Here is a 288,358-nt window from a genome sequence, read left to right on the forward strand (position 1 = left end):
AGAAAGTCAAGAGACATGGGAGGCAATGAAACTGACCAGGCTGGGTCATGAAGTTGACGTGGGAGCATGAGGGAAAGGGCAATGCTGAAAATGGCTCCCTGTCTCTGAACTGCAAAACCGAATGCATGCTGGTGCTCCTCAGTAGGAAGCAAACACTGAAACTAAACACAAGATACATCACACTCTGCTCCAGGTGCTGCTGTGTTAAAACCTAAATAATTGGAGTAGATAGATTCATAGTTTCTATCCCTTGCCATATACGTTAGTTAAGTTAGATCATCCCGAAAGAAGATGATTTATAAATAAATGAACAAAAAGCATTGTAGTATAGTGGAGGGCTCTGCCTTTTCAGCCCTATGAACTTTTAGGCAATTTGTGTGTGTGTGTGTTTCTAAACCTCAGTTTCATTTGAAAAATGGAGATCCTTTTTACCATATGAAAATCTCATAACCTTGCATGAAAGTGTTGAGAACATTGTAAAGATTTATTAAAAATGAAAATTGTTTCTACTTTCATGAGTTAACCACATAATCACACTTGTTAACCATAACACAAGTTTATTATCAGACTTGAAGTTATCCTAAGTCACAGCTTAAGCTTTAATGAGACTGAGCCAATGATAATGGGTAGGACACTGTCTTAAATTCTTGCACTGGAGGAGGTTACAGTCTAGTTAAGGAGAATTATACCTATACCCAAGAAACAACTGAAAATTAATACCTGCTGTATATAATTTAGTGCTTCACTGAGGAATGGGCTAGAAATGCTTCAGGTGTCAAGAAATGGGAGATGATATTGAATGCTAAAATTCAAGTGTTTCATGGCAGAGATGGGGCCTGGCCTTGAAGGATGGCTAGGAATTAGGTGGGTAAATGAAAGAACACTAAATGAGGGAAGCAATGTGGACAGTGCAAGGACACATAGGTATGAGCCTGGGAGAAGCACATGAGTTCAGAGGGCTCATATCTGGAAGCTTTGGAAAGATGTTGGTTTGTAGAGTTGGGTTAATTTATACCAAGCATTGAAGCAAGACAAAGGAGTTTAGATTTGTAGGCAAAATGAACCATGGTTGGTTTTGAGCTGAGAATATTCCTCCAAGAAAAAAAAAAATCGGGAGAACAGACAGATTCACATAAAAGAAGGTGGCAAAGGTGTTGTGACAATAACTTCCAAGTGAAGTAATAAGTCTGGGCTACAGCTGAGGGAATGAGGCAGATATGACAGAACATTTCAAAGAAAGAATTTATAAAAAAAACGCAGCCACTAATTTCTCCGTCTCCGTTACACACATCAAGATATGACTCTATAGTCTGAATCCTAGTAAAATAGTGAGAAGATGTGGGGAGTAAGCTAAAGCTGATTCCAGGAGAGACAATATAGCAAATTTAGTCAAATGATACTCGATTACCTGTGATGGTTGGAGATACAAATGGAAATGTCCATTTGACAGAGATGTGAAGATCTGAGCCCAAGAGAAGGTAATGAACTTTGGAGGGCAAGAACATAGAGGTGTAGTAAGCAATGCTGTAAAACTGCATCTGCCTCCGTAGGAGAATGTTTAAAAAAAAAAAAAAAAGGAAGAGGACTCCTAAATTTAATAGCAGGGGCAGAAATAGCCAGTAAGGGAGTTGAGAGGATTCAGGCAGAAAGAAGACTCAGAATAACATCTTATCCAGAAGCCAGACGAGAAGAGATTATCAAGCAGGAAGAGATGGCCTTCAATTATAGGAACTATAGAGAGTAGTGAATAAAAAAGTTTCACAAAACCTGGATTTTTCAATTTGAAATAATGAGTGACCTTCGAAAGAACAGTTTCAGTAAGATACTGGAAATAAATACAGTTTGTCTGGCCCCAGAGCCCATGGGCTTAACCACTGTATTAATACTGCCTCTTTATTGCTTGTCTAAGAGATATGGTCCGAGGAGAAATAGGAAGGCAGGAATGCCAGGAGTTCTTGAGAGAGACTGAAAGGAAGAGGAAGATGTCAACATCCATTTCATAGCCCCTAATTTGAATCTACTTCCTCCCTACTAACCCCAGACCTAAAAATAAGAGGTGGCTCAAATAGCGTGGGTTCTTGAATATCACCTGAGACCCAGGGTCAGACAGTGGAAGAGCAGGTAACCCAAATCCACTGAGAAAGGGAGGAGGGGAGCGGCCGCTGGAAGGTTCAGGTGTGACTTGGCTATTTTAAGTCACGGTTTGAAGATGATCTATTCCCTTCTACTAGCCCTAATGACCTAGCTGATACTACCCTCTTTAAAGATTAACTATACTTTGGATGCCCAGATGGCTGTAGCCACAGCATGGAAGCTAATTAATGTCTTCAGAAAGTTCTAAGGAAAGATGCTGTGCACAAAAAAGGGCAAGATTGTGAAAGGATTGGGGGAAAAGATGGGGAGGGGAGGCTATACCACTTTCAGGTAAACAAATTTAGAGAGTTTTTTAAATGATATCTCTATGTACTGTCACTGCAAACAAAGAAAAGGTCTTATGCTAAGAAAACCAAGTAACTAAACATAATATTTACTCAGTTCCTCAAATATTCAAGGGAGTTACAAGTTCATTTTCTAAAGGAAAGATTATTTGAAGTTGCCCTAGTACTCTTTATTTCTGTTCACCACCACGTCCAACATAACAGTATCTTTTGAAAGCCTTTTTGCAGGCTTGGTGAGGTGGCTCATGCCTGTAATATCAGCACAGAGGTTGAGGCAGGTGGATCACGAAGTCAGGAGGTGGAGAACATCCTAGCTAATGTGGTGAAACCCCGTCTCTACTAAAAATACAAAAAATTACCTGGGCATGGTGGCACATGCCGTAAGTCCCAGGTATTTGGGAGGCTGAGGCATGAGAATCGCTTGAACCCAGAAGGCAGAGGTTGCAGTGAGCCAAGATTGTGCCACTGCACTTAGGCCTGGGCAACAAAGCAAGACTCGAAACTCCATCTCAGAAGAAAAAAATGTAAAAGAAAGGCTTTTTCAAAGCATTCACATTACTGAACAACAGCTTGTTACAAATTTTCAGCCAAGCTAAAGAAGCACTGGACTTCTCTTACATATCCATCTTCTCACGCAACATTTTGATACTTTGAACATCACTGCTATTAGTTAACCAAAGTTTTGCTGGTCTTTCAGTACTGCAGAACATGATAAAATAATTTTGTCTGATATAAACCATGGTACTGTTGATTTTTATATACTGAGTAGGTAATATATTTTGGGTACCATGTTAAAACAAATTAAATTTATTTCCATTTCCACTGCAACAGAAACTAAAACTATGCCCAAATATTCAGCATTCCCTTTAAGCTTTATAAATTGTCAACATTGCTGTCAAAGTTTTAACAGGGAATTTGAGACTTGGCTGTACCTCTTAAATACTGGTATGTATAGGATTGTTTTTAACAGTTAAACATAAGTTATTCTCCAATAAGAATATGTTTTATAAATTATAACAAAGCATTTGTATTTTAACGATGTTACAATATATTTTATGCTTTCAGTGGGCTTAGAACACTGGTTTTTGTTTTTATTAACTGTAATTATGAGCAAAAATAATAAAAATATTACCTTACCTAAAAATGATAGCCATTCTCTTTTATTTGTAATTCTTAAATCAAAATTATACTGTGATTTTTTTTAAGACGCAGTTTCACTCTTGTTGCCCAGTCTAGAGTGCAATGGTGCAATCTCAGCACACTGTAACCTCTGCTTCCCAGGTTCAAGCAATTCTCCTGCCTCAGCCTCCCAAGTAGCTGGGATTACAGGTATCCACTACCACACCTGGCTAATTTTGTATTTTTAGTAGAGACAGGGTTTCTCCATGTTGGTCAGGCTGGTCTCGAACTCCCACGTCAGGTGATCCACCTGCCTAGGCCTCCCAAAGTGCTGGGATTACAGGTATGAGCCACTGCACCCAGCCTATACTGTGATTTTAAAGAGACTACAGATTATTTTTGGCTTACATGTTTATTTAAAATCCAAATACACAAAATTAAAGAGAATAGTATGCTAAACTTCCATATGCTTATTAAAGAGAATAGTATGCTAAACTTCCATATGCTTATTATAACTTCCATAGCTTTAATATTTTTATCCGTTCATGACCAACACTGTTTTATCAATTGCACTGCTCACTCCCACCTCCCTCCATATTATTTTAAAACAAATCCCAGACATCATATTATTTCAATTATAAATATTTTAGTATGTATCTCTAAAAGAAATGAACTTTGTAAGAACCTGCAAGATTGTCATACCTTAAAATTAATAATTTCTTATTCAGTACTTATTCAATATTCAGTATTGAAATTTCCCTGTTTATCTCAATGCATTATAGCTGTTTTTCAAGTCAGGATACAATGAATATAATTGGTTGAAATGTCTCCTTTAACCTCTAGTCTCTGTCTCCCTTTATTAGATGCAGACTAAGACACAAGGATATTATTCTGTTTTCTTCAAAGTCACACAGTCAGTGGCTAGAGTAGGAGTTTCAGAGATCCAGAGTTCTCCATTAGTCCTCTGTCAAGGGAGAAAGGCCCCGTGGGGTGGCTCATTTAAATTCTTCTATTGCTAACTCTGTAATGTGACTTCCACCCTAGATCCAGAGCAATACCATGAAGGACGTAGGCTACCTTATAAGGGCTTTCTTCCATTTGTGTGGAGTCACCACCTGTACTCCAAACACTTCTCTCCTACAAGTAGTCAGACCTCAGTGTATTATAAGAAAGTTTAAGAGAACAGAAAACCAAATGGCAGTATAGATGCTTTTGTGGACAAATTAATGCTACCTAAAAATTCACAAAATAGTACAGCCTTTTGGTGTTCTAAAAATTTATACTGTTAATTATAATCACCAGGAGAAGTTTCCTTTTTTTTTAACTTTTATTTTACATTCAGGGGTATACGTGCAGGTTTGTTATATAGGTAAGCTTGTGTCATGGGGGTTTGTTGTGCAGATTATTTCATCACCCAGGTATTAAGTCTAGTACCCATTAGTTATTTTTCCTGATGCTCTCCCTCCCCCCACCCTCCACCCTTTGACAGACCCCAGTGTGTGTTGTTCCCCTCTATATGTCTGTGTGTTCTCATCATTTAGCTTCCACTTATAAGTGAGAACACGTGGTATTTGGGTCTCTGTTCCAGCATTAGTTTGCTAAGGATAATGGCCTTCAGCTCTATCCATGTTCCTACAAAGGACATGATCTGGTTCCTTTTTATGGCTCCATAGGTTTTCATGGTGTATATGTACCACATTTTCTTTATCCAGTCTACCACTGTTGGGCACTTAGGTTGATTCCATGTCTCTGCTGTTGTGAATAGTGCTGCAAAGAACATATACGTGCATGTGTCTTTATAAGAGAACTATTGATATTCCTGTGGGCATATATCCAGTAATGGTATTGCTGGGTTGAATGGTATTTCTATTTTTTAGGTCTTTGAGGAATTGCCACACTGTCCTCCACAATGGCTGAACTAGTCTACACTCCACCAGCAGTGTATAAACGTTACCAGGAGAGGGTTCTGTCACACGATCTTGGATGCCTGGGTTAAGTTGCTGGATGCTACTTGCAAGATCTGTGCCAGGTCTTCCAGCCTTTGACTGCCATCCAGGACAACTAGGGTTCTCAGCAGCATGTCAAGTTTAGCAATAACCTGCTAAGTCAGGACATACTGGATTCTAGATTTAGTTCTAAAGGGAAGAAGCTATACAAACACCTCTTCTTGGCTCACAGACTCCACACCTGTGAAATGATTAGAGAAGACAATTTCTTTTTTTTTTTTTTATTTGTACTTTAGGTTCTCGGGTACATGTGCAGATCATGCAGGATTGTTGTAAAGGTACATACGTGGCAAGGTGTTTTGCTGCCTTCATCCCCCCATCACCTGCATCGGGTATTTCTCCCCTCGTTATCCCTCCCCTCCCTCCCTGCCCCCCGCTCTCCCTCCCCTAGCCCTCCTCAACTGACAGCAGTATGTGATGCTCCCCTCCCTGTGTCCACGTGTTCTAATTGTTCAACACTTGCATATGAGTGACAACATGCGGTGTTTGGTTTTCTGTTCTTGTGTTAGTTTGCTGAGAATGATGGTTTCCAGATTCATCCATGTCCCTATGAAGGACACAAACTCATCTTTTTTTATGGCTGCCTAGTATTCCGTGGTATATATGTGCCATAGTTTCTTTATCCAGTCTATCGTGGATGGACATTTGGGTTGGTTCCAAGTCTTTGCTATTGTAAACAGTGCCACAGTGAACATACGTGTGTGTGTGTGTCTTTATAATAGAACAATTTATAATCTTTGGGTATATACCCAGTAATGGGATTGCTGGGTCAAATCATATTTCTGTTTCTAGGTCCTTGAGGAAGTGCCACACTGTCTTCCACAATGGTTGCACTAATTTGCACTCCCACCAACAGTGTGAAAGTGTTCCTATTTCTCCACATCCTTAGAGAAGACAGTTTCTAAGATTTGCCCTGTCATTTCCACTCCAGAGTGTTACTTCCTTCTTTTGTCTGTAACTCAGTGGATCACGAGGACCTACTCCCCAGCATGGTCTTTGTGCCTTCTCCCTCACTCTTTCAGGGCCTTCACTGCAAGTAATTCATTCACACTCCTGGCACTAATTTCATGCCCCTTTTCTAGAGCCTACTTTTTCTCTAGTTCTTGTCTGTAGGTCATGGGCTGTGACGCTTTGTTTAGTTAAGCTAGAACATGCTTTTTCCCAATGCTGTGGTCTTTCCTGCCTTGCTTTGGGAATAGTAAAAGGCCCTTCTCCTGGGAGCCACAGGCCAGGCTACCTCAACTTGCTCAATGGCAGCATCTAAGACCCATTTTAGGATTAAGGACATGAATACCAGGAACAGAATCTCTAAGCCACTATAGACTGATGCAAATAGAAAATGTGAAAGTACTGAAAACATTACAGGGAACTGTCTCCTGTCTGACACACATTCTCTCCTCATCACTGTACCATAAACTTTGGATTAATATACAGTTCAATAATATATCCCTGCATATTATACTAGAAAGATTGTTCCTCAAAAAGGCTGTTAATCTGTTCACAGTTACAGAGTGTGCTTATGATTCTAGGAGCCCTCTGCTGTAATAAAACATGGGTTTGGAACATAAAAGCACACTAAAGGTACGGCCATTGCTGTCTTTGTATGTGAACCTTCTCATATCCCAACAAAGGTACCAAGCCTACGGCAGCCATTTCTCAGAGTCTCCCTGCTCCTCCTACTCTGGTACTCTCAGCGCAGCTTAGCACAGCGGCAGGCTCACCTGGACTGCATTACACAAGCTAACTAGGCCCCAGCAGAGCCCCTTTCTACTTACCTATGTAAACAAAGGACTTCCCATTGATTTTTAATTATGATTCCTAAGGAAAACTTGCATTTTAAGAGTGGCCTTTTGTAGCTACTATTCTTTACTTTAAAAAAGCTTATTGGCTGGGTGTGGTGGCTCACACCTGTAATCCCAGCACTTTGGGAGGCCGAGGCAGGTGGACCACCTGAGGTCAAGAGTTTGAGATCAGCCTGGCCCACGTGGTGAAACCCCATCTCTACTAAAAATACAAAATAGGCAGGTGTGGTGGTGCATGCCTGTAATCCCTGCTACTTGGACAGCTGAGGCATGAGTATTGCTTGAACTTGGGAGGCGGAGGGTGCAGTGAGCTGAGATCACACCATGGCACTCCAGCATGCATGACAGAGCAAGGTGAGATCCTGTCTCAAAAAAACTAAAATAAAAAATAAAGTGTAGAATTCAATGTTTTTTAGTCATTACTAAATTAAAAACCCACAAGGTTGTTGAAACCAACACCACAGTGTAATTGTAGAATATTATGTCCCCCTAAAAGAAATCCTAAATTCATTAGTAGTCACTCCCCACCCCTCTCCCAAGCCCTAGGTAACCACTAAGCTATGTTCTGTATTTGCCTGTTCTGGACACTTGGTAGAAATGGAATCATACAATGTGTGTTTGTTTTACGATTGACTTCCTTCACTTAGCATCAGAGTCAGAGTGTAGTGTGATATATCGTAGGCTGTATCAGCTCCTCGTTCCTCCTTATAGCTGAATAATATTCCATTATATAGATATGCCACATTTTATTTATCTGTTCATTACTTGATAGGCACTTGGGTTCCTTCCACCTTTTATGCTGCTGTGAACATTCCTGTGCAAGTTTTTATGTGGATGTATGTTTTCACTTTTCTTGGCTATATACCTAGGAGTGGAATTGCTGGTAATTATGTTCAACATTTTGAGAAACTGACAACCTTTTATCTACTGCAGTTGTACTCTTTTACATTCCCACCAGCAATGTAGAGGATTCTAATTTCTCCATATTCTTACCAGGACTTATTGTCTTTTTGACTATTGCCATCTTCATGGGTGTGAAGTTGTATCTCACTGTGGTTCTGGTTTACATTTCCCTAAAGGCTGATGATGCTGGGCTTCTTATCCTGTACTTATTGGCCACTTACATTTTTTCTTTGGAATATTCTCCACCTTTGTCTAATACAAAGAAATAGGCTAGTGGAGGAAATTGTATGCAAAATATAAGGGAACGGTCCTGGTTTGCAAGGCATATATACACACATTTTTAAATGGGCTGACATTGCAGAGTCTCTTGCTTGTCACAGAAGGCCAGGGGCTCCAGTTCCAAAGCTGACACAGAAGTCAAGACACGCACTTTGGGAGGCTGAGGCGGGTGGATCACGAGGTCAAGAGATCGAGACCATCTTGGCCAACACGGTGAAACCCCGTCTCTACTAAAAATACAAAAAATTAGCTGGGCATGGTGGTGCATGCCTGTAATCCCAGCTACTCAGGAGGCTGAGGCAGGAGAATTGCCTGAACCCAGGAGGCGGAGGTTGCGGTGAGCCGAGATCGCGCCATTGTACTCCAGCCTGGGTAACAAGAGCGAAACTCCGTCTCAAAAAAAAAAAAAAAAAAAAAAAAAAAAAAAAAAAAAGAAGTCAAGACACATACAGCTTCCCATAGCTTAACAACTGTTCATATTTACGGGTAATGATAAGGGTAGGTTGATACTGTGGAGGTTGCAGTGGAGTTTTGAAAGATTTACTTAATGAGAATACAAAGTAATCATGAACCAAGAGATCCTTGCATTATCTCAGTTTTGTTAGTGAATCAGTGTGAGACTTAGGTCACTAGGCATCATCTTCTTTGGTAGAATGGCATCGTTAGGCTAGATTTTCTAGGATTAAATATTTTATGTATCTCTTTGGAAGTAAAAGATGTTTTGGGGAAGGATGAAGAGGTTTAAAAAATTACATTCCTTTCAAAGTGTTTTTTCTCATGATGACGATGACAGTGAGGACTTCATAGATAGATAAAGTCATTCTAAAGAAAAGAGCAAAAATGGAGATTCCATAATGTGTAGTGAAATCCATTAAAAGATATGGAAGTAGTATGGGGAGAGATACCTGGGAGGCCAGTGAAGGGAACCAGACTATTAGCAGTAATATTTTAACTACTTAGCAATGAATATCAAAACTGATGTAACACTTACTGCATACTGTAGATGAGGAAGAAATGGTGTAAATCCGCAAAAGAAGCAAGAAGAGAGAGTTCAAGGATATGGAAAAATGAAAGATCTTCTCTGAGACCATTTTTCCCCACTTCAAGAAGTAGCAGCTGATGGTAGCCATCATTATAAAGATAAATGATAACATCTGCCAAGGAACTCCATCAAGACACTTGTAGGTCTTAGTAACAAGAACTAATTAATTTTCACAACACCCTTGTGAGGTAGAAAGTAGCATCTTCCTAGTTTTACTGACCGGGAAGTGTCAGCACATAAACATAAGTGATGTGGCCCCTTCACATGGTGAAGCTGCGACAGGGCTGGGAATAAGAAATCCTGGCAATTAAACTTCCAAACTCTCGTTTTTAACTTGTATTCCAGTTCTTAGTGAAAATGTTTCCTCTTCTTACAAATTAATATTGGATAGTATGTGTATCCTTGTTTGATGGGTACATAATTACTAGATGTAGTTATTCCTAAGAATATAAAATCATCACATGTGAGAAGAGGCCTTAAAAATCATCTCATTTAACTCCTTCATTATATGTTTAGTTACTCACCATGGACATAGAACCTATTAGTGCCAGACTACAAATGAAAGCCCTCACTTATCTTTACTCCTGATGGGCCAACTCCCGTGTTAGTACATTTTTCATGTGGTTTCTTACTGATTCCTTTTCTTTGAAATGCCAAAGAGTTGCACGAATTGAAAATGTCAGGGTTGGAAGTTCCCATAAATGCTGTCAACTCGAACAATGCATCTGGCTCTTAAATCTTCTGTACAGTTTCTCTAAGTGGTTGCCCACATTGTGATTAAGCACAGCCAATGCGCAGAAAGCAACCACCTGCTAGGCAGCCCATGCCACCTCTCAGCTGCTGGGAAGCTGTCTTTCCCCTCTAACATCCATCAAATCACCATCCTTCCAGGGCCAGTTGACACCAGGCCCTGCCCATCTACCCTACAGGACATCTCTTGTAGGGTGTCTTTATCTTCCTGGGCGTCTTAATTGCTACCAAATTAATATTCTTTCAGCAAATATTTATGAAGTTCCAGCTGTAGGTACCACCAACAATAAAATGATAAATAAGGAAAATAATCTAACAGGAAATTACATATGAATAGGCACTTTTAATACCAGGCGACAAGGGCTTTGGTGAAGTATGTATAAGATATTAGAGGAACAAGGAAAGTTTATTACTTACCTTCTCCCTATAAGCACTGAGGATACAAAACAATATTCCCCTAAGGGATACAGAGATATTCTCTGCCCTTCACAAGCCTATAGTCTAAAAAAAAAAGACAGAATAAATATGTAAATGTTGACTCCAAGTTATGTGCAATGGGAAGATGATATTTCACTATGTTAATTATAAGTTGTTGCTGCAGATAAACAGACATAGCTATAAATAAATTTAGGTACATGTAGTCATTAAAAATAATTTATCAGCAAAACCACAATTTGCAGGTGTGGGTGCATTTCCACATTGGTGCAGGCGTGGGTGCATTTCCACATTGCTTACTGTGATAATGGAAGCCCCTGGATACCAACTTCTGGACCTTTAGAACACCGACTAAGCTCTAGGTGCTGTACACGATGTCTACAATGTTGAGCAAAAAGGGATCAACCCCACCCTCTTCCTTATAACTTACTGTTCCAAGGAAGAGACAGACATTTATCAAATGTATAATATGTATAACTAGAATTGTATATAACTATATGTATAATATGTATAACTATAAATATATATAACTATAATTGTGACAAATACTGTAAGGGGAAAACAACCGTTTGCTATGAGAGAGAATAGCATGGAAAAAACATCATTTTACAAGGAGTCAGGAAGAAAAATTCTCTGTGAGGACCTGACATTTCCTCTGAGACCCAAAGGACACACAGGGGTTAATCAGGCAGAAAGAGAGAAAGGAAGGAAGGGAGAGGCACAGACAGAGAGAGAGAGAGAGAGAGAGAGGCAGGGCATGGTGGCTCACACCTGTAATCCCAGCACTTTGGGAGGCCAGGGTGGGTGGATCATGAGGTCCGGAGATCAAGACCGTCCTGGCTAACACACTGAAACCCCATCTCTACTAAAAATATAAAAAATTAGGCATGGTGGAGGGTGTCTGTAGTTCCAGCTACTCAGGAGGCTGAGGCAGGAGAATCACTTGAACCCAGGAGGTGGAGGTTGCAATGAGCTGAAGTTGTGCCACTGCACTCCAGCCTGGGTGACAGAGTGAGACTCCCATCTCAAAAAAGAGAGAGAGAGAGAGAGAGAGAGACAAAGAGACAGAGAGAGACAGAGAAAGAGTGCATACAGGCAGAAAGGTGGAAGGGGTTTGATGTGCTTTGGGAACTGAGGGAAGAAATAGTGCTCCAAGGCTAGTGACCATGATGAGAGGGAAGCAGAGGCCCCAGTTCAGGTGGAGACTCAGGCAGGACCTTGTGGGCCAAGGAGAGGACTGGGAGTTTAAGTAAAATGCAGTAGGTTGTGACAGGAGCTTATTAGGCAGAGATCACTCTGCTGGAGGAACATGCAGAAGATGGGGAGCAAGCAGAATTATGGAGAAACCAGTTTGTACATAGACGTTCCACAGACGTGTCAGACTGACCTCTTTCTTTCAGAGTGAAGATTTTAGTTCTAGTCTTTTTTTTTCCCCCATTTTCTAAACTTTATAGAAATATTTTCATTTGGAAAATGCAAACCCTTTCCTGTTGTTTGGTCTTTTGTCCTGCCTAAAACAGATATTCCTCAGTCAAATGATTAATGGTCTCTTAATGACAGAACGTATATGGATTAATAAACACAAATGGATTTCTCTGAAAGTCTTTGCATGTTCAACACACTTGAGCCTCAGGCATTGCTGGGATTTTACTGCCATCTAGTGCCTCTGAAAACACATGTGTTTTTGTGTTTTCGAACAAGACACTCCCAGAAAGGTGTGAATGAGCAAATGCATTTCTGTCTCTGGAATGAGAGAGCCTCTGTTTTAGTTTTAACTGCGTCACTTTTATATCGATATAAAATAAGTCTGGTTTCATTGATTTTGCTTTCTCTTTTCTCTGTACAGTTTTCTCTGTTCAGTTAGGGAGCAAGTGGGAAGCTGAAATCCAGCCAGAGGGATAGCCGTCTTTTCCAATTTTGTGCATACAAGTTAGCAGCAGCTCTAGTGTCACTCCAGGGTACTTCCCACATGAAATCCAAGGCTTCCAGCTCCTGTGAGGCTTCCCGTTTTGGGATTCATTTTTGTTTCTGACTGTCTGTTCTTTACAAGGCTTAGAAAGAGCCCTGGGCCTAAATGTATGATTAAGCTATCACGGTTTGGTTGGTTTGGTCTGACTATAAGCAAAGTTTTGTATAGAACATTGTAATAACGGCCGGCTGGGAACAGTGGCTCATGCCTGTAATCCCAGCAGTTTGGGAGGCTGAGGCAGGTGGATCACTTAGGTCAAGAGTTCAAGACCAGCCTGGCCAACATGATGAAACCCTGTCTCTACCAAAAATACAAAAATTCACTGGGTGTTGTGGTGCATGCCTGTAATCCCAGCTACTCAGGAGGCTGAGGCATAAGAATTGCTTGAATTCGGGAGGCAGAGGCTGCAGTGAGCTGAGATCATGCCACTGAATTCCAACCCCGGTGACAAAGCAAGAGTCTGTCTCAAAAAAAAAAAAAAGAAAAAGATAAAGAAAAAGAAACAGAAAAAAAGAACATTGTAATGATGAACATTCTTTTCAGAACAGGAGTACAAATGTACATGCTTTTGTGTTACACTTCTCTATGCACTTGTTCAAACGTACTGGAACACATTTTGTTTTCCACAGCATCCTTCATTAAAATTCTTTTCTTATTCAAAGGTCCCAAGCCACTCGTTTCCGTTGGCATCAACCAGCTCCTTTTGACAAGCAGCAGACATGGGCAATAGATAACGTCTATATCGGGGATGGCTGCATAGACATGTGCAGTGGCCATGGGAGATGCATCCAGGGGAACTGCGTGTAAGTCGATGTTTCTCTTCCTTCTGTTGAATGCTCCTGATTCACATTCCATCTAGGAGACTTTTCTGTAACTGGTTTTTGAATCACTCCCATGCTTCCTTAAGTTGTACATTTTTTCTGAAATATGATCTTCAGCTAACTGTGAAGTTGAAGGATACTGTATCTTCATTCTTGCTTAGAGATTAGGGACTGACCAATAGCTGTCTTGTCAGGAGACAGATGAATTATAATTAACTATATTTTATTTCCTTCTGTGTTTCTGTGATACAGTTGAGCCTTGAACATCAAATTGGAAAAAGTTCAGGAGTTCAGTATGTTCTGACCAAAACTAATACATCATAAGTATTTTTCTCACTTAGGTCTGGATGTATGTAAGGATATGTGTTTGTCATGGCTTAATTTATATTGCTGTGTTGTTTGCCTAAGAAGGTATGTGGATGTCTGGTCAATTTACCAGAGGTATTTAATGGACAGGCCTATGATATTACTCTTAGAGAACCTCAGCGTATTTGGAATAATTTAAATGAAGAGTGTGTGTGTGTGTGTGTGTGTGTGTGTGTGTGTGTGTGTGTATGTGGGTGTGTGTGTGTGTGTGTGTGTACATGCACACACACACACACCATAGGCGTCTGTGCTTTATTTTTGAGATTATGCTCTTTTTTTGAGATGGAGTCTCACTCTGTCACCCAGGCTGGAGTGCAGTGGCACAATCTCCCACTAATCCCCATACACCTGGGAAGTCTTTTTTTTTTGGTTAATGATTTCAGCCCATACCCAGGACAACCCTTGAGACCCCTGAGCCTCCCAGTCCTATGTTCATGTTTCCTTCCACCCTGAACAGGGAAGTCAGTCTTTTAGTAACAAATGACAGTTATTGCCCGAAGTATCTTCTGCTTTTAGGACCATGGCCTCTTTTCAGAAAAGAAGTACCAATGTACATGCTTTTGTGTTACACTTCTCTATGCGCTTGTTGAAACGTACTGGAACATATTTTCTTTTCCACAGCATCCTCCATTAAAATTCCTTTCTAAAGTTAGCAGAGCTGCTGCTAACTTGTATGCACATTCCTAAGTGGCTCAAAGCCTCTCTTGAAAAGATCAATTCTGTAAATTATTGGGACCTGCTTTGGCAGCTGCCATTGTTTATCAGCCATTCAGAGCTGTGTGATGTAAGAGATGGGCCTCAGTAGATTCTTAGCTGTGTGATATAAGAGATGGGCCTCAGTAGATTCTTTGAAGTTGCTTCTTTCTCTCCACCTATAACCCTGAATCACTACCATAGGAAGTATCAGAGGTAGTTAATTCATAGATTATTTGTAACCTAAAGCACAGTTAAGGAGCACAGGTGAATTCTGGCAAGCTCTCTAAAAATCAGTCACTTTTCATCTTAGACTAGGAAAAGAGTAGTCTTCACCAATTTGAGAACAAGCTTGCAGGGGCTTTGTTTGATGTTGACTTTTCCTCTCTCCTGCTCTGCACCCAGCTGTGATGAACAGTGGGGTGGCCTGTACTGTGATGACCCTGAGACCTCTCTTCCAACCCAACTCAAAGACAACTTCAATCGGTCTCCATCCAATCAGAACTGGCTGACTGTGAACGGAGGGAAATTAAGCACAGTGTGTGGAGCTGTGGCGTCGGGAATGGCTCTCCATTTCAGTGGGGTGAGTGTTTGGCTACTGGTGATTCAGTTCTCCTCCTCTTGAGTTCCTTCCAAATAATCGACTCTCTTCTGAAGGTTAATGGACAAATCAAGATGCAGAGTTAGTTACCCTAAATACAACCCTGATCTGAACTTTCAACTTTATACAAATCTTTATATTATAAAGATAACTTTATACTATACTTTATACTAAGTAATCAGAAAATAAATATAGTATAACTTTAAATTATGCTTTATACTAAGTAATCAGAAAATTAACTAATCATTCTCAGGACTTTTCTACCACAAATCAGTTGAGACAATTTAAATTATTCAGGGTAACGTCAGCACAGAACATATTTAAGTACACATTATCAAAGGATGTGAGTGAATTTTAATCTTGGAAAAGAGCACTTAGACAATCTCCCATCTGCATGGAGCCCTTCTAATTGAAAACTCGAGCTTGCAACAGATTTTGGATTTAAGGAGCCAGAAATCTGGAAAGTGAGCTGCAATGGTTCCTGAATTTATTAACAACAGTGAATCATTTTTGTAGATTATTCAGGAAATAATTATTAATTCAAAATTACTAGACATTTGTATGTGTAGCATATTATCTTGTGAGTGACAGCAGCAATGTTGAAAACTTTCTTTGAGAAATTTTATAGTCACTTGACTTTTCTGCCAAAGGTGACTCTGTTTAAAATACGGTTTCTTTTATACCATCATTAGATAGACAAATTCATTTTTTAAATGACAAATTTACTGGCAGCTCTTTATTTCCTTAGCATGCCCTACCTTAGAGTTTACATTTGTGCCAATGAAGTATATTATTTATATTTAACATTTTAACCCAAGTAACAAGAAAACATATAGCATATAGGCTTATTATAATCATCAACACTGACAAAGATTGCAGGGTTCAGGATACTTTTCTTTACCTAGAACTAAAAATGAGTCTTTCACATATGTTCAACTGAAAGTATCTGCATATCAACATTAAGAAATTAATATAGATGCCATTAAATTCTGCTAAAGTTTAAATTTAAAACATTACAATAATTAGAGATTATCTCTATAAATTAAATTATGAAATTTTCAATGTGGCTGTTCTTAAATTTCATATTAAAATAGTCATCTATTTATTGGCTCAGTGGCTCATGCGTGTAATCCCAACACTTTGGGAGGCCAAGGTGGGCATATCATCTGAGATCAGGAGTTCAAGACCAGTCTGACCAACATAGTGAAACCCCATCTCCATTAAAAATATAAAAATTAGCTGGGCATGGTGGTACATGCCTATGTTCCCAGACACTCAGGAGGCTGAGGCAGGAGAATTGCTGAACCCGGGAGACGGAGGCTGCAGTGAGTAAATATCACACTACCGTACTCCAGCCAGACTCTGCTTCAAAAAATTAAATAAATAATAACAATAATGAAATAGTCATCTCAAAATGCTGCTTTCTTAGTAGTAGAAAATCGTCTTAGAATACATTATTCTCTGTAAATAAGTCATGAATGCTGAAATTTCAAAGTTCAGCGAACATGTGCTGGGTAACTACTGTGTACTCGGCAAAATACTAAGAATTCACATAGTAAGAAAGACGATAAGAAAATTGGTGCTACAATTATGTGGCTTGTATTACAAAAGAAATATAAAAAGAATGGAAATACTAGCACTTTGGGAGGCCGAGGAAGGCAGATCACTGGAGTCCAGGAGTTCAAAACCAGCCTGGACAACATGATGAAACTCTGTCTCTACAAAAAATTAGCTAGACATGGAGGCATGCACCTGTAGTCCCAGCCAGTTGGGAAGCTGAAGTGGGAAGATTGCTTGAACCCAGGAGGTCGAGGCTGCAGTGAGCTGTGATGGTGCCACTGCACTCCAGCCTGGGTGACAGAGCGTGACCCTGTCTAAAAAAAAAAAAAAAAAAAAAAAAGGAAGCCACAGAAAATATATAATCTGCAATCAAGATTCCTTGTCACTGGTTTTTTGTTTTTTTGTTTTTTTTTTTTTTTACTTCTTTTTCTTAGGGTTGTAGTCGACTGTTAGTCACTGTGGATCTAAACCTCACTAATGCTGAGTTTATCCAATTTTACTTCATGTATGGGTGCCTGATTACACCAAACAACCGTAACCAAGGTGTTCTGTTGGAATATTCTGTCAATGGAGGCATTACCTGGAACCTACTCATGGAAATTTTCTATGACCAGTACAGTAAGCCCGGGTTTGTATTCGATTTGATATCTAATAACTAGTATGTTGAGCAGAGATTGCTACCAGCAGTCAATTACAGGGGCCTGAAGGGGACTTCAGACTTCAGTAGAGAATGCCTCTGGGACTGCAATGAACAAGGGTTTCTGAGCTGGATAAATAGCTGGTTTGGGTTTTTATTTTAAGAACAACTAGTTTTGACATCCCAGAATAAGATAAAATATTCTACCACAATGCCAACAGTGAATAAACCCAGTGCAAAACCCATAGAAAATAACTAGTGTATTATAATTAATTTCAATAACAGTTTGGGAAAATGGAAACAAAAAAAAAATATTTATTTATTTATATAGTGTTCACTGCATTTTAGAGAATTTTGGACTGGAAAGCAAAGAAACGTGATGAAATGTAAATATTCTTTAAAAGCTTAGAGATTATTTTTAAACCTCTTATTTAAAAACTTTGAATAAACACAATGTATAGGTCATTTAAAAAAAATTATTGAAGAGCCAAAAGCAATGAATATGACCAATTAGAAAAGTCAGAGTTAAGAAGAAAAATAGCATATTAAGTAAAGTAGGAGGAAGAAGAGGGTAAGAAAAGAGAAGACAGAAAGAGGGAGAAAGAGAAAGAGAAAGATAGGGTCCAGGGGAGGCTGAAGAGAAGAGGAAATAAATATAGTTCAGACAGGAAACACATGCTGGGCATGGTGGCTCACACCTGTAATCCCAGCATTTTGGGAAGCCAAGGCAGGAGGATCACTTGAAGCCAGGAGTTCAAGGCCATCCTGGACAACAAAGCAAGACACCTCAACCAAAATAAAAAATAAAAAATTAAAACTACCTGGATGTGGCGGCATGTGCCTGTAGTCCCAGCTACTCAGGAGGCTGAGGCAGGAGGATTGTTGGAGTTCAGGAGTTTGAGGCTGTAGTGAGCCATGATTATGCCACTACACTCTAGCCTGGGTAACAGAGTAAGACCCCATTTAAAAAAAAAACAAAAACAAACAGGAAACATGGATAATCCCTTATTGCATGACAAGCCAGATATGGGCTAAAAATTGATAAAATAAAAAGAACCTTACAAACGATCATTTAAATTCAATATATTATTTAAGAATAGGTTCAGCTGGTAATGACAGGAAACACAAAATAACTTCAGTTTCTCTCTCTCCTATGTAAATTAGATCCCCCATAAACGTACTCCAGGACTGCCTGCTATAGTGGCTTCCCAAGCACCAGTGACCCAGGTTCCTCCTGTCATTTTGTTCTGCCCCACTCAGCATGTGGCTTTCATCTCATGGTTCAAAAGGGCCACTAGCTCCCCAACCTTACAGTCTATAGGAGGGAGGATGGGACAAGAAAGATGTACTCTCTCTTCAAGGACACCTCCTAACAGCTGCACAAACCTCCCCTTTATATTCCGTTAGCTGTGGAGTTTAGCCACATAGCCATACCCAGATGCAAGGAAGGCTGGACATGCTGTCTTTATTCTGGGCAACCAGTCACCTGCATAAAAAGGCTCCTGTTAGGAAGAAAGGGAGAATGGCCATTGAGGAAAAAACAGCAGCTTTTGCCAGAAGCAAAACTTTTAAATCTTGCACTTGCATTAAAGTTTGATCCCCATAAAGGAATCCAACTACAAGCTAAGCGGTACAGAGTACCCTGTGCTTATCTATTAGTAGGAGATAACAGACAAGCCAAGTAAACTGTTTCCTTGGTCCTGGTGGAGGAATTTATAAAGACCTCAGGTATGAGTTCCTGAACACTTAAGCAGCATAACATACAAGGAGAAGAGAGTTATGTTTCTGTAGGGTAAAAGTGTAACTGTCTCATCTACTTTAGTTCTCTGAAGGAGAAACAAATTGACTGAGGTAGGAACAGTGGTCATAATTTATTTAGACTTTCAAGTAGCCTTAGGTAAATTTCCATTCCAAAGATGTTTAAAATGTGGTCAAATATTTATCAGAGAAAATAAAAACTAATTTAGAAATAGGAAAGAAAACATAGAGGTAAAACATCATTGCTCTGGGTGAAGAAGTGTGATTATGTATCCCTCCAGAAACTGATAGATTTCTAATAGTATGTAATACATTTTTAAATGTTAAATTAAACATGCCAAACCAATAGAGGTAAATTTTAGGAACATCTCACAAGATAAGCCTACCCCCCAAAAAAGGGTACAGGGAAATGAGCTTCAAAATTGACATAAATGAGGAAATGGACTTTGGAAAAGACTCTGCCTGAAGGGTGATGTCTCCCAGCTGCCAGTACCCACACAGGTGAAGAGCTAGGATTCATACTTTCTAGTCTACCCTGTTCTTTCCTAAGACTAAGATCCATTAAGCTATCATGGCACAAAGGGTGCACAAAATGACAGCATAATCAAAAAAAAGTATTTAAAATCCAAGTGTTAGAAATCCAACTGAAAGCATCCTACCAGCCAGGCACAGTGGCTAATGCCTGTAATCCCAGCACTTTGGGAGTCCAAGGCTGGTGGATCACCTGAGGTTAGGAGTTCAAGACCAACCTGACCAACATGGAGAAACCCCATCTCTACAAAAAATACAAAATTAACCAGGCATGGTGGCACATGCCTGTAGTCCCAGCTGCTCAGGAGGCTGAGGTAGGAGAATTGCTTGAACCCAGGAGGCGGAGGTTGCAGTGAGCTGTGACGGCGCCATTGCACTCCAGCCTGGGCAACAAGAGCAAAACTCCATTTCAAAAAAAAAAAAAAAAATACTACCTGTGAATGAATCTTGGTTGGCCCCCATCTGGAATACGACCTACTGTTCTGGCCACTGTACCTCAAGAAAGATACAAAAAAAGAGGAAGAAAAAATAAAATCAACAAAGAGATACGGTATAAACAAAACTAATATAATGAAACCTCTTTAATGTGAAAGACAAAGACTAAAACAAGTTTCACTGAAACCCTCAGTTTAAAGGGCTTCATGGGATGAACTTGGGCTGTTTGCCTGTCCTGGAGCTTTGCAAATACTAAGAGGCATCCCTTGAGGTTAAAGGGAAGTAGATTAGCATAAATTAATAAATCAAATGATACTGGCTGGGCATGGTGGCTAACTCCTGTAATCCCATCACTTTGGGAGGCCGAGGCAGGTGGATCACCTGAGGTCAGGAGTTTGAGACCAGCCTGGCTGACATGGTGAAACTCCCCTCTCTATTAAAAATACAAAAATTAGCCAGGCATGGTAGCATGCATGCCTGTAATCCTAGCTACTCGGGAGGCTGAGGCAGGAGAATTGCTTGAACCCGGGAGGCGGAGGTTGCTGTGAGCGGAGATTGCACCATTGCACTCCAGCCTGGGTGACAGAGTGAGACTCCATCTCAAAAAAAAAAAAAAAAAAAAAAAAATGATACTTTTTGAAGAGGATGGTAAAATAATCTTTCCTGACAGATTTTATGAGTTATGAATATAAATTCAAAAGGGCTTGATATGTTCCTGGGTTTTAATGTATAATTGTGATCAAGCAGCATGTTAGACCTTATTTCTAGCTATTCAGTTTCCTGTTGGAGCATGGAGCCATGTTTTTCCATCTCTGTCGCTGGTGAGTGAGACAGGGATAGATAGCATGCAAGGCTTGCTAGCCCATGGTTCTCACATGACATTTTCTATGAATATATAGAATTTTTAATGTTTTTAACAAAGCATATAAACAAAGTCCATATCTGCACCAGAGACAACTGATAATGAACTTGGTATCCTCAGGCTCAGAGCCCAAATGTCCTCTCACAATCCAGTGTCCATCCTCCAAGTCACTTGCCAGCACTCATGGAAACAGACTGAAAACAAGGTGCCAGGGAAGGAAGCAGAAGCCAAACACTAGGTGACAGGAAAAAGTCAGCATTGGCTTATGTCTACCAAAGTGCATATATTCCAGGCTTACAGATACCCGTCAGGAGCGTTATCTATATGCAAAAAACTGTGCAGTCCCTCTAAAGCCTGCCTACAGACAGAACCAGTAGTTAGTTCCGGGATACCTGAATCTGTTCACATTCTATTTCACCCAATTTAGTGACTACTGAGACTTCATCAAATTAAGCCAGTTAGTCATGGTTTTCGAAAATTATTTTAGCTTATGTCCCTCCCTGCCCCACCATGGGACATACAGTATCTTATGGCTGGTTGTAAATCTTTTTACTCACAGGAGATATTTGACAAGGGTTCTTCCCCATACCCTTCCCCATCATTTTCCTATAGATTTGTGAATATCCTTCTCCCTCCTGATGCTAAAGAGATAGCCACTCGCTTCCGCTGGTGGCAGCCAAGACATGACGGCCTGGATCAGAACGACTGGGCCATTGACAATGTCCTCATCTCAGGCTCTGCTGACCAGAGGACTGTTATGCTGGACACCTTCAGCAGCGCCCCAGTGCCCCAGCACGAGCGCTCCCCTGCAGATGCCGGCCCGGTCGGGAGGATCGCCTTTGACATGTTTATGGAAGACAAAACTTCAGGTAAATTATGTACAGTGCTAAATAAAAAGCCCAGTGGAAATGCAGTGGTTTAGATTTGGGTCTTTTCAAAAGAGCAAATGTGGAACCTTCCAGTGGTGTAGAAATACTGAAAATACTGGCTCCTTTTGTTCCTCTCAGCCTTCCTGATTGGCATTTTACCTAAATCTTTTCTTTCATTCAAGCCAGCTATTGTGTTTTTTATCTATAGCAATCTATAATTTTATTAACAGGATGATTTTTTTTTTCTTAAAAAAATTTCAGTTTCCTGTTTTCTATTTTGGGTAGAAAGCCAGCATTTCCCAGTCATTTGTTTTAATATCCAAAGACAAATATTTTGTTTTGCTACAGGGCAGACACGTGTGATGGCATTTCATGTCTTAAGGCATGTCCCGGGTCTTGCTTGTTACCCTTCATTCCCCATAGTGGTATTCAGTGATGATGGTGAAGCAGGAAGTACCTCTTTATACTCCTCTCTCTCTCTTTTTTTTTTTTTTTTTTTTTTTTTTTTTTGAGACAGAGTTCCACTGTTATTGCCCAGGCTGGAGTGAAATGGCACGATCCCAGCTCACTGCAGCCTCCGCCTCCCAGGTGCAAGCGATTCTCCTGCCCCTGCCTCTCTGGTAGTTGTGATTACAGGCATGCGCCACCATGCCCAGCTAATTTTGTAATTTTAATAGAGATGGGGTTTCACTATGTTGGCCAGGCTGGTCTCGAACTCCTAACCTCAGGTGATCCCCTCTCGGCCTCCCGAAATGCTGAGATTACAGGCGTGATCCACCACGCCCAGCCTGTACTCCTCTCATTTTTAATGTCTTATTTTCTTTTCATTTCATGACACTATTCTGGTCACCTTTATAAAAAGTGGTGTCTTGTATTACGTATCTTTGCCATGCCACATATGTGGTTATACTACATGAGACATGGTATCTTCAGATAAAGCAGTGATGTTAATTATATGCCCCATACTAACGTATCTAAACAGGAAAGACAGATATACTATTATGCCAGTGTTGATTCAGACAGTGGAACTGTGTCACACCCAGCTCAGCCCCTAGCATCTTGCATGGAAAAGACGGTCTGGTTCATTTTTACAATGATACGACCGATAAGAATCTTCCACAGGAACAGCGTGTCCTGAAAAAAAATTGAAACTTGAAGAATTATTTAAATTTTAAATTATTTTAGTTGTTAATATTTTATTGTAAAAGTAATACATGTTCAAAACGTGAAACTGAAAAAATACAGAAAATCATGAGGATGAAAATAAAAATCACTCAGGGGATAACCATTGTCAATAGTTTGGCAGATAATTTTCAATGAACTTTTTTTAGCACATTTACATAGTTTTAACAAAATTATGGCCTTAAATTATATATGTTTTATAGCCTGCTTTTTTTGTTTAGAATTAAATCCTTATTTCCTCATGTCCTTAGATATATTTATAAAACATAAAATTTTAGTAGCTATATACTCAATAATATTATGGATATTTAGATTAATTAATTTCATTAATTCATTTTTACTATGTCATATGGCATAATGTAACAGCAACTATTTACTTTGAAACACCCTTGTTTAAAAAGAAACCTGTAAATAGAAAAAGCTTAAAATATTCCTCACCACTACTAAGCGTCTTACTCTCTTAAGAAGGTTATTTACATTTGCTTACATAGATCTGGTTCAGGACTTTGCTTCATTACTCATTTATTTTTTTGTGTATGTAATGGTTTACATAAGTGAGTTTACAATCAGAGAATCAGCACTGCTTTCATATTAATAAAAGCAAACACAGACTAGTTTTTTAGATACCTAAAATACTGATTTGACTTTAGGTTTAATTAGTGATACACAATTGAAGGAACAAATTTTCTGGCTCCTGTCTTGCAAAAATAGAGTTCCTAGAAACTGTAACATATACATACAGAAGTAGTTTCTAATCCTGCAGGAGAGACGGATGAGTTAGTTGAGTAATGCAGGCTCTCCTTCCTCAGGATTGCAGAGTTCTAACATAAAATGAAATGTGTACCCCAGAATAAACTGGCTCAGGGTATTCTTATTGGAATTCAAATTTCTGTGCATTTTGACTTTTGAGTTATATCTGTGATGTAGGATTAAATGTGGCTTCAAAGCCCTCAGAGTGAAAACACAGATAATGGTATTGCAGTCACTATTTGAATCCCAGAGATAAGCTGCTTGTTGTATGGGCGTCTATGCTCAGACAAAATCAAAAAGACACAATATGGGTGACGGCTGAATTCCAGTTACTTGGTCTCTTCTCTGGATCCTCTGAGATATCAACTGTGCTGCTTCCAGAGTGGCTCCAAGCATCCAGCTGCACCTGTTCAGCTTCCCTGGAAATGCTGGGACTAGCCAGAAAACTTTTAGAAAAGAATTGGACCTATAAAATCAAAGCATATTATGAATCAGATGTAACATATATTATGGATATGTTTAATATCTAAGTTTTCTGGGATAAAATAAATGTAAAATCACCTCTTCCAGAAGAGAAAAGGAACTGTGAGGGGCGTGCAGGAAGGAGTTAAGAGAGAGAGGATCAACACGAAGGATGTACTCTGCATTAATCAATTCATAGCCTTGCTGCTTAGATTTTCTTTAGACTCTTCCAAATCTGTTCCTTCAGTAGTATTTTCCTGAGTACATTTCCTCAAAGTGTTAACTGTTAATCAGGTTTAGAAGTGGAGTCAAGACTAATTAAAATAAATATCTGTGCAGAATACTTGAATATCCATACCTAAATAATCAAATATTAAGAACATTACCGGCCAGGCGCGGTGGCTCAAGCCTGTAATCCCAGCACTTTGGGAGGCCGAGGCGGGTGGATCACGAGGTCAAGAGATCGAGACCATCCTGGTCAACATGGTGAAACCCTGTCTCTACTAAAAATACAAAAAACTAGCTGGGCATGGTGGTGCGTGCCTGTAATCCCAGCTACTCAGGAGGCTGAGGCAGGAGAATTGCCTGAGCCCAGGAGGTGGAGGTTGCGGTGAGCCAAGATCGCGCCATTGCACTCCAGCCTGGGTGACAAGAGCGAAACTCCATCTCAAAAAAAAAAAAAAAAGAACATTACCGAGGTAAATTTATAAAAGTCTTACCTTAGAGAGAATCCTAACTTCTTAAATAATCTCTTTAATAATACTTTATTTTACTTTTGGCCAAATTAAGTATGGTTTCACATTTTAGGACATAAAATTGATCTTTATAACAAACTACACAATGCAGTTTTAATTTTTCTCAACTCATTTCTTGAATTCAAAAATCATTTGTTTCTAATTAAATGGAGTGCTTGCCAGGATCTGGGAAAAGGGGAAATAAGGAATGATTTTTCAATGGCTATAAAGTTTTTGTCATGCAAAAGAAATAAATTCTAGCGATTTGCCGTACGACATCGTATCTACAGTTGAGGGGATGATATTGTGCGCTGAAAATATGTTAAGAAGATATGTTTTTTTGTTAGGTGTTCTAAACACCCTCCTCCCAAAAAATACACACACATATACACCCAAAAAATACACACACATATACACCAAAGAACACAAGGACACTTTTGGAGGTGATGGATTGATTTGGTTCCTTGCTTGTGGTAATAGTATCATGAGGTGTGCATATTTCCAAACTCATCAAGATGTATATTTCATTTTTTAAAGCTAATTTTTTAGAGACAAGGTCTCACTATGCTGCCCAGGCTGGAGTGCAGTGGCACAGTCACAAATCACTGCAGCCCTGAACTCCTGGGCCCAAGCAGCCTCTTGAGTGGCTGAGACTATGGGCATGCAGCACCACACCCAGCTAATTTTTTTTTTTTAAGACTCAGGATATCACTATGTTGCCCAGGCTGGCCTCAAGATATCCTCCCTTGTCAGCCTTTCAAAGTGCTAGGATTACAGGAATGAGCCACCATACCCAGATAAGATGTATATTTTAAATGTGCATAATTTTTATATGTCAATTATATCTTGGTAATATCAAAAATTCATTACAAGCTTTTTACTTACCCAGATAATACTTTCAGAATTTGAGTAGAAGTAGTTAATTTTCCTCATCCTGTTACTATAAATTCTCTCTCCTGGCCAGGCGTGGTGGCTCATGCCTGTACTCCCAAAAATTTGGGCGGCCAAGGCGGGCAGATCACGAGGTCAAGAGATTGAGACCATCCTGGCCAACATGGTGAAACCTTGTCTCTACTAAAAATACAAAAATTAGCTGGGTGTGGTGGTGCGTGGTGTCGCTCACCTGTAATCCCAGCTACTCGAGAGGCTAAGGCAGGAGAATCACTTGAACCCGGGAGGCAGAGGTTGCAGGGAGCCAAGATTGTGCCACTGCACTTCAGCCTGGCGACAGAGTGAGACTCCATCTCAAAAAGAAGAAAAAAAAAATTATCTCTCCTTCTTTATATGCTATCTAAAAAGTTAAATAAATGTCTGTCAAAAAATTAGCTATTTCCTTTCAATTTTCATTTACAATGCATGCAATATACTTTTTTTCTATGTGTAGACTAATACCTATAGTTGGGTAGTTGTGTGTGTACTGATATCAGACAAAGGTCAATCCTTAGTATTCATGTTCCTGAAACAATGTATTTACATTAGTGTTTTGTTTGTAGAATGTATATAATATGAGCTGTTTCTACTTAAAATAATTCTCTGTCTTGCTTGTGAAAATTTGCTTCAAGTATTTTTGTCACAAATTTGTCATAAGATTTTGTTTTCTTGTTTTAAGTGAATGAACACTGGCTATTCCATGATGACTGTACAGTGGAAAGGTTCTGTGACTCCCCTGATGGTGTGATGCTCTGTGGCAGTCATGATGGACGAGAGGTGTATGCCGTGACCCATGACCTGACTCCCACCGAAGCCTGGATTATGCAATTCAAGGTGAAAATGTTGTGATCTTGATTATATAAACAAACGTACATTAGCAATATAACAAAAGTATCATAGAGTCTAGTATTTCATTGACTTAGTATATACTTTGAAAAGTAAATTTCCTATTAAAGTAATATACAACTCAAATTGCTTAATGATTAAAAGTATTTTATTTCTGAACTATTTCAAGTTGAAACCTTTATAAGAGTAAATAGGTTTCTGCTCAGGATGAAATACTGATAGAGAAAAATATCAACAATAAAAATGTAGGATACTGATTATAACTCCCCGAGTTAAATCATTATATGACTTAGGCAATTTGTTTCATCAAGAGAAGATTAAAGCTATAATGCTTATTTCTACTTTTTTCTAAAAGGACATTTGGATGTTACTGGAGAAATGAAATTATAGCAAACAAAGGCATGATTACCATTAGTGCCAACATCAACTTTGGCTAATATTTTTGCCAAGATTTTATATGAACCAATTTATCCTGTCTACCTAAATCCCACTGTATTAAAAACAATGTCACTTATAGCTATCATCAACAATGAAAGGTGCTGTGCCTTCTTTAAACTACCTTCAGTTATCACTTCATCTTACCTGCAGTTGAAAGTGATGTATTGAGAGTCACAAATTGTCCAACAAAATAGTAAAATAGTACAAAATAAATTGTCATAACTTGTACAACGAAATAGTAAAATTCATAAAGCTGTTAGCAGTTCTTCTTGGTTAAATATTCTACCAAACAGAAGTACCAGAACATTAACACAACTAACAATTTGGAGGAGTGAGCCCGGGCCTTCGAAGGCTTTCAGCCAGCATGGCAGAAGCACAGGTCTGAGTTTCTCTCCAAATCCCCTACACAATGTATTTGGCACTTTCGATAATTTGTTACCTGGGGCAATCATGGTAACTTCCTCTGTCCATTTACAGAACAAATAATGAATCTGAAAATACAGGATAGATGTAGTGCTGCATATAACAAGTGATCAGCAGCTTTTTTGCTGCCATGTCCTTGGAGCAGAATCATATAATACAGTTTTAATACCTTGATCTTGCTTTTCTGTTTATTAGATCTCTGTTGGATGTAAGGTGTCTGAAAAAATTGCCCAGAATCAAATTCATGTGCAGTATTCTACTGACTTCGGTGTGAGCTGGAATTATCTGGTCCCTCAGTGCTTACCTGCTGACCCAAAATGCTCTGGAAGTGTTTCTCAGCCATCTGTGTTCTTTCCAACTAAAGGGTGGAAAAGGATTACCTACCCACTTCCTGAAAGCTTAGTGGGAAAGTAAGTAGAAAACAAAAACTAAGCCTGGTTCCAAGCATTCAGAAGTCCATTGGGTACACTGTTGTTAGCTTGAAATTATGTGTATTTGTGGGTAAAGTGCTTTCTTCCTCCCTAACTCTAAAGGTCCTCTAATTGGTGACTTTCATTGTAACTTCCATGATGAGCTAACCTCTGACCTCAACTTGTAATCCTCAGACTTGGCAAAATGGGCTTTCACAGACTCTTCTATTTTCTATACCTCGGTCTTCAAATGGGGACAGAACAATAGTGATGGCCTGGGAGCCAGACAAAAAGATGTACCCTACCTTCTCAACCTTGTAGACTGTGGACCACTGTGCATGATATACTTTCCACATTATTGCCTTATCAATCCGTGATAGACAGAGCCAGAAACAAATCCTAACTCATCATGCTATTTCTACAAGCGTGACTTATGGGGTCTATTTTTCTCTTATCAAAACATTATATTCTGCTCCTGCTGTGAGAGGTAATTAGCCTGGACCAGGGATGAGCAGAGGTGATTAAACCTTGCTCTGCAAAGTCTGGGGATATATTGATTTAAGGCAATTCAAAAGTTTTATCTTCTACTTTAAAATTAGGGGGAAAGATACACAAAAGAAAATAACAGGTGCACCTCAACTGTTAATCAGATAGTCTGAGTGAATGAAGAAAATTCTTGTAAAACATACAGAGGCTTTGAATAAAGTGCTTACACACAGATTTCCCAGTGTCCCATAGATATTATTATGACCACTCATAGTTTTCTGGAATGTATCTAAAGAGCTTATTCAATTTGCATACTAAGGAACTAAATCGGGATGCTTTCAGCTGCAAGGAACAGAAAACCCAATTCAAACGGGCTCAAAATTTGTTATGTCTATAATGAACGATCCAAAGATAAGTGAACTCTAGGGTTGGTTGATTTGTAAATTGAACAGTGTCTTCAGGGACACTGTTCTTTCTTATTCTCTCAAGAGAATATCTGCTGTCCACAGCACTGGTGCCATACTTAGCTCTCTCCGGCTGGTTTTGCTATGAACATGAGATGGTAGCCAGAGAACTGGGGCAGGATGCTGCCATACTGACATCCAATGAGAAAGAAAGACAGTTGCTTTTTGTTCTAAGACAGCCAGAGCAAGCACCACCTTGCATCCCATTGGTACCAATTAGCCACTCAATAGTTACAGAAGTGGTATTACAATGATTATTTCATGGATTATCTGGGGTGAAATGGATGCTGGGGAACCACCATGATGTTCATCGTGACTCACTTTCCCCTCCCATTCTCTCTCTTTTTGTAATAATGAGGCAGAAGTTACATTCAGTAAAATACATACATCTCAATTGTTCATATCAGTGAGTTTTTACTGTTGTGTAACCCATGTAACCACCACATAAAACAAGATATAGAACATTTATATCACCCCTAGAAAGTTCCTTCATGCACTTTGGACTCTTTAAACCAAAATGGTGTGGCATATTTTAATATAAGCATAATTATGAGGCTTGCTTTTTCTCCCCCAGAAGACAGAGAAAAACAAAGATGAAATTAAAATCTCAGAGAAAATGTCCTTTAATATAACCCTTTCAAAATTGTTTTCTAATTAGCGTAGTTACTCTGAGAATACTGATTGTCTTCAGGGAGTTTAGAAAATGCTTCTTCCCCACCGCCTGAGGGCTGTGTGTCTGCTGACAAGGCTTTTGTCAAAGGCGTCACTCACCTTCTGCACAATTTCAGAAATGCAGTTAGTGAATCTAAATTGTGTCATGACCACGGAACTCCAGTTCAAAAGAAACCTGATTTATGAAAGTTACAGATTTGTATTTTTAAACATTTCTATCTCTTGACACAGGGATTCCACTGATTTTAATTATGTTGTATAAATTTGCTCAGATACTCTAAAATTTAAATAAAACCAGCTTGAAAGTTCCATTGCTAGAAAGACAAGAGTGGTCAGAAAACATTTTTTATTAACCCATTTCATCTAGTGAGTGTCTTAAATGTTTTTCTCTTGAGTACTGAATACACATGCAGGACAATGGACCTAAATAACGTTAACTTTTGTTTTTCACTCCTTTGCTTTTGTATTGTCAATAGTCCAGTAAGGTTTAGGTTCTATCAGAAGTACTCAGATATGCAGTGGGCAATCGATAATTTCTACCTGGGCCCTGGATGCTTGGACAATTGCAGGGGCCATGGAGATTGTTTAAGGGAACAGTGCATCTGCGATCCGGGATACTCAGGGCCAAACTGCTACTTGACCCACACTCTGAAGGTAAGGCTAAAGCCCTGAACAGAAGCACTACTCACATCATGGGCCATGCCTGAGAACCAACTTATGTATGAGACATAATACGTAACAATGTCCTTTGAGTCCCTCAGGAAATAAATCATTTGAATCGAAACTTTTAAAATGTCATGTTTCCTAAGTATAAGAATGTTAGGATCAAGTTCTAATACAGTTTATCCAGTTCATAAAATGAGCCAGATTGTATGAATTACAAATGATAAACACTCTGGGTTTCTTTTTATTTTTTACTTAAGCAGACTCTTAATTTAATTTAAAGTCAATATTAAGCCTTTTTTAACTTCACTTTTTCAGTTGATGTACTATTTGAAGGAGGCTATTATTGTTATTGTTGTTGTTGTTGTTGTTATAAAATAAGCCAAATAATACAGACACATTATCACAGAAGACCAAATGTTCAAAAAGGCCTAAACAGTATCTGAATTTTTGTTTAGAAAATTCTATGTTCTGATTTGTTGACTGCTGAAGTATGGTTGTGCATTAAGAATGGAAAGGTCACTTCTGAAAGCTTTATCTATTATATCATTATTTAATATGCAAAGCAAATACGGTTACCCAATACATTTACCATATATGCATTCTAATTCTGTGAATAAACATAGTACATTTGTCATTACAATAACAGAAAAATGACTAGGCTTAAAAAAGCAAAATTCCTAGTGATTGAAATCCAACATATGAGAGGCAACAATATAAACAAAACCTGTTCTGTCATTTGTGTTTGTTCTAATACCTCAACTATGGAATTGAACATTTTTTAAATAAAATTGGAACACTGCTCATTTCTGTCTGAAGATATAAGTACATTAATAACAAATGAGGTTACCACGTGATAATCATAGCTTTATATGCCACAGGTAATTAATAAATTTTTGAAAATCTAATTTCATTCATGAGCACTCAAATTTTATTAGTATTCCTCAGTTGGATAAGAAATTGTACAAATCTATAAATTATAAACCCTGATTAAAATCTTCTCATGAGAGTTTCATGGTTAACCATGCATTTCTTCTAATACTTGTTTTCTTACCAACCTTCAATTATAAAATGTATTCACTTGCTATCCATTAGTGAGTGAAGTCAGACTGACATTTGTCTGTATGTCTTTACTATAGAATTGATTATCTTCTAAGCTTGTGAAAAAGAAGCTCTCTTTAAATCATTTTAAGTACACAGTAAGATAGAACTCTCCTTAAAAAATGAAAATATATAGGTTTTTCTGTATACAGTTATTGTAATTGCAATGATAACAAATTGCCTTTATGATATCTTTTCATCATTTTTAAAAACAAGAAAAAATGTGTCTCTACCTAATAATAATCTGTATTATGGCCAAAATGAAAGTACTGAGGATAGAATGAATGGGGAAATTAAAACCTTGACTATGAGGAGATAAGTAAATTTTACATAAAATGTAGCCATGAACCTTTATACACTCTATGAAAAACAGATTTTCTGGTTGTCAGTCATTCTTAGTTAAAAGAATAAACTGGAGACCCAGGGAAAAATACTTTATTCTAGATTTTGAGTACTTCTCATCGCCCTGCAACTTGGCCCTGATAAACAGGCGAAACATCTTTCTAACTGCCTTCTAAGGTTTACTTTCTTTTGACTTTATATAGAGAACTTTGGTTTCAAGTGTCCCTGCCTAGCCATATAGACCGTCAAGGTTCACTCTGTGCTAGAAGCTAAAGGATCCTGGCTGCCTAAAGTAGCCTCCAAAGTGAGGGCACACACACCAGGACAATCCTTTCGGGAATGCTGGGGGGAAGTGCCGGATTGCATGTTTGTATTTTATCTTATTCCTTTCAAATTTCCTTTTTCTGGCATGTTTCATAATATACAGTATAGTAGTACTTTTATATACTGTATAAATAAATACACATATTTGGGGGTATATGCTTAAGTAACTTTTTACAGATAGAAGTGTAATTATAGTTCGGCTGGGCATGGTGGCTCATGCCTGTTATTCCAGCACTCTGGGAGGCCGAGGTGGTGAGATCACTTGAGGTCAGGAATTTGAGACCAGCCTGGCCAACATGGTGAAGCCCCATCTCTACTAGAAATACAAAAATTAGCCGGCTGTGGTAGCACACACCTGTAATCCTAGCTACTCAGGTGGCTGAGGCATGACAGTTGCTTGAACCCAGGAGGCAGAGGCCACAGTGAACCGAGATAACGACGCTGCACTCCAGCCCAGGTGTTAGAGCAAGACGTCATTTCAAAAAGTAAAACCTTGCTATAGTTGACTTGACAATTATTTTAAATTTCAATTATAAATATTATTTGAGCAGTTTAAATGATTTTCAGTATATGATAGAAAAGAACATTGTGGAGATAGTCTGCTGTTTCTTTAAACAACTTTGGAAAAGCATTTGAAATCAGCTCTATTTTTTAAATATATTTTATTGCACTTTAGGTTCTGGGGTACATGTGCAGAACATGTAAGATTGTTGCGTAGGTACATACATGGCAATATGGTTTGCTGCCTCCATCCCCGTCACCTGTATCTGGCATTTCTCCCCATGTTATCCCTCCCCAACTCCCTACCCCCCATTGTCCCTAAGCTCTATTTTTTTAAGTCCAAGATATCACTCTGTATTGTCTTAAATATTCCATAGCTATCTAAAATTGTTTTTTAACCACATCTTGCTTATTTTTTTCCCAGACTTTCCTGAAGGAACGCTTTGACAGTGAAGAAATCAAACCTGACTTATGGATGTCCTTAGAAGGCGGAAGTACTTGCACTGAGTGCGGAATTCTTGCTGAGAACACTGCACTCTATTTTGGGGGATCCACTGTGAGACAAGCAATTACACAAGATTTGGATCTTCGAGGTGCAAAGTAAGTCAATTTCTTGTTATTTCTATTACAACATAGCAAATTGGTCCCAAAACAAGGAACACTTGTATGGAAGAAATTATCTGGGACTTGAGTAGAGTATGTGTTCTAATGAACTATTCTGATAGATAATATGTGCTTGCATTCAGGTTCCTGCAATACTGGGGGCGCATCGGTAGTGAGAACAACATGACCTCTTGCCATCGTCCCATCTGCCGAAAAGAAGGCGTGCTGTTGGACTTCTCTACTGATGGAGGCATGTTTCAGAGGTGTAAACCACACCTCAGAGTAGATTCCCAAATTCCATCCAACACCCTCAGAAAAGTCTTTGCAAACCTTTGCTGACTTCACAGTTTGAATGGTGAAACTCACAAAGAAACAGCTACAGATCTTGTTTGTATTACGTGTTCCTTACAAGTTATGCAAAAAGGGAACAAGAGAGAAATCACATTAAAAAATACAGTTCAAACTTTATGAATAAGGAAAACAAACTGTATGCTTTACTGAAGCTTGATTATAAGTGATACCGTTAAGACATACATATTGTCTGATTTTCCAAGGAAAAGATCTTTTTAAAACTTTTTAAAGCATTTTTAAAAGCTTCTATGTAAATAACCATGCAATAAATGCTGTAGAGAAGCTATAGAAATCTTGAAAAATTGTGAAAAAAGTCTGATTTTGTGAGCTTGTCATGGAGTATTTTAATAGAATTGTTTTGTTATTTTGAAGTAGCTAAAACCAGACCAGTAATACCATCGCGTCTTTAGAAAAATCTCTTTAGCAGATAGATATCATTCTTGATAACTAGCTGATTAACAGATGACCCTAAAGTATTTGAAGGTATTTGAAGGATATTTTCTTATTTAAACATCCCACCTACAGTTTTATCAAGCAAGAAGAGATAAACTTTATACTAGTTCCAATAATTACAAATTGCATAAAATTACAATAACTATATTTTAATACTAATAGCTGTTGTCTAGAAACATGTAAAACATGGGTATGCCTCATTATTTGTGAGAAATAAGAATAAAGAAGTAAATAAAGCAAAACATAACTAATTTTTCAGTTTTTATTTTGGCCAACTCTTTTGAAATATCTTTCCCCTCATATCATCAGCCTCATACAAAAATGTTTATAAATACTAAATACCTAACATCAAAGTCAGCAAAATCAATTGTTATTTCTTTGAAAATTTCGTTGAAAATCTCTTTGGGAAATTCATAGTGTCTGAAGTATACTGGTGGTTGATAAGGGGGAAGGAGATTCTAGATTTATTGCTATTTTGGTATATTTGTTATTATAGGAATAACCTGGACTTTGCTCCATGAGATGGATTACCAGAAATATATTTCTGTGAGACATGACTACATACTTCTTCCTGAAGATGCCCTCACCAACACAACTCGACTTCGCTGGTGGCAGCCCTTTGTGATCAGCAACGGAATTGTGGTCTCGGGGGTGGAGCGTGCTCAGTGGGCACTGGACAACATTTTGATTGGTGGAGCAGAAATCAACCCCAGCCAATTGGTGGACACTTTTGATGATGGTAAGAAACAAGACATTGAACAATTTTCTTTCCTATGAGCCTTTCTGTTTATGTCTTCAGATACATTAGCACATGAAAACCATTTATAAGAGTGCCTAGCACATACTCCTGTTCGGCAACTGTTAGCTGTTATTTTGCCCAGTGGTTTATAAATCTTCAAAGTTGGCTGCCTGTGGAAATGTCAACTGAGAATTCAATAAATCCTGTTAAAGGCAAAATGTCTAGCTTTAAATATAATTTGAAATTTCAGTACCCCAAAATAATTTTAGTTTCTTTAGTAATTAATGTGTCACAGAAATACTTAATGCACTGGCTGACAAAGTCTATCAAGAACTTTTCAGTGGTAAGTTACCTAAACTAGCAATTACATTTTAAAAGTATGGTCATAACTATACTAGCATTTAATAGTCTTGTCTAAGTTTGATTTCTCACATTGGATTTATGCATTATCCCAGTTAAATAAAATAAAAATCAATCCTAAAGAGTAAGCAGAAAGCTAGTAGAGCATAAACATTTAAGGACTTCAACAATAAATCAGTCCATTCAAGAGAATAACATGCCATATTGCTTCCAATTTTCCTTAACAGAAGGCACTTCCCATGAAGAAAACTGGAGTTTTTACCCTAATGCTGTAAGGACAGCAGGATTCTGTGGCAATCCATCCTTCCACCTCTACTGGCCAAATAAAAAGAAGGACAAGACTCACAATGCTCTCTCCTCCCGAGAACTCATTATACAGCCAGGATACATGATGCAGTTTAAAGTAAGCAAAACTGGCTTTTTAAAACAGAAAGTAGCATTGCATTTGGGGGCTGTGGTGGGGGGAATGTTTTTTCAGACAACTATAAGGAAATGACTAATATTATTTATTAAAAGAGACTTAGTGTTATGAATAAAAAGAGGTCATCTTTTGCAAAGACCTTTATTTAAGTATGATTATTTGAGGATAGATAAAATCCCTGAAAATGTTGGGGCATAGCAAGAAATGTAACTATTAGACTGGCACAAAAGTAATTGCAGGCTGGGTGCAGTGGCTTATGCCTGTGATCCAGAACTTTGGGAGGCTGCAGCGAGGGGATCACTTGAGGCCAGGAGTTCAAGACCAACCTGGCCAACATGGTGAAACCTCATCTCTACAAAAATAAAATAAAATACAAAAAAGCTAGTCATGGTAGTGCACACTTGTAATCCCAGCTATTCAGGAGGCTAAGAAACAAGAATTGCTGAAACCTGAGAGGCAGAGGTTGCAGTGAACCGAGATCACACCACTGCACTCCAGACTGGGCAACAGAACAAGGCTCTGTTCCAAAAAAAAAAAGGAATTGCAGTTTTATGTCATTAAAAGTAATGGCAAAATTCACAATTACTTTTACACAAACCAAATACATTCTATTTCATCTATGTCATCTAGATTTCAGTCTCCCTAACCTTGTAAATAAAAAAGTCAAATAGGAAACTCTACCTACTTCTAGCACTCTGCAACACTATCTCCTTTTTATGTTGCATAATTCTCTCTGTCCTTTCCCTTCCTCTCTCTCTCTGCCTCTTTCTCTTACTCCATGCCTGTTATGTGCATTGAGCCATTTGTTTCTCCATCTATTTTTTTCAGTGTATCTTTCTATTTTCTTGTGTCTCTGACTTCATATGCCTGTACTACATTAGTCCAGTTGGAACTTCATAAACCCTCAAAGAATTAAGGAAGACTCTCAAATCTTTTAAACTGAATATTTATTCGTATAGAATGGAAGTGAAGATAAAACAAATACTTAATAGACGCTTTTAAAGGCAAAGCAATATCAATTGATGTGTCTTTGTTACACACCTGTAATCCCAGCACTTTGGGAGGCTGAGGAGGGAGGATCTCTTGAGGCCAAGAATTCAAGACTAGCCTGGGAAACATAGCAAAATCCCTATCTCTACAAAAAAATACAGGATAAAAAATTAGCCGGGCATGGTGGCATGTACCTGTAGTCCTAGCTGCTCAAGAGGCTGAGGCACAAGAATCACTCAAGTCCATGAGTTGGAGGTTACAGTGAACTGTGATCCCACCACTGCACTCCAGTCAGGGCAACAGAACAAGACCCTATCTCTCTCTCTCTCTCTCTCTCTCTCTCTCTCTCTCTCACACACACACACACACACACACACACACACACACAAAGTCATTACAGAAATGCATTGTATTACTAGGTCATTTTAAAGACATCAGTTATTCTAATACCCTATTTTGATGTACTACAATAACAGTTAATAGTAAGAATCTTTATTAGCAGAGATAAAAATGTATTTGCTTTTTACCTCAGCTCTATGTTAAACTCTCCTTCAGAAACTGGAGGGTAAGGCAAGCTCCCCAAATGCTACCACTCCTTTGGGACTATTTTTGACTTTGTGATATGAAGGAGTGTTAGACCACCTCTACTTCTAAGCTATGTTCCTTAAGAGTGAAGATTTTCCCTCTGCCAGGTTCACGTTGTGGCCCAGATCAAAGGCATTAAATTTGATTGAGTTGATTGGAGCCTCCTCTTTTGTTACTTCTGTAACAGAAGTAACTGAACTGAAGAGACTAGGTCTCTCTTTGTCTAACCAAGGCAATTTCTTTAGGGAAAAAAAAGAGAGAGTTTATTCTTAAAAATTTAGTAAAGTATCACTAAAACTGCACACTTAAAAGTCACCAGGAACTTACCGTACCCACCATCAACAGCTTTTGCAAATTCCCCGTCTTCCCTTTCCTCTGTTCACCCTTTGACAGTGTTATTCTTGCCCTCTCCAACCTGTGGAATTCTCTTTCCCCTAGGCTTCTGGCTTCTCTACTGATCCTCCTTTTACTTCTTTGATATCTACTATCTTTTAGCTTTTCTCCCCTCAGCCTTCTAAATGTCAGCATTTCTCAATACGTATCAACTTTCTTCTCTCTCCATAGACATTCTCACCATCAGGAATGGTATCCAATCATCTTGCTTCAAGTATCATGTCTTGAAGAGCAAATCTCAAATCTGCATATCCAACCTTGACTGGCTCCCTAACAATTAATTCAATATTTTAAATAGCCCCTACACATTTCTACACCTTCACACATTGGCACCTCAGTTGAAGGTGTCTAATGGTACCCTTAATATCTTCCCTCACCATACCAACTCCTCTTTCTGATTTTCCTGTTTCTGTTGATGGCACCACCATTCACCTAGTATCTAGCTTGAAATATTCAACTAGTCTGATTTTTCACTTTTCCTGTCTAATCAGTGACTGCATCCTTTGAATTCTACTTTCCAATGTTCCCAGTATCCATCCTATCTTCTCTGTTTGCACCCACCTCCATTCTGGCCCTACCCACCTCCGTTCTGGCCCTAACTAAACCAACAGTTAACTAAGTACTCTTCACTCCTAATCTGTCTCTCTCCACTCCTGTCTTTGACATCACAGTCAGATTGATCTGACTCAAAGCAGAGCTCTAAGCAGCCCATCATTCCACTGCTGAGAAACCTTTAATGACTCTCCACTGCTTATCAAATTAAGGTCAAACACCTTAGGCTACACCTTCTAGTCTGCCAAATTCAGTCATTCTAACTTCATCTCTGAATAGTTCATATACTCTACACTTAGACCAAAACATGCTCTTTGCTGTTTCTAGAGCACAGCATGTGCCACTGTGATTCCCTGCTTTGTCTTCACTCACACTCTTTCTTTCACCTAAATGTCTTTTTCCTATCTCTACTTCTCATGCTCTTCCCAGTCTTCAGGGGCAGCTCACCTATACCCTGATTATTTCCTAATCCATTTAATCAAATACCGTCTCCTTTGAAGCACCACGGTGTTTTATTTGTATCTTTTACGATTCCCACTATCATTGTGCTTCTTAGTCTCTCTCTGAATTTAGAGTTGTTTTATTCATAACTGTATGGCCTGAAATTGTTAGCACTCATCTTCCCTAGGATCAGGGCTAAAATAGGACTTGATTAAATAGGTAATTAGGACTTAAATTGGAATCACCAAATTTGTATGGCCTTTATGTAGTATTGATCATTCAAACATTTAATTACATATAATATGGAAAGTTTTCATTCATATGAAAATACAGAAAACCCCAAGAATGGATATCAAGTGATTAAAATTGCTGCTTTTAATTCCAAGTAAAAATTTAATAGTAACGTCAAGAAAGTTAGGATGTCAATGAAAATGTTTTGAATCAGTGATACTTTCCGTTTCTGTCTATAAATTCTGCTAATGTTACTTTCTTTTTGGTCAATTTATCTTACCCAGATTTGTGATTAATGCATTATACTAACAGAAACTTCTAAAACCTAAATTTTCATCTCCATGCAAAATTGCAAGTTTTTAACACAATTTAAAAGAAGGTATTCTTGGTATCCCAGCAGGCTGCTCTGTAAAAGCTTCTCTGAATATTACTGATCAGAGTAATAATGGAGAGGGAAGGGATTTTTAATTAATGGGATTCAGTATCATCTAATCTTACCTGTGTATTGATTGTTTATGTTTGTTTTAGATTGTGGTGGGTTGTGAAGCCACTTCTTGTGGTGATCTTCATTCCGTAATGTTGGAATACACTAAGGATGCAAGGTTTGTGAAATAATTTTTAACATTTTCTCCAAACTTGAATATCCAATCCAAATGGTTATCTGCTTTTTAAGGTGACTGCTTACAGAGGAATAACCTTGTATCTTAAAAGGTGCAGTTCATGCATATTTTTATGTAAATTCCATTTGTACAAAATATATATATGTGTCTTATATTCAAAATTTTCCTTCAAACCAAAAAAACCATTTTCATGCAAGGATGCCACCAAGAAACTTTATATTTTAATTTTTTTCAAAATGAAGCACTGCATTTGTCCTCTGAGTAGAACTCTCTTATTCATGTTACTTATTTTCAACTACCTCTAACAAAAAGTTTAATCAATGAATGATCTGAATATGCTTCAGCCAAAGTCTCCTTTCTGAAGTATATTAGCAGTATTGAATAAAAGTCTGACATAGGTTAGTTACCTTATTAGGGTTGATAGCCTTCCCACTATCACCTTTAAAAAACTAATTACATTAAGATTGGGGAGACAGACAATTTTGTCAGTCAATTCCAGGTATATTCCTAGTAACAATGTCAGTAGGAAGAATCCACCAGAATTCATCACCATGCATCATATTATTTTATTCTGTTGTCTGTGTGCTTTTAAAGAGTCAGAATATGTCTTATAAGAAAATACTTTTAATTTTTTAATAATCTGTAATTATAAATGTGTATAAGAAACAGGAAACTCCCATAAAAATACTTCAATGTAACCCATCCGCAAAGCATTACCTTGACATTAGGCAAATTATTTGTTTCTTTTACAATTTGTCTAACGAAGCTTTTTTGGTTTTTGCAGATCCGATTCCTGGCAGCTTGTACAGACCCAGTGCCTTCCTTCGTCTTCGAACAGCATTGGCTGCTCCCCCTTCCAGTTCCATGAAGCCACCATCTACAACTCTGTCAACAGCTCAAGCTGGAAGAGAATCACTATCCAGCTGCCTGACCATGTCTCCTCCAGGTAGGTTGCTAATTAAGGTACGCTTTGTGAAATTATCTGGCCTCTCTACAGAGTTCATGCAGTGAGCTGAAAACAACTGACAGTGTGAGCCAGAGCTTCACATGCAGCCCTGGCGCCCTCTCCCAGCTTCTCTCCATCCTCTCACCAAGCCATGCCCCCAAATGGCAACTGCATGTCCCAGGAGGAGATTGGAGTTTGTTTGTTTGTAAATGATTCAGAGATCTCAGATTTCCCTTGACTTAATACCATAGCATGTACCAAACTCAGTCACAGGCCCTGAATGACAGACCCCAATCCAAGACTGGCAGTGGCACCGGTTCTGCCTCAGTGTTCTCCCAAAGGCTGCGCTCCTCATCCAGATACAAATAACAGCTGGGGTGTGCGGGGCTGTCAGGTTACACAAAGCTCGGGATAAATACAATGGAGTGCAGTCTTCCTAGAGCAGCATTCAGTTTACTCAAAGATTTGGGAAACGATTAAACCTCTCTAGGAAAAATGGACACAGATTTATGATGGACTAGAACAGGAAATTCACATGAAATTTTCAGGGAAGATACAAGCTTCCAGAATGGCATTTTGGGTTATACTCCCAGAGTGTGAGAAATACAAGTTCTCTCACCTCTGCCAGCAGGGTTCTTCAGGAAGACGTTTGTGAACTTTTCAAAAAGGGACTTTTCTCACAAACAGTCCCCTTTCCCAGAGGCGAGAGCCAGGATGCAGCCATGAAAGTAACAACCTACCGAATTCCTTCTGCTCTCTGTGGTTTTTTAGTGCGACACAGTTCCGCTGGATCCAGAAGGGAGAAGAAACTGAGAAGCAAAGCTGGGCAATTGACCATGTGTACATTGGAGAGGCTTGCCCCAAGCTCTGCAGCGGGCACGGATACTGCACGGCCGGAGCCATCTGCATCTGCGACGAGAGCTTCCAAGGTCTGAATCCCAGGCTGTTGACTTTGATACAGGAGACCACGAGGTTCTCCTCATCTTAACACGTACACAAAAGTCCACTAGGAAATGGATAGAAACTCCAGCCTGAGGGATCTGAGATTCATGACACACTCCTTGGTCACTCCTAATTTATCTGTGGGACAAATTATCGAGCATAGCTTTATGCAACGTTCCTGAAGGCATTTTTTAAAATATAGAATTGAAATCCACTCCAGACATTCTATAAATACAAATGTATAAGCATATAAATCCAGATATGCTAAATTGGGTTATGGTATAGTACCTCGCATTCTCCATCTTTCATATAACTCCCTGCCCCCGTCCACAGCCTCAGCACTTAATTTTCCACTTCTGGGCCTCTTTCCTTCCTGGCCTAGCTGCCTGTGCCTACAAACTTTACCGGTATCTGTCCTTCCTCAGCCTCTTCCAGCAGCAGCTGCCACTCTTCTCCAAAGATGTAGCTGACACCTCAAGATGTTCTGGTTTCTAGGTCACTGTGACACACACACACACACACACACACACACACACACACACACCTTTTATGACTCAAAGAAATACATCTTCATTGCTTGAGTTTCTAGAGGCTGAGTATACATCCATGGCAGAGTATCTACTCGACTCCTCAGTTGTAGGAAATTGCTCTGTTGGTCTGTTAGAAGGTCTGTAGGCCAGCTTTCCTTCGATCCAATGTTTCTAACAGGTTTCAGCCTCTGTCATTACAAAGTTCACTTTCCATAACTACCATTCTGTATCCTTAGAGCTTAATACTTGGCCAATAGCAATGCTAATAAATCTGAATGAATCCTTACACTATCTTATGCTTTATTATTTACATAGTATACAGCAACTTATTCTTCAGTCACTTATCTGTGATATCCTCGTCAGTTATATATGGTTAATGGAATTATTCCCAGGTTATAGGTAAAGAAACTGAGACTCAGGGAGGCTCACTGAAATGCCTAAGGTCACACAGATGGCAGATGGCAGAAAGACCACTATTCAGGTGGTTCTTTCCAATCAGCCTTGCTGTCTCTTGTAGGTGAGAGATGTATCCAAAGGGAGCAGAGATACACAACTTCCCCCAGACATGCAATGTAAGAATCCATGTATTTGAATTCTGGAGTCGGATCTAATTAGATTTCTTGATTGATGCTGTTTCCTTGCATCCAAATCAAATGGATATGATTAATATAGACTGCTGCACATCTCTGATGTTAGAATTACTTAGCCATCTCCTTTCTCCTCTGGTATCACTGTCACTGAGACCGGCTGGGTCCCCATACTAACTGGAGAATTTTAACTCTAGGCAAATGAGTGAATCAAATGTCTCACAACGAGTCCTAGATGTCTGGAATTTGACCTTTCCCCTGAACCAACAGAACTGTGGCCTTTTACTTTTAAACTATTAAGGACATGTAACTTAAATCAAGGGGAAATGCAAGCACATACACATTTGCTAATATGTCTTCCTTAAATGCCAGTAATTCAGTACAGTGGTCTCCGAGAGACACTTCTAGTTTTATCATTATTTCTTTATCCCAGCTTTGTTACTGAATATCTTTGCTTTTATTTTCTTTCTTTCTATTTTTTTTTTCTGAGACGGAGTTTTCACTCTTGTTGCCCAGGCTGGAGTCCAGTGGCATGATAGCTCACTGGAACCTCCACTTCCTGAGTTCAAGTGATTGTTCTGCCTCAGCCTCCCAAGTAGCTGGGATTATAGGCATGTGCCACCACGCCCGGCTAAATTTTTTTGTATTTTTAATAGAGATGGGGTTTCACCATGTTGACCAGGCTGGACTAGAACTCCTGACCTCAGATGATCTTCCCGCCTTGGCCACTCAAAGTGCTGGGATTACAGGCATGAGCTACTGTGCTCTACCCATTACTGCGTATCTTATATGTGCTAAATATCGTTTTAGGTGCTGGAATCCAACAATGAATTAAAATATAGACTCTGCTCTCGAGAATAATCAAGTATACATTAAGCTGTATTTTCTACTACAAATCACGCTAGGAAAAAAGAAATCAGATAGGCTCTCATGCCAGGGTGAGAGCTCCCTACTGAGACCCACCATTGGTATACATTCAAGGCCTAGCCAGATGCTGTGGTATTTGAACAACAATTTCGCATGAAAAATACAGACATGAGCATTACATATTTTAGTAAACATTGACTCAAAGAAAATGAGATTGTTTTCTAACAATATAAGCCAATAATTGCCAAAGCAAAAGAAAAACTTTTATTTCTGGGAATCTCTACTTCGTATTTTACCATTCATTTTCTTTGCATTTTTTATTTATTTTTTACTGTAACAACATTCTTTTTTTGCTGGATTTTATTATATTTCTTTTTTTTAATACACTTTAAGTTCTGGAGTACATGTGCAGAACGTGCAGATTTGTTACATAGGTATTCACCTGCCATGGTGGTTTGCTGCACCCATCAACCAGTCATCTACATTAGATATTTCTCCAAATGCTATCCCGCCCGTAGCCCCCTACCCCATGACAGACCTCAGTGTGTAATGTTCCCCTCCCTGTGTCCATATGTTCTCATTGTTCAACTCCCACTTAGGAATGACAACATGCAGTATTTGGTTTTCTGTTCCTGTGTTAGTTTGCTGGAAATGATGGTTTCCAGCTTCATCTATGTCCCTGCAAAGGACATGAACTCATTCTTTTTTATGGCTGTATAGCATTCCATGGTATATATGTGCCACATTTTCTTTATCCAGTCTAACATTGATGGGCATTTGGGTTAGTTCCAAGTCTTTGCTATTGTGAATAGTACTGCAGTAAACTTACTTGTGCATGTGTCTTTATAGAAGAATGATTTATAATCCTTTGGGTATATACCCAGTAATGGGATTGCTGGGTCAAATGGTATTTCTGGTTCTAGGTCCTTGAGGAATCAACACACTGTCTCCCACAGTGGTTGAACTAATTTACACTCCCACCAGCACTGTAAAAGCATTCCTATTTCTCCACATCCTCTCCAGCATCTGGTTTTTTCCTGACTTTTTAATGATCGCCATTCTAACTGGCGTGAGATATTGTCTCACTGTGGTTTTGATTTGCATTTCTCTAATGACCAGTGATAATGAGCTTTTTAAAATATGTTTGTTGGCTGCATAAATGTCTTCTTTTATGAAATGTTTGTGCATATCCTTCACCAACTTTCTGATGGGGTTCTTTTCTTGTAAATGTGTTTAAGTTCCTTGTATTTTACCATTCTTACAGTAACAACAATGACTTAAATCTGAACTTGAATACTTGTTTTTAATCCTGAATGACTCTGGTTGGTCTAGTTAATTTCTGTGACTGTTCCTTTTCCTCTAGGTGATGATTGCTCTGTTTTCAGTCACGACCTTCCTACTTATATTAAAGATAATTTTGAGTCTGCAAGAGTCACTGAGGCAAACTGGGAGACCATTCAAGGTGGAGTCATAGGAAGTGGCTGTGGGCAGCTGGCCCCCTACGCCCATGGAGACTCACTGTACTTTAACGGCTGTCAGATCAGGCAAGCAGCTACCAAGCCTCTGGATCTCACTCGAGCAAGGTACCCAAACCTCCGTGTTGTAGTCCAGACATAAAATTAGTCACAAGCCTAGTGATTGTCCACTGTCTGTTAGATAGGGTCATGAACTTCATGGTACAGATGTCACTAAGCAGTGAATACCTATCATTTGAATTTGGGACAAGGAAGCATATATGTTTTCACAGCTCAGAATTATGCTTCACTTAAGTTTATTAGAGAATTGCTTTGTATTTCTTCACACGCAGTGGCTGAGTGGCGGTAATATAGGCATAAGCCCAGAGAAATCGCCAAATATTTTTTAAATGGTTAGGGATAATCTACATAGATAATTTAATGTTGAGCACAGGCAAGTATATAAATATAAATGTGTATGTGAAGTAAATTTGTAGCAATGCAAATATATGCCTATATTTAGCATACGTAAGTGTGATAAATAGAAATGTTGGATGGATGAATGGATAAGATCTTTAAAAATGTATGTGCTATCACAGCTAGAGGTTATTGCAGAGTAGAGTGGGCAGAGACCTTGCAAATGACTAGGGAAGTGATCAAAAAGTGATCAGAAAGACATAAGGAGAATTACATTTCCTTCCCTACCCAACCTTCCCAGCTTTGGCTGCCTTATACAGAGCAAACATATCTTTTTGTCTATATAAGTCAAGAAAACATTCTAAGGCTTAAAAAACGTTGCTAAGTATTATTCTAGAGTATTTCTTGAATGCTGAAAAGTGTTCAATAGCTATGAGGATATTTGAGAATTCGATGTGTTTATGAGAAGATAGTTTACTTGAAACCTTTCACTTTGGAAAACATAATAGCAGTGATGTATTTTCAGAGGCGGAAAGGCATGTTTGGGGGCCCTTAATATGATAAACAATGAAAATATAATAAAATTAATTCCTGTATGGAAACCATGATATAAGTTACATCTACCATCTTCTTTTTTTTTTTTTTTTTTTTTTTTTGGCCTACCGAAAGAGTATACTTAATATAGAGACAACCTGGTGTCTTCTGTAACACCACCATATACAGCTGCAACTAGGTGCTTAGTTAGCAATGGCACACTATGTTGTTTTAAATTTGTTTATGCGTTTATACATTTTTGAGTCTAGCTCTTTATTCCACCACCTACTTTAAATTGGGTACTCTGTTAATCATGAGTAATCTTATCAGGATTTATTTCCCATGCCTAAAAGCTCTATCTAGGACAAGGATGACAATGAAGAGCAAAATGTCATGTTGAACAGAACAATAGACATGGCTCAGAACCTGCATGTCCTAACTCAGTTTTCCCGCAGCTCTGATCTCCAGACAGCCTTTCCTAAAATAGTCATGATGATGTATCCCCATCCAGATGTATTCAGCTTGGAGCTATTTGTAGAAAGAAAGCAGCATAAATATCGAGGTCGTATTCCTTGCCCTCTCCACGTCCTCAGCTGTCTGTTTGGCCCGCATTACCTTTCAGAGAATAGAAGATGTTTAAAATGAAATACTCTAACAAGATTTTCAACATCATGAAAAGAGGACACATCTTTGAAAGTCAAAATTACCTTCTTTATCCAGAAAATTAGCCTTCTGAGGTTTTCACATGGATAATATAGAAGGAAGTATAAATAAATGTTGGTTTTCACATGGATAATATGGAGGTTTCCACATGTATAATACAGAAGGCAATATAAATAAATGTTGTTACTAATAGTGATATAGTCATAAGACTGGCTGGCTGCTTCTGGTTCTACTAAATTATGAACCAGAAATCATGGACTTTAGGAACAAGAAAAGATTAAGGAAGTATAACTCCTTTAATACTTCCTGAATTTGGTTTAAAGATTATTCCCAGCTGAGTGTAATGGCTCACACCTATAATCCCAGCACTTTGGGAGGCTGAGGCGGACAGATCACCTGAGGTCAGGAGTTTGAGACCAGCCTGGCTAACATAGTGAAACACTGTCTCTACTAAAATTACAAAAAAATAGCCAAGTATGGTAGCACGCATCTGTTATACCAGCTACTAGGGAGGCTGAGTTAGGAGAACCCAGGAGGTGGAGGTTGCGGCAAGCCAAGATCGCACCACTGCACTCCAGCCTGGGTGACAGAGCAAGACTCCCTCTCAAAAAATAAGTACAAATAAAAATAAATGTGATTTCCCTGTGTTTTTCAGCAAAATCATGTTTGTTTTGCAAATTGGGAGCATGTCACAGACGGACAGCTGCAACAGTGACCTGAGTGGCCCCCACGCTGTGGACAAGGCAGTGCTGCTGCAATACAGCGTCAACAATGGGATCACCTGGCACGTCATCGCTCAGCACCAGCCTAAGGACTTCACACAAGCTCAGAGAGTGTCTTACAATGTCCCCCTGTAAGTGCCCCAAATGGAAAGGCATGATCTCATGCACAATCCTTTTGTGAATTTCTGAGAATCACAAAGTTTGAGGTAGAAGTTGTGTGAAGTTACCGCACCAGTGCCACAAAACTAGGTGGTGGCAGAACCAAGACTAACCCAGAGCTCCAAAGTGGTGTTACTGTTTTCAGTTAGGGCCCGAAAGGCACGAAGTAAAGCAAGGAATAAGGACAAGAGGGAATAGACAATAACAACTAAGTGAAAGGATAGTTTTTGTCTATTTCCCTTGCTTTAATCAGTTCTTCTAGTCTTAGAAAACCTTTATTTTCTGCTGGTGTACTAGTTTGAAATTTTACTGAAGCTAAGTACTCGTGTCAGTTGCTTTGCATTGTAAGACCAGCTTCTGGCACAGTGTCTGCCACACATGTGGCAGAAAGCCCTCCATGCTTGACCAAAAATCTTTGAGATATTAATGGAACAAGGAAAAGGAGGGAGAGAGAAGGAAAAGTTTTGCAAGTCCTTGAGTAGCCAATAAAATACAATGCCACTCAGAAGAATACCATGACCTAAGCCCATCTGAATTCCATGCACAAAATTTTGTTGATTTAGATTAGCCTATTGTAATACTTGATATCTAGAAGTCACAAACCAAAAAGTTCAGTTTCCTAATGTATAATATCTTTGTCCTTCTGTCTGTGACCCAGGGAGGCACGGATGAAAGGAGTCCTACTGCGCTGGTGGCAACCACGCCACAATGGAACAGGTCATGATCAGTGGGCTTTGGACCATGTGGAGGTCGTCCTGTGAGTATCTGATACATGGCATCCCATGTCCATTTTAGGAAGGTTTGAAATTCCTTTGATATGGCATGCTCCTTAATTCAGTACGAACTATTTTTGATAAGAAGCCCCCATAGGAGCACTTTGGCTTATACTCTTTTGCAACTACAAGTTATAGCTCAAGTCATCGGTGAAATAGCAAAGCCCCAAATGAAATGTAATGTACCTTAGAAAACCTCCATTAGTACAACATTTATTTAAGGATTGATAATGTTGGTTAAATTGGATAAAACAAAAGTCTCCAGGTAAATGGGAAACCATGTCTTACGGCAGATATGGGTTGCCTTATGAAATGAAATGACATCCTTAAAGAGGAAGAATTTGTAATTTGTAGTGGGCGGTGTATGAAGTGTTACTAGCTAATGTGCCCAATTACAGACATTCTCCATTTAATGGTGTGGTTGCAACTAGAATGAAGAATCTGCGGTATCAGATTGCTCCTGACCAATTCCAGCACCTAACCAAGTTAAAGGTGTTTTTCCCCTTTTGTATAATAAAGCTGTCACCACTGTCACCTGGCCGGGTTGACTGTTCCCTCACAGAGAGATGACTTGCTTTTTCTCTAACAATCTAGTTCCTGTAGAACTGGAATGCTTATGTCTCGACGGGTTCGGACTGATGGCTCCAAGTGGTTGGCAAGGAGAGGCGAATCTTCTCGGTAGATAGGTTCAAATGTTCATTCTGTTTACCAAATCCAAAATGAAATCAGTCCCGTGGCTGATTTCAGTCATTTTGCCAGCAAATTTAAGTGGTTAATTGGTAGGAAAACTACCAGATTTGTTTTCGTTCAGTCATAGCCATGAGCTGAATTTTTCAGTCTTGAGCTAGCCCTCGTTTTAGTTTTCACTGAGGCACCTGCTTGCATGGCATTCATATCAACCCCCAACTCTAAGAGCAACCTGGTCCCCACACTAGCCTCCTGTGCGCGCTGCTGCTTTTGGAGAACTTGCTGGGCTCTGCCTCTACAAGACAAAGTTGAAGTATAAAGTAACAGTTCAGACTCATCTGAATCTATGAGGCTGATGTTTTACTTAGGTGTTGATTTCCTCAGAGTATGTTATTCCAGCAGAATAAAATAACCTGGGCCCTAAAGTGAATCAGTGTACAGTAAGGCCATAGAGAGATGTCCAAATAGAGCAAAATCTAACCCCAGAACCATTTTGCTGTGGCTACTTTCCTTTCAGAACAATCTGATTGAACGTCAGAATCACTTGGGAAGCTTTTGAAAACATGAACAAATGTCCCAATGCCCAGGCCCATCTCTTTGGATGAGGCTTTAAATTAATCTTCAGTGGGAACTGGGCATCATTCTTGTTTTAAAAGCGGCTCAGGTGATTCTAATAAACTGGTAGAGAATAAAATTAGAGTCAACAGCCACTTCTTACCTTTCAAGTGGCTTGCCGATACAATTTACATTAATGGGACTTCTTATGCCTGACAAAGCATTAACGATTCCTATGGAAACTTCAAAACCTGACAGTCCTCAAAAGAAGGCAGGATACTAATCTTGCCCTTGAGTAAACACAATAATTCTTAACATATCACACATTTGAGTAAATATTTTCTTCCTGCCCAGTCAATTGCACTTACCTGTTTTGGATTCCAGAGACATATCATCACCAGTAATTTCCTCCCTTGTACTAAGATTAAAAAGCAGGAGTAGGGGGATTCAGAGGTGCCAATATACCAGCCAATGTAAAAGCAACCCCGTTACATATTGGAAACAGAATTCTATTCTTTGCTTCCTGTCAACCTGCTGCCTCAGAGGTTGGTTCTCAGAGCACGGCCAGGAAGCCTCAGCACACAGCACCCCAGAAAACCTCTCAGGACACCTGGTGTTGGAATTAATGCTTATAAGCAACTGCCAGCATCAATCTCCATATTTGAAATAATTTGAAGAATTTTTCATCTGTCAGGCTCTTATCCTTATAAGTCTGTTTTTATCCTGCATTATTATCTCAAACTCTCAGAGCCCTAAAACATTTTGAATGAGATAAGAGCACAGCTACACTTGCATGGTGTTGCATGCTTTGGATTTTATTCCAAGTCTTCTGTCAGGAATACTTTAAAAATTATAACTTTATATATACCACCATATGCTTTTATGTATATATAATTTCAAAAGCAAGTGCAATCTCTTTAATTAGGCATTTTAAAAATTGTTAAAGGAATATATTTTCCTTCTTTTTGAAGAGAAGTATCTTGCAAAGCTGAGTTCAATAAATGAGTTGTTTCAAAAATATATAATACTAAGATGTTATATTTCCAGAACTATGTTTTTGATGTTTTGCTGTGATCTTAGAGTTTAACATTTCTATACCACTGTACCCTTTCAGAGTACTTCTTTTCAAAAGAGCCACAAAGAGTTTTAAGGCATTAACTCATTAATATGCACTTAGTAGCACTACAAAATAATCATTTATTCATTTGGTGAGCACAGAATAAATAGTTCCAGATAATTCAAAAAATTAATGATAATAGTTTTCCAGAGTGTCTTTCAATCATATGAGGTACAAAGAATCTAGAGCCAAGGTTCATGTCATGATCACAAATATTTCTAATTATAACTTTGCTCCAGAGGACGTATATTTAAAAATAGAGAAGTGGAATACTTCCATAAAGCCCTATTAATTGAAAACATTCTCTTAATTAACTACACTTTTGTGTCAGAACACTTGGTTATTTGAACTAGCAACGTTAACTCCTCAAGTATGGTGGGGAGAGGAGCAGACAGAGGGTTGTATCTTAAGAGATACAAACTCTACCTAACTGAAGGTTACAAACAGGGCTACGGATATGTTTTTGCAACTAATGGTTGGGGCATACATTTCACTTAAGAATTTCTAGAAATGTGTTTCTTTCTTTAAGTGAAGGTTGGCCTTAATCTAACTTTATTACCATAGTTTCGCTTTTGTGCATGTGCACCAAGGACACATGCTAAAAACCCCTAGAAAGAAAAATTGTGGTCACGCATGGTATCTTATTTGGAGTTTAACCTCCGTACTGCCCATATTAACCAAGAAAACACAAGTTTAATGAGAACAAATTTAGCACTTTTCACAATATTTCAGGATTTAAGAGTGTATCCTAAATGAATAAGATTTGTAATATCCTTTTAATTAAAGGGTTTAATTGTAAAATACTACACGTGGAAGGATTTGCGTTTCATAAATATGGACGTACAGAATGACAAGCCCCACACTATATGGATGAAAACCACCCTTGTAGCAGCTAACAAACAAAGTCTGTTATGCTTGTTTGAGAGTGTAATCTTCCCACACTTGTGACATTTTCCAATAAAACCTGCACATGAAAAGCACTTCATGATGATTAGCCCCTGCTAATCTGCCATATAACAGATGAACCAAACTGACAGATAATTTTTTCCAGCCTCACTAGCTTACAAAAAGTCCTCATTCCGTAAAGTCTGAATGATGTGGCATAACACAATCATTGAGAATAAGTGTCAGAAACCTAATATCTCTGAATTCATTTGTTAGCATGGAATATTTATTTTTAGTAAATGTTTATAAATACATTTGGGCAGATCCCTCACAAGATCCATGCTGGCGGGATTCTTCTTAGGATAAAAGAATTTGTTGTCTTAGCCATTTTTGTTGGGCATTCATACTTCTATCCTAAGAATCTCCCTCACCCAACTCGCATTTCATTCACACATCACATTTCCTGCGTACGTGTCTAAGTCACAACCTGTCATGTGTATAATGAAGTGGGACAATTTTTGCATGTGTACCTTGAAAGCAAACTGCTCAGTAAAAAGCCTTTGTGAATGGATTTACTAAAAAAGTGTATTATTTCCACATTTATGGAGAACTGTAAACTTTATGTTGCTAACCATGGTCTTAAACGCATTTATCAGATTTTAAAATGAGTTCCATTGTGACCATTCCCTCATGCTATTCATTATCAAGATACTGTCACATTTTTGGCACAAATGATTTATGGAGATGAGCATATTACATTTGTTGCAAAACATATTTGTCCTTTATTAAATTTGATTGTGTTATCTGATATAGAAGACTTCTGTATTTTTCAAAGCCAGTTCCTTAATATATTCAGGAATTAGTATTTCCTAAATATAAAATAATTGAAAACTCAGATTTCAAAATTGTAGTTTAAATTAAACAATTTAATATTTATAATTTATATGCAACATTTATGCCAAATGTAGTACTACAGCTACATGTACCTTAACATATGGTTATGAGCAAATATTGCATGTTGCATTACATAGAAAAGTATATGTACATATTAGGTATAGAAGAATAAGAAATAACTTCTTTAATTTTTATTTTCAAAAGAGATGAAAAATCCTATATTGCGTCTAAACCTGATCAGACTTTTATGACTAATCACAGTGCTGCATGCATTGAAAGGCATTTTTTAACTTGTGTTATATTTCATTATTTGCTGTCATTGGTTTTCCACTAGAGTAAGGTAAGTCCTTCTTACTAAATCTGGGGAACTGTTTACTAATACTTTCATCAGTGTCACCAAACTTAACTGAGAAGTTTTGTAAAACACCTTTGCAAGTAGAAAAAAAAAATCTATGAACACAGTTATAAATGATACTGGTATATACTGGAACATTTGAAACTTATATCCATGTAAATTCAGAGTCAGTCAACTTGAGAGAAGTCCCTAATATGTACAGTATTGGGCACAACAGCATAGACCAGACTGCTAGTCAGCATTTCATCGCAGGGCAGCAGATTTGACTTAGATTCTCCTCTGTGCTTGACACTGTATGCTGCCCTTGAAGTGCTCACAGTTGATAAATTTGTTGTCAGGAGCAAGGGAAATAGAAATGTGTGCAAAAGATCTAGGGACTCTGATTAAATGTAATGTCTTCCAAAAGACCATGAGCGTGCCTTGACTTACCAATTCTCCTCTAAGTTAATAACTGAATTGGCAGACGCATTATGCGTTCATAAGACTTAGGAGTTCTAGATCTTCTCCTTAGGTAAGACTGGCCACTTTTAATGTATACTTATATTTGTCTTCTGATATACTTTAAAACTTAAGAAGGCAAAATGCTTATAATTTATCAAACATCAATATATAGTTCTAGAAGTTTTCATTTAATCCTTACATCTCCCTGAGGTACACATTATTGGATGTTACTCTCATTCTCATTTAGCAGAGAAAAGAAACATAAAATCTTCAGTATGTGTGAGCTATTTGTGCCTGCACTTAACTTGTGCATAGCCTTCCTGAAAATGCATAGCCTTTGAAGTCAAATCGTGGTATTCTCTATGCAGAGGCGTTTCAGTGATAGTTTGAATGGCAGCTTCCCATCTTATGCTCACCAATATTTCTCTCTAATTAGGTTAAACGTCTACTGGATTCTTATGTCTGCATTTATATAAACCATTATTTGTTGTACCATGTGTTTTGAAGATAAATTAATTACTGGCAAGTAAAAATGCCTAAATTTCTAGGTGCTCAAATTAGTATCAATTCTCTAACTCCTCCATTTTCCTTAGAATCCATTAAAAGATCAGTTGAATGTTTTCATAATACATGAGCTAAGATTTCATCTTCATTGAAGAGTAACAGTTCAAAAGAGCACAGAATCAGTAGTTATTCAAAGATCATGCAATAACCATATTTCCTCTGCAGAAACAAGGAAATATTTTATAATTCCATATGCCATCCAAGTCCCTAAACTCTCTTGGCAATGATGGAAATTTAAATTATCATTTTCAAGAAGACTTTGTTGTTCATTCTCCCTTCTTTCAAAGACTTACTCATAATGGAAGAATTTTTAAATGGACCTAGTTCTCTCCACAACCAGAGCAAATTGATATGTCAGGTGGCATAGTTGATATGCCTTGGGACAAACATAAACTGCTTTTATTGAACTTAAAATAAAAATTACTGTCTCCAGTAATTGCAGTAAATAAATAAATCTTTACAACTTCATTTTACTTCTTCTTATTTCAGTTATAAGGTTCTATAGCTGTACATCTACCTGTATCAAAAACAAAAATAGGCTCAAAGATATAAGTAAAAAATGAGTAAATATAAGATAAGCTTGTTAAAAATCCCCCTAATGCCCAATGCTGTAAGTTAGACATTTTAGAAGGCATAGTAACTGTTAGTAACCATGTCAATTTATCGAATAGTCTTAAAAGGCAGACAGCATTTTGGTATAGCTTGCCATAGTGCTTGATTTTAAAAGGCTTAAAAACCGGAAAATCTACTTAATTACATTCCAACCTAACTCGCTCAAAAGATTTTTATATTTCACATACCAAACTACCAGTTAGTTTCAAGGATACTTTGATAGTGTGGCTTTTTTGTTTGCTATTGAGGTAGAGTCTCGCTCTGTCACCCAGGCTGGAGTTCAGTGGGGTGATCTCAGCTCACTGCAATCTCCACCTTCTAGATTCAATCAATTCTCCTGCCTCAGCCTTCCGAGTAGCTGGGACGACAGCGTGTGCCACCATATCCAGCTAATTTTTTGTATTTTTAGTAGAGACAGCGTTTCACTGTGTTAACCAGGATGGTCTCGATCTCCTGACCTTGTGATCCGCCCACCTCAGCCTCCCAAAGTGCTGGGACTACAGACATGAGCCACTGCGCCCGGCCACCATTTTTAATGTGACTAAATGAACACTAGGCATCTATAGCAAGTCCATTACTGTATGCATATCAACATTCTCAGGAATCCAAAGATATGATACTGAACATAAACTTACTCAAAATTAAAGAGCATCCAGGCCAGGCACAGTGGCCATGCTTATATAATCTCAGAACTTTTGGGAGGCCAAGGCAAGAGAATCTCTTGAGGTCAGGAGTTTGAGACTAGCCTAGTCAACATAGCAAGACCGTGTCTCTACCCAAAAAATTAAAAATAAATAAGAAATATATTTAAAATATTTTAAGAAAGAACATTATTTAAAAAAAAAGAGCATCCAGTGACTCAAAATGTCCCCTAAATTGGTTGTAATAATCCACCTTGGACTAGTTTTTAGGACACTAAAGATCTGCAACCTGCGACTATTTATTTTCTTACCTATAAAGATGGAGACTTTAAATCAGCTCCATAATAGGTAAATAATTATATGGAGATATTGCTTTAAGCTATTAAGTATGCACATCAAGTTTTGTTAAAACTATATGTTCTTTTTTTCCCATATATAAGGTAACTTTCATGTCAATCTAGGTTGCATTGAGATAACAAAGTATCTTGAGTGTTCTAAGTTTATCTTTTTTTGATGTAAAATATTTTAACTATTTCAAATTCTCTTTGAGTACTTTATATCTTTAAGCATGTTTTTAACAATAATTTTCATTGCTTTAACTTTGCAATTATTCCTTATAGTTAAAGAGTAATGATTTACAACAGGAATCCAATCAGTAAGTCACCATAAGTTCAACAAACGTGCCTTGACCACCCAGGGGTCAGGCAGGAGGCTCAATGCTATGGTGCGGGGGTGGGGGGAGTTGGGGTCTGGCCCTCATACGAACAGAAGTTCAGTTGTGGGGAGCCAAGATATGAACACAAATAAGCTCCTTCAAAGCAGGAAATGAGCACTATGAGAGTTCAAAGTAGGAAAAGAAAGTTCACTTCTGGAGGGAGTAAGCAATAAAGAAAATGTACGACTTGTACACATAGAATCTAGGAAGTAATGTTGACAACTGGCCAGTGAGGTGGGTAGAAAGGACTCAAGGCAAGTCTGAGTAGAGCGGGTCTGTATAGCAACATAGAAAAAGAAAGGGCAGAATACGATTAAGCATGAAGAGGACTTGAAATGTCTGCTTAAGTTGGTTTAGCTGTTGCTCCATAGGTAAGAGGATTCTGCATGGTTTTTGAGCAAAATGAAGGCAGTGTTTGAGGAAAAGTTTACTGAATATGGTGTGCCAAATCAATTGCATGTACATGTCGGAAGGTTTGCATGCACATTTACAATTATGCGTTCAGTTATACTTTCTTAGTATTTCAAAGGTTTCCTTTTAGTGTTTTTTTTTTTCTACCAAAGGAAAGAATTAAGTTAAGAAGGCTAGTTCAGGGGCCCATAATAGCTCGGGGAAAGAACTGTAAGGGGACTGAGGATGTGGCAATAAGACATCAAGTGCCAGTCCCAAGATTTTGTGAATAAAGAAGCAACAGGATAATTTTTCTCGAAGACTTGATTAGTTCAATACATTAATTTGTTGTTTTTTTTTTTTTTTGTAACTTGATTTTACATAGGCAGCAGTTAGTACTTATAGAAGCTAATAAATAATGGATAAATTTGTGTCATCATTCAACTATGACATTGAAACTGATCAACTTAGTTGATACATGTAATATGTCACATGGAGGGGATGGGATGGGGAGGATAGTAAAGCTACCTAAAGACAAAAGATTTTTAAAAATCTTTTTCTCTACAGTATCTTCAGGATATATCTTTGTTTCCATTTTATTGTTTCTAGCTTTTGATATTACTGAAACCTAGGAGGGATGTTATTGGTACCTTATTTTATTTTATAAGATATATATCAATTTGAGGTCCTTTTATCAGTATTTTAGCACAGACGCTATTGCTTTTTGGTTATACATATCTGACAAAATTCAATTTTTGTCTTTTCCTTTGAGATATTTTATTATAAGTTTTCTTTTGCAATGATCAAACTATACAATTATCTTGTTTTAAAGTTGTCTATATTTTACAAGTGCTAGTACAATATAAGTATAATACCTGTTATACTAAGTAGAACATCACTTTCCACCTTACTAGCATATTGATGATTGATAATGCAGAAGATTATACTGCTCAGAACAAAATTACCCTTTCCCTCTCTTTTACCCTAACTCAAATTTATATCATATTGATCTTCATGTTGGAATCATATCACATGACATTATGTCCATTTTATGTTTTGGTGGAATTAGGGAGAAAAGGCTTTGGGACCATAAGAGTATTGAGGAAACTCAATGAATTTGAAAACAACTGATAGGCTCACTTTTATAAACCACATATTGATGCCACATATGGATATATTGTCACTCAGGTCAGAGTGTGAGAATATAATCCTTCAGTGATGCTACAGCTCACGATCCTTTTTAAAGGACCATGCCAAAACATTAACAGCTATCACTACTAGTATTGTACAGTTTCCTGCAGGACCCTGAAATCCACCTTCAGTATTTTTATCAGCTTCACACACAGCATGTATGTATAAATGTGTGTATGTACATATGTGGGGGAATATATACATACATATTTATAATTATACATTTGGTTACAGTTTCTTAGTATTTTATGACCTTTTTTCAGTGGAGTGTCTCTTTCCTAAGGCCGTGTTTATAAAATATAATCCAGATGCTTATAGTTTGAGGAAGCACAAGGGAATTTAGCATTCTGAGAAAAACTGACATGTTTCTTTTGTCCCATGGGACTGCATGAACTAGGAAGGTCAAGCTGATCCAGCTGACAATCTGTTTCTTTCTTTTTGGTTTTTAAGCTTTTAATGAGAGTGTTTCCTAAAGGAACCAAACTATTTTTCCTACTCGTTAAAGATATATTTAAATAAGGTAATGGGTATAGAGCACACTCTCAAATGAAATGTACCCAAGCAAATATTTTCAGGAAGCATTCAAGAATAAAACTCAAAATTCAAAATAGTTTCAGTTTGCTTTTGCTATGAATCAAGAGAATTGGGCATCTTTTCTGGTTGAGAGCTCACTCATGAAAAGACAGCGATTTCTTCAAGGCCAAAGGCAGTGAGTATAGATCCCAGCCTTTAGTTCCTCTGTCACTGGGTGGTAATGTCAGCATGACCTATTAACCCTGAAAATTTTCCAACAAATATCAGAATAACTTAGGACCTAGAATAGATTGCACATTCAATGATGGGACTTACATGCTCCTTCTCCTTTCCCTCCCTGCCTCTATCCTGTTTGATACTCACAGCACTCGCAAACAAAATTACATGATGAATTTTTCACGACAACATGGGCTCAGGCACTTCTACAACAGAAGACGAAGGTCACTTAGGCGGTACCCATGAAGAATCAAAAAGTTTTCTTTTTCCTTCCGACATGTGATGTGTTGCTCTCCATTCTTTTAAATCTCGCACTGCATCTGATATCAGGAAATCTCTGTGAAGGACTGGGTGATTACCTGAAAGCCCTTCTCAAGACCGAGTGTACACCACTTTCCCACACTGTGAACTAATGACAAGTGACTTATTTACTCATAAGTAAATGTCTTCATGTTGATGTGTCCGTGGAAATTGTGATCTGTTGTAATATCGGTTACAGTGGCAGTATTGACAATAAGAAATAGTTTAACAGAAAAATGAAGTTTAAGCACAAAAAAATTTAAGAGATTTTTATGTTTAAAATGGCATTTAGCACAGTATTTAACATTCTTGGTCACAAAGCTATTTAAGTGGACTGTATTTCAGCTATGTCTCATATTTTATATTATTAAATTATCATTGTCCTTTATGTATTCTCTTCTACAATATAACACATTGAAACTGTATTTACTTGTTAGGTTGTAATATTTTGCTGCTGAATTTGGGGCTACTTATATTCTGCAGAAGATTAATTGAAATACATATTCAAGAAGATAGTTGTAAAGATTATAGTATCTCCTTTAATATACTCCTTAAAATTGTATGTTGGTTTAGCGTTGTTTTGTGGATAAGAAAAATGCTTGATCCTGAAATATTTTCTACTTTAAATTGTGGATGAAGACCCTATTTCCCACAAAGAAGTTCCCATTTCTTTGTCTAAAGATTTTTTTAAGTGTTCTGTGGCTGATTTACTAACAGTAACTGCCATTTTGTGTCTGTGATAACAGAGTAATTTGTAAAACAGTGGATGTTTTCTCATTGTGTTTTCTTCGTGGATCGTTTTTTCTGCGGGTCATATTCATACCTTCGGAGGAAGTTGTATCAACACCAGCAACAGTATAATGGCCCTGTAGCTCTGAACGCTATTTGTGTAACTGAAAGGTTGCACTCTAGGGTGAACCAAGCTAAAAGCCCATGCTTAAATAAAAATTATGTCCAAAAGCCATTGAAGTTCATTGGTCTTCATTCATTTTTAATAAAATTCTATGTAAGATTTATAAGCCTGGTCAGGTTTGGAAATTATGATGTCAAATATTTGCACCAGTTTTTTCATCATTTATAATAGCGATTAAGAAGCCACACTTTCCATTTAGCCATTTTTCTTTATTCACCTTTTTCTGCTAATTACTCTGTAATCACACTAGGAAAAGTCAATAGATAATTCTCACAATGAGTTCACTGAGTTCACTCCTGAGAATTTTGTTAGCTGCTAACACTTGTCTTGTAATGAGCATTCATGTGTTCACTGAGTAAATATTTACTGAGTGCTATGGGCCAGGCACTGTGCTAAGTAAGTATTGAGGATAAAATGGTGATTGAGACATTTTCCCTTCTTTATTTTAACATCTACAAAATAAAAAAAATATGTTAAAATTATTGATTTTTTTTTTTTTTACTTCAAGAGAAGAAAAAAGAATGTTAAAACTAGAGATTTCAGCAATGGCAAACTTTCTCAGTACTTTTGACCCCTCTAATGCTGAGCCTAAATACTCCTACAATGAATGAATGAATATTTTGAAGAACAAATACACCCACTGGAGAACAGCACCTCTTAAAACACTTACATGTGAAAGAACTGATTTCAGAGGATTCTTTGTACCATAGTCCACTTTAGTCATTTTGTGTATGCAATCCTTCATCAAATATCTATTAAGGGTTACCATGTGCCAAGCACAGGAAAGGGCACTAGAGATGTCATAGTGAACAAAAGGAGACACAATCTCTGCACTAAGGAAAATCACAGTTAGTGGAGGAGGAAGACAGTTACTAACAATCACATAAATAAACTGATAACTGGGTAAATGCCTCTCTAAGCACTAAATATTCTTTTTATAAGCATCTATGAAACATCTACTATACTAATGTACATTATTTGTGAAACTACCATGAATGAAACATGGTTCTCTTTCTCAATGTGTAGTCTGGACGAAAACTCAGAAATACCAACTAACACATACTAACAAGAAGGGGCTGCCGTAGACGTGTATTTTGGGTCTTATGAGCACAGAAAAGAGAGTGGTCTATAAACATCCAGCCTGGGCAACATAGTGAGACCCTATCTCTACAAAACACTTAAAATTAGCTGAGCATGCTGGCATGCACTGTAGTTCCAGCTACTCAGGAGGCTGAGGTGGGAGGATCTGGCTTTAACCAAGCCCAGCAAAGTCGAGGCTGCAGTAAGCTGCAATCCTACCTGGTCGACAGAGCAAGATCCTGTCTTAAAGAAGAGTAAAAAATAAAAATTAAAAAATTGCAAATGATATCATAGTTAGTGGTGAAAAACTGGATGCTTTCTCTCTAAATTCAAGAACAAAATATTTCCTTTACCGCTTCTATTCAACATTGTACTAAAGATTCTAGCCAGAGGAGTTAAGTTTAGAAAAACAAAAGGCATCCAGATTCAAAAGTAACGCGTAAAACTGTCTTCATTGGGAAACAACATGATTATGTGCATAGAAAAGCCCACAGAATCTATGAAAAGCTACTGGAACTAGTAATTGGGTTTTATAAGATTACAGGATGCAAAATCAACATACAAAGATCAACTGTTCTTCTTCATTGTTGATGGGAATTTAAATTAGTATAGCCATTACGAAAACTGGCATGAAAGTTCCTCAAAAAACTAAAAATAGAACTACCATATGACCAAGTAATACCACTTCAGGGTATATATGGAAAGGAACTGAAATCATTATGTCGAAGGAACATCTGCACTCCCATGTTCATTGTAGCACTGTTCACAATAGCCAAGACATGGAATCAACCTAAGTGTCCAGAAGTGGATGAATGGATAAAGAAAATGTGGGGCCAGGTGCAGTGGCTCACACCTGTAATCCCAGTACTTTGGGAGGCCTAGGCAGACAGATCACTGAAGCCAGTTCGAGACTGGCCTGGCCAACATAGTGAAACCCTGTTTCTACTAAAACTACAAAAACTAGCCAGGCATGGTGGCAGGTGCCTGTGATCCCAGCTACTCAGGAGGCTGAGGCACAAGAATCACTTGAATCTAGGAGGTGGAGATTGCCGCAAGCCAAGAGGGCACCACTACACTCCAGCCTGGGTGACAGAGACTCTGTCTCAAAAAATAAAAGAAGAAAATGGGGTATATATACACAATTCAGCCTTAAAAAGGAAGGAATCCTGGCATTTGTGACAACTTTTGGATGAATCTGAAGAACATTATGCAAGTAAAATAAGCCAGACACAGAAAGACAAACATTGCATGATCTCATTTATATGTGAAATCTAATAAAGTTGTATGCCTACAAGTAGAATGTAGAGCAGGGGCTGGGGCTGGGGCTGGGGCTGGGGGTAGGGAGGGAGGAAATGGAGAGTTGTTGGTCAAGGATACAAAATATCAAATAGACAAGAATAAGAAGTTTTGAGATCTGTTGCACAGCAAAGTGACTGCAGTCAATAATAATTTATTGTATGTTTCAAAATAACAGTAAATTTTCAGTGTCTTACTATGAAAAATGATAGGTAAGTGAGGTGATGGATATGTTAACTAGCTTGATTTGATCCTGCCACACTGTATACATGTATCAAAACATTGAACCCCACAAATGTGTACAATTATGATTTGTCCATCAAAAACAATATTAATAAATTGTTTTAAAAGATCAGTTGTAATTTTGTACAGTGGCGGTATCATAGCCAGTGGGATTTATACAAAGCACAATTATTGCTAGTTGAAAAGTTTATTGTATTTCTATATGCTAGCAATGAGTAAATGTTTTTTAAAACTCTTCTTAAAGATTTATTATCTATGTTAAGTGTGAGCCAAGGTAATAGGACAAGTTATTAATAATTTAAATGACAGACCAGGCATGGTGGCTCACACTTATATCCCAGCACTTTAGGAGGCTGAGGCAAAAGGATAGCTTGAGCCTGGTAGTTGGAGACCAGCCTGAGTAACATAGCGAAATCCCATTTTTACTAAAACTACAAAAAATTACCCAGGCATGGTGGTATGCACCTGTAGTACTCGGGAGGCTGAGGTAGGAGAATCACCTGAGCCTGGGAAGCAAGGTTGCAGTGAGTTGAGATTGCACCACTGCATTCCAGCCTGGGCAATGAGAGTGAGACCCTCCCTAAAAAATATATATATATAGTTTTAAAAATTCATGATAGTGGCTACCTCAGGTAGGGGAATAAGATCAGAGAAGTGTATGCAGAAGATCTCAGCTCTATCTAAAATGTCTTATTCCTTTTTGGAAAAGGATACAATAATGTTAAGGTTTAAATGAATTGTATTCATACAAAATTGTTTATTGTATTGTTCTCTATTCTCATGTGAAGACCTAAATATAGCAAAAAGAATAAGGAGAATGTATCACGCAGACTCAGTGGGAAGATATATTCTAAAAATAAAAGTATATGTGCAAAAACATGAAGTCAGAAACTAGCTTGGCTCCTCAGGGGCGATGCGGAGCACTGGATTTGAGGGGCTTATAAGAAGCAGCCTGAAAAGATGGGGAGGGGCCCATGTTGCAGGAGTGACAGATGGGGAGTAATTTCTCATTCTAACAAAATTGAGCTTTAACCAGGAGGCATTCATTGAGAAGCTGTTGGAGGGTTTTAAGCAGATGACTTTGGGTCACTTCGCTCTGGCCGAGGTATGGAAAACGGTTGGAGTGAGTGAAGAAGAGAAGCTGGGAGACCAGAATTTATAGGTAGTCTTGAGAGGACAGTTAAGGAAGATTTTTAAATTGTCTGACAATAATTTTACTAAGGATTCATACTTCTCCAGACTAACTACAAACTGCTCACCTACAAAATATAGTAATAAAGACAAAAAGCGACTATGCATGTATGTATTTTGCAGAAAAAAAAAATCAGCAGTTATTGAAAGAATTCCAGTTCAGAGGTGAGAGGGTTTGTCATGACTACTCTTTCTCCCATGTAGTCCTTTGGGTGTTTATTAAAAATAAACGATTATAGTTTTTTTTTTTAAATAATCCAACGTGACTGTAAACTGATGCTGTCTTTATAGACATGGGAGATCATGCGAGGACAATGGCGGTGTCTCCACTCTCCAGTGGCCCTTTTACCGTATTCTAGTGCCTGGATCCCCTGTCCCACAATTCATGCCAGTGGAGCCAAGAAAGAGAAGATAATGTCTGGAAAATATAACTTTTTATGGAGAGAGTACTGGTAGAAAAATATATGGAGATATATAAGTGAATAATAAAAAGGCACAGAAATGTGTGTAAGAGCTATTGCATCATAAACCTAGAAACAGTAAACTAACTTAAATCAAAGTTATTACAATAGCCCCTTAATGTTATCAACCATAGAAAGCAGACATAATGAGACCAGTCAGACATTTTTTTAACACCTCTACAATCACCTTAACAGAAACTAAACAGCTCCCTTAAAGGCTGAAGAAGAAACTCAATCACTATTAATTTATATAATTTCTTTCATATCGATACTTTCAGTGATTTCAAGCTGGTTCTTTGCTCTGCCTCTAAATTTCCTAACTGTAACAGAATGCTTATTTTCTGGCACCTTCTATGTGTGGAGCTTGATGAAACAGCAGAGAAGGAAAGCTGTCTTTTGGCGTCTCTCTCTAAGACATACCCTGATATGGTTTGGTTGTGCCCCCACCCAAATCTCAACTTGAATTATAACTCCCACAGTTCCCTCATGTTGTGGGAAGGACCCGGTGGGAGGTAATTGAATCATGGGGGCAGGTCTTTCCCATGCTATTCTCGTGATAGTGAATATGTCCCTCGAGATTTGATGGTTTTAAAAAGGGGATTTTCCCTGCACAAACTCTCTTCTCTTGTCTGCCACCATGTGAGACATGCTTTTCACCTTCCACTATGATTATGAGGCCTCCCCAGCCACGTGGAACTGTAAGTCCAATAAATCACTTTCTTTTGTAATTTGCCCAGTCTCAGGTATGTCTTTATCAGCAGCGTGAAAACGGACTAGTACACACCCTCATGTAACCAGAAATCTGTTCAAATTCCCACACCATGAAAACCAGCCTTCATCCCCAGTCCTACCGACTAACCAACTATCATGTTGGAGAGAAAAATGTTAGGCATTTATTTATGGTGGTAGGCATTTACATATCTCACCAAACTTGTTAATATGATTAACAATTACATAATAATATAACTTTCCCTGCAGGATTTGTATTTTAGTAAGTAGTGTTAAACTTCCAGAACTATTTCAAGATCCAAAAGAATGAGTTTCTAATGGAGAGCCTTTGGATATTTAAATACTTAAGTATTTAAGTACTTTATACTGAGGTATATATTAGCAAAACAGCTTTGTCAGTTGCAAGTCTTCCATTTGGATGTTTCAGACACTGAGTTGCTAGCCCCGTGACACAAGTTCCACGGCCCAGCTTCCTGTGACTTTGACCTACAGGTTAGTCCACTAGATCGGTTTCAAACTCACTGCACACAAATGCTCAGCATTTGACAGTTTAAATACCTCTGATGGCACATCTGCCCTGCCCTGCTCATGCTACCCTGGTAGGCAAGCTTCTAAAACCAAGAAAACAGACCTGATCCTCAGCTGAAAGAGATATTGAGGAGCTGTCTAAGCCAGAGATAAACAATGTGTTGGTTACACTATTCCTTGGGTGACACTCTCACCCCAAGTCATTATTACCTCCCATGCTGCTTGGGATTGGGGCAGATCCAGGTTTTGGCAGCTTGAAACTTACACAATTTGGTAGAATCTCTAAGAAAAAAGACCTCAATATAAGAAATACAAAATTAGGTACAAAAGTGAATATTTGAAATGAGAAAAGAAATCGCAATGTTACAATTTTATAAATATTGAAAATTGATGAATATCATAAATATTATCTGGAACTGCCAGACTTCATCAAGAAAAGATGGATTAGAAACCAAAGATGTCTTGGAGGCTGAGGTGGGAGGATCACTTGAGGTCAGGAGTTAAAGACTAGCCTGGCCAACATGGTGCAACCCTGTCTCTACTGAAAAAAAAAAATAGCTGGGCATGGTGGTGGGAATCTGTAGTCCCAGATACTAGGGAGGCTGAGGTATGAGAATTGCTTGAACCCAGGAGGTGAAGGTTGCAGTGAGCCAAGATTGTGCCACTGCTCTCCAGCCTGGGTGAGAGTGAGACCCTGTCTCAAAAAGAAAAAAGAAAAACCAAAGAATCAAAGATGTCGTTCAATATACATATAAAATAGACAACTTTACACACCTGATGAACTCCCTATTATTTGAAGAGCTAATAACTAGAAGTTTCTGAATTTGAAAGGACCTATAAATCTACAGATCCAAAAAGTTTAGCAAACTTCAAGCAGGATAAACATAAAAAACTCTTCTTATAATTTGGTTTCCCTGGAGGAGGCACCACTTTCTAATTCTCATAACATCTAGTGATGGCCTTCCCTTTTCCTTCTTCCAGTTTTCTGCCTACTGTTCTGTTTGTATTTTCTCAGTCCACTTGTTGATAATAATTACTACAGTAGCCAGCGTTTGGTCCCTGGCTGAATCCATTCTGGTCCTTTCTGATCCATTTTGCAATCAGTGATGCAGTGGATCTTTTCAAAATGCAAATACGATCATGTCATTCCCTGCTCAACCTCTTCAAAGGCTTCACATTGACCCTACACAGTGACTCATGCCTGTAAATCCCAACACTTCAGGAGGCTGAGGTGGGCAAATCACCTGAGGTCAGGAGTTTGAGATCAGCCTGGCCAACATGGTGAAACCCCATCTCTACTAAAAATACAAAAATTAGCCAGGCATGGTGGTGGGCACCTGTAATCCCAGCGACTCAGGAAACTGAGGCAGGAGAATCACTTGAACCTAGAAGGCAAGAGTTTGCAGTGAGCCAAGATGGTACTGCTGCACTCCAGCCTGGTTGATGGAGTGAGACTCTGTCTCAAAAAAAAAAAAAAGTTCCCATTACTCTTAGGACAAAACTAAAATTCTTAATATGACCTGCCAGGGCTGAGCTGATCTAGCCCTGCCTTCCTCTCCAGCTTTATCTTATGCCACTCTACCCTTTGTGCTCCAACCACCGGGCCCTCTTCAGGCTCATTTCTGTTTTTCCAATGTGCCTCCTCACTTGCACCTACAGGCGTTTGCAGGTGCTGGCTCTTCCACACCCTACCTCCACCCCTTTATCTAATTGACTCCTAATGTTTGACAGCCCACCCCTTCCTGATCTGGATTGAGTTTTCTCATTTAAATGTGCTCATACTTCTGGATTTGCCTTTAGAGCATTTATCCAAGCTGGTAGTTACAGGCTTCTTAGTGTGATTGACCAAACTGTGGTCTCTCCTCCTCGGTTAAGCTGTAAGTTCCACGCAAGCAATTTACCAGTACAGTCTCAATGTCTGCCACATGGTATTTGAAAAATTAACAGTTATTAAAATGATAAATATATCCACCAGTATTTACTAAAAAAACTTATACTATGCAACTTATTAGCTTTACACACTTGGGCAAGTCAGTTAATATTAGCCTGTCTGTGTGTAATCCGAGAGAAATAATAGCTAGTCATGAAACTATTATAAGAAGTAAAAATATATGTGTGTCTTCAAAAATAAGTACAGTTCTATCAGCAAAAACAATGCTTTCAAGACAAAATACAAATGAGAAATTGAGAGTATATTTGTAACGTATATCACAGATAAAGAGCTAGTATTCCTAATACACAAAGATTTTTTAAATCAAAGGTAAAAATAGACCAAAAATTATATAGAAAAATGAGTGAAAGATATGAATAGATAATTAAGGAAAATCAACATAAAAAATGGCCCTTCAACATAAAAAAGTTGTTTAATGTCACTCATTATAATAGAGGTGTAAAAGAAGCCCCACTGAGATGCTAATTCTAACCCATCAAACTGGCAAAATTCAAAAGCTTTACAATATAAGCTCGGAAAGGCTGTGAAACATAGGCCTTCTCATACCTTGCTGGTAGGAATGCAAAATGACATAAGTCCTGAGGAGAGGATTATGGAAATAGCTAAGAAAACTACACATGCATTTACCTTTTGACCCAGCAAACACTTGATCCACTTCTAGGAATTTATGCTAGAAAGGTGAAAAGGTACATGCTCAAAGTTATTCATTGCAGCATTATTTGTAACCACAAAATATTGTATAATACATAACTATCCAAACATAGAAGACTATTTGAACACACTGTGGTACATACATGCAACATACTACTGTGTAGCTGTTAATAAAATAAAAAAAGGAAGAAGATCTCTGTGAGGTAATGTGATTTCCAAAGATACTGGTAAGTAGAAAGAGCTACGTGTAAAAGAGCGTTTGAAGAATGCCACCTTTTCTGTAAGAAAGAAGGGGAGGCCAGGCACGTTAGCTCACACCTGTAATCCTAGCACTTTAGGAGGCTGAGGAGGAAGAACTGCTTGAGCCCAGGAATTGGAGGCTTCAGTGAGCCATAAATGTGCCACAGCACTCCAACCTGGCTGACAGAGAGAGACTTCTGTCTCAAAAAAGGAGAGGAGAGGAAGGGAAACAAGAATACGTTAAAAAAAAAAAAAATCTGTGTGGATTTACAAAAACACAAGAAGAATAGCTGAGAAATCATGAAGTTGTTTACTCACACAGGATTGGGTAGAATGGGTGGAATAAAGGAGGGAAGACAATTCTCTGAGTATACCTTTTTAAATCTTTTTAATATGCTCTTTTTAACTTTCTTTTTCTTTTATCAGCTTTTATTTTAAATTCTAGAGTACATGTGCAGGATGTGTAGATTTGTTACATAGATAAGTGTGTGCCCGTGGTTTGCGGCACAGGCCAACCCACCACCTAGGTATTAAGCCCAGTATCCACTAGCTGTTCTTCCTGATGCTCTCCCTAAGATTCTAATACCAAAGAAATGACATTAAACCAGCAAGGATGGGAAGAGGGTAGGGAGTGGGGAAGATGCATATTAAAAGTAAACTCATCTCTAGAAATAAGAGCAGTATCTATACAAGTAAGTACATGTGAAGTGCTCAGAACAGTGTCTACTACATGTAAACACTGAACAGGTGTTAGCAACATTACTATTGTTGTGATAGTATATTTGGTACCTGGTGCTACCTGCAAAAGCAGTTTATCATCTGTCTACAGTGTTGCTACTCAAAGTGTGGTCCTCCAGCAGCCTATCAGGATCACCTAGGGGCCTGTTAGACATGCATATCTCAGACCCCGTCCCAGACCTACTGAATCAGAATCTGCATTTTTAATGGGATCCGCAGGTGATTCCTATGCACATTATAGTGTAAGAAGAACTGGGCTACACATATGTATATGACAAAATAATTTCACAAGACGGCAAAGGCCAAGTGGGAAATGAAGGACACCAGAAATACATGTCCCAGGAGCCCAACTCCTCCTTAGTAACTCATCCTTTTAAGATTTGTTTAGAGAAGTTCAAAAGCGTGGAGAAAAGCAAATTTGGTTTCCTCAAATCGGGACGCGGAGAGTGGTCTCGTGCCCTTGAAGAGAGCGTCCTCGTGCGGAGTACAGAGGGAATCTCCAGCCCTTCCTCTGGGATGACGAGCAGCACCAGCGCTCCAAGCCGAAGGCCGGGCCTCGTTTCTGGAGGGGGGTGGGGGGGGTGGTCTTCTTGGCAGAATGTGTCACTACAGTGTGCACGCGCAGAAGTTCACAAAGCAAAAAAAGCTCCTCTTAATGAACCAACTATAATCCTTGCTAAGATATAAAGCCAGAGGGCAATATGTATTTGAAATCATTTTCTATCCCTCACCCTCTTGATGTCCGCAAGGGCTGTGGCGCCCTCTTGTATCCCAATTGTTATTAGCAAAACAAGCTATTTCCTATCGTGTGTGTGTGTGTGCGCGTGCGTGTGTGTGTATATGTATGTGTGCTCTCCCACCTTGGAGTAACATGCTACGTTATTCGACGTAATGAAAAACAAAAACTTTTTTGTAAATTCTAACTTAAATCCCCGGAAAAAAATCCATATGCATTGCCTTGTTGTGCAATAAGTAGTCAATATTTGCAAATAAAGTGTTAAATGAAGGCAGTTCATCAAAGCTTTTTGAAAATTAAAAAATCACATTGTCTTCAGGATTTCCTGTTTTCGAATGTTCCTGTGGGAATCCGAGTCTCTATAATAATTGTAATTGAAAAGATAAGTCAATTTTTTTGTTTTATTTTAAAATCATAATAGGTAATGTTTTTCACTTGAACGCTATCCCTGTTTATTGTGCTTGCTTCAGCCTCGAACCTCTACTGACGTTCCACCTCAGGGCGACAAGAATGCCACCCGGAGAAACTGCTGGGCCGTAGGGGAAGGAAGTCTGTGTCCTCTGAGTACATGCGCGGGGCCGGACGACCGAGGTGTTAAATCCCAAGCACACTCTGGAAAGTTCTAGGTGTTTGGGAAGAGACCCCTGGGGGCAGGTATGCCGGCGCCCCTGCGTCCCAGCGCGGAGGTTGGCTGCGCGGCCTGGCCCTGGCGGGGCGGGGCGGGGCGGGCTCGGGTTACCCCGAGGCACGGGGTGCGGCCGGCTGTGCCCGTGGCGCGTCCTCCGAGAGCCGAACCTGGAGACTGCGCGCGTGGAGGCGGCAGCGGCTGGGGAGCGCGGCGGGGCGGCTCCGCCCAGGGCAGCCGGGGCCGGTGAGTGCGCGCGGGCGGCCGCGGGGCCGGGGGTCGCGGTCCCTCGGGAGGGGGCTGGGCTGAGGCCCGCGGGCCCACCCGAGCAGGGGTTCTGGCTGTCACCGCCTCTCCTTTCTCCCCGAGGCTAAACGAGCGGGCGACTGCGCTGAGCTGCCCGCACTCTGCCTGCCTCTGCGCAGGGAAGTAGACAGTCTGACGAAGCGCTCTCCTTTGCACCCTGGTCCCCTCGTCCTCTGCAGCTCCACACGCCGTGTTCACTTCACGTTTGCCTCCTCGGGTCCCCTCGGTGCTCATCCAGCCCTTTGCCGTTTTCAGTTTGGTTTTCCTCTTTTCCCGCGCGCCCTAGCTCTGCTTCCGAAACGCCCTCCTCTGGCCCTGCGGAGGCCGGCACCCGACTCTTTGGGTCTGGCGTGTTGGTATCCAAATCGAATTACACGAAACCAGGTCCTCGGTCATGCCTCTGGGCCTCTCTCCGGAGACCGGCCCTGCCTCCGCCGGTGCCCCGCTTTGGCCGCCCAGAGCTCCCAGGGAGCGGGGGCTGTGGTCCCGAGACTGGGCGCTCCGCTCAGGGCTGGGCGAGGCTCGAACCCCCGGTCCCCGACTTCGCTCACGAAGGGACTGCTCAGAGCATGACAGCCTTAAAAATTGGTACTGGCCCCCTGTCAGGAGAACCTGGCAGGTGCTCTGCCATCATAAAGGCTCTGACACGCTGGACTCCGGAAGCTCGCGGCAATATTTATTTTTGGGAAAGATTTAGTTGATCGGGAACCAGTTGACTTAGTTGACGGCCTCATCCAGTGCGCACCTGGGCGAGGCCCCGCCGGGAACGCGTGCTGGACGTTCTCAGTGAGCTCAGAGACCTATGGAAGAAACAGCAGCAAGGATCTGATCTGCTAGCTGTGAAGAAAGCCTCAGTCAGATACGCTGTGGGGTGGGCAAGATTCTTTTCCTAGCTTCGATGAGTACTGTGGAGTCTAGAATTTAAACAGCATTCATGGAGGCTCTTAGAACAACAACAAAAAGCAACCTTTTGCGGGGACATGCTGTGATTGAGCTTTTTCCTGCCTGAAAACTGAACAATGTGCACTAGATATAAAAATGTATTATCTAAATTTTAGGAATTTACAGCATAGAAATGCAGCGGAATTTGGAGTATGCATTAGGAAGTATCAACCTTTTTGAAAATTAAATTTAAAATGTATTTTTGCCAGGCATTCCTTCTAATAACTAGTATTGCTTTGTATCAGGAGACTTTCAGGCAGGGGACAGGAGGGAGGAGAGAGAAATTCAAACTAATTTGCGTTAGAAAGAAACTTAGGGTGAAGAGTTCCCAGGTAAGGTTCCTATGGCTCATATCTTAAGTGCACTGTTGGAAAGCTTTCTAGTCTGTTAGGTAACACCCGAAGCCCCAATTCTGTTACGTAGCATTTCTTTTTTCTCTCTCTTTAACTACTCTGAAACTATACAGAGTTACACGTTCCTCATTAATTTATGAGTGAAACCAAAAGAATTGACTCAATCCAACAAGTATTTCAGTGCCTTTGGCGTAGGGGTGCTTTGCTAAGAACGGAAGAACTGAAGGCTGAGGGCATTTCTAACAATCAATGGATTTACTTGTGAGGTGTAGATGCAGGTGTGCACAGCCTATTTAATTGACAATCACAACCAGTTGAGTTTTCATCTCATTCTAAATAACACGTGTGCCCCTGGTATCTTAATTTTTCTACCGTTGCAGGTAGTCTGTATTTTAGTAACCCAAGTGAAAGAGTTTTCTAGGGAAATCATGATAAATAGGAAGAACGTCCATAGTCCCAGGTGTTCTCATTACCATTGAATTAATAAAGTTAAAATCAACAAGAAAAATGAGATGATTTCCTTTCTTTTGGTTTCAAACTAGTGAAATCTTACACAAAAGAAGACACAGTCAGCATGGATATATTTAATCATTTTGTGCCTCTCAAAGTATGTTTTATCTTTCGGAGGATAGATGAAATTTCATGAACTCTTTCAATCCTTCTTTTGAAGGCTAGTTCCAGGACCAACTTCATAAAATGCTTTATTGTAGGTACCAACAACTATCAACATCATTATCTTCTCCCCACCTTCACCGTTGAAAGCTACTCTAGAGGACTATGGGGGAGGAGACAGGTCTCTTTCAAAATCTGGGAACACTAGGGACTTTATCCCCAGAAAAAAAAAAAATGCACACCCACTGAAAATGTTGTACACCTTTCAGAGGATTCCTGGTGCCCAGGTTATGAGAGCTTGCTTCAGAATGGGCCAGTGAATCAGAGCATAGGTAGGTGGAGGGAAAGGGAAGTGAAGCAAGATGTGGGTAAATTCACAAACTGAGTGTATATGACTTATTTACTTTCAAATGAAATAAACACATGACTCCTCAAGTATTCTGTGAATGGGAAATAATAATTGTATTATTTGTAAAAGACTAAAGACATATTAGCCCAATTTTTTAATTCATCAAGATCAACTCTTACCTTGAACATTGTGAGTCTCTCATTTTTCTATTTTTCTTGCTCTTTTCAAAGCAAGTGCTTTACGGGGATTTGCTTCTGCTACTGATGATGCCCCATTCAGGACACAATTTCTTATATGAAAACTTGTATTCATGAATTGCCACATATGGGAATGGTTGAGTTCAAAAACTGAACTATATCTTTTCTCACACCCTAGCAGTTCACCCTTAGGAAGAGGATGTAATTATATATAATTAGCCTATCCCATGTAAGCCACTGTGATAGCAGTAGCTGTGCCTTGGAAGGGAAGGGGTTGGTATTAGGAATGAAAGGACAGCGTTAAGAAATATTTTGAGGCCAGGCTTGGTGGCTTAAGCCTGTAATCCCAGCACTTTGGGAGGCCGAGGCGGGTGGATCACGAGGTGGAGAGATCGAGACTATCCTGGTCAACATGGTGAAACCCCGTCTCTACTAAAAATACAAAAAATTAGCTGCGCATGGTGGCACGTGCCTGTAATCCCAGCTACTCAGGAGGCTGAGGCAGGAGAATTGCCTGAAGCCAGGAGGCGGAGGTTGCGGTGAGCGGAGATCGCGCCATTGCACTCCAGCCTGGGTAACAAGAGTGAAACTCCGTCTCAAAAAAAAAAAAAAAAAAGAAAGAAATATTTTGAACATAGCTTCTTTCAAAGAACAAACCAGTAACTGCTGATTAACTTTCTTTTCTTCTTCTATACGTAGGGCCAAGGAGCGAGCTCTTCCTTCTCTAGCTCTCGGCCCCAGTGACCAAGGTTTCAGTGAACTGCTCTGGAGCCCCCAGGCCCTGTCCCCTGTCCTGACTTTTGTGCTGCACATTGCATCTAGGTAAGTGGAGGGCCCCCAGGAACTAGTAAATAGGAGAGGGGGTCAGAGGTAGTGATGGATTTTACCCAGATCAAAGGATTCCTCAAAATTTCCAGAGGTCTGAATCACATACCACTATTTGTAAGAAAAGTATAAGCGAGAAGGCCAGAACTGTCACACCATCCTCTTACCTCTTAACTTGAATCAAGATCAGCTTAGGATATCCTTAGCTATCAACCAGCTTTAACTTACTGTTTTCTTGAGTGGCAACTAGGTGGTGGGCCAACAACCCTAGAATGTCCTTGTTAGATGCTATTGGATTTGTAAATTGATGGAGCCAAGCTCTGCCACTAACCAGGCATGTGATCTTGGGCAGGTTCAGATGTCAGTTAACTTCTATGGAACTTAATTTTTCTTTGTATAAAATGAGGGAGTTATATGGGACGAGTGGTTCTCAGCTACTAATGTATAGTTCCATCTCATTTGCATTGCCTGGGAGTTTAGGGAAAAAATACCCAACAGAGATTCTGATGAATTATTAATAAATTGGATTTATTCTGAGGATAAAGTCCTGAATGTTCCCTAGATTCTGAAAAAGACCTGTCCCCTCCCTCATAGTCCTCCAGAATACAATTGTTTTCAAGAGTGAAAATGTAGACCAGACTCTGACTCCTGTCTGTAATCTCAGCACTTTGGGAGGCCAAGATGGGCAGATCATTTGAGGCCAGGAGTTTGAGATCAGCATAGCCAACATGGCAAAACGCTGTCTCTACTAAAAATACAAAAATTAGACGGCTTGGTGGTGCATGCCTGTAGACCCAGCTACTCGGGAGGCTGAAGCAGGAGAATTGCTTGAACCCAGGAGGCAGAGGTTGCAGTGAGCCGAGATGGTGTTGTGCCACTGCACTCCAGCCTGGGCAACAGAGCAAGACTTTGTCTAAAAAAAAAAAAGAAAGAAAGAAAAAATGAAGGTGAAGAGAAGATAATGGACTAGCATAGGCCCAGGCATCTTTTTTTTTAAGTTCTCCCAGCAAATACTAATGTCCAGTCAGGACTGAGAATCACTGGGTTAAGTGATTGCTAAGAACTGATTCTAAGATTGTATCATCTTAGGATGGAAAGCAGCCCCACAAAGTCCCTGTTAAACATAGCGTGGCCCAGCATTGTGCCTACTCAGCGGAAACCAAACCTAAACTTGCCTTTCTCAGCAGCAGTCCAGATGAAGCCCTTTCAGTTTATTCAGGGGGAGCTGCTGTGCCTGATCACGTTTTTGGTATTCCCACAATGCTTTGCTGACTTTGTAGCACCCAGTAGTTTCTGATAGCCTGAATTCGGTGTAACTCTGCCTATCCAGGATAATCAGCTGTTCTTAAAGGTCCCCAGAGATGATAACATCTCTGCTCTGGGTATCTATGCCAGTGTTTAGTGGCCTCTTGAAATTTTCTCCTTGAAGTGATCTGTGACTTGTTGAGGTGGGAAGAAAGGTGTCAGCAAGGGATAAGGATGATCACCTTGATCGTAGCTGAAATGTGAGCTTCCGTGTCCAAACTGAGATAAAAAATGATCCTCACACCTTCTCAAGTAGTTGAAGACGATTGAGTTACCAGAACTGGGGAGGAGAAAAACAGCACGTTGTCTACCTTAATCATTTCTTGGGACCTAATCGTGTTGACATTACATTGTAAATTCTATAGACTTTTACACTTAGAAAGTTCTGAAATTTAGAGTTAAAACTTACTAAATTGTAATCTATGAAATGCATTTGTTTACCCTACTCTTTTTTTTTTTCTCCTACTACCTTTCCTATCCCAAAATACCTCAAAGACAAAAAAAAAACTGTGTATATGTGACTATCAGATCAGTAAGAAAGAGACAGACATGAGTTGACCGAAAATGGAAAGGCATTAAGGAGGAAAAACTGAACAAGGGTAAGAGGCATGTGGGTTACCAGGAACTACACTTAATTTCTGTCTTTTCTTTCTCTGTGAGTCTTATCTCTGCTATAAGCCTATTCTCAAGCTTGCTAAAATGCAGGCAGATTACAATATCACACCTGCTCCATACTGACAAATGTGGGCTTATGGCCCTGGATTCCCACAAGTTCCCAGCCTTCCATATGCAGCACATGTAGTGCCATCTCCAGGGGCGAATTGGCAGCCTGGACACACTTGGTCTAATCCAGCATTGACCAATCACAGGACCTGACTTAATTCTAAATCACAGCTTAGGTTGGAGCCTATTTTTTTTTCCTAGAGTGGAAAGCTACTGGCGGTAAAGTTCTTTACCTCTGTGTCTCAGAGGAGTGGCCTTTACCTGATGTCAAAAATCCCATCCAGACCTACAAAACCAGCTCAGCCCCTACTTCTCCAGCCACCTAGAGCTGGTTGTACTCATTGTCAGTGAAAAACAAACAAAAGAAAATTCTGGGATTGGAGTCATTTTATATGTTCATTGCTGATCGCTGTTTCCCAAGATTTAGTAGTACTGGGGACATACTGTTTTGTTATTTCATAATTTATTCCTGACCTACTTCTTAAAATGAATTAAAGTAGGAAGAAATGTACCAGGAAAAGGTGGACTTGTCATCTTAACTTCAACTCTACCAGAAACTTTATTACTAAACTCAAAGGCCCATTTACCTGTTCATAAATAAAAATCTATCCTCCCACATCTGGTTTCTTAAGATAATAAGAATAGTCAGGGTTGTGCTGGTCGTTAGGATTATCATTAGTTTGCTTTTTAAATTTTTACTTCCCAAAAGCAATACAATTTCGCAAAATAATTGGACATGATAAAATTTCTTAGCCAGTCCCGGTTTATTAAACACTTTTAACAACAGTCTCAAAGATAGCAAGGGTTTTCATTGCCTCCTTTCTTGCTTTATTCGTTCCTTTCTTCCTTCCTTGAGTCACTTATTTATTCAAGAAATATCTAAAGAGTTCCCCCGTGGCCGGGCGTGGTGGCTCAAGCCTGTAATCCCAGCACTTTGGGAGGCCGAGGCAGGTGGATCACGAGGTCAAGAGATCGAGACCATCCTGGTCAACATGGTGAAACCCCGTCTCTACTAAAAATACGAAAAAATTAGCTGGGCATGGTGGCACGTGCCTGTAATCCCAGCTACTCGGGAGGCTGAGGCAGGAGAATTGCCTGAACCCAGGAGGCGGAGGTTGCGGTGAGCCGAGATCGTGCCATTGCACTCCAGCCTGGGTAACAAGAGCGAAACTCCGTCTCAAAAAAAAAAAAGAGTTCCCCCATCCCCCTGACTTCATGTAGCTTACATTCTTATGAAGAAGTGAGGGAAGACAGAAAATAAAGAAGTAAACCATCATATAGGTTAGATGGTGGTAAGTGCTGTGGGGAAAAATACAGCTAGAAAGAAAGTGGAGGTGTTAGCTGAAATTTTTTAAAGAAGGTGGCCACAGAAAGCTTCCCCTGAGAAAGTGATACAGATCGTAGACCAGAAGGTGGTGAAGGAGGAAGTTATGAGGCTATCTGGGAATCAAGCATCCTGGCCAGCGCAAAGGCCCTGAGGCAGACATGTGCTTGACATGTTCATCAAACAGCAAGGAGGCCAAGCATGGTGGCTTACGTCTATAATCCCAGCATTTCAAGAGGCCGATGCAGGCAGATTGCTTGAGGCCAGGAGTTCAAGACCACCCTGACCAACATGGTGAAATCTCATCTCTACTAAAAACACAAAAATTAGCTGGGCAGGCTTGTGCATGCTTGTAATCCCATCTCCTTGGGAGGCTGAGGCACCAGAATCACTTGAACCTGGGAAGCAGATGTTGCAATGACCTGTGATCGCACCACTGCACTCCAGCCTGGCCAACAGAGCGACACTGTGTCTCAAACAAGCAAACAACAACTACAACAAACAGCAAGGAAGTCCATGTGGCTAGAGCAGAGTGACAAGGTGGGAAGGCAAAGAAAATGACCCCAGCAAGGAAAGGAGCAAGGGACAAGAGTTGGAGAGGGTGCTAAAGATCATACAGGGTCCCTTTTCAGTGGGATACTTGAAAGGTGATATGAAGATGGGGTTTTTACTGCTTAGCTGAAACAGCGGCAGCCTGTGTTCTCTTTCTTCCTTGTTATACCTCCTGGATAGTCCCCTGGCTTTCCTTTCCTCTCCAAATTAGCCTTTTCCCATTCCTCCCCTTGTACTTCCTTTCCCCCAGGCTGGCTGCAGAGAAGGCTTCAGTTTCCCTTTCTCCTTGTCGCCCTGAAGATAAGCCTGCCCTTCCTGTTCTAAGAAATGTGCTGCTGGTTGCTAAAGAATAAAAACCTATAGTCATAAAAGAAATTGTAATAAACTTATGCAAAATGTATTCTTAGTTTATGCTGCAGACCAGACACAAAGTGGTTGTGTGTGTTGCTGCTGAGCTGAGTTTAGCCTGTGTGTTTTGTTGGGTCTGCACATTGTTTCATGAAAATTTATATTGGTTTGTGACATTTAAAAATTGAAAGTTTTTTTTATTAAAATCTAGTTTCAAGTTCTGACATTTAAAAATTGAAAGTTTTTTTTTATTAAAATGTAGTTTCAAGTTCTCCTTCCAAATTGGTGTTCTTTGTGAAGTTCTAGAATAGGCAAAACTAATCAATGGTAATAGAAATCAGAACTGTAGTTGCCAACATACCCAGATTGACTGGGTAGGGGCACAAGGGAAAAATTCTAGATAATGAAAGATTCTACTTCTAGTAGTCTAAAATGCACAGTAACTCATTAAACCATATACTGATTGGTATAGTTCACTATGTGTACATGAAATCTCGATATAGCCAGGTGCGGTGACTCATGCTTGTAATCCCAGTACTTTGGGAGGCTGAGGTGGGTGGATGGCTTGAAGTCAGGAGTTCAAGACCAGCCTGGCCAACATGGTGAAGCCCTGTCTCTACTAAAATTACAAAACTTAGCTGGGTGTGGTGACACATACCTGTAATCCCAGCTACTTGGGAGACTGAGGCAGGAGAATCTCTTGAATCTGGGAGACAGAAGTTGCAGTGAGCTGAGATTGCACCACTGCACTCCCACCTGGGCAGCAAAGCAATGCTCCATCTAAAAACAACAACAACAAAAACACTCAATACAAAGAAATTTTTTAAATTTTTAATTAATATTTTAACTGATGAATTATAATTTTATATGTTAATGGGTACAATGTGATGTTTTGACATATGACATATGTGACATATGTTTTGACATTATATGGAGATAATTAAATCAAGCTAACATATCCATCAACTTATTTACTTACCTGGTTTTTATGGTAGATATTTGAAATTTACTCTTTATTTTAAAATATACGACTGATCCTTTATACCCACAGGTTGCACAGATAGAGAGGGCCAACTAGGGACTTAAACATCTGTGGATTTTTGATATCCATGTGGGGTTCTGGCAGCAATCTCCTGTGTATACAGAGGGCTGAATTTGTATTTGTTTCCAACATTTAAGGGCCGAAATCACGGTTCTGATTTCTGTCACCATAGATTAGCTTTGCCTATTCTAGAGCTTCATATAAAACATCAATTTAGAGGAGAACTTGAAGCAACATTTTAATAAAATCTTTCTCAATTTTTAAATGTTGGAAACCAATACAGATTTTCATTAAACAATGTGGAGACCCAACAAAACAATGCGCAGAGTGAACAAAACACAGTCACCCTGATGTGCAATAGCTCTCAAAACCTTTTCTTCTTGTCTATCTTAAACTGTACCCTCTAATCAACAATTCTCTGTTCCTTCCCTCCCACCCCTCACCTAGCATCTGGTCAACAGAATTCTACTCTCTACCTCTGTGATTTTTTTATATTCCACATGTAAGTGAGATGACTGGGGTTTTCTTATGTAGCATGATATCCTCCAGGTTCATCCATATTACCACAAATGACCTGATTTCTTTCTTTTTTTAAGGCTGAATCGTATTTTACTGTGTATATATACCACATTTTCTTTATTCATTCATCCATTGATGGACACTTAAACTGATTCCATGTCTTGGCTATTGTGAATAATGCTGTAATGAACAGGGGAATGGAGATATCCCTTTGACGTATTGATTTCTACTCCTTTGGATATATACCCAGAAGTGGGATTGTTAGATCATATGGTAGTGTTATTTTCAGTTTTCTGAGGAACTGTCATCCCATTTTCCTTAATGGCTGTACGAATATACACTCCCACCAGCAATATATAAGAGTTCCCTTTTCTCTGCATGCTCACCAACACTTGTTATCATTTATCTTTTTGATGAAAGCCAGTTAGGTGAGGTTATATATCATTGTGGTTTTAAAGTGCATTTCCCTATAGACCAGTAATGCTGAATGTTTTTTCATGTACCTCTTGGCCATTTCTGTGTCTTCTTTTAGGAAATGTCTATTCTGGTCCTTTCCCCATTTTTTAATTGTGTTATTTGGTTTCTTGTTGTTAGGTTGTTTTATTTCCTTCTATATTTTAGATATTAAGCCCTTGTCAGATGCGTGGTTTGCAATTATTTACTCCCCTTCTGGGAGTTGTCTTCTCATTTTGTGGTTTCCTTTGCTGTGCAGAAGCTTAGTTTGATGCCATCCTGTTTGTTTTTGCTATTGTTGCCCATGCCTTTGGAGTCACATCCAGAAAATCATTGCCTAGACCAGCGTCATGGAGCTTTCTCCCATTTTCTTTTAGTAGCTTTACAGTTTTAGGTCTTAACATTTAAGTCTTTAATCCATTTTGAGTTGGTTTTTGCATATAGTATGAGAAAAGGGTCCTATTTTATTCTTCTGCATGTGGATAGCCAGTTTTCCCAACACCATTTATTGAAGAGACTGTCTAAAGAAACATTTTAAATGGAAGCCCTACCCAACATTCAGCAAGACCTGGATAGCAGCTGACCACTTTGGGCTTGGCACATGCTTTCTAGATTGGCTCAGACACCTTGTCTGCTTGTGACATTTTCATTAACTACCTGGCCCCTTGTAGGTGGTATTAGTTTGTGATTCCTTCAGTAGATGCTTAGCAGTTTGAGTTTCAACTATCGGTGGAGAGCAAATCTGAAGGGGCCTGATACGTTTAATTGGTAGTGAAGAAAATAGTACCTGCCTCCTAGGGTTGCATGTGAAGCATGTAACAATATCATAAGCCTGACAGCTTGAATCGGTCTAGCAACTTGCCTATTTCCCTTTTACTTAATGGTGTTCTCAAATCTCACGGTTCTCAGGGGTCTCTGGACCTAACTTTCACTTTCATCTCAAACGCCAAGGGTCTCCTGTATTTGCAGACTTCTTCCTGAGATGATATCTATTATTCCTAACACTTAACACTTACTTTTATAATGTATGTCGCTAAAATAATAGTGTCTATTATGGAAATCATAGAAAATATACATAAGCAAAAAGAAAATAAAATTACTCATAATTCTACCATCAAACATAACCTCTGCTTACCACGTTATGGTAAGTACTTCCAAAACTTTCTCCATACATCCATATATATTATATTAAAATGCTTTTGAAGTTCGGGCGCAGTGGCTCACACTTGTAATCCCAGCACTTTGGGAGGCTGAGGCAAGTGGATCACGAGGTCAGGAGTTGAAGACCAGACTGGCCAACATGGTGAAACCCCATCTCTACTAAAAAATACAAAAATGAGCTGGGCATGGTGGCTTGTGCCTGTAATCCCAGCTACTTGGGAGGCTGAGGTTGGAGAATTGCTTGAACCAGGAGTGGGGAGGTGGAGGTTGCAGTGAGCTGAGATCATGCCACTGCACTCCAGCCTGGGCTACAGAGCAAGACTCTATCTCAAATAAATAAATAAATAAATAAAATGAAATGTGTTTGATAGACTTTAGCATACAACTACCCAGTTTGCAAAATGGACAATAATAACCAGTCAAATGTTAAAGATGACAAGCCAAGCATAAGTAATTCCTCACTCCCTATCCTAGAATTCCATTTAAATGACCACAAAATATACAAAGGGAGAAGAACTCTGAAGATACTGGGATACGAAAATGCGTGGAAGCAAATTACCAAGTAAACAGAATCAAGAATTTGTACAAAAAGGACCACCCTTAGAATGCAAGTGATCCCCTAGAAAGAACCTCCTGCATGGAGTTAGCAGGAATGGAGAGCATGCATGAGTAATAAGATTAATGGAAATTCTTCATGGACTAGTTATAGTGAAGTAGGGCTTCTCTAGAGTATTGGCATCATAGAGTAAATCTTTTCTCTTTCTGATCTAGAAAGAGGATGGGCCCTGGCTGGAAGGCTAGCTCTTGCCTCCTCACTCCAAAGTGTAACTAGCCATCAACAAAGCTTACTCTGGTACACAAAGCTTGTTAATGTTCATTTTGTTCAGGGAAGAGTCCCATCCTAGAAACACTTATATACACAACAGTGGAAGAAAGTGGCACAAAACAACCAGAAAAACGAATGAAATCCTCAATTTATTAAGAAATTGTATAACCAAGAATAACCTGACATATGAAGGAGCATGAAAAAGAAACATCAAGATAAACAATTACTATTGCTAGAGAAGAGATTATTCAGGCAAAAGAAAATTGCCTCTTTTAAAAATCTGAGCACTCTTAGCATGATTAAAGAGTTGTTTCTGTACAACAAAAGCAGGATGTTATTCAGAAAGAGCAGTCAGAAAATAAAAAAGATGTTGAAAATTTTTTTAATAACTAAAAACTAATGTATTAGAAGGCTAATAATGGAACTTCTTTCTGGTCCAAGTAAGTGGTGTTTACAACTAATTGATCACAATCAGTTACTGATTTCTTTGTTCCTTCTCCATTCCCACTGTTTCACTTGACTAGCCTTAAAAAATAAGAATGATGATAACAATTTTAAAATATCCTGCAATGCACAACCAAATTTTGAAGAAAGAACATGCTAGAAAAGAGGAGAGACAGAGAGAAGCAATCCACTAAGTCTGTTGGATCTCTAAAAATAGAAAACAAAGAAAATAAACAGGAAGAAATTGACAACGAAATGCTAAGAAAAAAAATTCCTATAGTTGAGGAAAAGTGTGAAGTTAAAAGGTCCGTCAAATGAATGAGAAAACATGCAGAGATATAATTGTTACAAAATTTCAAAGTCAAGAATACAGAGAGATTCTTAAAACTTTCTGAAAGGAAAAATAAAGTCTTTTAAGATTGATATAAGGATTCTCCTGAGGAAACTGGATTTTAATAGAGCAAAGCTTTTAAATTTGTAAGGAAAGATGATTTTGAACTTAGAATCCTATTGTCAGTAACTTACCAAGTGTGAAAGTGAAATGAAGACATTTTCAGACATTCAAAGGCTCGGGTTGTTTACCTCTGAGTCTCTTTTCTAAAGCAGTTGCCTGAGGATGTGCTCCAGCAAAATGAAGGTATAAAGCAAAGAGGAGGAAGATATGGAATTAGAAAGAGTGGAACTAATACACAATTGCAATGAAATAAATTGTAGGTTGACGTTCACCAGGCTTAGAAAAAATTAATACAAATTAGGGCAGGTAGTGAGCTCAAGATTAATAATTTTAAGACATATTAAGTAAATTTCCTTTTATAGATAGATCTAGCAATGAACAGCATTCACATAGTTATAGAAATAATGGGAATTCCTTCTGGTCCAAGTGCAGTGGTATTTTCAACCAATTGATCACAGCCAGTTACTGATTTATTTGTTCCTTCTCCATTCCCACTGCTTCACTTGACTAGCCTAAAAAATGATGATGGTGATGATGATAATGATGATGATGATGGTGATGATGATGATGGGACTTCTAACAACATGGAGGACTAAGCTGACCCATTCAGACCTCCCTCCAGGACAGACATGCAAAGATGAAGAATAAAATACAACAAACGTTCAAATAACCTTGAAATAAAGACTCTCAGAAGAATGCAGAGAAAAATGTTTCAAAAGAACAAAAATAAAGCCAGGCACGGTGGCTCAAGCCTATAATTCCAATACTTTGGGATACCGAAGCATGCAGATCACGAGGGAATAGCTGAAGTGCAGGAGGTTGAGGCTGTGGGGAGCTATGATCACGCCACTGTACTCCAGCCAGGGTGACAGAGTGAGACCTGTCTCAGGAAAGAAAAGAGAAGAGAGAAAAGAAAAGAAAAATGTTGCTTCAGGAAATAGAGTTGAGGAGAATGGGATGGAAAACTAATGTTTTTCATTATTAGTTCTTTCATAATACTTATAATTCTATCACATATATATTATTTTGGCTAAAAGTTACTATTTTAGAAAAAGAGATGATTGGTCAACCAGTGGATTCTCCTTTCATTTTTGCTTAAACTAAACTTTTTTCATTAAAGTATGTGTCATTCAGACCTAAGCACCACTTTGAATTACTGAGCTTTTTACCTCAAAGAAAATTCTAAAGGCATATCTTGTGAGCATTAAGGATCTTTCAGGTGCTTCTGGCCGGAAGATACATCTTGCAATTTATTAACTTACGGAGTCACAGTAAATTAGTGCTGGAAGGGATTCAACTTATTTAGTGGTATGGAATAATTTCTCCACAGAAGAGTGATTTTGAGCAGTCGTTCTGTATAGGACCTAAGAGAACTGGGATATGGTCAAACAGCAAGAGCCCATGACTGCAGATTGGAACCTGCAACCTGCCTTTCACGGACTTTCAATATCTGATCCTACTCAACCTCTCCAGTTTTATTTCCTGTGACCACTCAAAGCACGATTTCTACCAGTACCTTTGGTATTCCATGAACATGTCCTATTAACATTTACCTTTTCACATCTCTGTGCAAAATCAGGTGCCTGCCTTTCGGCCTTCTATCCATTATTTGAGAGCCACTTCAAATTCAGTATCTTCTCTAAAGCCTTCCTTGACCTCCAGCCTTGCTTTCAATTTTTTTAGGACCACTGTGCTTATAAATTACAAATTATAAGAAATGAGAATTCAGGCCTTTAATTAATTTAGATAAAATTAGATAAACATTTTGACATAATTAATATGATATACAATTAATAAGGGAACATAGGATATAAACATGTTTTCTGAAATGAGACCTAAATTCCAACCCAGCTGTTGTCACTCTATCAGTCTCAGATATGTCATCTGGAGGCTGTCATTCTTTAACTGCAGTAACAGTAAGTGTTAACTACTCTAATTATTTTAACTATTATTGTGCTTCATAATAAGGAACTTACATCAGTGGCTACCATTCATATGATTTTAAGTCATTTGTTGTTTCTGTGTGCTCACTTTGTAAGTTGGCCAATACTCATCATCAGCATCAGCATTGTTTAAATGTTTTTTATTATTATGACACATAAACTCACAGATCAAAAAACAAAACCCAACTTATAATAGCAAAAACATTGGAAGTAGCATAAGTATCTAATAACACTGCAGCCTTGACCTCCTGGGATTAAGCAATCTTCCCGAGTCAGCTTCCTGAGGAGGCTGGACCACAGGTTTTCACCACCATGCCAGGCTAATTTTTGTTTCTGTTTTTTTTGTTTGTTTGTTTTTTGGTGGCGGTTGTTAGAGCTGAGGTTCTCACCATGTTGCCCAGGCTGAGCCCACTTCAGTCTCGCAAAGCGCTGGGATTATAGGCATAAGCCACCATGCTCAGCCTAGAAACATTTAAAAAATTTATTTCTCATAGATCTATAGTAAATTATTATTTTTAACTCAATATTATAGCTGAAGAATCTGAAGAGAACATGATTACCCAGGCTAGAACACTTATGGAAGCAGTAATTGCTCTGGAACAGCAGGCAGAAGCCAGGACCTGGGGTCACTCTACTTAGATCAAGTAACTTGCCAGATGTCTCACCATAGTGGCAGAAGCAGGACTTGAATTGAGGTCTATGTGATTCCACAGCCTGTACTCCCAGCTGCCATTTACAGATAAGGAACATGGGGTACAGAAAGCTTGTATATCTTGCAAAAAACCACACAGCTATAAAGTGCCAGTTCTGGCTGAGGGTGTTGGGTTATGCCTGTAATCCCAACACTCTGGGATGCCAACATTTTGGGTTGATCATCTGAAGTGAGGAGTTTGAGACCAGTCTAGCTAACATGGTGAAACCCCATCACTACTAAAAATACAAACATTAGCCAGGTGTGGTGACGTGCACCTGTAGTTCCAACTACTTGGGAGGCCAAGACAGGAGAATTGCTTGAACCCAGGAGGCAGAGGTTACGTTGAGCCAAGATGGCACCTTTGCACTCCACACTGGGCTACAACAGTGAAACTCTGTCTCAAAAAAAAAAAAAAAAAAAAGTGCCAGTTCCAGCCTTCAAACACAGTCCTTCTGAAACCTGGGCTCTGCATATAGTGTTGCCTCTATGGATATTAATGTGTAAGAGCCCTTTGGCAGAGGAATTTAAGAGGAAGAGAATATTGTTTTTACCATTGAAAGTAACGGCAAAAACTGCAATCACTTTTGCATGAACTTAATATAAAAGAAGAGGGAAAGAATGGGCACAGCACTAGACTAAATGCTCTGGCAACCCGGATCTGGCCCCTGCCACTCACACTTAGGATCATTCAGCCAACAAATGTCTGGGAGCCAGCTGCATGCCATGCTGTGCACTTGATGCTCGGAAATAGCAGTCCTGCCCTTACCAAGCTTACAGTCTACATTCAAAACCACCTTGCATAGATCTTAGGGCCTTTTGCTTTTTTTTACATTCTGAGCCACTATAATTTATCAATGATAGTTAATAAGGAAAAACAGATAATATATTCTGGTTATGCTAACAGTCCCAAAAGCATTAAGAATAGAAAACAGCTTTTTCAACTTCCTTTCAGGAAAGGCTGATAAAGCCATGACACTATGTTTTTTCCAGGTTCCAATTCATGAGATCTTTGCTATTTGTTGTGTACGTTATAGAAAAGTTTACATCCTGTTGCTCAGGGCATTCTTGAAAAAATTCACAATAAAATGTATTTTTGTTGTTTCTGTTGAGGCCCATAGAGAAATCATGTGAAAGATATGATAAGCTTGGGCATGTGCTTACGTATTTGAGATTAAAAGATTAATATATGTATTATTTAAGTTATAAATGTATAAATTATTTTGAGTAGGCAGATGGATGCCTTTACTCACTGTCTTCTGATACTTCCAGTTCACAGAGAAAAATACTATTTCAAAACCTAAAGAAAAGCATTACTTGTCTGATAATTGCTTAGTTTCAGACAACTGAATCCATTCTAGCTAGTTTAAGCACCAAGAGTTTTAATTGGTATTTTGAAACTTCCCAAATGCTGTTCCCAGAATGTTGTCACTGGATACATTTAAAGATAAGGAAACATAGAAGCAGAGAATTGTATAGTTGGGAGGAGAGAAAAATGGGGAGAAATTAGTCAAAGGAAACCAAGTTAAGATTATGCAAGATGAAGAAATCCTAGAGATCTACTATACAGGATGATACCTGCAGTTAACCATCTGCTACTGTACACTTAAAAATGTACTACCAGGCTGAGCACAGTGATTCACACCTGTAATCCCAGTACTTTGGGAGACCAAGGCAGGTAGATCACTTCAGGTCAAGAATTCAAGACTAGCCTGCCCAACATGGTGAAACCCCATCTCTAGTAAAAAATATTATACAAAAATTGACATAGTGGCTTGCACCTGTAGTCCTAGCTACTCAGGAGACTGAGGCAGGAGAATCACTTGACCCTGGGAGGTGGAGGTTGTGTGAGCAAGATGGCACCACTGCACTACAGCCTGGGTCAGAGCAAGTCTGTGTCTCCAAAAAATAAGTACTGACAGGGTAGATCTTGTGTTCTTATCACAAAATAATAATAAATAAAGAGCAAAAGTAAACTTTATGTGATGATGGATATATTTATGGCATAGATTCCTCCAGACTCATCAAATTGTATACACTAAGTATATACAGCTTTTTGTAGGTCAGTCATATCTCAATAAAGTCATTTATAAGTCAAAGATGGGGGAACTAAGACTCAGAGGGGCAAGTTATTTTTCCATGTTTATTAAACAAACATTTTTTAGCCCTAAGTACCAATCACTGTATATAAATTAGTAATATTGCATTTCTCCTTTTATGAGGTTCACAATCTATTTTCCCAATAGGTTGTGCATCAGTCTCACTCCATGAGCTTTAAAAAAAATACAGATTCTATAATTACTAAATTAGAATCTCTAGAGGAGGCCGGGCATGGTGGCTCATGCCTATAATCCTAGCACTTCGGGAGGCCAAGGCAAGCGGATCACCTGAGGTCAAGAGTTCGATACCAGACTGGCCAACGTGGCGAAACCCTGTCTCTACTAAAAATACAAAAATTAGCTGGCTGTGGTGGCATGCACCTGTAATCCCAGCTACCCAGGAAGATGAGGCGGGTGAATCACTTGAACCCAGGAGGAGGAGGTTGCAGTGAGCCAAGATTGTGCCACTGCACTCCAGCCTGGGCAACAGAGCAAGTGAGATGGAGTCAAAAAAAAAAAAAAACTCTAGAGGGCCTGGAAATTATGTTTTTAATCTCCCCAAGTGATTGTGACATGTGACATGCCAGTAAGGCATAGAAATCCCTGGTGTAGTTGACCCTGTTGTAACAATGTAGAACAGCTCAGACACTTGAGGTGCAGAACCAGAGCTCTACCCTGATCATGACCTCCAGTTCAGGGGATCTGCCACAAAACCATGGTGAATCTTCATTATTGGCACACAGCTGATTTTGGCTTTTAGTCTGAAGTTTAAAATGTTATCACTTTTTATATTTTTTATTTATAAATATTTATCATGGCAATATTTTATAAGTATCAGAGATGCCATTTAAATTAAAGATTACTTTGAGAAGGAGACAGGGCTTGTGTTTTGCGAATATTTTTGGGTAAGTCTCTTACCCCAAGTGAGTGTAGATGAATCCATTTTCTTATCTCAAAGTGAGTAAGTTATAATAAATTCAGATTTTAAAGTCTATGATGAGGCCAGACACAGTGGCTCACACTTGTAATTCCAGCACTTTGGGAAGCCAAGGCGGGTGGATCATCTGAAGGTCAGGAGTTTGAGATCAGCTTGGCCAACATGGGGAAACCCCATCTCTACAAAAAAAAAAAAAAATACAAAAATCAGTTGTGTGTGGTGGTGCATGCCTGTAATCCCCGCTACTTGGGAGGCTGAAGCAGGAGAATTGCTTGAACCCAGAAGGCAGAAGTTGCAGTGACCTGAGATCATGCCACTGCACTCCAGCCTGGGCAACAGTGCAAGACTCCATCTCAAAAAAAGAAAAAAAAATCTATAATGAAAGATGTTCTAAGTTACCTTAAAATCCCCCCCTTCGTAGCTGTAGGAAATAGACCTTGAACTTCTAGGTCAATTTGCTTTTCTGTCATTAGTATTTTGTGTTTGAGGACCAGCCAAAAGATGTGTCCATTTCAGTGATCTTTTTTTTTTTTTTTTTTTTTTTTTTTTTTTTTTTTTTTTTTTTTTTTTTTGAGACGGAGTTTTGCTCTTGTTACCCAGGCTGGAGTGCGATGGCGCGATCTCAGCTCACCACAACCTCCGCCTCCCGGGTTCAGGCAATTCTCCTACCTCAGCCTCCTGAGTAGCTAGGATTACAGGCACGCGCCACCATGCCTAGCTAATTTGTATTTTTAGTAGAGACGGGGTTTCACCATGTTGACCAGGACGGTCTCAATCTCTTGACCTCGTGATTCACCCGCCTCAGCCTCCCAAAGTGCTGGGATTACAGGCTTGAGCCACTGCGCCCAGCCCATTTCAGTGATCTTAGAAGTGACTTTTCTCATATAAGGATTTGTGTATTTTTACAGTTTGGTGATTCATCATTTCAATCAGCACACTGGAAGCACATTATTTGTCATATAAGAGTCTAGTCATTTGATCTCCTAGTTGGTTCCTTGGTTACTTTGCCTCTCTGCCTCTGATAAGATGGTCATTGATAGCCTTCAAGGCTTTAATTAATTAATCATTGTTGATACACATAAAAAGTCCCCAAAAAGGACAGCCTTTCATTACAACATCTTCTTCTTTCCTTTTCCAGTTGAAACATCCTTGAATTACCAAACAGATATCTCAAAAAGAACGTAGATTTTAGCCAGGATGCCAGTATCTCAAAAATATTTGAGAATTGCCTCTTCTCTGTGTCTCTTCCTAACCTACAGAGAGTTAAGGTTGTTAGATTTAGCAAAGTAAATTACAAGATATCCAGTTAAAGTTGAGACAAACAAAGAATAATTTTAATATAATTCCATCCCATGCAATATTTGAGACATACTTATACTAAAAGATTATTTCTTGATTACCTAACATGCAAATTTAACTGAGACTCCTATATTTTCTCTGGCAACCCTGCAGATAGTATATATATTAATGCTTAAAAAAAAACCCATCTAATGTTTTGAGATCTAAATTTGTTTGAGATTGGCTCCTAATTTAAACACACAATGAAATGGTTGTGACAGTTAAGACCAAATTTGCCTGAAGTATAAGGGATGTTGCACTGCCCACCTACACATAACTCTCTTTTGTTGTGAGAATATAAGCATAGAAACAAGGCTTTGCTTGAGAAACCTAAGCTAAATAGTACTCTTTTGTAATTTGTGTTAAACATTTTGCAGACACACATAAGTAAGGATAGTGCTATTGCACAAAATGCATTTACACCCTATTTAGTTTTTTCATTTTGTTAGTTTGGCCAGTTGGGTACATGGATGAGTGGGTGAGGGTGTTTTGCCATCTCCGGAGTTGGTGGTTTTGAACCTTATCTGCACAATAGAATCACCTGAGAGCTTCTTAAGCTCTCAGTCCCTGTCTGCTTGGCAGACCAATTAAATCAGAATCCCTGGAAATAGAGTCAGGCATCAGTATTTAAAGCTGCCCAGGTGACTCAAATGTGCAACCAGGGCTGAGAAGCAATGCCCTAAATGAAAATGGCAAATTTGAAAAGTACTTTGTACTAATAAATTATGTCCTTGTATTTTGATCCTCTTCAAAACTGGTTTTATGTACTTTTCAGTAAGCATATTATGGCAATTACATTTTTTGTATTATATATCATATATAATATAAAGTTTACTTTAAAAATTATCTCATGTGGCTTTAATCATGTCACTGATTCAGTATTAATTTCTTCAGCATCTACAATTGGCTTTCATTTTCAAATATTTCTTTGTGATTTTTCTTATGTATCTTTTCTGTCTGTCTGTCTCTCTCCCTCTCCCTCTCTCTCTCTCCTAAGCCAGTGGTTCTCAAATCGAACTGCTCACTAGAAGCTTCTAGGGATGCTCTTAAAAAATGCCCCAGCCTGCCCCCTGGAGGCTGTGCTCTAATTGGTCAGCTGTAAAAGTACCTGAGGAGGTTTTGGGTTTAGCCAGAGTTGAAAGCCAGTGTTTTCAGTATGTCAAGTACCTACCTAGCTGACCAACTGCACGTCCTGAGGAACTTTTAGTACATAAATATAATTTCTCTGCTTAATGAAATAGAAGGAATTTTGATGTTCTGGGACAAGGAGAAATAAGGGAGCGATAAGTGACCACCCTCTTGTCTTTATACCTTGAAATTCATAGGTGTCACAAGGAATTCCTTATGTTGGGGATAGCCAGAGGACTAAGAATCAAGATAAAAATGCCTAGTATTTTCAGTGTTTTCTCTGCTATACTTCAGTGTAAACCATTCTGTTGCCCTGAAGTCTCCAGATAAGTTTGCCACATATGTGGGCAAGGGTCCCACGCTCATAACCACAAGTAGAGAGTACCCATTGTTCAGGCCTCACCCAATGGAAATCCTAACTAGGTAGGTTCAGGATAAGACCCTGAACCGAGTATTTCAAGCCCTCCCCAGACCATTGTGATAATTGGCCAGATTTGGTCTCCACTTCCTTGTGGGTGATAAAACATCCCTAGACATAATCATCATAATTCACCTGACTGGAAGCTGAGCAAACTCCTGTGGGGTAACAGGAAAATAAATGGTAAAACTGAGCTTCTGCAACAAGAAGAAAACTAGAGTCTGATTCTCATTAGACTTTCCTCAGGTCTACCTGTTTCTTTTCTCTTTGAGTGGTCATATGAAGGAAGAAATTACCTTTCTGAACTAGGACAAAGGAAGACTAAGAAGATAATGTCTACAAATAAATAAATATATAAAAGTTTAAAGCAAACTTAATCTATAAGATGAAAGATTAGAGAGGAAGCATGGAATACATTTTCAATAATTATACCCATTCAAAGATTTCATTCACCTACCAGTTACTGAGCACCTGCTAAGATACAAGTACTGAGCTAGGTCCTGGGAATTTAGAGTATGATATTGTCTCAAGGAATTTATAGTTTAAAAAAGGAAATCAATGATTCTATTAGAAAAGAAGAATCAAGGGGTCCAGTTTCTGCTTTCTGCACTTGGCTAGCCAGTTTTCCCAACACCATTTATTAAAAAGGGAATCCTTTCCCCACTGCTTGTTTTTGTCAGGTTTGTCAAAGATTAGATGGTTGTAGATATGTGGTGTTGCCTCCGAGGCCTGTTCTATTCCATTGGTTTATATCTCTGTTTTGGCACCAGTACCATGCTATTTTGATAGCTGTAGCCTTGTAGTATAGTTTGAAGTAGGTAGCATGATGCCTCCAGCTTTGTTCTTTTTGCTTAAAATTGTCTTGGCTATGTGAGCTCTCTTTTGGTTCCATGTGAAGTTTAAGGTGGTTTTTTCCAGTTTTGTGAAGAGGGTAATAGGTAGCTTGATGGTGATAGAGTTGAATCTATAAATTACTTTGGGCAGTATGACCATTTTCACAATATGAGCATGGAGTGTTTTCCATCTGTCTGTGTCCTCTCTTATTTCCTTGAGCAGTGGTTTGTAGTTTACATCCTTCTTCCTAACCATGAGCATGGAGTGTCTTTCCATCTGTTTGTGTCCTCTCTTATTTCCTTGAGCAGTGGTTTGTAGTTCTCCTTGAAGAAGTCCTTTACATCCTTTGTTAGCTGTATTCCTAGGTATTTTATTCTCTTTGTATTTCTAGGTATTTTATTCTCAATTGTGAATGGCAGTTGGTTCTTTATTTGGCTCTCTTTAAGTCTGTTATTGGTGTATAGGAATGCTTGTGATTTCTGCATGTTCATTTTGTATCCTAAGACTTTGCTGAAGTTGTTTATCAGATTCAGGAGATTTTGGGCTGAGATGATGGGGTCTTCTAAACATGCAATCGTGTCATCTGCAAATAGAAACAATTTTACTTCCTCCTTTCCTAACTGAATACCCTTTCTTTTTCTTGCCTGATTGTTCTGGCTAGAACTTCCAATACTATATTGAACAGGAGTGGTGAGAGAGGGCATCCTTGTCTAGTGCCAGATTTCAAAGGGAATGCTTCCAGTTTTTGCCCATTCAGTATGATATTGGCTGTGGGTTTTTCATAAATAGCTTTTATTATTTTGAGATATGTTCCATCAATATCTAGTTCATTGAGAGTTTTTAGCATAAAGGACTGTTTAATTTTGTCGAGGTCTTCTCTGACACCTTCACTAAAAGTAACTCCAGATGGATTAGAGACTTAAACATAAGACCTAACACCGTAAAAACCCTAGAAGAAAACCTAGGCAAAACCATTCAGTAGATAGGCATAGGCAAGGACTTCATGACTAAAACACCAAAAGCATTGGCATCAAAAGCCACAATAAGCAAATGGGATCTAATTAAACTCCAGAGCTTCTGTACAGCAAAAGAAACAATCATTAGAGTGAACTGGCAACCAACAGAATGGGAAAACATTTTTGCGATCTACCCATCTGACAAAGGGCTAATATTCACAATCTACAAAGAACTAAAACAGATTTACAAGAAAAAAAAACAAACAAAACCATTCAAAAGTGGGCAAAGGACACGAACAGACACTTTTCAAAAGAAGACATATATGAGGCCAACAAACATATGAAAAAAATGCTCATCATCACTGGTCATTAGAGAAATGCAAATCAAAACTACATTGAAATACCATCTTACACCAGTTAGAATGGCTATCATTAAAAAATCTAGAGACAACAGTTGCTGGAAAGGATGTGGAGAAATAGGAACACTTTTACACTGTTGGTGGGAGTGTAAATTAGTTCAACCATCATGGAAAAAAGTGTGGCAATTCCTCAAGGACCTAGAAATAGAAATTCCATTTGACCCAGCAATCCCATTGCTGTGCATATATCCAAAGGAGTATAAATCGTTCTGTTACAAAGACACATGCACACACACTTTGTTCATTGTGGCACTGTTTACAATAGCAAAGACCTGAAACCAACCCAAATGCCCATCAATGATAGACTGGAAAAGGAAAATGTGGCACATATACATCATGGAATACTATACAGCCATAAAAAATGATGAGTTTGTGTCCTTTTTAGGGACATGGATGAATCTGGAAACTATCACTGTCAGCAAACTGACACAAGAACAGAAAATCAAACACCACGTGTTCTCACTCGTAGGCAGGTGTTGAACAATGAGAACACATGGACGCAGGGAGGGAGGCATCACACACTGGGGTCTGTTGTGGGGGAATAGGGGAGGGACAGTGGGGTAGGGAGGTTGGGGAGGGATAACATGGGGAGAAATGCCAGATATAGATGACGGGGGGATGGAGGCAGCCACCAAACCACATTGTCATGTATGTACCTATGCAACAATCCTGAATGTTCTGCACATGTACCGCAGAACCTAAAGTACAATTATATATATATATGAATAGAATAATGAATATATAAAGTAACATAGGCCCATTTCATAAAAGATTATAAGTGAGGGGAGACTTCACAGAGAAGCAGAAAACAGAACAAGGGTTTGTAAGATAGAATGATTAGGGTGTGGGGAAAATGGAAGGAGTGGAGGGAAAGAAACAACATGTCTTATTAGAATGAATTGAAACTCTGGATAGGCACAGAGGCTTAAAGCAGCATGGTGTGTTGCCTGGATTATGAATGATTTTATAATGCTGTTATGTAATGCTCTGGAGGAGTTAGGGTAAGTGGAAGCCAGTGGTAGGGTTTGTGATGTGTCAAATTCCACTCATTAAATCAGCCCAGTCATTCTTGTATTTTGATGAGTTCCTACAGTGGTTCTAAAGAGCTAGATGAGGGGTGGCCAACCCAACTTGCTAGTTTGAAACAAAAAACATGTAATCTTTATTTCTCAGGTTCTGCTGCAAAATTCTCTTTCTCCAGATTTACTATTTCTTAGTTCATTTGAACTGCTATAACAAAATACCACACACAGAAATTTACAAACAATAGAAATTTATTTTTCACAGTTCTGGAGGCTGGGAAGTCTAAGAACAAAGCACCAGGGGTGGTGAGGGTAGGTGCCTCTGCTTCCAAGATAGTATCTTATTGCATTATCCTCTGGAGAGGAGGAATGCTGTGCCCTCACATGGTAGAAGAGACAGAAGGGGTGAAAGGGGGTGAACTCCCTCTGCCTAGTCTTTTTGTAACTTAATACTATTCGTGAGGGCTGTGGAGCCCATATGATCAATCACTTCCTAAGGACCACACCTTGTAATACTCTTGTATTGAGGATTAATTTTCAACTTGAATTTTGAAAGGGACAAAAACAGTCAAACCATAGCATTTTAATATCATCCTTGATGATACTTGGTTGCATTTGCTGCTAGCATTTCTTTTTATTATAGGCTCTTGAATTTTCAACCTCTTTGGACATAAGTATTTATTTTGCATCATATTTTGTAGTAGATCATACACAATCCTGATTTCAGTTTGTTTTGGTTTGGTTTGGTTTGATTTTTTTGAGATGCAGTTTCACTCTTGTTGCCCAGGTTGGAGTAGAATGGTGCAGTCTCAGCTCACTGCAAACTCTGCCTCCTGGATTTCAGTGATTCTCCTGCCTCAGCCTCCTAAGTAGCTGGGATTACAGGTGTGTACCTTCACACCCAGCTAATTTTTTTTTTTTTTGTAAAGGCAGGTTTTCTCCATGTTAGCCAGGCTGGTCTTGAATGCCTGACCTCAGGTTATCCACCCACCTCAGCCTCCCAAAGTGCTGGGATTACAGGTGTGTTCCACTGCAGCCCAGCCTTGATTTCAATTTGAATGTGATTTCATTTTGATGAAAAGTTGATTTTTCACCCTGAAGGAGTTGTATTGACCCACATTAGTAGCCCCTCACAATTCCATGGTCACCACACAGGCACTTAACCATGAATTCATACTAACCTTTGCCTGCTCTGCCATTAACTTCCTTTAGTTGGGAACACTGGCTTTAGTTGTCGTTATACATTTAATGTTTTATTATGAGGTATATAGTTCAAATGTACAGACAGATACAAACAATCACGTAACAAACAGCAGTTTACTTACTAAGCAGTGTAATCACATCTTGACTTTTTGCTGTCTTTGTGCCAGTTCTTTTTAACAAACTAAAACATTGCAGATACAGTTAGTAGAAGCCCTCTACTGTCCCTTCTCAGTCTTATTTCTTCTCTCTAGAGGATCTTGGTGTTTCTTGTTGTCATGAATGGTTTTATACTTTTACTACAAATATATGTAATAACATATACTATTGTTTTATGTTTTTAAACTTTAAATAATTGAATCAGTATTCATCTGTGCCTTACTTTTTTTTTGAAAATTGTCTCTGAGATTTATTGAAGATGATACTTACAGATTTAGTGCATTTCTTTTTATTAGAATTAAATTTATGAATATAGCAAAATGTATTTTTTACTGCATACGAGTAGGCATTTAGATTTTTTCCAACTTTTCACTCTTATAAGGCTGTGGCAAACATTCTTATACACATCTCCATATGCACAGATATGTTTTATTTTTATTCTTTAATCATTTCTTTTACTCGTGTAAGTATTATCACTATGTAGCAATGAAAAAAACTAACGTTATTCTAATCAAACACATGACAATGTAATCAACTTCAAAACAGTATAAGAATAGTGTGCTGATGTTTTTAACTTACTACCTTTCACAAAGGTCACCAGCATCTTCCCTCATAGACACATATAAGCCCCAAATCTGAACCATAGAATAATTTAAAGAATAATCAACCATAAATATAGACTTGAAAAGGAGGCTAACATAGCTTTAAGAAACATAGAGTCAATTTAAGGACTGATCATACTCTTTTTTTCTGTTTCCTTGACATATAGCTGGTCAGTATTAACCTGATTTGCAATTTCTCTTATATGGACCTAGAGGCAACTGACTGTAGTATTTAGCCATTGAACTTAATATGAGCTTTTGTTAAAAGTCTACACATTAACCACTTATTGCCCTGAGAGGGAATAAGTCATGTTTATTTTTTAATTGATTTTGATTTTATTTCATTAATTACTGGCTCTTATATACAGATCAATATATGATGTGCTCTGGGGTGTCCAAAGAAAGCCTCAGAAGAACTGAGAGCACCGCGAGGAAGAGGTGCTTAGGAAAAGTTGTCAGTAGGATTTTGACATGTAACATGGAGTTCTTCTTTTTTCCTTAGTGACACTCAGGAAATGCTTGTCTCCTGCTGTGAATGAATAATTTCAGAGTACTATGGATCATGCTGAAGAAAATGAAATCCTTGCAGCAACCCAGAGGTACTATGTGGAAAGGCCTATCTTTAGTCATCCGGTCCTCCAGGAAAGACTACACCATAAGGATAAGATTCCAGATTCCATTGGGGATAAGCTGAAACAGGCATTCACGTATGTTGCATTTTAACCTGGTTCTGTTATTGTGTCATTCGGTTATGAGAGGTGCAAGGTCAAATGTGTAAAGAAAGTCTGTTTGGTGAAGTGGAAAAAAAAAAATGAATGCTAAGCCATCCTGTTTTGCAAAGCTGTTCACAAGATTCAGTCAGCATCAGATATTTGCACACAGGTTTCATCATGAAATTTCACCATATTTATTGAATACCTACTATGCCTTTTGTCTGTGTAAATATTAACATAACCAACATGCTTTCCAATTCTCCACTCACCTTCAAAATACCTTTTGTTTCCTAGGAATATTTCAGCTACTCTCTCTTTTTTTCCCCACCCCTGACGCCTCCCCTGTTTGGCAACATCCTGAATCACTAATTGGAAATTCTTCCAGATTGCCCCTGGGAATAAAAAAGGGAAAATGCCTTGGTTTGAATTCTACAGAGATGTTTCTCATTTATAACTTGATCTCTGTCTTTGTCCTTTCAGTTGTACTCCTAAAAAAATAAGAAATATCATTTATATGTTCCTACCTATAACTAAATGGCTGCCAGCATACAAATTCAAGGAATATGTGTTGGGTGACTTGGTCTCAGGCATAAGCACAGGGGTGCTTCAGCTTCCTCAAGGTTAGTAGATCTTTCTTTGTTTATTGCCACACTTGCTGTCCTCAAACAACTGCTTGGCCTTCTTTCTCTTTATTTAATCAGGATTGCAAATTCATAGTTTTTATATATCATTCTAGTAACCTTTACCTGTCTAAAGGTATCCTTCAAAAACATTTAATCCTTAAACCTGTAATCCCAGCACTTTGGAAGACCAAGGTAGGAGAATCACCTGAGGCTGGGAGTTGGAGACCAGTCTGGGCAACAAAGTAAGACACTGTCTCTACAAAAAAAAAAAAAAAACAACACTACAACAAAAAAACATAGCTGGGCATGCCTGTAGTTTCAGCTACTCAAGAGTCTGATATAGGAGGATTGTTTAAGCCCCAAAGTTCAAGGCTGTAATGAGCTATGAGTGTATCAGTGCACTCCAGCTTGGGAGACAGAGTGAGACCCTGTTTCAAAAAAAAAAAAAGCTCCAGGGATGTTAATAGTAGAAAATGATGATACTATTTTGCAGATCAGTACACTGGTTGGGCATTTTCTTACCACTTACTCAGTCACTCAAGAATCATTTTTTTGTTGTGGTTGTTGTTAAGGTTTGTGGCTTCCGAGTTCATATTTTAATTACGAGGGACCATGATAAGCTAAATTCCTTTAGCATATTGCAGCAACTCTGTGATTTTATATGTGGTTTCAGAACTTAAGAAAATATTCATTAACTTAATTAATTTATTCATGTATTCTAAACAGTACGTGTTTGTTAGGTATGTACCTGGCTCCCTGTCCTCATGGAGCTAACTAATCATCCAATAAAGGGATGAGATGGTAAGCAGAAAAAAGCACATATAAAAATTTTCATTACAATGATAAGCACGATGAAGGAAAAGACAAGGTATTGTGTAATAAGAATAGTGGATCTAGGGCCAGCCTGTGGTGGCTCATGTCTGTAATCCCAGAACTTTGGAAGGGTGAGGTGGGGGGAATCACTTGAGGTTAGGAGTTCGAGATCAACCTGATCAACATGATGAAACCCTGTCTCTACTAAAAATATAAAAATTAGCCAGGCACGGTGTCACGTGCCTATAATCACAGCTACTCAGGAGGCTGAGCCTGGAGGATCACTTGAACCTAGGAGGTGGAGGTTGCAGCAAGCTGAGATCATGCCACTGCTCTCCAGCCTAGGTGACAGAGCAAGATTCCATTAAAAAAAAATAGTGGATATAGGAAATGAGGTTTGAGCTGAGACCTGAGACAGGTCAGCAATGAGAGGAAATGCATTTCAAGCAGAAAGAATAGTATGTGTGAAGGTGCTGAGCGGGAGAAGAATTGGGTGTGGTACGAAGAATTAATGGGAAAGCTGTGTTCTAGGAGCGTGAGGGAGCAGTGGTGGGTGAGGTGGGCAGAGGCAGGCCTGCAGAGTCTTCTTAAGCCCATTTTGGATTTCATTCTGAGTGCAGTGAAAAGCTATCAGTATTACTTTGTATTTAGGTGTTGTTTGTGTATAAGTCTTCTCATGCTGCTAACAAAGGCATTCCTGAGACTGGGTAATTTATAAAGAACAAGAGGTTTAATGGACTCACAGTTCCATGTGGCTGCAGAGGCCTCATAATCATGGCGGAAGGCAAATGAGCAAAGTCGCATCTTACATGGTGGCAGGCAAGAGAGAGCATGTGTAGGGAAACTGCCCTTTATAAAATCATCAGATCTTGTAAGACTCACTATCACGAGAACTGCACGGGAAGACCCACCTCCATGATTCAATTACCTCCCACTGGGTCCCTCCCACAACACATGGGAATTATGTGAGCTACAATTCAAGATAAGATTTGGGTGGGGACACAGCCAAACCATATCACTTTGTAAGAGGTCACTGAGACTGCTGTCAGGGGAGTGGATTTGGGTGCTGAGAGGGGCACCAGACTGGATGTGAGGAGACCAGGTAGAGGTGACAGGAGCTCATGTTAGGCAAAGGTGGTAATGGCTTGAACAGCTCTAGGTCAGCTGGCCAAAAATCAATTCCATTCTAGCCAGTTTCCAAAAATTTAATTTGTCAAAAATATCACTTGCCCTAATTGATCAATTAGCTGAGCTTTTGATTTTCCAAGTTACTGATTTACCATATTTATTAAATCTATTTTACAAAATCTTAAAGCAGATTTGGGACAGATTTCTGCAATCATTTTGGTGTCATCACCTCAAGAATAGAGAAAGGGACAAATTCAAAGTCAGGGCAAGGGCAGGGTGAAGAGCAGATAAGGGCTTGGTATCCCAAACAGGAAGCAGAAGCCAGACTGACATTCAGTCAAGCTGGACTGATGGAGCTGAAGGAATGACTGCCATCAATCACCCATGCTCACACTCAAAGAACTTCTTGGGATTCTACCCAGTTGAGTTTTCACAGTCATTCCACAAACCTATTTTCAAACAGCTGACCTTCTTCCATCTTGAATCAGAATGGTGGCCATTAAAATGGAAAGAATTGGAAAGACATATGATATATTTTGTAGGGGAGATCAGCAAGACTGGCTGTTGGATTAATTTAGAAAGAAGGGGGGTGTGTGTCAAGAATAGTTTTAAGGCAGCTGGGCTGATTGGTTGGAGGTTGGATGTGTGGGGATGGTGAAGAAGAGGGATGGTCAAGAATGCCTTCCAGCTTACTGTTTCAAACACCTGAGGGATGGGGGTGCTAATTGCAGACATAAGAAAGATGACAGGGCTGAGCATGGTGGCTCATGCCTGTAATCCCAGCACTTTGGGAGGCTGAGGTGGGTGGATAACCTGAGGTCAAGGGTTCAAGACTGACCAACATGGTGAAACCCCGTCTCTACTAAAAATACAGAATAAGCCAGGCATAGTGGCACACCCCTGAAGTCCCAGCTACTTGGAAGTCTGAGACAGGAGAATTGTTTGAACCTGGGAGACGGAGGTTGCAGTGAGCTGAGGTCATGCCATTGCACCCCAGCTTGGGTGACAGAGTGAGACTCAGTCTCAAAAAATAAAAATAATTTTTAAAAAGATGACAGAAATAAGACTGAAGAGTAAGTTTGATTATGTTAAATTTGAAATGCTTGTGAGATAGACAAGTAGATATTTCATGTTTGTATTTAATATATGGTGAGCACAAAAGAGAGATAGGGGCTAGAGATATCAACTGTGGATCCTTTGACCTACAGGAAGCGTTTAAACCACGGCAATAGACCAGGGTACCTAGGGAGATAAAGTGGAGTGAAAAGAGACGGGAGCTAAGATCAAGCTCTGTCCAACATTAAAGACTAAATACAGAAGGAGGAGCCAGCAGAAGAGATAGAAAAGAATCTAGAAAGGAAAACCAGGAGTGTGTACATTATTACAGTAAGGAAGAAAAAATAGTTCAGTAGGTAGAACACTTCTGAGAGGCACAGATCATCCCACACTCAAATTTGTATTGCAGAGGTATTTTTCTGCTATTAATCAATGAAGATAGATAAATTTGTAAAACAAAATACAGCAAAAATAGAGATCTAAGAGAAAGTAAATACATTTCCTGTGATTGATAAATAATTTAAATTACCGAAAAGATTTTGTATTAAGCATGGCAAAGTGAAAGTATGCTCTTATCTCTAATTGTCTTTAAAAATCCCTCTAAAATGACAGTAAAAGAGGGGCAAATGGTATAAACCAGCAAGGATGGAGAATATGAAGGAGGAAAAAAATATATATATGGCAAGCAGATGAACAAGTGGCAGCTGAATTGCTGGAGTAGGGGAAGCGGAAATGTAGGTACATATACTACAAAACACTGGGAAATTGGAGGCTCCAAATATTGTGAAAGCTGAGAGTCAGGCAGAAGGCTAAAAGCAAGGGAACTGGTTCCAAGTTTCTGCAATCAGTAGCATCAACACACTCAGGTCCCCACACCTACATGATGCCGTGGATGGTAGGAGAAAAATATCAAGAGATGCCAGGAAAGTTAAGTAAAAGTCTACATACTGAACTGTGAGCCAACAAGGCTGTTCCCTTGCTAAACTTTGCTTCAAAGTGCCTGCAAAAAAACTTACAGCCCAAAGCAGATGGTGACCTCTAAAAGACCTATAGTGACAAGTTGGGGATCCCCCCAGTGAAGTGGCTGGCTGCCCATCCAGTTGTCCTACAGTAAGGCCCATCAGTAAACAAAGAGAGCCAGTACACATGGAGCTTCAAGAAAGAGACCAAACCATACCCAAAAAAGAATTCATCAAGAACAGAAATTAACAGGTCAAAATTAAAAAATTTAAAACTATTGTATCTTTGAAGAGTTATTAAAAAAAAAAAAAAAGGTTGAGTCTGGGTGCAGTGGCTCACGCCTGTAATCTCAGCACTTTGGGAGACCAAGGTGGCAGATCATGAGGTCAAGAGATCAAGACCATTCGGGCCAATATGGTGAAACCCTGTGTCTACTAAAAATGCAAAAATTAGCTGGGTGTGGTGGCATATGCCTGTAGTCCCCATAACTCAGGAGGCTGAGGCAGAAGAATTGCTTGAACCTGGGAGGCAGAGGTTACAGTGAGCCCAGATGGTGCCACTGCACTCCAGCCTGGCAATAGAGCAGGACTCTGTCTCAAAAAAAAAAATAAAAAAGCAAAAAAAGAAACTGAATCTGTGAAACAAAAACAGGATGCTATTTTGAAAATAGCATTCAGAGAACAAGAAAGAGCTCTTAGGAATTAAAAATATGATAGTTGGAATAAAATATTTAGTCAAGATTGGAAGATAAAGTAGAGGAAATCTCCTGGAAGTAGAAGAAAAAGTAAGAGAGAAAACATGAGAACACCAGAGGATCAAGCCTGACGTCCGACCATATGTCTAATCCCAAAGTACTCGGATTACAGGCGTGAGCCACTGCACCCGGCCTCAATGTTTTTTTTATAACTCTTCAAGGATACGACAGTTTTAAAGTTTTTAATTTTGCCCTGTTATTTCTGTTCTTGACGAGTTCTTTTTTGGGTATGGTTTGGTCTCTTTCTTGAAGCTTCACGTTTACTGGCTCTCTTTGTTTATTGATGAGAGGAAGAGAGAAAGAAGAGAGTCAACAGAAGAGAAGAAATGGTCAAAGAGTAATCCCCAGGATTGAAGTACATGTTTTCAGGCTGAGAGGAATACCCAGCAGAATAAATGAAAAATAAAACACAAATGTCTCCTGCCAGAAGTGGGGGCAGGGGGAGTGCTCTCCTTTCAGAATGCTGATTTAGGAAAATGGAGGTAAATAGAGAAAAACAGCTAAAAGGGTTGGAAGTGATTGCCTCTGAGGAGCAAAACGTGGAGGAAGTGGGGTGCAGCAGAAAAGAGCTGGCTTTTCCAGAGAGCCTTTGACTGCTGCTTGGCTTTTTAAATCATATGCATACATTTATCTGCTAGAAATAAATTTTAAAAAAACATTTGAGTGACCATGTTATCTTGTACATGAAGTTAGGATGCTTTCTCAACCCTTCTTTTGCTAAAGCTGTTTTCTCCACAGCATAACAGTGCATTAAATGAATTTTCTAGTTGTCCCAGAAATCTGGCTGAGCCCCTCAAGCTGAGAACAAAGGGTGCTGATTGCCTACACATTCTAAAGAGGCATGCCAGTCAATCTATGCCAAACTGTGAATGAATGACCCAGGCTCTCTTGAGTGTGTCACTTTAACAGAATATATCAGGGCATGAGGAGACTGATTGGGAAAGAGAATTTTCCAGGGAGAGGTTAAAACCCCAAACCATTTCCCTTTCACCTGCAGTCAAGTAAGGAATGACTGCAAGAAAGCTACTCAGCGCTGAACAGCGCCCCCTGGAGTTTGTGGAGACTGCTGCCTAATTCTTGCATGAAAACGTCCAGCTGCTCTAAAAAATTAAGTTTTTCAAGTGAACCTGCATTTGGATGTTTATAATAAAGCCGCTTTATTCATAATTGCATAACCTTGGAAACAGTCAAGATGGCCTTCAGTATATGAATGGATAAATAAACTGTGGTACATCCAAACAGTGAAATATATTCCGTGTTAAAAAGGAATGAGGTATAAAGACATGAAGGAAACTTAAATGCATATAACTAAGTGAAATAAGTCAACCTGATGTAGCTTAACACTGTGTGATCCCAACTGAATGACACTCAAAAGGCCACACTAGCCAGGTGCAGTGACTCAGGCCTGTGATCCCAGCACTTTCGGAGGCCGAGATGGGCAGATTGCCTGAGCCTAGGAGTTCAAGACCAGCCTGGAAAACACAGGGAAACTCTGTCTCTGCGAAAATTATCCAGGCATGATGGTGCACACCTGTAGTCCCAACTACTAGGGAGGCTGAGGTGGGAGGATCACTTGAGCCTGGGAGGTTGAGGCTGCCATGAGCTGTGAGCATTCCCCTGCAATTCAGCCTGGGTGACAGAGCAAGACCCTGTCTTTAAAAAAACAATGGCAAAACTATGAAAGCAGTAAAAAGATCTTGAGTTTCCAGGGGATGGCGGAGGAAAGGATGAATAGAGCACAGAGAATTTCTGAGCGGTAAAGGTACTTTACATCATACTATCATAGTGGCTACCTGTCATTGTACATTTGCATAGACTGTACCACACCAAGAGTAAACCTAATGTAAACTATGGACTTTGGGTGATAATGGTAGGTCAATGTAGGTTCATCACTTGTAACGCATGTGTCACTCTGGTGGGGGATGTTGATTGTGGGGGAGGCCGTGCGTAAGTATGGGATATGTAGAAAACGTCTGTATCTTGCTCAATTTGCTGTGAATCTAAAGCTGATCTTTAAAAATCTATTTAAAAAAAAATATCTAAAGGATGGTGTGAACTACCTAGGACAGCAGAGTGAGGGAAAGACTCCTTTAGATGGTGTGACCTCTACTTCCAAAGTTTCTTGGGTTAAAATGCCAAGCTTTCCCATTGGATAGCTGGGCATCCTGGAAGGTAACGAGGCTTGGCTCATTTGATAGGTACTTGCCCAAGAAGATTGCCTACATGATGAGCATACGCCAGCCAAAAGGACCTAGAAGACTGTACCTTCTGATAAGAGTCAGAAGGGAGAATATCTAAGAGTCAGGAGGAAGGAGCATTATAGATTAGGGCATAGTAACTGGGAGTCCCTTATTGCAAAGGGGTCTCTAGAGAACCTACAAAAACACCCTGTTAGAGAAAGAGCTCGCATTTGTGCATCAACACCAAGTCACAGTAGCACCCACTAAGATGAGACTTTTTTCTGCCTTTATCTAATTTGTGGAAGAATAAACCAGAAAAAAAAAATCACCCACTGGCAAAAAAGGAGATGACGGTGGAAACTGTCTCAGCCTGGACTGTATTAGCACCGAGGTGAGATCATGTGCAGGATTGGGGTAGGGCAGGTTGCAGCTTATATTAAGACGGGCTTCACTGTTCCTCAGAAGTAAAGAACCAAGAGAAAAGTACATGTAAATTCTCTGTCTTCTAATGATCTCCCATTTCTGTTCGGTTTTTAATCCCACAGGCTTAGCCTTTGCAATGCTGGCAGCTGTGCCTCCGATATTTGGCTTGTACTCTTCATTTTATCCTGTTATCATGTATTGTTTTTTTGGAACCTCCAGACACATATCCATAGGTAAAAGCTTATACTTGATATTCTAATACCTTTCCTTGTGGATTTCCAACCTTTGCAATGTGCCAAAGAAATAGCATGGTCATTATTAAAAATTGGCTTAATAACAACTTTTGTTACTGCATATGCAGTAGGTGCTTTAAAAACCTACGCTTGGTCAGGTGCGGTGGCTCACGCCTGTAATCCCAGCACTTTGGGAGGCTAAGGCGGGTGGATCTCCTGAGGTCAGGAGTTCAAGACCAGCCTGACCAACATGGTGAAACCCCGTCTCTACTAAAAATACAAAAATTAGCCAGGCCAGTTGACAGACACCTGTAATTCCAGCTACTCCAGAGGCTGAGGCAGGAGAATTGCTTCAACCCAGCAGGCAGAGATTGCAGTGAGCTATGATCACACCACTGCACTCCAGTTTGGGCAACAGAGCGAAACTCTGTCAAAAAAAAAAAAAAAAAAAAAGACCCACTCCCCCCAAGATTTCTAGAACTTCAACTTTCTTATAATCTTGGGATAATAAAATATAATTTTCTTGTGTAAAAGGACAATTGTTGAAATCTGTGAAATGAGATAAATGCTTGATTTCATAATGTAATTTGCCAGCATCTGGTTTTTCTTTTTATACTAGTGGTAGTATTTCAAGTTCCTAATCACTTTGCATGTATTTCATTTTTGTCATATTTGGGGCTCTGAATTGTACATATTTTCTTTTTAGTTTATCAGAGGCATATAGATTTCATAACAGTTCTGGTGCTGCTTAAGGCTACAAACAAACTCTCACACACATTCCAGATACCCACTTTTGGGCAACAAATACCGCCAAAATGTAGCAGCTTTACAACAACAATCATGTTAGTATCTTCCATAGTAACTGCAGGTGAGGCCTTGGGAAGGGCTGGTCTAGGTAATTCTTCCTCTCTCCCTTTTTCCTCCCTCCCTTCCCTCTTCCCTGCATTCCTTTCTCCACGCAGTCCCAGGAATTCTCCACCTAGCCTAGTTGGAACTTTCTTATACATGGTGACTCAGAGCTTCAGCAGAAGTACCACAGCTTTCAGGTGGAAGCTTCAGCCCTTTTATTACCTAGCCTCGGAAGTCACACAATGTCACTTCTGCTGCATCCTTTTGATTACTAACAAGTCAAAGCCAACCCAAATTCAAGGAGAGAGAAATTAGACTCCACATCTTGATGGGGAAATATCAAGAAGAATATGTGGATGGAAGATATTGTTGTGGCTATTTTTGGAAAATATAGTCTGCATACACACACACACACACACACACACACAAACACACACACACATTGCTCTCACACCCCAGGGCAGGACTCTAAAGTAGGGAGTGTAGTCTTCTTTCAAGCATGACTTCCTGACCTCACCTGTGTCTCTTTGTATACTGGCAAAAAGCACATCAGATGCTATGAATTAGATAGTGTCCTTGAACCCTGAACAGGGATCTTCATGCTTTATTATTTCAGGCCCTTTTGCTGTTATTAGCCTGATGATTGGTGGTGTGGCTGTTCGATTAGTACCAGATGATATAGTCATTCCAGGAGGAGTAAACGCAACCAACGGCACAGAAGCCAGAGACGCCTTAAGAGTGAAAGTCGCCATGTCTGTGACCTTACTTTCAGGAATCATTCAGGTAACCCTCAAATATGGGGAAATGGACTGTCTCATTTGTTAACCTAACAAGTATCTACTGAGTACTCTTGGCTGGTCTTACTAAGCGGTGGGCAGGGTCAGCCATCAAAACTCCAGAGCTCTGGGAGTAACTGCAGACCAACCGCACGCCTTATTCACAACTGTGAGTGACCGTCAAGCAAGCTTCAGGTGGGTGCTTTAAAGATCCCAAAAGCAAGACAAGCTTGACACAGCAGGATTGATTAGTGCTGGGAGAGGACATTCCTCTCTGCTTGGAAGAAACATCCAGTGATCATGATCATGCACTTCAGTGTACATGGTAGAGCATGCCCCTAGCTCCATGGGAGAGGGAAGGCATTAGTGTGGCCAATGCACTGTGGGGCACCAAGCCACTGCAGACTTTCCATTGTTTTCTGTATAACCAGTAATTGATTTGGTTGCTACTTATCCACTTCAGATACAAGTTTGCAGTGTTAGAAAATGGTTCAGAGGCTGGGTGCAGTGGCTCACGCCTGTAATCCCAGCACTTCGGGAGGCAGAGGTGGGCAGATCGCAAGATCAGGAGTTTGAGACCAGCCTGGCCAACATAGTGAAACCCTGACTCTACTAAATATACAAAAATTATCCAGGTGTGGTGGCATGCACCTGTAATCCCAGCTACTTGGGAGGCTGAGACAGGAGAACTGCTTGAGCCCAGGAGACAGAGGTTATAGTGAGCCGAGACCATTACCATTTCACTCCTGCCTGGGTGACAGAACAAGACTCCATCTCAAAAAAAGAAAAAAGAAAAAAAAGAAAATGGCCCAGAAAGAACTTGTATATTTGCTGTGGGTCATAAACTTCCTGACCTTTCATGTGATTTATTTGTTTCTTTGTCATTAAAAAAATAGTTTTGCCTAGGTGTCTGTAGGTTCGGATTTGTGGCCATCTATCTCACAGAGCCTCTGGTCCGCGGGTTTACCACTGCCGCAGCCGTGCATGTGTTCACCTCCATGTTAAAATACCTGTTTGGAGTGAAAACAAAGCGCTACAGTGGAATCTTTTCGGTGGTGTATGTGAGTAAACAACTGCCTGACGTTCTGGTGCTTGTTTTTTCTTCTTTATTTTCCCCCCTTTCTATTCTGTATCTCTTTTGAGCTTCAAGACTTATTTTTCTTTTTTTCCAAGAATTCCCATAAAAAGGGAAAAGTCCATTTACTCTAAGGTTTTCTGAAAAGAGTGTTCCAAAGAGGACTAAACCTTAAAATCTCTATTATTAATATGTGATATTTCCTACTTTACAAGGAATTTTTCACTAGGTCTTTATTTGATGACTGCATCATCACTCTAATTAGGTGAAGAGAGAACTTTTTCTTACAATCAAATCATGATCTCTTTGGAAACTAACAAATAATTTAAAGGCATAAGGGGAGAACATATCTCTCTCAAAAACTGCTAATTCAAGCTGGCCAAAAAAAAAAAACGAGGCTATAATCTTTTAATTATACATACCAATTACCAAACTCAGAGAAAATATAAATTATTTGCAGGCACTTAGGGAACAATGGTAATAACTGATTGTTTTGAAATTGATCATGTGAAACTGATCACAAATTCTAAAAATTGAATGCTTTTTCACACGGTGCAATATAATTAAAAATCAAAAACTAAACATAGCTTTAAAACTCCTATAGATTTAGAACCAAAAAAAATTTCTAAATGACCCCTGAATAAAAAAAATTAGGAAATAATTAGAATTAATTGACCGTAGAAGTACTACATATCAAAACCTCTGAGATGCTGTTAAAGCTATCCTTGGAAGGAGAGGCCTGTAGCCTTTGTGGATATTTATGTGCCAGGCACAGCTAGGTGCCAAAATGCAGCTGTGAGCTAAGAAGATATAGGCGTTGCCCTCTGGAGCGTTCAGTCCAGTGTGAAGATAGTAAACCATTAATTGCACACGTGTAATCAATTACAATTTGTGTTGGGTGCTATGAAGAAGAAGTACTAGCTGCTCTGAAAGTTAGGGAGACCTTTAGGAGTCTAGGAAAGGCACTTTGAGGAAGTAACATTTGAGTCCTTGACTGATTAAAATGGAATCTGACTTTAGGAATATTCTCTAAATAACAAAATTCTTAGTTTCCCATAATAGTTGTTATCATACTTCTTACTCTAAGACTTCTTGAAATGCCTTGTCACAAAGGAAACAAAACATACTGAGTACTCTAGGCATCGACAGGAAAGGGTGCCTGGCCTGGGCTGACTGGGAAGTCTACTTTATTGGGCTTCAAATGAGAACTGACTATATTTGAGGTGCCCAGATGGTAAACCTAGGATATAATTCAGTTGATTGCTTCTCTAGTTCTCCTGGGCTCCTTTCCCAAACGTCAGCACTCTTGACTTCAAAGTCCTGCTAACAATAATTTCTCCCTCTTTGAGCTCCTAAAAGCTTTTCTATGTATTAACCTTGGGAGTATTTTGCTATCAACCCTTAGTTCTTTCCAAGTGCTCAGGACTCAGCTTCAGGGTTCTGTTTCTGAATTTTGTAATATTACATTGAGACATTAGCATATGATAAGAATAATTGTTTGATGAGAATAACAACTATAAGGCTGGGCATGGTGGCTCACACCTGTAATCCCAGCACTTTGGGAGGCCGAGGCGGGTGAATTACTTGAGGTCAGGAGTTCAAGACCAGCCTGACCAACGTAGTGAAACCTCACGTCTACTAAAAATACAGAAATTAGCTGGGCATGACAGCAATCTCAGCTACTCATGAAGCTAAGCCAGGAGAATTGCTTGAACCTGGGAGGCAGAGACTCTGTCTCAAAAAAAAAAAAAAGAAGAAGAACTATTTTAAAAAGTAACAACCGTAAAGTTGTAGACTGAGTAAAAATGTCTCCTAATTGGTGGAAGCTACAAAGAGAGATTTCAGCCTGAGAACTTTCAACTAGAAATATCTAATAATGGAATGGCTGGTGTGAATTAGTACACTAGAGTGTCTCTGTCTCTGTTAGGAGCGATTTCTTGATGTAAACATCCAGTGTTCACTGTGTTACAGAGTACAGTTGCTGTGTTGCAGAATGTTAAAAACCTCAACGTGTGTTCCCTAGGCGTTGGGCTGATGGTGTTTGGTTTGCTGTTGGGTGGCAAGGAGTTTAATGAGAGATTTAAAGAGAAATTGCCGGCACCTATTCCTTTAGAGTTCTTTGCGGTAAGTCACCATGGGTCAATGACCTATTCAACTTCTACGACTACATTTACTTATTTCTGTAGGGGATTTTGGAGTGGATGAAAAAGGACTTTTTTGCTCTCAATTCTGCCAAAAGAAGGTTACAATTTGTCAAAGAAATTTGACTATTTCATTGAAAAAGAAGCAGAAAAAGCCTTAAAACATAGACGCAGATGATTTTTTAAATTATGTATAAGATCATATGTAAAAATTTTAACACTAATTATAAGTGATGGGATTAGGGAGAATTTTTTTCTCAAATTTTTATTGGCTAATTGTTTTATAATGAGTACATATTACTTTAATAACCTAAAAAAAATCCATTTCCATTTTGACAAGGCAAGGGTTCCCAAACTTTCTCCATTTCTTGATGCTCCTACGCCAGAAGAAATACCTTACAGTTCCATTTATTAAGTAGTTAGGTCCAAACAGCTTAATAATGTTTATGATTAACAACTTAGTAGCTGCTTATAAAAATATGCACATAAATTAGAATAAAAATACTATGTTCTTGAGTAACCACAATTATTTAATCATGGAATGTGTATGCCTGATGGGTACTGCATAGATCCTCAAACCTCAGAATCAGAAAGGACACTCGTTTTTTGTTCACATGAATAGTTATATGGTTCCTGCTTTTTCATCACAGCAATCACTGAACACCCAGCTTTGCAAAAATATAGCATTATTGAAAGGAGCGCAGTGTTCAAATTGTGAACTACTGCCAACTGAAAGTTTGCACAGTGCCCAGCAGATGTCACTGTTTCCCGGGTGAACTTTTAATATCCAAAGTGTTCCATAGAGTACCTTTGGCACCATTGGAGTGTTTGCATATATGTGGGAGCTGCAAAGATAAGAAATGAAGAGTAGGCTGGGCATGGTGACTCACTCCTGTAATCCCAGCACTTTGGGAGGCCAAGGCAGGCAGATCTTTTTAGGCCAGAAGTTCCAGACCAGCCTGGTCAACATGGTGAAACCCTGTCTCTACTAAAAATACAAAAATTAGCCAGGTGTGGTGACATGCATCTGGCATCCCAACTACTTAGGAGACTGAGGCATGACAATTGCATGAACCTGGGAGGCGAGGGTTGCAGTGAGCCAAGATTGCATTTCTGCACTCCAGCCTGGTAACAGAGCAAGAGTCCGTCTCAAAAGAAATGAAGAGTAGGTTTGCGGGTAAAGGGCTGGCAAGATGGCTGAATAGGAACAGCTCTAGTCTGCAGCTCCCAACGAGATCAACACAGAAGGCAGGTGATTTCTGCATTTCCAGCTGACTTACCCGGCCGGCTCATCTCATTGGGACTGGTTAGATGGTGGGTGCAGCCGACAGACGGCAAACAGAAGCAGGTGGGGTGTTGCCTCACCCAGGAAGTGGAAGAGGTCGGGGAACTCCCTCCCCAAGCTAAGGGAAGCCTTGAGGGACTGTGCCATTGTGCACTCCGACCCAGACATTACGTTTTTCCCATGGTCTTCGCAACCTGCAGACCAGGAGATTCCCTCAGGTACCTACACCACCAGGGCCCTGGGTTTTAAGCACAAATCTGGGTAACTGTTTGGGCAGACACCAAGCTAGCTGTAGCAGTTTCTTTTCATACCCCAGTGGCACCTGGAATGCCAACAAGACAGAACCATTCACTCCCCTGGAAAAGGGGCTGAAGTCAGGGATCCAAGTGGTCTACCTCAGCGGATCTCACTCCAAAGGAGCCCAGCAAGCTAAGACCCACTGGCTTGAAATTCTCGCTGCCAGCACAGCAGTCTGAAGGCGACCTGGGATGCTTGAGCTTGGTGCAGGGAGGGGCATCTGTCATTAATGAGGCTTGAGTAGGCAGTTTTCTCTTCACAGTGTAAACAAAGCTTCCAGTAAGTTCGAACTGGGCAGAGCCAACCACAGATCGGCAAAACTGCTGTAGCCAGACTGCCTGACTAAATTCCTCCTTTCTTAGCAGGGCATCCCTGAAAGAAAGGCAGCAGCCCCAATAAGGAGCTTATAGATAGAACTTCCTTCTCCCTGGAACAGAGCACCTGGGGGAAGGGGAAGCTCTCTAAAGAGAGCAGCAGATCTCTAAGCACAATGCTTGAGCTCTGCTGAGCGACAGACTGCCTTCTCAACTGGGAGACACCTCATACAGCAGAGATCCAGCTGTCATCTGGGGGTTGCCCCTCTGGGATGAAGCTTCCAGAGGAAGGAATAGGCAGCATCCTGGTTTACTGCAGCCTTCATTGGTGATACCTAAGTAAACAGGGTCTGGAGTGGACCTCCAGCAAACTCCAGCAGACCTGCAGGAGAGGGGCCTGTTAGAAGGAAAACAAATAAGAAAGGAATAGCATCAACATCAACAAAAAGGACATCCACACAAAAACCCCATCCAAAGGTTACCAACATCAAAGACAAAAGGTAGATAAATCCATGAAGACGAGGGAAAAAACAGCTCAAAAAGGGTGAAAATTCCAAAAACCAGAACACCTCCTCTCCTCCAAGGATCTCAGCTCCTCACCAGCAAGGAAACAAAACTGGATGGAGAATGAATTTGACTGACAAGAGTAGGCTTCAGAAGGTGGGTAATAACAAACTCCTCCAAGCTAAAGGAGCATGTTCTAACCCAATGTAAGGAAGCTAAGAACCTTGAAAAAAAGGTTAAAGGAATCGGTACGGAGAATGACGAGTTTAGAGAAGCATATAAATGACCTGATGGAGCTGCAAAACACAGTACAAGAACTTTGTGAAGCATGCACAAGTATCAATAGGTGAATTGATCAAGTAGAAGAAAGGATATCAGAGATTGAATATCAGCTTAAAGAAATAAAGTATGAAGAATTAAAAGGAATGAACAAAGCTTCCAAGAAATATAGGACACTGTGAAAAGATCAAACCTACGTTTGACTGGTATACCTGAAAGTGATGGGGAGAATGGAACCAAGTTGGAAAACACTCTTCAGGCTATTATCCAGGAGAACTTTCCCAACCTAGCAAGACAGGCCAACATTAAAATTCAGGAAATACAGAGAACGCCACAAAGATACTCCTCAAGAAGAGCAACCCCAAGACACATAATCATCAGATTCACGAAGGTTGAAATAAAGAAAAAAATATTAAGGGCAGCCAGTGAGAATGGCGGGGTTACCCACAAAGGAAAGCTCATCAGACTAACAGCAGATCTCTCTGCAGAAACCCCACAAGCCAGAAAAGAGTGTGGGCCAATATTCAACATTCTTAAAGAAAATAATTTTCAATCCAGAATTTCATATCCAGCCAAACTAAGCTTCATAAGTGAAAGAAAAATAAAATCCTTTACAATCAAATGCTGAGAGATTTTGTCACCACCAGACCTGCTTTACAAGAGCTCCTGATGGAAGCACTAAATATGGAAAAGATAAACCAGTACCAGCCACTACAAAAACATACTAAACTGTAAAGACAATTGACCCTATAAAGAAACAGCATCAACTAATGGGCAAAATAACCAGCTAGCATCATAATGACAGGGTCAAATTCACACATAACAATATTAGCCTTGGCCAGGTGCAGTGGCTCATGCCTGTAATCCCAGCATTTTAGAAGGCCAAGGTGGGCAGATCACAAGGTCAGGAGATCAAGACCATCCAGGCCAACATGGTGAAACTCCATCTCTACTAAATATACACATACCAAAAAAATAGTTGGGCATTGCAGTGCACACCTGTAGTCCCAGCTACTCAGGAGACTGAGCAGGAGAATTGCTTGAACCCAGCAGGTGGAGATTGCAGTGTGCCAAGATAGCGCCGCTGCACTACAGCCTGGGTGACAGTGCAAGACTCTGTCTCAAAAAAAAAAAGAAAATTAACATTAAATGTAAATGAGCTAAATGCCCCAATTAAAAGACACAAGCTGGCAAAATGGATAGAGTCAAGACCCATTGATGTACTGTATTCGGGAATCTCATCTCATGTGCAAAGACACACATAGGCTCAAAATAAAGAAATAGAAGAAGATTTACCAAGCAAATGGAAAGAAAAGAAAGCAGAGGTTGAAATCCTAGTCTCTGATAAAACAGACTTTAAACCAACAAAGATTTTAAAAAGACAAAGAAAGGTATTACATGGTAAAGGGATCAATGCAACAAGAAGAGCCAACTATCCTAAATATATATGCATCTAATACAGGAGCACCCAGATCCTTAAAGCAAGTTCTTAGAGACCTACAAAGAGACTTATACTCCCACACAATAATAATGGGAGACTTTATTTATTTATTTATTTATTATTATTATTATTTTTTTTAGACAGAGTTTCACTCTTGTTACCCAGGCTGGAGAGCAATGGTGCAATCTTGGCTCACCGCAACCTCCACCTCCTGGGTTCAGGCAATTCTCCTGCCTCAGCCTCCTGAGTAGCTAGGATTACAGGCACGAGCCATCATGCCCAGCTAATTTTTTGTATTTTTAGTAGAGACAGGGTTTCACCAAGTTGACCAGGATGGTCTCGATCTCTTGACCTTGTGATCCACCCGCCTCAGCCTCCCAAAGTGCTGGGATTACAGGCTTGAGCCACCGCGCCCGGCATAATGGGAGACTTTAACACTCCGTCAATATTAGATCAACAAGACTGAGAATTAATAAGGATATTCAGGACTTGAACTCAGCTCTGGACCAAGCAAACCTAACAGACATTTACAGAACTCTCTACCCTAGATCAACAGAATATGTGTTCTTCTCAGCACTACATTGCACTTATTCTAAAATCCACCCCATAATTGAAAGTAAAACACTCCTCAGCAAATACAAAAGAATGGAAATCATGACAAACAGTCTCTCAGACCACAATGCAATCAAATTGTAACTCAGGATTAAGAAACTCACTCAAAACAGCACAACTACATGAAAACTGAACAACCTGCTCCTGAATGACTAGTAGGTAAATATGAAATTAAAGCAGAAATAAATAAGTTCTTTGAAACCAGTGAGAACAAAGGCACAATGTACCAGAATCTCTCAGACACAGGTAAAGCAGTATTTAGAAGGAAATTTATGGCATTAAATACCCACAGGAGAAAGTGGGAGAGATCTAAAATTTACACTCTAACATCACAATTAAAAGAACTAGAGAAGCAAGAGCAAGCAAATTCAAAAGCTAGCAGAAGACAAGAAATAACTAAAATCAGAGCATAACTGAAGGAGATAGAGACATGAAACAGACAGCCAAATCATGAGTGAATTCCCATTCACCATTGCTACAAAGAGAATAAAATACAACTTACAAGGGATGTGAAGGGCCTCTTCAAGGAGAACTACAAAACACTGCTTTATAGGAGAGGACACAAACAAATGGAAAAACATTCCATGCTCATGGTTAGGAAGAATCAATATTATGAAAATGGCCATACTGCCCAAAGTAATTTATAGGTTCAATGCTATTCCCATCAAGCTACCATTGGCTTTCTTCACAGAATTAGAAAAATCTACTTTAAATTTCATATGGAGCCGGGTGCGGTGGCTCAAGCCTGTAATCCCAGCACTTTGGGAGGCCGAGGCGGGTGGATCACAAGGTCAAGAGATCGAAACCATCCTGGTCAACATGGTGAAACCCCGTCTCTACTAAAAATAAAAAAAAAAATTAGCTGGGCATGGTGGCGTGTGCCTGTAATCCCAGCTACTCAGGAGGCTGAGGCAGGAGAATTGCCTGAACCCAGGAAGTGGAGGTTGCGGTGAGCCAAGATCGCGCCATTGCACTCCAGCCTGGGTAACAAGAGTGAAACTCCGTCTCAAAAAAAAAAAAAAAAAAAAAAAAAATTCATATGGAACCAAAAAAGAGCCTGTATAGCCAAGACAATCCTAAGCAAAAAGAACAAAGCTGGAGGCATCACACTACCTGACTTCAAACTATACTAAAAAGCTACAGTAATGAAAACAGCATGGTACTGGTACCAAAAGAGAGATATATAGGCCACTAGAACAGAACAGAAGCCTCAGAAATGACAATACATCTACAACCATCTGATCTTTGACAAACCTGACAAAAACAAGCAATGGAGAAAGGATTCCCTATTTAATAAATGGTATTGGGAAAACTGGCTAGCCATATGCAGAAAACTGAAACTGGACCCTTACTTACACCTTACACAAAAATTAACTCAAGATGGATTAAAGACTTAGCATAAAACATAAAACCATAAAAACCCTAGAAGAAAACCTAGGCAATACTATTCAGGACATAGGTATGGACAAAGACTTTATGACTAAAACACCAAAAGCAATAGCCACAAAAGCCAAAATTGACACATGGGATCTAATTAAAGAGCTTCTGCACAGCAAAAGAAACTATAAGAGTGAACAGGCAACCTACAGAATGGGAGAAAATTTTTGCAAGCTACCCATCTGACGAAGGACTAATCTCCAGAATCTACAAGAAACTTAAACAAATTTATAAGAAAAAAAAACAAAAAGTGGGCAAAGGATATGAACAGACACTTCTCAAAAGAAGACATTTATGCAGCCAACATACATATAGAAAAAAGCTCATCATCACTAGTCATTAAAGAAATGCAAATTAAAACCACAATGAGATGTCATCTCACACCAGTTAGAATGGTGATCATTAAAAGGAAACAACAGATGCTGGAGAGGATGTGGAGAAATAGGAACACTTTACACTGTTTGTGGGAGTGTAAATTAGTTCAACCACTGTGGAAGACAGTGTGGCAACTCCTCAGCAATCTAGAACCAGAAATACCATTTGACCCAGCAATCCCATTACTGGGTATATACTCAAAGGTTTATAAATCATGCTACTATAAAGATGCATGCACACGTGTGTTTACTGCAGCACTATTCATAATAGCAAAGACTTGGAACCAACACAAATGCCCATCAATGATAGACCGGATAAAGAAAATGTGGCACATATACATCATGGAATACTATGCAGCCATAAAAAAGGATGAGTTTATGTTCTTTGCAGGGACATGGATGAAGCTGGAAAGCATCATTCTCAGCAAAGTAACACAGGAACAGAAAACCAAACACCACATGTTCTCACTCATAAGTGGGAGTTGAACAATGAGAACACATGGACACAGGAAGGGGAACATCACACACCAGAGCCTGTCAAGAGGTGGAGGAGTAAGGGAGGGGTAACATTAGGAGAAATACCTAATGTAGATGACAGGTTGATGGATGCAGCAAACCACTGTGGCACGTGTATACCTATGTAACAAATCTGCACATTCTGCATATGAATCCCAGAACTTAAAGTATAGTTTTTAAAAGTTTTTTTAAATGAAGAGTATAGATGTCTGATCCAAATTTAGCAAAAAGTTCTAGCTATGAAAACCACTGGCTGATGTACCTCACAAGGAAGCCAGTATCTTCTATCCTTTTCTTTGCCTCAGTCTTGTCTACATGCCATTAGTACCTTTTAGCAGGCAAAAACTATCTCTAACAGTTTCAAAATCTCTTCTCTCGCTGGGGCTAGGCACAGAGTTCCGGTGTCAACTTGTAGTATAGCAAGATGTTCTGAGCACCTTTGCGTGGGAAAGTGGACAGGCAAGCCCCAACTATGAAGTAAATGATGCAACTCGCCTCTCCTGCTTTGGTTACTAACTCTGTTTTCTAGATTCCCTTTAAAGATGCTTCCATGTTTCCTAGGGTAATTGTTCCCCAGAATGCTAGAAAGTTTAGGGACAGCATCTTTATGACTCCCTTTAAGCATCAAATTTATTTTTTATTATAAAAATATTTCTTGAGTTTTGCATTCTATTTTATAATACATCTATTTGTGTAGATAGGAAAACAATGGTTTAAATTACTTACCACTGTATAAAATTAATGCTTCAGGAGCTTGAGCCATATTTATTCCGTAGATTTGAATATTCTAGGCACTCTGCTAGTTAGATACACACAAAAATGCAATTAAGGGTGACGAAAATAGGCCGGGCAAGGTGGCTCACGCTTATAATCCCAACACTTTGGGAGGTCGAGGTGAGCGGATCACCTAAGGTCGGAAGTGCAAGACCAGCCTGACCAACATGGACAAACCCCATCTCTACTAAAAATACAAAATTAGCTGGGCGTCGTGGCTTATGCCTGTAATCGCAGCTACTGGGGAGTCTAAGGCAGGAGAATTGCTTGAACCCAAGAGGAGGAGGTTACAGTGAGCTGAGATCGTTCCATTGCACTCCAGCCTTAGCAACAAGAGCAAAGCTCCATCTCAAAAAAAAAAAAAAAAATGGTGACGAAAATAATTGTCATTAATGGAAAATGACCCTTCCATCAAAGGACCCAGAACCCTCCACGCCCCTGGTCTCCCAGGCTGCTGTTTCTAATAAGTTTATCTTATTATTTGTTTCCTATAGTGACCATCCCCAGAAGGAACTGGTTTCCTTCCCTGGCCAACTCTTATTTCTCCTCTTCTGGATAACACACTCAGAAAGCTCCATAGGCAATAGTTCCTGGGCACAGAGCAAATTGCTATCACACCTTTTGTTATGTTTCTCTTCTTGTAACTCATTAGGGATTATAGTTTACACCCCTGGTAAACTTATGCCCTGCCAATCCAGGATGGCCTTATATACAGTGACCCTCTGTTTGATGTACAGTTCCACTCTGACTTTGTAGCTGAAATGGAAGGAGACAGCTATGCGTTGCTGCTGAGGGCCTCTCACAGCACTTGGGGCTGCTGACCTGGAAACAGGATCAGCAGGAGGATTCTAAATCCAAACATACATTTAGTTATCATACAGTCATTATACCTCAAAGTCCACAGTTAAATGTCCTTTATTCATAACATTGTGGCCGGAGACTCATTTCACCCGCCCTAAAGATAAGGACAATGTTTGAAAGACTTTATGGACTTTTTCTGTTGCAATCAACTAGCCAGAACACCTCAGTGTAGGAGAGGACAAAGCATGAAGAAAATTCCAGGTCATAAAGAAACTGTAGAGTTCATTTTAATTATGTGGGTAGGGTCATTCAGAGAAGTTAGAATTGTTGAAGCTAATGGTAATTCTTCTTTTTAAATCTCAGTATTAAAAGTGAGAATAGATTTGGCTTGACTAACATTCTTTGAAGCTGATTTTTGTGATATTTGAGTATTCATCTCTAAAGGTGCATTTGGATTTATGTCTTTTTAGGTGGTAATGGGAACTGGCATTTCAGCTGGGTTTAACTTGAAAGAATCATACAATGTGGATGTCGTTGGAACGCTTCCTCTAGGGTAGGAAAGTAGTTTTAAGTAACAGTGTGACTGAAATAATCAATGGATCTATTGCCTCTAACTCTTACTTTAGTACTCTTGCAATGAAAAATAATCTTTTTTTTCTATAAATCAAATAGCTGAGGGTTTTAAGGGATTTGGACACTTTTTTTTTTTTTTTTTTTTTACTATTGGAGTAAAAAAAAACAATTTCTGTCTTAACCGTTTTTTGTTTTTGTTTGTTTGTTTGTTTGTTTGTTTGTTTGTTTTGCGACAGAGTCTTGCTCTGTCACCCAGGCTGGAGTTGCTGTGGCGTGATCTCAGCTCAGTGCAACTTCTGTCTCCCAGGTTGAAGCGATTCTCCTGCCTCAGCCTCCCAAGTAGCTGGGATTATAGGCACATGCTACCACACCTGGCTAATTTTGTATTTTTAGTAGAGATGGGGTTTCACCATGTTGACCAGCTGGTCGCGAACTCCTCACCTCATGTAGTCCACCGGCCTCAGCCTCCCAAAGTGCTGAGATTACAGGCATGAGCCACTGTGGCCTGTCATTCTTAATCATTTTTAAGTGTACAGTTAAGTAGTGTTAAATATATCCCCATTATTGTAAAACAGATCTCCAGGACTTTTTCATCTTGTAAATCTGTGACTCTATACCCCTTAAACAAGAGTTTCCTCTTTTCCTCTTCCCCCAGCCCCTAGTAACCACTCTTCATCTTTCTGTTTTTATGAATTTGACTACTCTGCATAACTCATGTAAGTGGAATCATATAGCATTTGTTTTTGTGACTGGCTTATTTTACTTAGCAAATGTCTTCAGAATGTAGTCTATATTGTAGAGTATGATCGTATTTTCTTCCTTTTTTAAGGCTGAATAATATTCCATTGTGGATATATACTCTATTAATTTCTCCATGCATCCATTGATGAGCATGTGGGTTGCCTTTACCTCCTGGCTATTGTGAATAGTGCTGCTGTGAATATGGGTGGACAAATATGTCTTTGAGACCTTGCTTTCAGTTTTTGTAGGTATATACCTGAAAGTGAGATTGCTGGATCTATTTTTACTTTTTTGAGGAACTTTCATACTGCTTCCCACAGCAGTTACACCCCCAATAGTTACAATCCCACCAATAGTGGCAAGTGGTTTTCTGTTTTTTGTTTGTTTGTTTTTCTAAATTTAATAGTTGCTAAAATCTCTCCTTAAGTGACATAGGATTTAAGAGCAAAAAAAAAACACCTAAATCCTAGCCTGCCACTTACTAGCTGTGTGATTGTAAGCAGGCCACTTACATTCTCAAAGCCTCTGTTTCCTCACCTGTCAGGAGGGCATGGTAATTCATACTTATCTCAAAGGCAGTTGTGAGAGCTGCAGGAGATAATGCATGGAAGGCAGTAAGAGAACACCTGAACACATAGTAAGCATTCAAGACGTGTTAATCACTTATTAGTAATGGGTTCTGAGGCTGCTGTTGCAATGAGTTTTTTAGTTTCTAATCATGTTATTTCTTTTCTTCATCTATATTATCTAACTCTACATATTAAAAATGTATTATTGGCCAGGCATGGTGGCCCACACCTGTAATCCCAGCACTTTGGAAGACCAAGGTGGGCGGATCACAAGGTCAGGAGTTCAAGACCAGCCTGGCCAACATGGTGAAACCCTGTCTCTACTAAAAATACAGAAATTAACGGGGCATGGTGGCAGTAGTCTATAATCCCAGCTACCGGGGAGGCTGAGGCTGTAGAATCACTTGAACCTGGGAGGTGGAGGTTGCAGTGAGCCGAGACTTCGCCACTCTACTCCAGCCTGGGCAACAGAGCAGGACTCTGTCTCAAAAGAAAAAATAATTAATTAATTAAAAATGTATTATTCTCCTTATATTCGAAGGAGCAAGACTACCACTTTTCCTTGTTCCTCCCTGTCACTCTCTGGCTGTCCCTCTGTCTCTCAATATTATCATATATATCTGTCTTATATTATTTCTCTGTATCTTTCTCTCACCACCCTCTTCTCTCTTCCAAAAGAACAGAGTCATTTTTCTCAGATGTTGGACGTTGATGGAACTTGGCACACTCCATCAGGCCTTGCCCTCCAGCTCCATCTAAGAGTCTCTCGGGAAGCAAAGGGAGCAGAGGTTTCTCTTTAATCCAAAGTTCACCCCACAGAGCATGCATTGAAGGAGGAAGCATACATTCTACTTTTAACCAGCAAAATCAATTGGTATCACGAATGTGTTACTTATCATGATTCAATGTAAAGCTAAAACACAGCAATAACCACTGACGTTTCAATCTGACCTTATAATTTACAAAATACTGGAAAGGTGCTGAGGTGGCTCACGCTTGTAATTCCAGCACTTCAGGAAGCCCAGGCAGGCAGATCGCTTTAGCTCAGGAATTCAAGACCAGCCTGGGCAGCATGCCTGGAACCCCATTCCTATACAAAATACACAAATTAGCTATATGTGGCAGCATCCACCTGCAGTCCCAGCTACTCAGGAGGCTGAAGTGGGAGGATCACCTGAGCCCAGGTGGTGGAGGGTGCAGTGAGCCAAGATCATGCCACTGCACTCCAGCCTGGGTAACAGAGTGAGACTCTGTCTCAAAAAAATTATTTTATAGGCCGGGCGCGGTGGCTCAAGCCTGTAATCCCAGAACTTTGGGAGGCCGAGGCGGGTGGATCACGAGGTCGAGAGATCGAGACCAACGTGGTCAACATGGTGAAACCCCATCTCTACTAAAAATACAAAAAATTAGCTGGGCATGGTGGTGCGTGCCTGTAATCCCAGCTACTCAGGAGGCTGAGGCAGGAGAATTGCCTGAACCCAGGAGGCGGAGGTTGCAGTGAGCCGAGATCGCGCCATTGCACTCCAGCCTGGGTAACAAGAGTGAAACTCCATCTCAAAAAAAAAAAAAAAAAAAAATTATTTTATATTATAAAATATGTGTATATCCACTGTCTCAATTAATGCTTACAATAACCCTAGTGACAATATATGTTTTACGGAAAATTTATTCAACATACATTTATTGAGTGCCTATTATGTCCCAGGGACACTACAGTTAAAAGCAAAAACAAGCCACTGTGTCCTTGCCCCCATGGAGTTTATATTCTACTAGTAAAGACAAACAATGAATAAACAAATAGTGAGAAGTGCTAGTTTTAAAAACATGAAGCCAGGTAAGGTATCGGAGGGACTGGGGTTGCTGTTTTAGGCAGGGTGTCAGGGAAGGCGATATTTGAGAGACATGAATGAGGTTTAGTTACTCACTGGTGAGTCCCAGCCTGCACCCAGAATGCAGTCTGCAGATACCCAGCTTTGTGCACTTTCCATTACCTCACACCTTGGTCTCTAATCTAGCCAGTTATGTGGTAAACATTAGTCTTTGATTGGATCCAATAGATAATCATATTTAGTTACTAGTTCCAAATAATGTAATTAAATGTGAAATGCTTACATTTAGATTACTCCTTTTAAAAATATACTGAGGCCGGGTGCAGTGGCTCATGCCTGTAATCCCAGAACTTTGGGAGGCCAAGGTGGGCTGATCACAAGATCAAGAGTTTGAGCTTAGCCTGGCCAACATGGTGAAACCCTATCTCTACTAAAAATGCAAAAATTAGATAGGCATGGTGGCAGGCACCTATAATCCCAGCTACTTGGGAGGCTAAAGCAGGAGAATTGCTTGAAACCAAAAGGCAGAGTTTGCAGTGAGCCAAAATCCCACCACTGCACTCCAGCCTGGGCAACGAGCAGGAAACTTCGTCTCAAAATGTGTGTATATACATACACACACTGAAAAGTTATAATCTACGTGTCGCTACAATTTCTACTTAATGCCTTCCTTTCCCTGTTGCATTGTATTCAAACATATTACTTCCCTTCTATATGTGACAGTTTAACTTAAAAAAATTAAAAAGAAGATTTTACCTTTCTGGAAACAGGCTACCTAGAAACCTTATCTTTCTGGAACGTTGCCCAAAGCCAAGTAAGTAACAAATACGTATACCTATCTACATACAATCATACTGTTTCAGTTACCTGTGAGTCTCATTGCTCCACTGATAACTGACTACCCCAAAGCAGTGACTTAAAACAGCCACCATTAATTTGCTCATAGTTTTTTAGTCTATGTTAGCTTCAGTTGGGTGGTTCTTTGGCAGGTCTCACTAGGGGTTTCTTATGCACCTGCAGATATCCACAGGTGTGACTAGTGCTGGAAGATCCAAGAGGGCTTCACTCACATGTCTGACACCTCAGCTGGAGTGACTGGAACAGCTGAGGGCTGGCTGGCCTTTGTCTACATGTGGTATCTCCAGCAGCATTGCCAGACTTCTTTACATGGTGGCTCAGAGCAGCAAGAAAGAAATGCAGAGAATTTACCCGGCCTCTTAAGGCACTCATAGAGCATCACTTTCACCACATTCTGTTGTTCAAAGCAAATCACAAGGCCAGCTCAGATACAGCTGGAGGGGAAACAGATTCCACATCTAGATTGGGGGAGTGACAGGCACATACAAGTATGGAAAGAATGGCTGGTGGCCTGTTTGAAAGCAAACTATCATATATCTATATACACATATATACAGGCATACATATTACAGAGCCCAGAAAGTGACAGTGAACTGTTAAAGATTACAATCGTAGTACTATATCCTGTTTTCTTGTTTGTTTACTTTCCTTAACTCATTCCAAAATATGTCCTTTTCGGGCCGGGCGCGGTGGCTCACACCTATAATCCCAGCACTTTGGGAGGCCGAGACAGGTGGATCACGAGGTTGAGAGATCGAGACCATCCTGATCAACATGGTGAAACCCCGTCTCTACTAAAAATACAAAAAATTAGCTGGGCATGGTGGCGCGTGCCTGTAATCCCAGCTACTCAGGAGGCTGAGGCAGGAGAATCGCCTGAACCCAGGAGGCGGAGGTTGCAGTGAGCCGGGATCGCGCCATTGCACTCCAGCCTGGGTAACAAGAGTGAAACTCCGTCTCAAAAAAAAAAAAAAAAAAAAAAGTCCTTTTCTATATTCTTATTCCTTTGGCCCAAACCTGCTGCTAGGCCTTCCCTCTCAGTTCATGCCTGTGCAGCAAACAGCAGGAAAGGAAACAGATTTTATAATTAGATCCCCCAGATTTGACTCCCTGCTCCATTTTGGGAAAATCACTTAATGTCTGTCAAAATCCATTTTTTCACCTATAAGTTGGGGTAATAGTGGAACCTATGTAATGTCAGTGCTCTGAGGCAAAACCGATAACTTAGGTAAAGCACGTAGCAGGTAATCTCACCTTGACAGACACTAGGTTCCCTTCCCTTTCTTCCTCTCTTTCCTTGCTCCGTAACATAAAACCTCCCTTCTGTCACTGTGCTGTGACATAGTAAGAGAAATAGCTGTAGACAAGCAGGTTCTTCATAGTTTTGTTGTACTTGGTAGATGAGCTGCTTGACCTTGGACAAGTTGCTGAACCTCACTATGCCTCATTTTCTTCATCTGTAAAATGGCAATTATAATAGTGCCTAGATCACAGGGCCATTGAAAATAACTAACTGAGCACAGAACCTGGCCCAGAGAAGACACATAAGAAACGCTTGATATTGAAATAATTATTAGAATCAGTTAAATGATTATTATTGTTTAGCCCAATGCCTTGAATTGGAGCAGAATGTCTGAAAATCCCCATTGCCCCTTTCCCAGTAACACTCTAGGGAATCCCTGCTCTGTTTCTTTAGGATAAGGGTCCCAGACTACAAGTATGTACCGCAAAGCTGGCTTCTCCATTGTGGGATTCCGGGAGTCACACTTCTGTCTCCTCCAGATCCACAAGATTTCCAGGTGACACCCAAAAAGTATAGTCTTCTGCAGCTCCTTTCCCATGTTACAACCTCAGCTAATGGGCAAAAAAAAAACTTGGGAAGAGGTAGCAGACTCAGAGTCCTTACATCAAATGACAAGGGGGGAAGCATGTGGTGCCTCACATTGCCAGAATATTAATTTTTCTCCAAGGTAGCCCTTAGACTACCCTCCCCACCCCAAGACTTGGGTTCAGATGCCTCATGGCATCTGAGCACTTTGCTGACTCTCTTCTTCCTGGTTCTGTGTCTTACTTACATTTGCCACCAGGGTGTCATGAGGTATGAGGTTTCCCCTTTTATAAATAAAATGGCATCTGATCTCTGCTGATAACCCATCCAGGTAGAAAGCTGTACTCTGCAGTTTGAGCCTGAAAAGAACCTTTCTGTGTCAAGGAGGATCCTCCTTTTCACCAACCAGAGCAAATAAGTATCCGAGCATTAATCACCTCATTTGCAGATAATGCCCGCCTAAAATACTTCTGCAGTTACAGGTTTTTATTCTTTTCCCTTGTGGTCACTACACAAGTTAAAGTCAGCTTGCCTTTTCAGGCTGCTACCTCCAGCTAATCCGGACACCAGCCTCTTCCATCTTGTGTATGTAGATGCCATTGCCATAGCCATCGTTGGATTTTCAGTGACCATCTCCATGGCCAAGACCTTGGCAAATAAACATGGCTACCAGGTTGACGGCAATCAGGTAAAGATAATCATTTTCCTGCAGATGTTTTATAGCAGTACAGTCACCATGGTCTGTTATGGAAGGTACATGAACTAATCTATCTTGGTAGAAAAAAAATTTTTGGGCCAGGCGCAGTGGCTCACGCATGAGATCCCATCACTGTGGGAGGCTGAGGCGGGTGGATCACGAAGTCAGGAGTTCAAGACCAGCCTGGCCAACATGGTGAAACCCTGTCTCTACTAAAAATACAAATATTAGCCAGGAATGCTGGCAGGCACCTGTAATCCCAGCTACTCGGGAGGCTGAGGCAGAGAATTGCTTGAACCTGGGAGGCAGAGGTTGCAGTGAGCTGAGATTGTGCCACTGCACTCCAGCCTGGGTGACAGAACAAAACTCGTCTTTAGAAAAAAAAAAAAAAAAACAAACCTTTTTTTGCTGGTGATTGATGTATCTGAAGCATGTTTATTCAACATGCAACGTTATTTCTATTTTTAAAGCTCACAGCTTAGGATTAAATGTTTTTCCGGGGTGTTTTTGCTCCCCAGGAGGGCTTAATTTTGTTCATTAAATGTTGGAAATATGATTTATCACTAACTTTACAATATTTTCTTTGCCACATACTTTTATAACACAGCCACAGATAAGGTATTTAATTCAAACATTGAGCTATAATGTTGACATGGTAATGTCTATTTCAATACCTTATGTATTCTAAGGAGAAACTAGATCCTTCACATTGATCTGAGATGCAGCAGTCAAACTAGAAATACCCAAAGTAAACCTAAGAGCAGGACTCATTTGCCCCAGGAAGACACTGGCATGTACTCATTGGTGAGCAATAGCCCAGGCATTAAAAAGATGCCAAGAATCCTATACATTGATTACTTTCTCTTCAGCAATAAAAATAGTTTGTCCCTGTTAGTGCAGTTTTCTTCTTGAGAAGAAGGGGTGTGTTTGGGAAGGAAGAGGTTGAGCAGGGAGCCCAGTGTTTATCTCTGACAAATTAAAAATTCAGTGTTTCCCTCACACACACACACTATAAAATATGCCATAATTCCCATTTTGAACTTATGCTAAACAAATTCTTACATCAGAAAGGAAAATGAAGAGATAGGCTGTAGTGTCAAAAATGTGTATTAAGTGGGCTACTATACTTCTTTTTCTGAAGAATGACCTATCTCTTTTGTGTTTTGTTTCTACGTGGAAAAGGAGCTCATTGCCCTGGGACTGTGCAATTCCATTGGCTCACTCTTCCAGACCTTTTCCATTTCATGCTCCTTGTCTCGAAGCCTTGTTCAGGAGGGAACTGGAGGGAAGACACAGGTATGTATATAACAGACCACTAAAACCTAGTGAAATGGATGGTAATTAAATTTTAATCTTGTAATTCTATTCTGAACCCAAACAAAGCTACTCTGCCTGCAGATCCATGCTCCAGTGAGCTGTAGAGTGAATCAGAGAAAGGCATGATTGGTTGAAGTGAATCACAAGGAACTGAATCTATAGGAAAGAGGTATATTCTCCGGTTAAATTGCAAAGTTATGCAACACTTGGCTCTCAGTAAACCTCAAAGTTCAGACACGGGATGTTGTCATGAAAGCCTGAGATTGAGTGTGGGCAGTATGCCAGCACTATCCAGTAGAACTTTCTGCAATGATGGAAATGTTCAATATCTGCACTGTCCATTATGGCAGCCACTAGCAATGTGTGGCTCTTGAGTACTTGAAATGTGGTTAGTTCAACCAAGACCTTTTAATTTTTAATAATGTAAATGGCCACATGTGGCTACTGGCTCCCTTATGGGACTACAGACTCTTACCTGAACTCTTCTGATGGCCCTTGTGGGTCTCAGGTTGGCACCAGACATCTTTCCCCCACCTCTGAAAAGAGCATTTTAATTAGGATATTTCAGCATTTCTGCTTCCATTTAAAAGCCGTAAGAAGAACCTGAACTTCAGAGAGGGAGTGGGATGGAGCTGTAGGTTATGTAATGGTTTAGATGACTTATTTAAATCCATAGTTTCTTGATATTCCCATAGCAATTATCAAAAGAAAAGAATAAAACCAACCCATGCCCTGCCTCTTATTCAACTCTCCTAAAAGCCCTTCTATGTGTCTTCTCTCATTCAGCTTGCAGGTTGTTTGGCCTCATTAATGATTCTGCTGGTCATATTAGCAACTGGATTCCTCTTTGAATCATTACCACAGGTGTGTGTAATGTGGACTTGGGTGAAGTTTTTTCCATGTATAAAGATTTTGCTGTTTTGTTTGTTTATGTTTGTATGGCTATATTAGGGTTATTTACTATAACCCTCACAGGATGATATGAGAAAGGATCAAAGATAGGACCAAGATCCTGCTCTATAACCTACTGACAGCTGCCTGCAGGACCTGGGGAAAGCCATCTTAACTCCTCTGAGTCTCGGTTTTCTTATCTGCAAAGTCGGGGTTTAGACTGGCTGATCTTGAACATCCCTTCTCTCTTTGACCTTCTATGACCTTATACTTTCATAAAAAATCCAAGATGGCCTGCACTCATACAACATTTACATGATGATATATTTAATCTAGTAGAGATCAGGAACCATATAGAGTAGAGAAGATCATAATGTAGAAAGGCCATAGGTGAAATAATTAATTTGACTACCAAGTTCAATTCTGAACCTCTTGGTCACCATTGAAGGTTGGCTACTCGGATATAAGACTAATTTCTGGCCAGGCACAGTGGCTCATGCCTATAATCCCAGCCCTTTGGGAGGCTGAGTTGGGTGGATCACCTGAGGTTAAGAGTTTGAGACCAGCCTGGCCAAATCCCATCTCTACTAAAAATACAAAAATTAGCCAGATGTAGTGGCACAAGACTGTAGTCCCAGCTACTCTACTTGAGAGGCTGAGGCAGGAGAATTACTTGAACCCAGGAGGCAGAGGTTGCAGTGAGCCCAGATTGTGCCATTGCTCTCCAGCCTGGGAGACAGAGCAAGACTCCATCTCAAAATAAAAAGACTGATTTTCCAAGGCCCCCTTTAGCTAACCAGATCCTGAAAATCCACATGTTCATGAGTTCAAAGCTACCATCAACACTATGCAGGAAGTGAGCAAGGAGAAGATATGGGGAGGAAGGACAGGAAGGGACCAGCGAAGGATACTCTGTGGACACAAGAGGAGAGGCATGGGGGATGTACTCTGTTTCAGGCTGTGCTCTCGGCCATTGTGATTGTCAACCTGAAGGGAATGTTTATGCAGTTCTCAGATCTCCCCTTTTTCTGGAGAACCAGCAAAATAGAGCTGGTAAGTAACAAAGGTGATGGCTATTGTTAAAATGCGCGCTCTGCATGAAGAGACCCCCAAACAGGCTTTGTGTGAGTAACATGGCTGTCTATTCCAGGTGCAGGTGGGCTGAATCCGAAAAAAGAGTCAGCAGAGGGTGATGGGATAGGAGATGGTTTTATAGGTTTGGGGTAAGCAGTAGAAAGTTACAGAAGTTAAAGTTTAGGGCAGTATTTTGCAAGCTAGGAGGGGATCGTAGGGTCTGGAGTCACAAGGTTGACCAAGGTCGGTTACAGAGTCCAACTGCCTTATTAATTGGGGCAGGAATAAGGAACAATAGAAAACGTCTCAAAGTTAATTAGGCACCACAAGGGTTGATCATTTCTTTCCCTTTTCATGATCTTCCAGTTACTTCAGATTTTCCAGGAACTCATCTGGGATGTCCATGCAGGTCACACAGGTTACCATGGCATCCTTGGCGCTATCAGTCAGCCTAAAAGAGACCTTAGCTATGTTAATGTGTCATAGAGCAAATATGATTAGTGTTAAGAAAAATGTGAGAAATATAAGTTAATGCAGTTGTTATGTGCAGTATCCAGTTAGGCAAGGTAAAAGTAGCGGGTGTGTGTGCATACATGTGTTTAACTCTTGTGGGATGTTTAACATGCTTCTCCATGAATCTTTCTGTCTTTTGCTTAGACCATCTGGCTTACCACTTTTGTGTCCTCCTTGTTCCTGGGATTGGACTATGGTTTGATCACCGCTGTGATCATTGCTCTGCTGACTGTTATTTACAGAACACAGAGGTGAGTGCCCGGATTGGAATGGGTGTGAGTGTTCCAGCAGAGATTACAATGTTGACTTTAAATGTAGACCAAAGCTTGAGTTGGTAAAAGTGGAACCCTTTGATGATTTCTAGTTAGCGTGAGAGGGAGCTATAACACTTATGTGGCCTGATGAGTAAATGAACAAAACACCAATTTAAAAATTCCATATAATTTTGTCAAATGCTCTGCAATGTCACAGTTTTTGCTCCCATCAATGATTATGTCAGAACAGCCTAATTTCCATCATTGTTTCTGCCATTCCCAGTCTAGTGTTATGCTGGTTTATTTACTCTCTTGCAATTTGTTTGGGCACCAGGTGCTGACATGGGTTTCGATGACATGAAGCAAACTCTGACACCAAGTTATCATATGCAGTCCTTCCACTGTCCTTTACCTCCACCCTGAACCATTATCCCCTGTCATCTCTTCTCCCCAGTAGGAAGCTGAGCCTACTATGGAAAGTATAAAATAACTTTTCAAAAATATGGCTGGGGGCGGTGGCTCATGCCAGTAATCCCGCACTATAATCATGCCAGCACTTTGGGAGGCCGAGGTGAGCGGACCACTTGAGGTCAGGAGTTCGAAACCAGCCTGGCCATCCTGGTGAAATCCTGTATCCACTAAAAATACAAAAATAATTAGCCAGATGTGATGGCACGCACCTGTGATCCCAGTTACTTGGGAGGCTGAGGCAGGAGAATTGCTTGAACCCAGGAGGCAGAGGTTGCAGTAAGCTGAGATTCCGCCACTACACTTCAGCCTGGGTGACAGAGCAAGACTCCATTTCAAAGAAAAAACTGTTTATGGGCCGGGCCTGGTGGCTCACACCTATGTCTCAATCCCAGCACCTTGGAAGGCTGAGGTGGAAGGATCACCCAAGACCAAGACCAGCCTGGGCAACATAGCAAAACTTTAACTATAAACAAAACAAAACAAAACAAACAAACAAAAAAACCATATTTTTATGGTAAATCACCATAAATATGAAAAGGAAACATTGTCATAGGAATAGCCTGGACGGGCCTGGCACAGTAGCTCTGGAATCCCAGCACTTTGGGAGGCTAAGGCAGGGTGGATCATCTGAGATCAGGAGTTTGACATCATCCTGACTAACATGGTGAAACCCCATCTCTACTAAAAATACAAAAAATTAGCCAGGCATAGTGGTGGACACCTGTAATCGCAGCTACTCGGGAGGCTGAAGCAGAAGAATTGCTTGAACCCAGGAGGCAGAGGTTACAGTGAGGCAAGGTCATGCCATTACACTCCAGCCTGATCAACAAGAGTGAAACTCCATCTCAAACAAATAAAATAAGAAATAGTCTGGACTTTAGTCAGGTCCTGGCAGCAACTTCTGTAAGCTCTGTGATTTTGCATACCTCTCAGAGCCTGTTTCTGCATCTATAAGGTGGGACTAGTACTTCCTACCTCATATAGTTACAAAAAGGTTTAAATGACAAGGCGCGCAAACAGCCAGCAGAGTGCCTGACAAGTACCACCCACTCTACCAATGCCACTGCCCTTCCCTCTTTAACACAAAGGAAAATGAAAATGAAGCTAGTCTGGTTTTGCCTATGGGTGCACATCACAGGAAATCTTAAAGGTGTGACTATGGTGTGTTGAAAGGGCACTTTATGAGGATGTTCACCCCTAATTGCAGGATGTCAGGATGCTCCCTACCCTCGAGGGTAGGAAATGAACATTTTCATCATCACAAATGACATAACAGAAAAATGTTAAGAATATGTGGAATTCTAAACTCATGATAAGAATTTATCATGGTATCATTCTCTACCAAAAATACAAAATATTAGCTGGGAATGGTGGTACACACCTGTGGTCCCAGCTAGTTGGGAGGCTGAGGCGGGAGGATCATTTGAGCCTGGGAGGCAGAGGTTGCAGTGAGCTGAGATGGCACCACTACACTCCGGCCTGGGTGACAGAGTGAAACCCTGTCTCAAAAAAGAAAGAAAGAAAGAAAGCTATACTTCTCTTTCTTCCTCAAATAATAATTAACTGAGGTGGTTTTTTTTTTTTTAAGGTCTATCCTTTGTTGATTATTTGGCTGAGTCTTTGTATGTTAGAGTTTAGGAGATCAGCACTCAGAGAATGTGTTTATTTTCAGCTGATTTTTCTGTAATTAGGGCACACTTCTGGAGACAGACAGAGGTGCTTTGGGTTTGGCTGTTCAAAACACTCATTTTCCTTCAGAGCAGGCATAGACAGTCACGCCATTCAGCAGACAGTTCCTGAACTCAGGCACTGCAAATGCTATAAATGTAACAGGTTCCACTTCTGCCCCCCCAAAACTCACAGTTTGATTAGTATTATAAAATATATTTTAAAAATTATAATTTCACTAAACGGATATTTGTCGAGGGCCTATTATATTCCCAGGGAGATGCTAGACTGTAGGGACAGTGCAGTACATATGACATAGTCCTTCCCTTCAAAGGTTGCATTCACCTAAGGATGATAGACATGTAATCATGATGATGGTGTTAATAAGGACAATGAAGTAATAGTGGCACTAATTATTATAATTATGTGTCTGGCTCTGTGCAAAGATTAATGCTTTATGTCATTTCTTCTTAAAACCCAATAACAATCAGCCACCCCGTTTCACAGATGTGGAAGCCAAAGCCAGAATGATGGGGTAACTTACGCAAGATCACATTAAGTGGTGGGACAATGACTCAGATGTGAGTTTTTGCAAATCCAGAAGCTGACTCAATCAGCATTTAAAATCTGCCTTTTAAAAATTAGAATGTAGGCCAGACACAGTGGCTCATCTTATACCTATAATCTCAGCACTTTGGGAGGCCAACGCAGGAAGACTGCTTGAGGCCAGGAGTTTGAGACCAGGCCGGACAACATAGTGAGACCCTGTTTCTACCAAAAAAAAAAAAAAAAAAATTTTATTTTAGTATTTTTAGAGACAGAGTTTCACTTTGCCATATGGGCTGGAGTGCAGTTGCATGATCACAGCTCACTGCCACCTTGTCTGACCATGTCTTATGCGTGTTTTCTAATAATTGCGAAATCAGCTGAGAGCCTTGGCCCTTATCTACAATATCAGTCCTCAGTACCATATTTGTCCACAGATATCATGAGACTGTGAGTGTCTTATTTGTAGAAGTGATGTTCCTAGAGTTTAGTACCAGGCCCATCATCTGTGTTCTCTGAATGCTTATGGAGGGATCTACCCAGCAAAACAGTTAACACTTGTGTGATATATTCTCATTTATAAAGCTCTTTCACATTTATGCTAAGAAGCACCAGGGCATAGTAGCAAGACTGTGGAATGTCAAATCAAAGACCTTGAGCCATATTCTGGCTCTGCCAAGCTTTTCTGACCTTGGACAATTCACCTAGCCCCACGGAGCCTCAATTTCTCATCTACATGATGGCAGGATTGTTAATATTAACTAGTATTATAATGTTAATTTTTAATAGTGCCCAGTAGCATTGTTCAAATGATATAATAAGGTAATAACAGGTGTTCAAGAAGTAACATCTGTCATTATTACAGTATCTAATTTGAGCCAGATGGTCCTAAAAAAGAAATAGGAATTAGGGGCCAGGCACGGTGGCTTACGCCTGTCTGTAATCCCAGGACTTTGGTAGGCCAAGGAGGGTAGATGACTTAAGGTCAGGAGTTCAAGACCAGCCTGGCTAACATATGGTGAAACCCTGTCTGTTTTAAAAATACAAAAATTAGCTGGGTGTGGTGGCTCACACCTGTAAGCCCAACTACTCAGGAGGCTGAGGCAAGAGAATCCCTTGAATCTGGGAGGTGGAGGTTGCAGTGAGCCAAGATCGTACCACTATACTCCAGCCTGGGCAACAGAATAAGACTCTGCCTAAAAAAAAAAAAAAAAAAAAAAAAATTTGGAATTAGGGCTCTCAAAAAATAGTGTTTAAAGTCTATTCAAACTAAATTAAGAAAACTTCTGTGCCAATTCGAGATTTTCATTTTCTCCCCATGCCTTCAATGGACTATTCCACTATCGTGAATCAGTGATTCTTGCTAATAACAAACAAACAAAAATTCCCTCTCCTGCTTTAGAGTTAGAGCAGAAGGATGTTCTGTCTATTGAGTGGCATGAGGAGAACTTGTGTTACACATATCCCTGGCATAACTTGAACTCTGCAAAATTCAGTGTTGTCCCCACCTCTAAATGCCTGAGTCTTTTGTCCTGACCAGATTGTATTTGTGATATGGTGTGGGGGGGAGGGGAGGTATAGAGTGTGTGATGTGCATGATGTGTGTGGTGTGAGGGATATGTGATTGTGTGTGTGTGTGTGTGTGTGTGTGTGTGTGATGTGTGAGGTGTATGTGATGTGTGTATATGTGTGTGATGTATATGTGTGTATATTATGTATGTGTGGTGTGTATGCATGTGTGCATGATGTGTGTATTGTGTCTTGCATAAAGGTTGTATATGCATGTTTGTGTATATGTGGTTGTGTATGGTGTAAGGGGTAGGTGGTGTATGTATTGTGTATGTTATTGTGTGTGGCATGTAGTGTAGGGGGTATGCATGTGTGTGTGTATATTGTGTAGTGTGTGTATGCATGTGTGTGGTGTGTGTATTGTGCATTGCATATGTGATGTATATGCATGTGTCTGTGTGTGTATATGTTTGTAGGGGTGTGTGTGGTGTGAGGTGTATGTGTGTATTGTGTATGGTATTGTGTGTGACATGTATGTGTGCTGTGTATGCATGTGTGGATGTATATGCATAGAATATGATGTGTATATTGTGTATGCATAGTGTGTGTTTATTTTGTGTATTTGTGTGTGGTGTATATGCATTGTGTGTAGGTATTTGTATTGTGTATGTGTGTGGGATGAGTGTGGTGTGTATGCATTGTATGTAGGTATTTGTATTGTGTATGTGTGTGGAATGTGTAGGGTGTGTATACACTGTGTGTATGTATGTGTGATATGGGGTGATGTGTGTGTATATTGTGTTTATATTTGAGGGTGGTGTGCATGCATTATGTGTAGATGTATGTATTGTGTGTGTGGTATGTGGGGTGTGTATACATTTGTATGTGTGTTTATTGTGTATGTGTGTGGAGGTGCTTGTATGTGTTATATGAGGTATATATGGTATGTGTGTACTCTGTATGTGTGATATGTATGTGCATGGTGTATATGCATGTGGGTGGTGTGCATTGTGTAGCATATATGTGGTGTGTATGATGTGTATATGTGTGATATGAAGTATAATGTGTGTGTATATTGTGTGCGATATGAGGTATGTATGGTGTATATACGTTGTGTGTAGGTGGGGGACTGGGGGATATGTATTGTGTATTACATGTGTGGTATGTACGCATGTGTATATGTGTGGTATATAGTGTAATATGTGTGTGTATTCTGTATGTGTAGTGTGTGTGTATATATGTGTTTAGTATGTATGCATTATGTGTAGGTGTATGTATTTGTGTGTGGTGTGAAGTGGGTACTGTGGGAGGTATGTGTATGTAGTATGAGGTGTACATGGTGTGTGCATATCGTGTGTTTGTGTGTGTGTGTGTGTGGCATGTAGTGTGTGTGTGTTGTGCTTGGAATGGCACGGGGAACGTGATATGTGTAGAGCCCTTCTGTAAAGGCACCATGTGAGGATCAAGTATTCCCGAATGCACTAGCAAACCCCAACGTGACATAAATATACACAACCTGTTGAAATCACATGCTGCGCCACAACACAATGGTATGTAATACTCTCTATCTTCAGTCCGAGCTACAAAGTCCTTGGACAGCTTCCTGACACTGATGTGTATATTGATATAGACGCATATGAGGAGGTAGGACCTTTTTCTGTCATCTAAAAAAGGTTGTAAGCATGTGATGTGCTTGGCTAAGTACTATTTTTATCAAGACAAAAAGTAGAGATAAGGCGGGGAGGTATAGTGGTCAAAGTGAAAAGTCTGAGCTTTGATGTACTGTATGGATTCGGTTTTATAATTTATGTATTAACTACTCAATTTCCAATATTTATTTTTTCTCATTTTTTTAATGGGGATAAATATATATTGTTGGAATTAAAGCATGTATTTATACAGTATTGAAACTGAGAGGATGGTTTGTGTGTGCATGGTTTTTTTCTAATGAATGTAAACCAATGGTAAAATAATTTTAACCATGTAAAATGTAGATGGTGGGGCTGTGGAATTCTCCCAGTTCATTTTAATGGTTAAAATTATGGCTTCAGAGTTTCCTTGATTTTGAATATTCTTTCTTTCTATGGAATCTCAAAGATTTTTAAAAATCTTTTAAAACTAGTTTTGTCTGTCTGTCTTGCCTTATGCTTGGGAAGAATTTCTCAGACTTACTCTAAGGTATGACGAAATGAGAAAACAAAATTCACTCTAAAGTAAAGGTGTTAGAATTGCTAATTTTTCCTCAGTCCAAAGAATTATATATATAGTATTACTTGTTTCCAGCTTGCATCCCAGAGTTCCACGAGGCTTCTTGATGAAATATTTGCTCATTTTCACTTGTGTCCATTTAGGCTCCTTCTTGCTTCTGGTGAATCAAACCACTGTAAACCTCTGTTCACTTTACTTGTCTGCCTCTCCCAGTCTGGCCAGTAGCCTTCCATCTGCTGTCCATTTTCTTTTCTGTTTTGAGTATTTTTTAGTTTCTTCTTTGTGTTTAATGGTAAAAATAAAACAATGACGGACTTTAACAAATAATTAATTAACTAATTAATTTTTAAAGATGGGGTTTCACCATATTGGTCAGGCTGGTCTCAAACTCCTGACCTCAGGTGATCTGCCTACCTCAGCCTCCCAAAGTGCTAGGATTACAGGCGTGAGCCACAGTGCCTGGTGACAATGACTGACTTTTAAAACAAATGGATGGTGGGGCGTGGTGGCTCATGCCTGTAATCCAAGCACTTTGGAGGCCAAGGCGGGCAGATCACCTGAGGTCGGGAGTTCAAGACCAACATGCTGAAAACCCGTCTTTAAAAAAAATTAATTAATTAATTAATTAATTAATTTTTAAAAAACAAATGGAACGATGTGCATTTTTAAAAGATCTCGTCAGTTCTCTTCTTTTTAGAGCATGAGTAGATAAGAGTGACTTTTTAAAATCTTTTTTTGGCCGGGCGCGGTGGCTCAAGCCTGTAATCACAGCACTTTGGGAGGCCGAGGCGGGTGGATCACGAGGTCAAGAGATCGAGACCATCCTGGTCAACATGGTGAAACCCCGTCTCTACTAAAAATACAAAAAATTAGCTGGGCATGGTGGCGCGTGCCTGTAATCCCAGCTACTCAGGAGGCTGAGGCAGGAGAACTGCTTGAACCCGGGAGGCGGAGGTTGCGGTGAGCCGAGATCGCGCCATTGCACTCCAGCCTGGGTAACAAAAGCGAAACTCCGTCTCAAAAAAAAAAAAAAAATCTTTTTTTTATCTTTTTTTTTTTTTTTTGAGGGGGTGGTCTGCATATGCTAGAATGACCGTCATTTTACCTAAGCTCAGAAAAGGAACCTTAGCAACTTCTGCATTTGTTTTCTATTTGGAGCAGGAAGGCAATGCAGTTTTGATTCTTAAATATTTCCATGTGTTAAATTCAGCAATATTTTACTCTTCAGGTGAAAGAAATCCCTGGAATAAAAATATTTCAAATAAATGCACCAATATACTATGCGAATAGTGACTTATATAGCAATGCATTAAAACGAAAGGTGAGTCATGAGAAACTGATTATTTCTGAGGATGGGATTTGTGGTTGACAGGGATATGAGGATCATTTAAGTGTCCTAGTATACCCTTGTATACTATTTCATTCTTGCTTTGTTTCTCTCTCTTTTATTGTAGCAAAATATACATAACATAAAATGTACTATATTAAGCATTTTCAAAATATACGATCCAGTGGGTGGCATTAAGTACATACGCATTATTGTGCAGCCATCACCATTGTTCATTTTCTTTTCTCGTTTGTATATATTACTTTTTCCAAAAACATTTTAAGAAAAAATGAGAAAATAATTTTAGGTTTCTTACTCTTCAGATCATGTAGATTCCTCCGGTCATGATTAGAACTCAACCCTACACCACCCGGTATATAGGAAAACCTTCCTATCACCACGCAGAGTCTCTTAAATATAAGAACCTGAGAGATCTGAGACTAATAAAGAGTGCTCTAAAAATTGTCTTTAATTCTTTAGGTCTGGTTGTCTTAAATAAAGACTGAGAATAAGAAAGGCTACTAATTTGAAGGAATAACCAGTTCAGGGCATCTGAGGGAAAGGCAGCACAAGGGCTGGGGTGATAACCTGACACAGAAAGCAGTTAAATGGGGAAATTTGAAGGGGAGTGACATTGGGGTGGGTCTCTGAGAGCCAAGAAATGATTTTGCATATGTTGCTCTTCTGCAAAGACTGGAGTGAACCCAGCACTCATCATGGGAGCAAGGAGAAAGGCCATGCGGAAGTATGCTAAGGAAGTCGGAAATGCAAATATGGCCAACGCAACTGTTGTCAAAGCGGTGAGTGGTCTTTTCGTTGAAATGTTCCCTTCTGTCTTGTTCTGCAGTGCCCTCCATCTTTACTCATGACTGAAGTTTAAACACAGCATGAAGTTACTAAAAGGGGAAAGTTAAGAAACCGTCTAAGTATCCTCTATATTTTACAGGCACCTGATAAGGTCAGTTATGAGGACGTTTCTGAAAAAAGAAAGGAAAACATCATTTTAAAAAATAAAAAAATGCCTGGATGCGGTGGCTCACGCTTGTAATCCAGCACTTTGGGAGGCTGAGGCGGGTAGATCACCCTAGGTCGGGCGTTCGAGACCAGCCTGACCAACACGGAGAAACCCCGTCTCTACTAAAAATGCAGAATTAGCCGGGCATGGTGGAGCATGCTTGTAGTTCCAGTGACTTGGGAGCTTGAGGCAGGAGAATCGCTTGAACCCTGGAGGCAGAGGTTGCATTTAGCCTGAATGGCGCCGTTGCGCTCCAGCCTGAGCAACAAGAGTGAAACTCCGTCTCAAAATAAGTAAATAAGAATGACACAGTACCTTAACAGATTTTACCATCAGCACTTTTTCGTAGATTTATTCAGCTGATAGTTTAAAAAGTTCAAAGGCGTGCTTTTGCTGTTCAGGCTTGGTAACTTGTGACCCATCATACTAAAGTTAGTGGAACTACTTTAGAAGTTAGCAGAAAATGGATAGGATAACTAAGGAGAGTGGATTTTGTTGGACCGAAAAAAAAAAAAAAAAAAAGAAGAAGAAGGAGAAAGAGATAAGAAATTGAGTTAAAATGGAATGTTACACATACATCCTTTTTTTGCTCAGTTATAAGGCTGGAGTATGACAAAAATTTTTTAAGGTGGAGTCTCATTCTATTGCCCAGGCTGGAGTGCAGTGGCACGATCTTGGCTCACTACAGCCTCTGCCTCCTGGGTTCAAGCGATACTCTTGCCTCAGCCTCCTGAGTAGCTGGGACTAGAGGCATCCGCCACCATGCCCAGCTAATTTTTGTATTTTTAGTAGAGATGGGGTTTCACCGAGTTGGCCAGGCTGATCTCGAACTCCTGACCTTATGATCCACCCACCTTGGCCTCTCAAAGTGCTGGGATTACAGGCATGAGCCACCACACACAGCTTGACAAATATTTTAGGAGTCTGGTATAGTCAGTAGCTCAAGAATACAAGGGTGGATTTTCCATTATAAATCTTTCTCACAACCAGAAATGTGAGTTCATAGAATTCTGGTTTGGTTTAATTTTTGACACAGGATGCAGAAGTAGATGGAGAAGATGCTACCAAGCCTGAAGAAGAGGATGGTGAAATAAAATATCCCCCAATAGTGATCAAAAGCACATTTCCTGAGGAAATGCAAAGATTTATGCCTCCCGGGGATAACATCCACACAGTGATTTTGGATTTCACTCAAGTCAATTTTATTGATTCTGTTGGAGTGAAAACTCTGGCAGGGGTAAGCATCCCCTTGAACAAGTCATTTAACACTTTGTTGCCCAGTGTCAGACCCTCAGCAAAATCAGGGAGGCGGGCTATTCAGCTCTTAAAATTCTCTCCTGTTGCTGTTTATCACGTTTTGATTATTGAAAATTTCAAAAATACATAGAAGTAAAGATTTTAGTATATTGAACCCCATGACTATCACTCAGTTTCAACAATGATCAGTTTATGGTCCATCTGGTTTCTTGTATAGCTGACATCCACTTTCTCTTCTCTTATTTTGAAACACATCCCAGTCATCACATCATCTGTAAATATTGTCTATTGCTACAGGAAGATTCTTTTTAGAAAACATTACTATAATATGCTGGACTACTCAGGAGGCTGAGGCAGGAGGATTGCTGGGCTCAAGAGTTCAAGACCAGCATGAGTAAAGTAGTGAGACCCTGTCTCTAAAAAAAAAAGTGGTTTTTAATTTTAAAATTATAATTTTTTAAAATTACGATAATACTTTTATTATACCTAAGTAAAATTTAACAGTATTTTTGCTACTCGTAATTATCACTGTCCATATACAAAGCAAAAGAAATACAAAATTATTTTTAACTGATTAGCTCAAAAATACATCATTATTGAAGCAAAGTAGCACAAGTGAATGAATTAGAGTGTCTTCTGTCACTGGAAAACATTGGTAAAAAGACACTTTGATCTGGCACAGAGTCAAGAGAAACTAAACTTTTTTTCAACATTATTACAGATTGTAAAAGAATATGGAGACGTTGGTATATATGTATACTTAGCAGGATGCAGTGGTGAGTATACCTTTAAGATGAGGTGAGGCTTAATATTTTAGTTTTGTTTCTTTTTTTAAGTAATTGCACTTGGAAATTTTGTCCTTAATTTTAATTATTTTATAAAAGTGAAAATTATTCTTCTGAAAAATCACTCTAAAACAAGCTTTGAAATTAGCCTCATGGAGGCATTCATTTTACAAGTTACTTGTGACATTTTACAAGTTACTCCTGAACTAGAGTTGGAGGAAAGGAGCCAATAAGCCATTGTTTGTTATAATACTAATGGCTGCTATAAATATAGTAATTATTATATACATTACTACAGCAGCAATTATCTAATGGCTGCCATAAACAGTTACATATAATCATTCAGTTTGCTTGTTTCTCCGTCCAGTGGTTTGGGAATACTTGGCCTGCTATTTTGTTTTATATTATATTTTGGTTAAAACAGTGCTTGAGGCTGAGCATGGTGGTTCATGCCTGTAATCCCAGAACTTTGGGAGGCCAGGGCAGGTAGATTTCCTTAGCCTAGGAGTTTGAGACCAGCCTGCGCAACATGGCAAAACCCCATCTCTAAGAAAAATACAAAAATTAAGGCTGGGCCCAGTGGCTCAAGCCTGTAATCCCAGCACTTTGGGAGGCAGAGGCAGGTGGCTCACCTGAGGTTGGAAGTTTGAGACCAGCCTGACCAACATAGAAAAACCCCATCTCTACTGAAAATACAAAATTAGCCAGACATGGTGGCACACGTCTGTAACCCCAGCTACTCGGGAGGCTGAGGCAGGAGAATCGCTTGAACCTGGGAGCTGGAGGTTGCAGTGAGCTCAGATCGCACCATCTCCAACCTGGGCAACAAGAGTGAAACTCTCTCTCAAAAAATAAATAAATAAAATAAAAACACAAAAATTAGCCAGGCATTGTGGCACACACCTGAAATCCCAGCTACTCAGGAGGTTGAGGTGGAAGGATGACTTGAATCAGGAGGCAGAGGTTGCAGTGAGTCAATATCATGCCACTACACTCCAGCCTGGGCAACAGAATGAGACCTGGTTTCCAAAAAAAAAGTAAGTAAAGGCCAGGCGCGGTGGCTCAAGCCTGTAATCCCAGCACTTTGGGAGGCCGAGGCGGGTGGATCACGAGGTCGAGAGATTGAGACCATCCTGGTCAACATGGTGAAACCCCGTCTCTACTAAAAATACAAAAAACTAGCTGGGCATGGTGGCACATGCCTGTAATCCCAGCTACTTAGGAGGCTGAGGCAGGAGAATTGCCTGAGCCCAGGAGGCGGAGGTTGCAGTGAGCCGAGATCGCGCCATTGCACTCCAGCCTGGGTAACAAGAGCGAAACTTCGTCTCAAAAAAAAAAAAAAAAAAAAAAGTAAAACAGTGCTTGAGGCTGGGTATGGTGGCTCACACCTATAATCCCAACACTTTGGGAGGCCAAGGTGAAAAGATCACTTGAGCCTAGGAGTTCAAGACCAGCCTGAGCATAGTGAGACCCCATCTCTATTAATAAAAAAAATTTAATGATTAAAAAAAGTGCTTGAAAATGAACTCTGCATAAAGATGCCACTTTTCACCTGTAAGATTGGCAAAAATAAAAAATGATTGACAACATGCTCCATAGGCATATGGTGGGAAAACAGGCTCTCTCAAACATTACTGGTGGGAGCACAAAATGCAGCAGCCCCTAAGAAGGGCAGACTAACATTGCCTTTCCAAATTATAAATACATTTACCTTTTAACACAGAAAATCCAGCGATATGCTGCGTATGTTCAAAGTGACCAGCATTGTCTATAACAACAAAAGAAAAAACTCGAGTATCAAACAAAAGGGACTAGTTAAATAAACCAGATATAGCTATACGATAGAATATGATGTAGTGGTAAAAAATTAAGCAAAAAGGGTTCAGAATCTTATATATATTTTTTTCTCACTTATCCCCAAAACAACATTTTATATATATATACACACACACACATACACATAATCATATATATGTAATTCCCACTTTTCTTATCCCCAAATACAGTTTTAAAATGCTGTTTTGGGGATAAGAAAAGTGGGAAATAAGAATGCCTATATATTTATTTATATTTACATAGAGAAATCTTGGAAGAACACACAAAAAAGTAGTTTCCTGGGACTTGCAGGTGTGATGGGTGGAGACAGGAATTGGAGTGAGACTTTTACTATAGCATTTTAATATTCAAACTATATGGGCTTGAACCCAGAAGGTAGAGGTTGCAGTGAGCCGAGATCATGCCGCTGCACTCCAGTCTGGGTGACAGAGTGAGACTGTCTCAAAACAACAACAACAAAAACAAAAACACTGTATGGAAGTGTTAGGTTTTTTTATTGTTTAAGACTCATATCCAGAGTGTGGACTAATTTTCTTTTCTTCTTTTAATAGCACAAGTTGTGAATGACCTCACTCGGAATAGATTTTTTGAAAATCCTGCCCTGTGGGAGCTGCTGTTCCACAGCATTCATGATGCAGTTTTAGGCAGCCAACTCAGAGAGGCGCTCGCAGAACAGGAAGCCTCGGCTCCCGCTCCACAGGAGGACTTGGAGCTCAATGCTACTCCTGCCACTCCTGAGGCATAGATGAAGACCTCACCTTGGAATGGGGTTCTAAGCCTCTCATGAAATTCCTAATTTACACGTTTTAAATACTAGACACTAGATTTTTTTTTTCTAAGGGTAAATACTAGTAGCTGAAGCTTGATTTGGAGGGCGAATGACGCCTAGCAAAATGTATCATACTTGTGTTTTTTTGATTGAATATTTCAAAGATAAATTGGCCTGTCGCCTGTATTTATTATGCAGAGACATTTCTGCTACTTTTTAGCATTATCTCTGCAAGCTAAGCACTGAGAAATTTATTTCCTTTAAGTACTTTCCCTACGAATAGGAGACGCTGTCACCAGATAAGCAGTGGTTCTTTGTTTTTGTACTTGTTGGTCTGCAAACTGTCTGTAATCAGTTATCTAACAGAAGAAAGAAACCACAATTTTCTAGAAGTTTTCGTTTTAAAATAACCTTTTATTTATTATAGAAGTGATAAAAGTGCATTGAGGACATTTTGAAAAAACAGACAAGCAAAAATGAGAACATAAAATATTACATCTCCACCACTCAGAGATTACCACTGTTAACATCTCAATACATATCCTTCCAGATCTTTTTCTATGCATATATATTTACATTTTTAACCAAAGTAAGGTCACATCTTTAGTGTTTTATAACCTATTGTTCTTTAATTAATAATGTCTATTTTCTCATTCCAGCACATTTTTGACCTTGGACCATATTTAAATTTCCCCAGTTGTCCCCAAATTTGCAGTTGGTTTGTGCTGATATTCATTCTTTAAGCTTACATTGCAACTGGTCATGTTCTTTAAAGTCTCTGAAGTCTATTTTAATGTAGCACAGTTCCTTTTTTATGGCATTGACTTGTTAAAGAGACTAGGACAGTTGTCCTGTAGAATCCTGTCTTGTGAGTTTGCCTGATTGCTTTCTCATGGTGTTTAACCTGTTCTTATATTGTACTACCTCCAATCTGGAAGAGACTGGGACAGTTGTCCTGTAGGATCCTGTCTTGTGAGTTTGCCTGATTGCTTTTTCATGGTGTTTAACCTGTTCTTATACTGTACTACCTCCAATCTGGAAGTTATATCTAAAGCCTTTGTAGATTCAAGTTAAAACATTTTATGCTAGATTATATCATAGATAAGATACATGCTTCATATTGTATCACTTCAGAAAACACATAATATCTACTTGATCTACCATTAACTAATCTAAGTGATCTAAACTAGATTACTGGATCAACATGACAGTCTGATCCTCCAGTTAGATTTTTCCCTATGTGACTAACAGACATATCTTTGTGGTGTTCCTTTGGCATTGAATGAATATCCATTCCCCTATTAGCCATTTACCCAGGAGTTTTAACATTGGGTGATAATTCTTGCATAAATTATTAATTTTGTTAAGGTTTGTGAATTGGTTTTCTAGTTATTTCATTTATTCTGCATTCGTTGGTGGTTCTATGTGAAGTATAGCTTTCCCTCCTCCACTTGAGCTATTTGGTCATCCTTACTACAGTTCCACTAGAAGGGCAGGTTGAATGCTTTATTATTTTCATTTAATTACAAACTTCACAGTAAATAACTGGTTATTAGGTGGTGACAAATTAGTGGGGTTTTTTTAGATTTCCCTTTTCTGGTATGATGGTAGTCTTGTGAATTTTTATAGTTTTAATGTGTTTCAGTCATTTTGTTCTTTCCCATACTCAAATTGTCACGGCTGTGGCCAGTAGAAATCCTTAGAAGCTCTGTTACTGTTGCTAATAGTGAAGTAGCCTAAAAGACCATGTTTTTAAGAAAACTAACCCCCAGTTATAATTTAAATTTTCCTTAGACATTTGTAACAGCTATCAGTTAATTATACATCAAACTCAATTTTTAGCATAGGAGTGAGCAAAATGCTTACCTTACTCGTTCCACAGAAACGTGGAATGTCAAAGGTTGGAGGAGGATACCTTTAAACCAGTTAATCACTTTCACTTGTTTGTAACTACCAGCTCACTATAAATTGAAGCACAGACCTTAGGCAATCTGTCTAAAGCCTCCTCTGCTAAGAGTTCTGCTAACCGTGAGTTTGTCTTTTCTTTAATATATTGTCTTATTGATGTCTTGTTTTAGTTTTCATGAATAAGATACTGCCATGAGAAAAGTAGTCAGGTCCCAGTAGAGCTGTTAGCATGGCTTAGTTGCAACCGAACCCTGTGGTGTCCCTGTGTTCATGATAACTCCTATTAAGTTTCTCACTGTCTTTACTAACTTAGTTCAAAATAAACTTCTCCTTCTAATCAAAACTTTAGCTAATTCTTGAGTGAAATTAGATTTGCTTAGTTTTTTCCTTCTCAATCATCTCATGACATCAGATAAATCTGCATTCTGATATGGACTGCCTTCTGAAAGAGCTTGTAGTCGTAGAACTTCAGCTTACATGAGAAACTTTGGTAACAAGATTCTATATCATTTCAGCCATTTAAGTAGAATTTAAGGATTTTAAACTGTGTTATAAAATACTTCATTACACATTCCTTAGCACCCGTCTTCCACTTAGCCAATACTGTGGTTGATAGAAAGTTGTGTACGAAAAAAAGGTATTTGTGTATCACTTCACAGTTGTATTTAACTTTTCTGTTCAACTTTTAAACTGTTTTGAATAGAATTATGTATATTAAAAGCACAAGTCCTCAGGTGGGAAAATACAGTTTTATCATTTTGCTTAGCATCTGCGAATGAGTGCATCTCAAAATACATTTCATCCATGTGTAAATACGTCAGAATGTTTTACTTAGAATTGTTTCGTACAGTGAAAATTTCATTGTCTTACAGTCTTGTCTCTGCCTTTCAAGGAAATAATACATAAGGTATATGTTCCTTCTGGGTCTTAATAGTTGCTACTGTTATCTTCTATGTTTTTCAGCCCTGATTCAAATTCAGGTTCATATTATCCTATCAAAATGGGCATAATCTACATAATCTAAGGACTAGCCTTGTTTTATGGCAATATATGGGAAAGCACTGTTTTGAAGATGTTCCATAAAGAGAAGTCCTTTGACTTTCTCTTTTTTTTTTTTTTTTTTTTTTTTTGAGACGGAGTTTTGCTCTTGTTACCCAGGCTGGAGTGCAGGGGCGCCATCTCGGCTCACTGCAACCTCCGCCTCCTGGGTTCAGGCAATTCTGCCTCAGCCTCCTGAGTAGCTGGGATTACAGGCACGCGCCACCATGCCCAGCTAACCTTTGACTTTCTCATATCTTGTGTAGTATGACAGTGGTTGATCTCTGTCTCATGAATTGATGGAATATGTTTGAGAACAGTTGTGAACCAGGGTCTAGAAAACTCCAATCCGTATCTTAGACACTGACTCTGGATGAGTTTACAGCAGCTGATAATGGGATCCTAATTGCCAATCTCAGCTGCAGTGGAACCCAGAGAACCTGTTAAGGGTATGGATCCTCTTCAAGCCCTGGAATAGGACAAAACTCATTTTGTAGCTTGCAGGAAACATCTAAAACATCCACTCATGGTGGTTTGATCCTGTGCCCTTACCTGTTGAGACAGTTCCAGCCTCTGAGTACACTTGAGAAAATGAGTCTGCCCTCTTGTGTATGAAAAGAGAGGGTAGCAAACCCAGTGAATCTGTCCTGTGGTGGTTGGGTGGGTTTTTCTGTGTGTTGGGGGTTGGGGGGTGTGCCCTTGTGTGGGGATGAAAGAGGGAAGAGTATGTGGCTCTATTATGTCTGCCCCTTTAAAGACAGTAAATCAATTTAAATTCTAAAACCAAACAGAACTTCCTTGGTGTGAGCCTGTATGCTTTACTGGTGCAGGAATGCTGTTGGTTCTTTTTAGCGTACCTCACCTTTCACGAGTGCTTTTAGGATTCAAGGTGTTTAGATTCTTACAGTTTTGAATGCTTCTAAAAGTGAAAACTGATAAAAGTATTACTGAATTCTTCAAACATACAGCTAACCAAAATGCATGTAGTGGTTTTGTAGCCCCTCCAATACCAACAACACAATGGTAAAAGCCAGCACCATATCAGGTAACATACCTGCTTAATGACTTGGATTTTATCAAGTTTGAGCATCTTAAAACTCCACCTGGCCTCTGACAAAGGCTTACCAGGCTTTTCATTGTACTGATGTATTGCATTTCACTTGACATAACAGATAAACCTCAGACCATCATGAAAATTGAGTTTTTAAATAAATCTAATCAAATTTTTAATGTTAAGTTTTTACACAGGATTCTACAGCATATTTTTCTAAAGTCATAAATCCTTTGTATTCTAACTTATTCAGCACTGTGACACATGTATATAGCATACCTATTTTAGGTGGAGGAATTTACTGGTAAATGTTCTGTCTTTTTAAGTAGGGTACAAACATGATGACCTAGGCAATGCTGATGCTACCTGTATATATATGCCTTGACAGAAACACCCAAATTTTTCAAGTAATTGATTTTACATTTGATGTGTGGCCAATTAGATTTTCCTTATGGACCTAAATGAATTATCACAATAGTCACTCTGTATCTTAGAACAAAGTGCATTTAGCCGGGCGCGGTGGCTCACACCTGTAATCCCAGCACTTTGGGAAGCTGAGGTGGGTGGATCACAAGGTCAGGAGTTCAAGACCAGCCTAGCTAAGATGGTGAAACCCAGTCTTTACTGATAGTACAAAAATTAGCTAGGTGTGGTGGCATGCGCCTGTAATCCCTACTCAAGAGGCTGAGGCAGAGAACTGCTTGAACCCGGGAGGCAGAGGTTGCAGTGAGCTGAAATTGCACCACTGGATTCCAGCCTGGGTGACAGAGCAAGACTCCGTCTCAAAAAAAAAAAAAAGTACACTCAACATATCTAATTTGTCTTTAATTGGTATATATGAGCATGTGGCCATATGACAACGTGGAAGGACTTCAGTGTGTTCTAAATGTGTATATTTATTTAATCAAAACATTCAAAAACATTCATCTTCAGTCATTTCCTTGGTTATATTTTATTGTAAGCATAACCTGAAAATAGTTTGCTGTTTCATACTTCAAGAAAGACTAGGGCAGAGTTAAAAAAAAAAAAAAGTTTTTCTGATCACATTCATAAAAATGAAAAATCAAGAATGAATGTGGTTAGATTTTATGAATGAAGGGCTTTAATTTCTTGAAAACTTTCATAATTTTAAATTTCAATGCAACACAGCATTTTCTATGTTGTCAGCTTTTTCTATTGTGAATTTAAAATGTATCCAATTCTCACTATTTTGCAACTTATTTATGAATACTGAACTTCAATAAAAATATGCATTATTGTGCTTTGGTCTTGGCATTGAGGGAAGGGGTAACTGTGGTAGAAGATAGGATTTGATGTTGGTTACACAGGAGATAATTTTAAAGAGCTCTGTTGAGGATTTTAATATAATCTGTATTTTAAAAATACCTCACTATAGACCAGAAGTCTAACAGAAGCTTTACCAAACTAATTTATAAAATGAAAGTAATCATTTTCTGTATGAAGCCAATTCCAGATTTTCTAAATTAAATCATGAACATACTTTTTTTTCAAAAATTTTTTTCTTTTTCCTATTCTTTTACCTCTGGCTGAATGTTCTTCTGCTTTATTGCACCACTTTACTGTTCATTAAAATTCACGAATTATTCCTCATTTATTTGAAATCAAATGGCAACACATAAAATATACATCCAGTGTTTCTTCTAGTTTAAAAGAGGTTTAGACAAAGCTTTTATTATTCAGCATGGTGGTGGGAGACTATCATAAGGCATTTGGTCGTATGCCTAGGTGAGCTACCCTGATGAGGGGCAGAAGAGAATAGGAACATAGGTAATGGAGCCGACAAACTTGGACATGAATCCCAGTTTTGCCACTACAAGTAAGCAGGAAAGTTTTTGCATCCATTAAATGAAGCTCCATTTGATGATCTTCTTCACTGGACAGTGGTAGGATACATTAAGAATATATGTAGAGCACCCAGCCAGCATATGCCTAGAATATAAACTAACTAAGCAAGCACTTTATATGATGTGAAACCTTAAATAGGAGTGGGTCCAAAAAAACAGTCAAAATACATTCTAACAAGCTTTTCTGTCTAATAACATTAGAGATCACCTTTCATTCTATTATAAGAAGAGATATGAAAACATACAATCTTGAAGCCATTTATTTTTTTGTGAAGTGGTTAACAAGCCTATATAAGGTTAGGATTCCAATTAAAAGTTTTCACTTGAAAGCCTTCAAGGTTCAGTTGTATGTCATGTAACGAGGAGTAGCGCTGAATTTGGCATAAGACTTAATGACCTTATTTACAGCTTCCAAGAAATCCTTCTCAGTAGCAATTTTTCGCCGTGCTCTGATGGCAAACATACCAGCTTCTGTGCAGACACTTCTAATCTCAGCACCTTTCAAACAAAAAGAGAATAAACAGGCTTAATTAAAACAGCCTGAACAGACAGACCAGCAAATATAAGCAAGAACTTTCTACTTACCAGTGCTATTTGGACACAGTCGTGCTAACAATTCAAATCTGATATCTCTTTCAACACTCATTGAACGAGCGTGAATCTTGAAGATGTGGGTCCGACCCTAGAAATGAGGGAATTGACGTATTAAAATGGAAAAAACATCACAGGAAGAAAAAACTTCAAAAATCCCTTTCCTAAAATGAAATGGTTTTGTTAACCTCTAGATCAGGCAAGCTAAATTCAATTTTTCTATCCAATCTCCCTGGCCTCATCAGTGCTGGATCCAAAGTATCAGGTCTGTTAGTGGCCATTAGCACTTTAATATTGCCTCGAGGATCAAAACCATCAAGCTGATTGATCAGTTCCAACATTGTTCTCTGCACTTCATTGTCACCTCCAGCACCATCATCAAACCGAGCCCCTGAGAAGACAAAAGGAAAGATAAGCTTTTCAGGTCCACTCAGAGTAACACTATGCATGACCTGAAAGTACCATAAATCTCAGCTCAAATCATGCCCCCTCAGCACAGGTGCACATCCCACTTTGAAGCAAATCCTGTAAGAACAGCCTGCTTTATACAAAACTAATTAGAAAGTGAATCTTTGCTTTCAAAAGTATTTATCACAGATTTACTTAACATACTTTAAATTGCCTACGAGACAGCTGAGTGTTTTCAAAGTCTACCACATTTATACTTAATTTGAACCTCTCAAAAACTCATGAAATACACAAGGCAAGAATTATGCCCTTTATAAGATGAGCAAACTAAGGCGCAGAGATAAGTTAAAATAACTTGTCCTGAGGAGTTCAAGACCAGACTGGCCAACATGGTGAAACCCATCTCTACTAAAAATACAAAAATTAGGCAGGTGTGATGGCAGGCACCTATAATCCCAGTTACTCAGGAGGCTGAGACAAAGAATCACTTGAACCCAGGAGGCAGAGTTTGCAGTGAGCCGAGATCGCACCACTCAACTCCAGCCTGAGCAACAGAGTGAGACTGTGTCTCAAAAAAAGAAAACTTCTCTAGATTTCATGGCTAATACTGTATTTCATCAAATCTGTGAAGCCAAGAACATTATTTTATGTACACTAAGAAAAACCGCCACCAATTAAATTATGCCCCAGTGCTTTCTTATGACATTAGGAGATACTTCTCAATGTACGAGTTGTTTAAAGTGTGGAAACAGGTGTTGTGTGAATGAAATCAGAAATAGGTTGAACATCCCAAAATCCAAAATGCTTCAAAATTTGAAACTTTGAGCAACAACATGATGCTCAAAGGTAATACTCATTGGAGCATTTTAGATTTCAGGTTTAGATTTGGGATACTCAACCAGTATACTGCAAATACTTCAAAAGCCAAAATCCAAAATATCTGAATGCCAAAACACTTCTATTCTTAAACATTTCAGCTAAGGGATATGGTATATAATGTTTCTTCTTGCCTTTACAGTTTAGTTTACTAGATTTATTAGATCTGTGGTGCCAATGTTTCAGAGCTCACAGAAGAGTTGGAGTTAAAAATATGTACAAGATTAACAGATCAGAACTGTAACACATATCACTTTAGAGTTTTCATGAAACCGAATCCTAAAGCAGGTCTCTAACATATAATTCTCACCTCCAATAGCATCAATTTCATCAAAGAAGATAAGGCAGGCTTTTTTTGTTCTGGCCATTTCAAAGAGCTCACGAACCATTCGAGCCCCCTAATGAGAAAAATGATTTAGTAATTCAAAATTGGCTTTAAAATACAATAAAAAGTTGTACTTCAAACTTTTCAATATTTATTCCTAACAGTATCATCACCCATTATTACATAAACTTATTTATATTTTTTATTTTTTGAGACAGAGTTTTGCTTTTGTTGCCCAGGCTGGAGTGCAATGGTGCAATCTTGGCTCACTGCAACCTCTGCCTCCTGCATTCAAGCAATTGTCCTGCCTCAGCCTCCTGAGTAGCTGGATTACAGGCATGCACCACCAGGCCCAGCTAATTTTGTATTTTTAGTAGAGATGGGGTTTCACCATATTGGTCTGGCTGGTCTTGAACCCCTGACCTTCGGTGATCCACCCACCTCTGCCTCCCAAAGTGTTGGGATTACAGGCATGAGCCACCGTGCCCAGCCTGCCTAAACTTTTTTTTTTAAAAAGACTGAAGTTTGCTCCCCAGTCCATCAAATTAATTTTGCTAGACTTAAAATGGTAAGTCATTTTCATGATTCTCTATTAAATAGCAATAGGTTTCAGATCTGAAGAGGTCAAATTAATAGTTGAATAAAGGAGTCATTCTAATCAGTAAAACTTAAGTAAATAAAAGCATCTGATCTATCACTTGGAATTCTTGATCATTGAATTTGACTTAAGTTTTAATTAGGGAATAAAAAGATACCTCAACTCTTGCAGCTCCTTATCTAATTCTTACTAGGTATACGAATCATCAACAGGTTTCAGTTACAATACAGGTAGCCCTAGACTTATTCTCTAAATACATACATATAGACAACCTATGTTCTCACTTTCTCATTAGGACTGAAAACAATGCCCCTGAAGTAAAAGTATACGTTTGAATTCATTTACCTGGCATTCCCACAGAAAAGCCACATCGGTAGAAAATGTCATCCTTCTGGGGGTGGGGGCGTACTAGTTAAAAATTTAAGTGGTTACCTATTTCCAAACGACCACAAAGGTGGTTTCTAAACTACAATCAAGAAATTTCTGGTCTCAGGCTGGGCATGATGGCTCATGCCTAGACTCCCAGGACTCTGGGAGCGCAAAGCAGACGGATCCCAGCGTTTGAGACAAGCTAGGCCACATGGCAAAACCCTCTCTACAAAAAATACAAAAATTAGCTGGGCATGGTGGCATGCGCCCATGGTCTCAGCTACCTGAGAGGCTGAGATGGGTGGATCACCTAAGCCCAGACAGGTAGAGGCTGCAGTGAGCTGAGGTTATGCCACTGCACTCCATCCCGGGCAACACAGCAAGACCCTATCTGAAAAAAAAAAAAAAAAAAAAAAAGAAAAAGAAATTTCATGTCTTGATCCCCCAATGCAGAAGTGCCATTTTTACTTTCATTCATACTGTACAAATCTTATATAGGCCTACATATTCTTTGACTATGATAAATTTACTTTACCTCACCGACGTATTTCTGTACAAGTTCAGATCCAATAACTCGAATGAAGCATGCATCAGTCCGGTTGGCAACTGCCCGTGCACAGAGTGTCTTGCCTGTACCAGGTGGACCAAAGAGCAGCACACCTTTGGGAGGCTCAATGCCAAGGTTCACAAACCTCTCTGGCTATGATAAAGACACAATTTTTACACTTACCACGTCTGCATAACAAAAATAAGTCTACTTCTACATCAACAAAGTAATTTTATGTTGTCTTTTATCCTGAAAACCATACTTAATAGTGTTTTGATTCAAATATTGAAGTCCACAGTCTACATACTTGATCTAAATGAGAAATTTAACTTATTCTAAAATGTAAATTCTAAACTGGACTCAGATCAACACGTAAGACTGAATGGCTTTTAAAAAGTGCTTCTATTATCCAGTCTTAAAATACTTTCCTAATTTTAAAAAATCATGGTGTCTAAAGAACATAATTATAATTTGGTATTCAGTATCTTGGTTTTCCATTATCCACCCAAGTTTAACCTGCTCCAATGTAAGCCCCTTTTTTCTCAATCTCGTTTGAAGAACCAGATTCTTCTGTAATAGCCTGTAACATATTTAACATATTGCTAAAGGTTACCCTGAGCCACCTCTGTCACTGTAAACAGCGGATCTTTCTTTTTGAAATACACTTGACCACTCAATCGTTTTTGCTTGCTCTTCCCTAAAACTTAACAACTCTCTACACCTCCTCTCTCCACCCTCTCAAAAAATTTTCACTGGGAAAAATATTAAAAGCCATCTAATATACAAGCAATTTTAGTGCTCAATACACAAAGACGTCTTTATACAAAGAAATTTAAATATAACACTCAGCTACTTACATGAAGTAATGGGGTTTCAACTACTTCTCGCAATTTCTCAATCTGTTCCTTACAGCCACCAACATCACTGTATGTGACATCAGGTTTTTCCTCCACCTAAGAGAGGGACAGAAATGTACAGCATATAGTCATAGGTTTTTTGGATACTGTCCAAATACAGAAGAGACCCAATACCTTAAAAGAAAAATCAAACTCACAACAAGTGAGAATTTTAATAAAAATTGAATACGTTGTCTGGTGCCCTGGAACTATTTGCTATATTACTTGCTATGACACTAATGAATGAAATACAAACTAGTAAAGACATGGTGAGACTCCGTTTCAAAACAAACAAAAATACTGCTGGGCTTTGTGGCTCACACTTGGAATCTTAGCACTTTGGGAGGCAGAGGTGGGCGAAACAGTGGAGGTCAGGAGTTCGAAACCAGCCTGGCCAACATGGTGAAACCCTGTCTCTACTAAAAAATTAGTAGGGCGTGGTGGCAGGCGCTTGTCATCTCAGCTACTTGGGAGGCTGAGGCAGGACAATTGCTTGAACCTGGGAGGTGGAGGTTGCAGTAGGCCGAGACTGTACTACTGCACACCAGCCTAGGCAATGAAACTGAAACTCCATCTCAATTTAAAAAAAAAAAAAAAAAAAAAAAGCCATAGCATTCCTTTTCCCTCCCATAGTTTCTTACCTGCATCATGGTAACTGTTGGGTCAATCTTAGGAGGCAATGGAATGTGTATTTGATATTTATTTCTGTCCACACTAAGGAAGTAAAAGAGATAGTCACTAATACATTCTTTGAGCTTTCAATGTCCTTTTATATTTAGTTTTTTCTGCTCAAAACCATACTTTAACAATAAAGGTTATATAAAGAGAAATAGAGCATGAAAACTGAGGATACTAAACTATAAGCCTAATGTGGCAAACAACCTATCCAACAGTTACTAGACCCTTGACTCAAGGAGGGAGGGGAGACGTTTTTTAAATTTACTGAGTGAATCATTACGCATTCTATAGACATTAACTCACTTAGCATCATAACTATCCTAAAGCAAGTACTCCCCCAATCTATACCATGTTACCTTCAATGGACTGGTAACCTCAAGTCTAAAATTTGAAGCCATTCTTAATAAACAATAGTGGGAGTAGGGGAAGTCCGGGAAGCTGATGGGAAGTTAGGAAGCAGAAGAAAATTTTCAACTACAGTACATTACTAATTATCCCTTGGTATTCCAAGGCATTCAGTTTATTTATTTACCACAAAGCCAAGGATGTGAATGTTGAGATGGTATCCTTAGTGAAAGAAAAGCATTTATTGTTAATAGAAATCTTACCCCACTCTCATCCCTTCTTCAATGTCAGTAGGTGCCACTTGATCACTAAGGTCCACCACAAACTTGGCAAACTGCTTTACGTTGATAATGTATTTGGGGTCCTCTGAATCAGCATTGATTATCTTTGTACACCTAACACAGTAAAAGGCTTGATTAGAGTAAGGAACCTAACCACTAATAATGAATTCAGCTAACTAGATTCTATCCTGAATATGCAATATATAGATATAAACTAGAACTGCAGAAACTGGGACACTGTTAAAGATCCTTTTCTATGCTCAACTCCGAAGGTCCATTTGACTTTAGCCAAACGATAAAATTTTCAAATACATTCTCCTGGAAAATGAAACCTAAATATCTCATCAAGAAATTCTCTGATTTTTTGATTTCTGTAATTTATATTCCTTATTAGTGATGTTCCAGTATATCTTAAATTGCTCTCCTTTTAATTTTCCCTATAAAAAATGGTCATCTTGTCTTACATCAAATTCAGTAATAAATGTCTTTTCATTCTTTTCCTGAGTTTATACTTTAAATCCGTTTATATTGTTGTTGATACTTTTTCTGTTTTGTTTTTTTTTTAACTGAGGCAGTAGAAGCTTTTGTTTTTTTGAGATGGAGTCTTCCTCTGTTGCCCAGGCTGGAATACAGTGGTGCAATCTCAACTCACTACAAACTCTGCCTCCCGGGTTCAAGCAGTTCTCTTGCCTTAGCCTCCCAAATAGCTGGGATTACGGGTACCCACCGTCACGCACAGCTAATTTTTGTATTTTTAGTAGAGACGGGGTTTCACCACGTTGGCCAGGCTGGTCTTGAACTTCTGACATCAGGTGATCTGTCAGACTCGGCCTCCCAAAATGCTGGGATTACAGGCATGAGCCACCTTGCCCAGCCAAAAACTACATATTTTGAAGTTTAACAAGTCTACTTCAAATTAAATTATGAATTAGATGCAATCCTAGGTGGGCACAGTGGTACATGCCCATAATCCCAGCTATTCAGGCGGCTGAGGCAAGAGTTCGAGGCCATCCTAGGCAACATGGTGAGACTCCACCTCAGAACAAACAAATATCAGTCTTGTATTGGGCTAGTTTAAAACAAACAAACAAAAAAGGGGATCTATAGGAAATAATAGCTTGAGGCAAAAAAGACAGAACTGCCCTTTCTGGTATCAAAACAATGTGTAAAGCTATAGTAATTAAATGTTGATCTAACAGTAATAAACATATTCACCTGTAAAACAGTGTAGGGAATCCAAAAGACAAAACAAATCTGGAATTTAGATTATGGTAAAGATAGCATTTCATGTCTGAATGGTATTCAAGCAATTGCTATTCAGTTATAAATAAAAATTAAGTTAGTGTTACCTCATATCATATTACAAACAAAAAATACCTCCAAGGGACCTGTGATTGAAGGCAACAATCTAAATGCATCTATTTTTGTGCCTCCTTAAACACAATGTTACTAAAACCATAGAGTTTAAAAAAGGTATGAACACAGGAATTAAATTTTGGTAATTGGAAAGCACAAGCTCAGGTAGTAAATGACTTTGCAGAAACAAGAAAATTAAATCCTAAAAGGCAGTGGGGAAGGCAAAGTATCTCCTTGATTTAGACCCAAAATCATCAAGGGCTCAGGCTCAGACAGATGGCATTAGGCATTAGGTATCTCTAGAAAATTGAACAGGAGGTTGGGAGAGGTGCACAGACCCATGGCTTCTAAAATAGGAGAATTAAGAAGTCAGATTCTAGGAGCCTCACCACACTGCCTGGTCTATACTTTCCTTATATGGACAAAATTACACAGGTTTACTCTCTAGAGCAGGGGACAGCAAATTACTTGTGCACCAAAAGCAGCTTTGTTTTTGAAGATGAACATTCACAATTTGTTTTCTCTCTTGTCAGGTTAAGTACCCATATAATATCCCCAATTTTGTTTCTTGTCCTTCAAAGCCTAAAATATTTACTACCTTTTTATAAAGTTTGCCGACCCTGCTCTGGAAAAAGTAAAACGGAGAGAATACTAGCAGTAAAAGGGGTGCGGGAACAGCAAATCTACTGAAAATTGGGGGGGGGCAGTGAATGTGGAAGGATGAGTAAAAATAAGTGAACTTGTTACTAAGATCCCCAGCCCCCTCTCTCCACTGTTCTTCCAATGTTGGCGATTGGAGACAACAGGAGAATGAAATAAATTCTTTGGGAAATCTGACTATCCAAATGAAAAGTCCTAAGACCATGACACAGGAGGTCCCCAGCTAAACGGCCCCACCAGACCACCTAGAATGAAACTCAGGATCGACATCCCTCACTACTGAATTTAGAGCTGTCACCCTTTTGGTCTCACACCAAAAACCAAGGCCCAAATTTAAGATTACCAGATATCTATCATAAAATACCAAGGCCAAATAAGCAAAGAAGGGAAAAAGCACCTTGAAGGAAGCAAACCTGCAAAGTTATAGGTTGAGCCTCCCAAATCTAAAAATTCCAAATCCAGAATGCTCCAATAACCAAAACTTTTTGAGCACCAACATGACACTGAAACTGATCCAACAGCGCAAAAGACAGTTTTTTGGAAAAACATAGAAACTGATCTTTCTAGTCTAGCTTGGATATTACATTTGTTTTACCCTCAGGCTCTCAAAAAAAGTATCACAGAACTGAAACTCACCAGATCACAGCATGAAGACAATGAGATACCAGACCCCTAATTCATCATTATGGTGGCTTCCTTATTCCTCCCTAGCTCCTATTTTCTTACACTTTGTCACATTTCTTCCCTCCTACATAAACCCCTAATTTTAGTTGGTCAGGGAAATGGACTGATTAAATTGTTATCTCAGTGACTGGTTTTCTATGCAGTGAGCAGTAGGACCTAGAAAAATCCCCTGGTATTTCTCGGTGACAACACACAAAGAAAATGCTCATTGGAGCATTCAGGATTTTCAATTTTTACACTCGGGATGCTTAACCAGTTAAGTATACTGCAAATATTCTAAAATCTAAAAATTCCAAAATCTGAAACATTTCTGGTCCTAAGCATTTCCAGTAAGGGATAGTCAAGCTGTATTAATTTCCAGAGAGATGAGAACATATTACAACCATGATACAAGAACAGAACATCCAACACACACACAAATGAAAGAATAAAAATGAGATCCTTGAAATAAAAAAACCTCAGTTTTTTACCTGAGAAATTAAAAATCTACTAGAAGAAAAATGGGAGGAAAAAAAATCAATAGAATAATTCCAAGATAAAGAAAAGCTCATAGAAAGTAAAAAGGCAAAAAGAAAAAATAGCATATTAGAGGAGCAATCCTGGAGACCCCATATTCAAATAAGAAAATTCAGGAATAAAGGACCAAGAAAATAGAAGGAAATAAATTAACAAATGATTTCAAGAAGATCTACCTTACGAAATAACAAGAGAGCCCAGCACAATGGATGAAAATAGACCAACACCAAGGCACATCGCCATGAAATTTCAAAATAGAACAAGAGAAGACTCTACAACTTTCAGAGGAAAAACAGGTCACATATATAGGACTGAGGATCAGAATGGCTTTAGCGTAACACTGGGAGGCAGAGGATAACAGAACAATGCCTTCAGAATTTTGAAGAGAAAAGAACTTTATACTCAGCTAAGATACTTTCAGACATACACAGTCTCAAAATATTACTTCCCAACTGACCCATTTCCAGGAAGCTACCAGAGGACGTATTAGACCTAAATAAGGCTGTAAGGAAACCACGGAAGAAAGACAGTACACAAGCAACAGGAGGGAGGGAAGGGCAAATCTCCAAGATAAGAGAAGTCAGACAATGATTGTCATTAAACAGGCATGAAGGGCAAATGGTCCATATCAAAGCGGGTCAAGAAATGCTGGGAAAAACCTAAGAAAAATGAAACTGAGAGAACACCAGATGCAACTGAGGGATCCCTGGGAGAAAACTAATCTGATGCATCTGAAGAGCAATTTAGGCAATCAAGAGAAGGTGAGAGGTTGAGTTTGTAATGTATGCACAAAAAACCAGGCAAATGAAGAAACAAGACATTGTAACAACCACCAAAAAATCGTGGTACAAGAAAGGAAAAGCAATCACAGCTTACCACTTGGCTCATTATGAATAGTGTTTACATAGCCATAATCATATAAACACAGAATACTGATCTAACAGAATTAGAACAGGACGATGTGGTGATAGAAAGGGTGTGCCTTCAGGATGAATGAAAGCAGAGGAAACAAAACAAAATCCTCATCTTCCATGGTGGGAAGCCAAAAGATAATACCTAAAACTAAAAAATCAAAAAGTAGGAATCTACAATACACAAGACATAGCAATATCCATAGAACCATCAAGGCAAAAACCAAAATAATCAACTAAAAAAGGTGAAATGAGTGTCTTTAGGGAAGAGGAATTGGGAAATACAACTATTATTATTGAACTATTTAACTCTTTTCTGTTTTTTTGAGACAGAGTCTCACTCTGTCACGCAGGCTGAAGTGCAGTAGCATACTCTGGGCTCACTGCAACCTATGCCTCCTGGGTTCAAGCGATTCTCCTGCCTCAGCCTCCCAAGAGCCTGGGATTACAGGCACACACCACCACACCCTGCTAATTTTTGTATTTTTAGTAGAGACAGGGTTTTGCCATGCTGGCCAGGATGGTCTCGATCTCCTGACCTCATCGCCTGCCTCAGCCTCCCAAACTGCTGGGATTTTACAAGTGTAAGCCACTGCACCTGGCCTATTTAAATCTTTTAAATGATTATACCTTCATGTATTTTTGAGTAATTGTTTAAGACATAAAATTTTAACCCCACACAGTTTTGTAGAAAGCCTTATTTACTTGGAATTTGGAATAAAAATTCTTCATGAATGATTGCATTATCCCTGAGACTCTAACATTAAGTGCTTGAAAAGACAGACAAAGGTAAGTTGCCACAGAGCACCCGTGCGTACCTGGCAACCTGTAAAGGCTGTTCACTCTGGAGTGTCTGCTTATCTGCAGCCAAATCCCAAAGTGCTGGAGGGGCCAGGCCAGTGTCAGATTCTTTAATACCTACATAGAGAAAGATGACAAAATTTACTAAAATGTAATGCATCCTCCTAAAATAACCTTTCTAAACCTCAGCACTACTGACATTTTGTACTGAATCACTCATTTTGAGGACTGTCGTGTGCATTATAGGCCGTTTAGTAGCATCCCCGGCCTTTCACCACTAGATGCCAGCAGCACCGCCCTCTCTGAAAGTCATGACAATCAAAAATGTCTCCAGACATTGCCCAGTATCCTCTGGGAGGGGGAGAGGGGTGGGGCAAAAGGACCCCAGCTGAAAACTACTACCCTGACCTAAAGTAATTGTCAAGCCAAAAATGTAATGCCACATTTGACATTTTTGTGAATACTGTAAAACTTCATCATTCAAGTCCCCTCAAAAAGTTTCCAGCTGCCAGGAAAGAGCCCAATTGCTTCAAGCAAAACTATGTTGTGAAATCTTATTTTTATTTTAAAAAGTTTTTTGACTTGTTAACTGAAGTTTACTGAACTGGGCTTTGACCAATAGAAACATGACTTGCTTAGAAGATGATGTTGTTGCCAGGCATGGTGGCTCATGCTTGTAATCCCAGCACTTTGGGAGGCCTAGGCGGGTGGATCACCTCAGGTCGGGAGTTCAAGGCCAGCGTGACCAATATGGTGAAAACCGTCTCAAAAAAAAAATTTTTTTTTAATTAAAAAAAAAAGATGGGCTGGGCGCAGTGGCTCAAGCCTGTAATCCCAGCACTTTGGGAGGCGGACGCGGGTGGATCACGAGGTCAAGAGATCGAGACCATCCTGGTCAACATGGTGAAACCCCGTCTCTACTAAAAATACAAAAAAGTAGCTGGGCAGGGTGGCACATGCCTGTAATCCAAGCTACTCAGGAGGCTGAGGCAGGAGAATTGCCTGAACCCAGGAGGCGGAGGTTGCGGTGAGCCGAGATCGTGCCATTGCACTCCAGCCTGGGTAACAAGAGCGAAACTCTGTCTCAAAAAAAAAAAAAAAAAGATGATGTTGTTTCTTAACTGCATAAGCATTAAACCCAACTGTAAAAAGCAGTGAAAGATATGGTTAAATGAGATCTAATTTCTTAACAGAAAGGAAGGATAATGATTTTTTAAAAATCTGTAATCATGAAGGAGTAACACATTACATTTAAAGGAAATGGGAATTAAAAAATACATACCAGTGAGCTCATTAATTTTCTTGAGAAGTTGCTGGATGTCATCTTCAACTTGCTTGATCTGCTTAGAATAAGTGCTCTGACCCTAGGTGATGAAGATCAGTTTAGTTAGAATATCAGGACATGAACAATTTATTAAACTATAGGTGAAAATTATCTTTAAGTTACAATTTCAATAGTTATCATTATCCCAAAGCTTGGTATTACTGAAACAATATTTTCCCCTAAATACACACCCACTATTATACAAGATAACAACTGAAAATCATGGCCGGGTGTGAGTGGCTCACGCCTGTAATCCCAGCACTTTGAGGGGCTGAGGTGGGCAGATCACCTGAGGTCAGGAATTCAAGACCAGCCTGACCAACATGGTGAAACCCCGTCTCTACTAACAATACAAAAAAATTAACCAGGCATGGTGGCAGGCGCTGGTAATCCCAGCTACTCGGGAGGCCAAGGCAGGAGAATCTCTTGAACCCGGGAAGTGCAGGTTGCAGTGAGCCAACGTCATGCCATTGCACTCCAGCCTAGGCAACAAAGGGGAAACTCCATCTCAAAAAAAAAAAAAGTGTGAAATTATGCAAAACTATTTCTCAATTTCTATGCATTAAAACTTCATTTCAGAACTAACTCAGTAATACTTGTTAAATATAGTAAATGTGTAAATTTTGTCTAATACCTTTCTATATAGCATCACATTTTAATCACAAATAGTATTAAAATAATGTCTAAACTGAGACACGCCAAATACTCTGATCTGTTCTATAAATTTTAGGTAGGCAACTTCATTTAGTGAAGATTACCATGAGCTGCCAGACATTTTGTTTTGTTTGGTTTTTGTTTTTTTTTAGACATGCTCTTATAATTATTTTGTTTCTTTTTATTTTATTTTTTGTTTGTTTTTTTATTTTGGTTTCTTAACTTCTAATTATTTTGGAAGGACAACAACAAAACAGGCAAAACAGTTTTTATTTCAACATAAAACATCTATAGTTTGTAGACACTGAAAGGACTTACGTAAGTTTTCAGCAAGGCAATATCCCCCTCATCCAGAGCTGGAAGAAGACAGACAATACATAAGATTCAAAAAGAAACTAGAATTAAAGATTTTTTAAAAAGAAAAAAAAAAAAAAAAACTAAAGCCGATCAACTTTTCAGTTCAAGTTGTTTTAATTTAGTGTCAAAAATCAAGCAAGATTATGATGATATAAATTTAATCAAATAGTTCCTGGACTCCATTTTTATCTGACTGGGAACAACATAGATTTTTTAAAGTACATCATATACATTATTACCTATTTTACACAGTACATACATAAAACACATCCATTAAGAATCTTGGTTAAATTACATCATAGTCTTACAATGAAATACAATGCAGGCCTGGTGCCGTGGCTCATGCCTGTAATTCCAGTACGTTGGGTGGCCACGTTGGGTGGCCGAGGTGGGTGAATCATAAGGTCAAGAGATTGAGACCATCCTGGTCAACATGGTGAAACTCTGTCTCTACTAAAATACAAAAAATTAGCTGGGTGTGGTGGTGTGCACCTGTAGTCCCAGCTACTCGGGAGGCTGAGGCAGGGGAATTGCTTGAACCCAGGAGGTGGAGATTACAGTGAGCTGAGATCACACCACTGCACTATAGCCTGGTAACAGAGAGAGATTCTGTTTAAAAAAAAAAAAATGGTAGCAATGAAAAGAGAATGGAAGGGTTGGATTAAAAAACCCTCAGAGGAAGAATCTACAGTACATGGCAAATGACTAAATGTGAGAAGCTTAGGGGAGAGGTTCAAACGTGTCACCCAGGCTTCGGTCCTAGGTACCACACAAAAGAAGTCACAATAGAGAGTGGTTGGCAGAGGGAGATACGAAGTTTAGTTTTAATTTTCTTAAGTTTGTGGTACTGTTATCTGTGCAGAAAAGAGTTACCATAGCAGGCATAACTACTATCCTTTGAAAGGCCTACATATAAGGTTGGTCCTTGGCTGTTGCCTGAGAACACCGATTTCAGAGGGTTCCTACCATTCCCAGAACTGAAAAAGATGGTTCACTATGCTTAAAACATTTATACAAAGTACATGGTTTATGCAGAACACTTATTTTCCTTCAGGGAGTCTGGAATTTTGGTATGTGCTAGGCAGAGATGCCTACATGACCAGCCCGTAATAAAAACCATGAATGCCAAATCTCTAACAAGCTACCCTGCTTAGCAATATTGTACACATACTGTCACTACCTGTTGCTGGGGGAATTAAGTGCATCCTGTGTGACTCCACTGGAAGAGAACCCCTGGAAACTTGTGCCTGGTTTCTCTTGGACTTGGCCCCATGTGTCTTTTTTCTTTGCTGATTTTGCTTTGTGTCCTTTCAATAAGATATAGCATAGCCATGAATATGACTACATGCTAAGTCTTATGAATGCTCTTAGCAAATTACTGAGCCTGAGGGTAGGCATGGGGACTATCCAACACACCAGCATATCCTGATGCAGCATTCTAGAAGGCGGAGAGAAATCTGGCTCTTGAGATCAGATGCTAGCTTGAGGTTAAAAAGATTGACTAGGGAAGCATACAGAGAGGACACAGTCCAAGACAAGAATGGATGAAATTAACAGAAACAAAACCTAAGATAAACCATGTGAGAACACAATGAAGGAAAGAAAAGAAGTAGGAGGATATACGGGAAGGTTCAGCAAGAGAAACCAAGGGAGGCTCAAAGGCTCAACAATGTCAAAAACACAAGGATCAGGATTCAGAAATACTAAAGATCTGGGAATTAAGGAACTACTGATCAGTTTCAACTGATTTCTAGAGATAGAAACTAAAGTACAAAAATTAGAAGTAAGAGCCTGGCATAGTGGCTCACCTTGAAATCCCAGTATTTTGGGTGGCCAAGGCGGGAGGATCACTTGAGCCAGGAGTTTGCAACCAGCCTAGGCAATGTAATGAGACCCTGTCTCTACAGAAAAAAAAAAAAAAATTGTTTTAAATTTGCATGGCAGGGTAGTACATGCCTGTTGTTCCAACTACTAGGGAGGCTGAGGCGGGAGGATGGTTTTAGCCCAGGAGTTTCCAGCTGCAGTGAACTATTATCATGCCACCGCACTCCAGCCTGAGCGACAATGTGAGACTGTCTCTAAAAATAAATAGGTAGTCGGCCAGGCGCGGTGGCTCAAGCCTGTAATCCCAGCACTTTGGGAGGCCGAGGTGGGTGGATCACAAGGTCAAGAGATCGAGACCATCCTGGTAAACATGGTGAAACCCCGTCTCTACTAATAATACAAAAAATTAGCTGGGCATGGTGGCGCGTGCCTGTAATCCCAGCTACTCAGGAGGCTGAGGCAGGAGAATTGCCTGAACCCAGGAGGCGGAGGTTGCGGTGAGCCAAGATTGCGCCATTGCACTCCAGCCTAGGTAACAAGAGTGAAACTCCATCTCAAAAAAAAAAAAAAAAAAAAAGGTAGTAAAGAAATGTACTGCCGGGCGCGGTGGCTCAAGCCTGTAATCCCAGCACTTTGGGAGGCCGAGGCGGGTGGATCACAAGGTCAAGAGATCGAGACCATCCTGGTCAACATGGTGAAACCCCGTCTCTACTAAAAAATCCAAAAAAATTAGCTGAGCATGGTGGCGCATGCCTGTAATCCCAGCTACGCAGGAGGCTGAGGCAGGAGAATTGCCTGAACCCAGGAGGCGGAGGTTGCGGTGAGCCAAGATCGCGCCATTGCACTCCAGCCTGGGTAACAAGCGAAACTCCGTCTCAAAAAAAAAAAAAAAAAAGTACTGTGGGCAAACAGTAATAGCTGCTATCAATTGAGATGATCACTGTATGTGATACCATGATACACTGAGATACCGTGATACATATTAATATTATCTAATTCTATATAAGCCTGTTAAGTAAATACAATTATTTCTACATTATATACAGGAAAAACAGTTTCAGGGAATTTATTATTAGACAAAAAACTCAAAGCCAAGATTCAAACCTAGGTCTTTCTAACTCCTAAGCCTGTCCTTTCCGCCACTTTTAGGCAATGAAAGAAAAAAAAAGAAAATGACTTGTAATTTGAAAGAACAGGAAGATTTTGTCAACTACATAATATTTCCCTTTTGTTCTTGTAAACATGCTAATATTCATTTTCTCAACTATGTAATATTTCCCTTTTGTCCTTGTAAACAGGCAAATATTCATTTTATCTTAAAAATGAATGTGAATTTTTAAGATAAAATGAATGTTAGCATGTTTACAAGAAAAAAAAGGAAATATTCCATAGGACAACAAATAGAAGAGGTATGACAGATAGAACAGAGTCCCAGAGGAGGAAGGGATAAGGTCAAAAACAGAGATGGGAAGGTTGCACATAACAAAAATTGGTACCACTTCCTCTATGGCAAAATTAAAACAGAAAATGGAAAATGTCAGAGAAGTTAACAGAACTCCTAAGTGGATTCTCAATTTTCTCAGGAGAAAAAAAAGGCCTCAGTCAGGAAGAAAGAGACTGAACTGAGGACCTGAGAAACACGTAAAAGGCTTGAAATAACCACTATGTCAAACAAAGTGAGGCAGTAGGAGATTCACAAAAAAGTTAACTGCAATTAGGACTAAGGTGAGATCTGAAAGCTTAAATTGAAAGTAACTTAATAAGATTTTGCAACTCGTTTGAACAATGATGGCAACCTATGAGCAGAAAAGGACAAGAAACAATGAAATCCCCAGAATTAAAGAGGGGAGAGCAGAAGGTGCAATTGGCAAAAATAGTAGGTACTAAGTGCACTTCGGAAAAAGGAAATAGTCAGCAGGGAAGCAGTATACCAGATAGGAGAGGATACTAATTAATTACATGGATCAAGGGACCGGTCAGGTAAGGTTTAGCAGTAATGAAGACTGAAGAGCAAAAAGCTGGGATGTAATGGAACGTTTGATATGTTAGAAGTGAAGCAGTTTCCTTTAACAATGAAGTCTAACGGTGATCACTAATGATGGGTCAGTAATGACAGAGTCACCAGAATTGAGGCAATCAAAGATCATAAATATAATTGCTGAAGACCTCAAAGTTATATGACACAAGAATAGGAAGCCAGAAGAAAAAGAGTTTGAGAATCAAACAACCTGGGTGCTAGACAGTCACATATTTGCTAGGTAACCGTGAAAAACCAATTAATCTCTGAGCATCAGTTTATCATCTGAAAAACAAATAATACTAGTTTTACCCTTACAGCTTTTCTGTAAAGATCAAGATATGTATGAATAGGCCCAGAGTGGTGGCTCATGCCTGTAATCCCAGCACTTTCGGAGATTGAGGCAGACGGATTACCTGAGGTCAGGAGTTTGAGACCAGCCTGGCCAACATGGTGAAACCCCATCTCTACTAAAAATGAGATTGCACCAATGCACTCCAGCCTGGACAACAAGAGCAAGACTTCCAAAAAAAAAAAAAAGTTATGCATAAATAAACACATAAAATCCTATATACAAGGGCCAGGTGCAGTGGCTCACACCTGTAATCCCAGCACTTTGGGAGGCTGAGGGAGGCAGATGATGAGGTCAGGAGATCAAGACCATCCTGGCTAACACAGTGAAACCCCATCTCTATTAACAATATCAAAAATTAGCCGGGCATGGTGGCACGCACCTGTATTCCCAGGTACTCGGGAGGCGGAGGCAGGAGAATTGCTTAAACCTGGGAGGTGGAGGTTGCAGTGAGCTGAGATCACGCCACTGCACTCCAGCCTGGGCAACAGAGCAAGATTCCCTCTCAAAAAAAAAAAAAAAAAAAAAAAATCCTATATGCATGTTAGTCATAACAGCATCCAAGGAATAAATGTATTAATATTAATATTTTTACAGAACAAACCCAGAGAAGCACACAGATCACTGTGCACAGATCAAATGATAAATCTCTGCGTCTAAGTTTTACAATAAACACTGAGTATCTTTGACATTTTCAGTGTCCTAAAATATTTTTAAAAGAAACAGCATAACAAGATGATGGTAGAAAGGAAATGCTTTCTTTTGGGGGAGGGTGTAAATGGGGAAGGGTACTAGGAAAAGTTGAAGTTGTTAAGAAAGGGAAGAGTAAGAAAAGAAACGTAAATACCCTAAGAACATTTCTAAATAGCTAAGGAACAAAAGGAGGAACAGCATAGAGACGACAGCGGGGACTACTGGGAAGAAGTTATATCCAAAAATGGTGTGCATATCTCATGCACTGTAAGCTAAAATATCAACTGGTATAACATGGAGAGTAATTTGGCACTAACAAAATTAGAACTCCACTTCTAGAATTTATCCTACAATTTGTACCTGTGCACTTGGTAAAAGTTACATAAACAAGATTATCCTTTTTTTTTTTTCTTTTTTTTTTTTTCTTTTTTTTTTTTTTTAAACATGTTGTCTCGTTTTGTCGCCCAGGCTGGAGTGCAGTGGTGCGATCTGCAACCTCCGCCTCCCGGGTTCAAGCAACTCTCCTGCCTCAGCCTCCCGATTAGCTGGGACTACAGGCGCATGCCACCATGCCCGGCTAATTTTTGCATTTTTAGTAGAGACGGGGTTTCACCATGTTTGCCAGGCTGATGTGATCCACCGGTCTCAGCTTCTGCGCCAGGCCTATTCATTGTTTTGTAACAGCAACAAAACGGAAAAGTCTAGATGTCCATCAATAATAATTAAGTACATTATTGTATATCCATAAAATGGGGTACTATGCAGATGCAGAGAAAGTGACCACGTGACAGGAAATTATCTCTAATACATAATAAAAATTTTTTAAAATCACTATGTTGAGTATGTACAGCATGCTACATTTATGTAAAAAAAGAATATATAAGCAGACTTCCTTGTATATGTATAGAATATGTCTAGAAAGATATGCAAAATTACAACATTAGTTGCCTCTGCGGAGAAATTAGTGGCTGGGGCCAAGAATGCGAGGCTTTTCCAAATGTATCTTTTCTGCCTCCTGAATTGTGAACCCTGTGAATGTATTATCTGGTCAAATAAATTTTTTAAGAAAACTGTCTCAGGCCGGGCGCGGTGGCTCAAGCCTGTAATCCCAGCACTTTGGGAGGCCGAGGCGGGTGGGTCACAAGGTCAAGAGATCGAGACCATCCTGGTCAACATGGTGAAACCCCGTCTCTACTAAAAATACAAAAAAAATTAGCTGGGCGTGGTGGCGCGTGCCTGTAATCCCAGCTACTCAGGAGGCTGAGGCAGGAGAATTGCCTGAACCCGGGAGGCGGAGGTTGCGGTGGGCCGAGATCGCGCCATTGCACTCCAGCCTGGGTAACAAGAGCGAAACTCTGTCTCAAAAAAAAAAAAAAAGAAAAAAGAAAACTGTCTCAGAATTGTAGCTACACAGTGATAGCTCCCAGCTGTCACAGGTGGGAGGAGGAGGAGGAGGAGAGGAAAGAGGATCAGGTGACCGAGCACCGCCAGGCAGAACTTTTCAAGGCCTGTAAGGCCAAGCAGGGTGCGTGACTTCTTCAAGATCTGAGAGCTCAGAATGAATAATAGTTTCCAGCAGCAGATGGATACAGAACTTGTAGTGGATGAGGGAGACTGAGAAGGCAAGCAGGTTAATCCGGCCGGCGCCCGGACTAAATGACTAGGGGCACAAAAGCACTAGAGCACAGAGCCAAGAGCCGGAATCCAGCTCCCCTCCGGTGCCAAGGCAGCTGCTCTCCAGTCCCGCCCCAGCTCTGATCTCCTGCCCATGCCAACTGACCTCGGATGGGCTTGTCGTCCTTCTCATCCTCTTTGGTCTTCCGCTGATCGGCACCGAGGTAATCCGGCATTTTAACTGCTCCAACTGCCTCCACTCCTTAATGATTACACAGCACCTTCCTTGCTTCCGGTGGTGTTCTCCCTTTCCCTTCCCCTTCCCCACCGGAAGTAGATCGGGCTTTGGCGGGCCTCCTTAAGCACAGCGAGAGAGTCTGGAGAGAGCCCTGGGGGAAACGCTTTGGCAAGCAGGTCACTGGTTTTTGGACTGATTACCTGTGAGAAGGAAACTTGACAGTGTTTGCAAAATGCCTGGCATATTAGAGACAAGAAGTAATGGCCACATCTACAAATACAGTGAAGGTAATCTATTTCTGGTAAGGAGTTAATATCCACAATACATAAAGAACTCTTACAACAGAATAACAAGAAAACAACCTGATTTTTAAAATGAGTAAATAACCTGAATGAACATTTCTCCAAAGAAGATATACAAATGGCCAACATCACTGTTAAGGAAAGGCAAATCAAAACCACAATTGGATGCCGCCACATACCCACTAGGATAGCTATTATTAAAAACAAGCAAAAACAAAATAGGAAATAAGTGTTGGATGACCCTGGGGTCCAGCAGACCCTTGCGAGTGCTGCTGGAGAAAATGGAATCCTTGTGCTTTGTTGACGTAAATGTAAAATGACAAAACAGTGCAACTGCTGTGGGAAACAGTATGATGATTCCTCAGGAAATTAAAATTAGAATTACCATGCCATTTAGCAATTCCATTTCTGGGTATGTATCTGAAATAACTGAAAAGAGGATCTCAAAGAGAGATTTGTGCATCCATATTCACAAGTAGCATTAGTCACAATAACCAAAAGGTGGAAGCAGCCCCCATCTACATATGAATGGGGGTTGATATCAAACAAAATTTGATAATATGCAGTGTGTGCACACGCGCGCGCGCGCACACACACACACACACACACACACAAATATTCAGCCTTAAAACGAAATGAAATTCTAGTATGAACTACAACACAGATAAACCTTGAAGACATTATGCTAAGGGAATAAGCTATTCACAAAAAAGACAAATACCATATGATTCCACATGTATGAAGTACCTGGAGTTGTCAAATTTCTAAAGAGGAAGTACAAGGATGGTTTCCAGTGGAGAGTTGTTCAATGGGTATAGTTTCAGTTTTGTAATATAAAAATAGTTCTGTAGGGTGGTTGCACAATGGTGAATGCACTTAACATTACTGTACACTTAAAAATGGTGAAGATGGTACATTTCATGTTATGCATATTTTAGCACAAATTTTTTAAAAAGCAAAACACCCTGGCAGGGCTCGGTGGCTCACAACTGTAATCACATAACTTTGGGCAGCTGAGACGAGCAGATCACTAGGTCAGGAGTTCGAGACCGGCTTGGCTAACAGGCTGAAACACCGTCTCTACTAAAAAGACAAAAATTAGTTGGGCGTGGTGGCGCACGCCTGTAGTCCCAGCTACTCGGTAGGCTGAAGCAGGAGAATTGCTTGAACCTGGGAGGCGAAGGTTGCAATGCACTCCAGTGCCACTGCACTCTAGCGTGGGCGGCAGAGCAAGACTACATCTAAGAAAAAAAAAAAAACACCTTATGACCTTAGAGATGATGATAAAATTGAATAGGAAGAGGTGTGAGGAAAAATATTAATATGGAGGAAGTGGAGTCAGGTTACTTTGCACCTTGGAGCATGTTTTAACAGTGGTTGCATTAATAGGGATCAGGAAGAGGTTTTGGGGCAGATGATTAGTTTGTTTATTTTTTTTCCAAGACAGGGTCTCACTCTGTTACCCAGGCTGGAATGCAGTGGTGCGATCTCAGCTCAATGCACCTTCCACCTCCCGGGCTCAGTGATCTTCCCACCTCTGCCTCCCTTAGTTCAATTTTTGGAATGTCAATTTTGAAGTGACAGCGATGTCATGCAGCAGATATGCAGACCAATTAAATACATTTAATTGGCCTGGCACGGTGACTCACGCCTGTAATCCCAGAGCATTGGAAGACTGAGGCAGGAGGATCTCTTGAGGCCAGGAGTTCAAGATCACCTTGGGCAACATAAGGAGACCCCGTCTCTACAAAACATATATATACTACACTTGATCTTAGCCAAAAGCGATAAAACGTGTGTCTTGTTTAATTGTGAGAATATAATGAAATTAGTAAATTAGAGGATACTTTAGTCCTTGCTTAAGAGTGGCACATCAAGTTTATTTTTTTGAACATGTTTCAGGTGCTCCTGTTGGGTGGTTTTCTTTTGTTAGTTTTTGCTTTGAACAGCAGTCTTAGAAGGAAGCATATAGTAGGAATACAATTGATTTTATTATGCAATAAACAATTAAGTCCCAGAGTCCTGTATTTGGGAATATCCTGAAAGAAAACTTCATTCCACTAAAACAGGGTAAAAATAATGCTGGCCTTGGAATAGAATCTAACACTAGAGAGAGGTTTCGAGTAATGAAAGACACAATGCAGGTAAATAGTAATAGCATGACAAATACTCGCTGCTATTATCATCATCAAGTTAAGCGCAAATGTATCACAAATATACATTCATAATTCTCCGCAGATAGATATACTAGTTGATACTGGTTCAGACCGGTATTTTCAGTTTTTACTTAAAACGGTAGAGTTCCTGGGAAAATCACTAATTAGTTTCAGATTAATATGTAAAGCAGTAGGAACTTAAAGATAATATAAAAAGAGTTGCTTTTAAAGGTTATGTTCTATGTATTGCACCAGGACGTGGAAAAGAATCCTTTTTAGAGGAAAACTGATCAGCCTAGGAACCATTTTCTGGTGCGACTTGGTGTCCAGCCGGATCTGAGTCAGTGTGAAACCAAGCGCCGCACACGTTAGCGGGGGTGGGAGGGTGTGAGATTGGCGGCCGCACCACGAAAACTCCATCCCGGAAGTGCTTGTTGGTCGTCTCCATGCGCCGGTTCCTAGGCGTCGTGGAGCCAGGGCGCGAGGCTCGGACTGAGAGGTAGAGCTGGAGGGGACCCTAAGCGCCCTCCGCCCGGGACGTGACACGCTTCGTCCACCGGGCTAGGCCCGGCGCCATCATGCTGCTCCTGCCAAGCGCCGCGGACGGCCAGGGCACCGCCATCACCCACGCTCTGACCTCTGGTAAGTGCCCACCCAACCCCAGTTCCTTCCCACCTTAGCCGCCCCTGCCTTAGTCCTCCGCCTCTCCAACCCTGGCCTCTCTCTACCCTTGACCCTGGCGACTAGCTCCAGAGCCGTGTGGGGCCGTGACAAGTGGCTTTTTGCTCAGTGTTTCAAAGTAATCCTATCCCGGATTGGAAGGAAGGAGGGTGAGGGGTGCCTTCCTTTTGCTTCTACCATTGCTTCCTCCTCTTGCCGCTGCTGACTCATGGATTGGACTGAGTAGTTCGGGACCGAACCCCACAGTATCCTAAAAAGATTCTTGTAAGCATCTTCTTGCCTACGGCTGAAAGACAAGACGAGGCGCGGCGAGCATCCCCCGCACCTGGGGTCGTACAGAGCTTTGCTGCTGGCGGTCTCTTTAAACACCTTTCCCCTCTCTACGTTTGCTCCGGCTTTATTTTTTAAATGTCACAACTCAGACACCGCTCTTCATACCCAGCGTTAAAAGATCCTCGCCTGTGTTGCTGAAAAGATCCGCGTAGACTTTGAAAGGCAGTTATTACAAGTGAAACTTGTCCTGCTACTGTAGGTTTTTAGATTTATGGCCCAGGAGAGTCATGAGTATTGTAAACTTAAGAGTTTTCAGCTCCAGTAATCTACAGTAATTCCCATAGCCAGTCACATAGGCGTCTATTAAATGTGATTTTAACGCATGGCACGTGTTGCATTTGTGTGTCTCCGTGCCTCTTAAAACTAGAGGAAAAGGCCTAAAAGGCAATGTTCTAAAAGCCACACACCCATACTACACAGGTGGTACCTTTTTTACAGAGTGTTTTCTCTCCTTTGTAAGGTGGAGGCAATCTTAATTATGCAAACCAACTAAAACGTGAAGTCAGTTGTCTTTTTAAACTGTGACTAGGGAAAACTTCCATCTGAGTTACTCATTACTAGATAGATTAAAGCTTTTTGCTTTCTTATGGAATATGAAATTAAAATTAAGTTGTTCAGGGATTTTCCTTTTTTGAATTGCTGATACACTCATGTATAGTGATTTACCCCCACTTCCCAGGAATAGAGGACACCTTTACTATGAGTTTGTGATTTCAGGGAATTTTATCATCTCATTCAATCTTCCTAGGAACTGAATGAGATAGGTATTGTTCCCATTTTACAGGTCACAGCCGCTGTCCAGAGTGTCTGGTTTCAGATTGAGAGCTTGTGCCACTGCATTAGTAAATATCCATTTGCTGCTTGGAAAATTGCTTTCAGAACAAATTAGTGAATCCTTAAAATTTTTAAGAGCTATATCAAGATTTTAATAATTAGGATAATTTGAGTTGGCTGGGTGCCATAGCTCACACCTGTAATCCCAGCACTTTGGGAGGCTGAGGTGGGTGGATCATCTGAGGTCAGGAGTTCAAGACCAGCCTAGCCAACATGGCAAAACCCCATCTCTACTAAAAATGTAAAAAATTAGCAGGACATGGTGGTGGGGGCCTGTAATCCCAGTAACTTTGGAGGCTGAGGCAGAGGAATTGCTGGAATGGCTGAGGTGGACGTTGCAGTGAGCTGAGATCGCACCACTGGACTCCAGCAAGAGCAAAAAAAGAAAAGAAAAAAAAGATAGTTTGAGTGGTTTTTAGATTTCTTATTTTTGGTGAGGCTAGCTCTTGGTGACAATTTATCACTATTTATTGTTTTATTAAAATTATTCATCTAAAAGTCAAGCAGTTTGCAACACTTCCTCCTGTTTGTCACCTTTCCCTCATATCCCCAGAAAAGTACTGATTTATTGTTGACATTGCTGAGTTTTATTTTGTCAGGTAATGGAAGAGGTTGATTAAATACTCTGTAAATACTAGGAAAGGATAATTTCTTGCTAACCCACATGTAAACTGGATGACTGCAATGATTTTCTTAGTTGGTGGTTTTAAAAGAATATTCTGGTGGTGTCACTGTTTTGACCTTATTTCCTGAAAAAATTTATTGCCTTGAAACAGATTTATTCCATGCAATACATTGAAGCCTCTCTTAACACTTTCAATCACAGCCTCTACACTCTGTCGAGTTGAACCTGTGGGAAGATGGTTTGAAGCTTTTGTTAAGAGGAGAAACAGAAATGCTTCTGCCTCTTTTCAGGAACTGGAGGATAAGAAAGAGTTATCTGAGGAATCAGAAGATGAAGAATTGCAGTTGGAAGAGTTTCCCATGCTGAAAACACTTGATCCCAAAGACTGGAAGGTATTTAATATCTGAGTATTTTGTTCAATCAGATGCTTTGTTAGACATAGGCAATTTTCTTAGGAGTTTTCCATTTAAAAAAAAACATGTTTTAAGATGATTCAGTAAGATAACTATAATTTAGCATCTGTTCATTACTAAGCCTTGAGTGAGTTAGCACTGGCCTTGAGATACTATCTCTGCTGGAGAAATCCAGGAAGAGTTCACAGAAAAGATAATGTTTGCACTGGTCTTAAAAGGATGAGTGGTAACTACTGAAGCAGAGAAGTGAAAAAAGTGTTCTGGGCAGAAGGAATAGATACACAAAGGAGTAAAGGAATATGTAGTGCCTCTTTAGGGATTGATGAGTAGGATAGGGTACATGCGGTATGATGTTGAGAAATAAGCCCTTAAAAGGGCTCTAGACCAAACTCTCCTGTGTCCTTTTGATACTATGCTAAGGAAGGAATTAGAATTTATTTTTGGGACAGCAAGAAACCATCAAAAATTTCTTAGCTAATTTTAGAAAAGTAATTCCCTTGGCAGTACAGAAAACTGCTTGAAAGCAGGGAAGAAAGTGGAAGGGAAGTGAATAATTTATTATTACAGGGCTAGTGCACTAAGGCAGGCCTGTGACTGAATGCTTGAACTTACTATGTGGCTACATTTTGAGGAAGAGGGGTCAGATTTGCCTTTTTTGAAGGTAGAATTGACAGGCTTTGGCGTTGGCTCTGTGGCACAAGAGAACAGGAAGTATTCAGAAGTCCTCCCCAGCACTATGGCTTGAGTGACCTGCTAGAGTGTGAAGTCAGTATCCAATGCTGGGATGCAGGATAAGAATGTTTGCAGGAAGTGCTGTTTGTGTCCAGGTGTGGCTATGTGAAGACTGAGGTTTTGGTACCGTAGTGGGTAAGCTGTGTAGTAGATGGTTAGAAATTGGTCTGTGACTCTTAACAGAGTTAGAGCTAAAGACTTTTTGAAGTCATTGGTACATAGTGGTGGTTGCTGTGAGGAATTGAATGACATCACCAAGGGACAAAAGTATAGACAAATAGATAATGCTTTAATAGGTACTTGTATAATAGTTAAATGTGTATGCTGTGGAATGGGAGTACCTGAATTCAAATCTGCTTCTGCCATTTGGTGTACTGGGACCTTGGGAAGGTTCCCAGATACCTGTGTACTTCATTTCCCATGTTGCTACAGTGACATTGTTAACAGCTCAAAGGATTATCTTGAGGAATAATAAAACGATGCGTATAAAGCACGTAACTTAGTACTTGCCACATGATAAATGCCAAACAAATAATGGATAATAGGAGTTCTTAGGTCATTGGTTGTTTAGAGGACTGAAGGAGCTAAGGCATATGTATAAAGCACTGAGAAAAATAAGTTCTCAGAAAGTGTTAGCTGATTCTCTCACCACCTGATCCATTTAAAAGAAAAAGACTGAACATTGAGGAGCATGGATATTATGGGATAGGAAGAGGGGAAAAAAAAAGCAAGCCGGGCGCGGTGGCTCAAGCCTGTAATCCCAGCACTTTGGGAGGCCGAGGCGGGTGGATCACGAGGTCGAGAGATCGAGACCATCCTGGTCAACACAATGAAACCCTGTCTCTACTAAAAATACAAAAATTAGCTGGGCATGGTGGCGCGTGCCTGTAATCCCAGCTACTCAGGAGGCTGAGGCAGGAGAATTGCCTGAACCCAGGAGGCGGAGGTTGCGGTGAGCCGAGATCGCGCCATTGCACTCCAGCCTGGGTAACAAGAGCGAAACTCCGTCTCAAAAAAAAAAAACAGCAAAAGATACTGAGAAGGGTGCCAGAAGTAGAAAGAAAACAAAGAAAAAGACCCTTTGTTATTTGAAAAAAGACTTTCTAAACATCAGGCACCATACTTTTCCAGAAACTAAGGGAGAAGCAAGACTCAAGAGGAGAAAAGAGGTCAGGCATGGTGGCTCACACCCGTAATCCCAGCACTTTGAGAGGCTGAGGCGGGCAGATCAGCCTGACCAACATGGTGGAACCCCCTCTCTACTAAAAATACAGAATTAGTCAGGCTCAGAGGCATATGCCTGTAATCCCAGCTACTCTGGAGGCTGAGGCAGGAGAATGGCTTGAACACAGGAGGTAGAGGTTGCAGTGAGCCAATATGGCACCATTGCACTCCAGCCTGGGCAACAAGAGCAAAACTCTGTCTCAAAGAAAAAGCAAAAGAGGGAAAAAGACTCACCCATGTCACTGCTTCAGAAAGAGGTCGATCATATAACATGAAAAATTATTTTAAAAACCACTGGATTTGGCAAACTAAAGGTTTTGGTGTCCTCATTGAAAGCAGTTTGAGTAAAATGATCGGGAAGGCAGGAGATTGTAGTGGATGAGAAGTGATTAGGAAGTGATCAAGTAGAACCAAAGTGTAAAATACTCTTTCAAAGCTGGGTAGTAAAGAAAACGAGAGGAGATAGTAACTTGAAGAGAAGGCAGAGTTGGGAGAAGACAGAAGTAGGGAATGTTGAGATCTACAAGAGGGAAAAGGTCTTTGGTCTAGAAAGAAGTAGATTGTATCACAGCAAGGTAGCAGGGTTCATTCACTTGTTCAACTTTTTTTCATTCATCAAATACGGATCAAACACCATGTCAGACATTGTTCTAGGTGTTGAGGATACTGTACTGAAGAAGACAGTATCACTGCTTCTACATAACTTATATTCCAGTGACATAATAAGTGAATAATCAAGAACATGTAGCCATAAGTACCATAGGATGGCAATAGGTATCAATAGGTGCTAAGAGAAAAAAGGGGTCTTTGGTCATGTAAGTTTGGAAAAATCTGTGTTTTACAGGTTTCTCTTTATTTTTTAAATCTAATTATAGGACTTCTCAGAGCCTTTCTTAGGTTTCATCAAGGAGGCTATGTAAATAGTCCACATTTATCTCTCTTTTTTTTTAAAGACAGTGTCTTGCTTTGTCGCCTATCCTGGAGTGCAGTGGCATGATCACAGCTCACTGCAGCCTCTACTTACTGGACTCAAGCAATCCTCCTCTTTAGCCTCCTGAGTAGCTGGAATTACCAGTGCACACCACCACACCCAGCTGATTTTTTTAAATTTTTCTGTGGAGACAGGGGTCTTGTTTTGCCCAGGCTGGTATCAAACTCCTGGGCTAAGCAATTCTCCACCTGGGCCTCCCAAAGTACTGGTGTTGGGGTTCAGTGGAACCCTCAGCTCCCCTGAGAGGACGTTTCTCCAAGGCTGTTGGTCCCTCGCTCTCTCAAGAATGAGAGAGAAGACCATGGCGCAGTGCACTCGTAAAGTAAATACCGGATCCCAAAGTGTTTGCAGAAAGTGATTTATTTAGGTAGAGAAAGAGAAAGGAGAGAAAGCTTCCACAAGAGAGAGAGGGTGTGTGTGGAAGGGGATCCAAACATGGAGTCCAGAGGGGTGTGGCAGAAGAGGACTTTTAACCTGGGAGGAACCCCCACCTTCTCCAAGACCCCTGGCTAATGAAAGGAGTTCCTTAGAACTTCCGCTGGAGTGATTGACTTTTGATTCTTCCTGCTCCCGCGAAAATTAAAACAGAGACCGTTAAATCTCCCAGATGGAAAGGCATGGGAGGGGGACATGGCACTGGGAAGTTCTTGCCGTTAAAACTATGCCCCCTGGTGGCGTGTGCCTGTAATCCCAGTTACTCAGGAGGCTGAGGCAGGAGAATTGCCTGAACCCAGGAGGCAGAGGTTGCAGTGAGCCGAGATCGCGCCATTTCACTCCAGCCTGGGCAACAAGAGCGAAACTCCGTCTCAAAAAAACAAAAACAAAAACAAAAACTATGCCCCCTTGTGGGCCTGGAAAGAGAACACCTTCCCTCACTGGATTACAGGGATGAACCATGGCACCCAACCTAATGCACATTTCTCAACTTTACATGACCATAGAACCTGTTTTATGCGGAACCTCTTACTGGACTCCTGATTAAATGTCACTTTGGGAAATGCTGTATTAAAGTACCAGAACAGAGGGATGGAATATATTGGCTCCATCTCATACTTGACTCCCTTTTGTGTTTTTATCAGAACCAAGATCATTATGCAGTTCTTGGACTTGGCCATGTGAGATACAAGGCTACACAGAGACAGATCAAAGCAGCTCGTAAGTACTTAGTCACTTGGAAATAAATCAAATATCTGGCATAGGAACATGCTATGCTTTGTAAAAGATACACAGTATCATAGTCTGCAGCCATAACTACATTTAACACCATGTGTTGTCATAACAAGCAAAAAAACCCGTCATGGTCTCCTCTGCCTTCAGAATCAGAAGAATGCAATCCATTTTACATATGGGCTTTCCCATTAGGGATAGGAAATTAGGATGGGGGTGTGTGTGTGTGTGTGTGTGTGTGTATACAGAATATTCTCCCAATGGCAAGCTTTTAAAAAATAATACTTCACCTCTCTTTAGAAGTATAGGCAGTTGTACTTAGTGGAAACTGCATTTTTACTTAGGTTTTTCGATGTTATTTTGTAATCTTAAGTCACACTTTGTAGATGTCATCCCCTCTTCTGTCCAAGAAAAGTTATCTGATGTTTCATTGTAGTTTTCATTGGGGCTAAAATTTGCATGGGACAGGGAATGTTGGACCTCAGTCTTCATGTGCCTTATAAACACCATCCCTCAGTGTTCCTAAACATCCTCTCCTTTACAATCCTGTGGACATAAGTTCTTATACACATGATTAGTTCAGCTGATTAAAGTTTAGTGAAAGAGGTAAGAGGTGAAGGTTATCAGTTTTCTGTCTTAAATCGAGAATGTTCTGCCCTCTACTCTAGAGAATGGATATTGAGGTCAGAGGAGGTAAGATTGTGGCCACATGAAAAAGGAGAAGGGAGTCAGGGCCTGTCCAGAAGAGGAAGTATTATAGTTGGAAGAGGATGACTGAATAAGAATGCCTATGTTAAAAAATTAGCCAATACTTAGTATAACAGATGAGCCCAAAATCATCCCCATTACTGCTTACATTTAGAAAAATCACAGGAAATATTTTTAACGAAGTGAAGGAATTTATCAGATTATTTTAAACCTATTACTGGATTTCTTTAAAGGCTGGCATGATTTTAGACAAAGCATATGTTAATGCATGTAAATGGTTATTCCAGTATACATAAATGCCAGAAAAATCCATCTGCCGTGTACAGATGTTTGTAATTTTACTATTTGAATAGCGTTGCCTGGGCTCAGCGCCTCTCGCCTGTAATCCCAGCACTTTGGGAGGCTGAGGTGGGTGGATCACATGGGATCAGGAGTTCGAGACCAGCCTGGCCAACAAGGCAAAAGCCCATCTCTACTGGAAATACAAAAATTAGACAGGCATGGAGGTGCATGTCTATAGTCCCAGCTACATAGGAGGCTGAAGCACGAGAATCACTTGAACCCAGAGGTGGAGGCTGCAGTGAGCTGAGATCACACCATTGCACTCCAGCCTGGGCGACAAAGGGAAACTCTGTCTCAAAACCCAAAAATATTTGTCAGAGTTTCTGAACCCTTGCAGTATATGTTGAAATAACTAATTTTAACATGCCCATGAAAAGATTTCTGTTGGCCAAGCATGGTGATTCATGCGTATAATCCTATCATTGTGGGAGACTCAGGCTGGAGGATCACTTGAACTCAGGAGTTCCAGACCAACATGGACAATATAGACCTTGTCACTCTCTTTAAGATACCTTTTTTGTTTGTTTGTTTAAAGAGGGGGTCTGTTGTCCAGGGTGGATTGTAGTGGTGAGATCTTGGCTCACTGCGACCTCCATCTCCAGGGTTCAAGCAATTCTCCTGCCTCAGCCTCCCAAGTAGCTGGGATTACAGGCACCTGCCACCATACCTGGCTAATTTTTGTATTTTTTGTAGAGACTGGGTTTCACCTTGTTGGCCAGGTTGGTCTGGAACTCCTGAGCTCAAATGATCCACCTACTCCTTGGCCTCCCAAAGTGCTGGGATTACAGGCATGAGCCACCGCACCCAGCCGAAAGATTTCTGCAAAAATTTTGATAACAGCCTACTCACAATGTCCAGAAACTGGAAATTACCCAAATGTTTAATAACAGGGAAATAGATAAGCAAACTGCTATATATTTTGGTACAGTGGAATACTAATCAGCAATTTTTGAGAGAACAAATTGCCAGTACAGAGAAAAACATGGATGAATCTCAGACCATGAGTGACAGAAGCCAGACACACACAATTCTGTTAAGTTACATCTACTTGAAGCTCAAGAACATACAAAAGTAATCCGTGGTGACAGGCATCAGAAAGTGGTTGCCTCAGTTGGTAGAGGGTGAGAGCCCAGTGGAAAGGAGTCTAAGGGAACATTTTGGGTGATGGAAATGGCCTGTATTTTCTTTTGGGTAGTAGTTACATTAGTGTATACAATTGTCAAAACTCACTGAACTTAATGAATGCTTAAAATCTGAGCGTTTATTTTATGTAAATTTTATCTCAATTGAATCAGATAGATTAAACCCAAAAAACTCAATCACTTGGGAAATTAAATATATTCTTTTGAGCCTACACAGAAATAAAAAATTACGCTAATAGACTTTTTTTCCACAAAAGTAAGATTACTGCTTTATCAAAACTTAAGGACTGGCAACTAGAGTTGTACCTTAAATAAATTCATTGCCTTAATCTATTATGTTAGTTTTTTAGAAAGAGGGAAAAAATGAGGTGGAAATCCAATTCAGAGGTTTAGAAGAATAGCACAAAGGAAGATGTAGGAAGAAAATAAGTAAGACAATATCCCAAAATGGATTTTATAAGAAGAATAAACAAATACAAGTTGAGCATCACTAATAAAAAATCCAAAATCCAAAATGCTCCAAACTTTGAGTGTCATTATGACACTTCAAAGGAAATGCTTACTGAAGAATTTTAGATTTTCAGATTTGGAATGGATGCTCACCTATTAAGTATAATGCAGATATTACAAAATCTAAAAAAAATTTGAAATCACAAACACTTCTGGTCCCAAGCATTTTAGATACGAGGTACTCAAAATATAGTGAAATACGCAACGAGCTAGTCATGGTGGCTCATGTCTCTGATCCCAGCACTTTGGGAGGCTGAGGCGGCTGGATTGCTTGAGCTCTGTCGTTCAAGACCAGCTTGAGCAATGTGGTAAAAACCCATCTCTACAAACAATACAAAAATTAGCTGGGCCTTGTGGTGCATGCCTGTGGTCTCAGCTGCTTAGGAAGAGGCTGAGATAGCAGGATCGCTTGAGCCCAGGAGGTCAGGACTGCAGCGAGTCATGATTACACCGCTTCACTCGGGCAATAGTTAGACCGTGTCCTGTCCCCCCAAAAAGAAGCAAAGGATGAAAAACATTAAAGTTACCAAAGAATTGCCTCTTAAAAATAATTTTTAGGCCCAGATAATCTTTCAGGTGAATTGTTTCAAGTGTTAAAGAATTCAAACTTCTAATGCTGAATATAAACTTGATTTATTTTCTTTAATTGGAGAATCAGTTAAACTTTTGGAATAATTCATTTTGTTAAGTTGTAAAGTTTAATGAGTGTGTAAAACCTAGCAAAATGAGCTCAGAAAAAAACCTAGAGAGGTGGGCTTAGTGGCTGGTGCCTGTAATGTAATCCCAGCACTGATCGCCTGAGGTCAGGAATTCAAGGCCAGCCTGACCAACATAGTGAAACCCTGTCTCTACTAAAAATACAACAAATTAGCTGGATGTGATGGTGGATGCCTGTAATCCCAGCTACCAGGGAGGCTGTGGCAGGAGGATCACTTGTACTCGGGAGGCAGAGGTTGCACCGAAATCACACCATTGCACTGCAGCTTGGGCAACAAGAGCGAAACCATCTCGCCAAAACAAAAACAAAAACAAAAAAAACCCTATAGACAATTTCTATTAACATAATGAAAAAAAAACAGTTAAAATGTTAATAGCAAATTCAAGAAAAGGGAATTTTTATACACTGTTGGTAGGCATGTAAATTAGCATGGACACTATGGAAAACAGTATGGAGATAACACCAAAAATTAAAAACAGAATTACCGTATAGCACAGCAGTCCCACTACTGGATATTTATCCGGAGGAAAAGAAAACCATATGTCAAAGAGACACCTGCACTCCCATGTTCTTACTGCAGCACTATTTGTAATTACAAAGATAAGGAATCAACGTAAGTGTCCATCAGCAGACTAATGGATAAAGAAAATGTATTTGTACACAATGGGATACCACTCAGCCATAAAAAAGAATGAAATTATGTCTGCAGTAACCTGCAACTGGAGGTCATTATGTTGAGTGAAATAAGCTAGGCACAGAGAGGCAAATATTGCATGTTCTCACTCATGAGAACAATGGGAGTTTAATAAGTAGATCTCATGGAGATAGTAGATAGGATGATAGATAACAGAGGCTGGGAAGGGTGTTGGGGAGAGAGGGATGAAGAAAGGTTGGTCAATGAGTACAAACATACAATTAGAAGGAATAAGCCTCAGTGTTCTGTAGCAGAGTAGTGTGACTATAGTTAACAACAATGTATTATATATTCCAAAATAGCTAGAAGAGATAACTTGAAATGTTCCCAACACATAGAAATAATAAATACTCAGGTTGATGGATACCCAGATACCCTGATTTGATCATTACATGGTTTATGCATGTACCATGAATTATGTACAAAATGAGGCCAGGTACAGTGGCTCCCGCCTGTAATCCCAGCACTTTGGGATGCCAAGGCAGACGGATCACTTGAGGTCAGGAATTTGAGACCGACTCTAGCCAACCTGGCGAAACCCCGTCTCTACTAAAAATACAAAAATTAGCTGGGCGTGGTAGCTAGTGCCTATAATCCCAGCTACTCTGGAGGCTGAGACAGGAGAATTGCTTGAACCCGGGAAGCTGAGATTGTTGTGAGCTGAGATTGCGCCACTACACTCCAGCCTGGACGACAGAGTGAGACTCCATCTCAAAAAATATATATGAATTTTGTTCATGTATTATGAACAGAATATCACATGTACCCCATAAGTGTGTACAAATACTTTTATCATGAGAAAATAGTGGCTAGGCGTGGTGGGCACAGGCCTGTAACTCTTGCATTTTGGGAGGCCAAGGTGGGAGGATCGCTTGAGCCGGGGAGTTGGAGACTAGCCTGACGAACATGGCAAAACCCCGTCTCTACAAAACATCCAAAAAATTAGCAAGGCATGGTGGAGCACACCTGTAATCCTGGCCACTTGGGAGGCTGAGGTCAAAGATCACCTGAGCCTGGGAGATTGAGGCTGCAGTGAGCCGAGATCATGCCACTGTGCTCCAGCTTGGGTGACAGTGAGACCTTGTCTCAAAAAAAAAATTAAAAAATTTAAAAAATGACAAATACAATTTAACAGTGCACTAAAACAATAATAGTGTTCATGAACACATAGAGTTTCTCTCAGGAATCCAACTTAGGAAGTATTTTAGTATAGCAAAACTATTTATAGCTTAGATAATATTCAATCTATGTTGATTTTCTAAGTAGATAGTGAAAGCACATAGAATACAGTTTAACACCCATTCCTTTTTCATAAGAATTTTGAAAAGAAATGTAGTTAATTTCGTACTTTGATAACTATTTCAGGCCTACAGCTGGCATACTTTTAGCAATGTGGCATTAATGGTATTACCTAAAATCCAGGCTTGAAGCAACCTGCTTTTTACTTTTTATGCTATTTTGAGAGTTTAGGTCAGTGAGTTAAGTTACTAAATAAGAGACAACTATTGGAAAGAAGGAAACAAATACATTGTAGATAATATAGAATCTGCTTGGAAAAGTAGAAGAGATTTAAGTGACTGGATAAGAAAAATAAGCAAAAATTATACAGGTTTTGGAGGTTAACCATCAAATATATTAGAAAGCTATGGTCATTTTAAAGATAACCCCAGGGCAAGAATTAGTAACCAAAAAAAGCCCTTGTAAAACTTACTATTATAAAGGTGGCATCACAGATCAGTGGAAAAGGGAAGGATTATTAAATGACAGTAAGATTTTGAAAAATGACAAGTTTAGATACTTTCTTTTTTTTTTTTTGAGACAGAGTTTCACTCTTGTTACCCAGGCTGGAGTGCAATGGCGTGATCTCGGCTCACCGCAACCTCCACCCCCTGGGCTCAGGCAATTCTCCTGCCTCAGCCTCCTAAGTAGCTGGGATTACAGGCACGCACCACCACGCCCAGCTAGTTTTTTGTATTTTTAGTAGAGACAGGGTTTCACCTTGTTGGCCAGGATGGTCTCGATCTCTTGACCTCATGATCCACCTGCCTCGGCCTCCCAAAGTGCTGGGATTACAGGCTTGAGCCACCGCGCCCGGCCGATACTTTCTTGACTGTGTTAAAATTGCAAAAAGAGCTAAAAATTTTTTTAATCTAACCCTAGGAAATGCTAATGAAACTAGAAGTATTGTAAATACCAGAAGAAATTACAAAAGAAATGATAAGTAAATCTAAATAAAAATGACTAAATGGTTTTTTAAAAAAATAAGTGTAAACACAACAATTGAGAAAAAATTAGCAGCAAACATAATGAAATTAGGAGAGGCAGCATACAAACACAGGCTGAGAAGTCAAGCTGTCTGGATTAGAGCCCGACTTGGCTGGAAATTTGAGCAAATTGCCGTGGTAATGGCTACGTAACATCTTTGTGCCTCATTTTCCTTCCTCATCTATAAAATGGAGACAATAATAATACTTTCCTCATAGGGTCATGGAGAAGATTAACTGGTAAACAGGCCTGGCACATGTCAACTGCTCCGTAGATGTTAACAGCTAGCCATTATTTATTGTAAAGTGACACAGAGTCATAAGAAAAACTGAGACAGCCCCTCCTCTTTCCAGTTAAAGCATGAAAGAAACAAAAAAAAAAATTGTTGAGCACCAGTGATAATCACAGATGTTAAATAATGGCTGAGGCTTTGGTGAAAGGATGTTCACATAGGAGTGTGAAATAGCCTTTTGGAAAAGAATTTGTTCCATTTCTATTCACAAAGTTCCCTTCTGTGACTATACCCTAAGATGAAAGAATCCTAAATAAGGGAAAATACATATATTTAAAATGATTCAAATTGGCATTGTGTATAATAATACAGTATTGAAAATGGCCCGTTGGAAAATGCAAATGTTATAATGTGAAGCCGAAAAAAGCAGAATATAAATTAGTACATACAATTACACCTGAAGAGTTTTTCTTTTCTTTTTTTTTCTTTTTGAGACAGATTCTCACTCTGTCACCCAGGCTGGAGTTGAGTGCTGCCATCTCGTCTCACTGTGACCACTTCCTCCTACGTTCAAGCAATTCTTGTGTCTGAGCCACCCAAGTAGCTGGGGCCACAGGCATGCATGCAGCACCATGCCTAGCTAGTTTTTGTATTTTTAGTAGAAACCTGGTTTCTCTATATTGGCCAGGGTAGTCTTGAACTCCTAGCCTCAAGTGATCCTCCCAGCTCGGACTTCCAAAGTGCTGGGATTGCGAGCTTGAGCCACCATGCCCAGCCTACACCTGAATTTTTTAAAAACATATGCTTAAAAAAACAAAAATATCTATGCAGAGGGCCGGGCGCGGTGGCTCAAGCCTGTAATCCCAGCACTTTGGGAGGCCGAGGTGGGTGGATCACGAGGTCAAGAGATCGAGACCATCCTGGTCAACATGGTGAAACCCCGTCTCTACTAAAAATACAAAAAAAATTAGCTGGGCACGGTGGCACGTGCCTGTAATCCCAGCTACTCAGGAGGCTGAGGCAGGAGAATTGCCTGAACCCAGGAGGCGGAGGTTGCGGTGAGCCGAGATCGCACTGTTGCACTCCAGCCTGAGTAACAAGAGCGAAACTCCGTCTCAAAAAAAAAAAAAAAAAAAAAAATCTATGCAGAAATGCAGGAAAATGGGGTGGTGGGGAAAAAAAAATACACGAAAATGTTAACAGTCATTGTCTTCGGTAGGGACACTTTGGCTAATTCTTAAAATAATTATTTAAAGCCGGCCGTTGTGGCTCACACCTGTAATCTCAGCAATTTGGGAGGCTGAGATGAGTGAATCACCTGAGGTCAAGAGTTCTAGCCTAGCCTGGCCAACACAGTGAAACCCCATCTCTACTAAAAATACAAAAAATTAGCTGGGTGTGGTGGCCAGCGGCTGTAATCCCTGATACTGGGGAGGCTAAGGCAGGAGAGTCACTTGAACTCGGGAGGTGGAGTTTGCAGTGAGCCGAGACTGTGCCATTGCACTCCAGCCTGGGCACTAAAAGCAAAACTGTCTCAAAAAATAATTATTTCGGTTTCTCTATAATTTTCACATTTAATAAGCATATATTTTACTGTGGGGAAAAAAGATTCTAAAACTAGCCTTATGATTTTAGAAATGGTCTATATGCAGCTCATCTCTATTTTTAGTTTTGGTGCTTAAACTGACAAATTATCTAAATCTGACTGGTTTTTGTAGATAAAGCAATGGTTTTAAAACATCACCCAGACAAACGGAAAGCAGCTGGTGAACCAATAAAAGAAGGAGATAATGACTACTTCACTTGTATAACTAAAGGTAAGAAAATGTTTTAGAGTCAGGAATTTCTAATAGTAATTGTTATTTATTAATTGCTGGGATTGGGTTTCTTACCTATACTGTAGTTCATTCAACTGTCCTTTGACATTTTAAAACATTTCAGTTACATCAAGTTATTTGTAATCATCACCCAGGAGCCTCACTACACACAGTGAGGTTTCCCCAGCCCGCAGCATCAGCAACACCTGGCAGCTTATTAGAAATGCAGTCTCAGGCCCTGCCCCAAACCTACTGATTAAAATCTGCATTTTAACAGGATTCCCAGGTGATTCTTATCAGAAGCTCATCCTACAGTTAATTCATGTAAGTGTTCTTTTTAATGATGAGAATACTGATTTTTTTTTTCATTTCAGATGCTTTATGGGACTAAACTCTTCCTCAGATGTTTTGCTAGCCTAGTTTAAGTCAAGAAGTTGATTATATCCTAGTACAGACTCTACAGTTACTTACTACTATTTACATAGACATGACTGAGCAAATTAATGTAGGTTACCACCATTTCTAAATGTTTCCTTAAATGTGATTTTTACGTTTTGATGCTAATTTTTAAAGTTATATGCACACCTTTCAAATTTACTCTGCCAGTTCTCTTACACAGTGCTCCAGAAGCCTAAGATCCTTCGATCTTTTACAACCTTGAGATCTAACAATTAACTTTCTAGCTATTTCTTTTTCCCCAGAGTCATCTGTTCTGTTGAGGGGTGGGTGATTCATTGTTTTGTCACTTGTCTACCAGAAAAGTAAAGAAGGAGTTAAGTCCAGTTATATCCAGTAGTGCTAAAGCTGTTGTTACCTAAATTAATCTTTCCCACCCTCCAAACAAAATTTTCAAATATAAAAATTAATGACTTTTACTTTTTAAGGAAGGAGATATTTGTTTTCTTGCAGGAAAAAAATAGGTAAAGTTATGGTGATGTGATCTTAACAATTTTTTTCTCAGCTTATGAAATGTTATCTGATCCAGTGAAAAGACGAGCATTTAACAGTGTAGATCCTACTTTTGATAACTCAGTTCCTTCTAAAAGTGAAGCAAAGGATAATTTCTTCGAAGTGTTTTCCCCAGTGTTTGAAAGGAATTCCAGGTGAGTTCAGGCATCCCTTTTGATCATAGTGCCCTGTCGGCTTGTTTCTTGTAGTCTTCCAGGTTTCTGTTTTTTCCCTCTGGTGATAGTTTCATTTGCAGACTATTTCCACTGTCTCTTCCTCCTCCTCGTCCTCCTCCTGCTCCTTCTCTGCAATATTGAGCCCATCTGGTGAACTTACTGTTCTCATTTATATTGCTTTCTAAACAGAAGTTCTACATTTTCATAGTGAAATTTCTGTGCAACTTATTGGAGGTTTCTCTTTTAAATTTACTTGAACTGTGTGTGATGGCTCACACCTGTAATCAGGGTATTTTGGAGGCTGAGGCAGATGGATCACCTGAAGTCAGGAGTTTGAGATCAGCCCGGCCAACATGATGAAACCCCATCTCTACCAAAAATACAAAAATCAGGCTGGGCACGGTGTGGCTCACGCCTGTAACCCAGCACTTTGGAAGCCCAAGGCAGGTGGATCACGAGGTCAAGAGTTCAAGACCAGCCTGGCCAAGATAATGAAAGCCCGCCTCTACTAAAAATACAAAAATTAGCTGGGTGAGGTGGCTGGTGCCTGTAATCCTAGCTACTCAGGAGGCTGAGGCAAGAGAATTGCTGGAACCTGGGCGGAAGAGGTTGCAGTGAGCTCAGATCGTGCCACTGCACTCCAGCCTGGGCAATGGTGTGAGACCTGTCTGGGGCGGGGTGGGGGAGAAAAAGTTAGCTGGACATGGTAGCAAATGCCTATAATCCCAGCTACTTGGGAGGCTGAGACAGGAGAATCGCTTGAAACCACAGGGTGGAGGTTGCAGTGAGCTGAGATCCCACTGTTGCACTCCAGCCTGGGCAACAGAGCCAGACTCCATCTCAAAGAAAAAAATTTTTTTTTAAGTTTGAGAGAAATAACAGTATCTGACTTTATGTAGTGTGATGCTTATACTTAGGTAACAATAATTTTCCATTCTTTGGTTTCCTCTTTATCAGTGGGTATACTATGTTGGACCATTGTCAGTTGAGAAAGGACTTTGTTCTTTATTTGATCATCTGATTATCATAATGCTTCTTTGACAAAACATATTTACGATGAAAGCATACATAATTTTATTTCATTAGTTTATATTAAAATAGTATGTACCAATATTATTTTACATCTTTTTTTCTATCTGCATTGGCAGGTTCCCTTAAAGCATTTTTTTTTTTTTTTTTTTTTAAATAAAGATGGTGTCTCACCATGTTGGTCTGGTCAGGCTGGTCTTGAACTCCCGACCTCAGGTGATCCGCCCCTCAGCCTCCAAAGTGTTTGGATTACAGGCGTGAGCCACTGCGCTGGGCCTAAAAGCGTATCTTAGCTGCACACTGGAATTACCTGGAGAGTTGGGAAAAGTCCTGTTGCCTGAATTCCACCTGGAAAGATTCTGATTTATTGGTTTGAATTTCTGTAGGGATTGTTAATGCTCCCAGGTGATTCTACTTGCAGCCAAATTTGAGAACCACTTTGATTAGCAGTTTGGCGCTGCCGAGTGTTTCCTCCACCCTTTCTCCAATGCATTTCACATTTTTTTTTTGTTTTGTTTTTTTCTTTCTTTTTTGAGACAGTCTTGCTTTGTTGCCCAGGCTAGAGTGCAGTGGCGCAGTCTTGGCTAACTGCAGCCTCTCCCTCCCAGGTTAAAGTATTTCTCTTGCCTCAGCCTCCTGAGTAGCTGGGATTACAAGCATCCGCCATCATGCCCGGTTAATTTGTGTATTTTTAGTAGAGACGGCGTTTTACCGTATTGGCCAGGCTGGTCTCGAATTGCTGACCTCAGGTGATCCACTGGCCTCAGCCTCCCAGAGTGCTGGAATTACAGGCATGAGCCACTGCACCCGGCCACATTTGTTTTATAACAGTGCTTAGGTGGTAAAAAGGAATAGTATATTTTTCTGTGTAATGATTTCACAGAGTAGAAAACATGGATCAGTAGCAGGCTGAGGATCCTTTTCAGCGGTAATCAATGAAGTACTGAAACTAAATCTGGCTCTAAGGGGAAGGTGGTACTGGTGATGGGTGGAAATTAGTTCCCTCTGTGAATATTAAGATTTTTAGGCCGGGGGCGGTGGCTCAAGCCTGTAATCCCAGCACTTTGGGAGGCCGAGGCGGGTGGATCACGAGGTCAAGAGATCGAGACCATCCTGGTCAACACAATGAAACCCCGTCTCTACTAAAAATACAAAAATTAGCTGGGCATGGTGGCGCGTGCCTGTAATCCCAGCTACTCAGGAGGCTGAGGCAGGAGAATTGCCTGAACCCAGGAGGCGGAGGTTGCGGTGAGCCGAGATCGCGCCATTGCACTCCAGCCTGGGTAACAAGAGCGAAACTCCGTCTCAAAAAAAAAAAAAAAAAAAAAAATTTTAAAGGGCTAGGCCTATGGGTTGTTGCTGTGCTGCCTATTTAGGGACAGGAGCTTGGCAAAAGGGGCTGGCTGCCATTTTTCCTAGCCTGCCTAGTATGTGCTATGGCATTTTTTAATTTTTTTTTTTTTTTAAGATGGGGTTTCACCATTATGGCCAGGCTGGTCTTGAACTCCTGACCTCAGGTGATTCACCCACCTCGGCCATCGAAAGTGCTAGGATTACAGGTGTGAGCCACCGCGCCCGGCCAGCATTTTTAAAAATAAACCTGAAGGTAACCTGTGATTAGAAGACTGTTCTGTTGTTTCTCTCCTCACCCCTGTCTTTGGCCTCACTTTTTGCATGCCTGCATTGTTTCATGCCCTACTGCTGACCTTCCAGCTCCATCTTCAAGTTGTTGAGTTTGTAGGGAAGGGAAATCAGAGGGATAAGTAAAAACTTGTTTTTAATAAATTAAGTTGTTTGTTGAACTTTTGTACAGAATTTTTGAAGAATTTTAAGAATATTTCCTTTGATATTTCAGATGGTCAAATAAAAAAAATGTTCCAAAACTTGGTGATATGAATTCAACATTTGAAGATGTAGATGCATTTTATTCTTTCTGGTAAGTGAATATACTGTTTGTATATTTAAAAACGCTGTCATTTTTTAAAAGGAAAAATATTCAATAGGTACTTGCTTGTTTATAAATTAATTGAGATGGGCTAACTGCAGAGTCTTCACTGAAGAAAGCATTCTGTTGCCTATGTGACATTTAGGCTTTTAAGATTTTCAGACTGTTTTCTATTAATGAGACACCTAGCTATCAAGCACATGTAGCAGTACAAAAATGAAAATTGGGGAGTCATTTGAATAAAAATAAGTATATTTTGATTTAGTTATCTTCCTAATAGTACTTAGTTCATGAAGAAGGAAACAGTGCTATTTGTCTCTAAATAATTCACTAATTTTTAATAAGCACAATAGTTAGTGGCCATTTTATGTGTGCTACATTTTCTCCTCAAATGTCTGCTAAATACAAAAACATAAAAACACATAGAACAAAAATAAGATTTAGTTCTGTCAGTTGTAATTGCTTTTACCTTTAGACGATACAAACTGGAGGTAAGATGACCATAACCACTATGCATTACCGTCAGACTTAACAGAGCAGCAACATTGAAGGCAAGGAAAAGCTAAAAATAGGTCTTGGTCAAGCCGGAAACCTAACAAAGAAGAAATAGCAGGGAGTTGTGGTTTTGATTATGGAGTGATGAGTGCATTTTAGATTTTCATACCAAATACAAAGTCATTAAAGAAAAAGACTTGAGCTTAGTGTTAGTTCAATACTAGAAGGTTGGGAAAGGTATTCATTAAAACAAATTCATCCACCTGGATTAAAAGGATTTCTTTTTCCATTCGTTCTGTCTTGACTGTATATTATTTCTGTCTATATTAGGTATAATTTTGATTCCTGGAGAGAATTTTCTTATTTAGATGAAGAAGAAAAAGAAAAAGCAGAATGGTATGTATGCAAATCATTAATAAAGGAAGGTATTTATTTGGTTCTCTTGATATTTGTGATGGTGTAAAAATATGCCACACAGATTTTCTTTCATATTTCTCTTGTACATCTTTTTTAAATATTTTGAAATCCTTTCTCACAAGTTAACCTCGGTGGGCCCAGATTAATAATTGGTTAGGATATGCTTAAGAAGTTGCCAAGGAATCTAATGTCAGATAGCTGAATTCAGCAAAATCTTTTTCTTCTAGTTGCTTAATCTAGGTTTTATTAAGATTTTCCTGTATGTATACAGAAACGCTTTACACCTGAATGTCCAAAAAATAACCAAAATTAATATTAAATAGAAGCACTGTTTAGGCCAGGCACGCTGGCTCATGCCTGTAATCCCAGCACTTTGGGAGGCTGAAGTGGGCAGATCACCTGAGGTCAGAAGTTCAAGACAACCCTAGCTGACATGGAGAAATCCTGTATCTACTAAAATACAAAAATTAGCCAGGCATGTTGGCAGGCACCTGTAATTTTAGCTACTCCAAAGGCTGAGGCAGGAGAATCTCTTGAACCCAGGAGGTGACGGCTGCAGTGAGCCGAGATTGTGCCACTGTATTACAGCCTGGGGGACAAGAGCAAAGCTCTGTCTCAAAAAAAAAAAAAAAAAAAAGATTGTTTAAAGTTAGTAATGACACAACATTTTAACCTTCTAGAATGTTATTTACATATAAATATTGTATAAAATATTGTATTTTCCAGTCATAACATCTGTAAGCAGTAGTTTGTTTCCAATATTTTCTATTTTATAGTCGTGATGAGAGGAGATGGATTGAAAAGCAGAACAGAGCAACAAGAGCACAAAGGAAAAAAGAAGAAATGAATAGAATAAGAACATTAGTTGGTAAGTATAATCGATTTCTTTTTAAGTCCCGTAAATGTTAGAAAATCAAAATGAGATTAAACTTTTTCTTCTGGTAGACAATGCATATAGCTGTGATCCAAGGATAAAAAAGTTCAAGGAAGAAGAAAAAGCCAAGAAAGAAGCAGAAAAGAAAGCAAAAGCAGAAGCTAAACGGAAGGAGCAAGAAGCTAAAGAAAAAGTAAGATGACATTTGATGAAGCTGGACTTTAAATGTTTAAATGTTTATGAAATAGTTAATCTTCACTTTTTTTTTTTTTCCAAGACAGGGTTTCGTTTTTTTTTTTTTCTCCCCTGAGATGAAGTTTCACTCTTGTTGCCCAGGCTGGAGTGCAATGGTGCAATCTCAGCTCACCACAACCTCTGCCTCCCGGGTTCAAGTAATTCTCCTGCCTCAGCCTCCCAAGTAGCTAGGATTACAGGCATGCGCCACCATGGCCAGCTAATTTTGTATTTTTAGTAGAGACAGGGTTTCTCCATGTTGGTCAGGCTGGTCTGGAACTCCGGACCTCAGGTGATCTGCCCGCCTCAGCCTTCCAAAGTGCTGAGATTACACGCGTGAGCCACTGCGCCCAGAATAGTTTTACTCTTTTTGTGTAGGCTGGAGTGCAATGGCACATTCTCATCTCACCACAACCTCTGCCTCGCAGGTTCAAGTGATTCTCCTGCCTCAGCCTCCTGAGTAGCTGGGATTACAGGCATGCAGTACCATGCCTGGCTAATTTTGTATTTTTAGGAGAGACAGGGTTTCTCCAAGTTGGTCAGGCTGATTTCAAACTCCTGATCTCAGGTGATCCACTCGCCTTGGCCTCCCGAAGTACTGGGATTACAGATGTCAGCCACCCTGCCTGGCCCTCATATCTGTTTTTTTAAAAGACTATAATTTGGGCTGGGCACAGTGGCTTATACCTGTAATCCCAGCAATTTGGGAGGCCAAGGTGGGAGAATTACCTAAGGTCGGGAGTTCAAGACCAGCCTGACCAACTTGGAGAAATCCTGTCTCTACTAAGTAAGGTACAAAACAATTAACTGGGCATGATGGCACATGCCTGTAATCCCAGCTACTAGGGAAGCTGAGACAGGAGAATTGCTCGAACCTGGGAGGCAGAGGTTGCGGTGAGCTGAGATGGTGACATTGCACTCCAGCCTGGGCAAAAAGAGCGAAACTCCAACTCCAAAAAAAAAAAAAAGACTATAATTTGAAAGCAGAGAATTGGGTGCTACTGTGAATGAATCATGACAAGTTGGTATGATCAGGAGAGATCTTCTTTACCAGCAAGTTTTTATTGAGCAAAAAAAAAATGTTGTCATATAAGTCCCTGTGATGTTATGCTTATTTGTAATATATCTGTTTTACATTTTCTAATAAATGTTTATAGATCTTTACCAGCTACCTTTCCCAGTTCATCCTTCAGTTTTCAATAAATTTATGTCATCTTTTTTCCTAATACAATTTACTGAAAGTTTAAATTCTTAAAATTATAAAGCATTTAGGAATTTTACTTAACTATTGAAATGATTTTATTCCCTATTTTTAAAGCAAAGACAAGCTGAATTAGAAGCTGCTCGGTTAGCTAAAGAGAAAGAAGACGAAGAAGTTAGACAGCAAGCATTGTTGGCAAAGAAGGAAAAAGATATCCAGAAAAAAGCCATTAAAAAGGAAAGGCAAAAACTTCGAAACTCATGCAAGGTATGTCAGACTGAACAAACACTAGGCCGAAGTAAATCAAGTTGCTGATTAAGCAAAAAAAAAAAAAATTTTTTTTTATTTAAGATGGAGTCTTGCTCTGTTGCCCAGTCTGGTGTGCTGTGCACAATGGCAAGATCTTGGCTCACTGCAGCCTCCACCTCCCAGGTTCCAGTGATTCTCCCACCTCAGCCTCCCCAGTAACTGGGATTAGAGTCGCATGCCACCATGCCTGTGTTACAGACCGGGTTTTGCCATGTTGGCCAGGCTGGTCTCATACTCCTGACCTCAAGTGATCTGCCTGCCTCGGCCTCCCAAAGTGTTGGGACTACAGGCGTGAGCCACCACACTTGGCCAAAATATTTATTTACAAAAAATTTTTTTTGAGACAGAGTCTCGTGTTGCCTGGGCTGGAGTGCAGTGATGCAATCTCAGCTCACTGCACAACCTTTGCCTCCTGAGTTCAAGTGATTCTCCTGCCTCAGCCTCCCAAGTAGCTAGGATTACAGGAGTCCACCATCATGCCCGGCTAATTGTTTATAGTTTTAGTAGAGATGGGGTTTCACTATGTTGGCCAGGCTGGTTTCAAACCTGTGACCTCGTGATCTGCCCTCCTCAGCCTCCCAAAGTACTGGGATTACAGGCATGAGCCACCTGTGCCCAGCCAAAAAAAATGTTTTTGATTAAGTTTTCGTTATCGTTGAGACAGGGTCTTACTCTGTCACTCAGGCTGGAGTACAGTGGCGCCATCACAGCTCACTGCAACCTCCACCTCCCTGGTTCAAGCCATTCTAATGCCTCAGCCAGCCAAGTAGCTGGTATTACAGGTGCACACTACCACACCTAGATAATTTTTATATTTCTAGTAGAGACAGGATTTTGCCATGTTGTCTAGGATGGTCTCAAACTCCTGGCCTCTGGTGATCCGCCCATCTCAGACTCCCATGGTGCTAGGATTATAGGCATGAGCCACTGCACCTAGCCAAGCATCAATGTATTTTCTTTACTTTGCAAATATAACTAAACAAGGTCAGGTGTGGTGGCTTATGCCTGTAATCCCAGCATTTTGGGAGGCTGAGGTGGGCAGATCACGGGTGTTCGAGACCAGCCTGGCCAACATTGTGAATCCCCATCTTTACTAAAAATACAAAAATTAGCCAGGCACAGTGGCATGTGCCTGTAATCCCAGCTACTTGGGAGGCTGAGGCAGAATTGCTTGAACCCAGGAGACAGAAATTGCAGTGAGCCAAGATCACACCACTTCACTCTAGCCTGGACGACAGAATGAGACTCCATCTGGGAAAAACAGACAAATACAACTAAGGAAATACCATTTTACCTTAGTGTAAATGTTTTTAACCTTTTCTAAGTTTCATGTGTGCATATTTCAGCTTTTCAAGCCTAATAGAAAAACATAATAATCTTACCATTATCAAACCAAAAAAAAGTTCCTTAATATTCTGAAACTGTCTATATTCAGATCCAGTTATCTTGGCAGTGTCTTTTTTTTTTTTTTGGAAACAGAGTCTCTCTCTGTTGCCAGGCTGGAGTGCTGTGGCGAGATCTCAGCTCACTGCAGCCTCCACCTCCCAGGTTCAAGTGATTCTCTGGCCTCAGCCTCCCAAGTATCTGGGACTACAGGTGCCCACCACCATGCCCGGCTAATTTTTGTATCTTTAGTAGACACAGGGTTTCACCATATTGGCCAGCTGATCTCAAATTCCTGACCTGTGATCCACCCACCTCAGCCTCCCAAAGTGTTGGAATTACAGGTGTGAGTCACTGCGCCTGGCCTCAGCAGTATCTTTTTATAGTTGGCGTATGCAAATTAGGACCCAAATAAGGTCAATACAAAGGCTTCAGTTATTGTGTCTCCTGGTTGTTCTTAAGATCCTCTAATTTGTAACAGGCCCCCTGTATCACCACTTCTCCCCACCTCACACCATTGCCACTGATTTGTTGGAGAAGCCAGATGATTTTTCTGAGAAGGTACCACAGTTTGGTTTTAGTTTCTTGCTTCCTAATGGTGCAAAATTAATTTTTATCTTAGATTTTTAGAAGTTTAAACTTGTTTTCAAGGTCCTAAAAGTTTTCATTTTAATCTAAAGTGGTATGATTTGAGGGAGTACTGATAGTTTTCATTCAAATACAATTTTCACTAAAAAGTATTGACCAAAACCCCAAATGTTTTAAAGTATAATTTTGAAAGAGATATTCTTACATTTTATTTTATTTTACTTTATTTTTTTAAAAGGAAGTAGAGACAGGGTTTCACCATGTTGGTCAGGCTGGTCTTGAACTCCTGACCTCAGGTGATCCACCCAACTTGGCCTCCCAAAGTGCTGGGATTACAGGCGTGGGCCACCGTGCCCGGCCAATATTCTTATATTTTAAGCTTGTAAAGTCAGGGCAGTACTGTTTCTTACTCTAAGCAGCATTGAATAAATAAATTGGTGAAATTCCAAGCTGTAGTAGAGATTGCCACACAGAGAATGTTGTGTACTACACCATTGTCCATTGTGTTTGAATCCAACAAGTATGTAAATGCTTAATATGTATAGAAAAATTGTTACCTTTCATGTGACTATCCAGAAGGCTGTAGACATGTATGGTCTAATATATGCTATCCTAAATCTTCAGATAATAATACAATTGAAATTAACCTGCCCCATCAGCAGACATTGAAAGAGGCTTAATAAAAATACAAGCACTGGTTGTCTCTTTAGGCATTTTAATAAGAAAAAAGAAAGTCCAAATTGGAAAATACATATTTTTCTGGGATTCCACTGCATAGAAGATTGTTTTCAAAAGGGTGCAGTGTATCAAAGTGGTAAAGAGCATGGGTTCAGGGCAAGCTGCTTGGGTTTGAGGTTATTCTCTAGCTACCTCTTACTAGCTGTGGGACCCTCAGGAGGTTACCTCAACACCTTTGTGCCTCACTTTCCTCATCTCTACTATAGTTGAAATAATACCTAGTCATAGAGTTGTGAAGAGTAAATGAGATAATTCACATGTAGTACTTAGGAGAACTCAATAAAAGCCTTAAAAAGGCCAATTAGGAAATAAAGCTTGAATAGCTCTTAGAGATTATGCATAAATGAGAGTAAATGTTCTGACATTGGGTAACTTTGTTTTCTTGCTCCTTTCTCATGTAATTTATTCAGAGTAAATGCTCATCAGATACTGATAGATATCTGAGGAGCATTTACAGTGTACCAAGCAGTTATAATAGATGTGGATATAATGATTGCACAGTTCTTTCAAGTAGTCTAGTGATGAAAAGTAAACAAGTGATGAAAGTAAAATTAGTGATGAAAAGTAAACAAGCTATTCAAACACTTCAAGGTAGGTATTGGGATGAGAAGGTACCAAAAAGGTAGTCAAGGAACACATTCTGCATCTAGTAGGATTTAGCCAGGTGTAGCAGTATGTACACAGGATTAAGGGTAAGAGAGGTGGAGTATTGCGAATGCAGAGATCCAGAGAAATGAGATTTAATAAACCAGGGGCACCTTAGGAGGTAAGGAGGAGCCAGATCTTTGAAGGGCTTTATATGTCTTGCTAAAGAGCTTAATCCAATCCTGAGTTGGTCAGGGTGCTGAGAAGACTAGAGGCAGAGAGACTAAAATTTAGGAGTGTTTTGCCACAATTCAAGTGAGATAGTATTGTGGGTTAAACTCTTAGGGATAGTAGGGAGAAAGGTAGATGAAATGGAGAGATATTCAGGAAGTAGACTAGTCTGTTGCCTGTTGGGATTGATTGTCTGTTGCAGGTAACAGAGGAGGAGCGAGATCTTTATATGCCTTGATGCGTTGCCTGGAATGCTGGATGAATGATGATGGTAGCATTCAGGGCAGTAGAAGACAAAGGAGGAGGAAAAGACTGGGCAAAAATGATTTTACTTTAGGGTGTTGAGCTCGTTGGGACACTCAAATGGAGATAACTGGTACATGACTGAGTGTACAAATTCAAGAGCAGGACTATCACAGACTCTTCCACATCTTCATAGCACTAGAAACTCTGCAGATAAGATCACCCTGGGAGAGAGTATAGAGTGGGGAGAGTAGAGGCTGGGACTCTGGCAAAACACTAGTACTTAAGGTAGTGATAGAGGAAAAGAAGCCTGAGAAGCAGTGACCAGGCAGGAAGGAAGAAAACTAGTAGTGCTTTTGGAAGGCTAGGGAAGAGTGAATAGTAAAAGAAGCATTGGAACCTTACAGCCAGATTGCACGGATTAAAGAAGCAAGGAGAAGTAAGGAACAGGAGACGTGTCAGCAGCAGCTTAAAACATGGGAAGTACTTGCCAATTACTTCTTCTACATCATGCTCTTCCACTCTGAGCATAGTCTTTAGTTAATTGACATTTTTGCTAATATCTCCTGTTCCTTAGCATACTATATTATCTTTTTAATTTCACATTTAAAATTTCCAGTAGCTTTTACAGTTCAGCACACACTGAAACAGGCAGCTAAACCAAGGAATTTTGAGTCATCATACAGAATTTCTTGATCCTGAAGTGATTCTCTAAGGAATCATTCTGACTTTTATAACATCCCTAGATGTTTTGTTTTGTTTTTTTTTTTTTTCCTGTTTTCCTCCTCCCACTTGGTATAGAATGCCTTTTATTGCTAGGTGATTAGGGAGAGCCCTGGGAGGTAGTGTGGAGGTACTGCGGGTCCAGCAGAAAGCCATTATGTATGTTCACATCAGGAATTTCTGAGAGCTCGTGCTTTGTAATTGTGTTGATGGATGTATTTTCGAGTGTCAGTAAATGTGAGATAATTTTTGTGTTTGTGCTTTCAGACCTGGAATCATTTTTCTGATAATGAGGCAGAGCGGGTTAAAATGATGGAAGAGGTAGAAAAACTTTGTGATCGGCTTGAACTGGCAAGGTATACCTATGGAACTGCTATTGAAGTCTTCATTTGAGCTTAGGATAAAGTTTCATTTCTTCCTTATTTTTTTTCTTTAGCTTACAGTGCTTGAATGAAACACTCACATCATGCACAAAAGAAGTGGGAAAGGCTGCCCTGGAAAAACAGGTAATAGAAGAACACATCACTGCAACCTATATTTAGCATTTAATTCTGGTTTTTTGTTTGTTTGTTTGTTTTTGTTTGTTTTTTTTGAGATGGAGTTTTGCTCTTGTTGCCCAAGCTGGAGTGCAATGGCGCATTCTCGGCTCACCGCAACCTCCGCCTCCTGGGTTCAAGCAATTCTCCTGTCTCAGCCTCCCAAGTAGCTGGGATTACAGGCATGTGCCACCACGTCCGGCTAATTTTTTTTGTATTTTTAGTAGAGACGGGGTTTCACCACGTTGGCCAAGATGGTCTCGATCTCTTGACCTCGTGATCCACCCTCCTCGGCCTCCCAAAGTGCTGGGATTACAGGCGTGAGCCACCGCGTCCGGCCTAATTCTGTTTTAACCTGTTTCTTTACCTAATATATGTTACCAAGTGCAAGGTGTATCTGATTTCTCTTTGTGTCTTCCACTATGTTTTGTTTGTTTTTGAGACAGAGCCTTTCTCTGTCAGACACGCTGGAGTGCAGTGGCATGATCTTTGTTCACTGTGACCTCCACCTCCCAGGTTCAAGCGATTCTCCTGCATCGGCCTCCCAGCTAGCTGGGATTACAGGTGTGTGCCACCATGCCTGCCTGATTTTTGTATTTTTACTAGAGACAAGGTTTCAACGTATTGGCCAGGCTGATTTCGAACTCCTGACCTCAAGTGATCTGCCTGCCTTGGCCTCCCAAAGTGCTAGGATTACAGGCATGAGCCACCACGTCCAGCCTGTATTTTGTTTATGTAGTAAGTGTGGCAGTTTATTTAAGTTTAATTTAATGTGTATGGTTTCTACCACGCTTAGTGTTTGATTTGTGGCATCTATCACATTGATCATAGGTTTTGCAAAATCATTAGAAAAAAATAATTGTTTTGATTATTCCCTGAGTATTTTCATAGGGTAATAATTTTTAGAACCAAAAGAGATCTTCATTCTGTCTAGTCTATACCTTTTATCTTGCAGATAAGAAAAAGGCCCAGAAATTCAATTCAGTTAAACAAGTATTAGTACCTACCATATAGCACTATGCCTAGGTTCTTTTGGAGAAATGCCTAATGCTGTTTCACCACAAAGGACTTAGGCTGAGAAGAACCTTAAGGACCAAAAGATGGAGAGCCCATAGTAAATATAGGAAGGGCCACAAGTTTTAGTGGCCAGGGAAGGCTCAGTATAGAGTTTAAACCAGCCTGAAAGGAAGGACAGAGTTAAAATGAAGGTCAGAAGAACACCACAAACTATAAAATAGAAATAGGAGTATAAAGTATGGTTCAGCCTGAGCAACATGAGCAAAATCTCTACGAAAAATACAAAAATTAACTGGGCATGGTGTCATGTACCTGTAGTCCCAGCTTCTCAGGAGGCTGAGGTGAGAGGATTGCCTAAGCCTGGGAGGTCACAGCTACAGTGTGCTATGATCACGTTGGTGCACTCCAGCCTGGACAACAGAGTGAGACTTTGTGTCAAAAAGCAGACCAAAAAAAAAAAATATATACACACACACACACACACACACACACACACACACATACACACACACACACACACACACACACACTCTTAGAAAGAGGTAGAAAGTTATAGGGAAAGTATTGGGAAACAAAATCAGTTAGGAAAAGTAGACCCAATTATCAGGTTTATAATACCAAGATGACTAGTTTCCATTACTGCAAATCTTTGATTAACAGAAGGTTCAACACTGTACTGCTAATCTGACGTTTGTGGATAGGGTGCATCAGATAGATGTAACTAGTTACAAGAATCTTACTTTAAGAACGCGCTATGTGCCGGGCCAGGCCAGGCATGGTAGCTCACACCTGTAATCCCAACACCTTGGGAGGCTGAGGCCGGTGGATCATCTGAGGTCAGGAGTTTGAGACCATCCTGGCCAGCATGGTGAAACCCCTTCTCTACTAAAAATACAAAAATTAGCTGGGCGTGGTGGTGCATGCCTGTAATCACAGCTACTTAGGAGGCTGAGGCAGGAGAATTGCTTGAACCTGGGAGGCGGAGGTTGCAGTGAGCCAAGATCACACCACTGCACTCCAGCCTGGGCGACAAAGTGAGACTCCATCTCAAAAAGAAACAAAAAGAACCTGCACTATGACTGTGATGATAAGAATCAGAAAATACTTTTCAAAGTTAGCATTATTGGGACTTTACTGGTTCTAAGGGTTTGAAGGGCAGAAATGAGCCAAAGATGCATCTGGCAGAAGCAACAAGGGCAAATAAAGGTTTTCATTTTTTACTTGCTCATGTTTGAAGGTAGACTAGAAGGAACAATGTAAATGGGAGAACTTCAAGATAAAACAGAGGCCATTTTGCTATCCCTTCACCTTTTTGCAGAGAATAAATGAGATTATCTGCAGAAAGGATAAATATGAGTTTAAAGAGAGGTTTGAAATTTTGAAATGGCCTTGTGGGTGAATAACTCAATGACCCATAGACTTGCCAATTAGTGTCCAAAACTAATGGAAGTCACATGACATGAGTACTGGGAAGATCGTGCAGGCTGTGGACAGTTCTTGCTTCCTCAGGCAGACCTATGCAGACAGGAAGCCAGAGTAGGAAAAGCCAGAGTGAAAAGCTGGTGCTTGTTTTTGGATTGGCCTGGGAGGAGTATGAGGTCAGAGTGAGAATGACATTGAGAGTTGAGCCAAGAAGAGAATGTAGAATAGCAATATACTTTTAAGTCCCTGACCTATGATATTTGTGCAGATAGAAGAAATAAATGAACAAATTAGAAAAGAGAAAGAGGAAGCTGAGGCTCGTATGCGACAAGCATCTAAGAACACCGAGAAATCAACTGGTGGAGGTGGAAATGGAAGTAAAAATTGGTCAGAAGATGATCTGCAATTACTAATTAAAGCTGTGAATCTGTTCCCTGCTGGAACAAATTCAAGGTACTGGTTTTTAATGAAACTCTTCTACTCACACTGGAGCCTAGAGATAATGTAGACGAGACTCCAAATAGCAGTTGTTATCACAGAAACTTGCAGAGATAAATTCTGTGCCACACTGGAAAAGTGTGAAAAGCAAGGTGCTTTTTGAAGCTATCAGTCTTACCCATTACACCAATACACATGTATGTATACATATGACAGAATGCTTGTTTCTCAGGAAATTGAAGATCATGAGACAAGTCTTGACTGTTACGGTGGCTTACTCTGTCATGGCTTGTGCTAGGGACTAGGTTTTCTGTAGTTTTTCTTTTACAGTCTTGGCTCTTTGTTACTGCTTACCTCAAGCTAGAGCTTGAGTTTAACTCAAAGCTATAGAGATCCAGCTAATTCTATAGATGAAACTGAGGCTGATTTCAGAATGCTGGATCTCCTATTCTTTTTTTTTTTTTTTTTTTTTTTTGAGACGGAGTTTCGCTCTTGTTACCCAGGCTGGAGTGCAATGGCGCGATCTCGGCTCACCACAACCTCCGCCTCCTGGGTTCAGGCAATTCTCCTGCCTCAGCCTCCTGAGTAGCTGGGATTACAGGTACGCGCCACCATGCCCAGCTAATTTTTTGTATTTTTAGTAGAGACGGGGTTTCACCATGTTGACCAGGATGGTCTCGATCTCTCGACCTCGTGATCCACCCGCCTCGGCCTCCCAAAGTGCTGGGATTACAGGCGTGAGCCACCGCGCCCGGCTGGATCTCCTATTCTTAAATGTGTTAAATTGGCAGTGTACACAAATAAGTGGTTTCATGTTGATTCGTACACAGAATCCGCAAGATGTATGGACTTAAAACCAAGATTATATAGTTGATTTAAACTTATGAAAAGCAAAAACCATAGTCCAGGCAGCAGTAATTTATAGGAGCAGCGTAACTAGTCCACGAATTTGGGCTCATTCTGTACATATTATAACTAACCCTTCTGCAGTAAAAATCTAATGGTGTTTGTTTTCTGTTTTTCGTTAATACTATTAAATTATAATATTGATTGCTCATCCTATCAGATGGGAAGTTATTGCTAATTACATGAACATACATTCTTCCTCTGGAGTCAAAAGAACTGCCAAAGATGTTATTTGCAAAGCAAAGAGTCTCCAAAAACTTGGTGAGTTTTGAGATGTCCATTTGTTATTTTAAACAACTATTTTTAAACTAAGGCAATTTAGTAAAAGATTAAATGAGATGATCTGTTAAGTATTAAAATATTTTCATTTCTCAGACCCGCATCAAAAAGATGACATAAATAAAAAGGCATTTGATAAGTTTAAAAAAGAACATGGAGTGGTGCCTCAAGCAGACAACGCAATGCCATCAGAACGATTTGAAGGTAAATTTTGCTTTTCTATATGTAGAAAATGCTAGCCATGTATCTGTGCTGCTTGTATATACAAGACTTAGGGTCTGTGTTCAGAAAGACAGGGAAATAAAATTTTTAGCAGACTGGAAGCTGTAAGCAAACATTTCTAGGGCAAAGATTTAATTCAGCTAACCATTAAAAATGGAGAATTGCAGTTCTTCCATTTCAGATGCCATCAGAGAAGGGCTGTGTTTGTTTTGCTTACCAGGTTTTACAAATCAGTTAGAGGATGTTATTGGGACAGAGGAATAGTGTTTTATCAAGGATAATTTCTGATTTTGAAAAATGCACTGTATAATTATATAAGAAAATGTCCTTCTGGCCGGGCGCGGTGGCTCAAGCCTGTAATCCCAGCACTTTGGGAGGCCGAGGCGGGTGGATCACGAGGTCAAGAGATCGAGACCATCCTGGTCAACATGGTGAAACCCCGTCTCTACTAAAAATACAAAAAACATTAGCTGGGCGTGGTGGTGCGTGCCTGCTACTCAGGAGGCTGAGGCAGGAGAATTGCTTGAACCCAGGAGGCGGAGGTTGCGGTGAGCCGAGATCGCGCCATTGCACTCCAGCCTGGGTAACAAGAGCAAAACTCCGTCTCAAAAAAAAAAAAAGAATATGTCCTTCTGTTTAAGGAAAAGCAGAAGTGTTCAGGAATAAAGAAGCATTATGTCTGTAACTTATGGTTCAGAGCTAAGTACATCTGTACATATAAATAATAAGCAAATATGAAAATGTTCCCATTTGGGGAATATAAGCAGAGTATACAAGGATTCTTTCTACTCCACTGAAATTATTTCAAAATAAAAAGTTAAAAATTGTTAGGGTTCAAAATCAGCCTGGGAAACATATTGAGATGCTCCAAAACAAACAAACAAAAAAACCTGTTAGGATTTGATGTTACCTTAGGTGTTCTGATTACTGTAGACCGGTGCTTTTCATATTACAAATCATGACCCAGTGATGGGTTATGAAGTCAATTTAGTAGGTCTTGAATAGAAAATAACGGTGAGCATCACACTTACTGTATAGGAGGGTATACTTGTGAAACTTTTGTTCCTGTGTGTCCTGGTGTTGGGATGTGATAAAAAGTTTTTTTTCTTGCTGTGACAAAAGTTTGAAAGCAGTTTGTGTGAAAAAAGTTCTTTCACTTCATACATTTGTGAGCCACCAGTCCTTTCTTAATCAGAGAGAGATAGCTTTTGGTACCAATAGACTTGACTATACATGATATATTTCATCTAACAGTCCCAGTTTTACCTGTATTCTTAATCTGGTTTATTATACAAAAATTTCAGCTTATAGATAGGAGACTTACAGTGTTATATAGAGGAGGAAAATCATTGTTTGCAAAAATCAGGGCTGACTTGTTTGGCTGAATTAGGCATTATTTTAATTCTTTTAATAAAGTTAAGTAACAAGTGAGGTTTCAGAACACTTTGAGGACACTTCTAAAGGGGTTTATTTTCCTGCTCCTTTGTCTCCACAGACTACAACAGGTATTAGCACACTATTCTCAGCTCTTTCTTAGGGGACTTGTTTGCATGTTGGAGGGAAACAGGCCTCTCATAGTTGTCCAGTCTTTCTGTGAGGAGAGGGAACCCTGGGAAGGCAAGAGTGATTGGCAGTAGTGCTATGTGGGTATGACTCCTTTACCTACCTCTTTAATGTAAATGGGAAGGCTCCTTCCTGTTTAGTTGTACCATTGATAAGCTGATAAGCTGGCACCATTTTTTGAATAGTGATTTCTCACAGGTATTTTGCAACATTAGCTTCATTTATTTTGGTATTGTGAAGTAACTGGAGAACGGCAGGAAATACTGCCATGTCACTTCCATCTTTTTTCCAAGAGAGGAAATAAAATCTGTGGGATTTAGGGCTTTAAACCAATACAAGGAAATTCAACAAATGACTTCCTAGAATTTAAAAGCCACCTTCAAAAAAACTTACGTACCTTCAAATGTTACATAAATTCTCTGGCTTGTTTTGAATAGGTGGGTATTTTTTTCTTTTATTAGTAAAAATATGTTGGTTTCTAGGCTTAATTTTGTACCATATCTCACGGGATATACTGGTAGGATTAGGTCTGTGTTTTCTCACGGCATGGTCTGAAGTAACTAGATTTCTGGAATTCCATTAACTGAACCACATCAGCTTTTTACCACTTAATATTCTCATTTTACCTACTGAAGTGAACTGTGTAATCCTTAACATCCTTAAGAAATTGTTTCTGACACATATCTTGGGTGTTTTCTGAAATACAAGACTTTAGTTGAAGAACCACAATAGCAGTTATTCGAAGTGTTTAGCATTGGCTCCCAAGATTTTAACAGATGTGGTGAACGGTACAATCTCAGCTTGCCTCTTAATTTTGGTAGGTTTCCTTCAGTGTGAAACAACAGTGGTTTCCAGGGTTTCTATCCAGCAAAAGTTTAACTGTGAGGAAGCTCTTTTACCTATCCTGTAAGGAAGTAGATTTATTGGAACTCTTTTTTTTTTTTTGAGACAGAGTTTCGCTCTTGTTACCCAGGCTGGAGTGCAATGGCACGATCTCGGCTAACCGCAACCTCCGCCTCCTGGGTTTAGGCAATTCTCCTGCCTCAGCCTCCTGAGTAGCTGGGATTACAGGCACACGCCACCATGCCCAGCGAATTTTTAGTATTTTTAGTAGAGACGGGGTTTCACCATGTTGACCAGGATGGTCTCGATCTCTTGACCTCGTGATCCACCCGCCTCGGCCTCCCAAAGTGCTGGGATTACAGGCTTGAGCCACCGCGCCCGGCCTGATTTATTGGAACTCTTAAATGAGTTTTGGTTGGTTTTGAGCCCAAGAATTCAACAGCAGTAAAAATTTAAATATGGGTTTCTTTCCAGTCTGGTGAGTGTATTACATTGATTGTCTCTTATAAAACAGTACAAGGCAGACCTTTACTGTTGTGTTTTTTAAAAGCCCTTGAGATGTTTTATTTTCTGGGATGTGAACTATCTGTTTTTTCTCTTATTAACACGCAGAGGGCTATATGTGTCTCTCATCTCTAGAAGTTTATTTCCAAAATGACACATCCCAGATTGAAATGGGCACTTAGCAGACACGTGTGGACCGCAAGATTTGTCTGGGCACATGTTCTCAAGACAGTTTTTTAACCAATTTTTAACCAATCAAGTTAACAGTTTTCAAACAAAAATTTTTCTTATACAGGTCCATATACGGACTTTATACCTTGGACAACAGAAGAACAGAAGCTTTTGGAACAAGCTTTGAAAACATACCCAGTAAATACACCTGAAAGATGGGAAAAAATAGCAGAAGCTGTGCCTGGCAGGACAAAGAAGGACTGCATGAAACGATACAAGGTTGCAGATTTAGAGTTTATAGATTGTTTTATTTTCAGTTGTAACTTGTGTTATATAGTATCATTTATTTTGGTATTGTGAAATGAGGAGAGAAGAGCAGGAAAATACTGCCATGTCACTTCCATCTTTTTTTCCAAGAGAGGAAAGAAAATCTGTGGTATTTAGGGTTGTATAGTCTAGGTTACATAATTTAGGTCACATTGTATGTCTATTAAGTGGTTAACATATTGCTTATTTCAATACCAGTAGTTATGGGGCCAATATTATTAGGAAGAAATGAGCAGCCTTAGAAACTTTCTAGCCCTGGCAGATAGCGAATCTTAAATTCTTTACATATGTATATCAAACACTAGATTAAAATGTCTGTTTTTAAAATCTGACTTCTTAAATCACACCTTTCTCCCTTCCTAGGAACTTGTTGAGATGGTAAAAGCAAAGAAAGCTGCTCAAGAACAAGTGCTGAATGCAAGTAGAGCCAAGAAATGACTTAATGACAATCTTTGTTATGTGTGCATTTTTATAATAAAACTGAAAATACTGTAAACATTTTCATTCTTAAAATTATACCTATGGTAATAATTAAAAGTGTGCTCCTTACAACATAATTTCTCAGAGGACAAGGACTGACCGCTGATGCAAAACAACCTTCAGAGGGTAGTCTTTTTATCCTTTGAAAGTATGATACAGTATTTCATTTAAATTTCCAAATGTATATACATGTTTATTTTTATTTTTTTCTAGGTCTTAGTTTTTTGTGTGTGAGATGGAGTCTCACTCTTTTGCCCAGGCTGGAGTACAGTGGCACAATTTTCTCTCAGTGCAACCCCTGCCTGCAGGTTCAAGCGATTCTCCTGCCTCAGCCTCCCAAGTAGGTGGGACTACAGGTGCGCGACACCACGCTCAGGTAATTTTTTTATATTTTTACTAGAGATGAGGCTTCATTATGCTGGCCAGGCTGGTCTCGAACTTCTGACCATGCAATCTCCCGCCTCAGCCTTGCCAAGTGCTAGGATTACAGACATGAGCCACCATGCCCGGCTCAAAAAATTTTGATTAGGAGCATTTTAATTCCGAAGCCAACACATGTTACTGCAAATCTGATTAAAATCTGGTAGTTGCTCAATGGGACCTGAGGATTAAAAAGAAGACAGTTAAAAGAATTCAAAGTACTTGACCAACTTTTTGTATAGAAGAAGAGAAGGCAGGCTTACCAACAGCAGCAATAGCTGGACTCTTATTATAAATATATTTGGTACATACTTCTCGAATTGTCTCAGCATTCACAGCCTGAAATATGGAAGACATTGTCATTCAGCTTTCTGTAGTAAAGACAAAGTCTATACCTGGAACTTTTTAAAACTAAAGTAAGATAAAAGATACATATTCTCAGTTTTTTGTAACCCCAATAGTAACTAAGGACTACTTACATCAATTCTTGCTTCAAGCTCAGGGATGGGAATCCTTCTATTATAGCATAACATTTGCCTACCAATATCTTCACAAATTGGAGTTGAACCTGTTTAAAGAGAAGGAAAAATTAAGTGTTGGAATGTAGATCAACCATACGAAAATGGAACCTGTGGCTGGGCGCAGTGGCTCATGCCTATAATCCCAGGGGAGCTGGATAATCTGTGGTCAGGAGTTTAAGACTAATCTGGCCAACATGGTAAAATCCTATTGGTACTAAAAATACAAAAAATTAACCAGGTGTGGTGGTGAGTGCTTGTAGTCCCAGCTACTCTGACAGCTGAGGCAGGAGAATCGCCTGAACCCAGGAGGCGGTGGTTGCAGTGAGCCAAATTTGCACCACTGCACTCCAACCTGGGCAACAAAAGCAAAACTCGGTCTCAAAAAGAAAAAGGAACCTATGTCTTTATTTTTACCATCAAGCTGCAACAACATGTTCGTTTTCAGAAGATTTCTGGCTCGTGCAACCTCACTTTCGGTGACACTTGTACAGAGTCGCATCCTAAAAATCATTTGGAAAAAACAGTATTATCAAGTAGTTGGAAAATGTTGTATTTCATTAGTTAATGATCTAAGATGGCATATGCTACACATGACACAGAGGTGATTATGATTTAATCCCAGTGCTAAGCAAAAGCTAAAATGATTCTTGATTTTCCATAGTATTGTTAATTTCTCAATAATGATATGTAAACATGTCTACATATTAGCAGACAAAGGTTTAATACAAATAGGCTCACATTTTCAGAAATGCTTTAAGCATCTTGAGACTTCATGAATCCCCATCTGTTGGTGTCTGATATGTTATGGATTAAGTCAGTGGATCATTCATTGGTCTCTCAAAACAATGAGTTGAGTCTAACTTAACTTAGACTTAGTAATTAAATCCTAGTTGACTAGATTTAGAAAGATTTAAGCCAGTTAAGAATAGTGGGGGAAAGGAACCAGAGCTAAAAGTTTTCCCAGAAACTGTGAGCTTTTCTGACCATCTACTGAGTCAATATACTTTTCTTTTAGCAATGGCAACTTCAGATTTACTTTCCCTTCCAAGCCAGACTACTTTCAGAGATATTTTCCCAACAACTTCTTGTTGGCTTTTAAACTTTTAGGGTCACTTTTCTGAATATCTGAAACATTAAAACTTTCTAAAGTATAAATTAGCCTCAAATCTTGAGACTTAGGAAAAAAATGTCTGCAATCTTTAAAAACACGGTAAGTGTTTACCTAGTTCTCTTAATTAAAAGGTAAAACATAAAACTACCACAAATCACCATATAGAAAAAAATCAGTCTAAAACAAATTAAAAGCAAAATTTACTTAAAGATATTTTCTCACCATTCTTTCTGAACAACATGTAGCATATCTGCAATGGTGGCTGGTTCACAAACCATATACAGTCCCCATAATCCTGTATCTGTGTAGGAAGTATTGAAAGACTGAAAGCTATGGCAAAGGTTGCCATGACAAGTGAGCTGGGCCAGCTTGCTGGATAAATTCTATAAGGAAAAAAAATTCCAAGATAATTTTAAGTACACATAACCAATATACCAGGAAAAAAAAAGTGTGCGGAAAATAGTTAATATCCTTAGAGGCTAAATTTCCCAGTTTTATTCAACTTCTCAGTAGTAAAGTTCAGCCAACTAAGAACTGTGCTTATCTCACACACTGCACCCCCTGGAGAAATGCATGATATAAAAGCAATGAATCCTTATAATTAATGTAATAGCTGTACCTGTAGCTGTAACCCTAACTAGGTTGGTATTTTCAACCCAATTTGTAGGGCTCTTGGCTACAGATAAAGATTCAAAATTATATTACATATGAAGCTTAAGATATTTAGAGGAAACGTATTTTGGGGAAATCTATGAGTAAAAACTATACAATGTTTTGAAATACTTCCAACTTAAAAAGAAGTTGCAAAAACAACACAAAGAATTCCCTTTATGCAAATTGCCTGTTATTTTACCATGTTTGCTTTATTTATATAAGTTTTTTCACCTGTTTCAGACTTTAGATGTGATGCTTTTTTTTTTTTTTTTTTGAGACGGAGTTTTGCTCTCGTTGCCCAGGCTGGAGTGCAATGGCGCGATCTCGGCTCACCACAACCTCCGCCTCCTGGGTTCAGGCAATTCTCCTGCCTCAGCCTCCTGAGTAGCTGGGATTACAGGCACGCGCCACTATGCCCAGCTAATTTTTAGTATTTTTAGTAGAGACGGGGTTTCACCATGTTGACCAGGATGGTCTCGATCTCTTGACCTCGTGATCCACCCGCCTCGGCCTCCCAAAGTGCTAGGATCACAAGCTTGAGCCACCGCGCCCAGCCGATGCTTCTTATAAATACTTTATATGTACTAATACTTTAGTATATACTTGTGAAAAACAAGGAAATTAATTTTTTTACATCACCTCAGTATAGTTCCTCAGTATCTGTGGGAAATTGGTTTCCAGATCCCTATGGATACCAAAATCCATAGATGCTAGAGCCCTCATGTAACATGGTGTATGTGGTATTTGCATATAAGCAACCTACGAATACCCTCCTATATACTTTAAATTATCTCTGGATAAATACTAAATCCATGTAAATGCTATGTAGTTAATATATTATATTGTTTAGGAAATGACTCAAAAAAAGAGTCTATACATGTCCAGTACAGACCCAACCATCCATTTCTCCCCCTAAACATTCCACCTACGATTGGCTGAATCCATGGATATGGAACCCACAGCTAGAGAGGGCCTAGTACTATTAAAATTAGGAGGTTAACATTGATATAGTACTTTTAGCTAATTCTTCTGTCCTTATTCAAATTTTGCCAATTATGCCACTAATAAACTTGGCAAAGAAACAAAATGTTTTATTCTGGCCCACATGCAATCCAGGATCAGTTTAGATTTTTAAGTCAGAATTCACAGTACAAGGCTCTATTTTGCCACTTTAAAAAAGGATTCTTAAAAGAATTTACATTTAGGAAAACATGATCATCTTCCATCTGTTATGGAAAATTTCTTTTAAAATCACTTACCATTCCTCCTCCAAAAGAGCGATCCCAGTTGCCAATCAGCGTGTTTGCAACCATGAGACATATTGTATCTGGATGTGCCCAACCAACAGCTTCAACAGCTATTGCAAAGTATGCCAAAGGCATCTTGTCATCCCTCACACGAATCTAGTTAAGATAAAACAGGGGGACCTCTAATTAAGATTACCATTATATGACATGCTTATTAACAAGAAAAAAATCACCAGTTCCATTAACTGCAAAGTTAAAATGCTCACCAGGACTCTATTTTGATTTTTTTTTTTTTTTTTGAGACGGAGTTTCGCTCTTGTTACCCAGGCTGGAGTGCAATGGCGCGATCTCGGCTCACCGCAACCTCCGCCTCCTGGGTTCAGGCAATTCTCCTGCCTCAGCCTCCTGAGTAGCTGGGATTACAGGCACGCGCCACCATGCCCAGCTAATTTTTGTATTTTTAGTAGAGACGGGGTTTCATTGTGTTGACCAGGATGGTCTCGATCTCTTGACCTCGTGATCCACCCGCCTCGGCCTCCCAAAGTGCTGGGATTACAGGCTTGAGCCACCGCGCCCGGCCTAATTTTTGTATTTTTAGTAGAGACAGGGTTTCACCATGTTGGTGAGGCTGGTCCCAAACTCCTAACCGGAATTGATACACCCACTTCAGCCTCCCCAAGTGCTGGGGTTACAGGCGTGAGCCACCGTGCCTAGCTTCAATCTAAATTTTTCTACTGAAATTTCATATTGACATTACAGGTTTATTTTTGTACTGCCAATGATACAGTTCTAGGCAAATGCCAATATCAGGGCATTTCCCAGATACTACTTTGAGCATCATCCTTAACATGGCAAATTAAGCCCCTAATGAGGCTTAAAGCTAGCTGATAACTAGCGGATTCCCTGCAAGTTCTGGCTCTAACAGTTACTAGCCCCCAAAAGATACTGTGGGCAAAACTGAGCCAAGAGTAAAACTGAAGTGAACGTCAGAAAATAAGGAGTTTAATTAAAAGATTACTTTCAGATCTTAAAATACATAAATGGTCATAGTGCCAAAGAAAAAGCACAAAAAGACCAAATTATAAACTCCTCTTAAAACCTTGCTTCCTTTCAGACTAGAATGAAGAAATTAAAAGCAAAACAAACTTGCTTCCTTAGGAAAGGAAAATAGGTAGTGAAGGAATAGGAAGAGGGAAGGAATGTAAGCAAATGAGTACATCCTCTTCCCCTTTTCTGTGTTTTAGTGTAAGCCCTTTACTTATTCCATTCTATTCCTACTGGAAAGAAGCACATTTTGTATACTCATGTGTAAATACAACACAAGGAATCCCACAGGCTAAATACTAGCTGGGAGGCTTGCCCTACCTCACTTCCTGTGAATTTGCAGGGAGGCAGAGCTGGTATTTCTCCTTTGTCTGTGCATAAAGAGTCACCAAAATGCAACTTTGCTAAGTCAAGCAATTCATCATGGGAAACACCTAAATTGAAAGAAAATATTTTCACATGTTATCTAGCTGCAATATAGTTTACAATATGGTATAATGTGATGTACATTACACATGAACTATCTGCACTTACTAAAAGCCATTATTTAAGAGTAAGCTCACAAAGCACACCTATTTCCTTGGTGTTAGAAAGCTTGGGATTGCATGCTTGCTTTCTCATTTTGTCGAGCAACTCAGTTTTCATCAATAGACCAATGGATTCACAGCTAAGAATAAGACAACTTGAAAACACCACTTTTGACAAAATCATATTCTATTAAATTATAAAGACTTCTAGGATGCAAACTAGCAAAAAATGCCAATTTTCAAAAAAAAAATTTAGTGGAAAATACAAATATGGGCTCTGTCTAATTAAAATAAAGCTGGAGCTGGGCATGGTGGCTCAAGGCTGAGGTGAGAGGATCACTTGAGTTCAGGAGTTCAAGACCAGCCTGGACAACACAGCAAGACTCTGTCTGAATAAATCAATAAATAAAAGCTGGATGCCATGGCTCACACCTGTGATCCAAGCGCTGTGCGAAGCCAAGGTGGGCAGGTCACTTGAAATCAGGAGTTCAAGACGAGCCTGGCCAATATGGTGAAACCCCATCTTACTAAAAATAGAAAAATTAGCTTGGCGTGGCAACAGGTGCCTGTAATCCCACCTTTTCAAGAGGGTGAGGCAGGAGAATTGCTTGAACCTAGGAGGAGGAGGTTACAGTGTGCTGAGATCACAGCACTGCGCTCCAGCCTGGGTGACAGAGCAAGACTCTGTCTTTAAAATAAATAAAATCAAATAAACAAAAGAAAGCTCGATACACACATTACACTTTATTCTCTGCACTCTGCTTTCAGAACTCAGAAACACAATAGTGTCACCTAATTTCTGAATACATCCATAGGTATCCAAATGCAAAAACTTAGGAACACTCCATATCCCTTACTATCTTGAACTTGGGACCCAAACAGATAATGTGAAAGATTCCTAAACACAAATATATAAATATTTTTTAAGGCATGTATAAGGGCTTTAAAATATATTATGGTAAGATTCTTTACCTTAAAATATAAAATTATAATTTTATAATAAATGAAGCTAGGATACAAAAAACTATTTGGCAAATAAAAGCCTGAAGATTAATCTAGAAGAGTTAAATGGTAACCAAGACAATAATTCAGAGGCCAGTAGAAACTTAAAACTGGCCTATTTCATTGAATTTAAGATGCAATCATATAATTTATAAGGCACTATGTCACTTACGTAGTATTTAAAATGAATACTAATAAATCTACAACAAGCCATTAAACTAATGACATCCCAACTTTAGCTATGTCAAAATGAAGCCATGAACCAAAGTAAAAGTCATTTTGTCTTGCACCAACAATGGCAGAGAGATCACAGAAAGTTTGGTTGTTGAGGACCCACATCACAAGTCTCTTGTCCCATTTCCAAGTTTCAAACGTTTAAGACCCAGTCAGCAAGAGCCATTTTAGAAACAATATTACTTAAAAGAATTTCAGAGTATACTTCCTATCACAATGAAGCTAACATGACTTTAAGTGCTACAATGAATGACATGTTCAATGTTTAATGTTTTCATCGTCTCCATTACCCCCAAGTAATTATGTCAGAAATCAATCCACAGTAACTAGAATTTTTAAATTATAATTTCTAAAATTAAATTTACAACATGAAAGAAAACTTTACTTTGCTCTAATATTAAAAAAGACAGAGAAATGAAAACTGGGCTGGGTGTAGTGGCTCATGCCTGTAATCCCCAAGTTTTGGGAGGCCAAGGTGGACGGATCACTTGAGCTCAGGAGTTCAAAACCAGCCTCAGCAACATGGTTAAGACTCCATCTCTATTTCTATAAATATATTTAAACAAAACAAAACAAAACTGGAAACCCATTAAAACATACTGTTGCCTAGATTCAGACTGCCAGGAAATTTGGCAATATGTGCTCTAATTTGTTTTTTCATTCACTGGCTTCAAACAGGACCTCAAGGAAACCTGCAGTCACCTGCATGTTTGAATTCCCATTCAACAGTCTCATGGCTCCCTATGTGCTTCCCTTTCCCAAAAATTAGATCTATTAAATGAATGAACAACATACCCATTCATGCTTAAACAAGGACAAAGTTGGCTCTCAAGAAATTTAAAATCTCAAGAAATTCTCGCCGGGCACGGTGGCTCAAGCCTGTAATCCCAGCACTTTGGGAGGCCGAGGCGGGTGGATCACGAGGTCGAGAGATCGAGACCATCCTGGTCAACATGGTGAAACCCCGTCTCTACTAAAAATACTAAAAATTAGCTGGGCATGGTGGCGCGTGCCTGTGATCCCAGCTACTCAGGAGGCTGAGACAGGAGAATTGCCTGAACCCAGGAGGCGGAGGTTGCGGTGAGCCGAGATCGCGCCATTGCACTCCAGCCTGGGTAACAAGAGCGAAACTCCGTCTCCAAAAAAAAAAAAAAAGAAAAAAAAAAGAAATTCTCAAAGTACAGAACACTTATCTTCCAGCTGTCTACCAGTTCACTCATTTGCCCTTTTCTTGGAAGTTCTACTATGTATGTACACTTAAGTATTGAACAGTTCATTAAATCTTTCTATAAATGAAACCTACTTTAAAAAAAATAGAGGGAAGGCAGCCCTGGCCAACGTAAACACTGGGAGCCTCATCTGCAATGTACTAGGGCTGGTGGACATGCTCCAGCAGCTAGTGCTGCACCAGCAGGAGGTCCTGCTCCTCCACTGCTGCTGCTCCAGCTGAAGAGAAGAAAGTAGGAGCAATGAGAATCTGAGGAGTCTAATAATGACATAGGCTTTGGTCTTTTTGACTAAACATTTTTTTTTTTTTTTTTTTTTTGAGACGGAGTTTCGCTCTTGTTACCCAGGCTGGAGTGCAATGGCACGATCTCGGCTCACCGCAACCTCCGCCTCCTGGGTTCAAGCAATTCTCCTGCCTCAGCCTCCTGAGTTGCTGGGATCACAGGCACGCGCCACCATGCCCAGCTAATTTTTTGTATTTTTAGTAGAGACGGGGTTTCACCATGTTGACCAGGATGGTCTCGATCTCTCGACCTCGTGATCCACCCGCCTCGGCCTCCCAAAGTGCTGGGATTACAGGCTTGAGCCACCGCACCCGGCTGACTAAACATTTTTATAATGTGTTTATAGTTTGGGAATGTGCTCTGCAGGAAAAAAAAAAAAAATAGAGGAAAAGTCTGGCTCCAGTGCTCCACAATCCCCATCACAGTATCAAATACAGTTATTTGCTATGTAAATGAAAATTCTTAGGATATCTCCCAATGGGATCAAACCGGCATTATCACTCCAGCAACTGTGTTTAAAATACGTGTAGAAATTTAAATTGACTAACCTCCAGCAGCAGCAAGAACTATTCTTGGCCCCTTATAATGTGTGGTTATATAATCCACTAAGTCCTTACGACTTATAGATCTGCAAATGAAGTAAAACAATTTTTAAAGGAAACAAATTTACATAATATACCTGAAATCAAATTGGACCGTAACAGTATTCTAAAATGCAGCTGGAAATAGGATATAGGCAACACATCAAAGAACTTCCACTTTTTTACATCAAGGAAAAAAGATTTGACACCATTACTTGTTTACCTATGTTCAGAAATACCTATGAACTCACACGATTGGGAGGTAGGTGGGACTAAAAGATAGCTAACTACAATTTCACTCAGATTACTGGGGGAAAATGACTTTTTGAAACATACTTTTTCAAAGTCTGTAAATGTTAATTTTCAAAATTCATAAATTCCCTTACCCACCAAGAAATTCTGAAAGTTATACCTACTTGATATTTTCAGTTGGCCCCAAAATTGTCCGTCCAAGTGCAGTATTCTGATAAGCTGTGGCATGAAGGTAATCAAAAACAACTTCTTGTAAATTGGTTTCAACTTCTTGCATCTCTCTAAGGATTACTCCACGCTCACGTTCAATCTCTGCTTCTCCCAGGGTGCTGTTTTGTATGATATCAGCAAGAATTTCTACAGCTAATTGAAAATAAAACATAAGAAGAAACACCAGCAATCTTAACTTTCACTATTAACGTCTATTAAACCAACATCGGAAATCATGACACTGACGCCATCACTCAATACTAAATGATTAGCCTAGGAGAAAACTATTATACTTAAAAGTACAAAATTTAAATTTCATATATCCCTATAGTACAAAAGATTTTTCCTTGGGAAAAAATTATAAATTTGCTATCACTCTGTAACGACTCTACCTACTACAAAAATGCTATGAAAATATGCCTATTATAGATTGTTCTGTGTGAAAATTACAAATATATATTAGTCTGAAAATGTCCAGCTACATATATACACAGGATTCTCATCACCCAAGTATTTACTGTGAAAGTTTCCACAGCAATGAGTGCTATGTTAAGAAGCAAAGAACTGGCCAGGCACAGTGGCTCACACCTATAATCCCAGCACTCGGGGAGGCCAAGATGGGCTTGAGCCCAGGAGCTGGAGACCAACGTGGGCAACATGCCAAAATCATGTCTCCACAAAAATTAGCTGGGTATGGCGGCATGTGCCTGTAGTCCCTGTTACTCGGGAGGCTGAGATAGGAGACGGCTTGAGCTTGGGAGGCAAAGGTTGCAGTGAGCTGAGATTTCGCCACTGCACTCCTGTCTGGGCAACAGAGAGAGAAAAGAATCCTTATAATCGAAAATATGCCGCAAAATCAATGACTTAATTGTGTGTTCTCAAACCTTAATTCGCAAAAAGCCAAAAGTGAAGTGGAAGATGTCATATTAAGCCATTAAGCAATTTTATCAGAAAAAGTGCATACCTCTCCAAAAAGAAATGTAATTCATTACTGAAGAATTAGTGCATGGTTGCAATCGTAATCTAAATGTCATTAATACAATTAATCTTATAAAATAAACTTAAAATCTTAAGTTTCTTTTTTTCCTGTCTCCATAATGAGACAAGGTCGCATCATGCAGCACAGGCCAGACTCAAATTCCTGGACTCAAGCAGTCCTCCCACCTCAGCTTCCTACAAGTAGCCAGGACTAAAGACATGCACCACTGTGTCTGGTTTAGGTTTCATTTTTTTACTCTACTGTAACCTTTTGTTCCTTGTTTTAATTAAGTTTACTTTTTTTTTTTTTTTTAGACGGGGTTTCACCATGTTGGTCAGGCTGGTCTTAAACTCCCGACCTCAGGTGATCTGCCCACCTTGGCCTCGAAAGTGCTTGGATTACAGGCATAAGCCACCACGCCCAGCCTAATTAAGTTCAATTTAAAGGGCACTGTCTCAGAACTGATTACATACAAATACTAAAAATATGACAAAACAGACTATTATGGTAAGCTGTGGCTGAGATCATGACCAAAAAGAAAAAATTATCTGTAAAACCAAGTAAAACTTATCTACCCAAGTGAGAGAACCAGTATCCAGTAAGACAGGTGAGGAAGAGCCCACAGACAAAAGGACAAAAATTCCTGTGTGAAAATCCTCCTTTATGTGGGACTGGTGGTCTACACTGGTAGTTTCCAAAGGAGGGGAGGGGAACTCCTATTTCCCAGTCTTTGTTTTAATCTGAATCTTTTAAAAAAATTTATATTTAATATAGGTTAGTATAGTAGCACACGTATTTAACTTAAAAGTATACATACATTAAGGATATATGATCAACTTTCTTACCAGTAATAAGTGATTATAAAAACTTGGAGACCATTAGTCTGAACATCTATTACCTCATATACCAAGCTTCAACCAGCTGAAGGTATAAAAACCCCAAGTAAATCCCCAAAGTTGGAGCTGCTTCAGAGAGCACTTTCCTTTTGTATTCTTCAAGGAGATCCCCCTCTGCTTTTCCACACCCACTAGAAGAGGCTCTGTCTTTCCCAGCCAGATGCCAGGAGAAAAGGGGGAAGAGTCTTTTTAACATCACCCTTCCTTTTTGTTTCCCATTTTTGTCTTCCCTGTTGTTCTCTGTGTATATAAAGGAATGAACTGGGCTGGAATGAACAACTCTTAGAGAGGCCTGGCTTAGCCCTATGTTCTTGGTCCCTAATTAGTCCTGGGACAAAAACTGTTTCTATTGGCTTTGTTATTCAAACCAACACACCCTCCATGGTTGCTGTCATTTTTGTTTCAATGCAAGAGTTAGGACATCATATTAAATATTTTAGTTATTTACAGGTGATAGGTTTCTTATTTTGTTGTTTTGACAAAGTAAAGGAATCTAGTGAGAAGACATGCACCAGAGTCCACAGTAAGTCACCTGATAGCTATGCAATCCTGGGCAAGTCAGTCTGGGCTTTCATTTCCACAACTGCAAGGTGGAAATACCTATGCAGACCAAATGGATAATATATATACAGTACTTGTATAAAGTGCCATTTAAACATTACTAACGAAAGCCTATTAGGAACCCAAAAATTGCAAAGTAATAACAACTACCGAGGGACCTTAAAGGTTAATAATTTCACCAGTGGCTGTGTGCAGTGGCTCATGCCTATAATCCCTGCACTTCAGGGAGACTGAGTTGGGTGGGTCACTTGAGGTCAGGAGTTTAAGACCAGCCTGGCCAACATGGTAAAATCCCATTTTTACTAAAAGTACAAAAATTAGCCATGGTGGCAGAAGCCTGTAATCCCAGCTACTCAGGAGGCTGAGGCAGGAGAATCACTTGAATCCAGAAGGCAGAGGTTGCAGTGAGCTGAGATCATACCACTGCACTCCAGCCTGGGTGACAGAGTGAGACTCTCTAAAAAAAAAAAAAAAATTTTACCAATTAGCTCTAAAACTGCTAAACTTTGTTAATTTTTCCACTGGGAAAATGTTTTATGTAATAACTTTAAGGCAGTCAAAACAGTCTACAAACATGGTAACTAAAATAAACTGCTATCCTGTCAAAGTAACTATTTTATTTCCACCAAATAATCTCTATTTTATTGCTACATGTTCATAAAATCATCCATAATATTACTATTTGTCATATTTAGAAAAAAAAATAGGCCAGGCACAGTGGCTCATGCCTGTAATTCCAGCACTTTGGGTGGCCGAGGCAGGCGGATCACAAGGTCAGGAGTTTGAGACCAGCCTGGCCAATATGGTGAAACCCCGTCTCTAGTAAAAATACAAAAAATTAGCCAGGCGTGATGACAAGTGCCTGTAGTCCCAGCTGCCCAGGAGGCTTGGGAGGCTGAGTCAGGAGAATTGCTTGAACCAAGGAGGCAGAGGTTGCAGTGAGCCAAGATACACTCCACTGCATTCCAGCCTGGGAGACAGAGCAGTGAAACTCTGTCTCCCCCACCACGCGCGCACACACACAAAAAAGATTGCTGTACCCTCACCCAGAGTTCAGTTTCATATTTTCACATTTCTGGGGCTTACTCTTTTACAAGAGACATAATAAAAATAGTACTAAATTCTGATTCTCATAAAAATTATATTTTCTGCTGTATAAATAATAACAATACCTCTTGGCAAGTCCTTAGAGAATGCTTTGGCATAGTAAACGGTCTGCTCTCTGGAGGTATAGGCATTGAGATGAGCACCCATGTTTTCAATCTCAAGTTCCAGATCTAACTGGGATCTCTTTTTGGTGCCCTTGAAATAAAAGAGGAAAAACAAATTATGACACCTCCCTTTATCCTTCCTATTCCAAACACTTCAAATCATGAATATGGAGGACATAAGTTAGTTTCATGCAGGGTCAAATTTGGTCTCTAAAGTACATGAGGCAGGGTACCATGGCTCACGCCTGTAACCCTGACACTTTGGGAAGCTGAGGCAGGCAGACTGAACCCAGGAGTTTGAGACCAACCTTGCCAACATGGCAAAACCCGGTTTCTACCAATAAATAAAAAAATAAATACATAAATAATAAATCTGGGTGTGGTGGCACACACCTACAATCCCAGCTATTCCAGAAGCTAATGTGGGAGGATGGCTTGGGCCTAGGAGGTGGAGGTTGCAATAAGCAGAGATTGTGTCACCGCACTCCGGCCTAGGCAACACAGCCAGATCCTATCTCAAAAAAACTTTTTCGTAATAAAGTACATCAGGCTTCAGAAATAGTATACATTCAGATGACCCCTGCATCCCAAGAGAACGTTTCCATTTCAGCTTTCCAAAGCAATTATCAGTACTTATTTTAGATACTGTCCTGGAAAAATAAACATAAAACATGTTATGCTACTGAAAGAGCTCTGCTTGCCTCTAAAGAATGAAACTTTGTGCTTAATCTCTTAAAGAGTATGTTTTTGTAAAGTCTTACAACTTGCCTTGAAAGCCATATGCTCCAGAAAGTGAGCTGTTCCATTATTCTTCTCATTTTCATATCTACTTCCAGCATCAATCCAGAGTCCAACCTTAAGGCAATCAAATAGTAAATAAAAATATTTTATTTCAGGTTGCTGGGAACCTTCTCCTTCCTTTTTCTGACAAATGTTTTCTGGTCTTAATACTAAGATTTTCTTGACCTGAGTGAACTGATAGCTCATTCCTGTGAACTATGAGATTGAAAATTTTTGATCAGGCTACTGCTGGGTGCTACAAATATCTACCTGCCACCTTCACTAAGGATTCTTTGCCCAACTCATTAATCCAACCAATTAATAACTAATATAAAGAACATCAGAGACTGTGAGAAATCTTCAGTTGAAATCTTGGCTCTGTCATGTATTAGCTGAGGGACCTGAATAAAACCATTTAACGTCTCGCAATTCCTTAACTATAAACACGTGTGAGCACGCCCACTAGAAAGAATTGCTTTAAAAAGCAAATAAGACATACGTAAAAACACCTGGCAGAGCAGCCCTGCAAATATACCTCTTCCATTATTATCAATACTACTACTAATAATCAGTAATCTACAAGAACAAGAAGCAAACAGTGCAACAGGATACATATGCACCCTATAACTAAGTATCACTGGAAGAAAACGTTCAAGACTCAGGGAAACCTGTCAAGGCAAAATCACTGCCACCCTTTTTCAACCACCAGCCAACGAAAAAGCTAAAGATTAAAATCAACAATTTGCTCCGCTCAACAAAGGGTCACTTAGAGAAGGTTGCCTGAGTCACTTACTGTGCATGTTGAGAGCCCAGAGTCTTCAGAGGCCACTCTAAGTCCGCTTTCTAAACTTGTTACTCTTGTTTCAGGAACATTCAGAACAACTTGTGTAGCAGCTTGTGTACTTCTCAATCTATTCTCTCCAAAATATGATGACTGCTTGGGGGTAGGAAGTGGAAGAGACACAGCAAAACACATTACTAATCTGATATGAAATGCTGACTTTAAACCAAATCTATCTTCAATGGGCTCTTTCCACAAAAGAATCTTTCTTCCTGAATTTTGGTTCCACTGGGATTTACCCCCCTGCCTGGCCTAGAAACTTCTGTCACCAGCCACTGTCCTAAAGCCAGCAACGTGATTATAAACATGCCCTTCCCTCAGGGAAGATGAGCAGTTATTAGCATTACACAGAGAAACTGACTTTATTTCACTACCTATCCTAGATATGTTTTACATTCATTATGGAGAAAACAACCGGAGGGGAAAAAAGAAAAGGAGGGAAAAGATGTAAAACTACCTACACACAGGATAGAACTAACCCTCGGGTTCTCATTGTTCAAGAAAAGCAACAAGTTTTGGAAATAATAGAAAAAGCGAGGATAGGAAGATACGCTGATGTTCAAAATGCACTCCAGCTGACTGGCTCGTCGGCCAGGAACTATTCACCTTTCAGCAGTTTTTCTTTGCTTTTATACATGTTAAGTCTCACGTCCCTTAGCTGAAAGGCAGAGGCTTTCTCATGAGAAAAACGCTAATTATTACATACAAAATTTTACTTCGGCGATGTCCAGGTTCGCGGGAAGCCTGGCTGAGGTCGAAGCTCAGTCCCAGGCAAAAACAGAACTCTGGAGCGGTAACCATTTTACTTATTAGTTTTCCCCAATTTGCAAGCACTATGTTTTTAGCGGTCAACCATGCACTCCTCAGTAGCTCGCGGGAGGACCCAAAAACCAGGGTCATTCCACACGTCAGTGGCAGGTTTCCTGGCGGGTGGCCAAAGCCAGCCACCCCCAGCCAGTTCAGCGGCCCCAGGCCGCCTGGCGCCCGGCCGGCCCGGGTCGAGAAGGCCCTGGCCGACCTGCTGTTCCGGTATGTGGCGCCGACTCTTAGGTGCGATGCGCCGGGTTCGGCGAGAGAGACCAGGCCCGGCCCGACCGGGTCTGGCCCCGAGCAGCGCCCAGACAAGTAGATGTAAGCTCACCCGTCCTGCAGCGCCTCGAATCAGCAGCCTCTCGCCGAAACCCCACAACCGCCGCCGCGCCGCGGGTAGCAGGACGGCTCGAGCCGCTGCCGCCGCCATCTCTCCTAAAAGGAAGTTGGAGGATAGAGGATGTGCTTCCGGGGTCACGATCTGAGGTCCCAGAGCAGGGAGGCGGGCTCCACCTTGTGGCCATGATAGGAATGACACACCTCGAAGCGGTCGTGAAAAGAATCAGGACCCGACCATGCTGCTGAACGGTCTTTACCAAATCACACTAATTGGGGAGTCTGCAGGAAGCCCCTGTATCACCAGTTATTTTCTTTTCTTTTCTTTTTTTTTGAGACAGAGTTTCACTCTTGTTACCCAGGCTGGAGTGCAATGGCGCGATCTCGGCTCACCGCCACCTCCGCCTCCTGGGTTCAGGCAATTCTCCTGCCTCAGCCTCCCGAGTAGCTGGGATTACAGGCACGCGCCACCATGCCCAGCTAATTTTTTAGATTTTTAGTAGAGACGGGGTTTCACCGTGTTGACCAGGATGGTCTCGATCTCTTGACCTCGTGATCCACCCGCCTCGGCCTCCCAAAGTGCTGGGATTACAGGCTTGGGCCACCGCGCCCGGCCACCAGTTATTTTCTTGATCGCCTACTAAGTGCAAGGCACAGTTGCAGTGGAGTAAAAGGTAACCAGATGCAATATATCTCACTGGTGGATGGAATGAATTGAAAACAGTGGAGTAAGATCCGTTAAGTCACTCCCCTTAAAGGAAAAGTCTAGTGGAAGAGTCAGATGCAGTGAGGGGAGGAAAAGATGTATCCATATTGCCCCTATTCACTCTTTGAACCTTTACAGTATGGCTCATCCCATTCCATAGACATTGCCCCCGGTAAAGTCACTAATTACTAAAAGTTGGACACTTTACAGGCTTATGTTGCAGTCCTGTTGGAGGAGATTACATTTTTGGCCTCTGCAAAATTCTCTTTTTTCATTTTATTCTAAAGCTGCACCTTCTCATAGTTCCCTCTGCACCCTCTTGGGCTTCTCTTTATTCACAGATATCTTTTGTTTTGTTTTGTTTTGTTTGTTTGTTTGAGACGGAGTTTTTGCTCTTGTTCCCCAGGCTGGAGTGCAATGGCGTGATCTCGGCTCACCGCAACCTCCGCCTCCTCGGTTCAAGCAATTCTCCTGCCTCAGCCTCCCGAGTAGCTGGGACTACAGGTGCACGCCACCATGCCCAGCTAATTTTTGTATTTTTAGTAGAGACGGGGTTTCACCATGTTGACCAGGATGGTCTCGATCTCTTGATCTCGTGATCCACCCGCCTTGGCCTCCCAAAGTGCTGGGATTACAGGCTTGAGCCACCACGCCCGGGCTTGCTTGCTTGCTTGCTTGCTTGCTTTCTTTCTTTCTTTCTTTCTTTATTTCTTTCTTTCTTTCTTTCAGGCAGAGTTTTGCTCTTATTGCCCAGGCTGGAGTGCAATGGCATGATCTCAGCTCACTACAACCTCTGCCTCCCAGGTTCAAGCAATTATCCTGCCTCAGCCTCCCAAATAGGATTACAGGTATGCGCCACCACGCCCAGCTAATTTCGCATTTTTAATAGAGATGGTGTTTCACCATGTTGGTCCGGCTGGTCTCGAACCCCTGACCTCAGGTGATCAACCCACTTCGGCCTCCCAAAGTGCTGGGATTGCAGGCATGAGTCACTGTCCCCTGCCCACAGATCTCTTAAGGAAGTAAAAATTGCAAACACTTTTGTAACTCGGGTAGACGCTACTGTGCTCATTTTGCATTTAAGACACTGAAGTCAAATAACTTGCCCCAGGTTCCCCTGCTAATAATAGGTTAACTCCAAAGACTATGCTGTGAAACACTACATTTTGCCATAAAAGTTGGGGTTTGCCAGGGCTCTAGGCCTCTTCTACAGAATATTCTCCCTCTGGGCTTTTCCCTCCACTTCAGGACTTGTCTGCCCAACCCAGGCCTTTCTCTTGAGCTCCAGGCCCACTTAACCATCAACTAGTAGGAAACTACACTTGAATATTCCATTGGAACCTCAATATCAACTTGTGCAAAAGGGAATTCACTGTGGCCCACGAATCTCTTCCCATATTTGCAGTGCTAAACAGCCAGTAATACCTCCATTCACCCAAAAATCCAAACTGCCGGGAAGCTCCTCTCTTTTTCCATCTTCCACATTCAATTGATACATCCCTTCCCTGCCTCTTCAATCTACTCCAGGCACTTTGTCAATTTTTTCACATTGCTACCTGTGAGATATTTTGCAAATGCAACTGTTATGGCAGTCCCGACGTGAAGAACCCACCAGGAAGCCCTTGGCCACAATAAAGTAAAGGCTCCTTAGCATGGCAGGTGGGGCTCTTGATGATCTGACTCCCATTTATCTTTCCAGTTTCATCTCCCTCTGCCTACCCAGCTACTACGATTCACAGGTCCTGCCCACAAGACTCATTATGTAATGCAATAAAGGACGACAAAGGCTACCCCCGTATGTTTCTAAAACAAGTGTGTTAAAGAAATACAAACATGCACACATGTATACAAAAACATTTACGTATTATCACAAGAAGCACCTAGAAAGTTTTAGCAGGAATTTCTATTCAATTCTAATATACTCCATTGTATTAATTTATTAGACATTGAAATTAAGACCACTCTATCCACTTTGGGAGGCCGAGGCGGGTGGATCACGAGGTCGAGAGATCGAGACCATCCTGGTCAACATGGTGAAACCCCGTCTCTACTAAAAAGTGCAAAAAATTAGCTGGGCATGGTGGCACGTGCCTGTAATCCCAGCTACTCAGGAGGCTGAGGCAGGAGAATTGCCTGAGCCCAGGAGGCAGAGGTTGCGGTGAGCCGAGATCGTGCCATTGCACTCCAGCCTGGGTAACAAGGGCGAAACTCCGTCTCAAAAAAAAAAAAAAAAGACCACTCTATCAGAGTAGAGCTAAGAAATCAAAGTACTTTTACATAACAGCCCTACACGCACAACAGTATACTTTTTTTTTGTTTTTTTAGATGGAGTTTAGCTCTTGTTGCCCAGGCTGGAGTGCAATGGCAGCATCTCGGCTCACTGCAACCTCTGCCTCCTGGGTTCAAGTGATTCTCCTGTCTCAGCCTGCCGAATAGCTGAGATTATAGGCACCCGCCACCATGCCTGGCTAATTTTTGTATTTTTAGTAGAGATGGGGTTTCACCATGTTGGCCAGACTGGTCTCGAACTCCTGACCTCAAGTACCAGGCTGGTCTTGAACTCCTGACCTCAAGTGATCTGCCTGCCTCAGCCTCCCAAAGTGCTGGGATTACAGGCGTGAGCCACCGCACCTGCCTATTTTTAATAATTTCTTTTTTTTTTTTTTTGAGACGGAGTTTTGCTCTTGTTACCCAGGCTGGCGTGCAATGGCGCGATCTCGGCTCACCGCAACCTCCGCCTCCTGGGTTCAGGCAATTCTCCTGCCTCAGCCTCCTGAGTAGCTGGGATTACAGGCACGTGCCACCATGCGCAGCTAATTTTTGGTATTTTTAGTAGAGACAAGGTTTCACCATGTTGACCAGGATGGTCTCGATCTCTCAACCTCGTGATCCACCCGCCTCGGCCTCCCAAAGTGCTGGGATTACAGGCTTGAGCCACCGCGCCCGGCCCTATTTTTAATAATTTCTTAACTGACTGGATTTTACTGGCAAAGAGTCGTTGCTATTTTTGTTGTTTAGAAATTTTCTTTGCAGATGTCATATTCCTTTAATTCTTTCATGTCTGAGGATGTCTCCTTTTATCTCTATATTTGAAAGACATTTTTGTCTGGACTTAATATTGTTAGGTCACATTTTCATTTTCTCAGAATTTTATAAATATTACTCCATTATGTTCCCGAATTAAATGTTCTGGAGAAGTCTGAGGCTAGCCAGATTTTTTTTTTTTTTAACCACCCTTAAATGTGACTTATTTGCCTAAATACCTAAAACATTATTTTATTATTGAAGTTCAATAACTTAACTAGACTATCTTAATGTTGAGCAATTTTTGTGTGAAGTGATGTTTATCAAAATTTTCAAATCATATATATTCTTTCATGCTGCACGTTCACTTTTCCTTCATTTTGGGGGAAGTCTCTTTGAATACACATTCTGGCATTCCATTCCGTATATTCTCTTTTCAAGGACTGCAGCTCTCCCTATGGTGAATTATTTTATCTGTCCTTCATATTTATTAGCATCTGTTTAACTGCTTAAGGCTTTGTCATTTTCCTCTACTTTTTTTTGTGATTATCTCAGGACAGAAGTAGGCCTACACAAACATGTCCTACTAATTGTTGGTAAAGGTGCGGAAGCAATTCAATAGATGAATAGCCTTTCAGCAAATACTGCTGGAACAATTAGATGTTCATATCCACCGCTCCCTGCTCCCCAAATCCCATGAACCCACACCTCACGCTTTATACAAAAATTAACTCAAAATGAATCATGGATGCAAATATATGACCTAAAACTATAAAACTTTTAGAAAACCACATGCAATAAAATCTTTGGGATATAGGGATACACAAGGAGTTTTCAGACCTAGTATCAAAAGTATAATCCTTAAAACAAGATTAAAATCTTTTGCCCTACAAAAGATGCTGTTAGGAGGATGAAAAGACAAGCTGCAGACTGGGAGAAAATATTTATAAACCACATATTTAACAAAGGACTTGTGTCTAAATTATGCAAAAAAAAAAAAATAACACCTCTCAAAAACAGAAAAAGAAAAGAAAATGGGCAAAATATCTAAAGACATTTCACTGAAGAAGAAATACAGATGGCAGATAAGCACATGAAAAGATGTCCAATGGCTGGGCATGTGGCTCATGCCTGTAATCCAAGCATTTTGGAGGCCAAGGCGGGCGGATCACCTGAGGTCGGGAGTTCAAGACCAGCCTGACCAACATGGTGAAACTCCATCTTTTTTCTAAAAAAAAAAAAGAAAAGAAAAGATGTCCAATATCATCAGTCATTATAAAGTGCATACTAAAATAATGAGGTATCACTACACACACAGCAAAATGGCTCAAGTAAAAAACAGCAAAAACGCCACATGCTGGCAAGGATGTAGAAAAACAAGATCACGCATACATTACTAGCGGGAATGTAAAATTCCAGAGTAGTACAGCCACTTACTATACAACCCAGTCATTGAACTCCCAGGCATTTATCCCAGAAAGATGAAACCTGAAGTTCACACAAAAACATCTGCATATACACTCATAGCAGCTTTATTCGTGATAGCCAAAAGTTGGAAATAATGCAAATGTCCTTCAACAGGAGAATGGTTAAACTGTGGTACATTCTTACCATGGAATACTACTCAACTCTCAAAAGGAATGAACTACTGATAAATGCAACAACTTGAATGGACCTCAAGGGAATTATGACAATACCAAAACGTTATATACTATATGATTCCATTTATATAACATTCCTGAAATGACAGAATTATAGAGATGGAGAATAGACTAGTGATCCCCAAGGGTTGGAGTTGGAGGGGAGATGGGTAGGGACAAAGGGGAGATGCGTATGGCTACAAAAGGGTGGCATGAGGGGTTCTTGAAACAATGGGACCATTCTCTATGTCAGCTGTGCTCATAGTTACACGAATCTACGCATAAAGCTGCATAGCATTAAATACACACAAATGAACGCACATAAAAGTGGTAAAATGTAAGAAAGGTCAGTGTACTGTATTGACCTAAATTTCCTGGTTGTGATGTTGTTTCTGTTGATGCAAGATGTTATCATTGGGGCAAATTGGATGAAAGGTATGTGAGATCTCTCTGTATTATTTCTTACAACTGCAGATGGACCTGTGATTATCTCGAAATAAAAAGTTTAGTTAAAAGAAAAAATGAGGTTACATTTCCAAAACCTTTTTCTTCTTACGGGAAGGGAACAGTGGGAGAAGAATACTGCTTTCTGTTGACCATTATGTATTATAGTCACGCATTCAAGTACACATACACATCACAGGGGCGCTTACACAAATTGAAATAGAAAGAGAATCTGAGAATTGTTCAGCTGGCCATAACTAATAACATAATAAAGGGAACTGCAGATGAATTGGAGCAAAAAAAATCTTTGCATGTTTCATAAAGCGTTCCTGATCCAGCCTTTTCTACGATGGTCGCTGGTGATGTGGGAGCGATTAGTGTGCTGAGATGTGTAATGTGACAGTTTGAGTAGCTCCCTGTGTCTGGCTGTGGTGTTGGCAGCCTTTGTGCATAGTCCGATGTTATTGAAGTGCTTTTGCTTTATTCCTTTTTGTCTCCTGCCTCTTGATGGGGGTTACACTGAGTAGGAAGCAGTCCCTGAGTTGAATGTATAATCACCACGGGAACTGAGGCTACAATCAACCTCTGGGAATATGGCCCATGGCCCCTGCATGCCTTTTGTCAAAATCCTTCTTGTGCACTTTTTTTCTTTCTTTCTTTTTTTTTTTGAGATGGAGTCTCACTCTGTCACCCAGGCTGGAGTGCAATGGCATGATCACAGCTCACTGCAACCTCCACCTCCTGGCTCAGGCTATCCTCCCACCTCAGTAGCTGGGACTGCAGGTGCACACCGCCATGCCTGGCTGATCTTCTGTATTTTTTGTAGAAACAGGGTTTTGCCATGTTGCTCATGCTGGTCTCAAACTTCTGGAGTCAAGTGATCCATGCACCTCAGTTTCCCAAAGTGCTGGGATTACAGGTGTGAGACAATGCACCAGATCTTCTTGTGCACTTTTTTTTTTTTTTTTTTTTTTTTTTTTTTTGAGACAGAGTTTCGCTCTTGTTACCCAGGCTGGAGTGCAATGGCGCGATCTCGGCTCACCGCAACCTCCGCCTCCTGGGTTCAGGCAATTCTCCTGCCTCAGCCTCCTGAGTAGCTGGGATGACAGGCACGCACCACCATGCCCAGCTAGTTTTTTGTATTTTTAGTAGAGACGGGGTTTCACCATGTTGACCAGGATGGTCTCGATCTCTTGACCTCGTGATCCACCCGCCTTGGCCTCCCAAAGTGTTGGGATTACAGGCGTGAGCCATTGCACCCGGCTTTGTGCACTTTTTAATGTTCTGAATGTTTCTGGGTTTGAGTGAGTGTATATGTCCCTCCCTGCGTGTGTATATGCTACATTGGTTAGCCGATTTGTCCTTGAGGACCAAAGCAGAAGGAAATTTGGGGCACTTTATGCAAACAACTTCACATCCTTCAAGCTTCTGCTTTGTACCTATTAGTTAGAAACAAACTATTATATAATCAAGTATTTCTTTAAAACTCCCACTTATCCCCATGTAAGCCACCACATCTCTTTATAGGAAACTAAGCCCAGCCTGTGAGATTCTAGTGAAACCTGATTTTCTTTCTTCATCAACTTCATTCCCCCATGGCCTATGATGATCCCAAATTGTGAGGCTCTTTCTGTACCCAGTGATCTTTCTGGGATTGTTGAATCATGAATTGCTTCCTCATTTTGTTCTTGAGTTCATGTATTTGGCGCTCCTTGATTGACACTGGACTGACATGTACTGAGAGTTTCTGCCCCGACTTTCATTCACTCCACAAACCTTCCTGGAGATTCTGTCTATCTGATGTGGAGACCAACAGGGCCTTCCAGACAAATGTCTTGCTCTAGATGTCTCTAGGGGTACCATTAGCAAGAGGCTTGGTAAGGTAGAAGGGGCAAAAAGGGAACAGAGTCCAGATTCTGATTTCGTGAGGGAAAGCTTTAATAAAGATCTCAACACAAATTTTCAAGAATACCAAATCGATTGCTTCCCAAAATGCTGTTCTCAAGATGGGTATAAGATTCTTACAGAAGTAAACCGAATCTATTTTCAACATCTGCTCAGTTGTCTGGTATCTGAAAAAATAATAGGAGATTCAGAAAATGCAGGAATGGTGATTTTCCAATTAAGTAATCTAGAGCATTGTTTTAGTATTGACTTCCAGGGAAAAAGCTAGTTTACTCAGTTCTATTAGCTATCTGCCTGGATTACCTATATGCATCCTCCTTTTTTTCCCCTGGCTGATTTTACCAGTTTTGGGTGGAGAGCTCTTATCTTGCAGTAGAAATTTAATGGTACACGAATGTTCACTGCAGCACTGTTCACAATAGCAAAGACCTGGAACCAACCCAAATGCCCATCGATGATAGACTGGACAGGGAAAATGTGGCACATATACACCATGGAATATTATGCAGCCATCAAAAACGATGAGTTCGTGTCCTTTGTAGGGACATGGATGAACCTGGAAACCATCATTCTCAGCATTCTGACACAAGAGCAGAAAATCAAACACCGCATATTCTCGCTCATAGGTGGGTGTTGAACAATGAGAACACATGGACACAGGGAGGGGAGCACTACACACTGGGGTCTGTTGGGGGGAAATAAGGAAGGGACAGCAGGGAGTGGGGAATTGGGGAGAAATAGCATGGGGAGAAATGCCAGATAGAGGTGATGGGGAGGAAGGCAGCAAATCACACTGCCATGTGTGTACCTATGCAACAATCTTACATGTCCTTCACATGTACCCCCAAACCTAAAATGCAATCAAATAATTTTTTTTTAAAAGTATTTTTTAAATTCCCACCAAATCTATAGGGTGGCATGAAACTCTTCTATTACTGATCACTTTTTAGTTTTAGTTTGTGATGGGCAGAATTCTAAGATGTCCCCCCGATGATCCAAGTCCCTTTATAATCCCCTCTCTACGGAATCTCATTCCTGTGATTAGGTTACATTATACAGCGAAGGTGAAGGGATTTTTCAGATGTCAAGAAAGCTCCTGATCAATTGACTTTATGTTCAACAACTAGGAGGTTATCCTGGGTGGACTTTACCTAATCAGGTGGACCCTTTGTCAGAGGGTCTAGAGGTAAGAGAGTCTCCCTGTTGGCCTTGAAGAAGCAAACCACCAAGAGTTCTACAGCTGCCAGGAAGTGAATTTTTCCAACAGCTTTGTGAACTGTGAAGAGAGGACCCCAAACCTTAGATAAGACCCCAGCCCTGGCTCAGGCAAAGATTGCAGCTTTGTGAGAACCTGAGCAGCGGACCCACTCCCATACTCTTGACTCATGGAAACTATGAGATAATAAATGTATTGCTGTAAGCCACTAGGCTCATGTTCATTTGTAATGCAGCAATATAGACAAATACCTCATTTAATCTCCAAAAATAGCTGGGCGCAGTGGCTCATGCCTGTAATCCCAGCACTTTGGGAGCCCAAGGAGGGTGGATCACTCAAGACCAGGATTTCGAGACCAGCCTGGTCAGCATGGTGAAACCCCATCTCTATTAAAAATACAAAAAAATTAGCCGGGTGAGGTGGTGCGTTGCCAATAATCCCAGCTACTCAGGAGACTGAGGCATGAGAATCACTTGAACCTGGGAGGCAGAACTTGCAGTGAGCTGAGATCAAGCCACTGAACTCCAGCCTGGGTAGCAAAGCAAGACTCTGTCTCAAAAAAAAAAAAACCTCCGGAAATGTGACAGGCTGTGGCAGAGTGGCTGCTTTGTTACTGTGCTTTTATTGTCATGCTCTTTTAATATGTCCTACCAACTAGACAGGGATAGACAGAAGAGAAAAAAGAAACAACACGTAATACTAGGTTCTAAGCCTGTATTTTGCATATCAAAGGATTATAAATAGACATTCTTACCTTGATCTCCCATTCCCTGCCCAAAATGTAAGTTTTTCCCATCATAGACAATTCATTACCAAATTCTGTTAATTCTACCTCCAAAATGTATCCCAAGTCCATCTTTTTCTTTCAAACCCCATTCCACCCTAGTTAAACCACCATCACTTATGACCCCGACAACTACAGCCAGCCTCCTACCTGACTTCTTAGCGTCTTCTCTTTTCCTCCTCTAACTCACTCCTCACCAGTCCAAAGTGATATTAAAATGCTGGGGGAAGATTATGTCACTTCAAAGGTTTCCCAAATCCCAAAATCCAGAGTGAATTGAGTCCTCAAAACAATCTTTCTCTTTTCTTTTTTGAAACAGAGTCTCACTCTGTCGCTCTGGCTGGAGTGCAGTGGTGTGATCTCAGCTCACTACAATCTTTACCTCCCAGGTCAAGCAATTCTCCTGCCTCAGCCTCCTGAGTAGTAGGGATTGCAGGCACACATCACTGCGCCTGGCTAATTTTTTTGTTTTTAGTAGAGACAGGGTTTCACCATGTTGGCCAGGCTGGTCTTGAACTCCTGACCTCAGGTGATGTGCCCACCTCAGCCTCCCAAAGTGCTGGGATTACGGGCATGAGCCACCACACTTGGCCTCAAGATAATCTTGATCTGTCTTTCCTATACCTCACAATTTTCTAGCCCTGCTGATACTTTTTGTTTTGTTTTTCTTCACCTTTGCACACGTTGTTCCCTGAGTCTGGAGGACTCTTCTTTGCCTACCTCTTACTCATCCTTCAAATCTTAGCTCAAAGTAACTTCTACAGAGAGGCCTCTGCACATGCTCTGTAGCAGATACACCTGATGGCCCATCTACATCACGTGTACCCAGTTAGTGCATCCGCCCCTCAACCAGCACACGTGCGGCTGCTACGAGCCACTCACACTTGCGCCTCTCTCCAGAGCAGGTGTCCCCAAACTTTTTACACAGGGGGCCAGTTCACTGTCCCTCAGACCGTTGGAGGGCCGCCACATACTGTGCTCCTCTCACTGACCACCAATGAGAGAGGTGCACCTTCCTGAAGTGCGGCGGGGGGCCGGATAAATGGCCTCAGGGGGGGCGCATGCGGCCCGCGGGCCGTAGTTTGGGGACGCCTGCTCCAGAGGCCGTAGTTTGGGGACGCCTGCTCCATCAATTTACGTTGATTGATGGAAACTGCCTTGCTGAAAGATTCCTGGAAATTTCTTCTAAGGTGGCTCTTCTAAAACAATTATCGACGGATGTAGGGTAAAACCATCCAGTCCTCTTCTGTTTGAGTGGGATAGACTTGGCCCTGCAATTCCTGCTCCAGAACTCCCCGTGAAGCGGAGTCTAGTTCTCCTGAAACCACAACATTGCTCACATTCTTCCCCTGCCCTATCCTACTGCACTCATTCCCTTACAAGTTTCTTTGGAGAAAATGCCCTTCATGAATCACTGCACGAAAATGCCCACCTCAGATTCTGCTTCTAGAAAACCTTACCTTACAACATCCCCAATAGAAATTATGTTCCTCACTATTGTCTCATAGACACCCTCTAGACACCTTCTTTTCCCTAATTGCACTTTTCAAAAATAGCAATTTTATATCTGTTTGTGGATTTACTCATTTTTGTTTCCCTATTAGCCATGTTTATGAGTGGTGAGTTCTGTGGAGGTGGAGACACCTGTTTCCTGTGTGCCCAGCCTTAGCACCATGCCCAGCATAGCAGAGAGCTCAGAAGTCGATGAATGGATGAATGAATGTGTGAATTTGATGTCTTTCATCAAGACAAGTATGGCTGGCATGGAGGTTAGCTGTATCTCCAAGCCCCAGTCAGGTGGGTCACGGTGGCTCACACCTGTATAATCCCAGCAGTTTGGGAGGCCAAGGTGGACGAATCATTTGAGGTCAGGAGTTCAAGACCAGCCTGATCAACATGGTGACTCTACTAAAAATACAAAAAATTAGCTGGGCATGGTGGCATGTACCTCTAGTGCCAGCTACTCAAGAGGCTGAGGCAGGAGAGTTGCTTGAACCAGGAGGCAGAGATTAGTGAGCCAAGATCATGCCACTGCACTCCAGCCTGGACAACAGAGTGAGACTCCATCTCAAAATATAAATAAATAAATAAATAAATAAATAAGCCCCAGCCAAGATTTAGTCATCTTTTTTTTTTTTGATTTAGTCTTTTAATAGTGTTCCCTGCCTGCCTGTGGCTCTGTCCATGGGCACCAAGCTAGGAGTCTCTTCTCCCAGAAAGTGAGAAATACATTTTATACTGAAAATAATGACTTCTGTGATTCTAATAAAGTCATATGCCTGTATTCTCTAGAGATTTTACAGTGGTATGCATTCTTTTGGCTCTTTGTTCATCTATATTCAGATTTATTTGACCCCTACTAGGTACAGGCACTGTTTGAGTTACTGTTGCTATAGAACTGAACAGCAGACAAGACCTCTACTCTCATGAAACTCAGTGACTACTAGGGAGGCGCAGTCACTGACAAAGAAGCAAACGTAACAGGTAGTGACGAGTGCTATTGAGGAAAAGTAAAGAAGAATAAAGGATGCAGACACTGTGTTAGACAAAGGGGGTGGGAAAAGCCTCTTTTTTTTTTTTTTTGGAGACAGAGTTTCGCTCTTGTTACCCAGGCTGGAGTGTAATGGCGCGATCTCAGCTCACCACAACCTCCGCCTCCTGGGTTCAGACAATTCTCCTGCCTCAGCCTCCTGAGTAGCTGGGATTACAGGCACGCGCCACCATGCCCAGCTAATTTTTTGTATTTTTAGTAGAGACGGGGTTTCATCATGTTGACCAGGATGGTCTCGATCTCTTGACCTTGTGATCCACCCGCCTTGGCCTCCCAAAGTGCTGGGATCACAGGCGTGAGCCACTGCGCCCGGCCCAGGAAAAGCCTCTTTTTTTTTTTTTTGAGACGGAGTTTCGCTCTTGTTACCCAGGCTGGAGTGCAATGGTGTGATCTCGGCTCACCGCAACCTCCGCCTCCTGGGTTCAAGCAATTCTCCTGCCTCAGCCTCCTGAGTAGCTGGGAGTAGCTGGGATTACAGGCACGTGCCACCATGCCCAGCTAATTTTTTTGTATTTTTAGTAGAGACGGTGTTTCACCATGTTGACCAGGATGGTCTCGATCTCTCGACCTCGTGATCCACCCGCCTCGGCCTCCCAAAGTGCTGGGATTACAGGCTTGAGCCACCGCGCCCGGCCTGAAAAGTCTCTTTAATTACAAGTCATTTGAGTTCAATGGCTGCATAATTATAACCCAAAATATAGTTATAGAATAATAATAATTAATAGTAATATTAATAATATTAAGTACACTGTATTTCTTTATGCTTTTTTTTTTTTTTTTTTTTTTGAGATGGAGTTTCGTGCTTGTTACCCAGGCTGGAGTGCAATGGCGCGATCTCGGCTCACCGCAACCTCCGCCTCCTGGGTTCAGGCAATTCTCCTGCCTCAGCCTCCCGAGTAGCTGGGATTACAGGCACGCACCACCATGCCCAGCTAATTTTTTGTATTTTTAGTAGAGACGGGGTTTCACCATGTTGATTGACCAGGACAATCTCGATCTCTTGACCTCGTGATCCACCCGCCTTGGCCTCCCAAAGTGCTGGGATTACAGGCTTGAGCCACCGCGCCCGGCTCTTTATGCATTTCTAAGCTGAGGCACTTAGAAAATTATGCTTCATTAACTTAGTCACGCTTCTTAAGTAGATACAGAATGGAAGAGAGCCGTTATGGCCAACTGGTGGTATTTCTCTATTCACCTTACAGTGATGAGAAAACGGAAGTTCAGGGGTATTATGCCACTTGTTCAAGGCATAAAATAAGTAAAAGTTTGAGCTGCGAACCTAATCAAGGGCTTTCTGACTCTAAAATCCATTTCTTTTCTCCCGTTGTATTTTACTCTCTCAAGCTGCTACTACTCTTACTTGAGTAAATATTTATACTAAATATAGGCTAAATATTTATAAGTAAGTTTTAATATCTAAGCTCCTGTGCTTAAATAAATGTCATAAGCAGACATAAACCTTAAAGTTCCGTTGGTCCATATGTAACATTGTTAGTCTATGGTATTTTATTGAACATCTATAATGTGTTTAACATGGATCTCGCAGTGAATAAAGGAAGTTCCTTGGAGATGATGTTTGTTTTGGTGTTTTTATGGTTTGGGTTATTAATTGATGACTTAAGAAGTCATGGCTCATAAGCTTAATGGTCTGTTTTGTTTGTAGGAGATCGGTCAGGATGGTGGGAAAACTTATAGGAAAGAGGTAAACCTTGGAAGGCGGGAGGTTTTGCAAAGCTTGGGGAAGAATGAGCTGAAGACGGCTGTTCTTGCCCTAAGGCAAATGGCAAAGGGCAGATAACAAGGGGTTGCTAAGAAATTTATCTAGATACGTTTGTTTACCTTTTTCTCTGGAAACCAACCTTCGATCAGTCCCAGCGCCGGAATGCTCCCTACTGCCCCCTACTGGGGAGTCGACAATGTTAATCACCCACAAATGGTGTTCGCTCCAGGCCTTTGTCATTAAATCCGTGTAATGAATCTGTGCTAAATAAATGCGAGTATCTCTGGCTACTTGGGCCGCACTTTCTCGTCAGCGGTGCTAAGCCACGGGGTCCCTAATCGCCCTCATAGGCAACATACCTGTGTCTGCTTACTCCATTCATCCGTCGCTCCCGCAAGAGTCTGTGGGACAGACTTGGCATTTGTTTTGTAGAGACTGGGTCTCATCATGTTGCCCGGGCTGGTCTGGAACTCCTGGGCTCAAGCGATCCTCCTGCCTTTGAAACCACGCCCCTGGGCGGACCAGGAAGAGAAGTTCCTCAGGACAACAGTTCTCCGAGCTCCCGCTCTCACCGTGCTCACAACAGTTTCCTGCACTTGCGTTTCAGGGCCAGGATAGTGACAGCCACCCTGTTAATCCTGGTTGCTTCCTTAACCCCTTGTGAATATGCCTTAACCAAGCCCACATCTTTGTAAATGATCTCGTCAGCTCCAGTTAAACTCTTCATATGTGATTGTTTTCTCCCGTTACCCTCACACACGCAAGAATCCGGCGGGCGCGGCGGCTCACGCCTATAATCCCAACACATTGGGAGGCCGAGGTGGGTAGATCCTGAGGTCAGGAGTTCGAGACCAGCTAGGCCAACATAGTGAAACCCCGTCTCTACTTAAAAAAAAAAAAAAAAAAAAATTAGCGGAGTGTGGTGGCAGGCACCTATAATCCTCGCTACTTGGGAGGCTGAGACCGGAGAATCGCTTGAACCTGGGAGGTGGAGGTTGCAGTGAGCCCAGATTGGCTCACTGTGGCACTGCACAACACGCCCAGGTGACAGTGTGAGAATCGTCTCAGAAACAAAACAGAACTAAGTATATATAGGAATCCTTCTGAACCAGAGATTCTACCACTCCAAACATTGGTAAAGAGAGAGTTTCTCAATTGCATTTTGATTTTTTAAAAATTTTATTTATTTATTTATTTATTTATTTATTTATTTATTTATTTATATGGAGACGGAGTCTCGCTTTATAACCCCGGCTGGAGTGCAGTGGCGCGATCTCGGCTCACTGCAACGTCCAACTCCCGGCTTCAAGCTATTCTCCTGCCTTAGCCTCCTGAGTAGCTGGGATGACAGGTGCGCTCCACCGGGCCCGGCTAATTTTTATATTTTTAGTAGAGACAGGGTTTCACTATGTTGGTTAGGCTGGTCTCAAACTTCTGACCTCGTGATCTTCCTGCCTTGGCCTCCCAAAGTGCTGGGATTATGGGTGTGAGCCACTGCGCCCAGCCATGCATTTTGAAATATAATAAAAGCTAGTGACACACAGTCAAACTATAAAGGATCCCCCCAAAACTTTGTAACAATAGTAATAAAAGGTGTCAGAAAGACAAACAACCTAAAAATCCCTCTGTTCCACAGTAACTACTTTGCCAACACCAGCATTTATGATTCAGCCTGAAAAATGTGGCACAAGATTGAGAGAGTATTTCAATGGCTTCTGCCTAGAGGTTCTTTACCTCATTGAAGCAGCAGATAGAAACTGAAAAGAAAGAACAAACAAGACTAGAAAGGTTTTGCGTGAACTAAGCAGTGTTCTGCATTATACAATCCTTGCAGAGCATATAGTGTTTTCAGTGTGTGCATTTCTTGCATAGCTGTTCATTAGTGGGCTGTAAATTGCTTTTTTTTTTTTTTTTTTTTTTTTAAATGTCTATACGTTGCCCTCCAACCAATTAAGTTGGAAATAGTGTTTTTTCCTTTCTCATGATTAATCACTGAGTAACAGCCTGAAGAGTCTTCAGGGCATTGAGATTGATTCTTTGTACTTGTGAGTTGTAAAGAAGTCTGGTTTAAAGTAAAAGATAATGGCTGCAGATTGCAAGTTGTTCAGCTCATTAGTAAAGCTCCTGCTTTTGAAATTGGTGATTAGAATTTTCCTTCAGGGAGGATCAGGCTGCAAAGTCTATGCACACAGTTTTTGCTTCTAGACATTAACCACCAAGAATATTAAAAGACATACAAAAAGTAGGGCTGTCACTTTGTCTCAAATCATTCAGCTTCTAACATAAGCAGAACCTTTCTCAGGCATAAAAAGAGAGTTTGAATGATTCATGAAATTCTTTCTCCACATTAAAAATAAAGAGATGAAGGGAATGACAAAGCAAAATGTTTCTTCTATTGGCAGCAAATAAATAATAGAATTTCTTTTAGGAAATATATGCCATATATATGTACATATGTATATATGCACACACACACATATATAAATATTTTCTCATCAATTCTACCTAGAAACCTTTCTTTAAAACCAGTATTCATACAAGATTAAATTTAATAACATGTTTATTTTACTTGTTTTTAGATAATTTACTTGAGCTTACTTCACATAAAATCTTATGTATGTATCTGTATTTCTCTTTTAAAATATTTCTTCTTTTCTTTTTTTGAGATGGAGTCTCACTCTGTCACCCAGCTGGGATTACAGGCACCCACCACCATGCCTGGCTAATTTTTGTATTTTCAGTAGAGACGGGGTTTTGGCACGTTGGCCAGGCTGATCTTGAACTCCTGACCTCAGGTGAGCCACCTGCCTTGTCCTGCCAAATTTCTGAGATTATAGGTGTGAGCCCCCATGCCCAGCCTAGAAATACTTCATTTAGAATGGCATTGACATAGCAATAATAGAATGCCTTTCATTTTAACCAGGTAGGGATACTGCATTTACATAATAGATTAATATACTCTTTTCTGGGCAGATTAGAGAGGTGAAAATATGAAAAATATGCCAACTGTAATGGTTTTATTATTATTACTATTATTTTGAGACAGGGTCTTGCTCTTTCGCCCAGGTTGGACAGAGTAGAGTGCAGTGGCACAATCATGGCTCATTGCAGCTTTGACCTCCCTGGCTCAAGCAATCCTCTCACCTCAGGCTCCCAAGTAGCTGGGACTACAAGCACATGCCATCAAAAACAACTAACTTTTCATTTTTAGTAGAGACAAGGTCTTACTATGTTGCCCAGGCTGGTCTTGAACTCCTGAGCACAAGTGTTCCTCCAGCACTGGCCTCCCAAAGTGCTGGGATTATAGGCATGAGCCACCATGCCCAGCCATGTTATGGTTTTAAACCTCATAATAGTCATTTGGTCATTTTTTATATTTGTGTTTTGATTCCCATAACACCTTACTATGATGAGCTTTGTCAAGTGCATATGATCGATCAACTTACTGCAAAGAGGTAGAATAATATGACTGTTTCTATGGAAAGCTAGGCCCAATTTATTATTATTGTATATCAAACTGATATTATTATTAAATATATAACTTATAGTTTGTCTTAGTTTGGGCTGCTATACCAAAATTACCATATATTGGATACTTACACCCTGATCCATGGCATGTTAGGAGCCAAACCACACAGCAGGAGGTGAGCGGCAGGCAAGTGAGCATTACTGCCCGAGTTTCACCTCCTGACAGATCAGTGGCAGCGTTAGATTCTCATAGGATGCCAGGTGCGGTGGTTCACACCTGTAATCCCAGAACTTTGGAAGGCCGGGGTGGGCGGATCACAAGTTCAAGAGATCAAGATCATACTGGCCAATATGGTGAAACCCTGTCCTACTAAAAATATAAAAAATTAGCTGGGCATGGTGGTGGTGCCTGTAATCCCAGCTACTCAGGAGGCTAAGGCAGGAGGATCGCTCGAACCCAGGAGGCGGAGGTTGAGGTGAGCCGAGATCACGCCACTGCACTCCAGCCTGGGAAACGAGAGTGAAATTCTGTCTCCAAAAAAATAAAAAATAAAAAAAACAAAAATAGGAGCAGGAACCCTATTGTGAACAACACATACAAGAGATCTAGGTTGCATGCTCCTTATGGAAATCTAACCAATGCTTATTGATCTGAGGTGGAAGAGTTTCATCCCCAAATCATCTCCCCTTCCCCTACACACTCCATGAAAAAATTGTCTTCCGCAAAACCAGTCCCTGGTGCCAAAAAGGTTGGGTACCGCTGGCTTAAACAACATTTATTCCCCACAGTGCTGGAGGCTGGGAAATCCAAGATCAAGTTGCTGGCAGCTCCAGTGAATGGTGAGGGTCCACTTACTGGTTTGTAGACAGCTCTCTGTGTTGTATCCACACAACGAGGATGGAAGCTAGCTTTCTTCTATGTCTTCTTAAAACAACACTAATACCATGATGAGGGCTCTACCCTCATGACCATCTAAACCTAATTACCTCTCAAAGGTCCCTTCTTCAAACACCATCACATTAGGAATTAGGACTACAATGTGAATGACACAAATATTCAGTCCACAGCATCATTACTAAGTTTATACAGGAGTTTACAGTTTTCCATGAAACTTTTCTCTCCTAGTCCTTATAATTAGCCTGATGATAAAGCTAAAATTATCACTGCTTTCTTATAGATGAGGAAATTGAAGCTCTGAGAAGTTAAAAAACCTCCTAAAATCACGAAATTTGTAAGAAATCAAGGTGAGTCCCAGCACGGTGGCTCATGGCTGTAATCTCAGCACTTTGGGAAGCCAAGGCTGGCAAATTACTTGGGCCCAGGAGTTTGAGATCAGCCTGGGCAACATGGGGAAAATCCATCTCTACTAAAAATACAAAAATTAGGCCAGGCGTGGCGGCTCATGCCTGTAATCCAAACACTTTGGAGGCCAAGGCGGGCAGATCACCTGAGGTCAGGAGTTCAAGACCAGCCTGACCAACATGGTAAAACCCTGTCTTAAAAAAAAGAAAGAAAAAAGAAAAATACAAAAATTAGCTGTGTGTGGTGGTGCGTGCCTATAATCCCAGCTACCCGAGAGGCTGAGGTAGGAGGATCATCTCAGCCTGGGAGGCAGAAGTTGAAGTGAGCTGAGATTGCACCACTTAACTTCAACCTGGATGACAGAGTGAGACCCTGTCTTTTAAAAAAAGAAAAAAGGAAGGAAACCAAGGTGAGATGGTGAAAAGAACCTAGGGTTCTGACCAAATTCTGTGTGGTTTTTTTTTTTTGGAGACAGAGTTTCGCTCTTGTTACGCAGTCTGGAGTGCAATGGCACGATCTCGGCTCACCGCCACCTCCGCCTCCTGGGTTCAGGCAATTCTCCTGCCTCAGCCTCCTGAGTAGCTTGGATTACAGGCACATGCCACCATGCCCAGCTACTTTTTTGTATTTTTAGTAGAGACGGGGTTTCACCATGTTGACCAGGATGGTCTCGATCTCTCGACCTCGTGATCCACCCGCCTCGGCCTCCCAAAGTGCTGGGATTACAGGCTTGAGCCACCGCGCCCGGCCCAAATTCTGTGTTTTATTGACTCCATTATCCTACGGCATTAGCTCACAGGATGACTGCCTAAGGAATTTCATTTCTACCACTTTGGCCTTGAATCTTGTGATACTGAAGGCATGAGTTCATTTAACACAATGAGGAAAAACGTGTTCAGGAAGACTCTCCACAAGATATCGTTCTTATTCTGGCTTAGAGAATCAATAAAGAAGTAGGTGAAGTCTGTATTGGCACAGCACAACTTAGTGGGGCCTGGCATACTGGTCCTCAAAAAAAGAATGTTGCTGTTTGAATTACTAACACCATTTTCCATTTTCAGTAACATCTTTTTTTTTAGACAAACTTTTGCTCTTTTTGCCCAGGCTGCAGTGCAATGGTGCGATCTTGGCTCACCACAACCCCTACCTCCCAGGTTCAAGCAATTCTCCTGCCTCAGCCTCCCGAGTAGATTGGATTACAGGCATGCACCACCATGCCTGGCTTGATTTTTGTATTTTTAGTAGAGATGGGGTTTCACCATATTGGCCAGGCTGGTCTCGAACTCTCGACCTCAGGTGATCCACTCACCTCAACCTCACAATATGCTGGGATTATAGGCATGAGCCGCACCCAGCATCATTTTCAGTAACATCTAAGTGGTCTTTATTAGGTAGACTATATACTTCTATCTTCCTTCATTGAATTATCTGAATAATCCTCTTAAGAATCCTTTGAGGAAGATATTATTGACCCCATTTTACAGTTGAATGCAAACCAATGTCTCAGCAAAGTAAAAATAAGAAAACATTGTCTGAAGAACCCTCAAAGTGAGGATCTGCAGAACTCTGAGCTTTGAAAGCTAAGAGAAATTTCAACATAACAAGCAGTAAGGATCCCCCTGCCTCCAAGAAAGAACAGGGACAAATTTTCTTCAAATACTGGTTAGAATCAGCAGAAACACATCTTGATGGTAAAATGGCCATTGTCTGCAGTCTGTGACTCAACTGTATGATCTGGATTCAACCAACCAGGAAACCTATTGCACTATGGACCATTTGTGGATTTGGCTCTAAGAACCTGTATCATCTCTATTCCCTGAGACTCCATCCCAGTGTTGAACCCTTCTCTGTTAGATCAATTTCCTATTCTTTGTTGGACAGCAAAGTCAGCCCAGTGTTCACTTTGTCTCAGAGACAGTGTTTCCCTTAATGTTATTATTATTATTATTATTTTGAGAGGAAGTTTTGCTCTTGTTACCCAGGCTGGAGTGCAATGGTGCGATCTCGGCTCACCGCAACCTCCGTCTCCTGGGTTCAAGCAATTCTCCTGCCTCAGCCTCCTAAGTAGCTGGGATTACAGGCGTGCGCCATCACGCCCAGCTAATTTTTGTATTTTTAGTAAAGACGGGGTTTCACCATGTTGACCAGAATGGTCTTGATCTCTTGACCTTGTGATCCACCCGCCTTGGCCTTCCAAAGTGCTGGGATTATAGGCGTGAGCCACCACACCTGGCCAATGTTATTCTTATTCTTATGATCACATCAATCACACAGTAATTTAAAAGGATGACTTATTTTAAAAATAGTAGCTAGTACACTTTCTAGTAAAGACTGATTTAGTCATTCATTTACTCACCTTTTGGGTGTTTGCCTTGTGCCAGGCACCATGCTAGACCTTGGGTGTCCAGCTTGTTGACATGGAACCTGTTGTTACCAGCATATACTCTACTCAGGGAGGCAGATAGCAGATAAATAATTCGAGTGCACTAATGTAAAATTGAAGCCGGGCGCGGTGGCTCAAGCCTGTAATCCCAGCACTTTGGGAGGCCGAGGCGGGCGGATCACGAGGTCAAGAGATCGAGACCATCCTGGTCAACAAGGTGAAACCCCGTCTCTACTAAAAATACAAAAAATTAGCTGGGCATGGTGGCACGTGCCTGTAATCCCAGCTACTCAGGAGGCTGAGGCAGGAGAATTGCCTGAAGCCAGGAGGCGGAGGTTGTGGTGAGCCGAGATCGCACCATTGCACTCCAGCCTGGGTAACAAGAGCGAAACTCCGTCTCAAAAAAAAAAAAAAAAAAAAAATTGAGATTGTGACATGTGCTAAGAAGGAGAGCTGTGCATTCAGTGTGCTGTCAGTGTCTTAAGTACCCACCGAAAAGGAACTTGGCCTATTCAGGGAGGTCAGAAAAGGCTTCTCTGAGAAAATGTTCTCTGAGCCAAGAAAGGAGAATGATTGCAGGCAGCGATGCATGCAGGGGTTGCAGCAGAGGCTGTCAGGAGGGAGCAGAAGGATTCGGTCATGGAAGCCAGTGGGTGTGCCGCAAATGGGGCTGGCACGGTCTGGTGAGCCAGGTAAGGGGCTTAGTCATCATCTTAAGAGGTGGCATGTTGTACATGGGAACTCTGGCTGTTGTACATAAAAAAATGGATGGAAGGATGCCAGAGTGGGTGCTAGCAGACTAGTGAGATAATAACTACAATTGTCTGTAGAAGCATAATCTAGTCCAGAAGATGTTGATTTTAAACTGTAGGGGGTCAGAAAGTTTATCTCAGAGCTGTCTTCCACTACAGCTTATTTTGTAGTCACTGCTGTTACTTACCTTCCTTCCTTTCATTCTGCCCAGCCCTAATAAATGTTTTAATAAATGTTTGATTTAAATATATGACTAATACATGTTTTTGAGAACAATGCATTGTGTTTAATATTTCTCCTTCTCTTTGAACTAAACATAATGTTTTGTTTTTGTTTTGAGACAGTTTCACTCCCATTGCCCAGGCTGGCATATAGTGGTGTGATCTCAGCTCTCTGCAACCTCCATCTCCTGGGTTCAAGCAAGTCTCCTGCCTTAGCCTTCTGAGTAGCTGGGACTACAGGTGCGCAGCATCACACCTGGCTAATTTTTGTACTGATGTTTTCGAAATTAGTGTCTTAAAATGTAACATGCTAACAATGGCCATCTAAGTCATGGGAGTCCAGGTGACCTCTGTTTCTTAATTTGTGCACAAAGAAGACTGTGTTGGGTAAGAGTGCAATGACGTGATTTTGGCTCACCACAACCTCCGCCCCGTGGATTCAAGCGATTCTGCTGCCTTAGCCTTCCAAATAGCTGAGATTACAGGCATCTGCCACCACACCCAGCTATTTTTTTGTATTTTTAGTAGAGATGGCGTTTCTCCATGTTGGTCAGGCTGGTCTCGAACTCCCAACCTCAGGTGATCTGCCTGCCTCGGCCTCCCAAAGTGTTGGGAATACAGGTATGAGCCACCTAGCCAGGCCTACAAATCATTTTTTTTTTTTTAAATTGTCAGGCATGGGCCAGGCGCGGTGGCTCAAGCCTGTAATCCCAGCACTTTGAGAGGCCGAGGCGGGCGGATCACGAGGTCAAGAGATCAAGACCATCCTGGTCAACATGGTGAAACCCCGTCTCTACTAAAAATACAAAAAATTAGCTGGGCATGGTGGCGCGTGCCTGTAATCCCAGCTACTCAGGAGGTTGAGGCAGGAGAATTGCCTGAACCCAGGGGGTGGAGGTTGCGGTGAGCCGAGATGGCGCCATTGCACTCCAGCCTGGGTAACAAGAGTGAAATTCCGTCTCACAAAAAAAAAAAAAAAAAATTGGCAGGCATGTTGGTACGTGCCTGTTGTTCTAGTTACTCAGGAGGCTGAGGCAGAAGAATCGCTTAAGCCTTGGAGGTAGAGGCTGCAGTGAGCCATGATTGTGCCATTGCACTCCAGCCTGGGTGGCAGACTGAGATGAGACTTTGTCTCCGAAAAAATAAAATGTTAATAATACAAACATTTTTACTCTCTGGATGCTGGAATAGATGGTAATTGTATCTGCTTCTTTATATTTCATTGTATTTTTCTAAGTTTCCAGAGTAAACATGCATAATTTTACCTTATAAAACGTTCTTTTTAATTGTCTTCTTCCTAATTTGTATGGTTATCACCAGGCAGGTGGAAGAATTAGAAAAACAACACATGGTGCTGAAGATTTCCCCAGATGCCCCATCAGGAAGAAAGGGTGACTGAGCTCAGTGACTTGCTGGATCTGAGTTGGGCTTACCTCCAGCACAATGTTGACAAAACAGTACCAACGATGCCTACTTCTTATTACTTTTTAGCTCCCAAACATAGTCAACAACAAGCTGGCAGCTGTGTTTTTTTGAGGATTGGCAATATTACAACACTCATCTACAACCTAAATTGAAACTCTGTCTTCAGTGAACTGTTAAATGCTAAGAGCAGCTGAACTCTCTAGCTCTTTACTATATGAACATTCCAGATTAATTTAAAGCAATGTTGGTCTGCAACTCCACAGCACTTTAACCCTCACATTTGCAGCCTCCATGACCATTTACAAGGTCACCAGATCAAACTTTAATCACATTTTATATTGCCAATGTGACCCTCAATTAAAGTCTTCAGAGAGTAGTTTTATTACCCTGATACCAGTATAAACAGGCAAAAGGAATAAATAGCACTCAGGAATTAGACCTGAAACTGGGTTGAAACAGGTATTCAGAAGGCAGTACTGGGAGAAAGGTGCAGTCAGAGAGGCAGAACACACTATCCAAGCCAGGTCAGGGATGATCTAAGTCAGAGTAGCTGGGATATCCCAACTGGTCAGGGACAAGCCCTGAAGTCCAGAGCAGGAGATCCTTGAAAATCCAGGCAGTGCAACCAGAGAGGTTTGTTAGCAGATGGCAGGATGACGGTACTGGGCTGACCTCATGAGCAGGACTATTGTCCTTGATCTTTTCTCTAGGGTTTGGGAAGTTTGACAAGAGGGTTGCAAAGAGAGAGACTCAGTACTGTGCAGAGTACCAACACTCAGGCCCATGGATACAGGGCAGAGTTCCAGTTCTCAAAGCAGAAGCAGGTGGGCAGGAAAACCAGCAGCCTGCATGAGTGGACATGAAGGTCAGAATTGGTCTAAACACCGGCCCAGGGCTGAGCCATCTGGTGGGGAGTTGGGGATAAAGTGGGTGTGAGATGGCCTCAGACTTGGTGGGGAAGAAATAATTAGGTAGTTGAAGACTAGACATAATCTGATAATGATAAAAAAATACCAACTGCTCACTGAGCACCTACTACATGTTAGAATAAAGTGAGTTAGAATGTCGCATTCATGGTCACTAACCTTACAAAAGGTGATACAGTTTGGCTCTGTATCGCCACCCATATCTCATCGTGAATTGAGATGTCAAGGGAGGTACCTGTGGCAGGTGATTGGATCATGGGGGCGATTTCCCCCATGCTGTTCTTGTGATTGTGAGGTCTCATGAGATCTGGTGGTTTTATAAGGTAGTTTTCCCTGCTCTTGCTGGCTGTCTCTCACTTGCTGCCACGTAAGACATTCCTGCTTCCCCTTGAATTGTAAGTTTCCTGAGGCCTCCCCAGCCATGAAGAACTGTGAGTCAATTAAACCTCTTTTCTTTATAAATTACCCAGTTTTGGATATGTCATTATAGCAGTGTGAAAATGAACTAAGATAGTAGGTACTATTATTTCCACTTTATAGATGAGGAAACTGGGGCTCAGAGAGGAAAAATAATAGCTCAAGATCATAGAGTTCAGAAGAGGTGAGCTGAGGTCTACCAGATTCTAAACTCGTGATCTTTCTACTACTCCATAAACACATTCACTCCTTACTACCTATGAGCCCAGTGGATTCCAAAAGTTTTTGCTCTTAGAGGCAATGCCATGTAAGTAACATACAATTCATGTTAAAACAGTAACACTTTATTAATGGAAAATTAAGCTCAAGCCTAAAGCTGGTATTATCAACAATATATATTTGTAATTCCATACCGTAGGTAACAGTGATGTCTGTCATTACTAAGAAGGCATAAATAAAAAAATAAGAACAAGAAGAAAAAAGGGCCAGGCATGGTGGGTCATGCCTGTAATCCAAGCACTTTGGAGGCCAAGGCGGGCAGATCACCTGAGGTCGGGAGTTCAAGACCAGCCTGACCAACATGGTGAAACCCCATCTTCAAAATAAATAAATAAATAAATAATAAGAAGGTGTAAACAATTCTGTCCAGGTGTGGTGGCTCATGCCCATAATCCCAGCACTTTGGAAGGCTGAGGTGGGTGGATTGCTTGAGGCAAGGAATTCAAGACCAGCTGGCCAACATATTGAAACGCAGTCTCTACTAAAAATACAAAAGTTAGCTGGGCATGGTGGCACACGTCTGTAATCCCAGCTACTCAGGAGGCTGAGGCAGGAGAATTGCTTGAACCCAGGAGGCACAGGTTGCAGTGAGCCAAGATTGTGCCACTGCACTCCAACCTGGGTGACAGAATGAGACTGTGACTCCAAAAAAAGAAAAGAAAAGAAAAAAAAAAGGCATAAACATTCCTGAAGTGACAGGAGCTGGTAGGAGCTTTGACATTCTTGCTAGCCATTTTGCTAACTCTGTAGAGATATTACAAATTAACGTCAGCTGGTAGCCTTTAGAGCTTTATTAGACAAAATTAGAGTAGTTTTAAAACAAAGACTAAATATTGTATATTGAGGCAAACTGTCAACAGGCACAGGAATCCTGTTGGGAGGGTTTGAGGTCATGGGCTTCTAAGAAGCATCCTGGTACCCAGCCCCATTCCTCTCAAGCAAAACCAGCAGTGTCATTGCCAAACCCCCTAGCCAAAAAATACAAAGCACAGACATGAGAGGGGAAGTGTTTTTACCATTTGCAATCCCAAATTCCAAGATTTTGGTTTCAAAATTGAATGACTACCTCACCATGACCCTCTTCAGGGTGATGTGGGAAATGAAGCAGGGAGGGAACAGACGGAGACTGAAGGGATTGAGACCAGCAGGTGTGAATCTGTGATCTGATGAAACCAGATTTACTGACTCTAACAGAGAAGAGAAGCAAGTATCTTTGGGTCCCCTCTGAAGGATGGTAAGGATGGCGGAAGGGAAGTGGGGATCAGCTGTGCAGTGGGTGCTGCTTCTACAGTGTGTTTATGAGAAGTGGGGGTAGTCCAGGGGCTGGGTGCTGCCAGGAGGCGAGGGTAGCCTAGCAATTAGGATCCTTAGAGAAAGACGGGAATTACATCATGGGTTAGGGACGTCATTGGAAATAAAGTAATCGTCACTCAAAGAGGGGTATGTTGTGGCATTTTACATCTGCTCAAGACCCCGGGACAGACAGTGCTTCCTGATAAGTTTGTGGATAGCTTTATCTCTCTTTGTCCTCTTTTTCCCAGCCTGATTCACAGTAGGGCTGCCTTGTTCTTCAGTTCAAGCTGATTTTTCTTTTTCTTTTTCTTTTTTTGAGATGGAGTCTCGCTCTGTCGCCAGGGTGGAGTGCAGTGGGCAATCTGGGCTCACTGCAACTTCCGCCTCCCAGGTTCAAGCGGTTCTTCTGCCTCAACCTTCCAAGCAGCTGGGACTACAGGCACCTGCCACCAAGCCCAGCTAATTTTTCTATTTTTAGTAGAGACAGAGTTTCACCATGTTGGCCAGGATGATCTCCATCTCCCTTTTTTTATGAGACGGAGTTTCACTCTTGTTGCCCAGGTTGGAGTGCAATGACGTGATTTCGGCTCACCGCAACCTCTGCCTCCTGGGTTCAGGCAATTCTCCTGCCTCAGCCTCCAGAGTAGCTGGGACTACAGTCACGTGCCACCATGCCCAGCTAATTTTTTGTACTTTTAGTAGAGACGGGGTTTCACCATGTTGACCAGGATGGTCTCGATCTCTTGACCTTGTGATCTGCCCACCTTGGCCTCCCAAAGTGCTGGGATTATAGGCATGAGCCACTGCACCCAACTTTGGGTTGATTTTTCGTCTTTCGGTTCTGGAAACCGAAGAATGAAAGGTCATCTGAGGAGGAAAGCTGGGAGATTGCCTTTTGTCCTCCAGGGGACTCTGGCTGACTGTGAAATCCAGATCTTCCTATCATCATCATTGGCAGCTTCAGCCCCACCCTCTGAAGCAATGTTTGTATCATAAACCCAATGAGAACACTGAAAGCATGCTTATAAATGACAATAAGATGGAGGAATAGAACGTTCCAGATGACTGAACTGGACAATTTTTGAAACCTAAGTGCCTATCAGACCCAAATGCCTTGAAGAAAGCAGCTCTAGCCAGTGCCTTCTGATGCTACTGTATTCCCATCTCTGTTAAAACCAGATGGGTCTCTCCCACCTGCAAAACACCTTCGATATTTAAAACTCTCAACCAGCCTTCTAGTGCATGGAAAATAAAAGCCAGACTTTCTGACGATTGGGACCTGCCTATGTCTCCAATTTCAGTTTCTGCCACTCTCCCCTTTCCTTCCAAGGTTCACACTGGCTTTTCTGTTCCCTAACAGCAACCTCATTCCTGTACCCAGGTCTTTGCTAGAATGTGCTAGAACAATGGTACAAAGATTTTGACCAGAGTAACTCCTTTTCTCATCCTTTGGGTTTCAGTTTAAATTTTATGTTTTCAAAGAGGCCTTTCCTTTCAACCCTATTGGTTCTCTTCTCCCCATCTCTTGCCTTATTTTTTAACCTACTGGCATGTATCACTAAATTATTTTTTAACCTGTTTATTGTCTTTCTTTCCCATTAGAATAAGTAATCTCTGAAGACAGGTCTTAGTCTGTATCACCAGCATTATAAAAACATCCGGCACACTAATGGATGAATATATTTGTGTCAAGTGACCCTATTGTGTTGGCCACATCCGAGGGGACCAGGAGTCACTATTCTAGTCCAAGTCATCTGTTAGGTTAGTCATGGCAGAGAAGTAGCCTTGGAGTGGTCTGCATGAAAAATCCACCCAACAGTGTGCTACAGATTGTAACTATCAGATTTATAGTCATGAAATTCATATTAAGGGCATTTGGAATCTAAAATATAGAGAAAAGGTAGTAGAAATAAATAGCAGCAAAAGGAGCAATAGAAGCAGAGTTTAATGGAAAAGTAGATAGAGAGGGGAACAAATACAAATGTAGGGCCTGAAAAATAGGGGTGTCACTGGCATTTGAATTAGTTCTGGGTTACCAAAGACATTTGGGCCAGTTTGGGGTTCCCAAAGATGTTTAGAGCTATAGTTGTATCCTAACTGCTAAACATTTGTCCACTTTTCTAGGAGGCCTTTTCCATATATATCTTTCAGTAAAAACACATTTTTTTTTTTTTTTTTTTGAGACGGAGTTTCGCTCTTGTTACCCAGGCTGGAGTGCAATGGCACGATCTCGGCTCACCGCAACCTCCGCCTCCTGGGTTCAAGCAATTCTCCTGCCTCAGCCTCCTGAGTAGCTGGGATTACAGGCATGCGCCACTATGCCCAGCTAATTTTTTGTATTTTTAGTAGAGACGGGGTTTCACCATGTTGACCAGGATGGTCTCGATCTCTTGACCTCGTGATCCACCCGCCTCGGCCTCCCAAAGTGCTGGGATTACAGGCTTGAGCCACCGCGCCCGGCCAAAAAACACATTTTTTTTTTTCTTTTTTTGAGATGGAGTTTCACTCTTGTTACCCAGGCTGGAGTGCAATGGCGCAATCTCGGCTCACCGCAACCTCCGCCTCCTGGGTTCAGGCAATTCTCCTGCCTCAGCCTCCTGAGTAGCTGGGATTACAGGCACGCACCACCATGCCCAGCTAATTTTTTGTATTTTTAGTAGAGACGGGGTTTCACCATGTTGACCAGGATGGTCTCGATCTGTTGACCTCATGATCTACCCGTCTCGGCCTCCCAAAGTGCTGGGATTACAGGCGTGAGCCACCGCGCCCGACCTTTTTTTTTTTTTTTTGCCATATGAAAGAATACATTATGGAGAAAAAATTGGGACCTGAAATGCCCTCAAAAGGCTAGGATGATGGACCTAATGTACTACATTAAGATTTCATAGGTATAAATATAAAAACTCTTCGTTCATGTTTTAAGAATTAACTGTGCTGGGTGCGGTGGCTCAAGCCTGTAATCCCAGCACTTTGGGAGGCCGAGGCGGGTGGATCACAAGGTCAAGAGATCGAGACCATCCTGGTCAACCTGGTGAAACCCCGTCTCTACTAAAAATACAAAAAATTAGCTGGGCATGGTGGTGCGTGCCTGTAATCCCAGCTACTCAGGAGGCTGAGGCAGGAGAATTGCCTGAACCCAGGAGGCGGAGGTTGCGGTGAGCCGAGATCGCGCCATTACACTCCAGCCTGGGTAACAACAGTGAAACTCCATCTCAAAAAAAAAAAAAAAAAAAAAAAAAAGAATTAACTGTACAAATATGAGATTAGTGGAAGATAGGACTGAACAACCTAAAAGCAAATTTTTCCCATAGCTGCAAGTTCAGTTTATATAACCAAATCAGTAATATGATGACTAAAAAAAAGTAAGTCCATCTTAGGTGACTTTCTTAAAATTATAGTGTCCTGCCGGGCGCGGTGGCTCAAGCCTGTAATCCCAGCACTTTGGGAGGCTGAGGCAGGTGGATCACGAGGTCAAGAGATCGAGACCATCCTGGTCAACATGGTGAAACCCCGTCTCTACTAAAAATACAAAAAAAATTAGCTGGGCATGGCGGCACGTGCCTGTAATCCCAGCTACTCAGGAGGCTGAGGCAGGAGAATTGCCTGAACCCAGGAGGCGGAGGTTGCGGTGAGCCGAGATCGCGCCATTGCACTCCAGCCTGGGTAACAAGAGCGAAACTCCGTCTCAAAAAAAAAAAAAATTATAGTGTCCTATCATGGAGAAGAATCCTCCCTGTCCATTCTGCACATCCAACTGCCCATGAAATGGTGTTTAGCGCTTTCGAGAAATTTTATAGGAGGAGGCCCCAGGCTGAGTCTATCTGTTGCAGCTCTGGAATTCAGATAGGTACGGATGTGTCTAGCTGGTTGACAGACAAATGAGCCTCATGAGAGAGAAAGTGGAAAAGAAGAGTCAGGCAGTGAAACTTGGCCAGTTACAAAGCATTCATTGTTGACGGAAGAAGTTATCTGGGCATATGTTTTGCTTGTCACTTAAATTTATCTGTTGACTCAGACAAAAATCCTCCCATCCCAAGACCCTGACTCCACACACAAGTTTACACCTGATTTCTTTAGAGAGAGGCTGTAACTAAAACTACTAAAACAGCAATTTCACCAAAACTCTTCAGGACTTTGGGGGCCTTGAGGCAGTCTAAGCAACATGTCCTTGGTACTTGCGGAAAATAATTAACCATATGGGAATAGGAATGATTTTCAGGCTTTGCGCAGAACTCTGACCCATCTTGGGCTCTGGTGCATCAGTAATGGTACGCAGAGGGAGCATAAATATGTGATGCAGGCCACAGAGCTGCAGGGAGTGGTGATGCTGGCAGGCAGAGCTGGAACAAGAGAGCAGTTGCCCACACTTGGGAGAACTGTGAGCTTCCCTTGCAGGTTGTGATGAAGTCTAACATACCCAGAAATACAAAAACGGGTCTGAAAATGCCAGCAAATGAATAATAACTGAAAGAAAATTGAGCTTGGAAAATAGAAAATAAGGAAAAATATGAGAGATGTCAGTTAAACAGTTAAACTGTTTGGGAATAATTGAGAAGTGGAAAGAACATTTGTAAAGTGTCTTTGTTCATTTACTCAACACTAAGCCAAAGGCTTCCACATTTCTTATCTCATTTGATTCCCATAGATGTTACTCCTTCCATTTTCACAAATGAGAAAACTGAGGCTTGGAGAGTTTGAAGAATGTGCCTGATGTAATGTAGAAAATAGGTGGTTGAGATGGGAATTATGCCATACATTTATCCACATGCTGCTAAATGTTTAGTTACCAGCTGTCTGGTGAAAAAGAAGCCCTGGCCGGGCGTGGTGGCTCACGCCTGTAATCCCAGCACTTTGGAAGGCCGAGGCAGGTGGATCACAAGGTCAAGAGATCGAGACCATCTGGTCAATATGGTCAAACCCCATCTCTACTAAAAATAGAAAAAATTAGCTGGGCATGGTGGTGAGTGCCTGTAATTCCAGCTACTCAGGAGGCTGAGGCAGGAGAATTGCCTGAACCCAGGAGGCGGAGGTTGTGGTGAGCCGAGATCCCGCCATTGCACTCCAGCCTGGGTAACAAGAGCAAAACTCCGTCTCAAAAAAAAAAAAAAAAAAAAAAAAAGAAAAGAAAAAAAGAAAAAGAAGCCCTGATTTGGGAGTGTTTGCTGATTTCTGTGGTATTTACACTACAGAAATCAAGGTCAGTTTATTGAGGTTCATTTGCTGATTTCTGTGGTATTTACACTACAGAAATCAAGGTCAGTTTATCGAGGTTTGTTTGCTGATTTCTGTGGTATTTACGCTACAGAAATCAAGGTTGGTTTATCGAGGTTGATTTCAAGCTCCCAAAGTAGCATCACTAAACACGGTGCTATGAAGAGATGCACATAAACAGCTCTTCCAAGTCAGTATGAGCCAATTCCAGGATACTACCTTATCGACTCCCAAATCCATACTTTCCATCCTATCATGTTTCTTCCCAGGATCAGACTTAGTCTCCACAGAGCAGAGGATGCAATAGTTAATGCCTGGGATTATGTAAAAAAATAGAATAGGGCTGGGCATGGTGGCTCAAACCTGTAATCCCAGCACGTTGAGAGGCTAAGACAGGTGGATCTCTTGAAGTCAGGAGTTCAAGACTGGCCTGGCCAACATGGTGAAACCCCATCTCTACAAAAAAAAAAAAAAAAAAAAAAAAAAAATTAGCCAGGAGTAATGGCCCTCACCTGTAGTCCCAGCTACTTGGGAGGCTGAGGCAGGAGAATCACCGGGAGGTGGAGGTTGCAGTAAGCCAAGATCATGCCACTTCACTCTGGCCTGGGTGACAAAGTGAGACTCCATCTCAAAAAAAAAGAATAGGCTTTCCTGAGGTGGTTGGCTTCCAACCCTAGCTCAGAGACTGTCAAGTAAGAAGTTCCAAGAGAAAAAGATTCATACATCAAATGAGAGTTTTCAGAGTTCAGAGCCTTGCTGGACATCAGAATCACCTGGAAAATTTATTAAAATACAAATATGAAGAGCACAGCATAGAGGTTAAAGTGCAGACTGGAGTCAGACAGCTTACATTCAAATCTGGACCTGCCCTGACTGGTGATGGGACCTTGGGCGAGTTCCTTAACCAATCTATGCCTCAGTTTCCTTATTGATAGATGATGATGATGATAATCATATTTACCTCACAGGATTGCTGAGCAGGTTAAATAAGTCAATGTTTATAAAGTGCTTAGAATAGAGTTTGGCTGATAGCAAACACTATGTAAGTATTAGCTGTTGTTGTTTTTACTGAGACCTCCTCTGAACTTAAGCCCATCTGTCTGTATTTTGGGAAAACTTCTCTAGCAATTTTTTTTTTTTTTTTGAGACAGAGTTTCGCTCTTGTTACACAGGCTGGAGTGCAATGGCGCAATCTCGGCTCACCGCCACCTCCGTCTCCTGGGTTCAGGCAATTCTACTGCCTCAGCCTCCTGAGTAGCTGGGATTACAGGCACGCGCCACCATGCCCAGCTAATTTTTTGTATTTTTAGTAGAGACGGGGTTTCACCACGTTGACCAGGATGATCTCAATCTCTTGACCTCATGATCCATCCGCCTCGGCCTCCCAAAGTGCTGGGATTACAGGCTTGAGCCACCGCGCCCGGCCTTTCTCTAGTAATTTTTATGCAGACAGATAGGCTTACCCGTAGACATCTGCAGAAACCATTGAAATCTGTGATTTTTGCTCTTTGGAGAGTTGAGTAGCTTCACATAGGAACCAAGACCAACTGAACAGGGAATCTCAGAACAATCTTTGAGAATCTGGGACATTCTGTAAACCCTAAGTTCACTGTGGTTGCCTTGGAAAACCTTTCACAAGTTCTTATCCTTCCATAGAAAAGTCAGGTTGCAGGATACCATATATCCCTTTTAAAACAATATAAGAAATAAATAAAACTGAATCCACAAAGTTTCATCTTAATGATGGCACAGAGCATGAATAGGGGTTATAGGTTAATTTGAATTTCTATAGAGCATTATCATTTCTGCTAAAAAGACTCTCTTTCCAAATATAGTCACGTTGGGGGATACAGCTTTAACCTAGGAATTGAGGGGAACATAATTCACTCCACAGTACTTTGTTTTCAAGGGAAATTTTGACTTTGGAAGTAAGGGCTACATTTAAATTTTTCTCCCCACAGGCTAGTGTTAATTGCTAAATGGCATTTCTGTGGTAATTTAATGTCACATTAGAATTGTGGAAAGCAAGAAAGAAGACAGAAACTTTCCATCCAACAGGCATGGACCTGAGTGCTGCCTCCACATCCCAGTAGCCTTAAGGAAAAAGCTAATTACCTCTGGAAATCTCAGCTTCCCCATCTATAAAAAGGGTGTAATAATGCTTAGTGCCTGAATTTGTTGTGAGAATTAAATGAGAATTGTAAAGCACTTGGCATAGTGTCTGGCACATGGAAAATATTCAGTAAGTGAATATTTTCCTTAAAAAATAAGCAGAATCTTAAATGTACAATTCTAAACCAACACAGATATATAGTACAAAATAGCAAAGAAGCCCAGAGAGCTAACTACATCATGAGGAGTGATGCATGATCAAAGACGCACCATAAATTATCATCAATCTGTATATTGAAAAAAGTGTGATTTCATAGGTTTTCTAGGTATGTGGAATTGACAACCTCATTTCCATTGAAAGGTTTTCAGCGTAGGTTTGTCCTTTGTACTTTGGATCAAGATAAAAGGCAGATATGTCTGGAGTACTTGAGGGGTAAAAAGAGGGTATTTATTTTATTTTATTTTATTTTTTGAAAAGGAGTCTCACTCTGTCACCAGGCCGGAGTGCAGCAGCGCAATCTCGGCTCACTGCAACCTCTGCCTCCCAGGTTCAAGCGATTCTCCTGCCTCAGCCTCCCAAATAGCTGGGACTACAGGCTTGTGCCACCATGCCCAGCTAATTTTTTGTATTTTTAGTAGAGATGCGGTTTCACCATGTTGGCCAGGATGGCCTCAATCTCCTGTCCTCATGATCCAGCTTCCTTGGCCTCCCAAAGTGCGGGGATTACAGGAGTGAGCCACCCAGCCCGCCGAGGGAGGGTATTTTTTATGCCTAAGAAGGAAAACTAAATGTAGATAGCTTTATGAGTTGTTCCTCCAAATGGTCTATAAGGACAGAGTTGTTAACCAGCTACTATAAAATCATAAAGTTGCCAGCCTCTGCCTAGAGCAATGCAAGGATGCAGAGGTGACAAATCCTGTGTGGCTGCCTGCCACCCACTCCAGTTAAGAGCTTCTAATCAGCAGATTGCTGTGTGAGGTAGCTCACACTAACTTCACTTAGAAACTGACTTTGAAGCAAGGTCAAGAGAGATGCTAAGTATAATGCATGTATAATGAGCATCTGAGGATAGCCTAAAATTGAGTCATGATACAAATCAGCCTTGTCTTTTCCCCAAGACTCTGGATGTCTTGCTGAAACATGAATTTTCTGTTGTCTTGTCCTTTACCTCTATCCCTCCCCACTTCCTGTCCCTGTCCATCCCCAAGTAAGCTCTTCAGAATTCAGAGAATAGTCATTCACATATTTATTCAGTTCATAGATAGGAGTGTCTGTGCCAAACACAGTAGTAGGTTCTAGCGGCATAAATATGGATTAGACAGTATTTGCATATGAGTTGCTCACGTTCTGGTTTGGGAAACAGAAATGGAAACAAATAGTCACAATGTAATTTGATAACTACTTTACAATTCTACAAAAGCACCAAAGCAGAGATGACCATTCTCCTTTAGGAAGGTGGGACAGCTTCTCAAAGGTGATGATTCTTGACTTGAGTGTGGAGGGATGAGTCAGAGTCCTTAGGGGTAAAGGCCAGGAATAAAACCCCAAGCAGAAGAAAAAAATGTGTGCATAAGCTCATATGTGCATGCGGTTGCCATACAGGCTTCACGGTGAACAGGGAGGGTGGGGAGAGACTGTAATAGCAATAATACAAGAACATGATATTCAAAGGTAAAATGTTTTACCACAGTTCTAGCTCAATCTAGAGGTCATGGTATGGAGTTGAGATCTATGGTCTTGGGCCTACTTATTAATGTTATACTAATTTGACAAATATTTTATATATCATTATCGGACTTCAAAGATTCCTTAAAGGAAACTGTGTTAGCTTTCTACTGCTGCAGAAACAAATTACCATCAACTTGGTGATTTAAAACAACACGATAGTTCTGACTGCAGACCAAAATCTGAAATCAGTTTCACTGGGCTACAGTCAGGGTGTCAGCAGGACTGCTTCCTTCCAGAGGCTCTCGGGGGAGTGGGGGGGTCTGTTCCTTGCCGGTTCCCGCTGCTAGAGGCTGCCCACATGCATTGGCTCCAATCTCTCCAATCTCTGTGGTCACATTGCCCCTTCCCCCTTTGACCCTCTTGTCTCCCTCTTTTAAGAACCCTTGTGATTACATTTAGGACCCAGGTCCATCTGGATAATCCAGGCTAATCTCTCTATCTCAAGGTCTTTAATCACTCTGCAAAATCTCTTTTCAATATAAGGCAGCATTCACTGATTCTGGGGATTAGGAAGTGGATATTTAGTTGGTGGTGGTGATGGGGATTATTCGGTTTGCTACACAGAACAATATTCTTAGTCTCTGTTAGTGTAAAAACCACAGTCATGCAGAGTGCTTTTTTTCCTATTTTTTTCTCTCAATGACAACAACAATCAACACAGAAGACTTCTGTAACCCCAAAGTATGTGAAGAATTCTCTCCACCAGCGGGCAAGCAATCAATTCGGTAGCAGACATCAGCTGCAATCCAATTCTGGATTATGCCTACCTGGAAATAGCATCAGATCCCACAGATTGAAAGCTCAGTCCTCAAGACTGCACGCCAACTTCAGACACCAGTCACAAGTGCAGATGTCCAGAATGTTTGACCAACCAGCTTCAAGTTGGGGTTCCCACAAGCCACTCTTCAGGTTTGATTAATTTACTAGAGTGGCTCACAGAACTGAAGAGAACACATTTAATGGTTTATTATAAAGGATATTACAAAGGATAAGATGAAGAGATGCAAAGGGTGAGGTATGAGGGAAGAGGCATGGAGCTATGCACTCCCTGGACTCACCATCCTCCAGGAACCTCCACGTGTTCAGCCATATGGAAGCTCTCCAAACCCTGTCCTCTTAGGCCTTTTATGGAGACTTCAGTGGATAGAAATGGTTGTCAAAAGTAATGGGACAAAAAGGAATGATCTAATACTCCTAGACTGAGTGGGGAAACTCAGCAAATCCTGTTTAGATTTTTCTTGGCTCTTCTGTGCAGTATTCCTTCCTCCAGGGTATCAGGCAGGACCGTTTCCTAAATGAGGATCTTATGACCCACAATCAAATTAAAGTCTTGCCTTGGTTAGGTGAAAGGAGGATAAGAGAAGATCAGAGAGAGACTCTGTTTTCTGAGGCCTAAAGCACCCCAACATTATAACAAGGGCTATGGGAGTTATGAGCCAAGTAGTGTGTGTGTGTGTGTGTGTGTGTGTGTGTACGTGTGTGTGTGTGTGTGTACACAGAATGCTGGGCAGAAGAGCTCTGAAGAATCTAAACAGATAGGATTTGAGGAGTCTCCCCACTCAGTCTATGAGTATTAGATCATTGCATTTTTGTCCAATTACATTTGACAACCATACCTATAATAAAATAATATCACAGTCCTCACGTTGGAAGCATGCAGCAAATATATACCTGTTTGTGGCTGGGTACTTGGTAATTAAATTGTAAATGATAAGTGCTAGGACAAGTAGATCTCCTTAATTACTCAATCTTTGCAGAATCAGATATACCTGAGGGGTTTGGTCTGTTCTTTGCAGAGAAGAAAGTAGTAGTCTAGTCTTCCTCTACTCATAATAAATGCCATTCTAGGCTGGGTGTGGTGGCTCATGCCTGTAATCTTAGCACTTTGGGAGGCTGAGGCAGGTGGATCATGAGGTCAGGAGTTTGAGACTAGCCTGACTAACACAGTAACCCCGTCTCTAATAAAAATACACAAATTAGCTGGGTGTGGTGGCATGTGCCTGTAGTCCCAGCTACTCAGGAGGTTGAGGCAGAAGAACCACTTGAACCCGGGAAGTGGAGGTTGCAGTGAGCTGGTACTGTACCACTGTACTCCTGCCTGGGTGACAGAGTGAGACTCTGTCTCAAAATTAAAAAAAAAAAAAGCCATTTATACTTGAATTAACATTGTGCTAGAAATGTGTTTGGCAATTTTAAATGGGTTGGAGGACTCCTAAAATTTATCATTTTCTTCTTTCTTTTTTCCTTTCTTTCTTTTTCTTTCTTCTCCCCACTTATTTTTTTTGAGACAGGGTCTCCACACGAGGCCTCCTGTAGTCCAGGCTAGAGTATAATGGCACCAATCTTAGCTCACTGTGAGGACTCCTTCTAAAATTTTTCTTTTTCTTTTTTTCTCTCCTTTTCTTTTTTTTCCTAAAATTTTTCATTTCCTCCCTCCTCCTCCTCCTCCTCCTCCTTCTTCTTCTTCTTCTCCTCTCTCTCTCTCTTTCTCTCTCTCTCTCTCTCCACAGGGTCTCCTGTGGTCCAGGTTAGAGTACAGTGTTACAATCTCAGCTCACTGCAACCTTGGCCTCCCAAGCTCAAATAATCCTCCTACCTCAGCCTCTTGAGTTACTGGGACTACAGGCAACACCACCATGCCCAGTTAATTTTTGTATTTTTTGTTGAGACAGTGTTTTGTCATGTTGCCAAGGCTGGTCTCGACCTCCTGGACTCAAATGAAATAGCCCACGTCAGCCCCACAAAGTGCTAGGATTACAGGTTTGAGGACCCCTCCTCCAAGGCCTGCACGTGAGAACCTACTCTGGCTTCCTTTGGCTGTGCCTCTCCCAACGGTGCCAAAGGGACATGCACACTTGGAGTCTAAGCTCCTTCCCCAACCGCTCTCCAGGTATCCAGGAATTTGGGGTCTTGTCCAAATGGTTCCAAGTCTGCTCCCAGGGCCTGTACCAACATCTTTCCCAGATCCATCCTCCTAAGGTCAGGAGGAACATGGTTGTGGGTATCACTAGGTCTATGGATGGCCAGGGGGCAGCTCTTTGTTGGAGATAAATGGTGCTATGGTCTGAATGTTTGTGTCCCCCAAATTCATATGTTGAAATCTTAACCCACCAGAGGATGGTTTCAGGATGTAGGGCCTTTGAAAGGTGACTGGGGATTAATGCCCTCATAAAAGCAGCCCCCAAAAGCTCCCTTGCCCCTTCTACCATGTGAGGTTACAGTAAGAAGTATTCACCTATAAACCAGAAAGTGACCCTTCACCAGACACGGAACGAGCCAATCAGTGCCTTGATCTTGGACTTGCCTGCCTTCAGAATGGTGAGAAAAAAAAAAAAAAATCCCTGTTGTTGGTAAACCACCCAGTTTATGGTATTTTGTTGTAGTAACCTGAACAGACTAAGACAGACTGAACTTGGACAATGGGCAGGGTCTGCATGGATAAGTTCCAGGCTGTCACCGAACAGGACAAAGCCTTGAAGACAAGAATTCTGAAGAGTCTGAGAACTCAGTCTATCCTTATGAAGGTATATTTGTCAACGTAGGAGGATCAAGTTACCTTGCACTTAACAGTTGTTCAGCCTGCTTTATACCCTTTAAAAAACGAGACACATGGGATGTGGGCTTAGTACTCTTACCTCGAGCCCTGTACATGTGAGTAGCAAGCCTGGCCAGAGCTACACTCACTGCTTCAAACAGCAACACTTGTCAGGGGTGACCACATCCAACCAAGCAGCACAAGCAAATCACCATAATGGGAAGGAATCCATTCAAGGTTTTTTGCACAGTAGGGCTGAATCTAAAAAGACGACCAAGTAATCCCACAAATCATGAGGACAGTAGTATCTATCTTAGGGCCTCAACATTCATGAAATAGTTTATTTAGTTAGCCGAGGTGAGGAGGATAAACAAGATTTAGTGCCTTCAACATTAACAGTCAGTCTTCAGTGTTTAGATTTTGAAAAACATCTGGTTCTTTTTCCTAAATTCCAATCTTATATAGCTATGTAATTCAGTGGCATGGGAATGCTAGGAAAAAATCTAAGAGAACAAAACAATGAGTGATTTTTCATAAGTGGCATCCTTCCATGAAGATTCACACAAATCATATTCTTTGAACCACATAGGTATAGGTGGGATCCTTTCTCACTGAAGAAAATAAGTGTGGGTTTTCTCAAAATTCTCCTGGCTGATTTGGCAATAAATTTCTCTGGATAAGCTAATTAACAATGATTAAAACGGAGATCTCATTATTTATTTATTTATTTATTTAATTTTTTTTTTGAGATGGAGTTTCGCTCTTGTTACCCAGGCTGGAGTGCAATGGCGCGATCTCGGCTCACCGCAACCTCCGCCTCCTGGGCTCAAGCAGTTCTCCTACCTCAGCCTCCTGACTAGCTGGGATTACAGGCATGTGCCACCATGCCCAGCTAATTTTTTGTATCTTTAGTAGAGACGGGGTTTCACCATGTTGACCAGGATGGTCTCGATCTCTCGACCTCGTGATCCACCCGCCTCGGCCTCCCAAAGTGCTGGGATTACAGGCGTGAGCCACCGTGCCCGGCCTTATTTATTTATTTTTAAGAGACAGGGTCTCATTCTGTCACTCAGGCTGGAGTACAGAGGCCTGATCAGAGCTCACCGAAACCTTGAACCCATAGGCTCAAGCGATTCTCCTGCTTCAGCCTTCCGAGTAGCTGGTGCATACTACCACGCCTGGCTAATGGTTTTATGTTGTTTTCATTTTTGTTTTAGAAATAGGGGCTTGCTGTGTTGCCCAGGCTGGTCTCAAACCCTGGCCTCAGCTATCCTCCTGTCTTGGCCTCCCAGAGGGTTGGACTACAGGTGTAAGCCATCACATCCAGCCTGAAAGTCTAATAATTCTTAGTCAGAAAATATGTATTGGCTGCTACAGTTCCTCTTTTTTTGTTATTTCCTCTAATTTTTTGTTATTTTTTGTTTTGAAAATACATCTAGACCAGGCGTGGTGGCTCACGCCTGTAATCCCAGCACTTTGGGAGGCTGAGGTGGGTGGATTATGCGGTCAGGAGTTCAAGACTAGCCTGACCAACATGGTGAAACCCTGTATCTACTAAAAATACAAAAATTAGCAGGGACCGGGCATAGTGGCTCACACCTGTAATCCAAGCACTTTGGAGGCCAAGGCGGGTGGAGCACCTGAGGTCGGGAGTTCAAGACCGCCTGATCAACATGGTGAAACCCCTGTCTTAAAAAAAAAAAAATTAGCAGGGTGTGGTGGCACACCTGTAATCCCAGCTACTCAGGAGGCTGAGGCAGGAGAATCGATTAAACCTGGGAGGCAGAAGTTGTAGTGAGCGGAGATTCCACCACTACACTTCAGCCTGAGCGACAGAGTGAGACTCTGTCTCAAAAAATATATAAAAAATAAAAACAAAAATACATCTAAACATTCATCGTTGTGATGAAAAGTAGCACACTCACTTGTTTATTTTAGTGCTGGGTACTTACATGTTCTTGGGGGCACAGGACTTTTCAAGGTGGAACAGATCAAAAAGATGGTGACTAATCTCTTCACTGTTGAAGCTCTCCCCTGTATTTTTGTGGTTATTAATCCACATGGAAAACAGTATTTCTAAAAAGCTATAATTTCTATTTTTTAAATCACCAAGCTAATCAGCATTAGTTGTCAAGTTTAACTACCTGGGGCTTAGATTTTATATTCTGAAGACGATATCCTGACTCTTTTAAATTTTTTTTTTTTAAATAAACAAAGAAAAGGCCGGGCGCGGTGGCTCAAGCCTGTAATCCCAGCACTTTGGGAGGCCGAGGCGGGTGGATCACGAGGTCAAGAGATCGAGACCATCCTGGTCAACAAGGTGAAACCCTGTCTCTACTAAAAATACAAAAAGTTAGCTGGGCATGATGGTGTGTGCCTGTAATCCCAGCTACTCAGGAGGCTGAGGCAGGAGAATTGCTTGAACCCAGGAGGCGGAGGTTGCGGTGAGCCGAGATCGTGCCATTGCACTCCAGCCTGGGTAACAAGAGCGAAACTCTGTCTCAAAAAAAAAAAAAAAAGAAAGAAAAAAGAGAAATTGGCCAATTATTAGTGAGATAAATATGACTTTTCACACAATGGAAATACTATAGTATCTGGCTAGCCTGTATTTTCCAGTCTCTGATAAACTGTAGATGAAATTCAATGACAGTGTGAGAAATTAGCCTTAAGAAGCAAATGAGTTTAATTTTTAGTAATTTTCTTGTGTCAGCTGTCTCCCATGGTTGTTAACACTATTCTCTAATGTGGAGACCTATAGTGGTCTCCAATTTTTTAAAATTGTGAATCCACACAAACATCCCATGTTTGTTTACTTATAAAATTTTTAGGCTGGGTGCGGTGGCTCATGCCTGTAATCTTAGCACTTTGGGAGGCTGAGTCGGGCAGATCACCTGAGGTCAGGAGTTCAAGACCAGCCTGGCCAACGTGGTGAAACCCTGCCTCTACTAAAAATACAAAAATTAGCTAGGCATGGCTATGTGCAGTGGCTCACACCTATAATTTCAGCACTTTGGGAGGCTGAAGTAGGCAGATTGCCTAAGGTCAGGAGTTCGTGACCAGTCTGGCCAACATGGTGAAACCCTGTCTCTACTAAAAATACAAAAAAATTAGCCAGGTGTGGTGGTAGGTGCCTGTAATCCTAGCTATTTGCGGGGCTGAAGCAGGGGAATTGATTGAACCAGGGAGGTGGAGGTTGCAGTGAGCCGAGATCACAACACAGCCCTTCAGCCTGGGTGACAGAGCGAGACCCTGTCTCAAAAAAAATAGCTAGGCATGGTGGTGGGATCCTGTAATCTCAGCTGCTCAGGAGGCTGAGGCAGGAGAATCACTTGTACCCAGGAGGCAGAGGCTGCAGTGAGCTGAGATCATGCCATTGCACTCCAGCCTGGGAGAGATGGCAAGACTCTGTCTAAAAAAAAAATTTTTATACACACACACACACACACACACACACACACACACACACACACACATAGTGTGCTATTGTAGTGATATATTTTATTATGAAACTCAAAATCAGAAAGTTAAAAAGATGAGATTTAAAAAATGTAAACAGAAGTCCTATTGAAGATGCCCCACTTTTGAAGCTATTGCTACAAGGTGACATCATCTGACTCACTAAAGAATCTTCCTTGAATATATTCCAGAGCAGCTGTACTACCTTACATTCCCACCAGTAGCATACAAAGGTTCCTGTTCTCTACAGCCTTGCCAACATTTCATCTCAACAATAGCTATTTTAACAGGTGTGAGGTGTTAACTCATACGGTTTTAATTTGTATTTCCCTGATGATTAGAGACATTGAGCTGCACTGCATTGCAACCATGGATGATAGATAATAATGTATTTTTCAAAATCGCTAAAAGAATAGGTTTTTAGGGCCAGGCACGGTGGCTCACGCCTATAATCCCAGGAGTTTGGGAGGCCGAGGTGGGTATATCACAAGGTCAAGAGATTGAGACCATCCTGGTTAACATGGTGAAACTCCGTCTTTACTAAAAATACAAAAAAATTAGCTGGGCATGGTGGCATGTGCCTGTAATCCCAGCTACACAGGAGGCTGAGGAAGGAGAATTGCCTGAACCCAGGAGGCGGAGGTTGCGGTGAGCCAAGATCGCGCCACTGCACTCCAGCCTGGGTAACAACAGCGAAACTGTCTCAAAAAAATAATAATAATAATAAAATTTAAAAAAAATAAAAATAAACAAGAGCAAAACTCTGTCTCAAAAAAATTTAAAAATAATAAAATAAAATAAAATAAAAATAAAAAAACGAGCAAAACTCTGTCTCGAAAAAAAAAAAAAATAGGTTTTTAATGTCCTACCACAAAAAAATGACATTGGCGAGGGGATGGGTATGTAATTAGCTTTTGAATTATTCTACGATGTATAGATACATCGAAACCTCATATTGTACCCCATAAGTATATAGTTCTCAATTATTATTTGTCAAGTAAAAATAAATTAATGAAAAAAAATTTCTTACTTATTAGTTCTGCTTTAAAACAAGAAGAGAAAGTTTGGAAACTTTATTTTTTATTTTTATTTTTTGACAGAGTCTTGCTCTGTCGCCCAGGCTGGAGTGCAGTGGTACAATCTTGGCTTACTGCAACCTCCACCTCCCAGGTTCAAGCAATTCTCTGCCTCAGCCTCCTGAGTAGCTGGGATTACAGGCACCCACCACCATGCCTGGCTAATTTTTTTTGCATTTTTAGTAGAGACAGGATTTTACCATCTTGGCCAGGCTGGTCTTGAACTCCTGACCTTGTGATCTACTCACCTCGGCCTCCCAAAGTGCTGGGATTACAGGCATGAGCCACCACATCTAGCAGGAAAACTTTTTCTTAAATATCCTTTTCCTTCGGGGTGAATAACAAAAACACTGGTAATACAACCTTGTCCTGACTCTTTGACTCTGTACTTTATCTTTTCATTTCCTGCCATGTCACATACTATGAGATTGGGAGAAAAAGTGGTAGTCTTATAGAAGTAGAGAGTAGAATGCTGATTATAGGGGGCTGCATGGTTTGGAGAGCCAAAAAAAAAACCAGGCATTCCAATTCTCATCTCTGATAAAATAAAGTTTAAAGCAACAAAGATCAAAAGAGACAAAGAAGGACATTACATAATGGTAAAAGGATCAATGCAACAAGAAGAGCTAACGATCCTAAATATATATGCACCCAATACAGGTGGACCCAGATACATAAGGCAAGTTCTTAATGACTTACAAAGAGACTTAGACTCCCACACAATAATAGTGGGAGACTTTAACACCTCGTTGTCAATATTAGACAGATCAGCCAGACAGAGAATTAACAAGGATATCCAGGATGTGAACTCAGACCTGGAACAAGCAAACCTAATAGACATTTACAGAACTCTCCACCCCAAATCCACAGAATATACATTCTTCTCAGCACCACATCACGCCTACTCTAAAATTGACCACATAATTGGAAGCAAATCACTCCTCAGCAAATGCAAAAGAACGAAAATCATAACAATCTCTCAGATCACAGTGCAATCAAGTTAGAACTCAGAATTCAGAAACTAACTCAGAACCGCACAGCCTCATGGAAACTGAACAACTTGCTCTTGAATGTTGATAAACAATGAAATGAAGGCAGTAATAAAGATGTTCTTCGAAACCAACGAGAATGAAGACACAACATACCAGAATCTCTGGGACACATTTAAAGCAGTCTCTAGAGGAAGATATATAGCAATAAGTGCCCACATGAGGAGAAAGGAGAGATCGAAAAATGACACCCTATCATCAAAATTGAAAGAGCTAGAGGAGCAAGATTAAAAAAACTCAAAACCTAGCAGAAGACAAGAAATAACTAAGATCAGAGCAGAACTGAAGGAGATAGAGACACAAAAAACCCTTCAAAAAATCAGTAAATCCAGGAACTGGTTTTTCAAAAAGATCACCAAAATAGACAGACCACTAGCCAGATTAATAAAAAAGAAAAGAGAGAATAACCAAATAGATGCAATAAAAAATGATAAAGGGGAAATCACCACAGATTCCACAGAAATTCAAAACATCATTAGAGATGATTACAAACAACTCTATGCACATAAACTAGTAAACCTGGAAGAAATGGATACGTTCCTGGACACTTGCCTCCTCCCAAGCCTAAACCAGGAAGAAGTTGAAACCCTGAATAGACCAATAACAAGGTCTAAAGTTGAGGCAGCAATTAATAGCTTATCACCCCAAAAAAGCCCAGGTCCAGACGGGTCCACAGCCAAGTTCTACTAGACATACAAAGAGGAGCTGGAACCATTCCTTCTGAAACTATTCGAAATCATCCAAAAAGAAGGAATCCTTCCCAAATCATTTTATGAGACCAACATCATTCTGATACCAAAACCCGGCAGAGACTCAACAAGAAAAGAAAACTTCAGGCCAATATCCACGATGAACACAGATGCAAAAATCTTCAATAAAATACTGGCAAGCCGATTGCAACAGCACATCAAAAAGCTTATTCACCATGATCAAGTAGGTTTCATCCTGGAGATGCAAGGCTGGTTCAACATAAGCAAGTCTATAAAGGTAATTCACCACATAAACAGAACCAAAGACAAAAACCACATGATTATCTCAATTGATGCAGAGAAGGCCTTTGACAAAATTCAACAGCGCTTTATGCTAAAAACCCTCAATAAACTAGGTATTGATGGAACATATCTCAAAACAATAAAAGCTATTTATGACAAACCAACAGCCAATATCATACTGAATGGGCAAAAACCGGAAGCATTCCCTTTGAAATCTGGCACTAGACAAGGATGCCCTCTCTCACCACTCCTATTCAATATAGTACTGGAAGTTCTAGCCAGAGCAATCAAGCAAGAAAAAGAAATAAAGGGTATTCAAATAGGAAAGGAGGAAGTCAAATTGTCTCTATTTGCAGATGACATGATTGAATATCTTGAAGACCCCATCGTCTCAGCCCCAAATCTCCTGAAACTGATAAGCATCTTCAGCAGTCTCAGGATACAAAATCAACGTGCAAAAATCACAAGCATTCCTATACACCAGTAACAGACTTAAAGAGAGACAAATCAAGAATGAACTGCCATTCACAATTGCTACAAAAGGAATAAAATACCTAGGAATACAACTAACAAGGAATGTAAAGGATCTCTTCAAGGAGAACTACAAACCACTGCTCAATGAAATAAGAGAGGACACAAACAGATGGAGAAACATACCATGTTCACGGTTAGGAAGAATTAATAGCATGAAAATGGCCATACTGCCCAAAGTAACTTACAGATTCAATGCTATCCCTATCAAGTTACCAACGACCTTCTCCACAGAACTGGAAAAAAACACCTTAAACTTCATATGGAACCAAAAGAAAGCCCGCATAGCCAAGTCAATTCTTTCTTTTTTTTTTTTGAGATTATCTTTTTTTTTTTTTTTGCCTTTTAGGTTTTGGGGTACACGTGAAGAACATGCAAGGTTGTTGCACAGGTACACACATGGCAGTGTGATTTGCTGCCTTCCTCCCCTTCACCTGTATCTGGCATTTCTCCCCATGCTCTCTTCCCAACTCCCCGCCCCCCACTGTCTCTCCCCCATTTCCCCCCAACAGACCCCAGTGTGTGATACTCCCCTCCCTGTGTCCATGTGTTCTCATTGTTCAACACACACCTATGAGTGAGAACATGTGGTGTTTTGATTTTCTGCTCTTGTGTCAGTTTGCTGAGAATGATGGTTTCCAGGTTCATCCATATCCCTACAAAGGACACGAACTCATCGTTTTTGATGGCTGCATAATATTCCATGGTGTATATGTGCCACATTTTCCCGGTCCAGTCTATCATCGATGGGCATTTGGGTTGGTTCCAGACCTTTGCTATTGTAAACAGTGCTTCAATGAACATTCGTGTGCATGTGTCCTTATAGTAGAACGATTTATAATCCTTTGGATGTATACCCAGTAATGGGATTGCTGGGTCAAATGGAATTTCTATTTCTAGGTCCTTGAGGAATCACCACACTGTCTTCCACAATGGTTGAACTAATTTACACTCCCACCAACGGTGTAAAAGTGTTCCTGTTTCTCCACATCCTCTCCAGCATCTGTTGTCTCTAGATTTTTTAATGATCGCCATTCTACCTGGCATGAGATGGTATCTCAATGTAGTTTTGATTTGCATTTCTCTAATGACCAGCATTTTTTCATATGTTTGTTAGCCAAGTCAATTCTAAGCAAAAAGAACAAAGCGGGAGGCACCACAATACCGAACAAGAAAAACACAAACAACCCCATTCAAAAGTGGGCAAAGGATATAAACAGACACTTTACAAAAGAAGACATATGTGAGGCCAACAAACATATCAAAAAATGCTCATCATCACTGGTCATTAGAGAAATGCAAATCATAACTACATTGAGTTACCATCTCACTCCAGTTAGAATGGCGATCATCAAAAAATCTAGAGACAACAGATGCTGGAGAGGATGTGGAGAAATAGGAACACTTTCACACTGTTGGTGGGAGTGTAGATTAGTTCAACCATTGTGGAAGACAGTGTGGCGATTCCTCAAGGACCTAGAAATAGAAATTCCATTTGACAGGCCAGGCACGGTGGCTCAAGCCTGTAATCCCAGCACTTTGGGAGGCCAAGGTGGGTGGATCACGAGGTCAAGAGATCAAGACCATCCTGGTCAACATGGTGAAACCCCGTCTCTACTAAAAATACAAAAAATTAGCTGGGCATGATGGTGCATGCCTGTAATCCCAGCTATTCAGGAGGCTGAGGCAGGAGAATTGCCTGAATCCAGGAGGCGGAGGTTGCGCTGAGCTGAGACCGAGCCATTGCACTCCAGCCTGGGTACAAGAGCAAAACTCCGTCTCAAAAAAAAAAAAAAAATAAAGGAATTCCATTTGACCCAGCAATCCCATTACTGGGTATACATCCAAAGGATTATCAATCGTTCTACTATAAGGACACATGCACACGAATGTTCACTGCAGCACTGTTTACAAGAGCAAAGATCTGGAATCAACCCAAATGCCCACTGATGATAGACTGAACAGGGAAAATGTGACACATACACACCATGGAATATTATGCAGCCATCAAAAATGATGAGTTCGTGTCCTTTGTAGGGACATGGATGAATCTGGAAACCATCATTCTCAGCAAACTGACACAAGAGCAGAAAATCAAACACCACATGTTCTCACTCATAGGTGTGTGTTGAACAATGAGAACACATGGACACAGGGAGGGGAGTATCACACGCTGAGGTCTGTGGGGGGAACTAGGAGACGGACAGTGAGCGGTGGGTAGTTGGGGACATATAACATGGAGAGAAATGCCAGATATAGGTGATGGGGAGAAAGGCAGCAAATCACACTGCCACGTGTGTACCTATGCAACAATCTTGCATGTTCTTCACATGTACCCCAAAACCTAAAATCCAATTAAAAAAAAAAAGAAAGAAAAAAATCCCCATGGCAAAACTATTCAAAAACTAGTGGCAACTTAAAACTATAAAACTCCGGGAAGAAAATATAAGGGAAAAGCTTCTTAATATTGGTCTTAGCAATGTTTTCTTGGATATGACCCTAAGAGCACAGGCAACAAAATAAAAAATACACAAGTGGGACTACATTAAACTTTAAAACCTTTGCACATCAATGGCCACAAGCAACAGAGTAAAAGTCAACCTATGGAATGGTTGAAAATATTTACGAATTATGTATCTAATATTAATATTCAGAATACACAAGAACTTCTACAATTCAACAACAGAAAATCAAATAACTGATTTAAAAAATGGGCAAAGGACACAAATAGATGTGGACCTAGAAAATCTGAGACAGGTCTCACTTAATTTAGAAAGTTTATTTTGCCAAAGTTGAGGACACACGCCTGTAATACAGCCTCAGCAAGTACTGCTGACATGTGCCCCAGGTGGTTAGGGCACAGCTTGTTTTTGTAAGTTTTAGGGAGACATGAGACATGAGTCAATATATATAAGAAGTACATTGGTTTGGGGCCGGGCGCTGTGCCTCATGCCTGTAATCCCAGCACTTTGGGAGGCCAAGGCAGGCTCACATGGCGAAACCCTCTCTCTACTAAAAAATACAAAAAATTAGCTGGATGTCGTGGCATGCACTTATAGTCCCAGCTACTCAGGAGGCTGAGGCAGAGAACTGCTTGAACCCAGGAGCTGGAGGTTGCAGTGAGTCAAGATTGCACCAGCCTGGCTGATAGAGCAAGATTCTGTCTCGGAAAAAAAAAAAAAAAAAAAGTACATTGGTTCCATCTGGAAAAGTGGGACAACTCGAAGCAAAAACAGGAAGACTTCAAACTCAGAGGGGGCTTTCAGGTCACAGATAGTTGAGATAAATGGTTGCATTCATTTGAGTTTCTGATTAGCCTTTCCAATGAAGGCACCCAGATAATCATTTATCTCAGTGAGTAGAGAAATAACTTTGAGTAGAATGGGAGGCAGGTTTGCTTTAAGCAGTTCCCAGCTTGAATTTTCCCTTTAGCTTAGTGGGTTTAGGGGCCCAAGATATATTCTTTACACATACACTTTCTCCAAAGATGATATGGAGACAAATGGCCAACAAACAAAATAAAAGACGCTCAACATCATCAGTAATCACAGAAATGCAAATCAAAATTACAATCAGATACCACCTCACATCTATTGTGATAGATACTAACAACAACAATGACGACAAACAGAAAATAACAAGTGTTGGTGAGGATCAGGGAGAAACTGGAATTCTTATGCATTATTGGTAGGACTGTAAAATGATGCAACTGCTGTGGAAAACAATACAGAAGTTTCTCAAAAAAAAATTAAAAATAGAAGTACCATATGATCCAGCAATCCCACTTCTGGGATACATGCAAAATAATTGAAAGCCGGAAGTCAGAGATTATTGCGCACCCATGTTCGAAACAGCACTATTCATAATAACCAAGAGGTAGAGGCAACCCAAATATCCATTGACGAGTGAATGGATAAACAAAATGTGTTAAAATAACATACCGCCGGGTGCGGTGACTCATTCCTATAATCCCAGCACTTTGGGAGGCCTCGGTGGGTGGATCACCTGAGGTCAGGAGTTCAAGACCAGCCTGGCCATCATGGTGAAACCCAACCTTATTAAAAAATAATAACAAAAATAAAAAAATAAAATAACATACCATGTAACATTATTCAGCCTTAAAAGGGAAGGAAATGCGGTCACATGCTACAGCATGGATGAACCTTGAGGACATTATGCTAAGTGAAATAAGCCAGTCACAAAAAGGCAAATATGGCATAATAGCATTTATATGAAGTCTCTGGAGTAGTCAAATTCATCAAAACAGAAAGATGAATGGTAGTTACAAAGGCTGAGGGGTTGGAGAGGAAGGGAAATGCTTAAGATTGTAAATTTTACGTTATGTGTTTTTTGCCACAATAAGAAAAAGCACTGCTATAATATTAATGTTGAGGACTTTGTGCTCTGAAAAATAAATAGTTTGAATTAAACAGATAGCAGATCAGATTTGGCCCTCCTAGTTTGCTGGCATACTCCTATAACCCCTGTAACCTGCATTGTTCCTTCATGTATTTTTCCCCAAAACTTTTTTTTTTTTAATTTTTTTAAAGATGGTGTTTCACCATGTTGGTCAGGCTGGTCTTGAATTCCCGACCTCAGGTAAATTAGAATTTAGCTGCCCAAGATCTATTGCTATATGGAGATGGAGTTATCTATAGATTCTTAATGATCAGGAAAACAATCTTTAATTTGACTGGGAGTGAATGCAGCATTTAGCTGTGTCAACCTGAAATAATGAAAAGGGTCAGAATGTAGTTCTGAAGAGTTTATTCAAATGAAAAGCTGGGAAGAGCCACTCCAGAACACTCAGACTCCAGAGAAATGGGGTCAATGCTCTGAAGTTAAAGTTAAGTTATTGCTTTTATAGGAAGAAGACACAGGAATTTAACAAAATTACAATATTTTCTTTCATTATTTATTTATTTATTTATTTTAAAAGACACGGTTTCACCATGTTGGTCAGGCTGGCCTTGAACTCCCGGCCTCAGGTGATCCACCCGCCTTGGCCTCCAAAGTGCTTGGATTACAGGCGTGAGCCACCACGCCCAGCCCGGATTACAATATTTTCTATACAAGGCTGGCTTGAGAATTACAACACATTTGTTTTCTTTTCCATACAAATTGTTTTCTTTATAGAAGATGTTCATTTTGTTTGCAATTTAAAAGAGTGTATTTAACATTTCATCTTAAGATAATGAAATAGCCTTTAAGTTTTTGTGTGAGAAAGGTAAGAGGAAGGATAATCTATAATCAAGATCAACCATGGAGAGGGAAGAGGTTTTCCCTGACACTCTCAGTCATTTACAACATTTTACAAAACAATACAGGTAAAGAAGAAGATCAAGGTATAATCAGAGAAACAAAGTTTACAGCTGCCTAGGATACAGGCCTGGTTGTCACGCCTCATAATCACATCCTTTTAAGGCTCAAAATAATTTGGAGTTCCAACAGCTTAGATTTCAAATTACTTATTTTCACAAGTGAATTCCACAGGTGCTGCCAGAAATATAGACTAAATTAAAAATCCTCTAGTAATGAGTCTTCTAGTCCTTTCTGCTTTTAAAACTAAAGCTAGGAGAAAAAAGGACAGAACTGATTACAGAACTTTAAAACAACGCTAAAATTGTTTTAAATGTGGGTCCCCAGAAGTAATTTAGGTAGCATCTAATACTTTAGGAAATGTTAAAATAATCCTATTTCATAAACTACTAGTCTCCAAGAAAAAAGTTACATTGGCCACTAGTCACTTTTAGGGAATTGTGTAAATTTGTCCCTCTTCTTGTCAGCATTAATGAGCAATACAGATGAGGAAGAAGGTCAATGATATGTATAAAAAATAGCAAGTGAATATTTTAAATTGCTTCTTATTTAAAAATTAAGTAACAATTTAGAAGACAAATAGTTATTATTTTCTGAATGTCTGACTTCTTACAGGTGGCATAGAAGGGAAAGACAATTAAAGCCCAGTTCAGCAGGCCAGGATCTAAAATTAAAACATGGGCAAAATGCTTAGGATGCAATGTTCATTTTGTTTTGTAAGGTGAAGCAAGGTAAGCTAGAAGTTTTGCCTGAACTGATATAAATTATTACACTAAACAGCTTCTTTTTACTGTCTAGAAAAAAACCCAACCAATTACACTTCAGAAGTCATATTGAGCAGAGATTCCAACATAATCCACAAAGTTGATGTAGTATTCTAGGAGTTAAGAAAGCATAAACGTTACTGTTTAATCAATACAGCTTCAATTATATTGTCAATGTTGTGTTAAAAGACATTCCTCCTAGACTTTTCTGGTGTACACAGAGATATGCTTTTCTAAAGCAGCTGATCTCAATGAAAAACATCCTGTGAACATCTGTCTCTTTACAATATCTATATGATATGTATAGAAAATAGCAAGTGAATACTTTAAATTGCTTGTTAAACATAATACATAAATGCAACACACTAGCCTAGGTAGTATCCTAGCTCAGAAAAAAACAGCCTTTAAAGACATTCCATGATTGTACATCATGGAAACTTGAAAATGGATTGATTATTAAGTGGTATTGGGAATCAACATTTTCTTAGGTGTGATAATGATACTGTGATTATGAGGCAAATGTCCTCATTCTTAGGAGAGATAGGCTGAATTATTTAGGGGTGAAGCATTTTGATGTCTGCAACTTTTTCAAATAGTATTGTAGCAAGAACAGCTGTTAGAAGCAGACGTCTCGAACACTGAACTGGGAAGGAAGGGGTGATTTATTGAGCCGGGAGCAAGGTGGCATGGTTGCCTAATAGCCAAGCTCATCTACCAAAGGAAACCTCTGCCTTTATAGAGGCTCATAATTTTAGATGTTACATGTGAAAGGGTATTGGGTTTATAGTTTTAGAAATTACATGTGAAAGGGTCTTGGTTTTACAACTGTAGAATTTACATGTGAAAGGGTCTTGGGCTGGGAGTAGGCCTGGGTTATTATGACTTAGGTGGGGGTTTGACAGCATTTAAAAACAATGCCTTCCGGAAAGATTTCTCCATACTATGCCTGCAATCTATAGGAGGGTGATTAGGGTGTGGACCGGTCTGCCAGCCTTTACTTCTCTTACTGGAATGCAATGTAGAATTGAAGTGGAAGATGGTCTTAGATGCTTAAGAGTGATTAAGGGTCCCCTCCCTCAGTATTATAAAAAGGCATATCTAAGACTGGCCATGGTGGCTCTCACCTGTAATCCCAGCAATTTGGGAGGCTGAGATGGGTGGATCACTGGCAGTCAGGAGTTTGAGGCCAGCCTAGCCAACACGGTGAAACCCTGTTTCTATTAAAAATACAAAAATCAGCCGGGCATGGTGGTGTGTGCCTGTAATCCCCGCTACTTGGGAGGCTGAGACAGAATTACCTGAACCCAGGAGTGGAGTGGAGTGGAGGAAATAAGAATAAATAAAAGGTTCCTCTTCAAAGCTTTCATCTTAGTTCATTACAAATAAAAGTTTCTTCAAACGTTGACTTCAAAGCTTTTGCTAATAATCTTAAAGTAGCTGTTAGTTATAATAAATCAGTGTATCCTGACATGCCTGGACAAGACTAGGCACATAGCTTATTCCTCTTACTTATTTGGAAATGTTACTGCTTCTCTCTCTCTCTCTTTTTTTTTTTTTTTTTTTTTTTTTTGAGACAGAGACTTACTCCATTGCCAGGCACCAGGCTGGAGTGCAGTGGTGCCATCTCGGCTCACTGCAACCTCCAACTCCCAGGTTCAAGCAATTCTCCTGCCTCAGCCTGCCAAGTAGCTGGGACTACAGGCGCATGCCACCATGCCCAGCTAATTTTTCTATTTTTAGTAGAGACAGGGTTTTACCATGTTGGCCAGGATGGTCTCGATCACTTGATGTCGTGATCCCCCTGCTTCGGCCTCCTAAAATGCTGGGATTACAGGCATGAGCCACCATGCCTGGCTGTTATTGCTTCTCTAAGCATTCCTCAAGTTACTTCCTCTTTTGCTTTGTTCTCCTCTGCCTTTACCTCTTTAGAAAAGTTTTAAGTTGATAGCCAACCAGGTGCAGCCTCAACTGTGAAGTCCAGTTCCAGCCAATGGAATCAGGACACAGGACAGTGGGAAGGGGGAAGGGAGCAGTAGTGTGGATGCATTAAATACAAAAGGCCCTATCTCCTTTGTTCAGTGACCTCTTGTGTCAAAATGGCTAACAGGATCACCCTTCCCATAGAAAGTAAAGTTGCCTTGCTGAAAAAAATTAAATTTATATTCAAGTGCTACTTTCTTTACAGCACTGAAAATTTGCATATAACAATTTCGGGGCTTGTCTAGGATTGACATTGCCCTCTGTGGTGGTCTCTGGTCCTCCCTCATGAGGGAGGTCTTCCTATGGCAGCCTTGGGTGTAGAGAGCTGAGACTCACTTGGTGTGAGGAATAAACCCAGATTCTCAGCAACGTAGGGGAAAGAAATTCCAAACCGGAGCGACCAGGGGCCTGGATCAGGCAACCTCGCGCACGAGCCAAGGCAGGAAATGTTGCAAAGGGGCGACAAAGTACTTCCTTGGTGGTCATCTTCTGAAGGGTTGAATGTATGTGTGAATGCAGTGTTGTGTGAATGGTGACAAGTCCTACTGCTGAACAGAGTGAGTGAGTCCTCTCTGTGGTTCTGTGGCTGCCTCACATGGCTTAGGATGGATCCCACCATGGGAATTATACCAGCACGCTGACTCTAAGAGAGCCCTAAATATCCTCTGGGGAAGCAGTCAAGGGGTATAATATGAATGAGAAGAGTGTAAGGGACCTTCAGAAAGGGGAAGGGAGGGAACAGGTCAACCTCCCAGGGTAGGGAAGGTAATAAATTCCTAGCTTGAGGGGTTGAGTCTTCCATAAATGGAATAGGTGAGAGATTCCCAGATTGGGGGATTGAGTCTTCTTTAAACTGAATAGGGGAGAGATTCCCAACTTTAGGGGGCTGGGCCTTCCCTACACGGAGAGAAATTCCTAGCTTGGGGGGTTGGGCCTTCTGTAAAAATAGAATAGGCGAGACATTCCTAGCTTGAGGGGTTGAGTCTTCTGTAACAAATGATAAAAGTACTGCTGTTTTATTTGGATTAAAGAACCAATCCTCAAGCCCGCAGTTGTCTGGGCAAAATTTGTGTTGGAGGAGGATTAGGACTGTCAACTTTTAACAATGTTTGTCAACAACAAAAGCCCTGTCTCACAAGAAGAAATAGACTATGCTCTCTATTGGTGGCAGGGGCCAGTTCTCCTCCACACATTTAGTGAAGGAGGAAAACAATCAGAGAGTAGAATAAAGTCAGGGGCAGTCTCACCTAAAAATGGTGGAGCTTTTATCCGTGAGCAATCCACATGTAAATGGGACCCTTTAGACCATCTTCCCTTGTTTCCAGCTCTAGCTCCTGCTCCTGCCATCCCTGCAATACCATTTCCTTCTCCCCAAGCGGTGGCTGCCACCCCAGAAACCCAAAATTCCTTACTCCTCCGGATAACCTACGCTCTTGGGAGCTAGCTTCTCAAAGGCCTGATCATTGCCAGCCTGAGTCTTCTTCCTTGAAGAAAGGGCTCTGGTGGGAGATAGAGCAAAGCAAAAGAGATTCAAAGTTTTCCTTTCCCCACTTCTTCCAAGGAAACAGCTTCAGAGCTTTTTTTTTTTTTTTTTTTTTTCCTCTAAAAAAGATGCCTCAAGGAGGAGGAGGAGGCGGCTGGTCAAGGAGGAGGTATGGTTGGTTTTGTGACTGCTCCCTTAACTGTTTGTAACATCCAGAGTCTAAGGAGAGAACTTAAGGCATTATTAGATGACCCTGATGGGGTAGCAGAACAGATTGTTCAGTTTTTAGGTCCCCAGGTACATACTTAGACTGAGTTAATGTCTATTCTCAGTATCCTCTTTTTGAGGGAAGAAACAGTAAACATGAAGAGTCAGAGAGAGACAGAGAGTCAGAGAGGGAGAGACAGACAGTGAGAGAGAGAGAGAGAGAGAGAGAAAGAGAAAGAGACAGAGAGGCAGGGAGAGAGAGAGAAAGAGAGACACAAGGAAGCAAAGAGAAGAGAGACAAAGGAGAGAGATTAGGAAGAAGAGAAATAAATATTAAAAAGTTATGCCGGGCGCGGTGGCTCAAGCCTGTAATCCCAGCACTGTGGGAGGCCGAGACGGGTGGATCACGAGGTCAAGAGATGGAGACCATCCAGGTCAACATGGTGAAACCTCGTCTCTACTAAAAATACAAAAATTAGCTGGGCGTGGTGGTACGTGCCTGTAATCCCAGCTACTCGGGAGGCTGAGGCAGGAGAATTGCCTGAACCCAGGAGGCGGAGGTTGCGGTGAGCCGAGATCGAGCCATTGCACTCCAGCCTGGGTAACAAGAGCGAAACTCCGTCTCAAAAATAAATAAATAAATAAATAAAAAGTTATAAGAATACACCTTTAGTAAGGAAAGTTATACAACAAAGTTAGAAAGATTGTGATAGGTATGAAAAATGTTATAAAAAGAAATTTATACAAGAAATGTTGTATAATTTTTTTTTTGAAAGTTTAAGCAAGTTCTGAAATGTTAATCGTAAAGGAAATTCCGTGTGTAAACATATTAGCTAAAGTTAAAGAGGTATCATCCAGTTTTTCTGTAAACTGGCCATTAAAATAAAAGCACAACTGATTTTCCTTTTTTTTTTTTTTGAGATGGAGTTTTCGCTCTTGTTACCCAGGCTGGAGTGCAATGGCGCGATCTCGGCTCACCGCAACCTCCGCCTCCTGGGTTCAGGCAATTCTCCTGCCTCAGCCTCCTGAGTAGCTGGGATTACAGGCATGCGCCACCACGCCCAGCTAATTTTTGTATTTTTAGTAGAGACGGGGTTTCACCATGTTGACCAGGATGGTCTCGATCTCTTGACCTCGTGATCCACCCGCCTCGGCCTCCCAAAGTGCTGGGATTACAGGCTTGAGCCACCGTGCCCGGCTGCACAACAGATTTTTCTTAAAGCACTAACCTGCTCCTTAACAAAAATTATAAAAGGTCACTTAGCACAGGTACCACTCCTAGAATTGCCAGTACAGCAGCAGCAGCCTAGAGAACACCCTACCCTAGGCGTCCCCCTGAGGCCATTTATCCGGCCCCCCTGCCGCACTTCAGGAAGGGGCACCTCTTTCATTGGTGGTCAGTGAGAGGAGCACAGTATGTGGCGGCCCTCCAACGGTCTGAGGGACAGTGAACTGGCCCCCTGTGTAAAAAGTTTGGGGATGCCTGCCCTACCTTGTGCTGCTAACCACAGAGACTACTGTTTGTACAGCAGAAGAGAGATGGACACGTCATACCTGAATCAAGAAAGCACCATCACTGTTAGAATTATGGGCTATTGTTCCAGGATCAGACCCTACCAAGCTAAAGCTAAGAAAAGTTTATCTATCTTTTCTTTTTCTTTTCTTCCCTTTAACCATTTCCCATCTTATTATTAATGTAAATAGATTGAACTCACCTTAAGTTATTACTTTTTATAAGGCCAGTTGCCTTGCCGGGAGGCCGGACACATCCACCTCTGCACTCAGCACCCGACTCTGCACCCGGCACCAGGCTTTGCACTTGGCACCTAACTCTGCCGCATGGCTGCCCTGGAAGGCTCTAGCTCCTGCAACCCTAGCCGGCTCTCACACTGGAAAACCCGCCCAACAACCCACCAACCAATAGCGGCCTGCCCCATCTCAATCCCGCTTCCCCAGACCCAATCAGGGCGTCCTGCTGTTGCTTGTTCCTCCGAGCCATAAAAACCCCCCTGCCCCAGGAAGTCAGAGCGACTTCTCCGACCCCCTCTCCCCGGACCAGAGAACCTTGCCCGGGAGCTGACTAAATTGGCATTTACTTTTCTTATACTGGCCTCAGTTTCCTCATTTTAAACTTGGCAATAACCCTTACACTTTTTTTTTTTTTTGAGATGGAATCTCACTCTGTCACCCAGGTTGGAGTGCAATGGTCTTGGCTCACTGCAACCTCTGCCTCCTGAGTTCAAGTGATTCTCAAACCTCAGCCTCTGGAGTAGCTCGGACTACAGGCGTGTGTCACCACACCCGGTTAATTTTTTTGTATTTTTAGTACAGGCAAGGTTTTGCTATCCTGGCCAGGCTAATCCCGAACTCCTGACCTCATGATCCACCCACCTCCGCCTCCCAAAGTGCTGGGATTACAGGTGTGTGCCACTGTGCCTGGCCCCAAGTTATTATTTCTGATGTCTGTTTAGTTATACCTTGTAGAGATTTACACGTCCAAAGACAGCTTACTATTTCAGAAAAATATCTCTGCCCTCTTAGACTTTGTCAGATTAGGAAAACATAATGAGTTCTTCTAAGGATACTAGTAATCCAAGAAATATCAGCTGTGTTAATTGGTAGAAATGAAACTCTTGTCCCTCCAAAACAGAATCTCTTATGTTCTGCTTAGTCTAATGTCACATGGAACACTAAAGGTTTAAGACAGACCTTCCACAGGTCTTCGTCAGTCCTTAAAACCATATATCCATTTCACCAAAGGAATTACTCCTCCTAACTTTCAGTACAACCAATGTAATCTGATACAGCTTACTATTGTTATTGCAACATCAGAAAACTCTTCCCCTTCATTAAAATAATGTCTTCCCCTTCATTAAAATAATAATAAATAAAGTCATATTTATGGTACAGGAGCCATTTCAGGAAGGGATCCTAGAGAAATTTTTGAAATGCACTTTATTGCTCCTTCAACCTCTTTATCAATCTCTCCTCCTAGACACAATGACAAAACCAAAATCTCAGTGGTAGAAGTAGAGGACCTAAGGCAAACCACAGCCACTAACACAGGATATAAAGATGCAAATGCCTGGTTAGAAAGGATTAAACATTCCATTTGCACCTTAAACAAGTGCAACTGTTATGCTTGTGTGCACGGTAGGCCAAAGGCACAGGCTGTCCCTTTTCCACTTGGATAGTCCTCAAATCAAGCAGACATAGAATGCAATGGTAGCTCTTTTTCAAGATTTCACTGCTTGGAATAACGAACTGTGCTGAGTTCTTTCTACTATTTCCTGAAGTTGAACACCCTGTGGGTCAGCCCCAGAGGGCCATACAGCCTCCATCTTCCGAGGCAAAGTTCGTCTTGTGTCTCTCATGACAGGGGAACAACTTAGTGTTCCTTGGAAACTTAACAGGATGCAGTGAAGTCAGGCACTTCTGACAGATGGCTCATCAGTCAGCTCTTACTCATCCCTGAGCGGACGCATGGTGGTGTTGTGGAAGACCTTTACTGGACACTCTGACAGATAATTGGAGCAGCACTTGTGCTCTAGTCCAACTGGCTATCCCTTTTATTCTGGCATTTCATCAACCAGAAAAAGAGAAAAATATGACATTGGAGATTAAAAGAAGCTCCTTATAGGTCCTTTAGTTCCCATGTCTATCTAAATGCAATTGAAGCTCCTTGAGGAGTACCAGATAAATTTAAAGCCTGAGATCAAACAGCTGTAAGATTTGAGCCAATGCTGTTTTGGTAGGTAATAATAAGAATTTATACTGAATAAACTACATTCATTACAACCAACAGCAGTTTACTCACTATACTAAAAATGCTGTCAAAAGAATAGCTGAACAATTAAGATCCACTAGCCAAATGGCCTGGGAAAACAGAATAGCCCTAGATACGATACTAGCACAGAAAAGTGGTGTTTATGTAATAATTAAAACCCAGTGTTGTACCTTTATTCCAAACAACACTGTTTCCAATGGGAGCATTACAAAAGCCCTCCAAGGACTTACTGCTTTATCAAATAAGTTAGCTATAAATTCTGGCATCAATAATCCTGTTTCAAATTGGCTCGAAAGGTGGTTTGGTCAACTAAAATAAAAAATAATAATAACCTCAATTCTTACCTCTCTAGCAACTATGATAAATATACTTCTTCTCGTTAGATGTCATGTCATACCACACATCCAAGAGGCTAGTAAACACAACTCTTATTAAAATGTCCCCAACCCCTCCTCCACCCTATTCAAATAATATTACTTTTTTTCCCTTCTTTTGCTTCATTTGGTAGACAAAGGTATAGATTACTTCTTTAGAAGAACAAACAACAAAGACATGTTAAATAAATTTGAAGAGGAATTAAAAAATATAAAAAGGTAGGAATTGTAGGAAAAAAGACTAAATAAAAGGTTCCTCTTCAAAGCTTTCCGCTTAGTTCATTTCGAACAAATAATGGTTTGTTCAAAGTTTAGTTTACTTTAAAGCTTTTGCTAATAATCTTAAAGTAGCTGTTAGTCATAATAAAGAGATAAAGTATCCTGTGTTCTTAGTTCTTACACTTTAACCTAGATATTTGCCCTGACATGCCTGGACAAGCCCAGGCAAGACTTTGGGCATAGCTTATTTCCCTTCCATATTTGGAAATGTTAATTGCTTCTCTAAGCATTCCTCTTTTCCGTTGTTCTCCTCTGCCTTTACCTCTTTAGAAAAATTTTGTTAGCCAGCGGGGTGCAGCCTAAACTGTGAAGTCCACTTCCAGCCAATAAAATCAGGACACAGCAGTAGGGCGGATGTGTTAGATATAAATGGCCCTGCCTCCTTTGTTAAGTGTCCCTTCCTGGCAAAATGGCAAACTGGAGCACCCTTTCTGCAGAAAGTAAAGTTGCCTTGCTGAAAACTAAATTTATATTCAAGTGTTACTTCTTTAATGGCAGTGAAAATTTACATGTAACAGAGAGGTTGTAGTGAGCCGAGATCACACCACTGCACTCCAGCCTGGGCAACAGAGTGAGACTTCATCTCAAAAAAAAAGAAAAGAAAAGAAAAAGGCATAACTATTACCTATATAGTTGGATTTTTTTTTCACAATAAAGAATGGGAGTGCCCTTTCCACAATATGGCACCAAAAGATACGGAGGAAGCTCCTGCCCCTCCTAACGCCCAGGCCAAAGGGAAGGCTTTGAAGGGTAAGAAGGCAGTACTGAAAGGTGTCCACAGCCACAAAAAAAAGACCTGCATGTCACCACCTTCCCACAGCTCAAGACACTGTGACTCTGGAGGCAGCCCAAATATCCTCGGAAGAGCACCCCTAGGAGAAACAAGCTTCACCACTATGCTATCATCAAGTTTCCTCTGACCACTGAGTCAGCCATGAAGAAGACAGAAGACAACAACACACCTGTGTTCATTGTGATGTTAAAGCCAACAAGCACAAGATCAAACAAACTGTGAAGAAGCTCTGTGAGAGTGATATGGCCAAGGTCAATGCCCTGATTAGGCATTAGGCACGATGGAGGAACAAGGTGTAAGTTTCTTTTTTTTTTTTAGAAGGTGTAAGTTTCACTGGCTCTTGATTACAATGCTTTAGATCTTGCCAATAAAATTAGGATCATCTAGACTGAGTCCAGCCGGCTAATTCTAAATATATGTATCTTTTCACCAGATACATGCCACTTCATCAACTTCTGGTTGGAGGCCATTCACAGGTACAGGGGTTGTAATAGGGTCTGGGCAAGACTCCTGTTCTACTTATCCTTTTGGAACACTCAGCCTGACACTCCACCATGCTCACTCACTCCAGAGATCTTTGTGACTACAGTTAGTTGTCCTGGGAAAACCAGAACTTGTCTCCATGGTAGACGTAAGAAAACAAGAAGCTGTCGGGTGCAGTGGCTCACACTTGGCACTCTGGGAGGCCAGGAGTTTGAGACCAACCTGGCCAACATGGTGAAACCCCATCTCCACTTAAAATACAAAAATTAGCTGGGCGTGATGGCACACACCTGTAGTTGCCGCCACTCAGAAGGCTGAGGCAGAAGAACCACTTGAACCTAGGAGGCGGAGGTTTCGGTGAGCTGAGATCATGCCACTGCGGTCCAGCCAGGGCAACAGAGGGAGATTCCTTCTCAAAAGAAAAAAAAAGAAAAGAAAGAAAGAAAGAAAAGAAGAAGCTTTTCAAGAACTCATTTTATCCCTGGAGGAGGCTATGTGTGAAACCAATGCCCAGAGTTTGAAGGACATTAGCATCCATTTCAAGGGAGTGTGGGTTGGCTGGCTTTCCAGCAGCACTTTGACCTCACACACCCATTTACTATGTCCAGCTGGTCTGTCTGCTTCCCTCGGCCTTTACCCAATAATGGACAAAAACTTTAATTAAAAAAAAAAAAAAAAAAAAAAAAAAAAAAAAAAGGCCGGGCATGGTAGCTCACACCTGTAATCCTAGCACTTTGGGAGGCTGAGGTAGGTGGATCACCTGAGGTCAGGAGTTCAAAACCAGCCTGGCCATCATGGTGAAACCCCATCTTTAAAAAAAAAAAAAAAGTAGGCGTAAGGGGAACAAGGGGTATCTTTTTATTTTTTTGAGACAGTCTTGGTCGTCTACCAGGCTGTAGTGCACCATCTCGGCTCACTGCAACATGCATCTCTGGTGTTCAAGCAATTCTCCTGCCTCAGCCTCCCTAGCAGCTGGGATTACACGTGTGCTCCACTATGCCTAGCTATTTTTTGTATTTTCACTTGAGACAGGATTTCACCATGCTGGCCAGGCTGGTCTCGAACTCCTGACGTCAGGTGATCCTCCCACCTTGGCCTCCCAAAGGGCTGTGATTACAGTGGGTGAGCTACAGTGCCCAGCCTTTTCTTTCTTTTTTTTTTTGAAATGGGGTCTTGCTCTGTTGCCCAGACTGAAGTGTACTGGTCTGATCTGAGCTCACTAAGACCTTGATCTCCCATCCTTAATTGATCCTCCCACCTCAGCCTCTGGAGTAGCTGGGACCACAGGTGGCACCAAAAGATAAGGAGGAAGCTCCTGCCCCTCCTAATGCCCAAAGGGCCACCCTGCCTGGCTAATTTTTTTTTTTTTTTTAAATTATTATTTGTAGAGATGAAGTCTCATTATGTTGCCCAGGCTGGTCTCCAACTCCTGGCCTCAAAGGATCCTTCTGCCTTGCCCTCTCATAGTGCTGGGATCACTTCTTTGATGCTTAGTCAAGAACACTAAGAAGAACTTCTGAGAAGAAACTTCAGTTTACCCTTGGCGTTTTTATGTGTGCTCTTACATTTTTTTTTCTTCTGTTGTACAGAGGTATTACTCACCTTGGGCAGTCTCAGCTCTCCACCCAGGCACAAGCAGCTCTTAATCACCCTTAAGTTCAGCAGCCACTGCAAGCTAGCCTGAGGAGATAAAGTCCACACTCGACATAGTTCTCTACATTCCTGCAATATCACACAGGCACATTCACTTTCAAAATGCAGAATAGTATGGTTTGCATTTTTCTGCCAGTCTTATCTGCATTTAGAACCTGTGGTGGTGTTTTCTTTTCTGCCAAGATATCACCAGAGACGACCTATTTTTTTGTAACCCCTGGCACACCCCAGGAGGACTTTTATAGAGAAATCTTTTTGTCCAATTACACATGGTTGAATTTTACTTCGATCTGCCTTTACTTACTTCTTGAAACGACTAATTTCATCCTGCAGTTTAAAAAGCAAAATCGGTAAGAAACTCTGAATCACAACTTTATGCTCTTTGGTAGTTATTCTAGTGTTAAAAAACAATGCAAATTTAGACGAGAACCGTGTGTACCGGGGGCTGTGATACCATTTTAAAAGTAAATGAGAACACAGTACACAATACAGTGCTGCCATTAATATTCAATACCTACAGTACACACTTCAAATTACAGTTTAGCTTCTTCGCTACCAGGCTTCTAGCGCCATAGGCGGTGAGCATACCAGTGCTTCTTGCCTGTGATTGAGTTGGCTACGAGAGTCCACCAATGGGTCTGCAGGATCCCATTTAGTTTTAGTAACTGTGGCTGGTGTCCAGGAATGTGTTCATGCGATCTTAAAGTCAGCCTCTGACTTAGGACAGCGCAGGGAACCAATTTGGTCTTAGGAGTGCCCCCGCAGAGTGTTTGACTCCTGAGGCAGTGCAGGGCAGACGAGACACGAAGAAGGCAGCGTGCCCCCAGGCCCTTCCTTTACCAAGATGGCTTCGGCGTCCCGACCCACGGGGGCGGCCATCTTGGTAAGAGCCGGAGAGGCAGCCTGAGGGAGGCCGCCGCTGGCCCGGTTGTCAGATTCAAAGGTCACAATAAGTAAGTGACCCGGTGACGACTTGCCCCAAGAATGGCGAGGCGGCGAGCGCTGAAGCGCTGCCTGCAGCTGCTGGCGCCCTCGGCGGAACTGGCGCGGCGGGCCCGCGGGCGGGGGAACCCGGGCACCAGCCGCCGCTGCCCTTCCAGCTACGTTGGGGTGGTGTGCGGTGCGAAACTGTGCCCGGGGACTCAGAGGCCGGAAGCCGAAGAACAGCGGCGGCGACGGCGCGCGCGCCCGGCCACCCCCAACGCAACGTGAGTCCGCGCCCCCGCGCTCTCACCCCGCCCCTCTACCGCGCGCCCGCGTACCGGGATCCCGAGTGCCCTAGAACTCTGCGGTGGCTGTGGGACCTCTCGGGAGGCAGTTTTCTCCCGACCGCTGTGCTCTGTGGCGTCTCCGCTGCCACCTCCAGGGTCTCTGGGCGGAGCAGTCCGCACTTTGGAGCCTGGGGTGGTTTGGTATTCTTTGGCGAAGTGAAGCGGGCTGTGAGTGGGTTTCCCGGTCCCCGAGCCCTTCCTCGTCCCCGAGATGCCGCACTTGTGAGCGATAGAGCTTCATTTAAATTTTCTCACCTCGCGAGTTGGGGAGCCTGCGTCTCTGAAGCTGCCTGAGTGAAGAGCCACAGCATTATTTTTTCTCTTTGGGAGAGCAGCTGTCTGGGATTTGTTTGAGATCCCATCTTCCCTGCAAATTACCAGGTTGCATCTTCACTGATAGGAATACATGTGGGTGTATCTTTTAGTTGTATGCAAATAAATGGGTCGACAACTTCCTCCGAGCAACTTACTGTTGCTTCATCTATAGTATTTATCTTCTAAAAATCCGTTCCAACAGGTTTCTTCTCTTTTATTTTGGAATAAGTGTACTTATTTAACTATGGAATGGAAATGAAGAGCAAAAAAAAAAAAAAAATGGAGCTAGGTAGGGGAGGGGTGGTGGAAGGCTGTAATTTCTTAAGTTTTCTATTCTGTGGTTGTTTGCTTCTTATAAATTGGATATTATCACAGGCTTTGCAGAGCACGTATTCAGATAGCTTTTTGTTGTTGTTGTTAATTTTTTTTTTTTTCCAGGCTAGAACTCTATATGGTTCTGGTAGTTGAGGTAAATACTCTTCCATGAGTTCTG

At 40.5% G+C, this 288,358-nt stretch overlaps 6 protein-coding genes, 1 long non-coding RNA gene and 1 pseudogene across 16 annotated transcripts in view; 5 read left to right on the forward strand and 3 right to left on the reverse strand.

The window, feature by feature from the left end:
* Window positions 1-58,998, forward strand: part of RELN (reelin) — a 522,420-nt gene extending 463,422 nt beyond the window's left edge. The window contains exons 47-65 of one of the 3 annotated variants that reach the window (XM_039472914.2): window positions 13,406-13,546; window positions 15,029-15,206; window positions 17,219-17,412; window positions 21,620-21,876; window positions 26,614-26,768; window positions 27,837-28,051; window positions 30,150-30,327; window positions 33,029-33,204; window positions 33,351-33,457; window positions 34,508-34,750; window positions 35,338-35,513; window positions 39,252-39,325; window positions 40,128-40,289; window positions 41,061-41,218; window positions 44,579-44,798; window positions 46,939-47,136; window positions 47,823-47,921; window positions 52,410-52,415; window positions 57,884-58,998. In XM_039472914.2, coding sequence (XP_039328848.2) covers window positions 13,406-13,546; window positions 15,029-15,206; window positions 17,219-17,412; window positions 21,620-21,876; window positions 26,614-26,768; window positions 27,837-28,051; window positions 30,150-30,327; window positions 33,029-33,204; window positions 33,351-33,457; window positions 34,508-34,750; window positions 35,338-35,513; window positions 39,252-39,325; window positions 40,128-40,289; window positions 41,061-41,218; window positions 44,579-44,798; window positions 46,939-47,136; window positions 47,823-47,921; window positions 52,410-52,415; window positions 57,884-57,980 — 3,034 coding nt within the window. In that variant the 3' untranslated portion in view covers window positions 57,981-58,998. Of the gene's footprint in view, window positions 1-13,405; window positions 13,547-15,028; window positions 15,207-17,218; window positions 17,413-21,619; window positions 21,877-26,613; window positions 26,769-27,836; window positions 28,052-30,149; window positions 30,328-33,028; window positions 33,205-33,350; window positions 33,458-34,507; window positions 34,751-35,337; window positions 35,514-39,251; window positions 39,326-40,127; window positions 40,290-41,060; window positions 41,219-44,578; window positions 44,799-46,938; window positions 47,137-47,822; window positions 47,922-48,531; window positions 52,038-52,409; window positions 52,416-57,883 lie in introns of those variants that run through there. The other 2 variants (XM_039472915.2, XM_074379281.1) reach the window with 2 other exon arrangements.
* A 2,685-nt stretch (window positions 58,999-61,683) lies between these two features.
* Window positions 61,684-61,811, forward strand: LOC141580180 (U4 spliceosomal RNA; annotated as a pseudogene).
* A 34,624-nt stretch (window positions 61,812-96,435) lies between these two features.
* On the forward strand, window positions 96,436-142,959 carry SLC26A5 (solute carrier family 26 member 5). The gene is made up of 18 exons (XM_074379282.1): window positions 96,436-96,604; window positions 97,091-97,230; window positions 104,670-104,780; window positions 106,246-106,412; window positions 107,302-107,466; window positions 109,452-109,604; window positions 118,726-118,808; window positions 125,194-125,341; window positions 126,533-126,646; window positions 127,454-127,531; window positions 128,516-128,611; window positions 129,290-129,396; window positions 135,168-135,237; window positions 137,030-137,122; window positions 137,821-137,928; window positions 139,180-139,380; window positions 140,122-140,176; window positions 142,573-142,959. Exons 1-18 carry the CDS (start codon window positions 96,453-96,455, stop codon window positions 142,764-142,766), a joined length of 2,235 nt encoding a protein of 744 aa, XP_074235383.1. The 5' UTR covers window positions 96,436-96,452; the 3' UTR covers window positions 142,767-142,959.
* Window positions 142,960-148,894: 5,935 nt separating this feature from the next.
* PSMC2 (proteasome 26S subunit, ATPase 2) lies at window positions 148,895-168,641 on the reverse strand. The gene is made up of 12 exons (XM_010344526.3): window positions 168,496-168,641; window positions 161,791-161,828; window positions 160,777-160,858; window positions 159,512-159,611; window positions 154,549-154,680; window positions 153,904-153,976; window positions 153,224-153,319; window positions 152,355-152,519; window positions 150,838-150,925; window positions 149,432-149,634; window positions 149,238-149,334; window positions 148,895-149,150 (listed from the first exon to the last, which is right to left on the reverse strand). The coding sequence occupies exons 1-12, from the start codon at window positions 168,563-168,565 to the stop codon at window positions 148,993-148,995; spliced, it is 1,302 nt and encodes a 433-aa protein (XP_010342828.2). The 5' UTR covers window positions 168,566-168,641; the 3' UTR covers window positions 148,895-148,992.
* A 2,740-nt stretch (window positions 168,642-171,381) lies between these two features.
* DNAJC2 (DnaJ heat shock protein family (Hsp40) member C2) lies at window positions 171,382-207,296 on the forward strand. 4 transcript variants are annotated; one of them, XM_039472574.2, is made up of 17 exons: window positions 171,383-171,667; window positions 173,700-173,890; window positions 177,938-178,013; window positions 186,355-186,453; window positions 187,415-187,556; window positions 190,462-190,542; window positions 191,377-191,442; window positions 192,240-192,331; window positions 192,409-192,530; window positions 193,890-194,039; window positions 198,840-198,928; window positions 199,009-199,078; window positions 201,816-202,000; window positions 203,052-203,152; window positions 203,267-203,374; window positions 206,598-206,752; window positions 207,164-207,296. In XM_039472574.2, the coding sequence occupies exons 1-17, from the start codon at window positions 171,604-171,606 to the stop codon at window positions 207,236-207,238; spliced, it is 1,866 nt and encodes a 621-aa protein (XP_039328508.1). In that variant the 5' UTR covers window positions 171,383-171,603; the 3' UTR covers window positions 207,239-207,296. The 4 variants fall into 4 exon arrangements, with proteins under 4 accessions (XP_039328507.1, XP_039328508.1, XP_039328510.1 ...); XM_039472576.2 differs by having other exon boundaries at window positions 173,789-173,890; XM_039472573.2 differs by having other exon boundaries at window positions 171,382-171,667; window positions 206,598-207,296.
* LOC141580075 (uncharacterized) lies at window positions 187,473-191,380 on the reverse strand. The gene is made up of 2 exons (XR_012512073.1): window positions 191,021-191,380; window positions 187,473-187,706 (listed from the first exon to the last, which is right to left on the reverse strand). It is a non-coding gene; the product is annotated as an uncharacterized LOC141580075 (long non-coding RNA).
* A 361-nt stretch (window positions 207,297-207,657) lies between the features above and the next one.
* On the reverse strand, window positions 207,658-223,132 carry PMPCB (peptidase, mitochondrial processing subunit beta). Of its 2 annotated transcripts, none has more exons than XM_039472579.2 (13): window positions 223,004-223,132; window positions 221,815-221,955; window positions 221,010-221,096; window positions 220,203-220,332; window positions 216,549-216,747; window positions 216,100-216,179; window positions 212,599-212,711; window positions 211,246-211,389; window positions 209,555-209,715; window positions 208,636-208,721; window positions 208,180-208,268; window positions 207,964-208,039; window positions 207,658-207,881 (listed from the first exon to the last, which is right to left on the reverse strand). In XM_039472579.2, exons 1-13 carry the CDS (start codon window positions 223,100-223,102, stop codon window positions 207,817-207,819), a joined length of 1,470 nt encoding a protein of 489 aa, XP_039328513.1. In that variant the 5' UTR covers window positions 223,103-223,132; the 3' UTR covers window positions 207,658-207,816. The 2 variants fall into 2 exon arrangements, with proteins under 2 accessions (XP_039328513.1, XP_039328512.1); XM_039472578.2 differs by having other exon boundaries at window positions 221,815-221,958.
* Window positions 223,133-286,417: 63,285 nt separating this feature from the next.
* NAPEPLD (N-acyl phosphatidylethanolamine phospholipase D) overlaps window positions 286,418-288,358 on the forward strand; it is a 48,682-nt gene continuing 46,741 nt past the window's right edge. The window contains exon 1 of one of the 4 annotated variants that reach the window (XM_074379287.1): window positions 286,418-286,629. The gene's annotated coding sequence lies outside the window, so the exon portion shown is untranslated. The other 3 variants (XM_074379289.1, XM_003921124.4, XM_074379290.1) reach the window with 3 other exon arrangements.

Source organism: Saimiri boliviensis, chromosome 10 (assembly GCF_048565385.1).
Source record: "Saimiri boliviensis isolate mSaiBol1 chromosome 10, mSaiBol1.pri, whole genome shotgun sequence".
In the NCBI taxonomy this organism is placed as follows: domain Eukaryota; kingdom Metazoa; phylum Chordata; class Mammalia; order Primates; family Cebidae; genus Saimiri; species Saimiri boliviensis.

Excerpts from the sequence above, each read along its gene's own strand:
- SLC26A5 (XM_074379282.1), top strand. The coding sequence starts at position 96,453 with ATGGATCATGCTGAAGAAAATGAAATCCTTGCAGCAACCCAGAGGTAC. Across the intron at positions 97,231-104,669 it reads GGTGCTTCAGCTTCCTCAAG|GCTTAGCCTTTGCAATGCTG; the intron begins GTTAGTAGATCT and ends TTAATCCCACAG. Across the intron at positions 127,532-128,515 it reads TCTTTGAATCATTACCACAG|GCTGTGCTCTCGGCCATTGT; the intron begins GTGTGTGTAATG and ends ACTCTGTTTCAG.
- PSMC2 (XM_010344526.3), bottom strand. The coding sequence starts at position 168,565 with ATGCCGGATTACCTCGGTGCCGATCAGCGGAAGACCAAAGAGGATGAG. Across the intron at positions 150,926-152,354 it reads TACAGAAATACGTCGGTGAG|GGGGCTCGAATGGTTCGTGA; the intron begins GTAAAGTAAATT and ends TTTTCTCATTAG. Across the intron at positions 149,151-149,237 it reads ACTGTGTCCAAATAGCACTG|GTGCTGAGATTAGAAGTGTC; the intron begins GTAAGTAGAAAG and ends TTTGTTTGAAAG.
- DNAJC2 (XM_039472573.2), top strand. The coding sequence starts at position 171,604 with ATGCTGCTCCTGCCAAGCGCCGCGGACGGCCAGGGCACCGCCATCACC. Across the intron at positions 186,454-187,414 it reads CTTCACTTGTATAACTAAAG|CTTATGAAATGTTATCTGAT; the intron begins GTAAGAAAATGT and ends TTTTTTTCTCAG. Across the intron at positions 202,001-203,051 it reads CCTGCTGGAACAAATTCAAG|ATGGGAAGTTATTGCTAATT; the intron begins GTACTGGTTTTT and ends TCATCCTATCAG.
- PMPCB (XM_039472578.2), bottom strand. The coding sequence starts at position 223,102 with ATGGCGGCGGCAGCGGCTCGAGCCGTCCTGCTACCCGCGGCGCGGCGG. Across the intron at positions 221,959-223,003 it reads TTCGAGGCGCTGCAGGACGG|CAGTCATCATATTTTGGAGA; the intron begins GTGAGCTTACAT and ends CCTACCCCCAAG. Across the intron at positions 212,712-216,099 it reads AGTTCTTGCTGCTGCTGGAG|GTGTTTCCCATGATGAATTG; the intron begins GTTAGTCAATTT and ends CTTTCAATTTAG.